The sequence below is a fragment of the Chionomys nivalis genome, chromosome 2 (genome assembly GCF_950005125.1).
Source record: "Chionomys nivalis chromosome 2, mChiNiv1.1, whole genome shotgun sequence".
In the NCBI taxonomy this organism is placed as follows: Eukaryota; Metazoa; Chordata; class Mammalia; order Rodentia; family Cricetidae; genus Chionomys; species Chionomys nivalis.
This window is the reverse complement of record NC_080087.1, coordinates 68,920,903-69,188,211: the sequence shown is the minus strand read 5'-3', so window position 1 is coordinate 69,188,211 and position 267,309 is coordinate 68,920,903. Positions and strand designations below refer to the sequence as shown.

Below are 267,309 nucleotides of genomic sequence, written 5' to 3'. Positions count from 1 at the left end.
AGGACTGGCTCCAAAACCACAGAGAAACCCTGTCTCGAAAAAGCAAAAAAAAAAAAAAAGAAAGAAAGAGAGAGAGAGAGAGAGAGAGAGAGAGAAAGAAAGAAACCTAAACCACAAAGATAGACATCTACTCAGAGTAAAGGGTTGTGAAAAGGTTTTTCAAGCAAATGAACCTAAGAAACAAGCAGGTGTGGCCACACTAATTTCTAACAAATCTGACTTCAAACTAAAATCAATCAGAAGAAATAGAGAGGGACATTTTATACTCATAGCAGGAACAATTCATCAAGATGAAGTCACAATCCTGAATATCTATGCCCCTAATATAAAAGCACCCACTTGTGTAAAAGAAATATTGCTAGAACTCAAGGCAAACATCAAACCACACACACTAATATTAGGAGACTTCAACACACCTCTCTCACCAATGGACAGGTCAATCAGAGAGAAACTTAATAGAGAAATAAGAGAATTAATGGAGGTAATGAAGCAAATGGACTTAACAGACATCTATAGAATGTTCCACCCAAATAGGAAAGAATATACCTTCTTCTCTGCAGCTCATGGAACCTTCCCAAAAATTGACCACATACTCGGTAACAAAGCAAACCTCCACAGATACAAAAAAATTTTAGTGACCACCTGGGTTTTATTGGATCACCATGGATTAAAGTTAGAATTCAACAACGAGGCTACCTCCAGAAAGCTGACAAATGCATGGAAACTGAACAGTCAACTACTGAACCACACCTGGGTCAGGGAAGAAATAAAGAAAGAAATTAAAGTCTTTCTTGAATTTAATGAAAATAAAGAGACAATATACTCAAACCTATGGGACACTATAAAAGCAGTGCTAAGAGGAAAGTTCATAGCGCTAAGTGCCCACATTAAAAAAAAAACGGAGAGGGGCTGGAGAGATGGCTCAGAGGTTAAGAGCATTAGCTATTCTTCCAGAGGTCCTGAGTTCAATTCCCAGCAACCACATGGTGGCTCACAGCCATCTGTAATGGGGTCTGGTGCTCTCTTCTGGCCTGCAGGCATACACACAGACAGATTACTGTATACATAATAAAAAAAATAAATATTTAAAAAAAAAAAGAACAAAAAAAACGGAGAAAGCACACATTGGAGAATTAACAGCACACCTGAAAGGTCTAGAAAAAAAAAAGCAGACTCACACAGAAGGAGTAGAAGACTGGAAATAATCAAACTGAGAGCTGAAATCAACAAAATAGAAATACAGAAAACAGTCCAAAGAATCAATGAAACAAAAAGTTGGTTCTTGGAGAAAATCAACAAGATTGAAAAACCCCCATCCAAAAAAATCAAACGGCAGAGAGAGAACACGCAAATTAATAAAATCAGAAATGAAAAGGGGGACAAATTCCTTTTGTGAAGCTACAGTTACCCTGATACCAAAACCACATAAAGACCCAACCAAGAAAGAGAATTACAGGCCTATCTCACTCATGGACATCATCGCAAAAATTCTCAATAAAATACTGGCAAACAGAATACAAGAACACATTAGAAAAATTATCCATCAGTCGCCATAATTCTTCCGCCAGACACAGACACAGGTTAAGATCTTTCCTGCATGGGACCCTCTCGGTTGACAAAGACACAGCAGAGACCGGCGCACAGACGCAGCGGGTGTGGGATAGTCCAAGCATGAAATAGTGAAGCCCACACTGAGAGCAGATCGCCCCACTACAATTAAATCAAGTAGGTTTTTTGGGGCCTGGCCTGCAGAGTGGTAGGCCTTTCATTGGCGAAGTCCACTGGAGAATGGGGAGCCTGGTCCTGTCCCTGAAGACCCTCCTGGGTGGGGAGAGTGTTCTTGACCTGCGGCAGTACACAGGAAATGGAGTGGGGGCATTCCCTGACCCTCTTGATCCCCCGGTTAGTCTGCAAGGGCTGGTTCCCTCTGCTGGGGCTGCTCCTCCTCTGCTAAGACCTCTCTCTCCCTGGCCCATCCCAGCTTGCACCCAGGGGCCTCCTTCACTCTCCCTCCCTTCTGTGAGGCCTAGGAATCACTCAGTTTAGCCTGCTTGCGCTCTGGGTCAGGAGCGCAGGAAGAGGGCAGCGGGAGTTTCTCTGTTTTGGTGGCTGACCTGCAGAGTGGTGAGATCCCTGGCAAACAGGGAGCCTGGTCCTGTTCCTGAAGATGCTTTTGAATGGTGAGAAGGATCTTGGCCGACCTGCAGAGTGGTGAGATCCCTGGCAAACGGAGAGCCTGGTCCTGTTCCTGAAGACGCTTTTGAATGGTGAGAAGGATCTTGGCCCGCGGCGAAAGCCAGGACACAGAGCTAGAGCATTTTGTAAGTGGGGCCCCTGGCCAGCAGGGAAACCTGATCCTGTTTTAAAAGACTCTTTAGATAACATTGATAGGAAGAGATGGGCAGGCACCAAGGCAAGAATTCACCCAACAGTCTGAAAAACAATATGAAAACACCAGAACCCAATGATCTTACAACAGAAGGACTTGAACACCCTAACACAGAAGAAGTGGAAAAAATTGACTTTATGAAAGCAATAGACTCCCTTAAACAACATGTAAAAAACTCCCTTATAGAAATGGAAGAGAAGTATAGCAAAAAGTTTGAAGAAATGAGTAAATATGTAAATGATACCCTGGGAAACCAAGAAATGATCAAACAGGTAATGGAAACAGTTCAAGAATTGAAAACTGAAATGGAAGCAAGGAAGAAAACACAAACTGAGGACCAGCTGTATATGGAAAATCTAGGTCAACAAGCAGAGACTACAGAAACAAGCATAATCAATAGAATACAAGAGATAGAAGAAAGAATCTCAGATTCTGAGGACACCGTAGAGAAAAATAAATGAACTGATCAAAGAAAACAGCAAAGCCAACAAATTCTCATCACAAAACATGAAATATGGGACACAATAAAAAGACCAAACCAAAGAATAATAGAGATAGAAGAAAGAGAAGAGTCACAGCTCAAAGGCCCAGAAAATATTTTTAACAAAATTATGGAAGAAAACTTTCCCAACATAAAGAAAGATATTCCTTTGAATATTCAAGCATACAGAACACCAAACAGACTGGATCAAAAAAAAAATCCCCTCGCCATATAATAATCAAAACACAAAAAATACAGATTAAAGAAAGAATATTAAGAGCTGCAAAGGAAAAAGGGCAAGTAACTTATAAAGGTAATCCGATCATATTTACAGCTGACTTCTCTATGGAAACCATGAAAGCCAGAAGGTCCTGGATAGATGTACTGCAGAAACTAAGAGACCGTGGATGCAAACCCAAACTACTATACCCAGCCAAGCTAACGTTCACTATCAATGGAGAAAACAAGACATTCCAGGATAAGAACAAATTTAATCAATACATAGCCACAAATCCAGCCCTACAGAAAGTAATAGAAGGAAAATCACAACCCAAGGAATCCAACATTGCCAACTTTGCCTACAATAACTCAGGTATCTAGCGACCCTTCACGAACACAGCTCAAAGAAGGGAGACACACAAACTCTACTATCAAAAACAATAAGAATAACCGGAGTAAACAACCACTGGTCATTAATATCACTTAATATTAATGGTCTCAATTCACCTGTAAAATGGCACAGGCTAAGAGATTGGATACGAAAACAGGATCCAACATTCTGCTGTTTGCAAGAAACACATCTCAACTACAAAGACAGGCATCTACTCAGAGTAAAGGGTTGGGAAAAGGTTTTTCAAGCAAATGGTCCTAAGAAAAAAGCAGGTGTGGCCATACTAATTTCTAACAAAACGGACTTCAAACTAAAATCACTCAGAAGAGATTGAGATGGACACTTTATACTCATAACAGGAACAATTCATCAGGATGAAGTCCCAATCCTGAATATCTACACCCCTAATATAAAAGCACCCACTTATGTAAAAGAAATATTGCTAGAACTCAAGGCAGATATAAAACCACACACACTAGTAGTAGGAGACTTCAATACACCTCTCTCACCAATGGACAGGTCAATCAGACAAAAACCTAATAGAAAATTAAGAGAATTGTTGGAGGTAATGAAGCAAATGGACTTAACAGACATCTATAGAACGTTCCACCCAAATAGGAAAGAATATACCTTCTTCTCTGCAGCTCATGGAACCTTCTCGAAAATTGACCACATACTCGGAAACAAAGGAAACCTCCACAGATACAAAAAAATATCAGTGTCCACCTGTGTCTTATCAGATCACCATGGATTAAAGTTAGAAGGCAACAACAATGCTATTCCCAGAAAGCCAACAAACTCATGGAAACTGAACAGTCAACTACTGAACCACACCTGGGTCAAGGAAGAAATTAAGAAAGATATTAAAGTCTTCCTTGAATTTAATGAAAATAAAGAGACAACATACTCAAACCTATGATACAAGATGAAAGCAGTGCTAAGAGGAAAGTTCATAGCACTAAGTACCCACTTAAAGAAAACGGAGAAAGCATACATTGTGGACTTAAGAGCACACCTGAAAGTTCTAGAAAAAAAAAAAGCAGACACGCCCAGGAGGAGTAGAAGACTGGAAATAATCAAACTGAGGGCTGAAATCAACAAAATAGAAATACAGAAAACAGTCCAAAGAATCAATGAAACAAAAAGTTGGTTCTTGGAGAAAATCAACAAGATCGACAAACCCCTATCCAAACTAATTAAATGACAGAGAGAACACGCAAATAAATAAGATCAGAAATGAAAAGGGGGACATAACCACAGACACAGAGGAAATTCAGAGAATCATTAGATCTTACTACAAAAGCCTGTATGCCACAAAACTGGAAAATGCAAAAGAAATGGACTTTTTTTAGATAAGTACCATATACCAAAGCTAAACCAAGACCAGGTGAATGATCTAAATAGACCTGTCATGAAGAATTAGAAACTGTTATCAAAAAAAAAGCCCAGGACCAGATTGTTTCAATGCTGAATTCTACCAGAACTTCCAAGAAGAGCTAATACCTATACTCCTTAATGTATTTCACAATATAGAATCAGAAGAGTCATTGCCAAATTCCTTTTGTGAAGCTACAGTTACCCTGATACCAAAACCACACAAATACCCAACCAAGAAAGAGAATTACAGGCCTATCTCACTCATGAACATCGACGCAAAAATACTCAATAAAATACTGGCAAACCGAATCCATGAACACACTAGAAAAGTTATCCATTATGATCAAGTAGGCTTCATCACAGAGATGCAGGGCTGGTTCAACATACACAAATCTATCAATGTAATCCACCATATAAATAAACTGAAAGAAAAAAACCATATGATCATTTCATTAGATGCTGAAAAAGCATTTGACAAAATTCAACACCCCTTCGTGATAAAGGTCTTGGAGAGATTATGGATACAAGGGTCATACCTAAATATAATAAAAGCTATTTATAGCAAGCCAACAGTTAACATTAAATTAAACACAGAAAAACTCAAAGCATCTCACTAAAATCAGGAACACGACAAGGTAGTCCACTCTCTCCATACCTCTTCAATATAGAACTTGAAGTTCTAGCAATAGCAATAAGACAACATAAGGGGATCAAGGGGATTCGTATTGGAAAGGAAGAAGTTAAGCTTTTGTTATTTGCAGATGATATGATAGTATACATAAGCAACCCCAAAAACTCTACCAAAGAACTCCTACAGCTGATAAACACCTTTAGTAATGTGGCAGGATACAAGATCAACTCCAAAAAATCAGCTGCCTTCCTATACACTAAGGATAAGGAAGCAGAGAGGGAAATCAGAGAAGCATCACCTTTCATGATAGCCACAAATAGAATAAAATATCTTGGGGTAACTCTGACCGAGGAAGTGAAAGATCTATTTGACAAGAACTTTAAGTCTTTGAAGAAAAAAACTGAGGAGGATACCAGAAAATGGAAGTATCTCCCTTGCTCTTGGATTGGGAGGATCAACATAGTGAAAATGGCAATTCTCCCAAAAGCAATCTGTAGATTCAATGCAATCCCCATCAAAATCCCACCAAAATTCTTCACAGATCTGGAGAAGACATAATCAACTTTATATGGAAAAACAAACAACCCAGGATAGCCAAAACAATCTTATACAATAAAGGATCCTCTGGAGGCATTACCGTCCCTGACTTCAAACCCTATTACAGAGCTACAGTATTGAAAACAGCTTGGTATTGACATAAAAACAGAGAAGTCGACCAATGGAATCAAATAGGAGACCCGGACTTTAACCCACAAACCTATGAACACCTGATTTTTGATAAAGGAGCTAAAAGTATACAATGGAAGAAAGAGACCATCTTCAACAAATTGTGCTGGCAAAACTGGATGTCAACCTGTAGAAGAATGAAAATAGATCCATATCTATCACCATGCACAAAACTCAAGTCCAAATGGATTAAAGACCTCAATATCAGTCCAAACACACTGAACCTGATAGAAGAGAAAGTGGGAAGTACTCTACAACACATGGGCACAGGAGACCGCTTCCTATGTATAACCCCAGCAGCACAGACATTAAGGGCATCATTGAATAAATGGGACCTCCTGAGACTGACAAGCTTCTGTAAAGCAAAGGACACCGTCACTAAGACAAAAAGGCAACCCACTGACTGGGAGAAGATCTTCACCAACCCCGCAACTGACAAAGGTCTGATCTCCAAAATATATAAAGAACTCAAGAAACTAGACCGTAAAAGGCTAGTCAACCCAATTATATATTCAGGAGGATGCCTATATGTTTTTCTTTGGGTTCACCTTCTTATTTAGCTTCTCTAGGATCATGAATTATAGGCTCAATGTCCTTTATTTATGGTTAGAAACCAAATATGAATGAGTACATCCCATGATCCTTTTTTGGGGTCTGGCTTACCTCACTCAGGATAGTGTTTTCTATATCCATCCATTTGCATGCAAAATTCAAGAAGTCATTGTTTTTTACTGCTGAGTAGTACTCTAATATGTATATATTCCATACTTTCTTCATCCATTCTTCCATTGAAGGGCATCTAGGTTGTTTCCAGGTTCTGGCTACTAGACTGTAAAAGGCTAATCAACCCAATTATAAAATGGGGCACTGAACAGAACAGAAAATTCTCAACAGAAGAAGTTCAAATGGCCAAAAGACACTTAAGGTCATGCTCAACCTCCTTAGTGGTCAGGGAAATGCAAATCAAGACAACTTTAAGATACCATCTTACACCTGTCAGAATGGCTAAAATAAAAAACACCAATGATAGCCTTTACTGGAGAGGTTGTGGAGAAAGGGGTACATTCATCCATTGCTGGTGGGAATGCAAACTTGTGCAACCACTTTGGAAAGCAGTGTGGTGGTTTCTCAGGAAATTCGGGATCAACCTACCCCTGGACCCAGCAATACCACTCTTGGGAATATACCCAAGAGATCTCCTATCATACAACAAAAGTATATGCTCAACTATGTTCATAGCAGCATTGTTTGTAACAGCCTAATAGTTTTCTCCTCAGGATGCAGCCTTGAGAAAATCATTTTTTTTTGTTTTGTTTTGTTTTGATTTGATTTTTCTGGTTGCTGTCCACAGTGCTGATTGAGATGCTGGCATTCTGCTCTGAGTTCAGCACCATGGTCAGAATCTATAGGTTCATGTCGCTTCTTTCAAGTACTGCTGCTGTCTGAGCTAGAGGATGCATAAAAACTAAATCAGTTGCTTTTTGTACACAGAGTCTTCCTGAAGAAATATGCCATTGGACTGAGGATAAGCTAAGTTGTCAAAGTGTCTGCCGACCATGCATAAATTCTGAGGATCTAGCACCTGCTTCACAGAAATGGTGTGCTGGTACCTACCTGTAATCCAGCATTCATGAAGTAGAAGTGAGAGAATAAGAAGTTCAAGGTCATCTCCACCTACTATATAGTGAGTTCTAGTTTAGCCTGGGTTACATAAGACCTCGAAAGGATGAAACAAAGGAGGGAGGGAGGGAGGGAGGGAGGGAAAGAGGGAGGGAGGGAGGGAGGGAGAAAAAGAAAAAAGAGAAAGCGGGGGCATGAGCATAAGCTTGAAATAAGTAAAAAGACATCCATATTTAGCATCAATTCAAATTCTCTCCACACTCCATGAATTCTGACTAGAAGGAGAAATCAGAAGTTCAGTTGTCCTCTTAGGCCTCAAAAGTACTTTCTTTTTGTTAATTGCACAATACCACAGACCTGGTGATCTATAAAGAAATGGTTTTTGGCTCATTTTTCTGGTATAATATTGAGTCCACATCTGGGGGCAGCTTTCTTGATGTCAGAGTCTTGATGTAACATTTGTCATCAAGCGATGACAGACAAGGAGCACCTGACAGATCTAGCCAAGATAGTTAGACATGGTGGTTCATGTCTGCAATCCCAGAACTTGGGTGGTGTGGGCAGGAGGCTTTGCAGTCCAAGGGTGTCTTCTGCTTATAGAAAGTTTAAGGGCAGCCTAGAATACATGAGACCCTGTCTCAAAAAGAGAGAGGGGGAGGGAGGAGAAAGCAGGGAGACAAGAGGGAAGGATGAAAGGAAAAATGGACTGGTTAGACTGTGAAATGAGTAAAGGCACTTGTATTCCAGTCTTACAACCTGAGTTTGATCCCCAGGACCTTAATGGTAAAAGGAAATAACTCCTTCCCAGCTGTCTTTTGACCTCCATACACACATTGTATGTAATGGGCATGATGAGATCAATGTGTGTGTGTGTGTGACATAAATTCATACACAAAAATATATAAATGTAATAAAAAGTTTAAATGAAAAAAGGAAAATAAGATGAAGGAAAGAAGTCAATTCTAGGGGCTGGAGAGATGGCTCAGTGGTTAAGAGCACTGATTTCTCTTCCAGAGAATATGAGTTCAATTCCCAGCAAGCACAGGATGACTCACAGTCATAACCATCTAAAGTGGAATCTAATGCCCTCTTCTGACATGCAGTTAACATGCAGTTAGAGCACTCATACATAAAATACATAAATAATCCTTTTTTTAAAAAAAAGTCAATTCTAAAGGTAATTTGTTAAACCTGTTTGTAGGCTATGAGATCCAAGATACAGAGGAGATTTGGGAGAATGGATATTACCTTCTATTGTGAATGTGATTAAGAGGGTCCTATAAGAAATTCATCAAGAGACAAAGAGGATTTGGAATGGACAGGGAGAGTCCAACAGAATAAGAGGTAGGAAAAAAGGGTGAGTCCCAACATACCTGGAAATACTGCTGTCATGGGTTTTTTTATTGGTATGATAAACACCATGACTCTGGTAGTTTAAATGAGAATGCACCCCCCCCCATAGTCTCATATACTTGGTCCCCAGTTACTGGAACTGTTTGAAAAGGATTAGTAAGTGTGACCTTGTAAGGTGTGTCCCTGAGAGGTTTCAAAAGGTTTAAAAGGTTTAAGAGGTTTCAAAAGCCCAGTGCAGGTCCTCTCTTTCTCTCTCTCCTGTGCCTGCAATTTGTGGACCAGATGTGATCTCCCAGCTACTTCTCCAGCAACACACGTGCCCACTGCCACACTCCTTGCCATGACGACCACTGACTACTCCTCACAAATTGCAAGCAAGCGCTAACTAAATGCCCTCTTTTATGAGGGCTGCCTCAGCCGTGGTTTCTCTCTACAGAAACAGAACAGTAACTGAAACAATAACTGAAGGCAAGTTGGGAAAGCTAGAGTTTATTTCATTTTTAAGGACTGTAGTCCATCATCCAGGGAAGTCAGAGCAGTAACTCAAGCAGAGTCTGGAGGCAGAAACTGATTCAGAGGCCATGGGAGCTAATTACTGGCTTCCTCCTTAGGCCTTGTTCATCCCACTTCCTTATACCTCCCAGGACCACTTGCCAGGGTGGTGTAGCATGAACTCTAATTGGTCTTAATAATAAAAACCTGGAGTCAGATATCATGGTAAATACTGAAAGATTAGAGAGCCAGTTACTAGAAAGATCTTTTACCTCTACTAAATCTTCAGACCAAAGTGAGTAAGATCCTGTCTCCATGAATCCTCAGACTGAATGCTCCAAGCTCTTGTCTCCTCCCACCTTATATTCCTTTCTCAGCCAAGCCATATCAGTACTGTCTCCACCTCCCTAGTGCTGGGATTAAAGGTGTATGATCCCAAGTGCTATAATCTGTTTGCGTGAGCTCTGTTTCTCTTTTAAGCAGATTCAATCTTGTGTAGCCCAGGGTGGCCTCAAACTCACAAAGATTCATCTACCTCTCTCTCCTGAGTGCTAGAATTAGTGCTAGGTGTGTATGCCACCACTGCTTGACCTCTATGGCTAACTACGGTGGCTAGCTCTGCACTCTGATCTTCAAGCAAGTTTTATTTGCTAGATCACAAACAAAATATCACCACACAGTGGCACCTCCCACAGTGGGTTGTCTCTTCCCACATCAACCACCAATCAAGAAAATGCCTCATAGACTTTACCTACAGACCAGTCTGATAGAAACAACTCCTCAGTTAAGAGTCCCACTCCCAGGTAACTTTAGCCAGTTTCAGGTTGTCACAAACCAAATCAGTACAACTGCCTCTCCTTGACAGTCATTTTTTTTTATTCATGTATACGTGTGCCTTGTCTTCATGCACAACAGAAGAGAGAGTCAGATCCCATTACAGATGGGTGTGAGCCACGTTGTGATTTCTGGGAACTCAACTGCTGGAACTAGCTCTTGTAAACCAGGCTGACCTCGAGTTCACAGAGATCTGCCTGCCTCTGCCTCCCGAGTGCTGGGATTAAAGGAGTGCGCCACCACTGCGAGGCTTGAACTCGGGAACTTTGCAAGAGCAGTCAAGTGCCCTTAATTGATAAGTCATCTCTCCAGGCCCCTCAATACTGTTGATCCCCGATATCCCTAAGCATGGTGGTCTCTGGGAAGTCACCACTTCTCAAGGTAAAAGCAGCAGCTTAAAGGATAGGCAGCGAGGACGACATAGGTCAGATGAGACATCAGTTTGGGAGCTGGTGATCTGGCGCATTAGGCTGGGTGAGGAACCCCTTATAACAATGTGAGAAGATCACACATACTGCTTTCAAAAATCTCTGCGGCACTATATACCTGCTCTGCAAGATGATGTGGCCTGTGGTGTCACCTAGCAGAGACAGAGAAAATATTACCTTTTTAGCCCACTAGAGGGCAGCATTGTTATACCGAATACCAGTTAGTTCTGGTATTCTGTGTTTCCACCTGTGTGCAAATCTTCACAAAACCTCCAATTCTAAGTCCTGGAGCCATGCTGGAGACCCTTAAAATTATCCCAAACATTTCTTTTCCAGCACAAAGCCACGGTGAGAAGCCGCACTACGTTTGCTACCAAAGAACAAAAATTAGCAAGGATTGGTGAGAAGATGGAGAAATTGGAACCCTGAACTGGATGGCTCAGGCCTGTAACCTCAGCACAAGGGAGACAGAGACAGGAAGACCGCTTAGGCTTTGGAGGCCAGCCTGGTCTACATAGTGAGCTCCAGGACAGCCAGGGTTGCATAGAAGATACTGAAAAAAAAAAAAAAAAGAAAAAGAAAAAAAAAAGAAAGGAAGGAAGGAAATGGAAAAGATAATTTAGAATCCTATGAAAAATCTTCAAAAATTAAGAATTAACTGGCCAAATCAGGCATAGTGATGATAGTGATGCACACCTTTAATCCCAGTAGTGGGCAGGCAGGAAGATCTCTCGGAGTTGGAGGCCAGCCTCGTCTACATAGTGAGTTGCAGGACAGTCACAGGTACATTACCAGACCCTGTCTCAGAAGAAAAAGGAGGAGGAAAATATCCTGTTATGCACCGTAATGGACAAATATCAAGGACATTGAAATATCAAGGACATTGTGCTAGCTCCATGTCCTTCTCCCCAAAAGACAAATATCATATGATTTCGCTCATATAATATGTTTAAATGAGTTAAAGCCATAGAAACAGCGAGGTTGCCATCTCCAGGTGCTCAGACTGCTGAATCAAGAGTCTTGCCACAAATTCAAGGCCAACTTGGACTACATAGGGATATGCTGTGTCAATAAGCGGGGAAAATAGAGGTTATAGTCAAGGATGGGGGAGAGGGAGCCGTGGGAGCTATTGAAGTGGCATAAGTGCTCAATACTGCTTTAAACCACAAGGCTTTATTTTAAAGTTTGCTTTCTGCTTAAGCAAGAAACACAGATATTTGTGTGGGGTGGAGCCAGGGGTCACAGGCCAGTTGCTCTGCACCCAGGCACGCAGAGCTCATGCTATAATCCCATCCACTTGAGTTTAGAGTCAGGCAGGAAAGTCCCAGGGAAACCTCACAAACCCTCTGCCAAGGGTTGTAGCCATCGTCTCTTGACACCTCCCTAATTCCTCAAATTTCCCACTTATTCCCAAGGCATCCAGTGCTCTTCCCAGGTACCCAGTGGGCTTTCGAGAACTTCTGCTGTGACGGAGTGAAAGTTGGAGAAGAAAATTTCAGGCTGTCTGCGCTTTAGGGCAGGAATAGTGACAGAAGCCTCAACTGAAGGAGGAAAGGAGCTGTATTAGAAGAGAGTGCTCCAGACATAAACACTGGCTATGTCTCCTCCCACACTCTCTCTTTGTCTCTTTCCATCCATTACCTTCTCCTTCCTTTCCTTTCCTTTCCTTTCCTTTCCTTTCCTTTCCTTTCCTTTCCTTTCCTTTCCTTTCCTTTCCTTTCCTTTCCTTTCCTTTCCTTTCCTTCCTTCCTTCCTTTCCTTCCTTCCTTCCTTCCTTCCTTCCCTTCCTTCCTTCCTTCCTTCCTTTCCTTCCTTCCTTCCTTTCCTTCCTTCCTTCCTTTCCTTCCTTCCTTCCTTTCCTTCCTTCCTTCCTTTCCTTCCTTCCTTCCTTCCTTCCTTCCTTCCTTCCTTCCTTCCTTCCTTCCTTCCTTCCTTCCTTCCTTCCTTCCCTCCCTTCCCCTTCTCTCTGTCTTCTCTGAACCCAGTGTTCTAACAAAGTCCTTTTGTTGCTGAACATCCCAACCCTGAGGTTCTCTGGCTCTGGACAGCCCACACCTAACAGTGAACTGTACAAATTCCAGAAGTTCCAGGCATCGGTCAGTGCAGATTTATAACACACACACCCCCAGCTTTATAGACTTTGGTACAGGCTCTGCCTAGATGACTCAGTTTGGCTGATTGGATGGAGCGAGATAACCTACCACGTGCATAACGCACCTATGAAACATAGTTCCTTGTTTATTTCCTGCTTGCTTGCTTGTTTTCGGAGTCAGTCTTGTTGTATAACCCAGGCTGGCCTCAGATCGGCCATTTTCCTGTTTCCTGTTCAGAGTACCGGGATCATAGGCAGGTACCACCATATCTAGCTAGAGGAGGGAGGGCCCTGCATTCAGCCAAAGCTCTGTAGATGCTGCCCTGCTGTTCTGCTACCTAGAATGAGGCAGCTTCTGTTTTTTGCCTTCAGCTGAGGCAGGCCCTTCCCCTGCTCGGAGACCAACCCTGACCAGCAGGTGCCTCAGGGCTGTGTCCTTACCCTTCTCCTCCTCTCTCCTTGCCCCTTTCCAGAGGAGATGGATTTCCTTGTTCCTCTGTAAGTTCTCTGGGCCATTGTGGGATGGGACCCAAGCCAGCAGTGACCATTTCAATTTGAATAAATTAAATAACTAAATCAATCTAAAATTCCATTTTTTCAACTCCACTAAACCATCATCTTAGACAGTGCTAAAGGTCAATCTCATGACCTTTAAATAAAATGTTAAACATACAATAAATAAATAAAAATGTTAAACATAAAACTTTAAAAGAAGCTCATTTTGCAAGGTTATAGCTAGAACAATAGTTTTCTTTTTTACTCTTTGTTTTTCTTTGTTTATTTGTTTTGTTTTTCAAGACAGGGTTTCTCTGTGTGCCCCGCCAGAATGGCAACTGTAGTTTTCTCTGAGCAAGGGACATCAGGATTAACACACAGCACAACTTCAGGTTCTGCAGACAAGCCTTTATTCCACTTTCTCACACAGTATATATAGCCCTCAGCAGGGGAGGCAGAGCCAGCAAAAGCAAGAAGCTCATCACCATGGGGTAAACATCTTTAGAAACATTGCTGAAAACAACAGATTGTTCTTGTTTTTGTTCTGTTTTCAGAACAACCAACCACAAGAGTGCAAAACAGATCAAGTGGGGGTGCGAAGGCCTTTCCTCAAGGGATCCAACATCTGTGTAGCTCTGGCTGTCCTGTAAGGCATTCTGTAGACCAGGCTGGCCTAAACTCACAGAGATCTGGCTGCCTCTACCTCCCCAGTGCTGGGATAAAAGGTGTTCACCACCACTGCCCAGCTAGTTTTCTTTTATTCTTTGGCATTTTCATACAATATACAGTGTATCTTGAACATGTTTAAAAAAAAAAAAAAGAAGAAGAGGCGGGAAGGAAGGTGATGAAAAGGAAAGGACCATGACTTCCTACAGTGGAGGTGAAAGTCTATTAAAGATATGTGGAGGAGCATAGCCAGATGCAGGGACGTCTAGGAGAGTCCAGAGTCAACTGACCCTGAGCCATATGAGCAGAGGGGGAGGGGATGAAAGAGAAGGGGGAACCAGGTTTAGTAGTCAGGAGGCCCAATAGGGTTGGATTATAAAAGGAAGAGCAACCTACCCCCCTGAGATGGAGAGTTCAGGGTAGGTGATGGGGGTATGCAAACCAGGAGGACCCTGTAATGGGTACCGACTGAGGGGTGCTAGGAGAACCGGGTGAGTGCCAGCACCCATTTTGAAATGTTAAAAGGGCACCTCAGCCTTTTGTCCCAGGTTTGACACCAAACAGAAGGAAGGAAAAGAAACAAAATAGTAGCTAATGTATCCAAACTATGGGAGAAAGAAAGAAAGACTTTTTCTGACCCTACCCGCCCCTGCAGATACCCTATCTTCCTGACCTGCCCTTCCCTCCCCTCCCGCAGGATGCCCAGAGTTATCCACTCTTTTTTCTGCACTCTCCCACACCATCACTTTCACCCACTCAGCCCTCAGGTCTCAGCTCCTAATCACAACCACAGCAGTTTCTGGATTGTTACTAAATCCTTTGAACGTTTTGTCTGGTTGTTTTGTTGTCCTTGGCCTGACTTTGACACCTGTGGCCTGCCTGGTTCAAAGCCGAAGAAATAGCAAGTTCCAATCTGAATTTTGAAGTCATTCTTACTAGGCTCAACGACATCTTTACTAATCAGCGTAGGAGCCAGGGCAAGCCGCACATTTTTTGCCAGTGGGAAGTTTGCGTATTCCTGTGGCATAGAAACCTACGTTTTGGAACTTGACAAACTCCGAGGAAGTGTTTTCAGCATCCTGCTATTTGTGAAGGTGTCGTGCCAGCAAAGTGTACAGGATTGATGGGAGGCTGGAGATGCGGTGGATGAGGCAACCTGGGTTCAGTGTCCACATCCCAAAGCAACAATAAAGACCTTGAGTCCTCTGATCTCAACAAGTGAATGGTGGCATGCACACACAAACACTTTAATAATAATCATAAGCTGACGAAGCTATGTATAATGTAATAATATTTATTAATTTGGTTATTTTATAACTACATTTATTAAGAATAAATTCCAGGACAAACAAGATGGCTCAGTGTACAGGTGCTTACTGCAAAGTCTGGCAACATGAATTCAAAGCCCAGGACCCAGATGGTGGAAGAAGAACCTCAAGTTGTCCTTGAGCCTCACACATGTGCTACGTGTGTGTGCTATGGCATGTGTGTTTGTGCATGCAGGCACACAATAAAGGACTGAATAAAATGAATTAATAATGTATTTCAGTATCAAATGTCATATATCAACAGCAACAATAAAAACAAGAAACAATTACTTTGGCAGTAACTGGTCATACTCCCACCACTGTGGTAATTATAAGGAAGGGACTATTCCTGGGAGGTTTTGAGTCTTGGATAACTTTCAGATGACATTGTGTGGTTTTTTAGTTTGGGTTTGTTTGTTTTTTATTCCTTATTTTATTTATCTATTTATTTTTATTTATGTATTTATTTTGGTTTTTTTTTTTTTTGATACAGGGTTTCTCTGTGTTGCTTTGGAGCCTATACTGGAACTAGCTCTTGTAGACCAGACCGGCCTCAACTCACAGAGATCTGCCTCCCTAGTGCTGGGATTAAAGGCGTGTACCACTACTGCCCGACTATTCCTTACTTTATAATACCAAATTTAATGGGCTCTTTCTTTTTAAGTCTGTTTTTACATATGATAAATGATGCAAAATAAATAAATAAAACAGCAAGAAAGTCTAATGAGCCATAGTCTCATCTTCCTTCCTTCCTCCCTCCCTCTTGATTTATGCCCCAGACTGGCCTTGAACTTGCTATGAACTGAGGATAACCCTGAACACCTGATCCTCTTGCCACCTTAGTGCTGGGATTCTAGGCGTGTGCCACCACACCTCGATTTTCCAAAATCATCTCACAGGATTTCAGCATATTTAAAGAACACCGCAGGTGTCTGAGGACAATCTATATGGGTATCAATTATTGCAAAGGTGATTTTGCTAGCTAGAAATATCTGGCACCAGTGTCTGTGTCTAAATGTCTCTATCCCCCGACACTGAAATCCTCACCCCCAAGGTTATTGAGAAGGTAGGTGACAAAAACACTTGGAATTCATGTCCATTGCCCCTCACACCTGTTGAGGACCCAGCCCCAAGAGGCTGTGTGAGCAGTAGCCTCTCATCACACCCCAAATCTGCTCTGATTTTGGACTTCAGGCCCCCAAACACTGAAAATATAAATGCTTTGGGCAGCTGTGGTGGCACATATCTGTGAATCTACCACTGGGGAAGCTGATCCAGGAGGATTGAGAGTTCAAGAGTAGCTAGCAGGGCGTTCGTGGCACACGCCTTTAATCCCAGTACTCAGAGGGCTGAGGCAGGTGGATCTCTGTGAGTTCAAGGCCAGTCTGGTCTACGTGAGCTAGTTCCAGGACAGGCTCCAAAGCTACAGAGAAATCCTGTCTTGAAAAGCCAGAGAGAGAGAGAGAAGGAGAGAGAGAGAGAGAGAGAGAGAGAGAGAGAGAGAGAGAGAGAGAGAGAGATGTTGGAGGGTTTTCTGTCCCACCAGGTCCCCAGTTGTTTAGTCCCAAGAAAATCACACAGAGGTCTACATTAGTTATAAACTCATTGGTCCATTAGCTCAGGCTTTTTATTAACTCTTATAACTTATATTAGCCTATTATTCTTATCTGTGTTAGCTACATGTCTTGGTACCTTTTTCAGCGAGGCAGTCACATCTTGTTTCTTCTGTGCCAGGCTTACAACTGCAGAAAGAGCTTCCTTCTTCCCAGAACACTCCTGTTCTCCTTGACCTGCCACTACTTCCTGTCTGGTTGTTCCTGCCTGGCTACTGGCCAATTAGCGTTTATTTAAAATATAATTGACAGAATACAGACCATTCTCCCACGAGAGAGAGAGAGAGAGAGAGAGAGAGAGAGAGAGAGAGAGAGAGAGAGAGAGAGAGAGAGTAGCCTAAGCTACCCAGTGAGTTCAAGGCTCAGCTTGTGATACTTTGTAATAGAAATAGGAACACAGTAAGCCTGGAAACACTTTTGGTCTTTCAAATGGGACCTGTGGGAGACATGACATAAAAGTACCCAGCCCCATGCATGTGGATGGAGAGAACCAACTACATAAAATTAACCTCTGATCTCCATACTCATGCCCCCCACATACACACCATACAAACTTGGTCCTCTGCTAGAATGGTACATCTCTTAACCACTGAGTCATCTCTCTAGGCACTATTTTAAAAAAAAGTTTCAAAGGCCATGCAGAGTAACATGTGCCTGTAAGCCCAGAATTCAGAGAACGGAAATAGATGGATCCCAGGGATTTGTTGGCCAGCCAGCCTATCCAAATAAGTGAGCTCTGGGTTCAGGCCGTGAGACACTATGTCCAAAAAAATAACAAGGGTCTAGAGAGATAACTCAGCAGTTAAAAGAGTTTGTTGCTCTTTTGGGGGACCTGATCAACTCCCAGAACCCATATGGAGGCTAACAATTGTCTGGAGCTCCAGTTCCTGGGGATCCAATGCCTTCTTCTATCTTCCATGAGCACCAGGCACAGGTGCAGTCAAAACACACATATGCATAAAAAGAAAATCTTTAAAAATTAAAAAAAACAAAATAGTTAAAACAACAACAACAATAACAATGTAGGTAACAATAGAGAGAGCTGATATCAACCTCTGACCTCCAAAGGAGCATACACATGTAGCGCAGGTGCATACATATGCAAGCAACACACACAAATTAGGGTGGGGTACACACACAGTCCCAAATAAAAACTTTTGAGAGTGGAAAAGTTAAGGTCAATTTGTAAGAGCCCATGCCAAGGTCAGGAGCTGTATTCCCCAAACTAACTTCCAAGAGATGCATAAGGTGGCAAATGCTGAGGGCAGGAGAATGCCATGGGGACGAACTCCCCAACTGGTTACCTAATACCCATGGGTCATCCCTAAGATCATATTCACACAGGTAACCTTACATGGACTGAGGTTGTATTTATGAATTTAGGAATATGGATGGATGCATGCATGCATGGATGGATGGATGGATGGATGGATGGATGGATGTAACATCAACTAAAAATAAAAGAGGTCATGAATTTGAAAGGGTAGTGCATGAGAGAGTTTGCAGGGAGGAAAGGGGAGGGGGGCGAATAATGTAAATTTTTTATAATTTCAGAAATTACTACAAATAATTTTAATAATAATATGGCAGTCACTCAAGCTTTATTAAATATTCCCACACAAGAAAAGTAGCTGTATATTCTCAATGTCACTGAAAATTAAAAAAGAAATAAAACTATGTTTTAAAACGATACAAAATAGTAGCAAATGTGTATAAACCAAGCCAATAAGAGGAGACCTTTCTGTGACCCTAGTCTTCCCTGTGGATATCCTATCTCTCTGCCCTTCCGGTCCTGCCCTCCTCAGAGCCTCCCTTCCTCACCTCCCTTGACCCCAGTCTTGCTTTCTCTCACTCTGACCTCTAAGGCCAGCTCCTCCACACCCCCAGTAGTCTTTGGATTGTTACGAAAACCAACAATCCTGTTTATTTTGTCGTGTTTTATTCTACTGCCCTTGCTTGGCTTGCTTCTGAGACCCAAAGAAGGTTTGCTGTCTCCTCTCAATCCTGTCCTTTCTCCCAGTTCTACAACTGCCTTGCCCCAGGGTTTCATTCCCTCCCCTTATCACTCAAACTTTGCACTTCAAGTATTCCCCTAGGCCTTACCTTCTTGCTTTTCCTTTCCATAGGAAATCTGTCTCCTAATATGTGGGGTAGTATTTAGAGAAAGTAAAAAGGGAGCCTCTTCTCTAAAAATGGTGACTTGCAATGGGGTTTGCTGGGCATTAAAGCAAGTTCTGGGCACTTCTGAGCATGGAACCCAGGTTAGCTTCACAAAATGCATGTTCATGAAGCTGGCCCTGCTCCAGCCCACAACATCCTCTCAGATCTGTGACCCTTTAATACAGTTCCTCAGGTTGTAGTGACCCCTACCATAAAATTATTTTTGTTGCCAGACGGTGGTGGCACACACCTTTAATGCCAACACTCAGCACTCCGGAGGCAGAGGCAGGAGGATCTGTGTGAATTCGAGGTCAGCTTGGTCTACAAATTCCAGGTCTGGCTGTTCCAGGACAGCCAGAGCTATTACACAGAAAAAACCTGTCTTGAAAATCAAATAAATAGCCAGATGGTAGTGGTGCACACCTTTAATCCCAGGGCTTGGAGGCAGAAACAGGCAGATCTCTTTGAGTTGGAGGTCAGCCTAGTCTACAGAGAAAGTTTCAGGACAGGTTCCAAAGCTACAGAGAAGCCCTGTATGTCTTTCTCAGTCTAGGTTGCTTCATTTAACACAAAGACCTCCAGGTTCAGGTTCTATCCATTTCCTCAAAAATGACATAATCATGCTTTTCTTCATGGCTGCACAAAACTCCATTGGGAATGTACACCACAATTTCTTTATCCATTCATCTATCTGTTCGTGGACATCTTGACTAATCCAGTAACCTGGCTCCTGTGGAAAAATTGCCAACATGTGGGCTAGCAGGTATGTGCATGCTGACTTAGATTCTTCCTAGTGGCCTTCAAGCTCACCTCTCAGGGTCTAGCAAAGTCACTTCTATCTGCTTCCCTGTGTGTCTGTGCTCCACGAGGTCTCTGTCCACTCCTCCCACCCCCAGCCCTCTGAGACAGTGTCTCTGTGAACCCTGTGAAAGTCTCTGGAGTTCACAGAGATCCACCTGCCTATGTCTCCAGAGTGCTGGGACTAACAGCCTCTGCCAAGACCCTCAGCCTCTGCCTTCCTCTTAATATGCTCCCTCCTTCCTGGGCGCTGCAAGTTCCCAGTGGTCTTTCAGTGTGCAACTCAAAGTGGCTTGCTTGATAGACCTGTAACTGGGTCACCTCTGCACCCTCCGAGCCTTCCCACTTTCTGTAGATTTTGTCCTAAGTCATACCACACCTCAGGACAGCACACTCATACCCCACTCCAGCCATGCCCCAGGAGCTTCAGAAGGATGTTTGGAACACCAGTGAATTGTGTGCCACAGACACAGACACTCACAGTAATGACCCTTCTCCGGAAGGTGTCTGAAATAGGAACATCCATCTGGGGATCACTCCAGGACACTCACACCACTTCTTTGTCCAGGCGGGACTTTAGTTCTCTCTTCCTTCTTTCTTCTCTTCCTGTCTCCCTTTCCTTCTCAACACACACACACACAAACACACACACACAAGTTCTCTCCTTTCCTCTCTTCCTGTCTCCCTCTCTTTCTCAACACAGACACACACACACACACGCACACACACACGCACACACACACGCACACGCACACACACGCACACGCACGCACCACTCCCCCAACAGCTGCAGTCTGGAAGAAATTACTCTTCTAAACAGCCAGACTTCCCTACTTTCAGGAAATTCCAAGCTGGGAACGGGGAGGGGCCGGGCTGGGGGCGCGACCGTCCATCCCCCTAGCTCTGCCCCTGCATTCAGCACGTCCAGTCCTGGTCTCCTCCTGCGCCCACTATCCGCTCAAAGGGCTCTCAGCTTTTCCACCACTAAGGCTTTCTAGTCCTTTAAATCCTAGAGGCAAACTTTGGGGGAATAAGGAAGGCTGGGAGGGGCCTATGGCTTAACCCTCTCAACCCGGGACAAGAAGTTAAGACCAACTAGGCTAACTGGGCGTTGACTCTGCGCTCGCCTGGTAGGCTACCATGGCCCCCGAGAGGGGATGAAGCTTAGTTCCTGGTGCAGGTAAGAAGGGACCACAACCAGGGTTTGCTAGACTCTGTAATCTAGTTTCCTGTGTCTGAGGGAGGAGGACCGCGGTCTGGCCCCTCGTAAATGATAAAGAGTGCAGAAGCCTGGACCCCTGGAATGTGAGAGCGGAGACCAGGGAAACTCCCTGCCTGTGAAACCAGAGAGCTGGGGGGAATGGGGGGGGGGGGCTCCTAGGACCCAAAAGCGCAGAACCCGACCTGAGGTGATGGTACTCAGACCACATGCCTAGGTCCTGGAACCCCTTCCAGGTTGGGCATAACATTTGCTTTTTTGCCAGGTGAGATCCCGCCCGGGAAAAGAAGGAAAAGGGCGCCAGTGAGGTAGCCTCCGAGGCCAGAAGGGACCAGAGCTTGAGCCGGATTCAGTCAAGACCACGAGGTGAGGAGACTGTTGTGGTGGGCAGGAGTCTTCATCCGGAGGGAATAAAAAAGAGACAGACTAGTTAACGAAGAGACCAGGGCCTTTAAAGTCCCTGTTGCAGCCCTGTAGCTTTAGGAAAAGAGTTGCCAGTCCTAAGATCCCAGGGGTCTCCAGGTGGGGTCCCCTGCCAGGTCTGGGCTCCACCCTCCTCCAGCCTGAGAACCAGTTGGGCCAGCTCCTGAGCGGGTTGTTATTTCCGTGTCCTGGCAGGGCTGGGGCTGAGAGAGGACAGAGGTGAACCAGCTGTGCCCCTGACCCGTCCAGCTGGAACCACACAGTGCCTAGCCAGGAAAGGGAGTTGAAGAGGCCAGAGGAGATCGGCTTATCTGAGCGTGTGTCTGTCCGAGCGGGCGGGGGCCCCTATGTGCTTGCATCCAGCCCACTTTGCATTGATCCCTAACAACGGTCCCTCTGTAAGAGCCTAGGCTGATGACGAACTTTTTCCAAGAATGACCGCGTTGCCTTGAGTGTGACAGCCCAGCAACAAGCATATTGGAGGTTAGAGCTGAGTGTGCAGGATACGTAGCCTGAGGGGAAAGTGACTCCCTCAAGGTCTCCAAGCCAGCTAGGAGCTTCCTGGGCATTAGGGCATTAAAATCTCCCTGTGCTTGTGTGAGAGGCATGCATGGGCTGTGTGCATACGTGTGTCCTAGGGCCTAGAGAAGAAGCCCAGTGTCCTGCTAGATTATTCTCCACCTTATTCTCGAAATGGAGGAGGATCTCTTATTCAAACCGGAGTTGAATAAGCCCCAGCTATCGTCCTATAAGGTACTAAGGGCATGGCTCAATGGTAGAGTGCTTGCCTAACACCCAGGGTGTTAGCTAACTCAGGGTTCTATCTTCGGCAGTACAATAAAATGGGGGTAGAATTCTATGGAGCATTTTCTCAGCGAGCGCCTACTGTTGCTAAGACAGAGCATTCTATTGGCATCCCACTTTGCAGATGAGAAGACAAGGTCAGAAGGGTTACACTGCTAATCCAAAGCCACACAGCAGCAGCCCCAGACAGATTCAAACCTGGCAGCTGGTTTTCTGAATTCTACCTCTTTTCACTTCTCTCTGCAGAGGAAGTACTAAGATGAATGGAATGGCATCATTTACTCCCAGAGAGGATTTTTATGCTTAACTGTGACTCAATATTCACAGTTAAAAAATAAGGAAATGAAAATAGGGAAAGTCCGAGGACCTGCTAAATTGTTAAGGGCAAGTCTTAGTCTGTCAAAACATTCGTTTTCATTGCAGTGAAGGAGGGAGTGGTGATTTGTGTCAAGTTACAGTAAAACTGTGTTTATTCACCTAGGTTAAGGGCAGAGTGGAACTGCTGTATCAACAGTGGTTTCAGAGATGGCCAAGATGGCACAGGTTCGTATACTCAGCACCTTGTGAAGGCAGAGGCAGGAGCATTGTCCTGAACTAGAGGCCATCCAGATCTGTCTTGTAGGATGCTATCTATAAAACAAAACAAACAACAAATGAATCTTCTCAAAACCGACAACAAACACCAATACTGATGGTAATCACAATACTGGCCTGTAATCACAGCTACTCTGTTAGTTCACGAAATTCAAAGCCTGGGCTACAAAGAATGGTCTAGACAACTTAGTAAGGCCTTGTTCCATAATGAACAACAAAAAGAGGTTTTGGAGAAGGGCATGGCCGTGTTGGAGCATGATTCAGATGTTAGGAGTACTGACTGGCTCTTCTAGAGGACATGGGTTTGATTCCCACATCCACATGGCAACTCTCGACCATATGTAATTCCAGTTCCAAGGGATTTGGCACCCTCTTCTGGCCCCTGTGGGCACCAGGCATGTATGCGGTACACAGATCTATATGCAGGCAAAACACCAATGTACGTAAAATAAATTTTGTTTTTGTGTTTCTTTGGTTTTGGTTTTTCCAGACAGGGTTTCTCTGTGAAACAGTCCTGGCTGTCCTGGAACTCACTCTGTAGACCAGGCTGGCCTCAAACTCACAGAGATCCACCTGCCTCTGCCTCCCAAGTACTGGAGTTAAAGGCATGCACCATCACTCTCCAGCTAATAAATTAAAAAGAGAGAGAGAGTTGGAGATATAACTCAGTGGTAGAATACTTTCCTAGCATGTATGAAAGTCTAAGTTCAGTCCTAGCAGAGGGCAAACGTGGGAAGTGCACAAGTGTGCATGTGTTTCTAGGCTCACTCCTTGTGGGAGGGGCTCTGTGTGCATGCGTGCACAGATTCAATAGTCCTTAGACTGCATCCGTCTAAATTATTTCGAACAGTTTTGGCTGTACTTTGTGTTCACATCCTCGTTGATCCTTCCCAGGGTGCTGAATGCTGAAAGAACAATGTTGGCTCCCTTGCCTTCCTCGTGTATTAAAATCTAAATCTAATCTTTATTCCGCAGTTATTGTTTGGGTGACACAGCCTTTTCTTCTCCCAACACTAGCACGACCGCTTGGCAGCACTTAATATTAAATCATTCTTCATGTTTCTATGTGCTCTGCAGGGAGTTGGCAGTGTCATTTTATCTGAGGTATAGACAGGAAAACGAAGGATTAATTTGTGGAGATTCACTTAACTGGAAAAGGGTGGGGTTTTGATGGAAATAGAAACAAGGGATTTCATCATAGTAGTAAGTGTTAAAAGTACAAAGTTGTCAAGTTCCTGTCACAGTTTCCATGGAAAAAGATTAAGCTCCAGGATATGGGCCAAGGTTTGCTGGGTTTCTCTTTACCACTCAGACAGGTGTAGTAACCTAGCAACTGCGTATCTGGTATACAGTTCACAAGTTGGCAGCTGCAAGCATATGTCATTCTTGCCGATATTTGCTTATTCGATTTATTCATTTATTTTACCTATGACTGTTTGCCTGAATATGTGTGTGTACACTACATGCATGCTTGGTGCTCATGGAGGTCAGAAGAGTGTATCTTCTGGAACTGATGACAATGGATGGTTGTGACCCACCACGTGGGTGCAGTATCTTCAGAGGCCAACAGAGGGCATCAGACCTTTTGCTGCTGTATGGAAGAAACTTGGAAGTTGTAAGATGTGGGACTTGGGTTCTGGAACTTGCCTCTCCTGGAAGAGCAGCAAGCACTATTTACCTCTGAGCCATCTCTCAGGGCCCTCATTGTTACCGAGTTTTAACACATGAGGCATTTGCTTTATTATTTGTGTTTTAAAAAATGAGATGTTGTACCTTAGGTGATGTTATGCCCTAGATGCTCCCCAAAGCATATTTTAATTTTAAAATTCTGCATAAATATACAGCTCCCCTGGACCACCCAAAGCCTCCCAAATGAGAATGTTCATGTCGTCTGTACAGTGAATTTTGCACATGCTCTGTAGAGCCTTCCTGGTCCACTTCTTCAGTGTGTGTGGAGGGAAGGGCGCTTGAGTGTGTGTGGTTGATCCTAAACCTGTGCCCAGGGTACTCACTGGATAGAGTCTGCCCTGTCTTCAAGGATTGGGCACTGGTAATCATCTATACTTCATCTACAGCTAATGCTTACTGGAGATTTTTACTAGTCTGGTTGGGAAGCACTCCAAAAGTAATTATTTGGTACTTACCCTCCAAAAAGGCTCAAATATTAGTTATTGGGGTGACCCACCTAGTGTAATATGATCATGGACATGTTAGAGTGAGAAAAACTTAAAATTTGAGTTCAACAGTAGTGACCTTGGACTCTCACAGCCTCTGTTTCCTTACTTGTTAACTGAGAATAGTCCCACCATCGTCCTGCCTTATCAGAGCATTTTTGAGGCTGACTAAGCAGGTCTGGAACATAGAGTTGGGGCTCCAGGGTGAGGCAGCTCTGATATGCCTGTGCCCCCACAGATGCCGGTGCTGAAGCAGCTGGGCCCTGCGCAGCCCAAGAAGCGACTGGAGCGTGGAGCACTGTCTATCTCAGCGCCCCTTGGAGACTTCAGGCACACATTGCATGTGGGGCGCGGTGGCGATGCCTTCGGGGACACCTCGTTCCTGAGTCGCCACGGGGGCGGCCCACCCCCTGAGCCCCACACGCCACCAGCCGGGGCCCCGCATTCTGTTCCTCCACCTGCAGTTCCACAAGCCCCTGCACCTGTTCTCCGAGTGCCTTCACCTGCGGACCCGCTGTTGTCCTTTCACCTGGACCTGGGCCCCTCTATGCTAGACGCGGTGCTAGGCGTCATGGACGCGGAGCGTGCTGAAGCAACAGCCACCAAGCCTGTTGGGGACACCCACCCTGGAACGCAGCACCAGAAGGCCCGCTGCCGCCCCAATGCTGACCTCCCACTGGACGACGTCATAGGCCTGTAGTGTCCTGATTCCTGCACCCCTCAGTCCCGCCCAATAACCCACTTTTGTACACATAAATGGCTGAGGTTTGTGCCAGTGCTGTGTCTGTTCACTTTTTACGGGAAGGGGTGCAGAGGCGGGACAGTGGTCGATTGCCACCAACTGAAAGCCAAGTCCAGTTTATCCATGTAATAAACCACTCCCAAAGGTGGAGTCTCGCACCTGGCCGCTCCCACAGTCTTATTCATTCTTCAAATATTGACCCAGCCTCATTGCTACCTGGATAAAGTCCAGACACGGTGGTTTGCTTAGCACCACCTACGGTAACATTTGGTTTGAAGAGTCGTAGACGCCTGGCCCTACACATCCCCCAGGTGCACTTTGACCAGGCGGTGCCATTCGCATTTCTGAGAGCAACTGCAAAGAGGAGCGGTTGGGTACTCGTTGGAGCCATGAGAGGCATGATCCCCGTAGGTAGGGCTTCTGCTCCCAACAACAACTACGTGTCGCCAGGCACGGCAGCTGTTGCGTCACAAATCTGGGCACAAAGTTAACCCTGAGCCCATAGATGTCCAGATGTTTTAACACCCTAGAGGTGAGGGGTTCTCTAGGCCTATATCATGGACTGAGGGTGGAACCAGATTCTCAAAGGTTCCCGGAAAGAAGGGACCTCTAGTATTTATCACTCAGCTTGGAGAGTGACTATCTTAGGTCCCTGAAAGGAGATACCAACTTCCGGACTCAGAATAAGGTCTTTTGAAGTTTGCAGAGGGGTGGGTCATATGTGTCAACCCCTAGACTGGGGACAGGAGCAAGACTCGTACCCCACAACCAGAATCAGGTAAAACCATTGAAACTTGGCGAGGCCATGGTAAGGCCAACGAGAGGAGGGGCATACATAAATCATTCAAGTGGATTGAGACCAAGGTAAGCCACGCTCCCAGGAAAAACAGGACGGAACAAACATAAGTAACTTTGCATGGGGCAGGACCAGGAGTCACTTTGCTCATAGTGAGGTATGGTATGTAAGTCAACCACTGGTATGAGGACTACACACTTTAAGGAGGTCGGGGGCGGAACCAGGATATTGAGCACCCCCCTCTCCCCCCCCCCCCGCGCGCCCCTGACACACACAAAGGGCTGTGTACATGTAAATCGCATGCTGCGGAGTGGTGTCCTGAGAAGGATAGGGCACAAGCAAAGTATTTGGTTGCAGCAGGCCCGGATCTCTAAGCCCCACTCCCACCTCACGGGGCGGAAATATATGTAAATCAGCTGGCTGGAGAGGAAGCCTTGCTCCTTTGATGCCCTGAAAGCGGCCGAGAACACGTAAAGTGTTTGCATGGGTTGGGAACTGTCCCTCGCCAAAGCCCAGAAAGGGAGGAGCACATATAAAATAGTTGGATGGGATGGAACTTGACTCCCTTGAGTTCTTGAGAGGATCTCAACACACTAGTTAATTGGCTGGTTGGGCGGGACTAGACTCGCTAAGGCCTCTGAAGAGCTAGACTCAAGAAGACCATTTTGGGCGGGGCAAGACCAGGTTCCCAGAGGCTCAGAAGCCAGCTACACGTAAATAAGCTGGGCGGGGCCGGGAGCACCAGGGCCGGTGGGACACTCCGAGGTCCCGCCTCGTCACTTGGCCTCCCTCCGGGTGAGGCGGACGGGACTCCTGGTGTCACAGTTGGGGCTCAACGTTGTGGACTGAGGCTGCCCAGTGTGCTGTGATACCATGGAGGCAGGGGCCGATTCCTCTGAGGCCCCCTCGGTCTGCCGCTTCTTCCTAGAGGGCCGCTGTCGCTTCGGCGCACGCTGCCGTCAGCCACACCCCGGAGCCCCAGCGCCAACCCCTGAGGTCGCGCAGCCGGAGTCTGGGTCCAAAAAGCCGGCGTTGCGCACTGCCGCTGACGTCATCCAGCGCATCCGCTGGGATCCGCGCCTGGACCCTGCCGAATTTTCGGTGGGCTACACTGATCGCTTCCTGGGCGTGCAGGAAGAGCCCTTCTGCGCCTTCTGCTGGGACGAGCCGCTGGCAGCGCTCGGGCCCGGCGTATTGGCGGTGCCACAGCACCGCATCCGCTACTTCCGCTTCCGCGGCCGCCTGGTGTGGGACCGTGCCTCGCGTACTGACCTCATTTTTGGCTCGGGCTCTGTGGCTGGACGGGGACCCACTATCCTGGACGCACTGGACGACGGGAACGAGTACTGGCCAGAGGTTGCACCAGAAATCCCTGACACAGAGAAGACAGGTGCGGCTTCCGAGGGTCAGGACACTCAGCATGGCCCTAAGGAAGGGAGTGGAAACCCGGCAAGAACTAGACTTGATTCGAGCCTGGGGACACCTGAAGAGGGTACGGCAACCAAAGAGAACAGAACTGGGCTTGATTCGGGCCTGGAGATACCCGAAGACGGTGGGGCAACTAAGGAAAATAAAACTGGGCTTGATTCGGGGCTGGAGATACCCAAAGAGGGTGGGGCAACCAGAGAGACTGTCCTGAATAGGACCACAGAGGCAGGAACACCAGAGGCAAGCGGGTGCTTCACAGGAGTAAAGGAGATCTTGAACTCACTAGAGACACCTGGAGCCACTCTACTTCCACAGTGGGAGGCACAGGCCAGGGAAGCCCCAAAGCTTTCTGCTGAAGAGATGGGAAGTGAGTGGACTCCAGGGACTTGGCCTGATGAAAGAAGGTTCCCTCGCCAGCCCCGCCCCACACATTTTGTGGCACTGATGGCTACAGAGCCTGGGCTTAGGGCGGAAGTGGTCAAGGCCCAAGAGCATTTGGTGCGGATTGCTCCTCCTTGTGCTGCTTTCCTGGTACCTGTACAGGCCCTGCACCTGACAGTGGCCTTGCTGAGGCTGACAGGCCCTGGGGAGGAGGCCGCAGCTACTGGGGCTCTGCGGAGGGCCCTCCTGAAACCAGGGCTTCAGGTACCCTCCCAGCTACACTTCAAGGACTTGGTTCTTCTGGGTCATCACGTGCTCTGTGCCATACCCTCCCCCACACTGGCAGACATGGCCCAAACTCTGAATCAGAGGCTGGAGGCTGAAGGGCTGAGAGTGGTGCAGCCCCCAGGGGGCCTACAGCCACACCTCACCCTGGCCAAGGTGCCACAGGGATCCCAGGTTTGCATTCCTGAGCCTGAGTTCAGTTTGAACCAGGAGCTAGGAAGACAGCCCCTAGGGAAACTCTGGCTATGCCGTATGGGCAGAGCAGGACATAGCTACTTGCCCCTGGCTGAGATTTCCCTCAAGTGACCAACGTTCCAAACTTCGTAGAAGAAACAAGCCAAATAGAAACAATTTCTCTCTCTCTCTCTTTCTCTTTAATTTTTGGTTTCAAGCTTCCAAAATGTACTGTACTCAATGCTCAAGGAGAATGAAGGGAGGGAAGGGGAGAGGCGGGAAGGGGAGGCAGGGAGGCATCTGGAAAAAAAGCAGCCTGACAGTCCAGCTGTTTGCAACCTCATAGCACATCCTCCAGTTACATGGCAGAAGAGGAGGGAGGGGTGAAAAGAAAAGGGGAGAAAGAAGAAAAATAACTTAAACACACACACAGAGGAAAGAGAAGGAAACATGACGTGAGCTGGTGATCCATGAAGGCAGAGGGGAGGAAGAAAGGGAGGGTAACCATTTTACCTGTGTTGAACCAGGGAGCAGGGAGGGAGAAGGAAGAGGAGGGAGGGAAGGGAAAAAAAAATCAGAAGAAACATTGGGGCAGAGGAAGGAAGGGACACGGAGACAACTTAATACAACTTGAGTAAGACGAGGCAGCCCGGCTGGCATGGTCCCGCGAAGGCCCTGGAGTCCTCAGTGCGGTGTGGCGCTGGTCTGGCTGTGTTGGTGGTGCTGGCTGGCATTTCTGGGGTGAGGGGTTGAAGGTGGGGCATAGTCTTTAAGCAGCTCCCCTCACCCCAAACACTGAGGCCCCAATAGCTGGGCAACAAGAGTCTATGAAGAGGCAGACGAGGCAATTAGGTGTAGCTGGCTGGTGCCCCGCTGCAGGCGGGTGCGGGCTGGACGGCCTGTCTTCTTTCTGCTGACCCCCCAACATGGGATGGGCCAGCACGCAGGGTCAGGTGCTGGAGTACGAGCTCGAAAGAGAGAGAGAAAAAACACTGAGACAGCATTAGTGGAGGTGAGAGGTGGACACAGAACCTGTAGCCCCCACCCCGCCCTCCTCCACTATACTCCCAATTATCCCCTGTGAGACAAAAAATAAAAACGTAGAAAATCTCTGTACAGATCCCCGGTGGGAAACGGGGGTAGGGATGCTGGCTCTTCCTGGAGCCTTCTCCCCACAAATTAATTTACAACCCATGTCCATGGCTCAAAAACAAAATCCGCAAAGGCGGTACTGGGCCACAGCCCTAACCCCGCCCGTGCTTGATGGGAGCTCAGAAGGCTGGCAGCTGCGCCAGGCTGAGGCGGCAGTCCACGCTGGAGTTGTCCGGGCCCGTGTAGGACAGGCCCAAGGGCTCTAGGAAGGCCCGGCAGGCGGCCTCGCCCTCGAAGGCCAGCTCGGCCTGCAGGTAGGAGACTGGCAGCGCAGGGCGGAAGCTATGGAGACAAGAGGAGAAAATGATGAGGCAAGCAGACAAGGGAGGGCCCAAGAGCAGGAGCAATGCTCCCCATCTGGGCTCCCAGAATTTTCCTCAGCAAGGAACCTGCTGGCTTCTGCAGCCCCTCCCAACCTCCCCATGTTAGCGGCTTGGGGGGGGGCCGGGATGGGGTTGGTAGCCCCAGTGCCCAGTTGCCCCCCCTTGCCCACACTTACCTGTCCAGGAAGGAGGGGGCAGGAGGGAAAGGGCCCAGATGGCTCCTCTGCTGGCTGAGGGGCTGGAGCCAGACAGAGTAAGTGGTACAAAGGCTTGGAGGGTGGGGACAGTGATACTCCACCCTCGAGGATGTTTGCAGAGTGTCACACTCAGCAGTGCTTTCTGGTTGGTACCAAGATGCCCTAATTTTGTACATGTCCTACTAGTTTGGGGGACCCTTTCCTGCAGGCCATTGCAGCCCTTTAGCTACTTGGTTTCATATCTGGAACCCAGGTATTCTATGGCTCTGGGACAGGGCAGCCTCCCTGTCTTTCAGGTGACCTTCTAGGACATGACAGGGACTTGTCTGCCAAGAACGGCTATGCCAAGTTCACAGGAACAGTGCTGTGAGAATGAGGTCAACACAAGCCAGGGCCCTGAGTACTCACAAGGACCATCTGTGCTATGTAGCCAAGGTTGACTAAGAACAGAGTAAGAATCACTTGCACCACTGAGGCTTGAGGGCTGCTCATTGGACCATAAAAAGCTGACAGCTCGGTGCCCACTCATCTCGCTCCCTTGGGTTGGACTAAAACAAAATCCTAGAACAGGTTTCCTCGGCAGGTCCCACATAACAGGACCAAGTGAGAAAATGCTGCTGCTTAGCCCGGCATTCAAGACCCCTTGAGACTCTTGACAGATATATTTACCAGGGTTTCTCAACCTTATCAAGACTGGCACACACTGCTATGGGGCCTTTTGTTGAACAGCATTCCTGGCTCCACCCACTAGATGGCAGCAGCATGGTGATCATCTCTTCCCCACATGGGCAAGTCTCATGCAGTATGATGACCAGAGGGCCTTGCCACACCACCCCCAGTGCCATAGGCCCCAATCACACTGTCCCAGAAAGACATTTCAAGAGACTGCTAACAATATGAGCCAGGCCACCCTTTCTAATAACTATGTCAGGAAGAAGAACAGCAAGTAGCTGCAGGCAAAGGCCTGGAAAAGGGGAAGATAACCCAGGTTTCAAGCTGATGCGAAGAGAGGAGTGCAGGGAAGGAGAGGACATGACACCAGGAGTAGTGAGGAAGAACAGTGGGAGAAAACCTGGAACTGAGGGTGGCCGAGCAGGAAAGCAATGCGGGCCAGCGGTGTGAGCAGGAGAGTGGGAGGGACCCCAGCAGAGAAGCTGAAGGTCGACCAGGATGTGAAGGAGAGTGGCAGAGCCACAGCGCAAAAGGCAGCAGAGTGCAGTGCCACATACGTTTTGATCATGGCCTTGAGGGCAGCCTTGCGCTCCCGGTCTGCAAACTTGTCCACAAGGTAGCCAGACATACAAGGTGCATGGCAATAGAGCCGGAAGAAGCGGTGGTAGTTGCCTAGGGCCCACGCTGCCCTCATTGCCAATGCGTGGGACACACAGGGGTCTGCTTTCAGCTCCCTTGTGAGGTATGCCAGCTCCGTAGTGATGTCTGCACAAAAGATAACTGGAGGTCAGGTGACAGGGTGCCACCTTGGGCATGGCACCCTTCATCTTAGGATAGCCTCTTACCCCCAGAGTTCTTGGTGAAGATGTAGTAGAGAATTCGGTATGCAGTAAATTCACCCACATTGCCTGCCAAGTTTTCCGCGTACAGAGACTTGAGTTGCGTCTGGCACTGGTTGAATTCTTCATGGTCACCCTGAGCATGGAGGAAGGGGTGTAAGGAACAGGCAAGTACAGGTGGCTTCAAAAGGGTGGGTGCCCCATGGCAGTTGCCTAGCTCCCTACCTTCTCCAAGGCAATGCGGGCATGTGTCTCATACACCTCCACAGTGAACTCAGTGCGGATGCCTTGTACCTGGGCAGTGGGAACGAGCAGAGTCAGGCTGAGCAGAGCAGGGCAAGATGGCTGACCAGAGCCCCGCAGCAACTGACTTACCGTGAGGTCCTGCCGAATGGACTTCATCTGCTCACAGGCGAAGGCGTAGTCCTGCTTCTCCTTCCAGTGGGACTTGACCATGCACAGAGACTTCTTCAAAACCTGCAGGGAATAGAATCAAGGCTGAGTGTACAGACAGCTGACAGGCCAAAGCCACTGTGTCACTGCTCAGTGAGAGCTGCAGCACAGCCTCTATCCGTGATTGACCACTGCTATGAACAAACTGAGTCAACACACAGCAAGACTCAGTGCCCCACAACTTCCTGCTGACACACAGTGCTGTGCCATCCTGAAGCGGAGTAAAAGCTGCCTTTGCAAGGCCACCTGGCTCCAGGGTCCCATATGAAAGTCTGCCTTGACTTTGCTTGTAGTAAGACTGACTGTGGCCAGGCTATGCCCCAAGTGTGAAGAGCCTGCACGCTAGGGTCTTCTCAGAGCCAGAGATGCCACCTCCCTGGCCTAATGCTAACACATCCTGGTGGTGGACCCACTGCCGGGGACTCACAGCCACAGGTCGCACAGTTGATGGGTCTGGGGCACAGGTCAGCCGTAGATAGTGCTTTGTGATGTCAGGACAGGTGCCCACAATCTGTAGCTCCTGCCAGTCAGGGTCAGCTCCACTGCTTTCCAGGTTACTCATCTGCAGCACCAAAGGTTCAAGGCGCAGGCGGCGTGAGTGCCCATGCTGAAAGCGGGCTGCCCTCTTTTGCTTCTTAAGCTCACGCTCTGGGTCCTCACACTCGATTGCTGCCATCTTCTTGCGGCTGCGTTTGGTTGGAGCTAGGTCATGCCTGGGGACAAAGCGTAAAGAAGGCCAATGTCTTCAGTCACTCTGAAGGCCATCTACCCCACCTGTGAGACCCAATCAACTTCACCTATGCCTAGGAAAGAAATCCCACCCAAAGCTCACCTCTTTCCTCGCTGCGCCCTGCCTCGGCCCCGATCCATGTGGGCCCCGCGACCACCCCGACCCTTGGGGGGTGGGTTCCTGCGGCCTACAGGGTGACACTCATTCCCTGAGTAAGAGCTGTCAGAGTCTGAGTGGGAGTCACTAAATAGGGAAACAGAAAAGTCAGGCCTGAAGCACAAGGGTTAGGAGGCATCAGCCCCCTCCCAGCTGCCCTCCAGTACAAGCTTGCACACCTCCTCCGGAAGTGACGGGTAGGGGACCTGGATGAAGAGCGTGAACGCGAATCTGTGCTGGAGGAAGAGCTGTTGTCCTTCATGAAGACGTTGCGGTTGCCGAACTTGGTGAAGCTGCTACCCCGGGCTCGGCCAGCACCCCCAGACCCAGGTGTCCCTCGCTGGGATTGGGCACCCCCGCCCCTGGTCACCGAGCCTGCCCCCCTGGGAGGGTGAAGGCTGCTAGGGGCCTCCCACCGTTTCTTCTTGGGGCTCTCAGTCACAGGCTCCCTGGTCAGCCTGAGGATATAGCAGGGCAGGGCATTACCAACCAGCCACCAACCTGCAGGAATTCAGATCCCACCCTGTGGCCCAGGGCCACAAAACCTCAGAACAGAGAGGCACTTACCCTGGCAACTCAGCCATTGTGGTGCAGGAAAGGGACCAAGCCCAAGATTGTCTGTGTCCAGGGGATGCTCTTAGCCATAAAGCCACCCATACCTCCCCAGCCAGTCCTGCCCACTCCCCAAAACCCTATCCTTGATCACTCCTGGGCTTTCTACCCTCCCCAAAGGGTCCTGAGATAGAGCTGTCAGCTTTCTGGCTCATTTCTCTCTGAAGCTGCCAGTTTTTGAGGCCCAAGTCCCCAGGCCAGGACCCAGCAGCCCCACTCCCTCATAGTGTCACCCAGACTGACCCAGGCAGAGGCTCTCGGCTCCAGTCGATGGTGTAGGCAGAGCCATCCTGGAGCCGGGCCTGTAGCACCTCCTTGAGCAGCTTCTCTGTCCGGTCCTTGTCCTCTTCTGATTCACAGGCAGTGAAGCACCGCTCAACATATTCCTTCATATCCTGCGGCCAATCGTCCGGCTTCCCAGACAGGTTTCCCCGGCCTGACGGCCCACTGTGGGAGTAAGACAGATGAGGGCACTCAGGTGGGAGGACCCCACATCTCAGCAGAAGTTTTACTGTGATCTTAGATGGCAGTCCTACACCATACATTCCCAGGGTTCCCTTCACCACATGAGGCACTCGGAGGGACCTTGGAGAACAGACACTGCTGAACACAGAGCTTGGGTAGGTAGGGATGGGATCAGACTCACCTATGGTTCTGGGCTTTCTCAGAGCTGGGCTGGGAACCGAAGCTACTGTGTTGCCCCTCTGTATTGGAGCTGAAGTTCTGGTTGGTGACAGCAAAGGGCCGCTTCTGGATGTTGAACTTGAGACCTCCAGTCCCAGGGGCTGCTGTGGGAGGACAGCGGAGATTGGAGTTACGTTCTTCTCAGACATTCAAACTGGCCAGCGCTGGAGCAGGTCTCTAGCATGCGCAAATCTGTTCCAGAACAGTATTTCCCTGGACTAGATTCGATCACAACACCCTGACAAAGGTCCAGCCACTCTGGGTGGCTCACAAATAAGTTCCAACTTTCTGACCCCCAAAAGTCTGCTAACTCACGTTTCATGCGGGTCCACAGCTGCTGACCCTTCTTGGGCTTGGCAGGCTCACTGTTGTAGCTGTGTGGCCCATAGGTCTGCCCTGTAGGTGCCCCTGTCTGACTGTGCTGAGTAGCTGGGGCTGTTCCAGGCTGAGGGCCATTGCTTAGACCATGTGTCCCGTGCTGAGGGTTTGAGGGCTGAGGGGGCTGGGCTGCAGGTAGCTGCTGAGGGGAAGCCTGGTAGGCCATACTCTCATCCATGCCAGGGACTGGAGGCTGTGGGAAGAAGCAGAGGCTGAAGGCAGCAGGCAGCATCCTGAGGCCAGATTACATGGTACTCAGTTCTTAAAGTCACCTTGTTCAGCAGTAGGTGCTACAATCTTCTGGGGGCTGCCACTCCGTATGATCGGTGGCTTCCTGGGGTGTCTAATTTTACTAGCTATCCTTCCCACAACAGAGAGGTCTCAGACTCAAGAAACTGAGCAACTTTCCATAGGTTCAACTACCACCAGTGTCAACACTGGGGCCTGACTCTACTAAGAGCCACTGACGACACATCCACTAGGGTTCTCTTGAGCACATCGACACGTGACAACACACTTACTCAAGCCCTATGAAAGCCTGCATCCTCTCAACTCTGAGGAGCCACTAATGTGTAGAGAACAGTGAAGCAAAGCAAGGACTCAAAGCCAGGTCAATGCACTTCCTATGCCCTAGGGTCCTCCACTCCACTAGGTTGCACCAGTTGCAAAGGCAGCATGTTGGGCAGGTATGGGTGTGGGTGTGTGTACACCACTTGCTGTGTGTGCAGGGGGCACACTAGCTCCTGAACGCAGTTATGAGTACACATACTGGAGAAAAAGAGCGAAGGCAGACTGCCAAACTACAAACTGCTCCCGCCATCTCCCCAACATTACAGCCCCTGGACCTTGCCCAGCCTCAAGCCCATCCTAGTTTTAAAAGCCAAGCTTTTTCATCAGGAGGTGCTTGACAAGAAAGAACAAGCGAGAGGGGAGGGAGCAGCTTTGAAATAGTGCAGACCATTCTTGGTTACAAGTCCCCTCAAAAGCCAGGCTCTTGCTCCCAGCTGACCAGGAGCAGCTAGGCAAAGCATTACCTGGTTCAGAGTCCCTTGGTGCTGGGGAGCCGATGGCTGCTGGGCTGTAGCTGAGCCGTAGGAGCTGGCCATCCCATACTGGGAGGGGGAGCCGTAGCTCTGGTACATGCTCTGCCAAGGCACAGGAGGAGCCGGAGTTAGTGAAGGCTGCTCATGCCTTCGGCCTCCCTTGGAACCATGCTCAACTCAAGAGGCTGTAGACGCCAGGCCCTTGTTCTTTCCACCATACAAATGCACCAAATCATGTATTTTCAAAAAAATCAAAACCAAAAACCTCTTCATTCCACTCATGCCAGCACCCATAGGTCTTGCTATCAAGTGAAAAGAAGCAGTGAGTGCCAGCATTTCTAATGCTATGATAAAGAGACAGGCAGGAGACAGGGACAGGCTCACCCCTTTAATCATAGGACTTATGAGCCAGGATGGAGACAGGTGGATTTCTGTGGAGTGTGAGGCAAGCCTAATTACATAGCTAGTTCCAGGCCAACCAGGCCTACACAGTGAGACCTTGTCTTTAAAAAATTAAAATTAAAAAAAAAAGGCAAGCTTGTTGTGGTGATGTATATTCAGGAGGTTGAGGCAGGAGGGGTGGTTGAAGTCAACCTGGGCTATATAGAGAATTCTGACTCAAAAAGAAAAACAAATCCCGGGTTTAACAACGTCCACACATAGCTATACAGCTATAGGTGTAAGTGGGTAACATCCCACAGTAATTAGCATGAAAGAAAACAAGGCAAAGAAGAGAAGCAGGAATATGACTTGAACAGTTTGGCAGTGGGAGGCTCTCTGAAGATGCTCTCTAGGCAGCAAGGAATCTTGAAGTGAGCACAGTAAAATGGAAAGCTGCAGCAGAGCAAAGCACAGGGGACTAGGATATCCTAATGTCCTAGGGTAAGGAGGCAGTGGGATGGACCATGGACAAGTCAGATCTTGTGAGACCGGAACAGGAAGCTGGGATATACATTAGGGGATACAGGTAGGTTTCTGCACACTGCTATGTCCGCCTTCACCCCCACTAGCCACGCCCCACACGGACAGAAACTCTCACCCTGTAGTCAGGTACTCACCATGGGGTAGTAGTAGCTGTAAGGATAGGCATAATTGTACTGCTGGTACCACTGGTAGTACTGTTGCTGCTGCTGCAAAGCTGAGGCTTCTGCCTGAGAGACATACTGTGGAGACAAAAGCATGTACGTATCTGTCAGTACAGCCACAGGAGTCTACGGGCACTACAGTTCCAAGAGGACAGGCCTTTAGTGCAGAGTAACTACAGAAAGAAATGGAGTCCATGCCTCTACAGTAAGAGCAGGCTTCTGGAAGATGGGGCAAGTCTACCTCCTTAGGATCACTCAGACCCTGGCTGACTCAAAGTTGTTGGTTTAGTTAACAGGAAAACATATTTACAGTCTGCTAAGGCATGCCATTCTCTCAAAGTCAGCATCCTCCCCATCCTTCTCTCAGCAACAGCCCCCCCCCAGCACAGCAGTTCCAAGTCCTGTGTGCCCTTCTCACTTGTGCACTGGACACCGGCCCACTGCTACTGGCTTTGGAGCTACTGGCAGCCCCTGCTTTGCTAATGCTGGCCAGGGCCTGGCGGGCCTTCTCCCACTCTGGGTTCTCGTGCATAGGAGTCTCCATGCCATTCTCTCTGCTGGCTCCAGCCACCATGCCATACTGAGAAGACCTGCAAAGGTGAGACAGACTTATGTTCTACTGTACACAGGTAGACAAGGCCTAAGTTCCAGAGCTAAGATCCCTACCTACCAGAGCCATAGCTGAAGCTGGCACATAGCAAGTGCCAAGCAAACAGAAGGTTGACCAGTATACACAAAACTTTACGTGACCTTAGAAGGACTCAATCTTTTACAAGTCAATGAATTCTGATATGGCCAACTATGGGGGAAAAAAACAAAACAAAAAAGGAATTATCAGAAAGACAGTAAGAGGGGGCTTGAGAGAGGGCCTATATTTAAGAGCATTTGCTGATTTTGCAGATGTTGCGAGTTCAGTTCCCAGCACCTAAGTCAAGTGGCTCACAGACACATGTAACTCTAGCTCCAAGGGATCTCATGCCTCTTCTGACCTACATGAGTGTGAATTATACACTCACATACACACATACACACCAGCATGCACAGACAGAAAGCTCAGACGGGAAGCTTGCCCCTCCACCCTAGCCCCCAGAATGTGGATTTCTTCTTCCAGGCTGTGCAAATAAGTCCCATTGTATTTTGTTCCTCTTTCCCAGCACAATGGGCTGTGTTCCCCTAGTCCTACTAACCAATCTGTGCTGCGCTGATCACCCACGTTGGCCGCCATCTGGACCTTGGGGTGTAGGGAGTTGACCTCGGGAGCCAGACTGCTTTTTCACTGTCTATAAGAAAAAAGATGAGTTAGACCCAAGGAGGAAGAAAGAATGTTGGATCCATAAAAGGATAGATAGGAAAGACAGAGTATCTCATAGAAAGGAGCACTGGTGGTGGTGCGGTGGTGGCGCACGTCTTTAATCCCAGCACTTGGGAGGCAGAGGCAGGTGGATCTCTGTGAGTTCGAGACCAGCCTGGTCTACAAGAGCTAGTTCCAGGACAGGCTCCAAAAACCACAGAGAAACCCTGCCTCGAAAAACCAAAAAAAAAAAAAAAAAAAAAAAAGAAAGAAAGAAGCACTGGTAAAGAATGGAAAAGAATGCAAGCATGGTGGCTCATGACTGCGATCCCGACACTCTTTTGGGAATTCAAAGCCTGCCTAGGCTACATGTTGAAATCCTGTTTCTAAAACCAGTAAAAAGAATCAGAAAATTCCTCTTGTGGAATGAAGAGACTTGAGCATGAAAGGAAGACACTGGACTCCCTAAAATGCAGGATATAAAAATGAAAGACAGAGATAATGATGAAACGGTCAGAGTGGATGCGAGGGAAAACCAGGCTGAGGTGGTGGATGTGGAGACCCAAGTCCTTGGCAGGGAATCCAATGGGAATTCCTAGAGTATTGATACAGGTTCTAAAGAAGCAGAAAGAAGGCAGGCAATATCCAGTGAGTAAAGTCTTAACTACCCATGAATAAAGCATTAGCTATCAAGACGTTTGGCAAGAGGGAAGTTTCTGGGGACACATAGAGGATCGTGGAACCGAGACTGGGAGAACACTGGAGAACAAAGCAAAGTTTTCAAAAAGAAAGGGAATCTCAGGATGTCTCACTGAGGAGCAACAGAAAGTGGAGGTGGGGGAGGCTCTCCTTATGTGAAGTCACTGGCTGTCAGCACTTGAATCAATGAAGAGTCCCCAGATGACAGAGACTTGTATGAGATGTTACTGGGAGCAGGAGCTAGTCTGGGAGAAACAACAGGCAATCCCTTGGGTACGATGTCTGCAGATAAAGTTTTCGGGGTGCTGTGGGAGGCCCACAATTTTCTTAAGAAACCATTAGGGGTGAAGGGTGGGGTGACAGAAGCATGAAGGACTGCCTTGGGGTCAGGACTTGAGGTCAAAACAATAGAATTTACAGCAAAGAAGCCCACGGAAGAACCAGAAAGCTTGCAGGAAGCCTTAGGGGCAATGACAGGCCTCAAAGACATTAAAAAAAAAAAAAAAAAGACAGGGCCGGGCGGTGGTAGTGCACACCTTTAATCCCAGCTCTTGAGAGGTGGAGGCAGGGGAATCCCTGTGAGTTTGAGGCCAGCCTAGTCTACAAGAGCTAGTTCCAGGACAGCTAGGACTGTTACACAGGGAAACCCTGTCTCGAAAAACCAAAAAAAAAGAAAAAGAAAAAACAGACAGACCACTGGGTGGAGTCAAGGGTTCAGTCGAAAGTAAGGAAGCAAGTGGGAGACCCTGGGAGCACTAACTGGTATTAGGAGTGAGGCCTAGGGGGCAGGGATCTGACAGACGAGGACAACATGGACTCTATGCACCTGGCTGTCCCGCAGGCATGGGGTCCACGCCACCAGGTGGAGATGGAGGCCACCCTGAGCCCAAGCGACCCTCCTTTATCCCCGCGGTCAGCCACCAGCCAGGCCGTGCCTGTGCACCAAGCCGCGAGGATGGTCTCTCTGGGTTGCCCAGGGCAACACGGCGGCCGGCGTAACAGCGGGTCAATGGGGCCGCGTGGGGAGCGCCTAGGGCACTAGGGTCCGCAGCGTTCCCAGGGACTGTGGCAAAGCGGAAGCGCGTGCGCACGCGCAGCGTCGCCGGTCTCGCGCACACAAACCCCGGGCGCATGCGCGGACGGCCACACCCTTCACAGACGCTGGGAGCGGCGTCGGTTAGCCCGACCAAGCAGGCCCGGGCTCGCCGAGCGCGGAGCCGGAAGGAGTCCCTGTGCTCGCCTGCCAGTCCGCCCGCCAGTCCTCACACTCACCAGGACCTCTTGCTCCCGGGGTTCGTTACCGGTGGTCCACGGCGGCTACAGGACACCCGCGATAGCGCTCGATCACCGGCAGGCTCTTCTGGGGCTGGAACGTCCTGACCGCGGCGTGATGGCGTCACCCGGACGTCTGTACCCGCCCCGTGTCGCGTACAGCCAATGGATGTCACCGCTCTCTTTGAACCACCCTCCACCTATCCCGCCTACGCAATTGCGTGTGGGCGTTGTCAGCAAGCAGAGAGCTGGGCGTGGACGGTGGCCCCACGGGGACAAGCGCCGCAGGCTCTCCCGTACAGCAGCATTAGCCGTAAAATGTAAACTATAGGGACGGGAGTTTTGAGGCTGCGCACAGCGCTATGACGTTTAAAAAAAAAAGGAGTGAATAAGTGATAAGGATGAATCTTCCCCCAATAGGCTTGTTTAGTGAATAAACCTGGAATGGCACACCTGGCGTGAGCAACAGTGACTGAAACCCCAAGAAAGCAGGAAACACGCGTCGCTTGAGGAGTAGCCTTTTGGCTGTGACGCTGGAAAGGTAGCCGGGGCAGAGGAAGGTGTAGGGAGAGGTTTGCAGAACCTGGAAGTATGTGTGTATGTGCTGATCAGGCTGACCCGGAACTCAAGGAGATCCGCCTCCCTCCTATGGGATTAAAGTTGTGCGCCATCACGCCCGGTCACAATAGGCTTTTCTTTTCTGTTTTTTTTTTTTTTCTCTTTTTCTTTTCTTTTCTTTTTTTGGGGTTTTTTTTGTTTTTTTTTTGTTTGTTTTTTTTTTGTTTGTTTTTTTTTCGAGACAGGGTTTCTCTGTAGCTTTGGTGCCTGTCCCGGAACTAGCTCTTGTAGACCAGGCTGGCCTCGAACTCCCAGAGATCCACCTGCCTCTGCCTCCCGAGTGCTGGGATTAAAGGCGTGCATCACCACCGCCCGGCCCAGTAGACTTTTCTTAAAGCTCATTGTTTACACCAGAAATGATTGAATTGTGCTGTTCAATTAGGGATACCTGTTAAAATAATAATAACCCAGCTTCTAGTCACACTTTGGACCAGATACTTTTGGTAATTACACAACACTTTGATAACTTTATAACATTTTGTTACTGTTAGCATGGTAGGCTTCTTCCCATCTCTTTTTTATAATGAACTTTTATTTTAGAATAAATTTGGGTTTACAGGGGGAAAAAGTTGCAAAGATAATACAGGAGTTGGGCATAGAATGCCCAGTTTCCCGTATTGCTATCACCTCGGATTCACCTTGGTTTATTTGTTAAAAAGTAAGAAACCGACTGACGTTGCTTTAATACTCTGAACTAAGCCTCAAACTTTAGACTTCGATACTTTTCTCATTAATGTTTTCTGTGTGCCAGTGTGTAACCCAGAGCATCATGTTGCATTTATTTTGCTTTTCCCTGTCCTGTCAGCTGAGGTTTCTGGATTTATGACACCCATTTGCTTGACGATGCAACTGAGGTTCAACGAGTCAACTGACTTGCCCACATTCAGCAGTGTGGTACCTGGACTGGGGCCCAGAAGCATCCAACCGCTGTGTGGGGGCATTTCAGGGTATGTCACCTGGTGCTTGTGCACCCGACTGCCACTGTTTGTCACACCCAACCTGAGGATCCTGCTCTACTGGCTTCCCTTGGAGAACTGCTGGTCTTCCAGAGAGTTCTACTTAGCAGATCACTTCTCTTCCTTTCGTGGACTTTTTGTCTCCAGCAAAGTGTTGCCTGGACAGAGGACTCTTCACACACACCTTCAGTTGCTTGTCTCTTTCTGGAAGCTGTTCTTCAAAGATCACAGTTGCCATTCTTTCACAGATAAGTAGGTTTTTGTTTGTTTTCACACAACTGGGGATTCACAGCCTCTGGGCAGCATATTTTGAGCACCTCTTCTCTGGGCTTCTAGAACAGCACCAGACAGCACCCCAATTTAACATCACCGTAAGTAAGTACTGGGCAGGGGAGTAGCACATTGTGTTTGGAAATCATTAGAATTTTAACCACTTTATGAGTTTTGTCTCTGGATTTTTGTTTCTTCATATGTTCATCTCAGTTGCTTATTTTTAAATTGAGTTGTCTTTTTATGAATTATTTGTCATATGTGCTTATTTTTTCTTTTTACAAAAGAGAACTACATGGGCATTATTCCCGTACAATAAATTTCCCTTTTTCCTCTGCCATATTTGTTGGTTTGTTTGTGGTTTTTAGCTCATTGACTGCCTTATATTTTCTTGTCTACATTTGTATCTTCACGTTTCCTCTTCTACATCACCTTAGCAGCACTACATACCAATATTCTACTTTCTCTTTGAATACTTCTTCCCCTTTACTGGCACACACTTAGGTTTTCTGACATCTTGTGCTGGATTTGAACTGCTAGGAAGTGAGTTGATCCCACACCGTTCCTAAACCCACTAGGCCTTCACATTCCACATGTCTGGAAGCTCGACTTTGTTGTTCCTGTGGATTCATGCATGTTTAGATCTACTGCTATGTTTATTCTCTTCCTGGGTCTGCCTCTTCCTTTGTCAGGACAACCAGAGCGGTGCTGAACCTAGACAAGAGGAGAGTTGCCTTTCAACCATCAGGGAAGGGGTCATCTCTCTAGCTCAGTCAGGACTTCTTCTCCCAGGAGGGGAGAAAAAAAGAAGGTCCTAGCTACTTATAAAATAGTCTTCCCTTTTATTTCAAATCAACTCTCTTCCAAGTTAGTGCCATGAGTTGAGATTGCTGGAATATGGCAGGAGCAGAAACATCCTTATACCTGCCCCCCTTAGTCCCTCCAAGAACAATACCAGCAGCCAGCCAGAGGTGAGGGACACCTGGCTGTAGGTCAGCCCCCTTCCCAGGGAGTCCAGATCCCTGCTCTGCCATCTCAGCAGTCCCTTGTGCTAAAGACAAATGGGAATGGGGGAATGTTGGGGCCAGAGCAGAATGTCATCCTATGTGAGGTGTCCATGGCCAGCAGTGTTAGTGGTCAGAGCCCAGTCAGGGTCAGGTTAGTGGGGCCTTCTCCAGCAGCCAGGAAAGGAGCTAGAGAGAGGGAGAGATGAGGAGCTGACATAGGCAGGAGACACTTCCGTGGACACCCACCCAGCCTCAGAGTGTCATAAGTCAAGGCCCAGCAGATCACCAAGGTGTCATTAAAGCTTACCTAACAGGAAAGGCCACTCCAGGCTGGAGGGGAGGCTCAGATGGAAGACTGCCACTGCACAAAGCGCTTGGATTCCTAGCACCATAATGGGGAGAAGACATACAATGAGAATCTGTCACATACTGGGGGTCCCTCCCTCAGACCCAGGATCCCAGACCTCAGCGCTTCTCCCTCAGGTTCAAGACTCATCTCTCCTCCCACATTATCCCAGGTCCATCCCTTCCTCAGACCCAGGATCCCAGCCCCAGTCCTTCTCCCTCAGACCCAGGAGTTGACATCCCAGCCTTCCTCTGTGGACCAGGGTCTGTACCTGAGGGTTGAAAGGGTCGTCATCATCTGTGTCATCGTAGTCATCACTGGAGTGTGATGTGGGGAGTGGCAGAGAAGCAGGATGGGAACCCATCAGGAGGCTGCCCCATCCCCACCAGTGGCCCTGGGTACTGCCTCCTGTCCCCTCCCTGGGGACCCTGCCCTCTCTCCCCTGCTGACCTGGGCGGGAAGAGGGCCCAGGCACGGGGCAGACTGCAAAGGGTGGTGGCCAGGGCCCCCGCAGACAGGAGAGAGAAGAGCATCAGGAACAGCAGGCCCTCCAGGGCATCTTCACACAGGCCTCGGAGTGCCGAGCCATAGTCCTGAGGCAGAGGGTAAGCCTTAGAGTGTGCACACATGTACTCTGTACACAGGCCCAACCATCCACCTGCCTGGCTGAGTGGTACTGCATGAGTCACCAAGACTCTGTGCCCAAGAGTAGTCTCCTGTCAGAGAGCTTGTTCTGAACATGGAAGTCCATATGTTCACCTTGTGCCTTTGGCTGAGTTGCAGCCCACCAGTCCGTTCCTATTTTATCTCATGCCTCCACCCCATGTGCAAAGTGGTCTACCATCTCCACTCAGCACCCAGAGAACTGCTCTCGCAGGATCCCAGGTGGAAGAGCCTCTACTTGCTGCCTCCCACCAGGACCAGCCCTGCCTGTCCTTGTTCCAACCACATGTTACTGACAGATGAGGATGCTGGCACCCTTTCCTGTAGCTGTGAAATTCATGTTGCCACACATTGTCAGATGCCCCTTGGGTCCCACAAATCGTTGGCTTACGAAACAATTTAGGATTGGACATGGCGCATGATACACATGCAGAAAAGACTGTCTACTGTGGCTGCTGCCCTGGAGGACAGCAGTGGCACAACCAACATGCTGGTTCATTCTGTAGAAATGGACTAAGCTGCCTTTGCTCAGCACTGACAACCTTCAGTACATGGGACCAAGGAATCCACTTTGGAAGCTTGTGAGCTGGTAGGACAGTAACATGTTAGGACAGTGCCAGCAGAGGCCATTTGAGAAGGGCACAAGGAGCCAGGCAGATGGTTAGTTCTAGACAGAGGCAGGTAGCTGGGTGACAGAGGACAAGGGTAGAATCACCAAGACTGAGACCACACAGCTTTTGCTAGGGCTATCTATATAGGCTCTGCTAGGTCAGTGCTAGGAACCCTGGCTTTAATCCATGTGCAGGGGGATTCACGCAAGGGCTTTTCGAGGAAGACTCTGATCTGATTGTGTTCGAAAGGATTACTAGCTGTCTCTGGATAGATGGAATGAGCAGATGGGCATGCAAGAGGCTGTGGTCTTGGCAGGAGGGGAGGGGCCAGGGTCTGCAGCCGCAGTGGCTGTGTGAGCAGCAGATGCAGTGGGAAAGTGAGGATAGCGAGCTGGAAGGGCAGTCCTGATTTCCTGGTGCAAGTGCTGGGGTGAAGGAAGAGGCTCCTACTGTTGAGTAAGTGAAGTGTGTGGTGAGGAGCCCACCAGGATACCGACCAGTTAGGCTTGCATCAGGCGCACACATACTGTGCCCACCAATCTTTGCAATAGCCCCAAGCAATGCTGCCTTTGACGCTGTGGAAAGAAGCTGAGCCCAGAGTGGGCAATCTGCTTTTACAGAGACACACAGCCTAAAAGGTACAGAGCTGAATCTGGAACCAGTCTCTTAGGTTCCAGAGACACCTCCCCCTTGCCTCTCATTTACACAGGGTCTCTCCCTATAGGCTTAGCTGGCCTGGGACTCACTTTGTAGACCAGGCTGGTCTAAAACTCCCAGAGATCCACCTGTCTTTGCATCTGCCTCTGGAAAAGCTGGGATGAAATGTGTGCACCACCACACCCAGTCTGTTCTTTCTTAGCCTAGTGTCTCTTGTCCCTATTTTTATGTGTATATTTGTGTCTACGCAGGTTTGTGTGTGTGTGCATGCTTGTGTGTGTGTACATGTGGAAGGGTTGTTGTATGCCTGTGCATGTGGGGCGGGAACAAAGGTTAACGTTCAAATACATTTTGGGTTTTGTTTTATTTATCCAGACAGTTTCTCTGTATAGCCCTGGCTGTCCTAAAACTCATTCTGTAGACCAGGCTGGCCTCAAACTCATAAATCTGCCTGGTTCTGCCTCCCCAGTGCTGGGATTAAAGGTGTATCGAGTCACTGTCAGCAATGTTTTGTTTGTTTTTTAAGTAGGCTTTCTCTTTGGGACCTGGTGTGCACTAACTGGGCTAGGCTGCATGGCCAGCAGGTCCCAGATATCCACCTGTCTCTGCCCCCTTGGTGCTGAGCACCATATGCCCTCCTTTTTACATGGTTTCTGGGGATCAAACGCAGGTCCTCATGATTGTGTGGTGAGTACTTTATAGATGGAGCAAAGTCCTCAGTCCTGTCCCTAATTTTAACATGTGGTAGAAAAGGTCTAAATGGAGAACCAAGGCCCAGGGTCACATCATATCTCAATAGTTGGCACAGACTCTGACCCCTTCTCTCTCCCTTCATAGTCATCTTGGAACCAGAATTAAAGCTCAGCATCTGAATGAGACATAAAAGAGGATCGGGGCCCAGCTTGCCATTGTCTAAAAAAAAGCAAGGATCCCTACCTGGCCCTTCTCAGATACCTATTCAGTGACCCTTTGCTGACTTTTTGGTACCTGCCCTTTGAGACAGGATACCACATTAATCTCAGACTTTGGATATCCAGAAATAGTGAATTGGGGCTAGGACCTCCAGGTGTTGCTTAGGTCTCCTTGTAGAGAGGAGTTTGTTTGCTGAGTCTGTATCCTAATCCTAAGGTAGACCAGAAGAACAGAGGTGGTGAAGAAGCTCACTGATCTGCAGTGAGCTCTTGGATAGCAGATGGGTAAAAATGTATCAAAAACAGAAGGGGACAGACTGGCCATGCTTAGCAGTTCACACCAGAAGCAGCTCCATGACCTTCCGTGACATCCTTGCCTTCTGGGAAAATCACTCAACTACCTTCTCCCAGCCTCCGGGTTTGCAGAAGATGTAATAATATTCCCTGCTGGGTCTGGAAAATATTGTCAGCTAGTGGGGAGGCTGAGACCAGAAGATTAGGAGTCCAAGGTCTATCTGGGCAACTTAATGAGACTCTGCCTCAAAATGAAAAATACTTTTTAAAAAGACTGGAGGTTGCTGACATAGCTCAGTTGGTAGAGCTATGAAATATATGAAGCCTTGGGTTCCATACCCAGTACTTCATACAGGTGTGCCATCACACACCTGTAATCTCAGCATTCAGGAGGGAAGTGTGCACAAAAGATCAGAACTCAGGGTCATCCTCTGCTATGTAGCTAGTTGGAAACAAGCCTGGGCTACATGAAACCCTAAACACACGCGCGCGCGCGCGCTCGCGCACACACACACACACACACCAATGGTAGTGTGCTCATCTAATAAGCTAGAGTATCAGAATTCAATCCCCCAGTACTATAAAAGAAAAAAGTCACCCTGGTCTGTTTATGGGGGTCAGTGACCAGTGACCCCATAGAGTCAGGATCAGGGCAAAAGCTGTGTGCGTGGACAGTATCAGTGCAGGAGACTGTAACCAAGGAAAGCAGTTAGGTCTCTATTGGATCAACTCTTGATGTTGTAAGGGTGAGAGTCTTTGTCATGCTCATAATTGTTCTCCCAAAGGTGTAAAGGTGGGGAAACTGGGACTCAGAGATGCTGGCCTGCTCTTGAGACCACACAGCTCACACCTGAGCCTACAGTGGGGCTTGAACAGACTGCTGCCCTTTTCCCCTGCCCCTTTCACATCTAGAGATCCATGGACTAGCATTCAACTCAGGGAATTAGGAGCCTGCTCAGGCTCTCATCAGGGCTTAAGAGGCTGAACAGCTTTCAAGGAGCAGGGGAGAAGGTAGAAGCTGAAAACCTTGGGAGGAGGGGAGAGAGAGAGGAGGAGAATAAGAGAGAGAAGCAGAGGGGAGGGAGAGAGAGACAGAGAGGGACAGAGGGGAAGAGAGAAAAGAGGAAGGAGAGAGAAAAAGACAGGGCAGGCAAGCAAGCACACAGGAGCGCACCTTATGCAGACTGCGGCAATGCAATAGTGCCACCAACTGGTGGAAGCTTCCCTCTGTCACATTCAGCATATCCTCCAAAGATAACAAGGGCTTCTGTTGTGGGAGGGAACAGTTACACAGTCATGTTACCCAGCAATGTCCTGCCCTCAACTCATGAACCCCACTTCCCAGAGGGACCAGACAGTCCCTTTAACATAGGTTCAGCAGCACTCTAGATCCTCCCTCGCCTCCACTTCCTCCCCAGCTCCAAGAAACCAGTCTACTTCTGTCGCCTCTGGAGGCTCTGGCCCAGAGAGCTGCTTAGCTCTTTTGTCCTGCCCCTTTCCATAGGCTCTGCACACAACATGAAATCATGCCTACTTGGAGAAGGGCCCGCTCCACAAGTCTATCTGACCCAGTCAACCTGCCCCTTCACATGAGATGGGCCAGCATCCCACAGGTTCACCAGGCTCAGCTCCCCCCACCCACTGGTGCAGTCTATTGACCTAACCTGTGCTGCAGGGAACTGAGGGACAGCTTCCCGCTCCAGGCCCTGCAGCTGGGAGTGGATGCTGGCTAGAGCTCGTTGGGACAGAGTCAGCCTCTGCAGGGGGATAAGAGAGAGGAGGACTCAGGTCAGGGTATCCACCATGCCATCTGTCCACTAGAATACACAACTCAAGACCTTAGCCCCCTCCACCTCCCAGAAGGGCAGCCCAGCATATGCCCTTGGGGCTCCACATTAGCCATCTCCTCATTTCCCGTTTCTTTGCCCACAGTCCTAACCTGTTGGAAAGGGTTGGAGACCGCCTGGTTGCACAGGAAATAATAGTTGAGGATGTCTGAAGTGGAGGGAGAGAAAGGAGCAGGCTATGAGCCTGGGCCTAGACTCTCCCTGGGCAAATCTGGAGGGCCATAGCCCAGTGGACATTCACCAGTTTGGAACTTTCTTGGGGTCTCAAAGACCTGCTAGTCACTCTCCTATCCTTTCCTTCTCCTCCTCCCATTCTCCCTTCTCTTTCCCCTCCCTCTTCCTCTCCCTTCATTGCTTCCTTTCCTTCCCTCCCCTTACTCCCCAGTTCTGTTCCCTCCCCTTCCCCCCTTTCCTTCCATTTTCTTCCCTCCTTTTCTTCTTCCTTCCTGTTTTGTTGTTCAGTTTGTTGCTGTTGTTTTGAGACAGAGTCATGTAGCACAAACCAGCCTTGAACTTGCTATGTAACTGAGGATCATCTTGAGCTTCTGATCTTTCTTCCTTCACATCATGAGTGCTGGGATTATAGGTGGGCAATATCACACCACATACTTCCATCCCTTCTACTTCACCTGCACCTAAAATTCAACTGACCTAATTATGCTTCCTTGTTCTCCCATAATCAATCAAATTCTTCTATCACTGAGGCCCATGGCCCACTCCACCACCCCCACCACTCACATTTTGATCCTGCCCTTTTACCATCCTGCCAGGATTGCTAGATGATTCTACAATCTACCCCTACAATGGACTGGGCACTAGGGGGGTGGCAGAGAGTGCGGAGGACCGCAGGGATTTATGGGAGTCACCTGAGCTGAGCCCTGTCTCCTCCTCGGTCAGGTTCAGCACATAGGTGTCTGGGTTGGAGCAGAAGTCACTGAGGCCCTGATGAAGGAAATAGGAAGGGATCAGACCAGACATGTCCAATTTCTTATTTTCATAGAACTCAAAGGTCCAGGCTCCAACCCTGCTCCCTCAGATCCAGGGGTCTAGACCCTAGCTCTCCTCAGACTAAGGAGTCTAGTCTAGGCCCCAGCTTCTGCCCTCTCAGGACCCAGCAAATAAGTTTGAAACCTCAGAACTGTGATCATATCCACCAAGCCTCAGGATTAATGGCAATAATTAGGTCACACCCACCCCAGGATTCAGAACACCCCAATCCAGAGTCCCATACTTACCACAGCTGTGGCAGCCTCTAGGCCCATAGAACCCCAGCTCAGGACAAGCACCAGGAGACTCATGGCGGTCATCCTAGAGGGGGAGGTGTTTGGATTCAGATCTCTTAATCAGACTTGCCTCTTTCTATACCCCACATCCAATCACAGCCCTCCCCAGTATCCGCCAACCTCTATAGCCTAGAGGATTAGCGTCAGAGGCATGGGAGTAAAGGGTGGGGTAAGGCCCAGATTGACGTCAAATAGAACATCTGTTCAGTTGGCAAAGGAGAAGGGAAGGTCTTGGCTTGCAGGTCAGCAGCCACTATCCCAGCTGTTTCTGGACCCTAGCGGGCAGCTGTCCACCAATCAGCTGAATTCACTGGGATTTCATTGCACAGGGTCCTGGAGGTTCTAAGCTAGTTTCAGGCCCATCTACAGCCTATTTTATTTAGCTATCCTCTCTCCACTCCCTCCACCTCCAGGATGTAAGGTGTGGAGGGTGTTTCAGAGTAAATTTCTGAAACTCAGAGCTTGGTTTATAAGTTTTGACCTATGTCCAGGGTTGTGAGGGGTAGAAGAATTCTGGGTCCGGGGGTAGTGGGGGAAGTTAACAGCTGTGGTAAACTGGAAGACCTGGCCCCCAGTCATATACTTGTTCAGCACAGTGTGTTCTATGAGTCTCCAAGCCTTGATGGGAGCCTAGATGCAGTAGTTGGACTTATCTCCCAGGAAGAGTCCACAGACAGTGGGCCACAAGGGAGGAGAAGGAGGATGAACTCTTCCAGTGATGGGCAGGCTGGACTTGAGCCCCACCACAGTACTTCTTGCTGTGTGGTCCTGACCTAGTCACATGGACTTCAAACACCTCCCACTGTTAAACAGAGGTCTGATGGAGGAGGGTCATACTTTCATTGGTTAATAAAGAAACTGCTTGGCCTGATAGGTCAGAACAAGGGTGGGTAGAGTAGACAGAACAGAGTTCTGGGAGAAAGAAAGCTGAGTCAAGCAGATGCAATGGAGCCAGCTGCCAGGTCAGACATGCTGAATCTTTCCCGGTAAGCCACCACCTCGTGGTGCTACACAGATTATAAGAAATGGGTTAAGTAAGATATGAAAATTTGGCCGACAAGAGGCTAGAATTAACAGGCCAGGCAGTGTTTAAATGAATAGTTTCCGTGTAGTTATTTCGGGTATGAAGCTAGTCGTGCGGGAGCTGGGCGGGAGAAAAAGCAGACCTGCCCACCACTCCTTCTACAAATGGCACCCAGACGTGGATAACTGAATCCACAGAAAGCCTGAGAAAGCTTGGGAAAGAATAGAGTAAAGCATGTTTTCTTGGTAGCAGCAATTTCTAGGGTCTGCTCTGCTTGCTACAGAGGCAAGCAAGCACTCTCATCTAAGAGAGGCTTCCTGACTCAGCTTTAGCTGCAAAACCCTGTAGCTCTTTTAAGAGGTCCTGCCACAAAACACTTAAATGGTGTTGATGAAAAGCTGAACTCATGCTTTTCGGTTTTCAGCCGTAGCAGGAAAAAAGCTGTGCCATTTTAAAATGCTGGCGTTCTGTTCCGTACTGCCAGTGCAAACTCTGACTCTTTCAGGCAGGCAGTCCAACTGAGTGTGATCTGTGAGCAGAATGCTGCAGCTTGCTTGCTGGCAGGGACCTTGAAACACTGTAGAGTGTGGCAATGAACACAGGTCTGGCCGGTACCTTAACCACAAGGCTGTGAATTGCAGAAAGCTAAGGAATGGACTGGATCCAGCCGGCAAAGCCAAGACTTTAATCCTACCCATATTGCTTAGTTAATTAAAGGCTTGTGTGGTCAGAAAAAGAGAGAGAAATACAGTAAAGAGAGATTCAAAAACAAAGAGAACCTTTACATGATTTACAGTGTATTAAGAATATATGCAGGCTAAAAGTTCTTAAAGTAAAAAACAAAAAGAAAGAAAGAAAGAAAGAAAGAAAGAAAGAAAGAAAGAAAGAAAGAAAGAGAGTAGTTGGGTGTGGTGGTACACACCTTTAATTCCAATACTTGGGAGGCAGAGGTAGATTGACCTCTGTGACTTCAAGGTGTGGCAGGACACACCTTTAATCCCAATGCCTGGGAGGCAGAGACAGACAGATCTCTGTGAGTTCAAGGTGTGGTAGCATACACCTTTAATCCCAGCACTGAGGAGGCAGAGACAGATCTCTGAGAGTTTAAGGACAGCCTGGTCTACAGAGTTATTCCAGGACAAAGATATACAGAGAACCTGTCTCAAAAAGTAAAAGTAAAAATAAAAGAAATAAAGGTTAAAACAAAGCTGCACAAAGATGGAAAATACACAGAGAATCTTGATACTGTATGCTATTATGCTCTCTCTGAATTGTTTGAAAGCTGAGGAAGAAGCAACAGATGCTAAAAGATATTGTTTATAAATGCTGCTGAACGAATCCAACATAGATATTTTGAAAATACCTTGACTTCAAAATTTGGATCTTAGGTTATGATGCTTTGGAAAAGTTCTCCTTTTGTTTTCACGGAGGATGAGACACTGTGGATTGCTTCTATCCCAATATGGTATGATAGACCACACCCTCCTGAAAGGTTGCTGTGAACACCTTCCAAAAAATTACTTCACTCAATGCTGACTGAGATGAATCTAGCACACAGGTTACACCATGAAAGATCTGATTAACAGCGCCCCCATTCAGCAGGAAGCAGTTTGGAAAGAAATAACTGTGCCCATATTCCCAAATACTGTTTATAAATGTTCTTTTACATTTAAAGGGGGATATGATAGAGATATGAATAATTTCCATTGGTATGGATTTGACTTTATTGATATAAATTTAAGGTCAATCTTGTTATATGTATATGTATTTCTGGTCTTGACTAAGGTATTGTGATTGTGTAATGTATATAGGTTGTTAATGGATAATCATTAATAATAATCAAGCTTGTAGTCATGTTAGTTAGATTTTCTAGATATCCATATATATATATATATATATATATATATATATATATATATATTTCAGATAGGCATTCCTCATATCTTTCAAAGACTACAGAATATGGCATTTAATGTTTTAATAACTTAGGGCTTTTCATGACAATGAGACACGTCTGCTCCTGGCAGCACCAGCTACTTCAAGAGGAAGATGGGCATCGAAGAGGCTCCTTATGGAGTTTGATAGCCATTTGGGCAAGAAACTGCTCTTGCCTGGACTGTTGCATAAACTGGACACAGAGAACCCGCAGAGAGAGGACTGCTAAACTTGCCTAAAAGTGAGATAATCTTTTGGGGTTCCTGATTCATGAAAGAGTCTGTAAGACATTCTGCAGGACACAGCAGATAGTGACTGAACTGCCTTTGAAAATTCCTGCTTCATGAAAATGTCTCTGGATACTATGGGCCTGTAGGCCAAAGATGGATGCCCCAACGGTACAGAGGAACTTTGGGTGACTGTCCAGGCAGTGAGATGTCTCTGTGATTTCTAGAGTTTTGTAAGTTGCTTACTTCTCATTTACTTAGGTAATATTATATCCTTCTGGAGTCCTTGATGAAGTTGAAGAATAGATAGATAATTATAGTTGTTTTTCTTCGTTATGATAAAAGATAAAATAGATATAAATATTGTAGCTGTAATTCTTGCTTGATAACTGTTTTGTTATATGTAATTTTACTATGTTAAAATGAAAGCCTTCTTTTTTTGTTTAAACAGAAAAAGGGAAAATGATGGAGGAGGGTCATAGTTTCATTGGTTAATAAAGAAACTACTTGGCCTGATAGGTCAGAACATAGGTGGGTGGAGTAGACAGAACAGAATTCTGGGAGAAAGAAAGCTGAGTCAAGCAGATGTGATGGAGCCAGCCGCCAGGTCAGACATGCTGAATCTTTCCTAGTAAGCCACCACCTTGTGGTACTACACAGATCATTAGAAATGGGTTAAGCAAGATATGAAAATTAGCCGACAAGAGGCTAGAATTAACGGGCCAGGCAGTGTTTAAATGAATATAGTTTCTGTGTAGTTATTTCGGGTACGAAGCTAGTTGTGCGGGAGCTGGGCAGGACGAAAAGCAGGCTGCCCACTGCTACTTCTACAGAGGTCAATGCCTACATCCCTGGGTAACTGAGTGTAAGAGTCCCATGAAGTCCTAAGATGATATCTGGTACACAACGAACTATTCAATAAGTGCATGGGTCCTATGTGTCCCCACATTACCGTAAGTCCCTCACCTGCCATACAGAGGACCTGGTGGCACTTCCTCCATGGGTTTGTTGTGGTGACCAAGGGAGAAAGTATCTGTGGCATGTCAGCGATCACCTGATCACCCCCCCCCCCCCCATAGAAAACACAGCCTTTGTCTTTCCTAAGACTTTAGCAATGTTGCATGCTGGAAACCCGCCTGGCTTTCTCCCCTGTGCAATATACTCCACTCACACAACCACCAGCCACTTGCTCTGCTTCGCCAGGCCCAAGAGGGTGAAGAGGCAAACCAGCAGCACCAAGAGCAGCAGGAGGACGTAGGCCAGCCACCTATAGGAAGAAGGAAGAAGGAAGTGGGCCTCTGGAGGCCAGCAGGACCTCAGATTCACGCTACCCCAACCCGATCCTGCAGCCTCCCTGCTGCCCAGCGAAGTTCATTGGTGAAACAGTGCTTGGGCTCACAAGACTCTGGAGCACCTGAAACCTACCCTCAACAGATCACACAGAAGTTCTGTGTTTGTGGACACATGCATTGGCCTCTCTAAATAAATCCCTGCACCAGTACTGTAGGTTGTCAGACACCCAGGACCTTATTGCACACTTCAGAGGTCTGATGTCTAGGTCTCAATTATGCAATTAGCCATGTAATCTATTTGCCTCAGTTTTCCTACCAGGAACAGGAGTGGCATATCAAGATCAAATTCAAAATCCGTTGCCAGGTGAATGAATGGACACATGGAACGGTCCTAGGAGAATGGGCTTGTGGGTGAAGTTCGTGTTAGCTAAATCATCATCCGGGGACACAATATGTAAGTAGGTAAGTAATGCATCAGGACTGTAGAGGAAGCCACATGGGGGCCCAAACTCGGCACTTGGCACACTGTGAGTGCTCCACAAAGAGATTCATTCTCAGCAGTCACCATGTAATTGTGGTGTGCACTCCCCGAGACCTTGTCCCTGGCCATACCTCCACACTCACCTCCATGGCCCCAGTGTATTTATTGAGGGCTTGTTTTTTACCAGACACTTTTCCAGAGCATCTGCCAAGCATCATTGTCACAGTCCCCTCTACCTCCCCGACCAGGCAGACACAGAACCTGTGGCCCTTGGACCTAGACCTGCCTGCCTCCCACTGCCTCATCTCCAGCATCATCCGCTGCTGGGATTGTTTCAGCCCCAGTGTGATTGTACCAAGCAGCATGGTCTCCTGCTTGGGAACAGAAGACTCGGGAGCGTCAGCTAAACGCAAGAAGAAATGAAATAACTGTGTGGATATAAAGCCGGGTCTTGCTGGCTGTGGAGATGGATGGTTGACTCAGAGGGCTTCACAGCTTGCCCTTTCCTCCCCAGTGTCACCTTTTAGTATGGCCCTTCTAAACACTTTCACATAAACTGCCCTGCCTGTCCCCAGACAAGCCCCTTCCTATTTTACATTCACCCACCTTACAGAAAACTCGCTTTCTAAAAATATTTATTTTATATCTATGAGTGCTTTACCTACATGCATGTACATCTACCAAATGTATGCCTGGTGTCTGCAGAGGTCAGAAAGAGTGTTGGATCCCATGGAATTGGAGTTACAGATAGTTGTGAGCTACCATGAGGGCTGGGAACCGAACCTGGGTCTTGTATAAAAGCAGCAAGTGTCCTTAAGCCACTAATGCATCTCTCTAACTCCTCTCTTCTCACTGCTTTTAATGCTCGGTGAGTGCAGAGTCTCACACATGCTAAGTAGGCAACTCTACCGGAGTCAAGTTCCCCAGCCCCTCAGTAGTCTCTACCAGAGCCACAAACCCAGCTAAGCAGGTGCTCTACCACTGAGCCACATCCCCTCACTGGGAGATTCCAGGCAGGTGCTCTACCACAGAGTCATACCGCAGTCCCTCACTGGGGGATTCTAGGCAGAAGTTTTACCTCTAAGTCACACTTTCAGACCCTCAGCAGTCAATTCTAGGCAAACATTCTTCCATTATCCAGATCCTCAGCCTTTTTTTTCCTCTTTGAGACAATGCCTCACTGAGTTATTCAGACTGACCTTGAAATTACTCAGTAGGACAAGCAGGCCTTGAGTTTTCAGCCCTTTTACTTCAGCCTCCAGAGTAGTTGAGATTACAGGCCTATACCACCAGGTCTGGCTTTGTAAGCCTGTTTTATATTGATCTCCCTGCTAAAGAATCTTTTCTGGGTGGGATTTCCTGTGTCATCCCCCCTGCCTGGCATATCTGTACTTTACTGGCACTGTTCCATCTGTCATAACGTAGTCTTTGTTTCAGACACTCGAAGTTATTATCTCTCCACAAGGCATTTTGAGCTACGCATGACAGGACTGACTTTAAGGTGGGAAAACCAAGGCCAAAGAAACTTGTGTAAGTGTGCACAAATACAGAGTGGTCTCCTGAAGCTAAGGTTCCTAACCACATGTGCTGTCTCTCACCAGATGCTACGTAGTTGCACAGTGAACACAGTTGCCTCCCAAATAATCTGGTAGGTAGGTTGGCTACTGGGTTAGTCCAAGGGGAAACTGAATTGTGATTGATTTGCTGAACGAATGAGTCAAGGAATGGCTGAGTGAGTAAAAGAATGAGAGAGGAGACTGTGGAGGGGTGTGTAAATATGAGGATGGGCCCCCAGTCTCTGGATCCAACCTCGCAGCTCAGTTTGTCAGCCTGGCCTATGTTCACAACTGGGTAATTCTTCACAGTGGGGCTGGCCTGAAGGATGCTGACCAGCATCATCCCTGCTTCCACCAGGTGACAGTAGCTTTGCTTCCCCAGTGGAGCAAATAAAACTGTCTCCAGATACTGTCCCACATCCCCCCAGGGACTAGTGTGAGACTACAATGCTTAAAAAAACAGAAAGGTCCTTTTCTCACCTGTACTCCTCCACAAAAGTCACATCTTCAGCCACCTGCACTGGGCTGAGGGACACTCCTTGCCAGAAGGCCAGTCCTTGTAGGTGCTGAGCCACGGCCTCAGCCTGCCTCCTGGCTCCCCTGGTGGCGGCCACAAGCTCCACACGTTCTGATAGCACTTCCTCCAGGGTGGTCAGCTCAGTCCTCACCGCCTCACCCAGCCTCTCCACTGTTTCCAGCACCTGGGGAGATGACATGGTCTCAGGTCTGGGACGGTCTTTTCCAAAGCCTAGGGTTGGAGCTGAGGGATGGGGTCTTGGGGGTGAAGCAGGGATGAGGAGTGTCAGTTGCCTGAGATCTGGAGTTCTGGGGCATCTGGAGACTGGGGGAAAGGTGAGTCAAGGTGGGGCTCCCAGGTCCTCTAGTTTAGTCAGTCCAAGGTAAAGATTCTAACCCCAGCACTGAAATTAAGTCAAAATGGAAGGATGAGTCTTAAGTCTGATGTCTGCTTCAGTCCTTTTGAGTCTGGGATCTCAAATCCAATTCCTTAGCCCTACACAAGTAGGCACTGAAATATAACACCTGCATCTCAGTCCCAAGCTTATATCCTGGGGTATAAGATCTCACAGTGGTGGTGGTGGGGGTCCCTGAGCTTGTATTTGGTCCAAGGATAGGATCTGTAGTCTTAGATCTGGCCTGAAGACAGAGACCAGTGTCCTTGGTGTTTTGTCTCTGGCTTGGTTATAAATGGAAGTGCAGGCCTGGGCCTGGATAAGAGTCTTCAGCCTGAGTCTGAATCTTCTAGATCCAGCTCCAGGTTGCAGGGTTGGGGCTGAACATATGGTCTAATGTCAGCAGGTCTGAGTTTACAGTTCTGTATCTAGGGATTAGGTTTCTGGTCTGGGATCTGCTTTGATCTTGGCTTCTTTTGTTCCTCAGTGGGGGACCACATTCCCATGTGGAGATCAATTGAGGTATGAGTTTGCAGTCTGACTCTTTGCTGTCCCTCTCACCAAGTCATCAATGGTGCTGAGTGTGTGGTTGGCATGCAGCAGAGCTGAGCTGAGCTGGGACACCCCATCGCTGGTCTCGCTGTTGCCATAGAAACCAATGCCAATGCCCGCACTGAGAGAAGAAGGAAGAAAAAATACCAAACAGTCTCAGAATCTGGAGGGCAGGATCATGCCTCCACACTTACCAGTCCTCCCCTTTACTTCATTTGCCTATCCAATCTCTGCATCCACCGTATTGGTTCATCCTCCGTGGGAAAAAGAACAACCCAAGGTTGGCCTCCACCAGTTGCCAGGGTAACCTGAAGACCTCACTCCCCCAAACTGGAAAGACGTCATTGTGATGCTAATGGTGGGTGGAGTGGTGGAAAAGAAGGAGCCCCTAGATTTAACTCGCACCTCCCCAGAATGGAACCCTGGTTTTGCCTATCCCTGGATAAAAGGTTACCAACTCCTAATTATGATCAGCTCACGACCAGCTCCTCCATCCTTTGTCAAAACACCCGAGAATTCACAGCCTTGTCTTAGGAGTCATTAGGCACCAACCCCTGTCTCTTCCTAGCCCTTCCTGGTCTTCTTTGCCCCTGCCTCCTAAAGGTTCCTAGGAGCACAAGGTTGCTAGCCCCTATTCTTTTGTAAAAGACCTCATGCCGGGAGCTCTCAGTCTTCCCCTATGCTGCCCAGGGATCCAGGCATCTGGCCAGCTGGAAGAGGAGTAAGAGAATGTGGGAGAGAGGGCTGAAGGCCAGGCCAGGAGCTGGGCTCCTGTCCCTGCCCAGCCAACACACAGACTTCCATTGTGGGGCTTGAATATGGGGACCCACTTTTCTCCCTGAGTCTGTGCCTCACACTGAAGGGGGCGAGAGCCTGATGCCCTCACAGTTCCCAGCCTTGGGCTACACAGGCCCCCACCCCATCCCTTGGATGGGAGCCTACTGGCCCTGCCCCATTGTTCAGAACCCTACAAAGCTCCTCTTGTTCCCAGGCTCTGAGGGGGCTGGGGTTGTGACTCTCCCCCACTGGGCCTTTGTCAGCCTCCCTCAACCACCCCCATTCTGGAGAGCCTGATGAGAAAACATCTTGGACAGAGGGTGCCCAGCCCCCATGTACTCCCAAACACACACCCTCTTTTTCCTACAATGAGAAGAGTGGACCAGAGCCCAGATTAGAGTGACTACTCCAGGCCACACCCCCAGATGGCTGGAGGGGACACCAGGGCTCCTGCTAACCATGCATGAGGTCCCCAGCAGGTCCTGAATACTCTCATATGTAACATAAGTCAGCTAACCATGACATAGGAGGGGCTGGTCTCAGAGCCAGCAATCTTGGTGTCAAGTTCACTGAAGCTCCTGTGGAGTTCCTATTGAGGGTCCTGAGGGGGAAGTGGGAGGAGAGGGTTCTTTTTTCCATGAGTCTGAATCTCCACTTGCCTTTTAAACCATATGGGCTTGAAAATTTATTTTCTCTCCCTCCCTGAGCTTCCCTCAAAAGAGCCAGGTGTGGCCATCTTGAGCACAGCTCTTAAAAGAAAGACTCAGACCCAGCTTGGGTGTGGGCTGAGCAGGTGCTGCTGCTGCTGCCCTGTAAGACCTGCTGTTTCCTTGACTGAAACTCTGGCTGAAGTCACAGAGTGCCTGGGTTGGCATGTCCCGTGTCTCGCACATGGTAGTTATGTTCAGTTGTTGAATGAATGAGCTCAGTGAATGAATAACTCTTTGTTCAGTGCTGACACAGAGGACACCCCCTAGGACCCAGGTGCTGTGCACTCTCTAGTCTTAGTGTGACTAAGGAGGGTATGGGTAGTATTGCAAAACTCACTTTATAGATGTGGACACGGAGGTCTAGAGAGAGCATTTCACTCCCCTAGGTAGCACAACCACTGAGAACCCCAAACCTATCCCAGGCTTTCAATTCTACTCCCAGGCTGGCTGCTTCATCCTCCTTAAGCCTCTAGCCCTCCACTCACCAAGCAGACAGGTACTCTCTGCGTCAACTCGTCAACTCGGGGCCCATACCCCAAGGTAGCTTAAACAAGACTGAGAGCAAGTGTAGGGAGCTCTATCCCCACTCCCCACCCATCCTGGGGCCCCATTACCAGCCCACGAGAAGGGCAGCGATGCAGCTCCAGATAACACAGCCTCCTCCGGGTGGGGGACTCTTGGCCCCAGGGGGTTCTGAGGGCCTGCAGCAGCAGAAGCGGATGAGGTAGACGGCGATGAAGATGAGGCTCAGGCCCAAACCCAGCCCGGCCAAGGCTGCCACCAGCAGCAGAGCCTGAGGAAGAAGTGACAAGAAACCTCAGAGAGCACTATCGTGTCCCAGACAAAAAGCTCTTCCTCAGTCGGGGGGCTCAGGGGCACGAAGCCTAGCACCTGATGGCACCTGGTTGTGGAAAAGTTGAGATGCCTATTCTCTCTCATATTAGCAACTGAGGCCCATCCAGAATTTAGGGCTAGGTTGCCGAAGGCAGCATCCAAGTAAGGAGCCCAGGTTTGGGGTTCTGACCCTGCTTGTTCTTCCCAGGTTGTATGGCCTCAAAAGGGGCCTCATCTCTCTGAGTCTCAGTTTCCTCCTCACCGCAATCAGGCAATAGGAGTGCAGCATGTCTCACGAACTTCCAGAGGTTCCCTCTGAACTGTATGAAATGAAGGCACAGGAAGGCTTCCATTTCCGTACTTCAGGGGAGCAGGAGAGACAGCCTTCTTTACCCCATCTCCCTCCTGCTGCTGAGCTCACACACCCACTGCAGTTGAGTCTGTCACCCCAGGGCTGGGGTTGGGGACAGGGTGCTGTGACAGCTTGCATGTGTGTGTTGTGATACATACACACAGGGCTCAGAGATGGAGATGGGGAAGGAAGACAGATCGAGCAATAGAGAGGAATAGGCAGACAGAGGAGGCAGGCAAGGAAAGAGACAAAGGCAAAAAGAAAGAGGAATGTAGAGACAAGACATAAAAAATTCCAGAGGGATCTAGCACAAATAGGGAGAGAGGGAAGAGGAAGAGAGACAGACACAGAGAGATGACGAGACACACAGAGAAAGAACTACAGAAAACCGGAGACTGACAGGGTAGTATGTAGTGAGACCCAAAGGCAGGACGGAAGGAAAGGCAGGCAGAAAGGGTGTTCATAGCTGGGAACACCTTGCAGAACATCATATCTCTGAGCTAGGAAAGGCAGTTCACCCCTATAACCCCAACACTCTGGAGCTGAGACAGGAAGGTTGTCACAGTTTCAGGCCAGTCCAAGTTACATAAACTCCAGCCAGCCCGGACTACAGAGTGAGGCCCTGTCTCAAATAAATTATAGAACTGTAGGCTCTTCATGTGATAGGGGCTTTCAGAAGACCTGTGTCACCTGTCTTCTCAGAGGCCCAGAGCTGGACAAGGTTGCCTGGAGCTACACTGCAGGATATGGGCAGGATGAGATCTGGAATCACAGCCCTGCATTCCCAGGGACTGTTGTCCCTGAACCGTAGCATATCTGCCTGTCCTTCACATCACCTGTGTGAGTGACAAGTGTGAGCAGTGTTTCTGTGAATTTGCCTTCCACCAGGTGAGGGCATATGGGCTGTGAGTATAAGGTGTTTGTGTAGATCACGCTGCATGTCTGTGTGCAAGGGAACACTTGTGGGCATTGATGTTTTCTGAACACAGCTTCTTCAGTCAGTGAGTGGTGTTGGTGGACTGTGGGGTGTATGTGCGTGTGACTTTGACTGAGTTTGTGAGTTTGTGTGTGTGTGTAGACGGGGGCGTAGACGTGTCACGTGTGCGGTGTTTGTGTGTGCCCATGTGTGTGATGGTGTACACATAAGTGTGCTGTGTATATGTGCCTTGGCATGTGATCCTGAAGGTCCTGTTCCAGAGTCCCTTGTAGTGTCTTTTTGTGTTCACAGTGGTCATTTTCATGAGGAAGAATGTCCCGGGGATGGGACTGTGTGTGCCCTAGCTTTGACTCCGGCTGTTGAAGATCAGGTTGAGTGAACTGTGGTGGTGCTGGGGGCCCACGGGGGATTCCTCGTGGCTGAGGCGTTCTCTGGAGCCATAAGCCCCGTGAGTCTGGCTGGGAGTAGGTGGACCCACCGTCTGGAGGCTGTGATTGTGTAAGTGGCTGTGGGCGAGGGGATGGCGGTCCCTGTTTGGAGGGGAGAGGGGGCGGGTGGAGTAGGTAGGGAGGAGCCACTCAGGCTGTGCCAGCCATGACCCAAATAGCAAGCACACAGCACACGTTCCCCCTTGCTGCTTTTCTGGGAACACCCCCTCCCTCGAAGCTCTCCCAACCCTGTGCCCCTTTCCCAGAAGCCACCCTGAACAGCCGCAGAGATTCAGATTTGGGAGGAGGGCAGGGCTGACTCCCAGCCCCCTCCCCAGGCCCCCCCAGCTCAGCCAAGCTTTTCTCATTAATCTCAAAGTCAAGGACTTGAATTAAACTGGGTCAGGGGACATTCACACACCCCCACCCAGAGCTGCAGCTGGGCCCCTTTCCCTGGAGACCCAGCTTCTGTGAGGTTCCACTACCAGCCTCACCCTCCTGGGACCCAGGCCTCTCTTTAGTAGCCCCAAAACTAACCTCATCTCCACCCGATCCTCTCTAACGCCCTGACAGCCCCTTCCGTCCTGGGGCAGGCCAAAAACACCCTGAATCCTCATCTCACCTCACCTCATTCCCCAGCCCTGGACCTAAAATCTCTCTTCCCTATTTGAGGATATCAATCCCGGTCCCAGACTTCAGTTGCCTTCCCAGACTTCCCGCTCTCTGTCCTCTCTCTTAGGTACCCCCTTTTCTGGGACATATTTACTAGCTGGGATTCTGTAGGGGCGGGGTCCTTCTCATCTAGGACCTCAAGAGCGGACCTTTCCTTAGATGACCCTGAAGACTGGCTTCCAAGGCAGGTCTCAGGAGCCCAAATGCTGGGGCCTCATCTCCGCCCATTTAGGACTCTTGGGGAGGGGTGTCTAGGTTCTTGGCTTTCTCTTATTTAGTAAGAGAGGGGTCTGCATTCCCAGCGCACGTCCGAGGGGGGAACCTCAAGGTATGAGCTCTCTACCTCTAATCATGCTCTTGTACCTCCAAAAGCAGGCTGGGTCTCCGACCCCCAAGATGCAGGAACTGTGACCCAGACTCCTGTTCCCGAGGTACCTTGCCCCTGTTTGCCATCCCACCTGCTGGTACTCTTGGTCGCGGGGCGCAAAACCGCTGGGCACCGGTCGGAGCTGGAAGTCAGCGCGGGGCAGCTGGTGGAGGAGATGCACCCAGGCAGAGGGTCGGTAGCCCGGGGGTGCCCCCATGGCCCCGGGGAGGGGCAGCTGGGCGGACCGGGCCGGGAGCCTCGGTGCTGTGCGGGGCGCGGGCGGAGCGGGGTTTGCGGGGCTCCCGGGAGCAGGAGCCCGGAGGGCGGGGGGTGGAGATTGGGGAGGGGGAGGTGCGGCAGGCGCCTCGGTGCTGCCCCTGGCGGCCACCGGAGGCAATGCGGTGTGAGCAGTGGGCCCAGTTGCTCCGCCCTCTCCCGGGCTCCCACCTGCTGCCTGAGCAGGTACAGGGTCTTTGCTCAAGTCAGTTGTATCTAGGGGCTGAGCTGTGCTGAGAACAAAATCAGTTAGCTTTCCTTCTTTCCGTACGTGCAGGAAACAGGATACTGTGATTTCTCTCTGAAGCACACAAGCTCTTTATCCTTATGTAAAACCTTCACCTTGGTGTAAAGGTCATTAGTATTTGAGCAGCATTTTGTAAGTAATACCCAGGCGCGCCAATGAAAATCCCTCACTTTTATTTTAAGAGTGTTCTCTGTTGTAATGAGCGCTTCTGCTCGGATAAAAGTCCCAGCCCTCCCCCCCACCACCACCACTTTGTCCTAACCTGTATATGGACAGGAACCTTCCTGTGTGGACAGATCCTTCTAGAATGTGTTTAAAGACCTGCACATGCTGAAAGGACTAACCAACAACTTATAAGAGGACACCCGCCACCCGCTTTGTGTAAGGGCTCCTGTTATCCACATAGGAATTCATCCCATCTGCATGAGGTGGCTTCCCAGGTCTTTGAGACTGTCCTTCAAACTGCTTCAGTCTAAACCATCCTCACCCATCGCCATTCACCTTAAAGTTTTCAAGGTATCTTCTAAAAAAAATACTTCTTTGGGATCTCATAGGAAGCTACTAAAGTCACACAGATAGATGCGGAAGGGTATATAGAGACCCTGGCAGGGGTCCTGACCACTGTGATATCATCACCCCGGCCTTCACTGTGTGAACTAGAACCAACATTACCAGGATGCTGCTCGGGGGTCCCTCTTGGTGTGGAAAAGGAATAGTCTTTAGTTTTGCCCCTGAAATACCCAGTAATGGAGAGAATAAAAGGTATCCATCTCAATTCTGGTGCAGGTTGATAGGAAAGGGCTAGCAAAAGGAGAGAGAAAGAGAGAGAGAGAGAGAGAGAGAGAGAGAGAGAGAGAGAGAGAGAGAGAGACAGACAGACAGACAGACAGACAGACAGACAGAGACACAGACAGAGAGAACTTGAATTGTTTGCTTTCTGCATCTGCCCCTGTCTTTCTTTTGTCTCCATCTCTCTGCCTCTTGAATGTGTGGTTTGGTCCCAGAAGGCAGCCTCTTTGGGGAACTGCTTTAGCCTGTATTGATTAAACTTAAGACACCAGAGATTTGTAGTGCATCCAATATACGTCTGTTGGCTTGACCTCCACCTATCATTGTATCCTGTCTGTTTCTCCTGGAAGTGATATGGAGGGATTATTCCCAAATGGCCCTTGTGGGATTCTGGAGTCCCCAGATGGGGACACCATTCCCAAATGACCTCAGGCTCCACAGGCGTTAATTCGGGCTGGGTGTAGAGAAGCTGGCATTGACCACGTGGTCGGTGCCATTTAGTTTCAGCCAGTGCTGACCACATGGGAAGAGGGACCCAGCCTCACCAGATGTTCCAAATTTCCAAACGAAGACAGAAATCTGGATATTTTTAAAGCAAAATCCTTCAGCTTTTAAATGTTAAAATGAATTCAAATAAAAAATGTGACTGTGTGGGCCAAATAAAACCTGTCTGTGGGTTGGTGCTGGCTGGTCTGCAAGCTCTGGTCTAGCCAGACACTATGCCTCACTGGCATGCAAGGGGCAAGCGGAGGATGAGGGGGCCACGGTAATGCTGAGTCAGAGAAGTGGAAGAGAAGCCCAGGAGAGGTAGTAATGTGCCTCCTCCTCCAGGGAGCCCTCCTGCCCAGCCCTTCCTGTCAGAAGGTGAGAGCAGGCTTCGACTGAGGAATTCAACCTAGACTCAAAGAGCCTTGCTGGCTAACCAGGTACGCGGAGATTCCTGGAGATATCACCAAGTTCTGTATCCAATTTCTAGCATATAATATGTCCTCACTAAATGGAATGAACTATGATTTGTTTTCCTATATGCCTCATACACAGTACAGGGTGTCTGCTATGCTTCAGGCATTGCTTTGTGTCCTGAAAGCAAATGACACAGCCTCCTATGGATGACAGCTACCCGAGAAACAGACTGGAAGTATCGTGTGAAGCTGTAGGAAAGGGAAATATTTAAGTCAGTGTGCCATAGGGATTTCTACACGTCTGTGTTTACTGCAGCACCGCATACAGTCGTCAAGTGACAGAATCAACCCGGCTGTCCATCAGCAGATGAAGAAAGAAATAAATATACAGCAAGATTTAAAATATAAAAAATAAAGAATAAAAAAGGATAAAGAAAATGTGGTCTGTATGCACAATGGAATTTTATAGAATTGTAAAGAAGAATGAATTATTATTTGCGAAAAACTAGATGGAATTTGAGATCATTGTTTTTATTGAAATAAGCCAGATTTATAAAGGCAAACATTGCATTTTTTGGTCATCCAGGGACCTAGATCATATTCATATATATGTGTACATTTATGAATGAAAATATTATGAGATCCATTGCTATGTACTAACAACAATTCAATAACTAATAACAATACTAACAACAAATTTCATAGTCTATTTGAGTGTGTGGTGGAAAGAAATGGTTGCTTCTGGATACAAAAGACACTTGGGAAATGGCTCTTCCTGCGTGTGGGTGACCTTGAAGTATAGACTCAAATGACTGACAGCTTGGATCAGACCTCACAGCTGAGCTGCCTGGTGTGAGCCCAGATGGTAGAGTGGTTGATTTTATGTACTAACTTGACTGGGTTGGGGGATACGCAGATTGCTGATACAACCTTATTTCTTTATTCACAGTACGTGTGTCTGAGAGAAGTTGCTGGAGATTAGATATTAACCCATCACATTAGATGTAAGATTTGTGTACCCCCAAATCTATTGAGGGTTGGAACAGAATAAGTTCACATTCTTTTCCATACCTGTAACATGTAACATCCTCTTCTGCTATAAGATACTTGAGGTCCTGATATTCTGGCCTTCAGACTCAACATGAAGTCAACCTCTGATGTCCCTGGGTCTTCAGGGAGGACTTCATATTGTGGGACTTCTCACTTGCATAGTTGTTTGAGTCAATTCTCATAATAAATTTCCTTCAATCTATTTTTGTATCCATCCGTCCGTCCGTCCGTCCGTCCATCCGTCTGTCTGTCTAGTATCTATCTGTGGTGCTTTGAGTGAGAAATGTCTCTTCCCAGGTTCATGGACTTGAACACTTGGTCCCCAGTTAGCAGTACTGTTTCAGGGAGGTTATGGCACCTTTCAGAGGTGGATCCTTGCTATAAGAAGTACATCAGAGGTGCCGGACTTTGAGAGTCCCAACCTTATGTAACTTCTAGTTTGCTACTTCTGATTCATGCTTGCAGTTGAAATATAGTTTCTCAGTTTCCTGCTCCAAGTCCCTGTTCCAGCCTCCTGGGGCCATGTATCTCCACCCACAACATTGCAGCTTCTTCCTCTAGAATCCTGAGTGCAAATTTTCCCTTCTGTAGCTTGAGTTGGTAATGAGATTTTATCACAGCTACAAAGGTAACTAATACAGAAGTTGGTACCAGGAATAATGGTCTCTCTCTCTCTCTCTGTCTCTTTAGTTCTTTGTCTAACTACCTACCTATCTATCCATCACTCATCCATCTCATTTGTCCTGTTTCTCTGCAGAACTCCTACCAGAACTCCTACCCTTGGATCTGGCAAGTCTACACTTAAGTATTCTTCAGGGAAAATGAAGACATCTATCTACCACAAGAACTATGAACGAAGCCAGGTGGTGGTGGTGACAGCTTTAATCCCAGCACTTGGGAGAAAGAGGCAGGTAGATCTCTGTAAGTTCGAGGCCAGTCTGGTCTACAAGAGCTAGTCCCAGGCCAGCCTCTAAAACTACAGCGAAACCCTGTTTTGAAAAAAAAAAAAAAAAAAAAAAAACTATGAAAAAGTGTACAAATCAGCTGTATTTGTAATAATCCAGGACTATAATTACTCTGTATATCTATCCACAAAGGATGACATGGAACCTATACCTAACACTATTAAAGGGGCCAAGAATCTGTGGCTAAATGGGACATAGGACCCAGGGGAGAATCCAATATTTTTCCGTTAAATGGACTTAATATTAAGGGAATGGTTTATGACCATACCTGTAGAACAGAGAATCTCTCAACTCCTATCAGAGAAGCTTCTTGCGGTAGATAGCAACCAACACAAAAATCCTCAGCTGGTCACTGTGCAGAGAACAAAATGCTATGGATGTTCATATCACACCCTTCCTCCAGAGGCTCAGGGGTCTTTTCAGAGGAGGCAGAAAGATTCATAAGAGCCACATCTGGTGGTTGATTTCAGGTAAACAAAGTTCTCCAGACACAACAGGTCAGATAAACTTATGAATTCATGGTGATTATGACATCATGTGTGAAACCTGTTTGAGCTCCAGCCAGACAAAATCCAGCATAGAGGAGGGAATGTTGCTACTATTAACTGAGGAGCTACTGACATTTTATAGATGCTAGGAGAGGGGAAGTGCATTTTCTTTAATGAGGTAGCCCTTGACAAACTGGCCACACACCATGTAATAAGCCTCAATCCAAAGACGAGATGGGCAGCAAAGCTCCTCCGTACCAAAGGATGGGCTGAACCATTGACCCTTTTCTAAAGTATACAGATTCGGAAAGGAGAAATGAAAGTAACTTCAAAGTTGAGAAACGTGACAAATGCGTCCTCAGACAGTGACCAAGGTCAATGTCATCAGTCATTAAGATGATGGCTCCTTGTCTCTAGTTATCTAATGATAAATGTCTCCCAAAGTCTTGAACATTTGAATAATACTCAGCTTCCAGTTGTTGGCACTGTTTGCAGGGGGCTTTATATATTAGAGAAAATATGTCTGGTAATCTATGGAAGCGTTGTGGTCCATCTTTAATTCAAGGTCTTGGGAGGCAGAGACTGGGGATCTCTGAGACTAGGTGGCTAACAAAGTCTTCAAAGTCTGCATTCAGTGAGAGACCCTGTGCAATAAATAAAGTGAAGAGAGATAGAGGAAGATAATTGTTGTCAGCCCTGGCCTCCACATGTATGTACACATTCATGTACAAAACCCCTCACATGTGTAAACATGCATACAGACATTCATGCACACACACACACACACACACACACACACACACTATTCCAACTGAGGAACATTTTATAAAATCCTTAACCAGAGTTCTCAAAGTTGTCAAGGTTAGTGAAAACAAAGAAAGCCTGTGCAACTGCCAAGGCCAAGAAGAGGCTAAGGAGATAGGAGGGACAAATGTAACAGGATCTGGGGACAGAGAAGTGACAGTAAGTCAAAGCTAAGGGAATATGAGTACAATGTAAACTACAGTTAGCAACAGTGTGACCATGTGGCTCATTCCCTGTGACAAAGTATCTTAGAAATATGAGATGATAATAGGAGAATCTGGGAAAGATGTATAGGAACGCTTTAGCTGGCAACTTGCCTTGCATCTGAAATTCTAAAATAAAACATTATTTAAAAAAGCAGAGTGAATTAAAAAAAAAAGCACAACAGAAGTGTTTTAGATATAGATCTGGGGACCAGTGCACAGGTACAGCTAATAAAGTACTTACCACGAAGTCTAATGACCTGACTTTGATCCTTGGCACTTACATGGAGAAAGGAGAGAACTGGCTTCTGCAAGCTGTCCCCTGGCTTTCATGACCCACCCACACACAGATGCACTATAAACAAATAAATGTATGTTACAAACATCTTCCAAAATGAACTCAGAGCACAAAACAGCTTTTTTTTTTTTATTTGTCTTTATGTGTGACTGAGCCTTCTTTTTTTGGCCTTTTTATTGTTTTAAATTATTTTATTATTGTTTTAAGTGAATGAATGTTTTGTCTGTATGGATGCTGCGCAACACATGTGTGCCTAGAGCCCTCAGAAGCTAGAGGAGTGTGTCAGATCCCCCTGGCTTTGGAATTACAGATAGTTGTGAACCACCATCTGTGTGCTGGGAATTGAACCCATGTTCTCTGGAAGAGCAGCCAGTGCACTTAACCACTGAGCCATCTCTCTACATCCCTTCCCCCATCTCTCTCTCTCTCTCTCTCTCTCTCTCTCTCTCTCTCTCTCTCTCTCTCTCTCACACACACACACACACACACACACACACTTACTTTGACATTTTGATATAGGGACTTATTATTTAGCCCCGGCCGACCAAGGACTTGCTATCTAGACCAGTCTGTTCTTGAACTCACAGAGATCTGTGTGTCCCTGCCTCCTAGGTGCTGTAATTCAACAGACGAGCCACTCTGTCCAGATAAGGCCCAATTTTTGCTTTGTTCCTTGGCCATAATCTGGAGAATGCCTTCAGTATTTTATTGTCATTTTGAGGTTTTCCAATGGTCGAACTTCCAAGGGCCCTATCATCCAGCCTAGCTTAATATTAAAGCGGCTAACAATCCATCAGTTCAAAGTTGCTTCTCTTAACCTGGTGGGGGCCTGAACTGAGACCTCCCCAGGACAAAAAAGGGGAGCAGAGCACAGACCAGCCCGTCCTTTCTCCTTATTCTCTTCCTTTCTCCCCTGCTCCAATTTCTGGGGTCAAGTGGAGCAAGATGAGGCCCTGTTTCACTCTGGCTATTCTCCCCACATCTTGTCAGGAAAGTAGCTGGGATCCTTGTCTGGTGGAAGCTCTTGGGAAGCCCTCTTCCCTTTTGATCAGTCTTTCAAGAATTGCTGCTTTCCTTACCTCCTGCTGTTTGGGTTAAGGCTTCACCCCAGCCCCTGGCATCCATATACCCAAACAGTTTGGAATGTTTGGGTGGAAGTTCCATCCCAAGCCCCCTCCCCTGGGAGCTGCCTCAGTCCAGGCTCCACCCCAAGAAAGTCTGCCAAATGATGACCCTTCCTCTGAGATGCTCAAGACCACTCCCACAGGGTATTTAAACAGCAACCCAGAGACCACTCTTCCTTTTCATTTTTCTCTGGGGGCCGGAATGCCACCCAAGAGCGCTGGTATACATTAAACCAGGGCTTTCTCTAATTCGGTTGATTTGGTCTGATTCTGATTATTACGTTGGTGGGGAGGTTTATCGGGGCACAAAATCTTTTCACTGGCTACTGTTGATGTCAAGGCAAAGCCACAGCCCTTATCTCCAAAGCACACTCCTTACCCCAAAGGGAAGCAGTGATAGTTTACTGTGGAATCATCTATGGGTAGGCATAGTCCAGGAACACATATTCGGGTCTGTCCCCGCTCTCCCAAAGCCATGCCCTGCTGTGAAAATAGTTTCATGAGATTTTATTAGTTACAGAAAAAAATGTTATAAATCAAGTATTTGCCAAAGAAATTGGTGAGGGGTTGTGGCATGGGGGGAAATTCCTGCTATGGGTTTCAGTTGCTATATGATGTCATTCTTAGCTTTGGGGTTGGTGGAGGCTGGTGGTATGCTAAGAATAAAATTTAAGGGTGTTCTTTTCATAGTATCTTTTAATAGCCAGGCAGATCTCATTTCCCATATTGCCTCATGAAACCTTTTAATAATTGATTTCTTCCACCTGGAATCCTAGCTCTGATACCAGTTGGATGTCCAGCACTTCAATTCCGTTCTGACAATAACATTTTAAGGTTTTGATAGTTACAGGCTGTTAGGTCAGGCACAGGGGTGGCCAGTGGATTGCTTTCAAAGGGAGTAAAAATAACCCAGGATAATTGGGCTCTGGAGTTCTGGTGGCAGCATTTTAATTCACACGTTCCAAGTTCTGTCCTTGGGCTTTATAGAATCTCTAACACAGGAGAAACTCTTGTCTCTCCTTTTTTATTTTACTTAATTAACATTTTCATTTATTTTACATACTAATCACAGTTTTCCCACCTTCCTCTCCATTCATTCCCCTCTCAGGGACTAACATCTATGCCCCTTCTATCCACACCTCCTCCACCTCCATTCAGAAAGGGGCAGACCTCCCATGGGCTTGAACAAAGCATGGAATGTCAAGTTGAGACAGGACTGAGCTCCTCCTCCTCATGAAGGCTGGGCAAGATAATCCAGTATGGGGAACAGTTCCCCAAAAGCCAGTCAAGTGCAAAGGACTGGTCCCTATCCCACTACTAGGAACCTTACAAATAGACCAAGACACACAACTGCCACACACATGCAGAGGTCAGTCCCATGCAGGTTTTCCAACTTCCAGTCCACAGACACGTGCTTCCGGAACTTAGGTCAGTTATCTCTGTGGGTTGCCTGGTCGTGACCTTGAAGTCCCTGGCTCCTACAATCCTTTCTATCTCTTTTTTACACGACTCTGGGAGCTCAGCCCAGTGCTTGGCCGTGAATCTGCTTCCATCAATTAGTGGATAAAGGCTCTCTGAGGACAATTAGGGTAGTCACCAATCTGATCACGGTAGATGGCCAGTTCAGGCACCCTCTCCACTATTGCCAGGAGTCTTAGTTGTGGTCATCCCTGTGGACTCCCAGGAGTCTTCTTGTCTCTTCTTCCTCCTCCCCATCCTTATCTTCTGCTCACATAATTGCCATGTCCTCCATTCAAAGACCATAGGATAAGCAGCCCCGTTTTGTTATTTTGCCCACAAATCTATTCCTATTCATTCAGGCTAGGGACAGCAGAGTCAGGCAGGAGGAATGGTTCCATCCAAATACAGCCTGGTGAACCAGCAGACTTACTGGAGCTATTCACAGGAGCATGGGTGACTTGGGCAGCTCTGTCCCTGCAAAGTCTATACCATTATGGGTGAGGCCTTATAAAACTGGCATTCCTGGAGATTCCTGGATATCTTTCAGGCAGTTCCACTGACCAGCTTCCTCTCCTCCATCGATTGTTTATCTCTACTAGAACCTCAGAGGGAGCCCCCAAAATTCTTTTCTGTAAGTTTTTTGTAGTTTTCATGAGCCTCCTCCCACCCCACAGGAGAAATATTTCAGCGTGGAGCTTAACAGCTAACTGACACTGAGGTTATTCAAGCATCTTGCATTGCTCCAGGCACAAGGAGAACATACATTATAGGCTCATAGGTCAGAGGTAATCCACACCAAGTAAAAGTATGTTCTGGATGATGTGTGTTCATCACCCACAATCCCTTTATTAAACTCCTAGGCCTCTTGTATCTGAGATGTGGTTTTATCTTTAATGAGATGAATGAAGTAAAATGAGGCCCCGAGAGTGGACTCTAACACAACTGGAGTCCCTATAAAAAGAAGTTAGGGACCAGTGGCATGAATCATCAGGTCAAACTGCTTGTCGCCAAGCCTGACGACCTGAGCTCCGTCCTTGGGACCCACAAGGAGAAAACAGATCAAAGGCTGAACGGACTCTGGCCAGTTGGAGCACGACAAGCATGGCTCTGGCAGGCCTTGCCATTCTCTCCTGTTCCCTCTGCCTTACATTCCAAAAGCTAGCCCCGAGGTCTATTCCCTCCTTTGGACTCTTCCTTCTCCTGAGGCTGACTACCAAGGTCCAGCTATTGAAGTTTTGAAGTCTAACAATCAGAAGCCCCCTTTGGCTAACTAATTAACATGTCCATTAAAAATTGAACACCTTACCTTAACATAGGGTTTCCCATTTTACATTTATAAACCACCATTTGTCTATGTCCCACATCTGTCTCCTCTCTACCCAGAGGCAGTCCTTTGTCCTTGGGGACAAATACCCCTGTCCCCTTTCCCTTGTTCCCTTCCCCTTCTCCCTGGTCATCTGTTTCCTGGTTTTGGATTTTGTTTGTTTATTTTATTTTATTTTTGTTTTTTGAAACAGGGTTTCTCTGTAGCTTTGGAGCCTGTTGAACTCCCAGAGAGCTACCTGTCTCTGCCTCCCAAGTGCAGGGATTAAAGACGTGTGCCATCGTCGCCCAGCTTGTCTCCTGATTTTGTCTCTTATTCCAAGCCATTTGTCCCTCTGGGGCAAATAAATCTCCTTTGGTCTGAGAACTTGGTTTTGGGATTCCTGATTGGATAATTTCCTTTCATAGACTCCCACATACTGTTTTCTGACCTCCACATACATGTTATGGCTTGTGTATACCCATATGTGTGAGATATATATGTATATATATATATATGTATATGTATATATGTATATATCTCAAATGGATAAATGTAAAAATAAATAGGGCCTAGAGAGATAGCTCAGCAATTTAAAAGTCTGACTGCTTCTTCTACAGAACCTGAGTTCAGGTGTCAGCACCCATATCAGGTGTCTCACATTCACCTGTATATCCAGCTACAATTTTTTCTGGTTGAGCACCAACACACATGAACACACATACACACAAACACACAACCACACCACATGCACACACACATACACACCACACACAACACCACACTACATGCACATACATACAACAGGCACAATACCACACCATAACACACACACACACAAATAGGGAGGGGATAAAGATAAAAATTTTAAGTTGGAGGGAGGGAACTTGGTTGGAGCAAGAAAAGCCGGGGGAAAATGATGTAATGCATCTTAATAAAAAATATAACTAGGAGAAAGATAGGTCTGTGGTTAAGAGCACTTTTCGCTCTTGCAGAGATCTGGGTTCAGTTCCCAACACCTACCTGGTAGCCATCTGTAACTCCAACTACAACCATCTGTAACTCCAGTCCCAAAGGATCTGAAGCCCTTGAGAGTCAGAAAAAGGTGTGTATATAATGTACATACCTCATACACAAAGCTCCTAAATTTACATGACTGCGCATTAGTGCTAGACTAGCATGCACAAGGCCTTCACAAATAAAACATGCTGGTGTATTCCTATAATGTGAGCATTCGGGAGGCAGAAGCAAGAGGATCAGAAATTCAATGCCATTCTTGGCTACACAAGGCTAATCCAGGCACCAGAAGACTCTGTGAGAAAGAAAAACAAGAACAAAAAAACCCAAACAAACCAAAAACAAAACCCAAACAAACAAACAAAAAACAAAGAAGGAAAGAAAAAAAAGAAAGCCTCATGAGATTTCCTTTACTTGGTGTGCTGGCTAGTTTCATGTTCAGTTGACATGACCTAAAGTCACCTAGAGGAGAGAAGCTTAGTTAAGAAAAATGCCTCCATAAGATGTGGCTGTAGGCAAGCCTGTAGGACATTTTCTTAGTAATTGATAGGGCAGGGTCCAGTCCATTCTGGTGGTGCCATCCCTGGGTTGGTGGTCCTGGGTTCTATAAGAAAGCAGTCAAGTAAGTCAGTCATGGGGAATGGTCTCTGCATTAGCTCCTGCCTCCAGGTTCCTGTCCCGTTTGAGTTCTTTCCCTGACTTCCTTTGATGAGGAGGAAGAAGGTGTAAGTAAAAAACCCCTTTCTTCCCCAAGTTCCTCTGGCCGTGGTGTTTCATCACAGCAATAGTAACCCTGACTAACACATTTGGGTTACTATTCTCTTATATTTTATTAGCTTTGTTATAAAACCTTACAAATAGAAAAATATCACATCAAAATTAATCAGACCCAAAGTCTACACATCTTGGTGCATTTCTACATAAGTAAAGTAGCCATCAGGAATGGAAGGTGTGGAGCTTTGTATTGGACTTGAACTTTCACCGTAGAATATATTTTTATGCACTTATCCTCCACCCCAAACTAAAAATCTGTAACAGAGTGAGGAGTAGAAAAAAGGAAACGTTAGCTATACATCGTGTGTGTGTGTGTGTGTGTGTGCGTGTGTGCATGATTTGGTGTGTTAGATGTGCCAGGCAAGAAGTCATCATTTAGATGAGAAAGAGCTTTTTGGGATCTTGTGTACATCCCAAGTGTCAACTGCATTAGTTATTTTTGCATTCCTGTGACCAAAATATCTGGCAGAAACAACTGAAAAGGAGAACAATTTATTCTGGCTTGGTGTCCGAGGGTTTCAGTCTATTAAGGCGGGGAAGACAAGGTGGAGGTCAGTGCCTGGTGGCCGGAGCACGAGGCAGAAGCTGTTCCACAAGTAGATCAGGAAGCAGAGAAAAAATGGGGTCAAGTACAACCTTGAAGGGTCTGTACCTAGTTAGTGATTTACTTCTGTCAGTCAGACCCCTCCTAAAGATCCCACCTCCCTAAACAGCGCCACCAGCTGAAGATAAGACTTTACAACAAGAGCCTCGAGGGGCTGTGGGTGCATCTTAGATTCAACTCATAAAACATCCTGTGGATTAGTTGGAGTACTGCTGTCTCTGCCATGACGTGCATATGATCTGTCTTGGCTAACATGACTTGTCCCTCCTTCCCTTCCTTCCTCCCTACCTTCCTCCTTCCTTGCCTCCCTCGGTCTCTTCCTCCCTCTCTTCCTTTCTTCCTTTCTTCTTTTTCTTCTGTTTCGAGACAGAGTTTCAAGTAGTACAGTCTGGTTTCCCTCAACTTTACTATACTGCACTTCTAATCCTCTTGCCCCCATCTCCTGAGTTCTGGGACTACAGGTGTATGTTACCACACCCACTTTTATGTGATGCTGGGGCTCAAACCCAGGGCTGCTTGCATGCTAGGTGACTGCTCTCCCAGCTGAGTTACATCCTCATCCCCTCCTCATTTTCACTGGAAAACAGCATCCCACCCAGGTGCCACTACCTATGTCCTGCTTTTCCTTTTTTTCAGACATGACTTTATAGCTAATCTCCAGGGTTGGAAGATTTGCAAAGACTGTTTATCACCTTCAGCTTGGCCAAGAAAATTTGTCGCAGTTGCTCTGTCTGTCTCCATCTCACCATTTGCAGGAGCATCACAAGGGATTAAGGATGGCACACCTGTGCAGAAGGCATCTGTAAATGAAAAAGAAAACTCGGATAATGTCAGGACTCTGGCTAGGAGGAATTCTGATGTTCCTTGAATCTGTCTTCTCCACGGTGCTTCCAGTTTCCAGTTCCTGTGAGTGACAGGCTAACTCTTGCTGTCCTGCCCTGCCCCTTTATGCTCTTATTTACCAAGACTCCCCTGGGGCCAATCTTCCCCTCAGGCAGCCTTCTGGCTGTTCTCATTTCTAGGCAGCTTTCTCTTTGCCAGACATAGACTCTGCAGCATCGAGCCTTCTGTGAGCCCTGCAAAGGTGACCTGGTCTTATGTTCACAGTGGCATCCTTCCAACCCCAAACACCAGGGATGCACATCCTTATCTCTCATTTCCCTCAGGCATCAAGATATTTTAAAATACAGATAAGATGAAACCAACAGATAAGAAGAGAGCATCCATTGAAAGGTAGCTTTTTATAGACAAGGGGATGTGCAGTGCCACACAAAAATACACGGGGAAGCACAAGGCTGACCAAGAGACACTGGAAATAAGGGGAATTAGTGAGTGAAATACATTACTGTGTTTGTGAAAATCAATTTTAGAGTTAATTAACACTAATAGTTTCAGTGTCTCTGAGAATAGGGTGCCTTTAAAGCCTGGTACCTGTCTTGGAATACTGAGGACAGAGAATAATTACCTGAGCCATGACAGGCTCAACAGAGGAGTGGATGGATGATGTGTGTGGGTTTGGTGGGTAGATTCTAGATTGTGTGGTCTGCATAGGGAAAGCATAATCACATATATGTCAGCCAGTTTTAGTTAGAGGAACAAAATTGACAGAATGGCTTTATATTTTTCATTTTGGTTTTTGAGACAGGGTCTCAAGAATGGATATCATATAGTGGCTTTATTGGATTGTTTGACACAATATGGACTGGGTAGTCCAACAGTGACTGTCTGAACATTAGAGAGGATGAGCGCCCAGAAGCTGCTTAGTCCACCAAGCTAGATGCCTCAGCTGTCTTTTAAAAAAATTATTGTATCAGTGTTTTAGCCTGTATGTATATCTGGATCCTGGAGTTACAGACAGTTGTAAGCTGCCATATGGGTGCTGGGAATTGAACCCAGGTCCTCTAGAAGAGCAGTCAGTGCTCGTAACCACTGAGCCATCTCTCCAGCCCCTCCTCAGCTGTCTTAATCTAATGTTGAAGGCCTAGAGAATTTGTGGAGAGCCACTGACCTTCAATCCACATTGGAAGACTGAAAATCTGGGTTCTAATGTCAGCAAAGGATGTTTGGTGGCAGAGGCAGCAACCACAGTGTAGATACACTCACCAGCAAAGGCTTAAGCAGACAGGCAAGAACCAGCCTGCTTTTCTCTCGGGACTTTATCTGAGCAGCATAATAAAGTTCATTCTGGGCAAGAGCTTCCTCCTCCTAAAGCTTCTAGGAAATGCACTTCGGATGCTTACTTTTACTTATCAGTTTGACACAATCTAGAATTGTTTAGGAAAGGCGTCTCAATAAGGGACTGTCTAGATTAACTGGACCACAGGAATGCCCCTGAGGGGTTGTCTTGAATAATGTGAAGATCTGATCACTGTGGGTGGCTCAGTACTGAGCAGATGATCCAGGATTGTATAAAAATGGGGAAATGCCTTGAGCGCTAGGGTTCACTGCTCTTTGCTCTTGACTGTGGTTGTAATGTGACTGGCTGCTCCAAATCCCTGCTGCCTTAACTTCCCCACAATGATGGACAGCAGCCTGGAACTGTGAGTCGAATGACCACTTTCTCCCTCAAATTGCTTTTGTCAGAGCATTTTTTCTTATCATAGTCACAGGAAATGTCCTGCCTCAGACAGGTGTGTCCCTTAGTGGAGCCCAGGAGCAATCAAGTTGACAACCAAGATTAAACATCATAACAGATGAGTTGTTTAACATGTGATAACATATCTAGAAAAGTCCTCTATAGAGTGTTCAAGACCTCAAGATGTCAAATCACAAACAAGCAAACATATAGACTGAAAATACAGGAGTCATGTGCTAGGCCTGTTGGTCAGGAATCCACTGGCTTTGAAGAGATACGTGTACTTCACTGTCTTAAATGTAGATGACTTTCTGTAAGGTATTAGGTTTGCAGTAATTTATTGCAGAGATCATCCCTTAGGAACTTGAAAGTGATCCTTCCCAGGATTTTAGCCTGTAAGATACTTACTTGCTCCTCAAAATTTCTATTTTGGCCTTAAGCAACAGGCACACTGAATACTGACATCTAGTGGTACTACCCAGAACTTCAATGAGCATCCCTTGCAATTTGGCAGCCTGCTTGCTTCTCTTGGATTGTTTCAACTTCAGATGTGGAGATCTGGGAGACACTTTTGCTGGGAGTTCCCTGGGATCCTTCCTCTTTGAGTTATAGAAGTCGTCTCTAGACTGAATGGTTTCCATAGGGTCATCTAAATATACTCCTTTTTGTCTTGTTTTTAGTTAATTTGTTATTGGACAATTTCATACATGTTTATATCACACCATGGTTGTCTTTATTCCCACATACCCTCTCATCTCCCTCCCACCCTTGTTAAATTCCCTCCTCCCTATAGATCCCTTTCTCTCATTCATGTCTTTTGGTTTTGTTTGGAGACTCAGAGTTTAACTATTGGTGTCTGTGTCATCATTGCTTGGAAGTATCTACTGGAGCCTGGTGAACTCGCCAGCAAGTCCAGAACTAAAGGCAATGACTTCCTCTCTCCAAGATTTTATCAATAGCCAATAACTCAGCAGAGAGGGTGTGAAATTTACAAATTACAGCATCAACTTGCCTGGCACAATTAGTCCCCTAGTGGCATAGAGGCACGACTCTTACTGGGATAACCAACCACCCTCTAATTAGATTTGAGATATGCTCCATGGGAGGAAATCCATGCTTGCTACTGTAAATCTAGTCAGAATCACTTGGCTGGTGAACTCATAGACTCTCAGAGGGAACAAGGTACCATTTTCAGCTAAGTTGACGTAGCATCACACTACCTTCTAAATATATTTATACCCATATATAATTGTTACTCAACCTTAATCAAAGAACCTTGTCTTTGTGCAACAAACAGTGGTGAATAGGGCAACTCATGACTGAATAGATGCTGAGAATAAGCAACAGTTGAGCTCATTGTTTAACAAGATATTCCTTTCCCTCTAGGGCCTTGGTTCTCAATCTTCCTAATCCTGTGATCCTTTAATACAGTAATACAGACATTTCTCATGTTGTAGTAACCCAACCATAAAATTATTTTTGTTGCCAATTCATAATTGTAATTTTGATATTGTTACAAATAGTAATGCAAATATTTAATAAGCAGGTTATCTGACATGTGAGCACGGGGAAAGCCTCATTCGACCCTGAAAAGGGTTATGACCCACTGGTTGAGAATCATTGTTCTAGGCCTTAGGGACCATTACATGAGTAGGCAGAAAGAACGTGAGAGGCAGAAGATAGGGCCATTATATACCATCTTCTGAGTATGACACACTCAACATATCATGAGCTTGGAGTAGATTCTGCTACCTGGATTGGGTCTGCACAAGACTGGTCTTGTCAATAGACAGTTCTGGATGGCGAAGAGTCTCAGGGGGCCTCTATATTTAACTTTCCTGCTCTACACATTCTGTGGGGTGCAAAGAGCTGCTATGAATCTGGATTCTCTAGATGGGAAAAATGATTGGGGAAATTCTAGAATGTTCTGAAAGTTGTCTTTCAGGCTTCAGCTATCTTAGTATATCCTTGCATAATGAGGAGAGCAAAAAATGGAGAGAGAGAGAGAGAGAGAGAGAGAGAGAGAGAGAGAGAGGTCTGGTTTCAGTATCTTTCCGGCCATATCAAACAGGAATGCTCTTAGGGAGGTATAAAACCAATCACCCCAAAATGTAGCACTTATAATGCCACTTCATTCATGGTTGGGATTAATGATATAAATTTATTTTTTGCCAGAGGAGAGTGAGAACACAATCCTCCACTACCACAAGTATGCAGTCATGTTTCCCAAATTTGGGGAACTTGCAGGGCCAGCACATCTGGAGTGTAATGGATAAACTTCACCCTCGGGAAACCACGTGTGATCATGGTATCTCCCTAGTCATATAAGTATCACGACATAAACTTCAGATACAGAATTCAGAAGAGACTGTGCCCTTCTCTTGGCTCTGGATGTAGTGCTGGTGGGTTGGGAACAACACAATTCTCCCCATGTGACTATACGTGTGGAAAGAATGGCAATAGAACATGGATATGGAGGTCTGACGGGGCACAACAAGGGAGACCTTTTATTTAGAATAACTAGGGGAAGTCTTTAAAAAGTTTTTTTTATTTTTAAAAAATTGACTTATACATATGAGTATTTTGCCTGTATGCATGCGTACACGTATGTATGAGCACCATGTGAGTGTAGTACCTATAAAGGCCAGAAGGCGTCAGAGCCCTGAAACTGGAGTTATCAACAGTGAGCCACAGTGAAGGTCCTGGGAACTGAACCCAGGTCCTCTGAAAGAGCAACATGGTCTCTAAACTGCTGAGCCATTTTTCTAGACTCCAGGAGAGGTGCTTTGAGGTGGGAACAAAAGGTGGTAGAGGGAGCATGAGAAGAAGCTCTGGCTAGTGGGTGTCAGCAGTTGCAACCGAGACCTGATGCAGGGCTGAAGACTCTGATGGCATTTTGGTGAGGGCTAGTTGGGTGAGCTGGAGAATTGCTAAAGCATGGGTCTGGGAGCAGGCAGGGTGAATGCCGCAGTATTCTAAAGTATGGTGGCTGGGAATTCAGAGTATATTTTCAGGCACCAGAAGTTGCTGGGGTGATTCCAAGCACAGCAGTAAGATTCTGAATGGAACTTGGCAGGAAATGTGTGTGGGCTTTGCTGCAGATGCGTTAGCTCCAGCAGGTGAGATAAAAAAATTAAATCATTTTATTTATAGCATGACAGGCATGCAGGCGTGGAGCAATTTGCCACCAACTAAGGAGAAAGACAGTAAAACCTAACAGTTCCTGGATTTTAAAATGTACATCTTGTCTGTCTTTCTGTTGATTTCCCTTGCAAGCTCATTGGAGAGTGCAATGAAATAATTTTAAGAGAAATATTGTGTCAGGTGTGATGGCGCATGTCTTTAATCTCAGTCATTGGGAAGCAGAGGCAGTTGATGTAAGTAAGTTCAAGACCAGCCTACTTCTTTATATGTCGAGTTCATGGACAGTCAGAATATATATAGAGAGATCTTGCATAAAAGAAAGAAAGAAAGAAAGAAAGAAAGAAAGAAAGAAAGAAAGAAAGAAAGAAAGAAAGGGAGGGATGGAGGGAGGAAGGAAGGAAGGAAGGAAGGAAGGAAGGAAGGAAGGAAGGAAGGAAAGAAGGAAGGAAGGAAGGAAGGGAAGGAGAGAGGAAGGGAGGGAGGGAGGGAGGGAGGAAGGAAGGAAGGAAGGAAGGAAGGAAGGAAGGAAGGAAGGAAGGAAGGAAGGAAGAAAAGATTGGCTAGAAGTCTAGAGAGTGAGAGGAAGCCACACTAGAGCTGATTTCGTGGAGGAAGGAATGAAAAGACCCAAGCCTCTTTGTCAAGAGACATTTACAAGTAGGGTCCTCAGCATCAGCTGACTCCTTTGAGAAAGGGCTTTATACCAGCTTTTTGCTAGAATGGCCATAGCCTAAGTATTTTTCATGACCCTAGAGATGGCTCAGTGGGTAAAAGCACTTGCCTTGCAAACCTAAGAACCCATGTGAAAAAGCCAGATGCTGTGGTGGGATGTGTGTGAAATTCTAGTAATCCTACAGTGAGATGGGAGGCAGAGTTAGGGGAATCACTTGGAAGGCTGTGAACCAGATAGGCTGGATAACAGCATGGCAGAAACAAGAGGAACCCTGCCTCAAAAAGTCAGTAGCTGAAAACAAACACCTAAAAGTTATCCTCTGAGCTCTACATGCACATACACACACTACTATAATTGTGTGCATGTGTGTACGCTTGATGCACATGCATTTGAGTGTGAGAGTGTACCTGTCACAGCACACATGTGGGAACCAACTTTAAGTTTTGGTCCTTGCCTTCTACCTTGCTTGAGAAAGGGTCTCTTTGTTTGCTCCTGTGTACACCAGGACAACTCACCCTCAAACTTCCTGGGATTCTCTTGTTTCCATTTCCTATCCTGCCATAGGAGTGCTGGGATCACTGAGGTATTCTACCCTACCCAGCTTATATGGGTATAAGCTTATAGGGACCTGAATTCAGGTTCACACAGTATGTGGTAGGAGCCATCTTCCCAGACCCATAGAATGTTCTGTGACATAGAGAAGCAACTCTTTACTCCTTCTGTCCCCTGCTAATCTGCTTTTTGACTCTAGGTTTGCCTTCTGGGCATTTCACATGGATCAGAATTATGCAATCCATGGCCTGTGATATCTTCTTTCTTATCACAGAGCAAAATATTTTCAAGGATTCTCAATTGACAGGAAACAGTGCTAGTTAGTTTTTCTCAACCTGACACAACCTACTGTCACCTGGAAAGGGGAAACTATTATAAAGGTATTGCCCCCATGAGACTGGTCTGTGGTCATGTCTCTGGGGACATTTTCTTGATTGCTGACTGATGTGAGGAGGTTCCCCCACTTTGGGCAGTGCCATTCATGTACAGGAGGTCCTTGGGTGTATGTGTGTCTTAGCTAGGGTTTATTCCTGTGATGAGACACCATGACAGTATAAACTCTTATAAATTAAAACATTTCATTTAGATGGCTCACTTACAGTTTCAGAGGTTCAGTCCATTATCTCCGAGTTGGGGAGCATGGTGGCATAGAGGCAGATGTGGTGCTAGAGCTGAGAGTCCTACGTCTTGACTCACTGAAGGAAGCTTGAGAGAAAGAGACCTTAAGGCCCACCCTACACAGTGACAAATTCCTGGATCAGTATATGACCTGTCCAGAGGGTTCCCTCAGGGCAGGGCACCTATGGAAATGGACTCACACTTGCCAAGGATCAGTAGTCTATAGGGCAGCACAGGGGTTTACAAAATTCACGCAACTTGCATGTTCTTTTCTCTCATTATATTGATGATTCTTTGGTTTGGTTTTTAGTTTTACTTTGTCAGTCACACATACAACAGCTGTAATTTTTCCCAGAAATTCTGCTCATTTTCAAATATTTTCCTCTAAGATCCAAAAGGGGGTTAATGTTTCTCAAATCTCCTATCTGGAATGACTAACTACGACTCCTGATCCTGAGATCTTTTCTGACTCAATAGGGACAATTAGGCACACGTGAGGAAACAACACTTGGAACATTTACCATGTGTCAGTTCTGGAAAGGGGAGTAAGGCTTATCTACGCGGAATAGGAAAAAGGTCTCAGGAATACACATTGTGTCAACTGTTGCAAGTTGTAAGGACACCAATCATATAGACTCAATGATAAGATCTAGTATATTCCAATGGGGAAGAATGCAGTGTAAATGTGGGATGAAAAGATCCAACTTTACCATATATAGGAGCTTATATTGGTGAAAGGTGTACGGTACAGTGGGATGGGAAGAGGGCTTATCAAAGTCTGGGCGATTGAGACATGGGGCCCATTTGTAGAGAAGGGAACTGTATAAAAGCATATCTTGTAGACATTAAAGAATTGTTTGAGCTTGAATATTGTTGTCCTTAAAGCATTGTACCCCTGTCTATTAATTTTTAAGTTTCTATACCCAAGTGGCTGTTAGCTGACATAAATGCTGTAAGAACGGGATGTGTCTGACTCAATAGTTAGCTAATCCTGCAAAAATGCTGAGCTCTATGTCTAGAATAAGGTTATGTAAGGGGTGGAAAAATATATTTGGGGAAGCATAAAGGGGAACAATGAAGGCTTTTTATAATGACTACGATGTATTTCATAAAATATGATGTATTTCTTAAGAATCAAAAAAAAAGGAGCCAATAATAAAGTTGTTCATGTAACCCTGGTAAGAAACAAATACTCTGTTAAAGTATAAAGACTGCTTGAGCTTTCTGGGGTCAATTGAGTGCAATCCACTTGGGGGTCTGAAGTTTTCCTTGCACTGATGCCCCTTCCTCACCTCAAGACCTGAATCAGAGCTGAGGCTGAGCCTCCAGCAATACACTTCCTCCAACAAGGCCACACCTCCTAATAGTGTCACTCCCTTTGGGGGCCATTTTGTTTCAAACCATCACAATATGAAAGCAAACTGAGCACACTATGGAAAGCAAGCCAGTAAGTGTTCCTCCATGGTCTTTGCTTTAGCTCCTACCTCCATGTTCCTGGCCCAGTTTCCTTCTGTGATGGACTTCAGCTTGTAAGGCAAAGAAACACTTCCTTCCAGTAAGTTTCAGTCAGCATTTTATCATGGCAACAGAGAGGCAAAATAGAACAGAGACACATCAGTCCTTTTTTTTTTTTTTTTTTTTTTTTTTTTTGTGACTGGGCAATAATCTATTGCATGTACTTTATCATGTATCTTATTCCTTCTGACACGATGGCCACATTTCTTCGGCTGTCATCAACATTATTATGGCTTCTGAGGTATTTCTGAGGGGTAGGAAATTCCAAAAAACAAGGAAAAAAGGAGAAGGAGGAGGGAAGAGGAGGAGGAAGGACTAGGCCTATATGTAGGACATGAGTCTATGTAGGATATGAGTGTGGGTTTAAACCTGACTGCTTCTCAGTGCATCTGTGACTTGGCTTCACAAAAGCTTTAGTTTCATTAACGGTGAAAAGAGTTAAGGGTCATTCCAAGGCTACAGACACTCACCAAAGATCAACTCTCTCGACCTTCCCACCCATCCTGTGAGTCAGACACAGTCATTCCTTTCCTTCTGTTTTTGAGAAAACAGATAGATGGTCAGTGAATATGAGCCATCTGATCACTATCACAAAAAGTGCTAGTAGAGCTGGGATTTGAGAGCAGAATGTGTGGTCCCACAGTTTAACCCTGGAACTCTTGGGCACCACGAGAGTTGGATGATTATTAGAAGCAACCCATCAGTGTATGAATGGGTAGGCAAAAAATGGCATGACCCTGCAATGGAAGGCTAGTTAGCCTAGCATAGTAGTCCAGATCTGTCAGCCCAACTATTCAGAAGATTGAGACAGTGCGGGATAAAAGTTCAAAGGTAGCTTTAGCTACAGGGTGATCTAAAGATCTGCCTAGGAAACTTAGTGAAACCCTATCTCAAAATAAACGGAAAGGGGATTAGGGATGTAACTCAGTAATAAATCACTTGCCTAGTATATGTGAGATCTTGGGTTCCATCCCAGCACCTCACAAAAAATGAATATTATTCAGACAAAAATGGGATGAATTATTAATACCTAGGACATGGGTGGGTATGATGGGTCAGAGAATCCAAACACACAGAGTCACAGGGCATATGAGTCCATGTATATCAAAAGCCATGCCAACAGAAGCAGATCACTGATTTTGAGAGATGGGAGAGATGGTGGCCAGGTACCTAAGGAATGATGACTTAAGGGGATGGAATCTCCTTTCAGGGTGATGAATTTGTCTTGATGTTAGGTAATATATGATGATACCAAACCCACCAAATTACATACAGTCAGTGGTGGGCCAGTGAGATGGTTCAGCGGGTAAGGGTGCTTGCTGACAAGCTTGGCAATCAGAATTCATTTCTTGAAACCCACTGTCTCATTCAAGATATCCTCTGACCCTCACATACCCCAACCCCCACTATATATTAAGTAGGAGTTCAAGAGAATTTTAAAATAGTCAGTGGTTGGTTTCAAGTTTTGTGGTTTGGTTTCAAACATGAACAAAACCGATAACCAGCAGCAATAAAATGACTAAACATGAGAGTTCTACCCAGAGAAATAAAATTGCAATTTCTTCTCAGGACTCAGGAGTTCCAGAACTCAGCATTTACCTAACAGAAATCTGTCGACTGCCTTGGCGGGTCACTCTGTCTAGGGTCTGTAACCCGCCTGGCTGGTCAGTTATTCCAGGGTCACAGAGAGGTACCACCTGAAAGACATAGGCCGATAAGAGGAAAAAGGCCTTGTCAAAGCCTTCCTTTATTAGAGTCATGGTTACAGCTTATATAGCCCCTGGATGAGGAGCTTGGGGGGCTGGGGCACGGGATCTTGCCACGTGGTCCACACCTGTCACGTAGGCCAAGAGGTTATGATCGGTCAGGTCACGATTCCTTGGTCAGGAAGTCACAAGTTGACACACCTAGTTCTCTAGATAGTTTGGAATGTGAGGCGGGTTCCGTTAACAGATAGCTCTCTATTAACAGACAATTTGGGTGTGGGATAGGCTTTGTCAATAAAACTATTCTCAATACAATTGAGAAGTAGAGCTCTCTGCAAAACTCCTCACGGCAGTGATTCCTATAATAATTTGGGGGGACATGGCTCCTGACAGAAATCCACACCGGCACTCACATACTTAACTGAGTAACAATATTCTTAGAAGATCATGCTTGGTCCTGTAAATCCAGCAAGGAACCTATGGGAGAGCTCACAGGCCCTGCTACTATTATTTTGATAATTGTGTTGTAATGCTTTATTTTTTGTCAACTTCACACAAACCTGGACATTGCTGGGAAGAGGGAATTTTAACTAAGGAAATGCTTCCATTGGATTGGCCTATAGGCAGGCCTGTGGAGTATTGTCTTAATGATGGACATGGGAAAACCCAGATCAGTGTAGTTAGTACCACCCCTCGGCAGGTGATCTTGATTTATGTAGGAAAGCAGGCTGTGTGAGCCACAAGGAGCAAGCCAATAGGAGGCATTCCTCTACACTTCAGTTCCTGCCTTGATTTCCCTATTGACGGATTGTTACCTGAAAACGTAAATTTAAAATAAACTCTTCATCTGGCGATGGATGAAGCTAGAGACAGAAACCCACATTGGAGCACTGGACTGAGCTCCCAAGGTCCAAATGAGGAGCAGAAGGAGGGAGAACATGAACAAGGAAGTCAGGACTGCGAGGGGTGCACCCAACCACTGAGAAGGTGGGGCAGATCTAATGGGAGCTCACCAAAGCAAGCTGGACTGGGACTGATGGAGCATGTGATCAAACCGGACTCTCGGAACATGGGTGACAAGGAGGGCTGACTGAGAAGCCAAGGACAATGGCACTGGGTTTTGAACCTACTGTATGTACTGGCTTTGTGGGAGCCTAGTCTGTTTGGATGCTCACCTTCCTAGACCTGGATGGAGGGGGGAGGACCTTGGACTTCCCACAGGGCAGGGAACCCTGACTGCTCTTTGGACTGGAGAGGGAAGGGGATGGGGATGGGGGAGGGGGAGGAAAATGGGAGGAGGGGAGGAAGTGGAAAATTTTAAGTAAAAATAAATAAATAAATAAATAAATAAATAAATAAATGAAAAAAAACTGTTCCTCAAGTTGATTTTGGTCATGGTGGGTTTTTTTTTTTTTTTGGTTTTTTTTTTTTTTTTTTTTGGTTTTTTTCGAGACAGGGTTTCTCTGTATCTTTGAAGCCTGTCCTGGCACTAGCTCTTGTAGACCAGGCTGGCCTTGAACTCACAGAGATCCGCCTGCCTCTGCCTCCCAAGTGCTGGGATTAAAGGCATGCGCCACCACTGCATGGTGTTTTATCACAGCAATAGAAACCCTAACAAAGACATGAGAGTAGTGTCTTTCAAATTACCCTCTAAATTTCCATCTCTATACTCATTGTTTAGTGTGGCTCTCAGACCTCAGCAGAGAAGTTTCTTTTTGTAGTGGATAACAGTCAAGGCAGAGCAAAGTGCAGAGAATAATGAGTGTGGAATGTTCAGTCAAAAATGGGGCATCTCTACTACCCTCACTCTCCAAATGATCATCATTGAAGAAGAGGCCAGGAAGGACTGAGTAAACCAGTTTCCTTTGGACACAACAGCACTGCTGTATCCATGAACTCAACAGAGGTTGTGGATGCCTGCAAAAGATCAAGCCAGCTGACAATCCAGCAAGGAGGTGGGAGGGGTTCACCAGCGCCCCTCCCTGGTTGAGGAGATTTTGGCAGTTGATGGCTTCTGGGAGAGGGAGAGTCAGCTTTTACGGGTTGACTCCTAGTAAGTCCACCAAGCTCCTCTGCATACCCCTGTACTGATGAGTATATGAGTAGTACAAATTGAGCTCCGAAGATTGTTTACGGCAAAAGGACTTTAAGTTAGAAGGGGTGAAGGATGGACCTGAGAGGAGTTATGGGAGGAGTGGGAGTGGCTATGATCAAAATACATTGTATGCAAGTATGAGATTCTTAAAGAGTTAATAGAGACTTTATATTTTAAAAACAAGCAGGGTAAGCTGCTACTAAAAGTACTCAAGCAGAACATGAGTAGATAGAAACTGTCAAATTCTTTCAACCTTTGTGTTTGCAAAACTTGCATATTAAAATGTTGAGGAGCTCAACCTTCTCACCCACAGGTCTGTCAGCCTCTTGGTTTCTAACAAATATCCTCTCTGGGCACCTGGCAGAATGTGTGTGGGCAGGCAGGAGGAGCAGGAGCCTTTATTTCAGTATCACCTTAACGGCTGTGCATGGAGACAGCATGGTTGCCATCTTTGGCTCTGTATATGGCCGTTCCTTTCCTGTTTGGAAAGACATTTCCATCCATCTGGGGCTTAGTGGGAAGTCTTGCTTTGCCTCCTTTTATGGAAGCCAAAGTACTTGCTTGCCCACTGCTACCATGTATTGAGCTTTCTTTAGAGTCAGTTCTGAACTCCAGCTCTCTTATGTGGTACTCTTATGTGTACTCTCTTATGTGGTACTCTCTTATGTGGTACTCTCTAGGGGGAGTTAAGGCAGAGACAGAAGGAATAAAGGTGCTCCTAGTTGCCAGTTCCCTTCCTTCCCCTCTCTTCCTTCCCTCCCCCTCTCCCTTTCTTCCTCCCTCCCTCTGTCTTTTTCTCCCCCCTCCATTCTTTCATTCTGTCCTTCCTTAAGGCAGTGTTTCATGGAGTTCAGGCTGATATTGAACTTCTGACCCTCTTGCCTTCACCTCTGTAGTGCTGGGATTACCTGGATGCATCATCAAGACTGGTTAATGTGGTGCTGGGAATGAAACCCAAGGCTTTGTGCCTAGGCAAGGAGTCTAACATCTGAGTTACACCCCCATCCCTAAACATGAGCATCTTTCACACTAGTGTGCCCCATTTAGCTCTGTATCCTCTGTCTTGCTTCCTTTGAGTCATTTTGATTGAGGGTTGGTTGGGGGCAGGGCAGGGCTCCAGCTGCCTCTGAAATACTGGCAATCCATTTGCCCATCCTCCTAGTGTTGGGACTACAGGCATAAACCACCAAGCTCGGTTTCAGAACTTGATTCTTCAGCCTTTATTTAGATTTCCAGAGCTGCCTACCATCTGTACAATCATTTTTCTTTCTCTCAAGACAAGGTCTCATGTTGCACAGGCTGGCCTCAAATTAATTATGTAGCTAAAGATTACCTTGATATCTTGATCCTTCTGCCTCTACGTCCCAAATGCTTTGATTACATACAAATGCATGCCACCACACCTTCCTCAGCCCTTAACAAAAAAAAAAGACCTTCGTCTTCCCGCAGGGCAGAGAATTTGGACTGCTCTTCAGTGTCGAAAGGGAGGGGGAATGGTGTGGGGGGTGGAGAAGAGGAGTGGGGATAGGGGGAGGGGAGTGGGGGGAGGGGGCAATATTTGAGAGGAGGGGAGGGAAATGGGAAACGGGGAGCAGGTGGAAATATTAATTAAAAAAGAATAAAAAAAAAACAAAATTCTTGTTTCTTCAAAGAGATATTTGTTTGTTTGTTTGTTTAGTGTGTGTGTGTGTTTGTGTTTGTGTGTGTGTATAGAGGGAATACATATCTCAGAGCATACATGTGAAAGTCAAAGGGCAAATTTTCTCCTTCCCGGGGACTAAACTCAGGTTTTCAGGCTTGGAGGCAAGCACCCTTATTCACTGAGCCAGCCTACCAGCCTAGATTTGTTTTATTGACCTTGCTAGCACCAAAGCTGGCCTCAAATGGTAAGTCTTACATAATCCTCCTGCCTCAGTCTCCTGGTAGCTGGGACTACAGGTCTGGATCAACTCTATTGGGGCAACATTTGTGTATCTTACAGCTGACTAACTTATTTGTCATTATTTTATGGGTATGTGTGTACGTGAATGTGTGTATGTGTGTCAGGTATGTGCAGGAGTCTGTAGAGGCCAAATGAGGATATTGCATCTCCTGTAACTGGCGTTACAGATGGTTGTGAGCTGCCATGTAGGTGCTGGGAAACAAACCTGGGTCCTCTGCAAGAGCAGTGAGTGTTCTTGACTGCTGAGTCATCTCTCCGACTCCCAGTGGCCTAACTGAAAGAACACAAGTCCCCTGTTCTTACCTTATGCATAGAACTGTGGTGCCATCGCCACCACAATCAGTCTCCAAATATTTTAATCGCTCAAGAAAGAAAATCCTCAACTATTAGCACCCATCCCTCATTTTTTCCCTTTACCTCCCTCCTTCCTCCTAGCCCCTGACAGTCTCTTCTTTACTTTCTGTCTGTCTATGTTCACATAATCTGGGTCCCTCATGTAGCAGTTATCATGTATCTATTAAGTGGTATCTCTGACACTTTCTATTCTGTCCCATGATGTCTGCCTTTGCAGTTATTGCGTCCTCTGACATATTTCACATAACGCAGTATCCTCTGGATTTATCCATGTTGGCACAAGTGACAAAATTCCCTTCTTTTTAATCTTGATGTTAAAGTTCTATGTTTTTTATTCGTTTATGATGTGTTTGCATGAGTGTACAGGCACGTGTGTGCTGCCTGTGTGCTTGTGCATGTGTGTGGAGGTTAGGAGAGGGCATCAGAACACTCCGAGCTGGAGTTAACAATTATATGTAGGACACCCAGCTTGCTATGTGGATGCTGAAATCCTGACTGCAGCAGGACCACAGACTTAGACATGCCCCCAGTCACAGCTTAGGCCCAGATGTAAACGTGGCTCTGGGTAGCAGTGCTGGCCAACCTGGTCTGCATGGTCCTGGTGGCAGAATGACCCAAGGGCACCAGTGCAGCTTCAGGTGTCAGCCCAGACCCGAGGCATCTGCACTGCTTTTGGTGGTAACTGGAGTCACAGACATCTACGTAGATTCTGGCTGCAATAGGGCCACAGACCCAGACATAACCTTTGGCAGTAGCTTGGGACTGGATGACATCATTGCCACAGGTGCACAGGTTAATCAGGTTGGCATAACTCTGGGAGTGGCACGTCCCTTGGACACCAGCATGGCCAAAGGTAGTAGTAGCCCTGAAGCCGGGCATACTTGTAGCCTTTGGTAGCAACTAGGGCCATGGACATCAACACAGACCACGACTGCCATTGGGCCATGTACCTAGACATGGTCCTTAGCAGCAGCCCAGGCTCAGATGCCACATGTCCCCAGGTGACTGCACAAGTCATTCAGATCAGCATTGCCTGGCTGCAAGGTGGCCCTTGGACCACATCATGGCCCCAGGTGGTGGCCCAGACCCCAGGCATCTGCATGGCTTTTTTTTTTTTTTTGATTTTTCGAGACAGGGTTTCTCCGTAGCTTTTTTGTTCCTGTCCTGGAACTAGCTCTTGTAGACTAGGCTGTCCTCGAACTCACAGAAATCTGCCTGCCTCTGTCTCCCGAGTGCTGGGATTAAAGGCGTGCTCCACCACTGCCCTGCTTTTGCATGGCTTTTGATAATACTAGGAGCAATGGATATCAACCGAGACCCTGGCTTCAGTTAGGTCATGGACCCAGAAATGGCCTTAGGCAGCAGCTCAGGCTAGATGTCCCCATGCCTCTTGGGGGTTGTGCAGGGCATTCAGATCTGAATGACCCTTGGGGCACCCTGACCTTTGGACATCAGGTGTTGACTTAGACCCTGGGCATCTACCTGGCTTTTGGTGGTAACATCTAGAGCTAATGGACATCAACACAGTCCCTAGCTGCTGTAGGCACATGGATTCAGATATGGACCTTGGCTGCAGATGACACCAGGACCACGGGTGGAAGTGCAGGGTCCTCAGAACAGCATGCCTCCAGCCTTGGTGCATCCCTCAGTCCCCAACGTGGGAACAGGCGACAGCCCTGACACTGAGCATCTGTGTGGCCTTTGGCAGCCACACAGGCCATGGACATCAACACAGACCCTGGCTGCTATAGGACCATGGACTAGTGATGTGGGATTCTCCTCTGTATGCTGTGAATACTATTGGTTAATAAAGAAAACTGGCTTGACCTGATAGGGCAGAACTTAGGTAGGCAGGGAAAGCTAAACTAAATGCTGGGAGAAAGGAGGCAGAGTTAGAGGGAAGCCATGGAGCCTCCGCTGGAGAGAGATGTGCTGAAATTTTGCTGGTAAGACACGGCCTTGTGGTGATGCACAGATTAATGGAGATGGGTTAAATTAAGATGTAAGAGTTAGCAAATAAGAAGCTAGAGCTAATGGTCCAAGCAGTGATTTAAATAATATAGTTTCTGTGTGATTATTTTGGGTCTAAACTGCCGGGTGGCTGGGAAACAAACAAGCATCCTTCTTACAACAAATTAGCCTGCTTTCTTATACAACCCAGGACCACTTGCCTAGGTAAGCTGCTGCTCACGGTGAATTGGAACCACCTACATCAAGTGTTTATCAAAAAAAAAATGCCCATAAACTTGCCTACAGACTGATATGATGGGGACATTTTCTCAGTAGAGGTTTTCTGTTCACAGATGACCCTGGCTTGTATCAAGTAAACATAGAACTAACCAGAACAGGCACTTAGATTGACTCCACCTCTTGACTGTTGTGAACAATGCTGTAGTGAACTTGACAGGGTGACAGATCTCTATAAGTTTTAGCCCAGTCTGATCTTCATAGTGAATTTAAGGACCACGAGAGCCACAGAGTGAGACCATGCAACCATCAATCAATAAACAAACATGCAAACAAATAATAAAATATAAAAATAGAAATAAAGATGGCTTTTCTCTGCACCAGGAGGTGAATTGGGAAGACTTATCTTCCCATCCACCATTTCTGAACACAGGGTTCAGCAGACTGAAGGGGAAGGAAAAAAAGAAATGCTGGGAATTGCGGCAGATTTGGAGAACTCAATTCTCCCTAGGGTACTGGTTGGAGGCTAAATGTTCTTAGATTTTAAAGTTCACTGAAGATGACTAATTACTTCCATATCTGATCTTTTCAACTAGGATACTATAATGTTTCTCCTAGCTGCCAGCAATTTAGCTGCTTGATTGACAGCTGTCTAGACATTTTCCTTGTGACTACACGTATCAGTGGTTTTCTGGAATCAGGATGGTTGACTGTCCCAGGAAGGACAGTGACAAAGACTGGATCAGAAAGATGAGTTATCTTCTTGATTACCAAGCCCAGTATCCAACAGTCCAGTAAGTGACATTGCTGCCAGGTCTGAAAGCTCACTGGAAGTAGCCTGGGGAACCATGGGCGCTATCAATCAAGCAGCTGCTTCCTCGGCTGTCATCATGACTGTTGTGGCTGCTTTAAATCCCTTGTGCCTGCTAAAAGAATCACCAATCTAGCCACTGACACCTAGGAGAGCCTTCACATCAGATAGTCCCCTCAAGGCGCTTTATTCCTGTCGTAGCCACAGTTATCATGGTGGTTGCCACGCCAACAACATCTCTACTTTGGGGACCTTTGCTCAAGCTGCAATAGCTTTAGAAAGCCCCTAGAATACCATGCAATCGTGATCTCACAGCAGCTGTGGTCACCTGCACTGGGACCCGTGCAAGTCTGGACCTGTCATCAGTCAGTTATAGATGAGGGAGCGGCTAGCAATGCCCTACTTTTCTCTGCTTAACTTTTGGTTACTGATAGATTTTAGGGGAGGAAGTATCATTGCCTTCAGTTGTGAACCCACTGGTGAGTTCACCCGGCTCCAGTGTATAGTTTTAAATCCGTGGTCACACAGATGGTCCTGGTTAAACAACACAAAACCAAAGGATGTGAGTGTGAGGAAGAGACTTGTGCTGTGAGGGATGGGGAGTAAATGGTGTGGCTCAGTGGTAGAGCACCTGCCTAGAATCCTCCATGGAGGGACTGAGGGCATGGCTCAGTGGTAGAACCCTTGCCTACAATCCCCTAGTGAGGGGCTGGGAGAGTGGCTCAGTGGTAGAAAACCTGTCTAAAATCCTCCACTGAAGGGATGGGGGCATGACTCAGTGGTAGAGCACCCACCTAGAATTCCCCAGTGAGGGGAGGGGGGACATGGCTCAACAGGACATCTGCAATGAACCCACCAGTGTGAAGTTAGGGGCATGACTCACTAGCAAAGTCCTTGATATTATGTAATAGGAACGCGGTACAATTCTAAGATAAAAAAAAAAGGGTGGGGGAAGATTCATTCAACGTTAGGGTGTGCCTGATGCTGGGTGACTGACAGAACCATCCTAGGGCTTGACGTTCCAGGAGCTTCCCTCTGTCTCTGAGTTGTGACCATCACCATGTCCCCAGTTACTGCCTACTGCTCATGTTTGGAGCCCTGCTATTATCACATTGGAATCCACGACTGCATGGTAATCACCCAGCAGGTCTAGTGCCTCTGCTATAACTACGCTGCTGGCTGTGGGAGCTCCTGGTACAATGAGCCAGCTGGGCTGCGTTCCTCATCTAATCCCAGTGACTCTACATAGTTACAGTCTGGTGTCTAAAACCCTGTCATAATTATGTGGCCCTGTGTAGCAATTAATTTTATTTATTAAGAATGATATCGGCGAAGCTGCTGTATTTCAGTTCTTCTTCTGGGCGTTTCCTGTGTTGTTTTGTTTTTTTTTTTTTTTAATTTTATTTATTTATTTATTTTTATCGAGGCAGGATTTCTCTGTGTAGCTTTGGAGCCTGTCCTGGAACGCATTCTACAGACCAGGCTGGTCTTGACCTCACAGAGATTCACCTGCCTCTGCCTCCTCAGTGTTGGGATTAAAGGCCTGTGCCATCACCACCCGGGAACTATCTGCTCTTCATATGAGAGATGTTAAGACATAGTATCACCCTGTGAAATAACACAAGAGACCCAAAACTGCAGACACCAGAAGGAGTATGTTAGGAACACTATGTACAGATCTGCGAGTTTGCACTGCACAACTCTGGAGTCACTATGCCACATATTGTGAGGAGCCCGGTGAGACCTTCCCCACTCAAGATAGGCATTCAGGGGTCAACTCAGTGCAGAGCCATCATCAGCCATGACACCTCAGAGGGAAGGGGCTGGAGGCATCTGAGGAAGATGGCTGAGACTATTTGAACATTACTGGAATGAGAGATTTCTTGTATGTACAGCCTTATAATGGAAGTCTAGGTAAAAGATTCATTGCTGGAAGTGTCTTCAACTTGGAGCAGTGTGGCATACTTGCCATTTCTCTCAGGGTAACTGCAGAGACTGACAGGGCTCCTCACGACCTTGGGGCCACTCCTGATGCTTTCTCTCTTCCTACGCCTTTGCTCAGGACCCAGCTCCCGGTAGTCCCTGCAAGTCTGTGGTTCTCCAGATCTCCCGAGCAAGTCACTCAATTGTGTCATCTTTTCTTGATCACTTTAAGAAGAATGAACAAGCTCACAGCAGCCTGCCATCTGTGGGGAATTCATTTCAAGGTACCCAACAGATGTCTGAAACCACATAGCGTATTGAATTCTATATATATACTGTGCACCCACCACAAAGCTCAGTCTATAAACCAGGCCCAAGGACTACCAGTCGTCCCTAAAAATAAAACAGGGCGACCATTAAAACAGTATAATAAAAGTTACAGAGAATGGGGTTCCCCCCTTACACACCTTATTAGCATTGTTTGGAGGGAGTATTACTTTGAGCAAAACTTCATCAAACTACTCAGAGAGACACGCGATTGAAAAGGTATAGTCTTTTTACTTCTGGTATTTTCTGGCTATGGTCGACAGTGGCTGATGAGCTGCAATGAAGTACAACTATGGTAAGGAGGAGTCCTGTTTTGTGTCTGTGGCTTCCGATCTTTCTCCTGTCTGCCTGCAAGAATACAAATGCGTCCAGAGTAGGGTTGTCTGTCTGCTGTCTATACTGATGGATACCAGGAGCCTGGAAAAGTATTTGACAGATCACCACATTTTACTAAGTTTACTGAGCACACACACACACACACACACACACACACACACACACACACACACACACAGGGCTTTAGCAGTTTTAAGACTGTCTCCCCCAATCACTCTTTTCCATCCACCTCTCTCTTTTGTTGAAAACTTTCTTCTTCCTGGCAAGTCTCTCTGCTACTTTTCTTTTTTCCTTTTTAAATTTATTTAATTGTTTTTGTTGAGCTATATATTTTTCTCCACTCCCCTTTCTTCCTCCCCACTCTCCTTCTACCCTTTCCCATGATCCCCACACTCCCAATTTACTCAGGAGATCTTGTCCTTTTCTATTTCCCATGTAGATTAGATCTATGTATGTCTCTCTTAGGGTCCTCTTTGTTGTCTAGGTTCTCTGGGATTGTGATTTGTAGGCTGTTTTTTCCTTTGTTTTATGTCTAAAAGCCTCTTATGAGAGAGTACATATGATATTTGTCTTTCTGTGTCTGGGTTATCTCACACAGTATCAATGTTCTCTAGATCCATCCATTTGCCTGCAAATTTCAAGATGTCCTTATATTTTTCCGCTGTGTAGTACTCCATTGTGTAAATGAACCACATTTTCCTTATCCGTTTTTCAGTCGAGGGGCATTTAGGTTGTTTCCAGGTTCTGGCTATGACAAACATTGCTGCTATGAACAGTGGTTGAGCACATGGCTTTGTGGTATGATTGAGCATCCCTTGGGTAAATACCCAAAAGTGGTATTGCTGGGTCTTGAGGTAGGGTGTTTCCTAATTTTCTGAGAAATTGCCATACTGATATCCAACAGGGCTGTACCAGTTTGCACTCCCACCAGCAATGAATGAGTGTTTCCTTTACTCATGAAAAGGAATGAAATTTGTTTTAAAGGCTCTTCATGTTGTAAACTTTAGCTACATACGATGCTTGTCTAAATTTACCAACTTTTATAAACATGTGATGTCGATGTCTCTAATGTAATTTGTAACAGGCTCCCAGACCTTAGCACACTGATTCCATGATGGAAGTACCATTCAGGCTATAAAACTCAGCACACAGACAGCATCCACTGCCAAATTAAAAACAAAGACCTAAACCATCAAAATACATAATTCTTGGGAAATCTCTAAATGTACCAATTTTGCTTTTCCACCTCTGCAGTTCTGTTTCTGGCTAAATGTTCTTGTTAACTGAAACATGTCAACCTAGGATATGGTTTCTGTGCTTAAAAATTCACCCTGAGAGTCGGGCGGTGGTGGCGCATGCCTTTAATCTCAGCACTTGGGGGGCAGAGGCAGGCGGATCTCTGTGAGTTCGAGACCAGCCTGGTCTACAAGAGCTAGTTCCAGGACAGGCTCCAAAACCACAGAGAAACCCTGTCTCGAAAAACGAAAAAAAAAAAAAAATTCCCCCTGAGAAAAACTCAGGGCTACCCTGGGCTCTTGAATACCCAGTATGGTTGCAGCCACCTTGTCTGGTGGATACCCCACAACAGTGTTCACACCAATTACAGCTTTGTCCATTTTGCACTGATCATAATATTCTCTTGGCTGGACCACCAGGAGAAGTATTCCCCCACTGGCCTGGGTGGAAATGGTTGGAGAGACGGCCCACCGTAGACTTTGCAAACAGTTATGACCGGGGCTGCACCTTCAGGAGCCAGAGTTGTGTGCTGACAGCAGGCAGCTGCAACTGTTACACAGCTTCCTTAAGTTTGTGCAGAGAATTCAAAGTAATTTGTGCTGGCAAAAGGATAGCTGGGCTGTCTGTTTGACTCAACGGTTGTCAGTTAGATAGTCAGATTGTCCATATCTCCCAGCATGTTTGTTTATTTTTAAGAAAAAAGTATCAGAGGGATGCTTGCAATGTCACACCACTTGACATCAATATTGACTGACAAATGCCATGGCATTCAGTTACACATCTTTACTTATATATTTATTTAATTATGATTTGAGATATGGTTTCTCTTATATAGTCCTGGCTGTCCTGAAATTCACTATGTAGACCAGGTCTGACCTTGAACCCAGAGATTGTCTTGCCCCTGCCTCCTAAGTGCTTGGATTAAAGAGGTGTTCCTCCACACCTAGCCCTACATATATTTTTCATACTAATTATTTACTCTTTGAAAATGTCATACATGTAAACAATGTATCCAGATCATATCCATTCCCCACTACCTCCATTCAGTTCTTCCCATGATATCCCCTAATATACTTCCATTCCGGTTTTATGTCTTCTTTTTTAAATTTTGTTTTGTATTTAGTTTTTTTGTTTGTTTTAAATCACTAAGTCCAGGTAGTGGCTGCCCATGAATGAATGTGTGAGAAGTCATTCACTGGGGCACAGACAGCATACTATCATTCCTCCACAGAACAGTAATTCTTTTTTTCCCAAGAAACCATCAGTTGCTAATGACTCCTCAGCTAGGGGTGAGGTCTTGGCAATTTATTTTGTGTGCAAGAGAGAATTCAAGTGTGCTATGTGTATGCCGTGGCATGTGTATGGAGGTCAGAAGAAAACTTTCCTGTGTTGGTCCTCTCCTCCAAGCTCAATGAGACGGGGTCTCCTTTGCTGTCTCATTGCTTCTGAACGATTCTCCTGTCTCCTAGGCAGCTCATCTAAATGTAAAAGTACTGTAATTGCAGACATGAGCAACCATATCTGGCTTTTGGGGATGTTAGGGATCAAACTCAGGTTATCCTGCTACCTTAGAAACTTTTGCCCACTGACTCATCTTCCTAGCCTCTCCTTCCTGCTCCTGACAAAGGCTTGCTCTCAAGGGAATGATTTCCAAGAATGACAGACACGAAGTTGGCACATTACCCTCATCTGGATGAGCACAAACTCAGAGGAGAACTAGGCTGGTGCAGTGCATGGGTGTTGTTCCTGGCACCTCATAGCTACTACTTCATCTGTCACCCTGTCTGCCAGGATGGCCCAATTCTCAAGAGAATTGAGAAATGTTTAAGAGACTAAGTATGCCATCATACCCAGGATAGATTAAAGGTAAACATTTCAGGAGAGACCGGGGGAAGTCCTCGCAATGCTGCAGGTGATAGGTGAGCGTGGAGGGTATAAGATGCGTGTCAGCTGTGGAGAATTGTGAGCAGGAATCCACATAAACTGCTGAGGTATGAGGGAAAAAGTTGAGAATAGTGCTATATTTTATTTTAGACTGTAAAATTAGAAGATTGGATTTCTCATCTGACACAGGAAGGACCCTAGGGAGAGCAGTTTAGAAGTGTGCCTGTCTCATTTCCATATTCTCTCTCTCTCTCTCTCTCTCTCTCTCTCTCTCTCTCTCTCTCTCTCCTTCCTCTTCCTTTCCATCTTCCCTTCATTTATATACGTGTAAGACACCACCATGTCTACATGTCTGATACTGTCTTTGCAAATTAAAACTGATTTTTATGTGTCTGTGTGCCTGAGTCTGAATGTGTGTATGTTCAGGTGCTCACGGCCTTCAGAAGGGGGTATCTCCCCTGGAATTGCAATTACAGTAGTCACCTGATAGAGTGCTGGGAACCAAACTCCAGATCCTCTATATGTGATCTTAACTGCAGAGTCATCTCTCGAGGGCCATTAAAATGTTTTGGTGCATGGATGTTTTACTTGCTTGTAGGTCTCCACACTACATGCATGCCTAGTGCTCATGCAGGCCAGAAGAGGAAACTGGATCATCTCTAAGTGAAGTTGTAGATAGTTGCATTCTCTGTATGGATGCTGTGAATTAAATCTTCATCCTCTGGAAGAATAGCAACTGCTCTTACCCATAGAGCCATCTCTCCAATTTTTTGTTTTTTAAAGATGTAACCCAGGATGCCCAACTCTTGATTCTCCTTCCTCTCTACCTAAGTGATGGAATCACAAGTGTAACTGGACCTTTTTGTTCCCATTTTATTTTATTTTATTTTATTTTATTTTTTGGTTTTTCGAGACAGGGTTTCTCTGTGGCTTTGGAGCCTGTCCTGGAACTAGCTCTGTAGACCAGGCTGGTCTCGAACTCACAGAGATCCGCCTGCCTCTGCCTCCCGAGTGCTGGGATTAAAGGCGTGCGCCACCATCGCCCGGCTTTCCCATTTTATTTTTATGCCTTAGTTTGAGCACTGTCTTTTGTTTTCCTTCTAAAACCAAAGAGAAGGATAGACCTTATCTCTGCTTCAATTAGTCCTTTCTCCTCACTTGAGCCCAAGTTGCTGTGAGCCTCACCTACTGATGAAGTTTTATAATTTCAGTGGCTACATCGTTCATCTTTGATGTTTCTGCCTATCTAGCTTTGTGCCTTCTATTCCTTTGCTGACCCCCCAGGTTCCATTCCTTCTCGGCTCTTTGTCCCTTGACTCCCACTTTCATTTTCAGAAACAGCAAACCCTAAAGCCATTGTATAGTGACCCCAAGCATGAACTTCTCTCTGAATTTCCTTCCTTGTTCTAAAATTGCAAACATTTCCTCTGTCTGCCTTGGAGAGAGTCCAAGGTACAAACAGATGTTGTGTCTTCTTTGTTCTTTTTCCCTATTTTGTCAATGTTGGGAATCAAGCTCAGGGGCTAGAACATGCTAAGGCAACTTGCTTTATCACCAAACTGCATCTCTATCCATTAAAAAAATAATTTTCATGTGTATGGATATTTTGCCTGCCTCTATGTCTATGCACCACACACGTGCCTTGGTGACCTTGGAAGACAAAAGAGAGTGTTGGATCCTCTAGAACTAGAATTACAGATGGTTGTAAGGCATTTTGTAGGTTCTGGGAATCAAACATCCATTCTCTCATAGAGCAGCCAGTGTTCTTACCTCATGAGACATCTCTCTAGTGCCCCCATCTATTTTATTTTCAACAGTGAAAGGCTTAGTCTAAAGTAACCTAGGGTGTACTTTAGGACTATTAAGATCAAACCACAGGATGGTTAGTCAGCAGCGCTTTTATAGATAAGGGGCAAAGTAGTCAGAATCAAAGTGAATTGATAATGAACACAATGGTAGAGAAAACCAGGGAATTGTGAGTTTGAAGTCAGCTTGAACTATGTAGCAAAACCACCTCAAACAATGAAATGATAACCCCCTTCCCAATGGAGAAGAATGGAGTCTTGGGGCTGGGGATGTGGCTCAGTTGGAAGAGTGCTCACTTAGCAAGTATGAAGGAAGCCTTCAGTTGTAGCTCTTCTACCGCCTAGAGTGGGAGTCATGGTGAACACTCTAAAGAACTCAGGAGGTGGAGAAGGCAGGAAGATCACAAGTTCTAGACCAGCCTGATCCCCACAAGAGCCAATCTTAAAACAAACACACAAGTGAAACACAAAAACACAGTCACTTGTATTAACCATTCAAAACTAACTGAACCAGAGAGGTTCCTAGAAGTGTATCACATGGTTACTTGATGCCAACTGGAGTCTTCTGACATCTGCTCCTTTTTTAGGGGGGTGTTTCAAGACAGAGTTTCTGTGTGTAACAGTCCTGGCTTTGTCGACCAGGCTGGCCTCGAACTCACTGAGATCTGCCTGCCTGTTTCCCAAGTGCTGTGATTAAAGGTGTGCACCACCACCACCACCACACTGATTTCTGCTACTTCTTTTCCTATTTATAGTATTCTTTTGAAGACAGCCATGTTTCATGGATTTTCACATCAGTTCATCAGATAATACAAAACCTACAAATTCCCAAGACAGAGACCAGACATGAAAGGAGTCAAGGCAGCCTGGTCTACATAGTGAGTTCCAGGACAGCTAGAGCTACATAGACTAGAAAACTAGCCCAAATCTATTTTGTAATCAGGAGCCATTTTGATACTCTAGCTTAGTCAGGTTTCTGCTTACTGTAAAACTTAGCATGTATTACATAAGCTGGGAAGCACCCTACCCCTATAGTCATAGACCATTCTGTAACAAATCTTACAGGAAGATTTCCTTAAAGGCCTGGTCTCACTTCTGCAACCAGACTTGCTTGTAAAATCCCCATCCCTGCATGCTTTTGGCCTATAAAAAGGGCTTGAGGACTTGGCCCTAGCTGATCTTTTGAACCTGTCTTAATGGAAGACAACCACTGAACTAGCTCTGGTGTACACAGAATAAAGCTTGCTTTGATTTGGGTATAATGTGGAGTCAATGGTCTTTCTCCTTGCAAATGTGGGATTGATGGCTACACTTTTTAAGAAAAAGAAGAAAAGAGATAGTATCATGACCTAAAAATTAAGAATTTTCTAGGAAATTCTGACCTGTGACATCAGAATTTTCTAATATGGGATAGAGGGGCTGTGTGAGGAGAGGTCTATGTGGGGAGCTGTGTGAGGAGAGGTCTATGTGGGGAGCTGTGTGAGGAGAGGTCTATGTGGGGAGCTGTGTGGGGCTGTGTGAGGAGAGGTCTATGTGGGGAGCTGTGGGGGGCTGTGTGAGGAGAGGTCTATGTGGGGAGCTGTGGGGGGCTGTGTGAGGAGAGGTCTATGTGGGGAGCTGTGGGGGGCTGTGTGAGGAGAGGTCTATGTAGGGAGCTGTGGGGGGCTGTGTGAGGGGAGATCTGTGTGGGGAACTGTCCCATAAGAAAGGAATTTTTGGTGAAATTTGCATATAAATATTTCATGATTTTTTTTTAGTAATTTCTTTTAAAATACTCATTATTAATATGCATTCATGCACATGCTGTGTGTAAGTCTGCGTGGGCATGTGCCATGGTGCACACATGGAAGTCAGCGGATGGCTCTCAGGAGTCGGTTGTCTCCTTCCACTGTGGAATCTGAATAGGGTACTCGGCTTTCAGGGCTCTACCTGGGGCCCTCACCCACTGGTGACTTGTTTAATCTTCTCTAGAAACAGAAGCACGGTTGAGGGTAAGGTGGAGAGAAATAGATTTTTTTTCCTTCCTGTTCTGACTAAAACTGTAAACAAATCCATTTCATCTAACACAAACTAAAACTAAAGGAAAAAAATTACCTAGTTAGATATTTCTGGGAGCCAAAGCTTCCCCCAGCTTGTTTCCCCAGGCAGGAATGTGTGTGTATATGTTTATGTATCCACGGTAACCATCTCAGTTTATGTACCTAAACTCACTACTGTGAGGCAAGGGTCCCCTCCCCACTTAGATTACTACTGGTTTCCCCCTTTCATTTAATAAAGGTAATGGCAGAGCAGTAAAAGGCTAGGGTAGAACGTCCGAGCAGGTTGGAATCTAGTCCCGTGTCTTCATGCACAACACAGATCAAATGAATGAACCCTTTGAACTCATCTGTAAAGTGTGCTCATCTATAAAGGGGGTCTAGAAATTGAAACACCTTTCACAAAATAGAATAAAAATAGAGGTTGGGTACTGTGGTGCATGCCTGTGATCCCAGTGGTGTGTGAGAATTGTCTGTATTCTGTCAATCATGTTTTGAATAAATGATGATTGGCCAGGCAGGAAGTATAGGTGGGTCAACCAGACAGGAAGTAGAGGTGGGGCAGTAAGAACAGAATTCTTGGAAGAAGGAAGCCCATTCCCCCCAGTCCTGCCCAGACCACAGAAGAAGCCAGATGTAATCCACCCAGCTGAGAAAAGTACTGAGCCACGTGGCTAACATAGATATGAATAATGGGTTAATATAAGATACAAGAGCTAATAAGAAGCCTGAGCTAATGAGTGAATCAGTTTATAATTAATGCAGACTCTCTGTGTGATTTTTCTTTAGAGGCTTACCAGCTGTGGGAACTGGGCAGGACATAAACCCCACAAGCTGGCCCCTCATGATACATGCCGGGATGCTGGGAGTAGAGGCAAGACTGTTGTAAGTTTGAAGCAAGCCTGGGTGGTATGGCATTTTGTAGTGAGATTTAAGTAAACTGCCGGCAGGGGATTAAAATGTGCCTGGAATGTAGAAAGAGCTAGGAAACAGCAGCTGCTCTTTTTGTTGCCTTCCACAGTTCTGAGTCCATGAAGTGGTCCCACAGATATATGTAGAGATATAACATGATTGGGCAACATGTGTGCTTAGAATCTCTTATTTTCTTAAAGATAAAGCCCAATGGGGGTGGACTGAGAAGCCATCGATAATAGCACTGGGACCTGTTTCTACTGCATGTGCTGGGATTTTGGAACCCTAGTCCATTTGGATGCACACCTTCCTAGGCCTGGATGGATGGGGGGGCTTGGACTTCCCACAGGGCAGGGTATGCTGCCCTCTCTTAAGGAGGGAGGGGGAGGGAGGAGGGTAAGTGGGGGAATGGGAGGGGAATGGGAGGAGGGAAGGAAGTGTACATTTTTGAATGAAAAAAAAAAAAGATAAAGCCAAACCATCAGAGAAGTTCTTTTTAATGCAGTGGGCATCTATTAACATAGAAACATGTAACTGACCAAAGTGGTCAGTGTTGGTGGACAGCTCAGCCTTCAGTTGGACAGCTTATTCCCTCCAAGGCTCAAAGAACACCACAGAGGGGCTGGAGTGATGGTTCAGCAGTTAAGAGAACTTGCCATTCTTGGTTGAGAACCTCATTTGGTTGCTAGTACCCACATGATACCTTTCAACAGCTGTCTGTAACTCTAATTCCAGGGGACTTGATGCCCTTTTGTAGCTACTGTAGGTACTACATGTATGTGGTATGCATAAATGAAGGCAAAGACAAAGATAAAAATGAAGATAAAGTCAAATAAATACTAAAATATAAAGGAACATTTATAGAAGAGGGAGCCCAAAGAATCTAGGAATCAGAAGATGGGGAAATAGTCACCAAAAGGATGTCATCTGGGTATAGTCTTTGCCTGTGGGTATTCACTGAAGCTATGCTTACCTCAGCTACCCCAGGAATTTCAGATGCCAGTCTTAATTTCCACATGGTGGTTTCACAGTACCAAATAATAAACAAAGCCCACTTTTGTTTATCTTGTTTACTTAAGATTTTATTTTTATCTGTGTGTGTGCTTGTGTGAGAGTGCATGCACATTTAGGTGTCTGTGGAGCTCAGAAAATGACGTCATGCCACTTGGAGCTGGAGTTAAAGGTGGTTGTAGCCTCCTGATGTAGGTGTCCTCTTGTGAGAATAGTAAACATTCTTTATCACTTAGCTACCCTTTGAGCTCCAGGCTGGTTCAGTTTTAAAGAGTAGACTCTTCAAGTTACTTCAAGTTACATAATTTCTGAGAAAGTTTGTTGTGTATCTTTTTCAGACTGAGAGTTTCCTTGAGTTGCGTATTTCAAGTGTCATGTACACATAGATAAGTCCCTCCATAGCCACGACAGTGATGATGTACCAGTTGATCAGAAAAATGAACACAACTACACAAGGTTTCGTGAAAAGGTGGCTTACTTAATGTTCCCTATTTTATTAGGTACGCCTGGCACAGTGATGCCATGTTTAAATTCAACCTTGCTTCAGATTTGGCAAGTAGAATCTCTCTTTGCAGGTCAGGATAACTAGTGTTACCTGATACTTGGGTCAGAGATGTTACCTGATACTTGGGTCAGGCACAAAGATACTTTAACAGAACAGTTCTCTGCTATGTCCCAGTCAAGGTAAGGAGGAACCAAATCAATGAGAAATACTTTCTAAGAAAGGGGAAATGCTTGATAAGAAAACCATAGGTAGTTATGACAGAACATATGATGCCCATAGCCTGTACAACTGTTGGCCAGGGTGAGGCTAGGGAGACAGCACAATGCTTCCTGTGTTTACTTCCTGGTTTTCCCTTGGTAAAGTATAGAATTATGAGAGCCCATAGGGTGTGAGTTTTGGGCACAGGGAAGATAGGCCCCTAGATCTAAGTCCTGCTTGTGTTCATGATGTGGGGCTGCCCTGATTCATGGGGAGAACAGATAGTGATCAAAGGGCAGTATCTATTTAGGCTTCCTGTTCCCCTGACCCTAGCTAGGACCAAATGCTGAAAAGTCAGATCAAGCCCAGATTTTTGAGTGAAATCCTGTTGAAAGTCTGAATTTCTTTTGAGGACTGAGTCCATGTAGCCCAAGAACAGAAGGATAGGCAAGTCCTTAGAATAAATTGTGAAGGTTGGCCCATATCAGGCAAGAGAGGTGGTGTTAGAGGGACAAAGGGTGATAGGGTGACTGTGGAAATGATCTTGGAGTATAAACTTGTATTTGGGATGTTAGATTCTAACTCCTCTCTAGAGTAACCCTCGTGGCCACCTTCTGGGTCCCATGGATTTTGTCTAGATGGAGAGATACTTGTTTTTATGTACATATCTCATTTTTTCCTCTCCCACTCCTCTTCCCTCCTTCTCTGTTTCTCTCTGTATGTACCTCTCCATATATATATATATCTGTCTTTGTCTGTCTATCTGTCAATCTGTCTGTCTATCTGTATTTATGTATGCACATGTGTATGTTTTTAGTATCTGACAAGGTCAGAATAGTGCATCAGATCCCCAGGAGCTAGAGTTACAGGCGACTGTGAGACACCAAACATGGGCACTGGAATTTGAATTTTGATACTTTGCGTGAGCTATAAGCACTCTTAGCCACAAAACCATCTCTTTAGCTTTGAAAAGACCATTTCAAATCAAGGGTAACGATGTTCTGGACATCATTAGGGTCCAGAACAATGCCAAAGTCATCCATCTTTTTCCCCAACAGCAGACCATTCAGGATTTTATCATGGTGACAGCTGATGTCTTTGAGTTAGACACACCCAGCAGTTGCCCAGCCATAGGTTCTACTCTTATGTCCAGAGAGGATGTGATGGTTAGTTAAATTGTGAACTAGGCAAAACCTAGAATCATCTGGGAAGATACTATCATTGACGGATTTTCTACATTGGGCTGGTCTGTGGGCAGGTATTGGGGGCTTGCCTTAAGCTAATGATGTGTGAAGATTCAGCTGGTAGTGGGTGGCACCCTTCTTTAATCAGGGGCTCCTGAAGTAAGTAAGAGTGGAGAAATCAAACCAACACTGGCATTTATTTCTCCCTGTTCTTAAATATAGATATGATGTGACTAGGTGCTTCAAACTCGTGCCACGGTGAGTTCTAGGCTGGGTGGACTGTAAACTGGAACTGCGTCCTACAATTTAATATTTTCCTGTCCAGATTTGCTTTTTGTCTGGATCTTTAATCATTGCAATAGAAATGGAACTAGAATGGATAAGAAAATAAATTTTGCCATGTAAAAAATTTTCTGTGTTTAAGTACAGGACAAGGGCATTGAGAGAGAAGGCAAAACAAAAAACCAACCAACCAAACCAAAAAAAAAAAAAAACCCAAAACAACAAAACAAACCTTATATACAGCTAGTACTCACTATGGTACAGGGACTATCATTAGCTTCAAGAGATTCGTGCTAGTTTCTGGGAGGAGCTTGGGAATGTCTTCCTTTGGTGATACTTAGGGTTTCAGGTTGCTAAGTTCCCACAGAGTATAGGGTCAAGGTCTTAAGGTTAGGTTGTTTGTGGCGAGTTAGAACAGCATGTTTTCTGTGACTGACATGAGCTCAGGTTTTCATCACTTGGTGACCAATGGGAAGTCTATGAAACCTTTGGGATATAGTGTCTAACTGGTAGACATAGCCCACCGGAGGTGGGCCTTTGAAAGTTATAGCCTGGTCTCATTTCCAGCCATGATCCCAGTTTCCTGATCCACTAAGATGTGAACAAGATACACTGAAAATTCCTGCTATACAGAACTTCAAGTGAGCCCACAACTTCAGGCATGGAGCTTGTGATGGGCAACTGGTGTCTCTTCGCTGGTTGATTTCAAAGAAAGGAGAGTCTCATGACTAAGCTAGTCTACAAGGGGAAGTGACTTGCTTAGGTCATTGAAGCTGTGGGAGACTGAACCAGAGGAGGAACTTACTATAAATCTTGACTTTAGAGCCAGTGTTTCTGTAGCCTTTTTAGCTGTTGATGCTGTTTGTTAGTTTGTTTGTGGAGACAAGGTTTCTTTGTGCATTCCTGGCTGCCCCGGAATTCTCTCTGTAGACAAGACTGGACTTGAACTCACAGAGATCTGCTAGCCCCTGCCTCCTGAGCTGCAGCCCTTCTAACATCTCAGTAACCAAGTTTTCACTGAACACCTGTTTGAGTGATCAAATTCATAGGAGAAGCAACTATGGACAATGGCATGGATGCAGAGTGGTGGGAATGTGGTTATGGGCTGTGAAGAGTCAATGTGGCCTGGCAGTTACAGGTACAGTGCAGCTATACCTTACAAAGGCAAGAGTATTTTTTATAACACCAAGCAATCTTTTTTGTAAAATTTGTTTTTATTGAGCTATATATTTTTCTCCACTTCTCTCCTTTCCTCTCCCCTCCCCTTCTACCCTTTTCCATGGTCCCCATGCACCCAATTTACTCAGGAGATCCTGTCCTTTTCTACTTCCCATATAGATTATATCTATGTATGTCTTTCTTAAGGTCCTCATTGTTGTCTAGGATCTCTGGAATTGTGAATTGTGGGCTGGTTTTCTTTGCTTTATGTTTAAAAACCACCTATGAGTGAGTACATGTGATCGTTGTCTTTCTGTGTCTGGGTTACCTCACTCAATATGATGTTTTCTAGAGCCATCCATTGGCCCACAAATTTCAAGGTGTCCTTATTTTTTTCTTCTGTGTAGTACTCCATTGTGTAAATGAACCACATTTCCCTTATTCGTTCTTTGGTCGAGGGACATTTAGGTTGTTTTTAGGTTCTGGCTATGACAAACAGTGCTGCTATGAACATAGTTGAGCACATGGCCTTGTGGCACAATTGAGCATCCTTTGGATATATACTCAAAAGTGGTATTACTGGGTCTTGAGGAAGGTTGTTTCCTAATTTTCTGAGAAATCACCATGCAGATATCCAAAGGGGCTGGACCAGTTTGCACTCTGACCAGCAATGGATAAGTGTTTCCTTTACCCCATATCTTCTCCAGCCTAAGTTATCATCAGTTTCTTTGATCTTGGCCAGTCTTACAGGTGTAAGATGGAATCTCAGATTTGTTTTGATTTGCATTTCTCTAATGGCTAAAGATGCTGAACACTTCCTTAAGTGTCTTTCAGCCATTTTAGATTCATCTGTGGAGAGTTCTCTGTTTAGTTCTGTACCCTATTTCTTAATTGGATTATTTGTTCTTTCAATGACCAAGTTTTGAGTTCTTTGTATATTTTGGAGATCAGCCCTCTGTCTGATGTGGGGTTAGTGAAGATCTTTTTTCCATTTTGTGGGCTGTCATTTTGTCTTGTTGACCATGTACTTTGCTTTGCGGAAGCTTCTCTGTGTCAGGAGGTTCCATTTATTAATTTTTATCTCAGCTTCTGTATTACTCAGGTTATAATTAGGAAGTGGTCTCCTGTGTCAACGTGTTCAAGCATACTTCCCACTTTCTCTTCTATTTGGTTCGGTGTGGTTGGTTTTATGTTGAGGTCTTTGACCCATTTGGACTTGAGTTTTGTGCATGGTGATAGATATGGATCTATTTTCATTCTTCTACATGTTGATATCCAGTTACGCCAGCACCATTTGTTGAATATAATTTCTTTTTTCCATTTTATAATTTTTGCTTCTTTGTTAAAAATCAGGTGTTGGTAGGTGTGTGGATTGATATCCGGGTCTTTAATTCTGTTCCATTGAAGACCAAGCAGTCTTGATCCTTGCTTTCTGCCATCCCCCCAGCCACAAAACTTTCTCATGGACTCGGAGAAAAATGTACATTACTAAGTGAAAAAAGCCAGTCTCAAAAAATCACAAATTACCTGATTCAACTGTAAGATGTTCTGAATTAGACAAAACTCATGGAAGTAGCAAGTAGTTGGGGTTGTATCTCAGAACTAGAGTGCTTGCCTAGCATGTGTGTTAACCTTGGGTTCTGTGATAGTTAACTTTCATTGTCAACTTTGTGGAATTTAGTAACTGTGTGAAATCATACCTTTGGGTGTGTCTATAAGGCAGCAGTTCCTTTTTTATTGAGCTATATGTTTTTCTCCACTCCCCTCCTTTCTTCTCCCCTCACCTTTACCCTCTACCATAAGGCAGCAGTTCTTAACCTGTGGATCTTGACCTCTTTGGAGAGGTCAAATGACCCTTTCACAGGGGTTACATATTAGATTTTCTGCATATCAGCTATTTTTATTCTGACCCATAACAGTAGCAAAACTACAATTATGAAATAGCAAAGAAAATATGATTGTGGGTTACCTTAACTTGAAGAACTGTATTAAAGGAAAAGTTGAGAATCACTGCTATAAGCGTATTTCCAGAAGTATTTGACTGAGTAGAAAAGACCTGCCCCAAATGTTGGTGACTATGGCGCCTTGGACTGAATGAAAAGAAGAAAATGATCTAGGGACCAACATTTACCTCTGTCTCTTGACTGGCAGATATGTGACCAGCTGACTCATGCTCCTGATCCTATAACTTTTCTGCCATGATGTTCTGTACCCTGGAAATACAACCTAAAATAAACCCATCCTTCCTCAAATCGCCCTTGTTAGGTATCTTGCCACAGCAATGAGAAAAATAACAATACATGTTCTATCTACATAAAAACACACAGAGACGACAGAGACAGCGAGATGCAGAGAGAAGTAAATGGATTACAGATGTTTTCAGGTTCAGCAAACTGCTCCATATGGTTCCATAATGGTAAATACATGACACTAGACATTTGCCTGATCCACATGGTACACAGCACAATATGAGCTACAGATCCTGATGACAGCAATGTGTATCTGTAGCTTTTTCACAAAGTAGACCACTCTGGTGGAGCAGAGAAGGGCAGGAAGGACACCAGAAACTCTATTCACCTTCTGTTCAGTTTTTCTGTGAACCTCAAGTTTCTATTGAAATCTCCTTTTCTCTGAATGTGGGTGACAGTTGTATGGCTGGGACATTCTGAAGGGCCACTGACAGTGGGGCCAGGATTTATCTTTATTGCTTGAACTGGGTTTTTGGAGCTCATTCTCTTTGGAGAGATACCTTGCTCAGCCTAGATATAGTTGGAAGGGTCTTGATCCTGCCTCAAAGCACTATGCTAGACTTGGTTGACTCCCCATGAGAAAGAAGCCTTACAGTCTCTGAAGAGTGGATAGGGGTGGAGTGGGGGAGGAGGTGGAGGGAGAAGATGGAAGGGAGGGAGTGGGAACTAGGACTGGTATGTAAAATTTGAATTAAATAATAATAATAAAACAAACAGAATCAAATGAGTCATCTGAGTTTGACACCTTGTAGTGAACGTTCGTTTGGCCAGTGGGGCTTGTGACACAGCGAGAATTATCATTGTGTGGGAAATTTCTCAATGTGGCAAGACCAAAGGCAAGAAGAGTGAAATTTGAGACAAGTGAGTACTTCTGCTCCTCTGAGAAATCTGCAGAGGAAAGGAGCATATTGCCCTGCCTAGAGTATCATTTCCTATACCTTTACCTGTTATTTCAAGTCTCAGAAATACAGTGTCTAGAGCTAGGCCTAGTAAAGATAGTGCTAGTTGGAGCCTTCCTGGTGGGAACTGGCCCTGGGCATGTAGGCCACCTACTCCTCTACTTAGTAGGGGCTGTGGGAGAAGGATGACCAAACTCAGGTGGGTGCGCTCCCATTACCAGGTTTATGTGCTACAGGCTGGAAGGCTGGATCCATATCTACGAGGTGTAGCCAAGGGTGGATGGTGGATGAGGTGGGGGAGCACTATACCCTATTGCTCTTCATGCCCTGTTTCTGGGTCAGCACAGCTGGCATAATAAAATCCTTCCCCTAATACTCAGAATCTGTTCTCCTGTCTTTTATTTTTTTAATTTAAAAGTTTCTTTTTTATTTTACACACCAAACACAGTTCTCCCTCCCCCCTCCTCTGACTCACTTCCACCTCCCCTCCCCCCAGCCTCTTCCACTTCTCCTTTAGGGTAAGGCCTCCCATAGGGAGTCTACAAAGTCTAGCATATCAAGTTGAGGCAAGGCCAAACCCCTCCCCACTTTACCACGTCTGAGCAAAGAATGTCTTTATAGGCTTTAAAAAGCTATTTAACGCACCGGTGATAAATCCTGGTCTTACTGGCCCCCACAGGCTGCCCAAGCCACAGCTGTTCTCCTGTCTTAACATGGAGATCCCACTGCCGTTGGTTAAAAAGAAGAGCTGGTGTGACTGGAGTTTCTCTGGGAATAGCCCTGAAGCTAAAACCAGAAGACATGCTGATCATTCTCAGGGACTTCCCCTAAATCTATGGTTTGAGCTGAGTGTGTGTAACCAGAGAAGTCATATGTCCACTTGGTGCATGGAGTTCACAGGTCTGTGCACTCTTCAGATTAGGAGAAGACAGGCCCCACACTCAGATTTCTAACACCTCAGTCACATTCAATATAGAGACGCTTATGAGCACGTGATTCATTATCATCTCCTTCAGATTGGTGCTGCTAGTTCTGGGACTCCACCGCTTCTCAGCTGCAAGTTCTTCCTCTGTGAACAGAAAAGGGAACATTAGCTCTTCACTAGGCCCATGCTGCCCTCAGAGTCCAAACATCAGGAATCTAAAGGGAAATTCGATTTTTCTGGTGCTCTCCCTACATTCTGAATCATGTACAAGCAGTCTCAGAACACCTACAACTCAGGCTGGCTGCCAGTGAAACTCCTCCAGTGCTCTTACAAGTTTAACTTGACAAGACAGAGCAGTCAGTCTCCAAGCAATAACTCATGCTATAGCAGTGAACAGATAGAACAAAGGACTGTTTATGTATTCTCATAAGTATAAATGCATCATGCAGTAAAAATGACTGCATAACAGAGACATACATGCAGCCCCCTCCATGATGTTGAGTGGCCACATGAAAGTTGTGATGTTTAGTGTTGTCTACTAGAGAGAATCTAGCATCATCTAGAAGAGAGGTCTCTGGGTATATCTATGAAGAATTACCATGATTTTGCTCATTGTGAGGGAAAGAATCACCCACTGTGGATGTCTCCATTTCCTGGATATGATCCAGGAATAAACAAAGAAAGAGCAAGCTGAGTAGCAGCAAGCATCCATGACACTCTGTTCTCTGATTGTGGATGCAATGTAACCAGATGACTCAAACTCCTGCCACTGTGACTTTCTTACCATAACGTACCTTGAACTGTGAGCTAAAATAAATCCTGTCTCCATTAAGTTCCACTTGCTGGGGCATGCTATCACAAAAAGAAGAGAAGAAACAAAATGCTTATGACTTCTCTCTTGTGTCCAGTTCTTGTTGGTAACATGTGAATAGAGTCATTCATACCTTTCTCCAGCTGGTGGTTTCATTCCCCACTGAGTCTTGAGTGAATTATTGTGAATGCAGTGGTTTAGGATAAGTTCAATTTATTGACTTACAGTTTGGAAAGTCAGAAGTCCTAACTGTTGTTACTTGCAGGGGGCGGGGGCGGTATCCAACATAGAATCTCCTTCCTTTAATATCTATGTTCTAGAATCTTCAATGGAATTTAAAAATTATTTTAAAAAGTATTTTTGTATATATGTGTGTGAATTTATGCCACTTATTCACAGAATATGTGTGTGCGCGCGCGTGTGTGAAAGAGTTTATACAATGTGTGCACAGATGGCTGTGGATATCAACAGAGGATGTTGAATCCTTCAGGGCAAGAGTACAGGACGCTGTGGGCTGCCCAACATGGGTCTCCTACAAGAGCAACAAGCATGCCTAACCACAGAATATCTTTCAGTCCTCCACGATATTAGGATTCAACATGTAAGCTTTGATAGAGGAAGGCACACAACTGCTCAATTTATAAAGAGTATCAGAGGAGACCTCAAGAAAAAATTTTCTAAATCAATTTCGCCAGTGACCATGTCAGAGGAGCAGGTGGTAATTGAAGTCCAGGGGTCAGTCAAAGAGGAGGAAAATCCCTGATGGGTGATTCTCAGATAGGCAAGGCCCCGAGACCACAGACTGTCTTCTGTTTCTGCTGTGCCCTTACATGTTTGCCACTGCCATCTTCCTCTGGTATCTGGCATGGTGTGAACGGGTGTGGGGAGATTATCACTGCCTGTAATGTAGTGTGCTTACCTCATGGAAACATCCTGTTCTATTGGATTATTATGAAGATGATTTCTTCTTAAGTTGTACTGTCTAATTGATAATAATAATGTTAGTTTAAATTGAATTTTCATGATAAAAGTCAAACAAGGAAGTGTCACACACCTAGGACACATGAATTTTTATTGAGGAGCCATACAGACTGTTATTTAGGTCAATAATTAGAAAAAAATAATTGAGTCCCCATAGCCCAGCTAGTTTAAATTCTTCTAGTCTTATTGTTGGAAGGTGTGTTCACAGGCTTTGGAGAGCATCATAGCCGAAACAAAGCACTGAAAATAACTTAAGGTTAGGCTAAATATTTTGGTCAAATAGGTTTGAGATGAAAAACCATAGAAAATAATCTAAAATTTACAAGGGCATATAGCTAAATTATAGATCCATTAGGTTAGAGTCACAAACACAAAGCAGCCCAAGTTTTACTAGATAATGTACTTTCCTTGCTAGAACTGGTTCATGATCAAAGGTTATGATTAATTCCTTGTACCCATTTTGCCCTCAACCTCTTGATATACGGAACTATTGATGAGTGGGTATGCACCCTAAAGATTTAAAGTGAACCTAAATGTTTTCCATGTATAAAAGTTTAGGTTTGTGATTCCTTAAAGATTTCCTATAAGATTACCTTTCAAGATAAATAATAAAGCTATTGATTCTTTCTTTGTAACTGTAATACACAAACTGCCAACAAAAGAACTGCATGAGAAAAATACCCTCTCCTTGCTCATATTCTGTTAATCTGTAAAAAAATTACCTAGATGTAAATTTTTGTGCATTCTTGCAATGACTTTGTTTTACTCATGTAAGGGAGCTAAAGAAATATTTTCCCCGTATTCATTATAATCATTCTCTTGAAAATTTGAATGTAACCACACTGTACAAAAAAATTTTGTTGGGGAATATAAGCTGTACAAAAATAGAGAACAAGAAGAATATAGAAGATTAAAGAAGGAAACTATCAAGGGAGATGGTTTCCTTCAGATAAAGAAGTCTTAGTATAACCAACTCTGTGGATTCCCTTTGAGCCTTGTGATGCTGGAGACTGGCCTCACATCCCGATCCACATTTTTCCTCCCTCCTCTCCTCTCAGCACCTCCACCACCCCCTATTACCACCTCCAACCCATTCCTCCTCTGTTTCTCTTTAGGAAATGGGCAGCCCTCCCATAATTATCAACAAAACATGGTATTAAAGCTGTGATAAGACTAAGCCCCTATACATGTATTAAGGCTGGGCAAGGCAATCCAGTAAAAGGAGTAGGGTCCCAAAGGCCATTAAAGGGGTCAGAGACAGCCCCTGTTCCCATCAGGAGTCCTACAAGAGGGCCAACTACACAAACATAACACATATGCAGAGTGCCTAGGTCAGTCCCACACAGGCTCCCTGGTTGTCAGTTCAGTCTCTGTGAGCCCCTATGAGGCTTAGTTGGTTGACCTGTGAGTTTTCTTGTGGTGTCCTTGACCCTTCTAGCTCCTACAATCCCAAGAAATGTACTAAGGGCTGGAGTCTTATATTTGGCTCCGGAGTTGTGACACTGGGATTCAAAAAGAATCATACCACCCTTTTTGCCATTTCTTTCTGTCCCATGAGGGATTCCTATTGGCCTGGTGAAGCTGGGCACCTACTACTCATCAAAGACATATTAATAAAAACGTGTTGTATTTACATAACAGAATTATGTTCAGCTATGAAGATGAAAGAAATATGAGAAATGAAAGAAATTATTCATCATTCTCAGGAGAATATATGGGTCTAGAGTTTATTATAGTATGTAAAATAAACCAGACCCAGAAAAACAATTATATGATATTTTCTGTCATATAGGCAATCTACATCATATACAACACAGAGAGAGAGAGAGAGAGAGAGAGAGAGAGAGAGAGAGAGAGAGAGAGAGAGAGAGAGAGGAGGTAAGAGAGAGGATTTAAAATAGAATACAAAGTAAGATGAACTGTGGCCCAAATTTTGTTCTTTAAAATGTACCAGTAAGGGCAAAAACTGTTAGATGAGAATTGACATTCATAATGTATGGATTTGACACAGAACTCATATACTTGACAAGAAAAGAAACTTCTTCCTATTTAATTAAATTATAATTCACTTGGGAAAAAAGAGGAAATGAGATTTCTAAAAAATAGAAAGCATATCCAAATAGCAAATACTATATGAAAGTTGTCTCAATTGTGTTAGTAATTGAGTAATGCAAAGTAAATCTACAAGAAGACAATATTCCAAAAAGTGATTTAGTTAAGATGAAAACAGAAAAGCTTCAGGGGTTGGTGAAGTCATGGGACATCTAGACAGACCTCTCAGTGTACTTGGTGGGAGTTGACCAATTTAAAAAATGCATTGTAGCAGTCAGTGAGATGAAGACAGTTCAGACCACATGCAACAACTGTTAAGCTTATACCAAGATGTGAACATGCAAGCCCAAGTTCTGCCTTCATAGATTCAACTAATGCTGCATCTACACACACACACACACACACACACACACACACACACACAAGAGGCAGGTTATTGTAAACACCGTCAAAGCCTATGACAAAAAGCTATCCCTAACCCTACCCCTAATCTATGGCTATGGAGGTGAGAGGATCTAGGGGAGAAACCTGCTGTTGTTTTGCTGAATGAACATGTTTGCAAAGCATCCCTAAATATTTTTGTTTACAGCCTTATGTTTATGCTGATCTCAAACTTGGTCAAAGAAGCTTCTCATTGCAGCATGTTGACATTAATAACTTAACAGAGTACTGAGAATAATCAGCTTTGAGTGCTCAGCCATAGATGGGACACCCATCTCAACTTGTCCCTTGCCCCAAGGTTCAGGAAACATTACAGAAGAGGGGTTGATAGAGTGTAAGAGCCAGAAGATGGGAGGAGTGCTGTGAAATGCTGGACAGACAGGGCTATTAGGTCATGAACTTTGGTGACTTGCATAAGATCAAGCCTGTTAAAAGTCCAGTATGGATGGGATAAAGGCTCTCTAGGTCCCACTTCCAGCTTAGGTTTGATTGGCAATCGATGGCTTCCATGAGAGGGAGAGTAAGTTTACTTAAAAGATGCGATCCATGATAGGTTGACTATGCTCCAGTGGATGTCTCTACATCTAGGAATATTTGGGTATCACTAATTTGATTCAGTGTCTATAAACAAAAAGCAAGCAAGAAAACAAACCCAACAATGCTTGGTGGCACATTCCTGCCATTCCATAACTTGGGAGGTAAAATCAGGCAGATCTGGAATTCAAGGTCATCTCTGACTATATAGTGAATTAAAGGCTTGCCTAGCTATATGACACCATGTCTTTAAATGAAGGAGAAAAAGAAAGAGGCAAAAGAGGAGGAGACATTAAAAAGAATGCATGAGAACTTCAACAGATCTTCATTACAGATAACCCATGCAGTTTATATATATATGATTTAGTTCCATTCTGTAGAGTCTATGACTTTCTCTGTTGAGGCTTGAGATACATGGTAATCTATAGGTATAACAATAAATCATTAGGAGTTGGCTTATACTGTGTTTTTTAATTTTCATACTTGCAGGCAAAACATACACATCTAACAAAATGAAAAATATGTTAAAAAGATAAGAAGTTTAAAGGGTTTAGAGCTATAACTCAACAGTAGAGTGCCTGCCTGGCATGTGGGAGACCCTAAACTTATTCCTTACTACTGAAGGAAAAAAGAGAGGGGAGTGCAGAAGTAGAGAGTAAGGGAATAAGCGAAGGAGGAAGGGGTAAGAATTCCAAGTTAGGAAAGTTTCGAGTTTAACAACTCAGCAATTTTCTAGGGATACCAACTCTCATGTTTGGTTAGTATTTTGGTTAATGTTAGTCCATTCTGTTTCACAATGACTCTATGTGTGACTTACGGACATTACGTCCTGATGATGTTGTTGCCAATGACAGAAGTAAAGGAGGGCAAAGGTCTTGTGAAACCTCTCCCTCTTTTATTAAAGAATGGATTGATTACCAGTAACCCTCAATGCATAAAATATATTTCACCATGAGTATTATTTGGCCATATTGGTCATCTGAGATGCTTTGGAAAAGCTGGGGCTGCGTGGTTAGATAGGACCATTGCAAGATCAAGACTTCTGTGGGCCACAGGTTGGACTGTTGAAATGTCTCCATTGAAATGTAATTTCCTGGGGCTGGAATGATGGCTCAGTGGTTAAGAGCTTTGCCTGCTCTTCCAAAGGTCCTGAGTTCAATTCCCAGTGACCACATGGTGGCTCACAACCATCTGTAATGAGGTCTGGTGCCTTCTTCTGGCCTGTAGGCATACATGCAGATAGAATATTGTATACAGAATAAATAAAAAATATTTTAAAAATATTTATTTCCTTCCTGTCTATGTTCCCAGGCTCAGAACAGAGCTACTTACACAGAGCTAGTTTTTTATTAGGAGGAATATTGAGCACAAACTGTTTAGTCAACCACCACCAGTGTCAGGAAGTGGCAGGTGCACAGGAGTCACCATGCCAGTCTTTAGATGCAGAAGACCTTAGAGACGCTGTGGAAGGTTATCTCTCCTCTCCCTGGGCTCATGGCACGCAAAGCACTGCCTTTTCTGGTTCTTGACATAAAGGTATCTATCCGACCACAGACCCTAGGTCTGTCTCTTATCTATTCAGTCCCTTTAGGATTTTATGTTACTCTGTTCCCCCTCTAGTTTGATTTCCTCTATAGTATCTTCAGCACCCAAGATTCTTTCTTCTATCTCTTGTATTCTGTTGGTTATACTTGTCTCTGTAGTTCCTGTTGGTTTACCCAGATTTTCCATATCCTGTCATCTCACGGTTTGTGTTTTCTTCGTTGCCTTCACTTCAGTTTTTAAGTCTTGAACTGTTTCAATTACCTGTTTGGTTGCTTTTTCTGGGTTTTCTTGGGTATCTTTTTAAATTTTATTATTTTTAAACTATTTTAATCAATATACATTTTCTCTCTCCTAAGCATATATATAAATATTTTAAGTACACTGCAACCCATTTTTTTTTCACCTGGATCTACCTTTACAGCTGTATCTCTCTCTCTCTCTCTCTCTCTCTCTCTCTCTCTCTCTCTCTCTCTCTCTCTCTCTTTTTAACTTCACAGAGCATAACAAATATTTTAATTCTTCATATATTTGAATAGCAACATGATAAGCCAAGGGACTCCTGAGCTTGTTAATTTTATTTTTTTTATTCTTTTTTATTTAAAATTTCCACCTGCTCCCCGTTTCCCATTTCCCTCCCCTCCTCCCAAATATTGCCCCCTCCCCCCACTCCCCTCCCCCTATCCCCACTCCTCTTCTCCTCCCCCCACACCATTCCCCCTCCCTCTCGATACTGAAGAGCAGTCCAAATTCTCTGCCCTGCGGGAAGACCAAGGTCTTCTATCTATGTCCAGGAAGGTGAGCGTCTAAACAGGCTAAGCACCCACAAAGCCAGTTCATGTATTAGGATCGAAACCTAGTGCCATTGTCCTTGGCTTCTCATCAGCCTTCATTGTCCGCCATGCTCAGAGAGTCCAGTTTCAACCCATGCTTATTCAGACCCAGACCAGCTGGCCTTGGTGGGCTCACAACGAATCAGTTCCACTGTCACTGTGGGTGGGTGCATCCCTCGTGGTCCTGGTTTCCTTGCTCATGTTCTCCCTCCTTCTGCTCCTCATTTGGACCTTAAGAGCTCAGACCGTTGCTCCAAACTGAGACTCTGTCTCTACCTCGATCCATCGCCAGATGAAGGTTCTAAGGTGATATGCAAGATATTCATCAGTATAGGATAGGGTCATTTCAGGTTCCCTCTCCTTAGTTGCCCAAGGTACCAGCTGGGGACATCTCCCTGGACACCTGCTAACCCCTCTAGAGTCAAGTTTCTTGCCAACCCTAATATGGCTCTCTTAGTTAGGATATATACTTCGCTGCTCCCGTATCCTCCCTTCCTATATCCCAACCATCCCAATCCCCCGAGCTCCTCCCATCCTCCCCTTCTCATGTTTCTCATCCCATTTCCCCTTTGCCCCTTGCCACCTCACCCGCAAGTTCCCAGTTTTTGCCCTGCAATCTTGTCTACTTCCCCTCTCCAGGCGGATGACTATATGATTTTCTTTGGGTTCACTTTCTTATTTAGCTTCTCTAGGATCACAAATTATATGCTCAATGTCCTTTATTTATGGCTAGAAACCGATTATGAGTGAGTACATCCCATGTTCCTCTTTTTGGGTCTGGGATACCTCACTCAGGATAGTGTTTTCTATTTCCATCCATTTGCACGCAAAATTCGAGAAGTCATTGTTTTTTACTGCTGAGTAGTACTCTAATATGTATATATTCCACACTTTCTTCATCCATTCCTCCATTGAAGGGCATCTAGGTTGTTTCCAGGTTTTGGCTATTACAAACAATGCTGCTATGAACATAGTTGAACAGATACTTTTGTCATTTGATGGGGCATCTCTTGGGTATATTCCCAATAGTGGTATTACTGGATCTTGGGGTAGGTTGATCCCAAATTTCCTGAGAAATCGCCACACTGATTTCCAAAGTGGTTGCACAAGTTTGCATTCCCACCAGCAATGAATGAGTGTGCCCCTTTCTCCACAACCTCTCCAGCAAAGGCTATCATTGCTGTTTTTGATTTTAGCCACTCTGACAGGTGTAAGATGGTATCTCAAAGTTGTTTTAATTTGCATTTCCCTTATCGCTAAGGAGGTTGAGCATGACCTTAAGTGTCTTTTGGCCATTTGAATTTCTTCTGTTGAGAATTCTCTGTTCAGATCAGTGCCCCATTTTTTTATTGGGTTCATTAGCATTTTAAAGTCTAGTTTCTTGAGTTCTTTATATATTTTGGAGATCAGACCTTTGTCTGTTGCAGGGTTGGTGAAGATCTTCTCCCAGTCAGTGGGTTGCCTTGACAGTGTCCTTTGCTTTACAGAAGCTACTCAGTTTCAGGAGGTCCCATTTATTCAATGTTGTCCTTAATGTCTGTGCTGCTGGGGATAAACGTAGGAAGTGATCTCCTGTACCCATATGTTGTAGAGTACTTCCCACTTTTTCTTCTATCAGGTTCAGTGTGTTCAGACTAATATTGAGGTCTTTAATCCATTTGGACTTGAGTTTTGTGCATGGTGATAGATATGGATCTATTTTCATTCTTCTACACGTTGACAACCAGTTCTGCCAGCACCATTTGTTGAAGATGCTCTCTTTTTTCCATTGAATAATTTTAGCTCCTTTATCAAAAATTAGGTGTTCATATGTTTGTGGGTTAAAATCAGGGTCTTCTACTCGGTTCCATTGATCAACTTCTCTGTTTTTATGCCAATACCAAGCTGTTTTCAATACTGAGGCTCTGTAATAGAGTTTGAGGTCAGGGATGGTAATGCCTCCAGACGATCCTTTATTATATAAGATTGTTTTGGCTATCCTGGGTTTTCTGTTTCTCCATATAAAGTTGATTATTGTCCTCTCAAGATCTGTGAAGAATTTTGATGGGATTTTAATGGGGATTGCATTGAATCTATAAATTGCCCTTGGTAGAATTGCCATTTTTACTATGTTGATCCTCCCCATCCAAGAGCAAGGGAGATCCTCTCTTTTTTTTTTTTAAAAAAAAAAATTTCCGCCTCCTCCCTGCCTCCCTTTTCCCTTCCCCTTCCCCCACTCCCCACCCGCCACTCCCCTCCCCCTCCCTCTCCAGTTCTAAGAGGGTTCACTGTTTTTTTTTTTTAAATGTCCCATTTAATGGTATCTATCACTTTCCTAATGTTACATTTAAAGTCAATTTCTTCTACTTCTTCTGGATTAGGGTGTTCAAGTCTTCCTGTTGCATGATCACTGGATTCTGGTGTTATCATGTTGCTTTTTAGGTTGTTGGAGGAATTCTTGCATTGGCACCTGCCCATCTCTTCCTTCAAATGTGGTCAGGAGAGTCTTGATGGTTTGGTCCGATCTTTGCTGTGGCTAGCTGTGTACTTGTTTTTTTTTTTTTTTTTTTTTTTTTTTTGTCTTGTTCTTCCCTCTTTTCGGTCGGTCCCCTTAGCACTGGAGTTGGCTCTCAGATCCCCTGAAGTAGCCTGTGGTGGTAAATCTAAAGACCCTGCAGATGGAAAGGAGTGCTTGGGGACAAGCTGGGATGGAATAAGTAGAGAAAGCCAGTAGCCAGGGAGAATCCCTGCTGAATGGCCAGAAGGTTTAGGGGATTGGAGGGTTCCTGTACTCGGTTCCAGGGGCGTCTGGCCAGACAGGCGGGCACACACTTACTTCTCCGGATGGATCTCCTGGTACTGAATCAGGACCACTTGCTGACCAAGGACCTTGCAGACAAAAGGGCAGGCTTGGTTGGTGCCGGCTCAGTGGAACAAAGAAACCCCTGCAGCCAGTTGCACTCACCACTGTGTCCCCAGACCCTCAGCCTTTAAGTAGGCTGAGTTTCCCCCTTCAGTTTTAATGGTACTGCATGAATAGAAGGAGGGAGAGAGGGATGGATGGAGAGAGAAAGGGAGGAGGAGGGAGGTAAAGGGAGAAGGAGAAAAAAGGAAGAGGGAGGAGACAGAAAGTGAGAGGGAACAAAAGAGAGAGAGAGAGAGGGAGAGGGAGGGAGAGGGGGAGAGGGGGAGTGAGAGGGATAGGGAGCTGGCTAGTGTTTTGTCAACTTGACACAAGCTACAGTAATTTGGGAAGAGAAAACCTCAATTAAGAAAATGCACCCATCTGATTGGCCTGTGGGTAAAGCTCTGAGTTATATTCTTGATTATTATGGATGTGGATGGCCGTAGCCCACTGTGAGAATGATAGTTCTGGGCTGTAAAGGAAAGAAGACCGGGCAAACCATAAGAGCAAGGCAGTAAGAGGTATTCCTCCACAGGCTCTGTTTCAGTTCCTACCTCCAGGCTCCTGTCTTGAGTTTCTACCCTGACTTCCCTCAGTGATAGATAGTGTTACCTGGAAGTCTAAGATGAAATAAACCCTTTTCTTCCCACATTACTTTTGCTCATGATGTTTTATCACAGCAATAGAAAACCTAGCTAAAACAGAGAAAAGGATAAAACCTGTTTTTTTTTTTTAACATTTTAACTGTGCAGTTCTGTATTATTGACTATGGTATTATGTTGTCTTAGAGTTATTCTTATTGATTGACTAAAATTTTGTCTATTGATAAATAACTTCCCCACTTTCTTCCTTCTGGTAGACAGTATTCCAAACTTTGCTTTTATGAATTTGACTTCTTTAACTACTTCATAGGTTTTGAGACAGACTCTTGCAATATAGCTCAGACTGGCTTAGAACTCACTATGTAGTGAAGATTGGCCTTGCACTCGTAGTGATCTTCTGCTCATCCTCCCAAGTGCAGGAATTGCAGGAATGGGTCAGAATGTGCAGCTTGAATATGACTACTTAACATACCTCATGTGAGGGAAAAATGCAGTGCCTTCCCTTCTGGGGTTGTTTACTGGGTCAAGCCGTTTCTTGAAGGTCCAGCCATTCTTTGGACAATTTCCCCATCATAGCTCTTGTGAATGGTGTTGCAATGATTCCATAAGTGCTGACATCTCACTTCCATACTTCTTTTATCCTCTTACTTGGGTTCTATTTTTAATTTCCTATTTTGTGAAATCTTCATGCTATTTTCACAGAGGAAGAGCTTTCTTTCCTCTGATTTACACATTTTTTTCCATCAGTGGCATGGAAGGAGGGCCTCAGGTCCCTGAAAATTATTCTGACTCATTCTCTCCGAGGCAGCTTTTCTCATAACAGTTGGGGCCCTGGGTTCCTGTTAAGAGCATGAAAAATATCCATTTTCTTTACTCCTGGCAATATTTGTTATCTTTTAAAAATATCATCTGAGGCTGGAGAGATGATTTAATGGTTAAGAGCACTAGGTGCTCTTCCAGAGGACCCAGGTTCAATTCCCAACATCCACCTGACAACTCAAAATTGTTTGCAACTCCAATTCCAGAGTGTGAGAGCAGCACCCTCACACAGATACATAGACAGGTGAGACACCAATGCACCTAAAATAAAAATAAATTTTAAAAATATCATCTGGGTCAATGAGATTGCCCAGTGGGTAAAAATGCTTGCTCCCAAACCTGAAAACTCAAGTTCCATCCCCAAGACCTATATAGTAGGAAGAAAGAACCAACTTTGCAACGTTGTCCTCTGACTGCTACACACACTGTAAAACACACACACACACACACACACACACACACCAATATTATTTAATACGAAAGGTCATTATCTGTAGCAGGGCATATTTAACAGGTCAAGTATCTGTTTAGGCTCTTCCAAAGACCATAACATCAAACATTCAGGGAAGGATTTATGATTTTCATTTTAAACGTTAGGAAATGTGAGCTTTTCCTATCCCAAATGCCTATCCCAAAGATCAAGGGTCATTTATTTCTACAATAAGGACTGATGTGTAAATCTTATACTTATGTGTCTCACCTATTTATGGCAAGACAAACATGTTGAGGAATGAGTTTGATTGCACCTGTCTCAGAGGCCTGCTGTATTTTTTAGAATATGACCCCTTCTCAAAGAGTCAGCGACTAAAGGAAAGAGTGGAAAGCTCAGAGGACAAACATCTTCCTCTTTATGTGAGGAAACTAATAGAGAAACCTTGTAATGAGCCCCAGCCCACACATCCTGCCTCTTGTGTCCACTGCAGGGCTTCAGCTCCAGACCGGGTCAGACTGCTGAAGCTTGAGTCATGTCACTTCATTCTGCCACGGTGATGGCCCTCGGTGAGTCCCGGGGCAAATGGAGGGATGGGTAGGTGATTTGGGGGAAGGGAGTCTATTTCCCACTCAGGCCTGAAACCAGCCAAGCAGATTCTGGAGTCCCCTGGCAGGAGCCTCTCTCCACCCAGACCCCTACTTGAGGTTTTCACTGCAGACTTATTGCTAGAAACAAAGATGGGGCATGTGGCCCAGTTCAGCTTTAAAAGGAGTGAGAAAGGGCTTTTTTGGAAGGGAAGATGACCTGAGAACATTTTTTCCCCAGTGTTGGAGGTTGAGCTCAGAGCCCAATACGTTAGGTAATCATGATACCACAGAATCGTATTTCCTAAATCCAAATACTCTTTTTATTTTTTAAGATCACAGATGTTACATACTATTGAGCACACTTGTTCAGAAATTCTTTTATTCTTAAGAAACTTTTATTAGTTCTTTGAGAGTTGTTTACTTGACTCATACTGAACTCTTCCAAGATTGACCTCTCTTCCCTACCCACTTAACTCTTTTCTTTTAAAACCTTTACTACCAATCTGTGCTGCCCGAATATTCTTGAATTCATAGTCTAGCACTGAGCATGATTGACTTAATAGAGATTGCACTTCTGCACTTCTTCATTTTTTTAAAGAGACACTGTCTTACTGTGTAGCTCTGGCTGTTCTAGAACTCACTATGGAGACCAGCCTAAATTAGGAAATCACAGAGATTCACCTGCCTCTGCCTCTCAAATGCTAAAGGTGTGTTCCACTACTCATGATTCCAGGGGCTACACTCTTAAAGAAAACTGAGTCTCCCTCTTCCAGCAGCCAGGAATTACCATTAGCTCCAAGGCTAAAACAGGGAGAATTTGCCTAAATTTTCTTTCAGTTCTGGGATTTTGTCTGGCTTGGTTTTACACAGGTCTTGTGCATGCTATGAGTTAATATGTGCAGCTGCCCTCTGTGTTCAGGACACCCTGTAGTCGCTGGAGTCATCTTCTGCTTCGGGAATTTGTGCTTTTTCCACTACCTCTTCCTAAACGACTTCTGAGTCTTGGGAGGAGGAGATGTATGATGTGCATGCTCCCTTTAAGGTTAAGCATTCTGCAACGTAGTCTCTACCCTTTGGTTAGTTATGTGTCTCTGTGTTAATCTCCATTAATTGCAAATAAAAGCTTCTCAGATGAAGGGTGAGGGATGCATTTATCCATCCATGGGCATAATGAAGAATATATTTATGCTATTACATATATTTAAAATATCTTTTTGATAATTTTATAGGTGCATGCAGTATGTTTTGATCATATCCATCCCCATTCTTGCCTGTAACACCATGCCAATTCCATCTCCCTCTCTACTTTGTGTCTCCTTTTTACAAAGAATAATCCAGTGAATGTAGTTTGTGCTGCTCATAAATGGGGCTATCTGCTGGACCCTGGTCACACCCTTAGAGAAAATTGACTCTTCCTTCTCCAGAAGCCACCAACTTTCAATAGCTCCTCAGCTAAGACCTTATGAACCTTTCTCCCATACATCTCAGCCCTCATTTTACTTTTTCTCATTTTTTTTCATTTATTTTATGAGCCTCTCATACAGTACATCCTGACAGAAGTTTCCTCCTTCCATCGCTCCCATTTCCCCCCACCTATCCTGTCTTCCCCAGTGTCTCTTTAGAAAAGAGCAGTTCTCACAGGGATATCAACCAAATATGGCACGACAAGATGCAATAAAACTAGGAGCAAACCCTCATATCAAGGCTTGACAAGACAACCTGGTAGGAGTAAAGAGTCCTAAGGGCAGGCAAGAGAGTCAGAGGCACATCAGCTCCTACTGTTAGGAGTTCCACAAAACCCCCAAGACAAGCAACTGTAATGCATATACAGAGGGCCTAGGCAGACCCATGCAGGTTCTGAGACTTCTGCTTCAGTCTTTTTAAGGCCCTATGAGCCCTGTTTAGTTGATTCTGTGGGCCATATTCTTTTGGTGTCCTCAACCCTTCAGACTCCTGAAATCCTTCTTCTCCTTGCGGGTTCTTTGAGCTCCACCTAGTGTTTGGCTATTGGTCTCTGTATTTGCTCCTGTCATCTGCCAGAGGAGGTAAACAACTGGGCTAGGCTTTGAACTAACCCCATTTTACTTTTGGTTTTGAGACATGATCTCACTAAGATTTTCAGGCTGACTTTGAACTCACTTTGTAGCCCAAGTAATACTTGAATATGTAACTCAGTTGAGTAGCTGGGATGTCAAGTCTCTTTCTCTACCTTGGGGATATTTAAGAGTTCTTTCACAAGAAGAAGGAGGACTATACTCTGAAATAACCACACAGAAACTGTATTATAAATCACTGCTTGGCCAATCACTACAGCATATTCCTAGCAAGCTCTTGCATACTAAATTAACCCATTTCTATTATTTTATATTTTACCATGAGGCTCATGGCCTAACAGCAAGGTTCCAGCTAGTAGCTTATGTCTTTCCTCCCTGGTAGCTACATGGTGTCTCCTGTCTCTGCCTTCTTTCTCCAAGCATTAAGTATAGTTTTCCCCACCTACCTCTATTCTGCCCTGTGCAGGCCCAAAATAGTTTCTTTATTAACCAATGGTATTCACACCACACAGAGGGTAATTCCACATCACCTATCCTTTTTTGTTTAAATAAAATGGAAGGTTTTAATTTTAACATAGTAAAATTACATGTACAAAACAGGTATCAAACAAGAATTATAGTTACAATATTTGTATCTACTTTATCTTTTATAATAACCAAGGAAAGCTATAACTATAACTATCTATTCTTCAACTCCATCAAAAGCAACAAAAGGATAACAGGAAGTGCATTATGAGAAACTTCTAAAACTCTAGAATTGACAGAGACATCTTGCTGCCTGGACATTCACACAAAGTTCTTTTGTATTATTGGGGCATCCAATTTTTAGCCTAGAGGCCCATAGTATCCAGCAGACTTTTCCATGAAGCAGGAAATTTCAAAGACAGTTCTGCCTATATTGTCAGTTTGTCAGTCACTTTCTTCTGTGTTCTGCAGAATGTCTTGTAGACTCTTTTATGAAGCAGTAACCCTGAAAGAAATCTCATCTTTAGTCAAGTTTAGAGGTCATTTCTCTTGGGTCCTGCATGCCCAGTTAATACAACATAACATAAATCAGTCCAGGCAAGAACAGTTTCTTGTCCAAATGGATAACCAACTCCATAAGGGGCTTCTTTGATTCCCATCAGCCTCTTGAAGTAATTGGTGCTGCCATGAATAGATGTGTCTCGTTGTCATGGAAAGTCTAAATGCCATATTCTGTAGCTCTTTGAAGTGATTGAAAAATACCTGTCTATCTGAAATATATCTCTGTACATCTAGAAAACCTAGCTAACATGTTTATACTTGATTATTATAGATGACTTTCTATTAACCTATGTTCCTTAATTATACATTACATTTTAAAATGAGCTGCACAAACACAATACCTTAATCAAGAGCAAATATAACAAAATCGACCTTAAATTTTTATCAATAGATCAAGATCCATACCAAAGCAAATTATTCATATCTATAGCATATCCCATTTAAATGTAAACAAACATTTATAAACAATATTTGGGAATTTGGGCATAGATCTCTCCAAACTGCTTTCTGCTTTTTGTTGGGCGAAGTATTTTGGGGGTGTTTATGGCAACCTTTCAGGGGCTCTTGGTCCATCAAACAACATTAGTCTGGAATTGATCTACAGGTTCTCATCTTCTGTGGAAACAAAAGCAACAAATCTTTAGACCCAAATTCTGAAGTCAGGATACCTTTAAAATATATATTTGACTTAGCTTAGCAGTCCATACAATGAAACGTCTCTCTGTATGTAACTGCATCACAGCCAAAAAATGTAAGGAAAACACAATAATATACATAATCCAGACTTTCTGTGTGTATTCCATCTTTACATGGCTATTTTTCTTATTCTATTACTTTTTCTACAAGTTTACTTTGTCTTTTTAAAGACTTTGTTTTATTTTTTAAATAATTTACTTTTTTATAACTTACTATGTTCTTTTTCTTCTTTCTTACAAGCCTACGTACATTTTAAAAAAAACAATTTAACCCATTTAGAGGTCTTTTTTCATCTGAATCTGTCTTTATTGTATATCTGTAATTGTTTTCTGATCATAACTGCTTCTTTAAATGCTAAGTTGGTGTGGCTAGGGCCAATATGGCCCTGCCTGCTTGCTCTCCCAGTCCAACATGGTGGAGACATGTTTGCTGCCTCTGAGAGTCATGCTCACAGCCCCATTTTTAGGCACACAGCAGGTCTATGTTACCATTAAGCCAGCTGTAGCACTCTGCTCACAGACACCATTGAAATGCTTCATAGCTGAACCTCTTGAAAGAGTCAGAGCCATTTGTGCTGGTGAACCAGGAAACTGCTGTTTTGAAACTGAAGGGTTTTTTATTTTGCTGCTGCTTAATCAGGAAGACCTCTCTCTTTTTTTTTTTTTACTTATTTATTTATTTTTATTCTTTTTTAATTAAAATTTCCACCTGCTCCCCATTTCCCATTTCCCTCCCCTCCTCCCAAATATTGCCCTCCCCCCACTTCCCTCCCCCTATCCCCACTCATGCCTCTGCTTGCTTTTAGCAAACAGAACAAGAAGTTACATGAAACTGTGTTTTTTTTTGTTTTTTTTTTTGTTTTTTTGTTTTTTTTTGTGTGTGTGTGTGTGTATGTCTAGGATTTTTTTCTAAGCTTTCCCAGGTTTTATATGTAAATAGTTGACCAAGTTGGTGTACCAATTTGTTGTAAGAGGTTGCTTGTTTGTTTCCCAGCCACCCAGACTGCTGGAATAACCACACAGAAGCTGTGTTATTTAAATCACTGCTTAGTCAATCATTATAGCATATTTCTAGCAAGCTCTTACATATTAAATTAAACCTTCTCTATTATTTTATATTTTACCATGAGGTTTGTGGCCTACCAGCAAGGTTCCAGCTAGCAGCTCATGCCTTTCCCTTCTGGCAGCTTCATGGCATCTCCTGACTCTATCTTCCTTCTCACAGCATTCAGTTTAATTTTCTCTGCCTACCTCTACTCTGCCCTGTGCAGGCCCAAAACAGTTTCTTTATTAACCAATGGTATTCACAGCATACAGAGAGTCATCCCACATCACATTAATATGGAAGAGGAATGACTGGGTAATCATGAGAGGCTGGGTGTTCCCACCAATATCTAGTCCTTCCTAGATTCTCATTGCTAAACAAGCCATGTGGTGAGGTTTTTCTTAATGGGTTTTCTCTTTTAGTGCTGTGCCTGGGATGGATAATTAATACTCAGCACGGTGAGTCATGTCTTCAGTTCGGCTTTGGAGAGGATCATGTGCACCTGGGAGACCTGGAGGAGATCCTTGAATATCCCCTGTCATCATAAACACTCCCAAATATGCAGACTTCACCTCTTCCTTTTGCCACCTGCTTTCCTTTGTTGTTTTATTGTTGTTTTTGTTTTTTTGTTGGTTAAAAGTGTTTTTAATCAACAAATAACAATGGTATATATTTGTATTCTGTCTCTCAGGTTTCAGTGCAAGTGTCTCTTCTGTGTCACTTCAGGGAGTACACCTCTGATCTCACCTGTCTCTTGAGATTCCTATGCTCACCCCTTACATTCATCATAATCTTTCTGCCACCATCTCAGACAATTATTCTCTCAAATCAGTCCTCCCTCCCATAATTTGCTTTCAAATGGAAGATACTGTGTTTCTTGTATGTGTGAAACCATAGAAACATGGGAGGCATCCCTAGAAGATGAACAAGATATTAAAAATATATGAAGAATAAGTGAAGAAAGGAGATAGGATTAGGAACTGTTTGTCTAAGGGCACAAAATCTCATTACACATGGATAAGGGCAGGAAGTCAATTACACAGCATGGCTAGCAACTATACATCCATAAATTTGTCACAAAAAGGTAAGTTTGTGAGTTTATCCATATTGATTGATTTGATCCATCTGTTCCACAAGGTACAAGACATCACCTTGAACATGGTAAGTTGAGCGTTTTAAATTTGTCTCTTGACATAAGTATAATTATCTGTGATTTTTATGGGGATGCCCTTACATTTAGACAGTTTGAAGCAGGTGAGATTTTAAAGCCCCAATAACACCCTAGAAAGAAGGTGGAGATAAAGGCAAAAAAGCACAGGTCCTTAGAATAAGGCAGTTCCCAGGGAGGCAAGTGGGCTCTGTAGTAGACAAGTCCAGTCTGTGATGTTCTGACATTTCTTTGGATGGATCGTTGCTAGACCCACCACATGCTCAGACTTGGGTTCCTTAATGTCATGTGGTGGGCATTCATATGCATGTTGAAAGTGGGGGATGTTATAAAGCTTCACTTTGATCATGGAGAACTCTAAATTTGGTAAGAGTACAAAATGGTGTGTCTCAATTGGTTTTGTGTTAAAACAATGTCCTCACTGTGTGCAGTGAGATTCCTGCTCTCTCTCTCTCTCTCTCCTAGAATCTCTGCCGAGTCCTTCCATTTTGGCTGATCCAGGCCTTGAGATTCCCCAAGGACATTCTGTAAAGTTTGTGTGCACAAGCCCTAGTGAATATGATACATTCCGCCTGGAGAAGAGAAGCACAAGTATAATGGATGTGGAGAATGTTTTGCCTTATAAAAAACAGGCTATATTCCAGATTGGCCCAGTAAATGAAGACACTGCTGGATCTTATCAGTGTCTCTATCAAAAAGAGTCTATGTGGTCCCAACGCAGTGAGACTCTGGAGCTGAAAGTGACCAGTGAAGATGTCCCCCACACTTCTGACCCAGTCCCAGGAGTGACCTCAGGTTTGTTTCTAGGTCTCTGGACTCTAACCCTAACTTCTTTTCCCTGCCTCAACTTCCCCTGCTGTCTTCTAATCCTAATGCTCCCTTTTCCCACCTCCTTCAGCACAGATCTCATCTATCCTTAAACCCCAGATTTCAGGAGCTTTAGCCTTACCAGACACCATGAATGACTGGATACAGTCTTACTGGTAGACCACTGAGTTGTTCCTGATTACTGGGTACTGACTGAGCCCCATCAATGGTGGGTGTTCTCTCAAGGTGATGCATGTTTTTTTTCACTGGGCATGGTGATTTATCCTGATTTTCTGCTGAGTTCAGGCCTGTGGTGACTGCAGGAATATATCTCCTCTGGAGTAGTACCATCTCACTAGGCCGTTAATGTGGTCCAGAGAAGGCTGGTGGACAGGCCTGGATTATTCTTTTGTGGGTTCTTTCATATGGAATAGCCTATGTGATGTCAGGCCCCAAAATGTCTGTAGTCAGGATACAGAAAATGTTCTAGTCCATGTCCATGTCTTCCCACATCTTACGAGGAGCTGCTCATTGCTTATTCTGTGAGGTCAAGCAGAGTGAGTGAGTGAGGAACAGAAGGAAGGACCAATATCTAACAGGATGATTTAGGAGAGGCTCTGCCATGTTTTCTGTTTTCCCTGTTCTGTCATTTCAGGTCTTTCTCATGGTCTATGACTGAGTGATATAGCCAATCACCCCCTTTGTATCAATATTTAGGATGGAGAAGAGGCCTACATAGCTCTCCTCATCAGCTCCCAATCCTTCACCCTGCCTCATTGCTGGTGTTGTAGTTTATTACAGGTTATATGCTGGGTTGATGTTCTGATGTTGGAGCCAGCCATCAAGGTGTCATTAATATTTTTTTCTTCCTTCCTTCCTTCCTTCCTTCCTTCCTTCCTTCCTTCCTTCCTTCCTTCCTTCCTTCCTTCCTTCCTTCCTTCCTTCTTTTGTTTTTTGTAGTTGTTTTATTTTGAGATAGGATCTCTCTATATAACCCTGGATGTCCTGAAACTTGTTACATAAACCAGGCTGGCCTTGAAGCCAAAGAGCTCCTCCTGCCTTTGCCTCCTGAGTTCTGGGATTAACGGCATACCCCCACCATGCCCAGTGACCCTACTATTTTAAATATGGCGAAAATTAACGTTCTTGGTCAAGGATACCAAGATCTGAAGACTCTAGGAGAGAAGCAGTTCCAGCAACAACACCCAAGACCTCAGTTTTCCACGAGTCTCTACTGCCCTCTTGTGGTTTGAGCCTCATTACATTTTTTAAATTTCTTTTTTTAATTTAATTTTATTTTTAGAACAAAAACAACTTTTTTTTCATTTTACATACCAATCCCAGTTCCCACTCCCTCCCATCCTCCCGTCCTCTCCACCTTTCCCCCACCCCACCCCCATCCACTTCTTAGAGAGTGTAAGGCACATTGCTTTGTGTAAGGACCAAGTCCCTCCCTCCTATATCTGGGCTAAGCAAGGTATCCATTCAAAGAAAATGGGTTCCAAAAAGTCAGAATAAGCAGTAGGGATAAGTTCTGGTCCTACACCTCCAAGTTTGCCCCAGCCATACAACCATTACCCACATTTAGAGGGTCTACTTTGGTCCTAGTTAGAAGGATCCATTCTTCCCTGTCCAGCTGGAGTTGGTGAGCTCCCATTAGCTCTGGTAAGATGTCTCAGTGGGTATCCCCATCATGGTCTTGACCTCTTTGCTCACATTCCCACTCCAGTGTCACTCTTGGACTGGACTTTGGGAACTCAGCCCAGTGGTCTGATGCGAGTCTCTGCCTCTGCTTTTATCTCATCAGTTATGGTGATAGTTATGGTGATATTTAAGATAGTTGTCAATCTGACTACAGGGCAAGGCTAGTTCAGGCATGTTCTCCACTATTGCTTAGGGTCTTAACTGGGGTCATCCTTGTGATGATTCCTGGGAATTTCTCTAGTGCCAAGTTTCTTGTTAGCCCCATAATGGGTCCCTCAATTGAGATATCTCTTTCCTTGCTGTCTCTGTTCTTCCCCCATCTTGACTATCCCATTCCCTCAAGTTCTCCCCCCTCTCCCCTCTTCCTCTTCTCCTCTCCTTTTTGGACTTTTATGATCTAAGATAATGAGGAAGACTGACCAGGAGCCAGATCTCATTGCAGATGGTTGTGAACCACCATGTGGTTGCTGGGAATTGAACTATGTACCTTTGGAAGAGCAGACAATACTCTTACCCACTGAGCCATCTCTTCAGCTCCCATTACTCTGTGCAATCCCACAGATGAGGTCTCTCCTTGCCAGCGCAGGCTCCATGCCAGCTAAATGGACTTTTTCACTGTCTGTGCCTGACAAAGATGGAAGGATCCCTGCGAGGAAAGTGCCACAGGAAGGGCGTGGTTTGTGAAAGGCAGTCAGTCTGAGCTGCTGTAGGATGTGAAATGAGTTTTTTTTCCTTCACTCCTTGTGTCTCAAGCTGTCAGATTGTGCAGCTCCCTGAGTTCCATGTCTACAACCATGTAGGGAGGAGATGTGGCCCTGAGTCATCGTGGTCTCTCTGATCTAGGCTGTGCTACTGTGAGGCCAAGCTCTGAGTTCAGGCAGCTGGGATGGTGGACAGGGACATAGAGGGTGGGAATATAGAGAGTAGCAAGGTGATTTTTCTGGAGGAGCCCTTTTCTGTGCTGTTGTGGTGGGACATGTCATGATAAGTTTCCTAGCTGAACATACTAGATCATCATCCTGTTTCTGACTGAACAAATATTCTCTTGTTTTAAACACACCAGTCGGAAACTGAGTCAAACTAGACACTCGCAGCAGGGGAAGAAAAATGGCCCTGCCACTGTGATCATACTGCAGAGATAATTAGAATGAATGATAGAAATACATTAAAATTTCAGATTTAAAACTAAATTTATATTGAATTATGTAATTTTCTTACAATTAAACTAAACAATATTATTGATGTGACAATATAATGTATCTTTACACATGAATATAATGCAAGTTAGTCAATTTTAAATAGTATCACATGCCATTTTATATTTGTAATTTATAGCTTAACAGAAATCATTTTTTAGTATAACACAATATACGTACACATCATTTATTAGGACAGCAATGTATAATTTGTGTTTGGAAGATAACATAAATGTTATTTACATATTAATTTATGTGATAGAAAGTAATATTTTACTTCAAATTTGCTTTCTGGCTTTTTTGTATGGGAATGCACGTTGTGTACTGCATGTGTTGACACTCGTGTGGGTGCAGGCTCACATACATGCTTCTATGTGCGTGTAGGTTCATGTCTGATGCTGAATGTCTTACTGGAGTATTCTCCACCTTCCACATTGAGGTTCACTGTTTCAGCTAGTCTGGCTCGCCAGATTGCTCAACAGATTTCCTTTCTCTGTCTCCTGTGCACTTGGATTACACTCTGCCTGTCATGCCCACTTGACTTTTGCTGTAGGTTCTGGGAATCCAAACATTGGTCCTCACTCTTGCACACCAAATGCTTTACTCCTCAATCCGTATCTACAGCCCCTTAGCTGTGCTTATTTACATTACATGTGGATATACCGCCACCTGTCGCTTAAGAATGGTCGATCCTTTGTTCTGGGATATATGTCCATAGGCCACGTGGTCATGTGACACTTGTGTTCTGAGAAATGCATCAGTGGTAGCCCATTGTGTCATAGTGTGAACAAGATGTTATTTAAGCCAGCTTAGAAGGCAGAGTCCCTTGCTTACCTGACCATATGGTATATAGAGCAAGAAACTTCTAGACTGTAGTCCTGCACAAATGCTATTCTGAATGCTGCAGGCAACCAAAACTTAAGGGCAGGCACAATGCCGGGGAAAGATTTCAGCTCAGTAATGATCTTACCAAAGGTCCATGGTTAATTGTAACATCATGTGTAACGGCACGTGTAACTCTGTTTGCATATGGAACATATAACTATAAATATACCATGGGTGTGCATACAATGTATATAATTAAGTTGCAATAAGATGCATGGAAGGACAGAATAGCAGGTAAGGTCCTGAATTGGACATGGGTGGGCCAGGTGTTAAGGGAAGAGCCTCTAAAGGGATATTATCTGACTTTCTTTAAAGGACATTGAAGAGTCTGCCTGAGGAGTAAGGAAGGGAAATGGGTACCATCTAAGAAGAGGGGACAGGTGGGCTACACCTTGGGTGGTTGCCTGTGAGGTGGTACAGTGAGTGAATGGATGAAGAAAGGTGAATGTTACAGGAGAGGAAAGGATGGACACTAAATACTGCAAGGGCAGCATTGTCTGCAGGGAACCAGGCAACAAGACAACATTGGGACTGAGTTCCTTCCTATCAGTGGCTACCCTGAGGAATGTATAGAGATGGGGATTCTTGACCTCAGTGGGAGCCCAAGTGGGACTGCGCTGAGGGAGCCCTGCTTCCTTTCTTGTTGGTTGTCAGTCTCAACAAAGCTCTACATAGTGTGGTGGACAATGTTCTCCTATATGACTTCAGTCACGAGGTGAGGGCTCTTATCTGTGGGAACCAGAGTGGATGTTATTAGTTACATACTGGCTGAGTCATAGTGACTCTACCAGTGGCTAGTGTGTTCCAGAGCACAAGGAAGGTCAATATTCTTGATGGGTAACATGAGGATAATGATTAAATGTTTCCAGACTACTATGCATGTGAAATTTTACATATTAACACATTCATGAACACCATCCAGTATGTGTATGCTATGCAGTGGATATTCAATAAATGCATGTTGCTGTTAACCTGGTTACCATCTTTCCTAGACACATCCTGGCTGAAGACAAACAACATTTATATTCTCATTGGGGTCACTGTGGTCTTCCTCCTTTGTCTTCTCCTTTTCCTTCTCTTCTGCTTCCATAGCCACCGTCAGAAAAAGCAGGGTAGGTATCTGTTGTGACACTTGGCTTTGGTGGACTGGCGGGAGTACCGCAAATAAGACATCCCTCCTAAACGTGGACCACTAACTATTCTTAGGGCTCCCAAACAGCAAGAGCCAGGAGCACAGGCAGCAAAAGAGGTAAGGTCCCAGAAATGACTCCCTTGTTCTTGCCCAGACCTTTGCCCCCAAATAGTCTCCAATATTCATCTATCCTTTCCTCTTAGGCTCAGCCTAGTTACTAATGGCCTGGAGAGCACATCAGGTAAGGAATGTGAGGAGAAAGGAAGGGGTTTCCTAGTTCACTGGGAAGCAACGGGGAAGGAAAACATTCAGGAACAGAGAAGAGGGTTCTAGATGGGATGAGATATAATGAGATATATGTTGTCTTCTAGTGTCCACCAAAAAGAACTTATCTTATGTCTCCTTTTCTATAGGCATAGTCACAGATGACTTGCTTCCTGAGGACAAAAGAACAGAAACCTTGGTAGGTTTTTATAGTCATGATCTAGTGATATCTAACAAAATTCTCCCAAATTAGCAGCTTAGTAACAAGGCTTTGGACTCTCGTGTAATGAACCTTGAAGCAGAAGAGTTCAGAAAGATTCTGCTGCCACCTCAGACTTTGACCCGATTGACATATTCTAATGGCTACAGGCAGGAGAGCTTGCCACAACAGCTAACTTTCCCCAGAGAGAGCATCCAAGATAAGAAAAACTACTTCTGCCTTGTCTATAAGTAATGTAATCCCACCTGAACACCATTGGTAGGGAACCACAGGATACCATAACTATAACTCCTAGAGCCATTGCAGGTAACTTCCCACTCCTCAGCACCTCCACCCCACAGCCAATCTAACTCTCCTGGGCCTCTCTCTCTTAGATCCCTGATGCAGGAGGCCTTCAGGAGGTGACATATGCCCAGCTGGACCATCATGCCCTCACACAGAGGACAGCTGGAGATGTGACCCCACAGAGCAGAGAAACCAAGACTGAGTCCAGCACATATGCAGCCATCATCAGACGCTGAGCCTGGGCACACCTGGAGACACACATAGTCACTATCGGAAAAACCCAAAGTGGCCATTCAAGGGCTCCTTTTGGAATCAACCTGGTGTGGAAAGCTAGTCAACCAGTCCTGCTTGAGGCAGAAACTGGACCCTGGAAGCCCCTGTTCCCCATCTAGGAGCTGTATCGTGTAGGTGGTAGTATCAGTTCTTGGAAAGACCGTGTTGCAGTAAGCTTCAAAACCCCTTTACAATAACCTAGTTGTTTTCAGAGACACAGTTAGAGTTCCTTACCTATTTCTACAGACCCTTCCATAGCCCAGATTATTTAATGAACAGCATGATTTCTCTCCTTCTACACCCCCATTTTGCAATGAGTCCAGTGAACTCTAAAGGCTTCCTTGGATCCCCTGCTGGCTCTGGCTGGGTTGTACTCATGCAGCTGAGGGGATTTGATATCTTTTTTTTTTAATTTTTGCAGGAAACTAGCATGCATACTGTGCACAGACAATACATGCAGGCAAAATAGTCACACATAAAATAAAATAAATAAATCTAGCACACAGTGAAAAATAAATATGTACTGTGCTTAATAAATGAATAAATAAGAATGTATAGTAATAATAATGTGGGATTCCTCTCTTTACGCTGTGAATACCATTCGTTAATAAAGAAACCTCTATTGGTCAATGACTTAACAGAATATACCCAGGCTGGAAGAGATACATATAGAGAGAGTAGGTAAAGTCAGAGGGAAGTCACGTAACCACCGTAGGAGACAGACACTGAATGGAAATTTACCAATAGATCACAATCATGTGGCAATACACAGATTAATAGAAATGGGTTAATTTAAAATCTAAGAGCATTTAGAAATATGCATAATCTAATAGGCTAAGCAGCATTGCAATTAATACAGTTTCAGTGTGATTATTTTGTGATATTAATAGGCTGGGAAATGGACAAGCAGCTTCCGTTCACACAATAAAAGAAAAAAATAATTAAATAAAAGAAGAGAGAAGAAACTAGAATACTAGCCATGTATGTGAACAAACACTGTTTAAAAATATAGGTGTGATGGTGCACACCTTTAATCGCAGCATTTGGAAAGCAGAGGCGGGTGAATTTCTGAGTTTGACAGTCTCTCCTGTCTACTCTAACTCCACCAAGAAGCTTTAGCCTGTTATCACCCGCAGAGGGCACTCCACTGAGGACACCAGGAATGTCCTCTCTAGGCTTGGGAGCTGCCTGTATCTTGGTTCAGCCTGGCCTACAAGGTGAGTTCCAGGACAGCTGGGGCTACATAGAAAGCCTTCTCAAATTCAACAAACAAACAAACAAACAAACAAACAAACAAGTATCTCACCCATTAGGTCATAATCTTCTGTGTCATTCTCCACACTGTACAGCCCTCTCCCCTACAAGGGATTGTTGTATGAGCAGGTCATGAAACAAGGTAACTCTGAGGGTCCCCAGATGCAGGGTGTCAGAATGTCCTAAACCAGAAAGGTTATGATTTTTTTTTTCTGGGAACCTCTGTTCAGGCTCAGAGTCAGGTACCCAGCTCCAAACCATTTTATCTATCCATGCTACTATTTTTATTGACCTCATGATTAATTTCTCTGGATAACTACTTTTCAACCCTGCTCTCGTACCTTCAAGTTATTCTCTGATATCAGCCTGTCTCACAACCTTCTCCTTCTCTGTGTGTCTGTTATTAATTTTCAATGTGTTCCCTGGAGGTTCTGCCAAAGTCATGTGGGGAGAGGTGCCTGGATGACAGAGTTGTTCTTAGCAGAGACAGCAGCATTGAAAGAGAGGACCGTTGGAGCCCCCACAAATGTTGAGTAGAACCATGTCTCATTCAGCCAGTACATGTAGCAAAGCTTCTGGGAAGGCAGGACAGAAATTGCATATAAGAACAGTTTCCTTTTTTGAGAAAAGTAGGGAAGGATTGATGGAGGGATGAAGGGTGGGAGGGAATAAAAAAGGAAGGGAAGGAAGCAAGGAAGCAAAGAGGAAATGAGTAGAGAGCAAGGGTGGGTTATATACGTGAAGCATAATTCATTTTGACCTTTTCTTCTCTAATCTCTAGCCACTTGACACATGAACCAATTACAGGTAACTCCCAGGTCAAGAAAGGCCATTCTTGGCACCCTCATTGGAGTGCCCTCTGCAGGTGATGCTAGGCTAGAGCACGTTGGTGTGGTTAGGGTAGGCAGGGGAGAGAAGCAGTCAACTGAAGCCCCACTTCCCAATTCTCCAGAAGCATAACATGTAGAACCATTGGTTTCCTTGAATGAGAGATGCCATCTGCCTACATAGGCAGAAGAAGATGCTCACAGATCCATGTACCTCTAGGACAAAGTGAAAGTTCACCCATTGAGAAATATTTCCAGGTTTGAGGAAAATGAGAAAGAAGGGACAGAAAACCGTTGGATAGAGACCCAGTGCAAGACCCTGGAGACCCAGTAAAAGAAGACCTCATACCTTAGTGACAACCCTGAGACCTTAGGCATCTTGGACATGAAGTCCACAGGAGAAAGCAGACAAAGTCTCTCAGACAAGAAAAAGGAGGAATTAATGGGTGAAAAAGTGGTTTGGGGTGAGACTACAAGGTTACCCTGCTGTATACACTGAGCTCTTGTTCTGTGCCATAAAGGGACCACAGGAGATGCAGCATTGTTGTAAAAGAGAAGAAGTCATTTTATCAGATCCATCTTGGTGTTTTTAAACTGGGCAATTCAAAAGCTCTTCCCATCAGCACATGCCCAGTAAAGTTTCAGTGCTTTGGGGTCTCCAGACAATGGCTCCCAGCTCATAATAGGGATGTTTGAAGGTCACAACCTCTATCTTTGGTTACAGGAGTGGGAAGCATGGAGGGCCAGTTTGTTAATACAGAGGGAACTCACCTTAGAGAACATAAACCAGGAATGAGTTCTCCATGTATCTAATAACCCTGTGATATGCAAGTGTGTTAGATAAAACAATAAATTTAATTGTCATTTATTAATTATACAAATATAGGATCTTATGACAATTTTATCTACACTCTTATCATATTCACCCCACTGTTCTCATTATTGCTCTCTCATCTATTTCTCCACAATAATAAAAATACTTTGTGACTTTTTTCTTGATTACATAAATGATTAAAATCATGTAATATTTGTCTTTCTAGCTTCCTTCATTTACATAATAGCTTTGATAATATATTCAGCCATAAGTAAAATGTATAGTTTTCTCTTTGCATGGTAGATAGAGAGAAAAATGTGTCACATGAGAACATGAGGTTTTTAGAGTTTAGTCAGGAATGTTTTTGTCCCTATTCTATATCTCTTATGTTACTAGTATCCATTCATCCATCCTCTCACCAATAAATTCATCCACTCTGATATTCATCCATCCATCCATCCATCCATCCATCCATCCATCCATTCATCAAACATCCATGCATCAATCATCTTCCATTCATCCATCCATACAACACTCAATCCACATATCCATGCAACCCCCCTCAAATTAGCCATGAAAATGCATGCTCATACATATATACACACATCATTTATCACCTATCCACCCATCATTCCTCTCTCCAACGACTCATCACTCATTTGTTATTAATCCTTTCTTATTTTGCCATCCATCAATATAACAAGATAGTTATTGATTATGTAACAGTGCACCATTTATATACTCTGTGTAGATGTATTCAGCTATGACAAGTCAGCAGTATTTAAGTTTAATATACACATTGCTTCAACATATTTGTGCAATACATACATCCATGAAACCAAGAATTTCTATAACTCACTTGGGGAAGTTCCAGTGGATTACAGCACCTCCTTTCCTGTGATATATAGGCCTGTAAGCTCACTCTTCCTGAGTGAAGAGTTTGTTCTCCTACCACAGGGCAGACACACAACAGGCTGAAATATTGGACCATGCCCCCACTGCATCTGCATCTCCATCTTGGTCCTCAGTGAGTATGTGAATGAAGACAGATCAGAGAAGCAGAAAGGGTGCGAGACATAGGTCTAAGATCCCATTCACTCTCTAGCCCAGAAGTGCATTCAGCCCCACAGGCATCCACCAGCCTAATGTCCTGAGCCAAACACGAGGACACCTGAGATTTCCAGTGTATCATAAAAACTGGGGGCAGAATTTTAGGGTTGGCAAGAGACTTGACTCTAGAGGTGTACCCAGGTGTCCATAGAGATGTCCCCAGCTAGACCCTTGGGCAGCTGAGGAGAGGGAGCCTGAAATGGCCCTATCCTATAGCCACACTGATGAATATCTTGCATATCACCATAGAACATTCATCTGGCGATGGATGGAGATAGAGACAGAGACCCACATTGGAGCACTGGACTGAGCTCCCAAGGCCCAAATGAGGAGCAGAAGGAGGGAGGACATGAGCAAGGAAGTCAGGACTGCGAGGGGTGTGCCCACCCACTGAGACGGTGGGGCTAATCTAATGGGAGCTCACCAAAGCAAGCTGGACTGGGACTGATGGAGCATGTGATCAAACCGGACTCTCTGAACATGTCAGACAAGGAGGGCTGACTGAGAAGCCAAGGACAATGACACAGGGTTTTGATCCTACTGCATGTACTGGCTTTATGGGAGCCTAGCCTTTGTGGGATGCTCACCTTCCTAGACCTGGATAGAGAGGGGAGGACCTTGGACTTCCCACAGGGCAGGGAACCCTGACTGCTCTTTGAACTGGAGAGGGAGGGGGAGGGGCTGGGAGAAGGGGGAGGGCAATGGGAGGAGGGGAGGAGGTGGAAAATTTTAAGTAAAAATAAATAAATAGAAAAAAATTGGGGGCAGAATGAGTCCAATGGGGTTGGCTATGAGGTCCCCTGGGCCTTGTCAGGACTCTACTACAGAGGAGTAGACTGCCTCATTGAGAGGCAACACTGATCAGAGAGTTTGCAGGTATCATGTCACCCTTATTCTCTGACCCGTGATCACATTTGAAGGAACCTGAGCAGTGGATGTTTTTCTCACTGGGATCTCTCTTTCAGTGTTCTTCCTGGGCCAGCCAACCATCATGGAGGATGGTGAGTCATATCTATAGGATTTTAACCCCTCTCCATCAATGACCACATTAGATGGGAGTCATGCAGATTTGAGGAAGGATTGTAACCCACTTTAAGTCATTAGTTTCCTCATCCAAACATACTCTAAACTTTGAGTTTCTCCTCCACTCATATTTGATTTTTTGATCCTGGTTATTGGTTAACCATGTTAGATAACAAAATGTCTTATTTGATTTATTCTGATGTTTATCATCATTTATTAAAAACCAAAATCTAGCTAAACTGGCCAAAAGTATTCTCTCCTTCCCCCATCTTCTTTGCCAGTTACTTTCCTCCAAAATTTAAAGCTTCAACAGTGATCCCAGAGATATAGCTTCCCTCTTTCTTCCCGGTCTCTTTTCTTGGCCACTTACATCTTTTAGGGCACAGGATCACTGTAACTCCAACCATCACATAAGTCTGCATAGTTAATGGAGAGCAAAGATATTTGTGAGTTCTTGGAGATCTCTCTTAGCAAGGCTCCATCTCTTTAGCAGAGAGAAGATCATACAGCTGCACAGTATGATAGTGGACTTTCCAGATGTCACCACCGATCTCACGAAACACCAGTTAAGCAGTGCTGTGCTGCAAATGGGAAGTGGATTTCAGATGTGGTGGAGGATGTGGGTAATGTGTTATTTCCTTCATGCCCTTTACATGAAAGGAGAAAAATGGCCCCATCCTATACACAGACTCCTACTATGCTCCATCCTAGGGCCCCTACCCAGAGCATGCATCTTTGCTGAACCAGGCAATGTGCTCCTTGGAGGGATACCGGTGGTCATCATATGCAGGAGCCCTTCTGGGTTTGAGCAATTCCACCTGGTTAAGGAAAATGTCAGAACCATAGATGTGACCAACACTTCATCTTCTAAGAGAGCAGCAAGGTTCTCTCTTGGTCCTATGAATAAAGACACTGCTGGAGGCTATGCTGTTTCTATAAGATAAAGAACACCTGGTCCCCATGCAGTGAGATTCTGGTACTGGAGGTCATCTGTGAGGACATCACCCGGGCCTCTCTTTCAGTCTCAGAAGTGACCTCAAGTTTGTTCCCAGGTCTCTGAAGCTCCAGCTTTATTCATCATCTTGATTGTCTAGGCTCTGTTCTATCCTGGGCTGAGCACAAAACTAGCTTTTCTAGCTGGTTAGGGACTGGTGTTCAAACATGGTTGGGGACACTGATTCTCTTCAATGGAATGCTTTACAACTGGCATGTTGTTATCCTTTCTTTTCCACTGAACCAGAGCCCATAGATGGCACAGTAATATGTGATTCCTGGTATGATTTCTTCCCACTGAGCTTGTCACATGGTCCAGGGATGGTCTTTAAACAGAACTGTACAAACTTTGAATCTTAGGAGTGAGATGGTTCTTTCCCAGTTTGTGATCAACTCCAAATGTCTGGTCCACATCAGAAAGAGAGGAGGTCATTCTTGGTTTCAAAGTCTTTTCCCCAGTTCTCTTCCACTACTGTGACTTAGGCATCCTGGGAGTTTAGGGCCGTCTCCATCACCCAGGTTTTGGGGCATCCTTCCAATTTATGGGGGACATTGACAAGACCCCAATATCCAGGTGAGGCAGTGACTCTCTAGGTCAGGCCATCATCCAGTGCTTTCTTATTCTGTAGTCTGCTAAGGAGGCTCTCTCATCCATGGGTATCCTTAAAACAGGGCTGGCTATGTTTTATAAATGTTGCAGAATAGGAAGATAAAGTATGCCATCCTTATACTAAAGGTTTTTCCATTTCTTGGTTCTAGATGGATTATCTGCAATTAAAGGTGCACAGAAAAAGGGACAGATGGGACTAGAGAAACCATTGTAGGTGAAAATAGGAATAACTTGACTTTCTGCCATTCTTTTTCTTTTTTCTAGGCCCAGGGTTTGCAGGCTTTTTGTGTCCATGTGTTTATGTGTCTATATTTATTTCCAGCAGATGAACAGAGAAGATTTTAAAATATGACCATAGAGATATAAACAAATGTTGTATGTACTCCTCAGGGAAGTGGATATAAACATCACAGGCCCTTTAGAGGATCCTGCCTCAGAGTAGGAAAGGGTCTCCAGACAAGGGAGAGGCCAGGCTGACCCTCATCACACCTCTAATTCTCAGACTGTCACTACTACCTCTGCTTCCTTGTCCACATGATAAGTTTAGTGGTATCCACTCTAGATCTCCTTGTGCCCTGCTCTTGGTGAATTTCAATCTTACCGTATTCCTCTAATATTTTTTGAAGATGGTTAAGAAAATATTTTATTTAGTCTATTGTCAATCCCATTCAAAGAGTTTAAGGTGAGAAAGGATGTTAGAAAAAGGCAGTTGAGGGTGGGGAGAAATAGAGTAATGTTAGGTTCAAATTCTCACCTCAATACTTTGTATACAAATACAAGTTCTAACACACTTACAATCATGCTGACCATTGCCAGTACAGAAAGTCAGTGCAAAGGGATACAGTGGGTCCAAAATTCCCCCATAAGACCCGCCCAGCCCTTGGGATCCTGATATTCCTCAATGTACACTCAACACTTGACACAGTATAAGGATGCAGGAGAAACACCAAGGGAAAGGCTGCAAAGACTCATTCTTCTTGCCTCAGGGAGGAAAGACAGTCTTCCTGATGTCATCCATATTGATGATACCAACCAAGACTTCAGAAATGAGATGGAGGATGGAACACCTGCAGCAAACAAAGAGACAAAGGGCTGGATGAACAGAGCAGAGACAACATGGACCCTGACATTTCCAAGCTCTTCTTCTATATCCAGTCCATGCCAGGGACCTGGATACAGGGGATCGTAATGGCCATTTAATATAGTCCAGCTTTCCACTTTACTGATTAGTTCTCACCAGGCCCTACACTCTTACTGTGTTTTTGTACGGCATCAGGAAAGTTTATCCTCAGCTTGCTCTTGGGACATTTGAGGCACACAAAGGGCCCATACTGGCCTATGAGCTACATGGATCTAGACTCTGTTGTCAGAAAATAGTCCCAAATTCTGATGACACATGCTATTCTTTAGAGTCAGACATTTGTCTTGGTGATTTACTTAAACATTATTTCAGTCAGGCGCCTCTCTGCATCTTATTCCTGGGTTTTTCTTGCCCTCTAGCTCTTTTTTCATCCATTAACTTTCTGCCTATGTTGGTCTTTAAAGACAAAGTGAGTTTCATGTTATATATGGATCTTGCTTTTTAAAAACTGACTCCTCCATTGCTGGTGGGAATGCAAACTTTTACAACTACTTTAGAAATCAATGTGGCAGTTTCTCAGAATAATTGGGAATCAATCTACTTCAGGATATAGCTATATCATTCTTGGACTTATACCCAAAGGATGCTCAATCACACCAAAAGGACACTGGCTCAAATATGTTCATAGAAGCTTTATTTCTAATACCCAGAATCTAGAAACAGTCTAGATGTCTCTCAACATATGAATGAATAAAGAAAATATGGTACATTTACATGATGGAGGATCACACAGCTGTTAAAAACAATGACACACTCAAAAATCAGGAAAAATATCCCTGAGAACAAAACCAAAAGAGGAGAAACACACACACATACACACACACAACACCACCACCACCACCAGCACCACCACCACCAACAACAACACCATCACTGCCACCAACACCACCACCACAACAGCAACAAAATAATGAATCAAAAACCACTGCTCATTGATATCTTTTAATGCTCTCAGATCCCCAATTAAAAGACACAGAGTAACAATGGATGTGTAAACAGGATCCATTCTTTTGATACATGCAAGAAACCCAACTTAACATCAATGATAGACATCACCTCATGGTAAAAGGATGGAAAAAATCTTCCAAGCAAATGGACCTAATAAACAAGCTGGTATGGCTATATTAATATTTAACAAAATAGACTTCAAACCAAAACTAATCAGAAGAGATAGGGAAAGACAGTTTAACAACAGAAAGAACATCCAGACAAATACTAAACCGAAAAATTCTGGATCATATAGTTGTTATAAATCAAAAGAACCTAACTGATACATATAGAACATATCACCAAAACACAAAATCGTATACCTTTTTCTCAGCACTTCATAGAAACGCATCCAAAACTGACAATATAATTATACAAAAAACAAGTCTTACCAGATACAAGGGAATCGAAACAACAGCTGGCAGCCTATCTAGCCATCACTAATTAGAGCTGGAGATCAACAACAGACAGCCTACAAACTTATGGCAACTTAACAACTCTCTGTTGAATGAAAAATGGGTCAGCATAGAAAATGAAAGAAATTCTAGAATTAAATGAAAATGAATATACAACATGATGAAGGCTGTAATAAGAGGCAAGTTCACAGGACTAGGTGCTTACATAAAAATCTGGAGATCTCACGCTAGTAACTTAGCAGCATCCCTGAGAGATCTATAAGAAAAAAGAAATCACACCTAAAGAGAATAGACAACAAGACATAATCAAACTCAGTGTGAAATAAATAAAATAGAAACAATAAAAATGCAAAAATAAATAAAATGAAGAGTTAGTTCTTTGAGAAAAATCAGTAAGATGGGCAAACCCTTAATCAAAGTAACTAAAAGGTAGAAATTAGAAATGAAAAAGAAACATAACAGACACCAAAGGCAATAAAGATAATCAAAAGGACATTTCTTAAAAACCTGTATTCTACATAATTGAAGAGCAGAAGGAGGGAGAACCTGAGCAAGGAAGTCAGGACCACGAGGGGTGCGTCCACCCATGGAGAGGATGTGACTGATCTAATGGGAACTCACCAAGGCTTGCTGGACTCTCTGAATGTGGCTGTCAATGAGGGTGGATTGAAAAGCCAATGATAAAGACACTGGGTTTTGATTCTACTGCATGTACTGGCTTTTTGGGAGCCTAGTCTGTTTGGATGCACACCTTCCTAGACCTGGATGGAGAGGGGAGGGCCTTGAACTTCTCACAGGGCAGGGCACCCTGACTTCTCTTAGGACTGGAGAGTGAGGGGGACGGGGAGTGAGGGGAGTGAGAGGGAAATGGGGGATGGTAGGAGATGGAAATTTTTAATAATAAATAAATAAAATTCTAAAAGAAATGAATAATTTTCTCAATACATACTATTTGCCAAAGTTAAATGATGATCAGATTAACAGTTTTAATATACAATTACTAGTTAAATAGAAAACAGTCATTAAAAGTTATCCAAAAAAACCTAGGTCCAGATGGGTTAAACACAGAATTATATCATACTTTCAAAGATTGTGAATACTTCTCAAATTATTCCATAGTGTAGAAACAGAAGGAATGTTACCCAATTCATTTTATGAGGCCATAGTAGCCCTAATATGCAATGCATCTAAATACTCAACAAAGAGAATTACAGATCAATTTTCCTTATGAACATCAATGCAAAAATAGTCAACAAATACTTTCTATCTGAATCCAAGAACACATAAAAAGGTCATTGCATTGCTTACTATACACTTTCAGTTAATTTAGGTAATATTATATCCTTTTGGTGTCTTTGATGAAATTAAAAAAGATAGTTATAATTTTCCTTAGTTATGCTAAAAGATTAAATAGATATAAATACTGTAATGATAACTCTTGCTTTACAACTGTTTTGTTATATGTAACACTGCTGTGTTAATGTTAAAGCCTTCTTTTTTATTTAGACAGAAAATGGGAGGTGATGTGGGATTTCCCTAAGTATGCTGTGAATTTGTTTTATTACCATTGGTTAATAAAGAAGCTGTTTTGGATCTACGGCAGCACAGATAGAGCAGGTTGGGAATTCCAAGTAGAGATAGAAGAGAAAAGAAGGCAGAGTCAGAGAAACACAAATCAAAAATACTTTGAGATTTCATCTTACATGCTTCAGAATGACTGAGATCAACAAAAATACAGGTGATACTTGTGATATGGTGAAATTAGGAAAACAGTTGTCCAAAGCTGGTGAAACTACATATTTATGTAGCCACTATGAAAATCAGTGTTTTGTTCCTCAGGAATCTGGGAATCAATCTACTTTAAGAATCATTTATGACAGTCTTTTCTTGTTCCTGATTTTAGTGGAATTACTTTGAGTTTTCATTTAATTTGATGTTAGCTGTCGGCTTGCTATATATTACTTTAATTATATTTAGATATGATCCTTGTATCCCTAATCTCTTCAAAACCTTTATCATAAAGGGGTGTTGAATTTTGTGAAATGGTTTTTCAGAATCTAATGAAATGATCATATGTGTTTTTCTTTCAGTTTATTTATATGATGGATTACATTGATAGATTTGCATATTTTGAACCAGCCCTGCATCTCTGGGATGAAGCCTACTTGATCATAATGGATAATTTTTCTAATGTGTTCTTGGATTCGGTTTGCCAGTATTTTATTGAGAATTTTTGCCTCAATGTTCATGAGTGATATAGGCCTGTAATTCTCTTTCTTGGTTGAGTCTTTGTGTGGTTTTGGTATCAGGGTAACTGTAGCTTCATAAAAGGAATTTGGCAATGACTCTTCCGTTTCTATATTGTGAAATACATTAAGGAGTATAGGTATTAACTCTTCTTGGAAGTTCTGGTAGAATTCTGCATTGAAACCATCTGGAAAAGACCGCTTCTTAAAGTAGCACAGACACCGAGAGAAACAATGAAAAAATGTGATCTCCTAAACTGAAAAGCTTCTCTAAGGCAAAGGGCATGGTGAACAAGACAAAATGGCAGTCTACAGAGTGGAAAAACATCTTCACCAACCCCACATCAGACAGAGGTCTGATCTCCAAAATATATAAAGAACTCAAGAAACTGTTCATCAAAAGAACAAATAATACAATAAAAATGGGGTACATACCTAAACAGAGAACACTCTTTGCAATTTTAAAGAGGGAAAAGACAAAGAATGTATCCATGAAAAATCACTAAAAGTAGATGTCTCAGTCAGTGTTCTGTTGTAGAGACACCATTTCTAAGGCAAGTCTTATAAAGGAAAACATTAAGTTGGAACTTGCTTATAATTTTAGAGATTTTAGTCCATTCTTATTATGGTAGGGATGGTGGCAAGCAGGCAGGCATGGTGCTAGAGAGGTAGCAGAGAGCTTACATCCAGATTAGCATGCATCAGGAAGAGATATTAGACCTAGCTTGGGTCTGTGAAATCTCAAAGACCTAACCTCCAGTGATACACCTACTGTAGTAAGGCCACATTTCCTAATCCCTGTCAATTTAAACCATTCTGCAATGATCAAGCGTTCATATCTATGAGGATATGGGGGTCGTTCTTTTTCAAACCACCACAGCAGCTATAAGTGTTCTACCTTAAAAAAGCACAAAATTGTGAAATAACATTATTAATATTTGGTTACAGTTGGCTATTCCACGGTGCATAACCATCACTCAGACTATGACATATATATGTGTGTGTGTGTGTGTAATTTTAATTTGCCAAATTTCTTAACTAATTATCAGGATCAAACTTCTTTACTATTCCAGTATGACTGGGAGATGTGTTTCTGAGGTTCCACCTCTAACTGTGGAGCTATTGGTAGTTGATGGCTGCTGGGGAAGGGAGAGTCAGTTTTCTTCAGAGATGTGAATCTTGGTGCCCATACTTCAGTTAATAGTCCCCCGCCCATGTGCACATGGGCAACAATATCTGTACTCAGAGGACATGAAGTTGGAAAAAAAGAGATGTGTTCAGGGGGATAGAGGAGTAGTTGTACAGAGACAATAGGGATGGATATTACCAAGAGAAATTATTTACATGTATGAAATTTTCAAAGAATGAGTGAAAAATGGATTAAAGATGATTTTAATTTTGTTATGCCTATTGTGTGTGACTCTTTCTGTGTGTGCATAGAGTCTGCCTACGAGTCCAGAAGAGGGCATGGTGGCTCACAACCTGTAACTCCAGTTCCATGGGGGTACTAGAAACTGATCCCAGTTCCTGTGCAAGAGCAGTAAGTGAAGTTAACAATGGTGCCATCTCCCCAAAGAGACGTTCTAAAGAAAAAACTGGAAAGACTGAAGATAAAACATTGTTGATTTGAATGCTTAGAAACTGACATGTTCTTTTTTTCTTTTCAGTATTTTTTTTCTTGAAATGTCTAGGCATTTTTTTTTGTGAATTTAAAATTGACCACTGACAATTTTATTCAACAGGATTATCTTAAGTGGGTAGTGGGAAATTATGTAACAAACTGATAAACAGAGAAAAGAGAGGGTAGAGACACAGAAAGAAGAGAGGAAGAGAAAGAAAAAAGATTGAATGATCCCTGGATCATAAATTTCAGATGGTAGTGTCCTGCAAACATACATGTTTTGGTCTTTTCTTCAGAAGTGGACTTTTATAATTCTCAGTAACTACATAATCAGTTGATTTGGAAATGAAATCATTATAATCTTAACCAATCTAAAAGTATTACCTTAAAACTCATGTTGATTACATGTAATGATTATTTTATTGAAAATACTCATTTGATTTTTGTATACTGCGGAGGAAGAATATTTAAATCTTGTATAAAAACACCTAAAGATACAGCTTTGAAATAATTACCTTATTTTATGGCTCCGAATAAGAGGAATTTAAGTCAAGACATGTTCCAGTATGGTCATGGTAAAAGTCTGCAAAGCAAGACTTGGAGTCTTGAGAATTTTCTGGAATCCTTTATGATTTTTGAACCACATACAACATACAATTAGCCAACAAGTATCTGTTTTCTCAGCTGTGGTCAACCAGTGAAACAGATGAGTAGAGTTTCTCAGGAAATCCTGTCAGCAGAAGCAATACCATGCTGCCTACAGTCCTTAGCCTGGTGTGTCCTGGTAAGTTCTCCTGGGAAAGAATGATGTGGAATATAAGGGTGAAAATATCAGCTAGGGATGCTGGATCTGCCCACAGCAGATAGCCTGGCCTCCATGCAATGGTAGAAGTTGGTGCATGAGTTCATCTTCACTGAGTGGGCTCTGACTTCTAATGTACAGAGACTCGACAGGGACAGAGGGGCAGAAGGAGACAGCTCACCTCTTAAGTGTTTTTTCCTCCAGGATTCTTGCTGTTGCAGAAGACATGGGCACAAGTGGGTGAGTCTAACTCCAAATTATGGATTACTTCTCATGCTACATAGAAAGATTTTTCTGTAACAGGAAGGCAAACAGCACAGGGATTGGGTGATGTAAAGATTAACAGGACGGCCTGTGACTGACATCTTATAAGTTGGAAGGTGAAAGACCTGGAAATATGTTTTCTGATTCTGTCCCAGAGACTCACAGATTCTCTTTCCTTGGTTGAATTGATCAACACTGGGAACTAGAAAGAACCGGAAAAGTCCTGAGTGTCTAGGAAAAGTGATGTCATCTGTGTAATAGGGAAGGACTCACAGCTTGGAAGAGCCATCCCTCTCAAGGACAGATGAGGATGCAATCTCCCCCAAAATATCCAAGATGTTGGAGCATGCAGAGGTCAGCTGTTATTGTACCAGAAGGGGTAGGGAGACTTTTTACTGTGTCCTGGACATTCCAGATTATTTTAAACAGACTCAGATGCTTAATGCTTTTCTGTACTCCATTCCTGGACTGTCTGCCCCAGGCAGGCACACACTTACCCCTCTGGATGGACCTCTTCAGCACAGGAACAGGGACTCCTGGTGGGCCAAGGACCCCACAGATTAAAGGCCGGACTTGGAGGTGGCAGGGTTGTGTGGAACAAAGAAGCCCCTGCAGCAGGAGCTGGAGGTGGCCTGCAGTCTATTCTGGGGACCTTCCAGCCGGACAGGCACACACTTACCCCTCTGAATAGATCTCCTCAGCACAGGAGCAGGGACTCCTGGTGGACTAAGGACCCTGCAGATTAAAGGGCAAACTTGGGGCAGGCAGTGTCGTGTGGAACAAAGAAGCCCCTGCAAGAAGAGTTAGAGGTGCCCTGCACTCCCTTCCAGGGACCTTCTGGCTTGGCGGGCACACACTTACCCCTCTGGGTGGATCTCCTCAGGCAAGCCTGCCTTATCTGGTCTTGACATAAAGGTATCCATCTGACCTCAAATCCTAGGTCTGTCTTTTATCTATTCAGTCCCTTTATGATTTTATGTTACTCTGTTCACCCTCCAGTTTTAATGATACTGTATGAATATAGAGAGGGATGGAGAGAGGGATTGGTAGAGATGGAGAGAGAGGGGGGGACAAGTAGAGAGGGATGAATAGAGAGAGAGGGAGGAGGAGGGAAAGGTAAAGTGAGAAGGAGAAAAAAGGAAGAGGGAGAAGGAGACAGAAAGTGAGAGAAAACAAGAGAGAGAGAGAGAGAGAGAGAGAGAGAGAGAGAGAGAGAGAGAGAGAGAAGGGAGTGAGAGGGATAGGGAGCTGGCTAGTGTTTTGTCAACTTGACACAAGCCACAGTAGTTTGGGAAGAGAAAACCACAATTAAGAAAATGCACCCATCTGATTGGCCTGTGGGTAAAGCTCTGAGTCATTTTCTTGATTATTGATGGATGTGGATGGCCGTAGCCCACTGTGAGAATGATAGTTCTGGGCTGTAAAAGAAAGAAGACTGGGCAAACCATAAGAGCAAGACAGTAAGAGGTATTCCTCCACAGGCTCTGTTTCAGTTCCTGCCTCCAGGCTCCTGTCTTGAGTTCCTACCCTGACTTCCCTCAGTGATAGTATTTTCTGGAAGTCTAAGATGAAATAAACCCTTTTCTTCCCACATTACTTTTGCTCACGATGTTTTATCACAGCAATAGAAAACCCAGTTAAGATAGAAAAAATGATGAAATCAGTTCTCTTAATATTTTAACTGTGCAGTTCTGTTTTATTGACTATGGTATTATGTTGTCTTAGATTTATTCTTACTGATTGACTAACATTTTTGTCTATTGATAAATAACTTCCCCACTTTTTTCCTTCTGGTAGACAGCATTCTAAACTTTGCTTTTATGAATTTGACTTCTTTAACTATTTTATTATTTTGAGACAGACTCTTGGAATATAGCTCAGACTGGCTTAGAACTCACTATGTAGTGAAGATTGGCCTTGCACTCATGGTAATCTTCTGCTCATCCTCCTAAGTGCAGAAATTGTAGGTCTTATTCTTAAAATATTGGGGTTCCCCCCACCCAGCGGGCTCACAGAGCAGCAAGCTCCAGCCGGTCCCCAGTGGCGCCGGCTCCAGAGTCCGGCACCTGAGCGGCATCAGAGGGAAGCCATGCAGCAGAAAATTCCCAATGCGTGGTGGTTATGAGCAGACCCATGGACACAGAAAGTAGCCATAAAAGCATTTATTAAAGGGGAGAAAGGGAGGGAGAGAGAGAGAGATCTAGAGAGAGAGAGAAAAAAAAGGAGGAGAGAGAGACAGAGAAAATGCATGCACACGACAAGGAAACAGAAAAGGGAAGGCAAGATGGCACGGGCAGGTCAGAGGTAATGGGAGTGGGTGTGGCCTGTCCCTTAAAGGGACAGGAAAGCACAACATTCCCAGGTCTTCCTTATAATAAAAAGCAGGAGAGCAGACACCACAGCCCAAAGGAACTGGGGTGGCGAACTCTCAAGACTGCTTCCAGCTGATTGTGGGCGTCGTCTTTGGGGGGGGCATGAGAGAAGGCTGGGTGCTGGTCACATCCTGTCATAACTGGTCTCTTTGTCTTTGACCAGTGTTTGTGGCATGAGAATTGTCTGGTGTCCCTAAAGTATTGGCAGAACAAAAACAAAGTTAAATTAAGGGAAAAAATTTTAGGACCAGGGAATTGAGGAGGTATCTGACCTGTTTAAGATGGATTTCTTAATTCGGCTCCCTGGAACTCACGAGGACTCCTTGGATTTGTGAAAACAGAAGTTTTAGACATATAATGACTGTGGCATAAAAGATAAATTTAATTTGAAATTTGTTTGGTGAGGTCACCTTGCAAAACCTCAACCTGGTGAAACCTCTCAGCTGTCAAACTGTCAGAGATCTTTGAGAAGGATAAGATTTTACTTGAGTTACTGATTAAAAAATGACAGACAACTTACTTGGTTGGCACCCAGAGCTACTCTTTTTTGGGTCCTCCGTGGTCGCTGAAGGTTGCATTTGACCTTTGTTGTTTAGTGCAGGGCCTGTCAGGCTGCAGAAGACCCTGTGGGCTAAGAAATCTGTAGAAAGACAGGCCTACCTTGACCTGAGCAGCTAGGCTGTCGATTCCAGCGATTTCGTCCACATCTGGAGGTCTTTACTTTAGACAAAAGGCAGGTTTGCCCAATGGTCAGCGCTCTGAAGTCGAAGTGAAATGCAGAAGGACATTGTTCTGTGCGTGTCTGTCTTCTGTCTTCTTTGGAGGGAGCAGAGAGCTGCTGCTAGGAGTCAACCTGTCTCTTTTGTTGTTGTGAAAAGTTTTTTAATAATTAAATACTTAAATATCACATTCCCCATATCTCTGAGCAGTTGAGGGCAAAAAACTGCTTGTAATATAAGGTTAGTGGCAGAACCGACAATGGTAGAGAACAGCTTAAGAGACTTCAAGGTACATACCAGTTTAAAATATGAGACTCATGTTTTGTAGTCTGAAATGAGATGTAATAAACAATTATTATATATAGAAAGAGTGAACAAGAATTGGGCAATGTGGATGCCTCTAATGGGCCCTATTAAAGGCATTTGACCATTGCTCAAGACACATTTAATTGAGTTAACATGAGGAGTTTAGTGAGAACCAGGTGAAGAGGCAGGGTGAAACCGGGAGTAAAACTGGGAGAGTGTGGTCACGTGGCCTGGCTCCCAGCCAAGATGGCAAAAAAAGTCACCTGACCCATCTGGCCCTCAGCTAAGATGGCGACCACTATGTGTAGTCTGCTCTGTTGGAGAGCCACCATGACATAACAGAAGCTGCAGCGGGGAGGGGCAAAAGGCTGGAACCAAAAAAAACTGCACCATGTCATGGCTGGAATTGAAAAAGCTGGAATTGAAATAGCCAGGGAGCCGGTTGCTATCCAGAGCCAAAATCGTGAAAACCCGCAGTACGAACACCCAGAACCGTGTGGAAAAACGTCCTTTGTCCACGGGTGGGGTGCTATGGCCTAGCTGGATTCTGGCGACCCAGAAACCAGGAAGGCTGGGGGCACCGCTCCGAGCGGTGCTTAACCGTAACCGTTGAGAGAAGAAAATAAAGGAGAGAAAGGAAATGGAAAGAAAAGATAAAGAAGCTGAGGACCTGGTCCCCAGTCAAATGCACTGCATGGGAAGTGTGCGGTGCTAATGCGCAGGCGGACTGGCCCCTGGGACCGATCCAAACACGGCTCAGGCAAAGGAAAGCAACCGCAGCAGAACGAAAGCAACCACAGCAGAATGGGAGACACGCACCGATGGAAGCGCCGATTGAAGCAATTAGGGAAACAGGGGAAGTGGAAAAGAACCCAGTTCAGGAGTCACGTGGCACCAATCTTATTCTTAAAATATTGGGTTTTCCCCCACCCGGAGGGCTCATGGAGCAGCAAGCTCCGGCGGGTCCCCAGTGGTGCCGGGCGCCGGCTCCAGAGTCCGGCACCCAAGCGGCGGCAGAGGGAAGCCATGTGGCAGAATTCCCAATGTGCGGCAGTTGTGAGCAGACCCATGGACACAGAAAGTAGCCATAAAAGCATTTATTAAAGGGGAGAAAGGGAGGGAGGGAGAGAGAGAGAGAGAGAGAGAGAGAGAGAGAGAGAGAGAGAGAGAGACAGACAGACAGACAGACAGACAGAAAGGAGGAGAGAGAGACAGAGAAAACGCGTGCACACAACAAGGAAGCAGAAAAGGGAAGGCACGATGGCGCGGCAGGTCAGAGGTAATGGGAGTGGGCGTGGCTTGTCCCTTAAAGGGATAGGAAAGCACAACAGTAGGCATGGATCAGAATGTGCAGCTTGAATATGACTACTTAATATACCTTATGTGAGGGAACAATGCAGTGCCTTCCCTTCTGAGGTTGTTTACTCGGTCAAGCTGTTTCTTGAAAGTCCAGTCATATGATTTTTTTCTCATGCCATCATCATTATCATCTCCATTCCACTGCATATATCTATATAGATATCGATATGGAAGCTTCTTTTCATGTGGAAGAAAAGTAATCATTATTTTGCCCCAACCAAAGCCTTTTATACCTCTACTGCTTCTGTGGAAAATCTCAGGCCAGAAAGAACAAAAACATTCATATCAATTACAGACCACAAGGAAGTTCTGCTGACAGTCAGGGGGAGTGAGGGCAGCTAGATCACAACAATTTCCCCTGTTTTATTTTATAAAATAAAAGTTGCCTGTCTTGTTACTTTGGGTGAAATACCTTGCCTGTCATTGGGAATAGCCCTCTAATATTCCCTGTCTAAGGTGGCATCCTGCCCCCAAAGTATTGCCTGTCCATGGCTACCCAAACATATAGCCCTAAACCAAGTATCCCCAGGACGAACAGCGCCAACGAGTCAGACTGGCAGTGCAACCATCTAGCATGCACTAACTGAGTTGTAAAATATTCCAAACCCCTCTCATAACAGTAGCAGAAGCATGCAATACAGTGCCATGAGTAACACACTTAACATGATGAACTGTTGAAAAGTCCAAAGATACTTGCTTCTGAACCAGAGCCACTTGTTGGTTCAATGTCAATACGGCCAACTGAATATGTCATTTTGAATGTCCAAAGCCTTGTTGACTCTTCAGCTAGATAGCTGACAGTCTCAGCCATCTGCACAGTCTGGGAAAGAGCAACTCAGGCAGGAATATCTGCGATGGCAGAAATATCAATAATGGCAATCACAGCTGTGGTGATTCCAAGATCTCTCTTCTGCTTATCTACTATGGTCCAACACTTGTTGCCATATTTGCTGATACTCTTGACACGGCTGCAGTTTCCCCCAGGCTGGACACTGACTGGGTCATGGTAACATGCCTTTTGCTGTAGCCACCTATCAAAGCTCTGCTCCAGCTGCCTTCTGGCCCCAGATGAGCTCACTCTGGGTTGAAACTGCTGCATGGAGCGGAGCAGAACTCAGGGAACCATTGAAGGGGTCTCATTTTAACAATCTTTTAGGGAATTTGGGCATGATCAACCTGTCTGGCTACTTCCTGCTGAGTGGGGGTGCTGCATTCTTGGGAGTATTTTACATCAACATTTCAGGGGGTCTCGGTGATTCAAACCACATAAATTTACAATGAATCCACAGATTCTCATCCTCTGTGGAGACAAAAGCAGAACCTCTTTTCCAAAGCATCAAATCCTTAGGCTCATATTTTAAAGTCAAAATACCTTTCTTAGTGTTGGGTCCCTAGAGGACAGGCCTTCGCACCTCCACTTGATCTGCTTTGCACTCCTGAGGTTGGTTGAAAACAGGAACAAAAACAGGAACAATCTGTTGTTTTCAGCAATGTTTCTAAGAATGTTTACCCCTAAGCCATTGAGTTGCAGTGATGAGCTTCCTGCTATTGCTGTTTGGCCTCCCCTGCTGAGGGCTATATATATTTGTGAGAAAGTGGAATAAAGGGCTTGTCTGCAGAACCTGAAGTTGTGCTGTGTGTTAACCCCGACATCCCTCGCTCAGAACGACAGTTGTTGTGTTGGTGAGGCACTTAGCAGTTCCCAGAATCAAATGTCTTTCTCCAGTCCAGAACATAAAAGACAACAAAATCAACACAATAACATACATCTCTACACATTTTTTTTGAGGCCCTCAATTCGCCCTCCTGCCTCCTCTATATTACTTCCCTACTGGCCAATCTTCCAGAAGGCATTGCTCAGAGCATCTCTGGGGATGAAGACACACATACTCCTTTTAATCTGACTTGGATTGTTACCAGTCTGGAACATTTAAATCCCCTTGTGTACAAAATCTTCAGCTGTCTTCCTTGTTACTTTCATGCCTTGTTGCTTTAAGAGTTTCAGTTACTTTTTGAGGCCTTTCAGCACACCTTCCTGCCTCTTCTTTATACTTGCTAGTCTTTTGGAGAGTGTCCCTCAGAGTATCTCTGAGGATGAAAAAAAAAAACACATTACCTTCCCCAATACACTCTTCAATTTAGCCGGCTGACAGAGCAACCTCATTCATGAATCCCCACTTTCCAGATCTTGGTGGAACCTCCACTTGCCATGCCAGCACACACTGGATAGCCGAGACTGGCGCGCGCGCGGGGGGTGTGTGTGTGTGTGTGTGCTGGGATTGAGTTAAGGAAGCTTCTTTTCAGGTGGAAGAACAGCAACCTTTATTTTGCACCAACCAAAGCTTTTTATAACTGTACTGCTTCTGTAGAAAACCTCAGGCCAGAAAGAACACAAACATTCTTGTCAATTACAGACCACAAGGAAGTTCTGCTTTTGGTGAGGGCAGCTAGATCACAACAGTTTCCCAGCCATTCTTTGGACTATTTCCCCATCGTAGCTCTTGGGAGTAGTGTTGCAATGATTCTATAAGTGCTGACATTGCACTTCCATACTCCTTTCATTCCCTTACTTGGGTTCTACTTTTAATTTCTTATTTTGTGAAATTTTCATGCTATTTCCACAGAGGAAGAGCTTTCTTCCCTCTGATTTACACTATTTTTTCCACGAGTGGCATGGAAGGAGGGCCTCAGGTCCCTGAAAATTATTCTGACTCATTCGCTCAGAGGCAGCTTTTCTCATAACAGTTGGGGCCCTGGGATCCTGTTAAGAGCATGAAAAAGATCCAATTTCTCTACTCCTGGCAACATTTGTTATCTTTTAAAAATATCATCTGAGGCCAGAGAAATGGTTCAGTGTTTAAGAGCACTAGCTGCTCTTCCAGAGGACCCAGGTTCAATTCCCAAAATCCACCTGATAAGTCACAATTGTTTGCAGCACCAATTCCAGAGGAAGCAGCACCCTCACACAGATACATAGACAGGTGAGACACCAAAGCACATAAAATAAAATAAATCTTAAAAATATCATCTGGGTCAATGAGATTGCCCAGTGGGTAAAAAAAATGCTTGCTCCCAAACCTGAAAACTCAAGTTCCATCCCCAAGACCTAAATAGTAGGATGAAAGAACCAACTTTGCCAAGTTGTCCTCTGACTGCTACACACACTGTGAAACACACACACACATACACACACACCAATATTATTTAATACTAAAGGCCATTATTTGTAGCAGGGCATATTTAATGTGTCAAGTATCTGTTTAGGCTCTTCCAAAGACCGTAACATCAAACATTCAGGGAAGGCTTTATGATTTTCATTTTAAACGTTAGGAAATGTGAGCTTTGGGTATTGAAATGCCTATCCCAAAGATCAAGTGTCATTTATTTCTACAATAAGAACTGATGTGTAAATCTTATACTTCTGTGTCTCACATATTTATAACAAGACAAATATGTTGAGGAATGAATTCAATTGCACCCAAACTCAGAGGCCTGCTGTATTTTTTAGAATATGACCCCTTCTCAAAGAGTCAGTGACTGAAGGAAAGTGTGGAAATCTCAGAAGACAAACCTCTTCCTCTTCATGTGAGGAAACTAATAGAGAAACCTTGTAATGAGCCCCAGCCCACACATCCTGCCTCTTGTGTCCCCTGCAGGGCTTCAGCTCCAGACCGGGTCAGACTGCTGAAGCTTGAGTCATGTCACTGCATTCTGCCACGGTGGTGGCCCTCGGTGAGTCCCAGGACAAATGGAGGGATGGGGTAGGTGATTTGGGGAAGGGAGTCTATTTCCCACTCAGGCCTTAAACCAGTCAGATTCTGGAGCCCTCTGGGAGGAGACTCTCTCCACTCTGACCCCTACTTGGGGTTTTCACCACAGACTTATTGCTAGAAATAGAGATGGGGCATGTGGGCTATTTCAGCTTTAAAACGAGTGAAAAAGAGCCTGTTTGGAAGGGAAGATGATCTGAGAACATTTTTGCCCCAGTGTTGGAGGTTGAGCTCAGAGCCTAATATGTTAGGTAGGCACTATACCACAGAATCGTATTTCCTAAATCCAAATACTCTTTTTATTTTTTTTTGTTTGCGCATTTTTTTTATTCTTTTTTAATTAAAATTTCCAACTGCTCCCCGTTTCCCATTTCCCTCCCCTCCTCCCACATATTGCCCCCTCCCCCCACTCCCCTCCCCCATCCCCACTCCTCTTCTCCTCCCCCCAGTCCATTCCTCCTCCCTCTCGATACTGAAGAGCAGTCCAAATTCCCTGCCCTACAGGAAGACCAAGGTCCTCCCACTTCCATCCAGGCCCAGGAAGGTGAGCATCAAAACAGGCTAAGCTCCCACAAAGCCAGTTCATGTATTAGGATGGAAACCTAGTGCCATTGTCCTTGGCTTCTCATCAGCCTTCATTGTCAGCCATGTTCAGAGAGTCCAGTTTCAACCCATGCTTATTCAGTCCCAGTCCAGCTGGCCTTGAAGAGCTCCCAATAGATCAGTTCCACTGTCACAGTGGGTGGGTGCACGCCTCGTGGTCCTGATTTCCTTGCTCATGTTCTCCCTCCTTCTGCTCCTCATTTGGACCTTAAGAGCTCAGACCGTTGCTCCAATTTGGGTCTCTGTCTCTCTCTCGATCTATCGCCAGTTGAAAGTTCCTGTGCCATTCTCCTTGGCCTCTCGTCAGCTCTCATTGTCCGCCACATTCCGAGAGTCCGGTTTTATCCCATGTTTTTTCAGTAGCAGTCCAGCTGGCCTTGGTGAGCTCCCAATAGATCGGCCCCACTGTCTCAGTGGTTGGGTGCACCCCTCATGGTCCTGACTTCCTTGTTCATGTTCTCTCTCCTTCTGCTCCTCATTATAACCTTGGGAGCTCAGTCCGGTGCTCCAGTGTGGGTCTCTGGCTCTATCTCCATCCATCGCTAGATGAAGGTTCTATGGCGATATGCAAGATATTCATCAGTATGATTATAGGATAGGTTCATTTCAGGTTCCCTATCCTCAGGTGCCCCAATGAACTAACTGGGGACATTGCCCTGGGCATCTGGTAGCCATTCCAAGTTCAAGTCTCTTGCCACCCCTTAGGTGGCTCCCTTACCTAAGGTATGAGTTTCCCTGCTCCCCTATCCAACCTTCCTTTATCCCCAATCTCCCCAATTCCCCCAGTTTCCCTCATCTTCTCCTTCACACTTTTCTCTCCCCATCACCCCTCATCCCCATCCCACCCCACCCCCAAGATTCCAATTTTTTGCCCATCAGTCATGTCTATTTCCCATAGCTGGGAGGATATCTATATGTTTTTCCTTGGGTTTACCCTCTTGTTTAGCTTCTTTAGGATCACAAATTATAGACTCAGTGGCCCCTATCCATGGCTAGAAACCAATTATGAGTGAGTACATCCCATGTTCTTCTTTTTGGGTCTGGGTTACCTCACTAAGGATCGTATTTTCTATTTCCATCCATTTGCATGCAAAATTCGAGAAGTCATTGTTTTTTACCGCAGAGTAGTACTCTAATGTGTATATATTCCACACTTTCTTCATCCATTCTTCCATTGAAGGGCATCTAGGTTGCTTCCAGGTTCTGGCTATTACAAATAATGCTGCTATGAACATAGTTGGACAAATGCTTTTGTCATATGCTAGGGCATCTCTTGGGTATATTCCCAAGAGTGGTATTGCTGGGTCCAGGGGTAGGTTGATCCCAATTTTTCTGAGAAACCGCCACACTGATTTCCAAAGTGGTTGCACAAGTTTGCAGTCCCACCAGCAATGGATGAGGGTACCCCTTTCTCCACAACCTCTCCAGCAAAGGCTATCCTTGGTGTTTTTGATTTTAGCCATTCTGACAGGTGTAAGATGATATCTCAAAGTTGTTTTGATTTGCATTTCTCTGATTGCTAAGGAGGTTGAGCATGACCTTAAGTATCTTTTGGCCATTTTAACTTCTTCTGTTGAGAATTCTCTGTTCAGTTCAGTGCCCCATTTTTTAATTGGGTTAATTATCCTTTTAAAGTCTAGTTTCTTGAGTTCTTTATATATTTTGGAGATCAGACCTTTGTCTGTTGTGGGGTTGGTGAAGATCTTCTCCCAGTCAGTAGGCTGCCTTTTTGTCTTAATGACAGTGTCCTTTGCTTTACAGAAGCTTCTCAGTTTCAGGAGGTCCCATTTATTCAATGTTGCCCTTAATGTCTGTGCTGCTGGGGTTATACATAGGAAGCGATCTCCAGTGCCCATATGTTGTCGGGTACTTCCCATTTTCTCTTCTGTCAGGTTCAGTGTGTTCAGATTGATATTGAGGTCTTTGATCCATTTGGACTTGAGTTTTGTGCATGGTGATAGATATGGGTCTATTTTCATTCTTCTACAGGTTGACATCCAATTGTGCCAGCACCATTTGTTGAAGATGCTTTCTTTCTTCCATTGTATACTTTTAGCTCCTTTATCAAAAATCAGTTGTTCATAGGTTTGTGGGTTAAAATCCGGGTCTTCTATACGATTCCATTGGTCGACTTCTCTGTTTTTATGCCAGTACCACGCTGTTTTCATTACTGTAGCTCTGTAATAGAGTTTGAAGTCAGGGATGGTAATGCCTCCAGAAGTTCCTTTATTGTATAAGATTGTTTTGGCTATCCTGGGTTTTTTGTTTCTCCATATAAACTTGATTATTGTCCTTTCAAGATCTGTGAAGAATTTTGATGGGATTTTAATGGGGATTGCATTGAATCTATAAATTGCCCTTGGTAGAATTGCCATTTTTACTATGTTGATTCTCCCAATCCAAGAGCAAGGGAGATCCTTCCATTTTCTGGTATCCTCTTCAATTTCTTTCTTCAATGCCTTAAAGTTTTTGTCAAATAGATCTTTCACTTCCTTGGTTAGAGTTACCCCAAGATAGTTTATGCTGTTTGTGGCTATCGTGAAAGGTGATGATTCTCTTATTTCTCTCTCTGCTTCCAGATCCTTTTTGTATAAGAGGGCGACTGATTTTTTGGAGTTGATCTTGTATCCTGCCACATTACTAAAGGCGTTTATCAGCTGTAGGAGTTCTTTGGAGGAGTTTTTGGGGTCGCTCATGTACACTATCATATCATCTGCAAATAATGCAAGTTTAACTTCTTCCTTTCCAATTTGAATCCCCTTTATCCCCTTATGTTGTCTTATTGTTATTGCTAAAACTTCGAGAACTATATTGAAGAGGTATGGAGAGAGTGGACAGCCTTGGCGTGTTCCTGATTTTAGTGGAATGGCTTTAAGTTTCTCTCCATTTAATTTGATATTAGCTGTCGGCTTGCTGTATATAGCTTTAATTATATTTAGGTATGACCCTTGTATCCCTAATCTCTCCAAGACTTTTATCATAAAGGGATGTTGAATTTTGTCAAATGCTTTTTCAGCATCTAATGAAACGATCATATGGTTTTTTTCTTTCAGTTTATTTATATGATGGATTACATTGATAGATTTGCGTATGTTAAACCAGCCCTGCATCTCTGGTATGAAGCCTACTTGATCATCATGGATAATTTTTCTAATGTGTTCTTGGATTCGGTTTGCCAGAATTTTGTTGAGGATTTTTGCGTCGATGTTCATGAGTGAGATTGGCCTGTAATTCTCTTTCTTGGTTGGGTCTTTGTGTGGTTTTGGTATCAGAGTTACTGTAGCTTCATAAAAGGAATTTGGCAATGACTCTTCTGTTTCTATATTGTGAAATACATTAAGGAGAATAGGTATTAGGTCTTCTTGGAAGTTCTGGTAGAATTCCGCATTGAAACCATCTGGTCCTGGACTTTTTTTGGAAGGGAGGTTTTTGATAACAGCTTCTAATTCTTCACGACTAACAGGTCTATTTAGGTTGTTCACCTGGTCCTGGTTTAACTTTGGTAAATGGTATTTATCTAAAAAAGCGTCCATTTCTTTTACATTTTCCAGTTTTGTGGCATACAGGCTTTTGTAGTAAGATCTAATGATTCTCTGAATTTCCTCTGTGTCTGTGGTTATGTCTCCCTTTTCATTTCTGATCTTATTAATTTGCAAATTCTCTCTCTGCCGTTTGATTAGTTTGGATAGGGGTTTATCAATCTTGTTGATTTTCTCCAGGAACCAGCTTTTTGATTCATTGATTCTTTCAATTGTTTTCTGTGTTTCTATTTTGTTGATTTCAGCCCTCAGTTTGATTATTTCCAGTCTTCTACCCCTTCTGGGTGAGTCTGCTTCTTTTTTTTCTAGAGCTTTCAGGTGGGCTGTTAAGTCTCCAATGTGTGCTTTCTCTGTTTTCTTTAAGTGGGCAGTTAGTGCTATGAACTTTCCTCTCAGAACTGCTTTCATAGTGTCCCATAGGTTTGAGTATGTTGTTTCTTTATTTTCATTGTCTTCAAGGAAGAATTTAATTTCTTTCTTTATTTCTTCCTTAATCCAGGTATGGTTCAGTAGTTGACTATTCAGTTTCCATGAGTTTGTAGGCTTTCTGGGGGTAGCATTGTTGCTGAATTCTAGCTTTAATCCATGGTGATCTGATAAGATACAGGTGGTTATTAATATTTTTTTGTAACTGTGGATGTTTGCTTTGTTACCGAGTATGTGGTCGATTTTTGAGAAGGTTCCATGAGCTGCAGAGAAGAAGGTATATTCTTTCCTATTTGGGTGGAATATTCTATAGATGTCTGTTAAGTCCATTTGATTCATTACCTCCATTAATTCTCTTATTTCTCTGTTAGGTTTCTGTCTACTTGACCTGTCCATTGGTGAGAGAGGAGTATTAAAGTCTCCTACTATTAATGTGTGCGGTTTGATGGCTGCCTTGAGTTTTAACAATGTTTCTTTTACGTACGTGGGTGCTTTTATATTAGGGGCATAGATATTCAGGATTGAGACTTCATCCTGATGAATTGTTCCTGTTATGAGTAGAAAATGTCCCTTTGCACATCTCCTGATTGATTTAAGTTTGAAGTCAACTTTGTTAGAAATTAGTATGGCCACCCCTGCTTGTTTCTTAGGTCCATTTACTTGAAAAGCCTTATCCCAACCCTTTACTCTGAGTAAGTGCCTGTCTTTGTGGTTGAGGTGTGTTTCTTGTAAACAGCAGAATGTTGGATCCTGTTTTCGTATCCAATCTCTTAGTCTGTGCCTTTTTATAGGAGAGTTGAGTCCATTGACATTAAGTGATATTAATGACCAGTGGTTGTTAACTCCGGTCATTTTTTAAGTTGTAAATTTTGTGTGTTCCCCTTCTTTGTGTTGCGCTGGTGAAGGGTCTCTAGTTGTCTGAGATATTGTGGTCATTGTTGGACTCCTTGGTTAGTGATTTTCCTTCTATTACTTTCTGTAAGGCTGGATTTGTGGCTACGTATAGTTTAAATTTGTTTTTATCCTGGAAAATTTTGTTTTCTCCATTTATAGTGAATGAAAGCTTGGCTGGGTATAGTAGTCTGGGCTTGCATCCATGGTCTCTTAGTTTCTGCAGTACATCTATCCAGGACCTTCTGGCTTTCATGGTTTCCATAGAGAAGTCAGGTGTAAGTCTGATAGGTTTACCTTTATAAGTAACTTGGCCTTTTTCCTTTGCTGCTCTTAGTATTCTTTCTTTATTCTGTATGCTTTGTGTTTTGATTATTATATGGCGAGAGGATGTTTTTTTTTTTTGATCCAGCCTATTCGGTGTTCTGTATGCTTCTTGAACCTTCATAGGTATATCTTTCTTTAGGTTGGGAAAGTTTTCTTCTATAATTTTATTAAATATATTTTCTGGACCGTTGAGCTGTGCTTCTTCTCCTTCTTCTATTCCTATTATTCTTAGGTTTGGTCTTTTTATTGTGTCCCATATTTCCTGAATGTTTTGTGATGAGAATTTGTTGGCCTTGCTGTTTTCTTTGATCAGCGTGTTTATTTTCTCTATGGTATCTTCAGAATCTGAGATTCTTTCTTCTATCTCTTGTATTCTGTTGGTTATGCTTGCTTCTGTAGTCTCTATTCGTTTACCTAGATTTTCCCTGTCCAGCTGGCCTTCTGTTTGTGTTTTCTTCTTTGCCTCCATTTCAGTTTTTAAGTCTTGAACTGTTTCCATTATCTGTTTGATTGTTTTTCCTTGGTTTCCTAGGGTATCATTCACTGATTTACTCAATTCTTCAAACTTTCTGTTATACTTCTCATCCATTTCTATTAGGGCATTTTTTACATGTTGTTTAAGGGCGTCAATCACTTTCATAAAGTCAATTTTATCTACTTCTTCATGATTAAGGTGTTCATGTCCACCTGTTGGGAGGTCGCTGGGTTCTGGTGGTTTCATATAGTTTTTCAGATTGTTAGGTGAATTCTTGCATTGGCGCCTGCCCATCTCTTTCTCCGAATGCTCCCCTCTGGATCTTCTTTTACCGGATCAGGTCTCCTTGCCTACTGATGTACCTTCCCAGTGATGGCTCTCTGCAGTGCTAGCTCTCCTGTTGTTCTAGTGATGTCTCTCCTTGCTTGTTGCAGACAGGCCAGTGAAACAAAGGAAGTCTCGCCTGCCTACTTGCCTTGAGGATTTGCCCCCAGCGCCAGACAGACTGAGCTGGATGGTGTTATGTGCCCAAAGAGGAAAGGGGACAGAAGGAAGAAGGGTTCTGGATGCAAGCTGGGTGGGACAAGAAGAGAGAGGCAGTATGGGGGGTATAGAGCCCCTGCAGGGAGCCCAGGGAGTATAGGGAGGGGGATGAGGAACTTCAGAGTTCCCTTTCCAGGGCTGCTTCCGCTGCCGCTGGTCACAAACTCACCGCACTGCTGTCTCTCCTGGTGCCGAGATCAGATCTCCATGCAGGTTGGGTAGTTCGTAAACAAAGCGCCTACCTTGGTTGGTGCAGGTGGGCCTGTGAGACAAAGGAGGTCTCGCCTGCCTGCTTGCCCTGAGGATTTGCCCCCAGCACCAGACAGACTGAGCTGGATGGTGTTATGTGCCCAAAGAGGAAAGGGGACAGAAGGAAGAAGGGTTCTGGATGCAAGCTGGGTGGGACAAGAAGAGAGAGGCAGTATGGGGGGGGTAGAGCCCCTGCAGGGAGCCCGGGGAGTATAGGGAGGGGGATGAGGAACTTCAGAGTTCCCTGTCCAGTCACAAACTCACCGCACTGCTGTCTCTCCTGATGCCGAGATCAGATCTCCGTGCAGGTTGGGTAGTTCGTAAACAAAGCGCCTACCTTGGTTGGTGCAGGCGGGCCAGTGAGACAAAGGAGGTCTCGCCTGCCTACTTGCCCTGAGGATTTGCCCCCAGCGCCAGACAGACTGAAGTGGATGGTGTTATGTGCCCAAAGAGGAAAGGGGACAGAAGGAAGAAGGGTTCTGGATGCAAGCTGGGTGGGACAAGAAGAGAGAGGCAGTATGGGCCTCTTTTTATTTTTTAAGATCACAGATGTTACACGCTATTGAGTACAATTGTTCAGAAATTATTTTATTCTTTTTTTTAAAATGGTGTGTTCTTTTATTATTATTATTATTGAAAAAATTTCCTCCTCCTGCCCTCCTCCCATTTCCCTCCCCTTCCCTCGACTCCTCTCCTCCTCCCACCAATCTTTTCCCTTTCCCTCTCCAGTCTGAAGAGCAGTCAGGGTTCCCTGCCCTGTGGGAAGTCCAAGGTCCTCCCTCCTCCATCCAGGTCTAGGAAGGTGACCATCCAAACAGGCTAGGCTCCCACAGAGCCAGTACATGCAGTAGGATCAAAACCCAGTGCCATTGTCCTTGGCTTCTCATCAGCCCTCATTGTCCGCCATGTTCAGAGAGTCCGGTTTTATCCCATGCTTTTTCAGTCCCAGTCCAGCTGGCCTTGGTGAGCTCCCAATAGATTAGTCCCACTGTCTCAGTGGGTGGGTGCACCCCTCGCAGTCCTGACTTCCTTGCTCATGTTCTTCCTCCTTCTGCTCCTCATTTGGACCTTGGGAGCTCATTCTGGTGCTCCAATGTGGGTCTCTGTCTCTATCTCCATCCATCACCAGATGAAGGTTCTATGGTGATATGCAAGATATTCATCAGTATGGCTATAGGATAGGGTCATTTCAGGTTACCTCTCCTCAGCTGCCCAAGGAACTAACTGGGGATATCTCCCTGGACACCTGGGAGCCCCTCTAGAGTCAAGTCTCTTGCCAACCCTAAGATGGCTCCCTTAATTAGGATATATACTTTCCTGCTCCCATGTCCACCCTTCCTTTATCCCAACCATCCCATTCCCCCAAGCTCCCCCTATACTCCCCTTTACACTTTTCTCTCCCCATTTCCCCTTACCCTTATCCCACCCCACCTCCAAGTTCCCAATTTTTGCCTGACAATCTTGTCTACTTCCAATATCCAGGAGGATGACTATATGTTTTTCTTTGGGTTCACCTTCTTATTTAGCTTCTCTAGGATCACAAATTATAGGCTCAATGTCCTTTATTTATGACTAGAAACCAATTAGGAGTGAGTACATCCCATGTTCATCTTTTTGGGCCTGGCTTACCTCACTCAGGTTAGTGTTTTCTATTTCCATCTATTTGCATGCAAAATTCAAGAAGTCATTGTTTTGTACCGCTGAGTAGTACTCTAATATGTATATATTCCACACTTTCTTCATCCATTCTTCCATTGAAGGGCATCAACTTTTATTTGTTTTTTGAGAGTTCCTGAGAGTTCCTTATACTGAATGCTTCCAAGATTGACCCCTCTTCCCTACCCACTTAACTTTTGTCCATCTTTTTTTTTTCTTAAAAAAAAAAAAAAACCTTTACTACCAATTTGTGCTGCCTGAATATTCTTGAATTCGTGGTCTAGCACTGGAGAATTGTTGACTTAAAAGGGACTGCACTTCTCCATTTTATTTTGATTTTTAATAGACACTGCCTTACTGTGTAGCTCTGGCTGTTCTAGAACCTAGAACTCACTGTGGAGAACAGCCTAAATCAGGAACTCACAGAGATTCACCTGCCTCTGCCTCTAAAATGCTAACGGAGTGTTCCACAATACCTGATTCCAGGGGCTACACTCTTAAAGAAAATTGACTCTCCCTCTTCCAGCAGCCGGGAATTACCATTAGCTCCACAGCTAAAACAGGGAGAATTGGCCTAAATTTCCTTTCAGTTATGGGATTTTGTCTGGCTTGGTTTTACACAGGTCTTGTGCATGCTATGAGTTAATATGTGCAGCTGCCCTCTGTGTTCAGGACACCCTGTAGTCGCTGGGGTCATCTGCTTCTGGCTTTTGTGCTTTTTGCACCACCTCTTCCTAAATGACTTCTGAGTCTTGGAGGAGGAGATGTATGGTGTGTATGCTCCCTTTAAGGTTAAGCATTCTGCAAACTTAGTCTCTACTCCTTGTTCAGTTATGTGTCTCCATGCTAATCTCCATCAATTGCAAATAAAAGCTTCTCAGATGAGGGGTGCAGGATGCATTTATCCATGGGCATAATGAGGAATATATTTTTGCTATTACATATATTTAAAATATCTTTTTGAGAATTTCATAGGTGCATGTAATATGTTTTGAGCATATTAATCCCCTTTCTTGCCTGTAATACCACACCAATTCCCTCCCCTCCTCTACTTTGTGTCTACTTTTTACAAACAATAATCCAGTTAATATCATTTGTGCTGCTCATATACTCAAGAGCATGGGGCTATCTACTGGACCCTGGTCACACCCTTAGAGAAAATTGACTCTTCTTTCCCCAGAAGCCACCAACTCTCAGCTAAGAGTGGAGACCTTATGAAACTTTCTCCCATACATCTCAGCCCTCATTTTACTCCTTATCATTTTTTTTTCATTTTATTTATGGGCCTTTCATACAGTACATCCTGACAGAAGTTTCTTTCTTCAATCACTCTCAGTTCCCCCACCTACCCTGTCTTCTGCAGATCTTCTGCTCCTCCAGTGTCCCTTCAGAAAAGAGCAGTTCTCACAGTGATATCAACCAAATATGGCACGACAAGATGCAATAAGACTAGGAGCAAACCCTCATATCAAGGTTTGACAAGACAACCTAGTAGGAGTAAAGAGTCCTAAGGGCAGGCAAGAGAGTCAGAGGCACATCAGCTCCTACTGTTAGGAGTTCCACAAAACCCCCAAGATAAGCAACTGTAATGCATATACAGAGGGCCTATTCAGACCCATGCAGGTTCTGAGACACTGGCATCAGTCTCTGTGAGGCCCTATGAGCCCTGCTTAGTTGATTCTATGGACCATGTTCTCTTGGTGTCCTCAACTCTTCAGGCTCCTGCAATCCTTCTTCTCTTTGGGGTTCTTTGAGCTTCATCTAGTGTTTGACTGTGGGTCTCTGTATTTGCTCCTGTCATTTGCCAGAGGAAGTCTCTCTGATAACAACTGGGCTAGGCTCTGAACTAACCCCATTTTACTTTTGGTTTTGAGACACAGTCTCACTAAGATTTTCAGGCTGACTTTGAACTCACTTTGTAGCCCAATTGATACTTAACTATGTCACTCAGTTGCGTAGCTGGGATGTCAAGTCTCTTTCTCTACCTTGGGAATATTTAAGAGTTCTTTCACAAGAAGAAGGAGGACTATACTCTGACATTAATGTTGTTGAGGCTGCTTGTTCATTTCCCAGCTGCTCAGACTCTCAAAATAATCACACAGAAACTGTATTAATTAAATCACTGCTTGGCCAATCATTACATCATATTCCTAGCAAGCTCTTACATATTAAATTAACCCATTTCTATTATTTTATATTTTACCAGAGGCTCATGACCTACCAGCAAGGTTCCAGCTAGCAGCTTGTGTCTTTCTCCTCTTGGGGTTACATGGTGTCTCCTGTCTCTGCCTTCTTTCTCCCAACATTAAGTTTAGTTTTCCCCACCTACCTCTATTCTGTCCTGTACAGGCCCAAAATAGTTTCTTTATTAACCAATGGTATTCACAACATACAGAGGGGAATTCCACATCTCCTCTCCTGTTTTGTTTAAATATAATAGAAGGTTTTAATTTTAACATAGTAAAATTACATGTACAAAACAGGTATCAAGCAAGATTATATTTATATCTACTTTACCTTTTATAATAACCAAGGAAAGCTATAATTATAACTATCTATTTTTCAACTCCATCAAAGACAACAGAAGAATAACAGGAAGTGCATTGTAAGCAACTTCCAAAACTCTAGAATTGGCAGAGACGTCTTGCTGCCTAGACAGTCACACAAAGTTCTTTTGTATCATTGGGGCATCCAACCTTCAGCCTATAGGCCCATACTGTCTAGCAGACTTTTCCTTGAAGCAGGAAATTTCAAAAACAGTTCTGCCTATATTGGCAGTTTGTCAATCACTTTCTTCTGTGTCCTGCAGAATGTCTTGCAGACTCTTTTATAAAGCAGTAACCCCATAAGACAATCTCACCTTTAGGCAAGTTCAGTAGTCATTTCTTTGTGGGTCCTCCATGCCCAGTTAATACACATAACATAAATCAGTCCAGGCAAGAGCAATTTCTTGCCCAAATGGCTAACCAACTCCATAAGGAGCTTCTTTGATGCCCATCAACCTCTTGAAGTAAATGGTGCTGCCAGGAGCAGATGTGTTTCATTGTCATGAAAAGTCTCAGTTATTAAAACATTTTAAATGCCGTATTCTGTAACTCTTTGAAGTGGTTCAAAAATACCTGTCTATCTGAAATATATCTCTGTACATCTAGAAAACCTAGCTAACATGTCTATAAACTTGATTATTATAGATGACTCTCTATTTACTTATGTTTCTTAATTATACATTACATTTTAAAATGAGCTGTACAGACACAATACCTTAATTAAGAGCATAAATATAGATATAACAAAATTGACCTTAAATTTTTATCAATTGATCAAGATCCATACCAAAGCAAATTATTCATATCTATAGCATATTCCCCTTTAAATGTAAACAAACTTTTATAAACAATATTCAGGAATTTGGGCATATTTTTCTCCAAACTGCTTCCTGGTTTTTGTTGGATGAAGTATTTTGGGGGTGTTAATGGCAACCTTTCAGGGGCTCTTGGTCCATTAAACCACATTAGGCTGGAATTGATCCACAGGTTCTTACCTTCTATGAAAACAAAAGCAGAACCTCTTTTTCAAAGCAACAAATCTTTAGACCCAAATTATGAAGTCAGGATACCTTTAAAATATATATGTTGGCTTAGTTTATCAGTCCATACAATGAAATATCTCTCTGTATGTAGCTGTTTCACAATCAAAAAAAATTTAAAGAAAAAACAATAATATACATAATCCAGACTTCTATGGGTATTCCATCTTTACATGGCTCATTTTTCTTATTCTATTATTTTTTGACAAGTTTAATCTGGCTCTTTAAAGACTTTGTTTTATTTTTTTAAAAAATATTTACTTTTTTATAACTCTCTATATTTTTTTCTTCTTTCTTCGAAGCCTACATACATTTTTAAACACAATGTACCCATTTACAGGTGTTTTTCATCTGAATCTGTCTTTATTGTGTATCTGTAATTATTTTCTGACCAGATCTGCTTCTTGAAATGCTAAGTGAGCATGGGTTGGATCAATATGACCCTGCCTGCTTGCTCTGCCTAGTTCAACATGGCAGAGCCATGTTTGTTGCCTCTGAGAGCCATGCTCACAGCCCCATTTTTAGGCACACAGGAGGTTTATGTTACCATTAAGCCAGTTGTAGCACTCTGCTCACAGATCCCATTGAAATGCCTCATAGCTGGACCTCCTGAAAATGTCAGAGCCATTTGTGCTGGTGAACCAGGAAACTGCTATTTTGAAACTGAGTGGGTTTTTTTTGTTTGTTTGTTTGTGTGTGTGTGTGTTTTTTTTGCTACTGCTGAATCAGGAAGACCTCTCTTAAAGCAATCATGCCTCTGCTTGCTTTTAGCAAACAGAACAAGAAGTTGCAAGAAACTCTGTTTTTTGTGTTTGTGTGTGTGTGTGTGTGTGTCTAGGAGTCCTTTTTAAGCCTTCCCAGGTTTTACGTGTACATATTCAACCATGTTGGTGTGCCAATTTGTTATAGGAGGCTGCTTGTTCATTTCTCAGCCATCCAGACTCCTGAAATAACCACACAGATATTGTATTAATTAAATTACTGCTTGGCCAATCATTATAGCACATTCCTAGCAAGCTCTAAAATATTAAATTAAACCATCTCTATTGTTTTATATTTCACCATAGGTTTGTGGCCTACTGGAAAGTTTCCAGGTGACTGCTCATACCTTTCCCCTCTGGTGGCTACATGGCATCTCCTGATTCCACCTTCCTTCTCCCAGCATTGAGTTTTAGTTTTCTCTGCCCATCTCTTCTCTGTCCTGTGCAGACGAAAAACAGTTTCTTTATTAACAGCAATTGTATTCACAGCATACAGAGGGTAATCCCACATCACATTAATATGGAAGAGGAATGACTGGGTAATCATGAGAGGCTGGGTGTTCCCACCAATATCTAGTCCTTCTTAGATTTTCATTGCTAAACAAGCCATGTGGTGAGGATCTTTCTTAATGGGTTTTCTTTTTTAGTGCTGTGCCTGGGATGGACAATTAATACTCAGCAAGGTGAGTCATGTCTTCAGTTTGGCTTTGAAGAGGATCATGTGCACCTGGGAGACCTGGAGGGAGATCCTTGAATATTCCCTGTAATCATAAACACTCCCAAATATGCAGACTTCACCTCTCCCTTTTGCCACCTCTCTTTCTTTGTTTTCTTGATTAAAAGTGTTTTTAATCGACAATTAACAATGGAATATATTCACGGGATGCAACCTGCTGTTTTGAAGTGTGTTTATATTATACTATGACTAAGTTAGGCTAAGTTTCAAGTCCATCACCTTTGATAATCATCATTTTTATTGTGAGAAAGTTATATATCTACCATTATAAGAATTTTTTATTGATAATTTTCACATCCCCCCTCCTCCCACTTCCCTCCCCTCCCCCCAATCTTCCTTCCCGTCCCTCTCCAGGCCAAGGAGCAGTCATTGTTCCCTACCCTATGGCAAATCCAAGGTCCTCCCCACTTCCCCCCAGGTCCAGGAAGGTGAGCATCCAAACAGGCTAGGCTCCCACAAAGCCTGTCAATGCAGTAGAATAAAAACCCAATGCCATTGTCCTTGGCTTTTCAGTCAGCCTCCTCCATCAGCCACATTCAGAGAGTCTCATTTGATCACATGCTCCATCAGTTCCAGTCCAACAAATCTTGGTGATCTCCCATTAGATCAGTCCCACCATCTCAGTGGGTGGACATGCCCCTCATGGTCTTGACTTCCTTGTTCATGTTCTCCCTCCTTCTGCTCCTTATTTGGACCTTGGGAGCTCAGTCCAAAGCTCCAATATGGGTCTCTGTCTCTATCTGCATCCATCGCCAGATGAAGGTTCTATGGTGATATGCAAGATATTCATCAGTGTGGCTACAGGATAAGGCCAGTTCAGGCAGCCTCTCTTATGCTGCCCAAGGAAAAATCTAGTGACATCTCCTTGGACACGTGGGGACCCTTCCAGAGTCAGTCCTCTTGCCAACCCTAAAATGACTCCCTTAATTAAAATATCTATTTCCCTGCTCCCCCATTCACCCCTCCTCCATCCCATTCCCTCAAGCTCTCCCCATCCTCCCCTTGTCCCTTCTCTCTCCCCATTTCCCCTTATCTCCACCCCACCCCCATGCTCCCAACCCCTGTTCGGCAATCTTGTCCACTTCGAATATCCAGGAGGATAACTATATGTTTTTCTTTGGGTTCACCTTCTTATACAGCTTCTCTAGGATCAAGAATTATAGGTTCAATGTCCTTTAATTATGGCTAGATCCACTTATGAGTGAGTACATACAATATTCAATTTTTTTCTATTTCCATCCATTTGCATGCAAAATTCAAGATGTCATTGTTTTATCGTGGAGTAGAACTCTAAAGTGTATATGTGCCACACCTTGTCTATCCATTCTTCTATTGAGGGGCACCTAGGTTGTTTCCAGGTTCTGACTATTACAAATCATGCTGTTATGAACATAGTTGAACAAATGCTTTTGTAGTATGATTGGCCACCTCTTGGGTATATTCCCAAGAGTGGAATTGCTGGGTCTTGAGGTTGGTTGACTCCCAGTTTCCTGAGAAACTGCCACACTGATTCCCAAAGTGGTTGCACAAGTTTGCATTCCCACCAACAATGGATGAGTGTACCCCTTACTCCACATCCTCTACAGCATAGGGTATCATTGGTGTTTTTGATTTTAGCCATTCTGACAGGTGTTAGATGGTATCTCAGAGTTGTTTTGATTTGCATTTCCCTGATTGCTAAGGAGGTTGAGCATGACCTTAAGTGCTTTTGGCCATTTGAACATCTTCTGTTGAGAATTCTCTGTTCAGTTCAGTACCCCATTTTTTAAGTTATTTTTTATTGAAAAAAAAATTTCCGCCTCCTCCCAACCTCCCATTTCCCTCCCCCTACTCCCACTTCTCTCCGCCTCCCTCCACTCCTTTCCCCCTCCCTCTCCAGTCCGAAGAGCAGTCAGGGTTCCCTGCACTGTGGAAAGTCCAAGGTCCTCCCCCCTCCATCTATGTCTAGGAAGGTGAGCATCCAAACTGACTAGGCTCCCACAAAGCCAGAACATGAAGTAGGATCAAAACCCAGTGCCATTGTCCTTGGCTTCTCATCAGCCCTCATTGTCCACCATGTTCAGAGAGTTCGGTTTTATCCCCATGTTTTTTCAGTTCCAGTCCAGCTGGCCTTGGTGAGCTCCCAATAGATCAGTCCCTCTGTCTCAGTGGGTGGGTGCACCCCTCGTGGTCCTGACTTCCTTGCTCATGTTCTTCCTCCTTTTGCTCCTCATTTGGACCTTGGGAGCTCATTCCAGTGTTCCAATGTGGGTCTCTTTCTCTATCTTCATCCATCACCTGATGAAGGTTCTATGGTGATATGCAAGATATTCATCAGTATGGCTATAGGATAGGGCCATTTCAGGTTCCCTATCCTCAGCTGCCCAAGGAACTAACTGGGGACATCCCCCTGGGCACCTGGGAGTGCCTCTAGGTTCAAGTCTCTTGCCAACCCTAAGATGGCTCCCTTAGTTAAGATATATGCTTCCCTGCTCCCATATAGATCCTTCCTTTATCCCTACCATCCCAATTCCCCACGTTCCCCCCATCCTCCCCTTCACACTTTTCTCTCCCCATCTCCCCTTACCCCGATCCTACCCCACCCCCAAGATTCCAAGTTTTTGCCTGACAATCTTGTCTACTTCCCATGTCCAGAAGGATAACTATATGTTTTTCTTTGGGTTCACCTTCTTAATTAGCTTCTCTAGGATCACGCATAATAGGCTCAACGTCCCCTATTCATGGCTAGAAACCAAATATGAGTGAGTACATCCCATGTTCATTTTTTTGGGTCTGGCTCACCTCACTCAGTATAGTGTTTTCTATTTCCATCTATTTGCCTGCAAAATTCAGGAAGTCATCGTTTTTTACCGCTGAGTAATACTCTAATATGTATGTATTACATACTTTCTTCATCCATTCTTCCATTAAAGGGCATCTAGGTTGTTTCCAGGTTCTGGCTATTACAAACAATGCTGCTGTGAACATAGTTGAGCATATACTTTTGTTGTATGATAGGGCATCTCTTGGGTATATTCCCAAGAGTGGAATTGCTGGGTCCTGGGGTGGGTTGATCCCGAATTTCCTGAGAAACCGCCACACTGTTTTCCAAAGTGGTTGCACAAGTTTGCATTCCTACCAGCAATGGATGAGGCTACCCCTTCCTCCACAACCTCTCCAGCAAGGGCTATCACTGGTGTTTTTGATTTTAGCCATTCTGACAGGTGTAAGATGGTATCTCAAAGTTGTTTTGATTTGCATTTCCCTGATTGCCAAGGAGGTTGAGCATGTCCTTAAATGTCTTTTGGCCATTCGCACTTCTTCTGTTGAGAATTCTCTGTTCAGCGCAGTGCCCCATTTTTTAATTGGGTTGATTAGCCCTTTAAGGTCTACTTTCTTGAGTTCTCTATATATTTTGGAGATCAGACCTTTGTCTGTTGTGGGGTTGGTGAAGATCTTCTCCCAGTCAGTGGGTTGCCGTTTTGTCTTAGTGACAGTGTCCTTTGCTTTACAGAAGCTTCTCAGTTTCAGGAGGTCCCATTTATTCAATGATGCCCTTAATGTCTGTGCTGCTGGGGTTGTACATAGGAAGCTGTCTCCTGTGCCCAGGTGTTGTAGAGTACTTCCCACTTTCTCTTCTATCAGGTTCAGTGTGTTTGGACTGATATTGAGGTCTTTGATCCATTTGGACTTGAGTTTTGAGCATGGTGATAGATATGGGTCTATTTTCATTCTTCTACAGGCTGACATCCAGTTTTGCCAGCACCATTTGTTGAAGATGGTCTCTTTCTTCAATTGTATACTTTTAGCTCCTTTATCGAAAATCAGGTGTTCATAGGTTTGTGGGTTAAAGGCAGGGTCTTCTATTCGAATCCAAACCTACCTTTATTATTTTTAGGTTTGGCCTTTTTGTGGTGTCCCAGATTTCCTGGATGTTTTATGTTAAGAATTTGTTGGAAAAAAAATTTGTTGGATTTGTTTTGTTCTTTAATCAGTGAGTTTATTTCTCTATAGTATCTTCAGTGACTGAGATTCTTTCTTCTATCTCTTGTATTCTGTTGGTAATACTTGTCTCTGTAGTTCCTGTTCATTTACCCAGACTTTCCATATCCAGCCTTCCCTTGGTTTGTGTTTTCTTTATTACCGCCATTTCATTTTTCAAGTCTTGAACTGTTTCCTTACATGTTTGATTGCTTTTTCTTGTTTTTCTTGGGAATCTTTGAGAGATTTATTCATTTCCTCTACCTTTTTTTTGTCATCTCCATTTTTTATGGCAGTTTTTCACCTCCTGTTTAAGGTCCTCAATTATTTTCATATAGTTCCATTTAAAGTCGATTTCTTCTATTTCTTCTGGAGTAGGGTGTTCAATTCTTCTTGTTTCATGATCCCTGGATTCTGGTGATGTCATGTTGCCTTTCAGGTTGTTAGAGGAATTCTTGCATTGGCGCCTGCCCATCTCTTCCTTCAAATGGAGCCAGGAGAGTCTTGGTGTCTTGGTCCATTCTTTGCTGTGACTGACTCTCTGAGTGGATCTCCTCAGTGCAGGAGCAGGAACTGTTCCTGTCTGGATGGAACTCCTCAGCACAGACACATGGTCTCCTGTTAGTCCAAGGACACTGCAGACAAAAGGCAAATGTGGGGACAGTGCAGGGTTGTAGCAGAAATTGAAGATGCCCTGCACTCCCTTGCAAGGACCTTCCGGCCTGCCTGGCCGGCAGACACTCACCCCTCTGGGTGGATAGCCTTAGTGCAGCAGTGGGAACTGTTCCTGGGCCAAGGTCCTTGGAGACAATAGGGCAGACTTGGGGGAGGCAGGGTCATATGTAATAAAGAAACCCCTGCAGCAGGAGCTTGGGGGGGGGGGGGCTGTGCTCTTTTCCGGGACAGTCCGCCCCGGTGTAGCATACACTCACCCATCTGGATGGAACAGGGATCCATTATAGGAATTTTTAAAGAAACTCTCATAAATGGTCTATCTTGAGAAATGTATTTCTCCTGTCTAAATGGAATTTTATATCTTTGATGAGCATCTTCTCTGTCTCCATCTACTCTATCCCTAGCCTCAGGTAACCAGCCATTCTTCTTTTATACTGTTTATCTCTGAGGTGAATGCCTTTGTATACCATATATAAGTGAGAGTCTGTGGAATTTGTCATTCTGTGATTGGCTTATTTCATTTTACACCCCCAAATTCATAGTAGTTGCTATCAACAGCATCATTTCCTTTCTGAAGGATGACCACTATTCTAATATGTTTGGCAACACATTTTACTATTCATCTAGTCTGACAGTACCATTGATTCTCTCTCTTCTCTGCTTGGAATCATGCTGCGAAGAACGTGGGGGTGACAAGCTGTCTGCAAAGACAATTTCATTCAGCATGACCAAGTCTACAGCTGAGATATTTCTCCCCATAGTCCAGATCACTCTTAGGATCCCCTAGGCAAGGCATTGACAGTACTCAAAGGCAGAACATGAGAATTCATACTTGATCTTACCTCTTCATCTTCCTATATATAATGTGTCACCAGGTCCTGTTGGTTCCTTCCACTAAATTTGTAAGTCTGCTATTTAATTTAATTTGTTTGTTTCAAGATAGATTCTCACTAGGTATCCATGACTGGCCTGGAGCTCACTCTGTAGACCAGGCTGGCATAGAACACACAGAGATACACCCACTTCTGCCTTCTAAGTGTTGGGATTAAATGCATGCAACACCATACCCAGCCTCAAATCTTTCTTCCTTTCTGCATAAATGTCTGCTAACTTCTTTGATGAGGGTTGAGAGCCATATTTACTAGTCAGAGGCTAGAATACTGGATGAGCAAGTCAGGCTTTGTCTGTGGGTAGTATATAGCTTGGGCTCGATAGTTTATTTTGACACAGAATCAGACCACAATGTTTTTCAGAGTTGGTGACTCTGACTTACCCCAGTAACATCCTGATCCCCTTTTCCTATCAGGCTCACTTGTCTTTAGGTTCTTCAACATTCTTCCATTTTCATTAAACACCCACTAACTCCAGGCTGTCTGAAAGGATAAATTTTAATTTAATTTTTTAAAATGACAAAAATTTCATGTGTTTACCATGTCTGACTTCATATTTGAAATAAATTGGTACTGGAGAATGACCAGATCAAGCCAATTAGCATGAGATTTTCCCCACACATATATTTCCCTTTTCAAACAGCACTTAAATTTAGTCTCGGTGACTCTGATGGACATGAGGCTGTGTATTAACTATCCTTGGCGTATCTCACTTGAACTGCCTGAAATCTTGAACTATTCCTGAAGCGCAGGGTCTGTGTCCTCTGAGTTTGTTCAATGTTTGATTCTCAATGTTCCTGTCTGCTAGGTGCAGGAAGTTTACTTTTGTCTCTTGGGTTTCAGTGCAAGTATCTCTTCTGTGTCACTTCAAGGAGTACACCTCTGATCTCACCTGTCTCTTGAGATTCCAATGCTCACCCCTTACAATCATCATAATCTTTCTGCCACCTTCTCAGACAATTATTCTCTCAAATCAGTCCTCCCTCCCATAATTTGCTTTCAAATGGAAGATACTGTGTTTCTTGTATGTGTGAAACCATAGAAACATGGAAGGCATCCCTAGAAGATGAACAAGATATTAAAAATATATGAAGAATAAGTGAAGAAAGGAGATAGGATTAGGAACTGTTTGTCTAAGGGCACAAAATCTCATTACACATGGATAAGGGCAGGAAGTCAATTACACAGCATGGCTTCAACTATGCATTCATAAATTTGTCACAAAAAGGTAAGTTTGTGAGTTTATCCATATTGATTAATTTGATCCATCTGTTCCACAAAATACAAGACATCACCTTGAACATGGTAAGTGTGAGTGCTTTAAATTTGTCTCTTGACATAAGTATAATTATCTGTGATTTTATGGGGATGCCCTTACATTCAGACAGTTTGAAGCAGGTGAGATTTTAAAGCCCCAATAACACCCTGGAAAGAAGGTGGAAATAAAGGCAGAAAAAGCACAGGTCCTTAGAATAAGGCAGTTCCCAGGGAGGCAAGTGGGCTCTGTAGTAGACAAGTCCAGTCTGTGATGTTCTGACATTTCTTTGGATGGATCGTTGCTAGACCCACCACATGCTCAGACTTGGGTTTCTTAATGTCATGTGGTAGGCATTCATATGCATGTTGAAAGTGGGGGATGTTATAAAGCTTCACTTTGATCATGGAGAACTCTAAATTTGGTAAGAGTACAAAATGGTGTGTGTCAGTTGGTTTTGTGTTATGATAATGTCCTCACTGCGTGCAGTGAGATTCCTGCTCTCTCTCTCTCTCCTAGAATCTCTGCCGAGTCCTTCCATTTTGGCTGATCCAGGCCTTGAGATTCCCCAAGGACATTCTGTAAAGTTTGTGTGCACAAGCCCTAGTGAATATGATACATTCCGCCTGAAGAAGGGAAGCACAAGAATAATGGATGTGGAGAATGTTTTGCCTTATAAAAAACAGGCTATATTCCAGATTGGCCCAGTAAATGAAGACACTGCTGGATCTTATCAGTGTCTCTATCAAAAAGAGTCTATGTGGTCCCAATGCAGTGAGACTCTGGAACTGAAAGTGACCAGTGAAGATGTCCCCCACACTTCTGACCCAGTCCCAGGAGTGACCTCAGGTTTGTTTCTAGGTCTCTGGACTCTAACCCTAACTTCTCTCCCCTGCCTCAACTCCCCCGCTGTCTTCTAATCCTAATGCTCCCTTTTCCCACCTCCTTCAGCACAGATCTCATCTATCCTTAAACCCCAGATTTCAGGAGCTTTAGTCTTACCAGACACCATGAATGACTGGATACAGTCTTACTGGTAGACCACTGAGTTGTTCCTGATTACTGTTTACTGACTAAGCCCCATCAATGGTGGGAGTAGACTTCTCTCAAGGTGATGCATGTTTTTTTCAGTGGGCATGGTGATTTATCCTGGTTTTCTGCTGAGTTCAAGCCTGTGATGACTGCAGAAATATATCTCCTCTGGAGTGCTATCATCTCACTCGGCAGTTAATGTGGTCCAGAGAGGGCTGGTGGACTGGCCTGGATTATTCTTTTGTGGGTTATCTCATATGGAATAGCCTATGTGAGGTTGGGCCCCAAAATGTCTGGAGTCAGGATACACAAATGTTCTAGTCTATGTCCATGTCTTCCCACATCTTACCAGGAGCTGCTCATTGCTTATTCTGTGAGGCCAAGCAGAGTGAATGAGGTAGGAATAGAAGGAAGGACCAATATCCAGTAAGTTGATTTACAAGGGACTCTGCCATGTTTTCAGTTTTCCCTATCCTGTCATTTCAGGTCTTTCTCATGGTCTGTGGTTGAGTGATGGAGCCAATCACCCCCCTTGTATCAATACTTAGGAAGGAGAAGGGGCCTACATAGCTCTCCTCATCAGCTCCCAATCCTTCACCCTGCTTCATTGCTGGTGTTGTATTTTATTACAGGTTATATGCTGGGTTGATGTTCTGATGTTGGAGCCAGCCATCAAGGTGTCATTAATAATATTGTTTCCCTTGATTCCTTCCTTACTCTTTTTCCCCCTCCTTTTTTTGTTTTTTGTAGTTGTTTAATTTTGAGATAGGATCTCTCTATATAACCCTGGATTTCCTGAAACTTGTTACATAAACCATGCGACCTTGAATTCAAAGAGCTCCTTCTGCTTTTGCCTCCTGAGTTCTGGGATTAAAGACATACCCCCACCATGCCCAGCGACCCTACTATTTTAAATATGGAGAAAATAAACGTTCTTTGACAAAGATACCAAGCTCTGAAGACTCTAGGAAAAAAGCATTTCCAGCAGCGATGCCCCGACCTCAGTTTTCCACGAGTCTATGCTGCCCTCTTGTGGTTTGAGTCTCATTACATTTTTTAATTTCTTTTTAATTTAGTTTAATTTTTTAAAACAAAAGTTATCTTTTTTTATTTTACATACCAATCCTATTTCTCACTCCATTCTCTCCACCTTTCCCCCACCCCACCCCTATCCACTTCTCAGAGAGTGTAAGGCACATTGCTTTGAGTAAGGACCAAGACCCTCCCTGCTATATTTGTGCTGAGCAAGGTATCCATTCAAAGAAAATGGGTTCCAAAAAGTCAGTATAAGCAGTAGGAATAAATTCTGGTCCCACAGAAAGTGACCTCAGAGTCTGTCTCAACTATACAACTGTCACCCACATTTAGAGGGCCTATTTTGGTCCTAGTTAGAAGGACCCAACCTTCCCTGTCCACCCGGAGTTGGTGAGCACCCATTAGCTCTGGTAAGATGTCTCAGTGGGTATCCCCATCATGGTCTTGACCTCTTTGCTCATATTTTCACTCCAGTGCCACTCTTGGACTGGACTTTGGGAGCTCAGCCCAGTGTTCCGATGCAGGTATCTGACTCTGCTTCTGTCTCGTCAGTTATGGTGATATTTTTAGATAGTCATCAGTCTGACTACAGGGCAAGGCTAGTTCGGACATCCTCTCCTCTATTGCTTAGAGTCTTAACTGGGGTCATCCTTGTGATGATTCCTGGGAATTTCTCTAGTGCCAAGTTTCTTGTTAGTCCCATAATGGGTCCCTCAATTGAGATATTTCTTTCCTTGCTGTCTCTGTTCTTCCCCCATCTTGACTATCCCATTACCAAGTTCTCTTCCCTCTCCCCTCCTCCTCTTCTCCTCTCCTTTTGGGTTACATGGTCTAAGTTGATGAGGAAGACTGATTCAGCTAGTACAAGTAGCAAGGCTTCTGGGAAGGCAGCACAGAAATTGCATATAAGGAAAACAGTTTCCTTTTTTGAGAAAAGTAGGGAGGGGCTGATGAAGGGAGGGAGGGAAGAAAAGAGAAAGGCAAGGAGGGAAGGAAGCAGAGAGAATGAGTAGAGAGCAAGGGAGGGTTATAAAAGTGAAGCATAATTCATTTTGACCTTTTCTTCTCTAACCTCTAGCCACTTGGCACATGGACCAATTAAAGGTAACTCCCAAGTCAAGAGAGGACATTCTTGGCACCCCCTATTGGAGTGCCTTCTGCAGGTGATGCTAGGTTAGAACACCTTGGTGTGGTTAGGGTAGGCAGGGGAGATTAGCAGTCAACTGAAGCCCCACTTCCCAATTCTCCAGAAGTGTATAGAACCACTGGTCTCCTTGAATGAGAGATGCCATCTGCCTACATAGGCAGAAGAAGATGCTCGTAGATCCCTGTACCTCTAGGACAAAATGAAAATGCATCCATTGAGAAATATCTCCAGGTTTGAGGAAAATGATAAAGAAGGGACAGAAGACCATTAGACAGAGACCCAGTGAAAGACCCCGGAGATTCAATAAAAGACCTCATTAGTGACAACCCTGAGAACTTAGACATCTTGGACATAAGGTCCACAGGTAGAAAGCAAAGTCTTTAAGAAAAGAAAAAGTGTTGTGGGTATGGGATTTGTTTGTGACTTACGCCTTTGCCTTCAAAAAAGGAGGAATTGATGGGTGAAAAAGTGGTTTGGGGTGAGACTACAAGGTTACCCTGCTGTATACACTGAGCTCTTGTTCTGTGCCATAAAGAGACCAATGGAGGTACAGCATGGTTGTAAAAGAGAAGTCATTTTCTCAGATCTATCTTGATGTTTTAAAACTGGGCAGTTCAAAAGCTCTTCCCATCAGCTTATGCCCAGTAGAGTCTCAGTGCATTTGGGTCTCCAGATAATGGAGACCCAGCTCATAATAGGGATATTTGAAGGTTACAACTTCTATCTTTGGTTAAAGGAGTGAGAAGCATGGAGGGCCAGTTTGTTAAGATCAGCCCAAAGGGAAGAAGAAGCTTCACACTCCTTCATCCTTTTTTTTTTTTTTTTTTTTTTGAGTCCTGGTAGACATTGTTAAATTGACTGCTTTCTTTTAGAATCAGTTCTCCCACAGGTAAGGGCCATCTGTGATGATGCCTTCTAACCCCCAAATGTATCAATAACTACTATTTCAGGCTGGGTCCTGTTCACCAGAGAATGACTTCTCACTCTTGTCTTTTCCTTTTCAGCCCCTACCCTCCAGAGTTACAAGGTGTGGAATGGAGTCTGCATGGCCCTGGCTGGGGTAGTCTTTCTGGTCCTGGGGGCAATCATTGGGGAAGCTTGGTACAACCAATAAAAGTATATGGATAGCTCCAGAACCCCAGGAGGATACAACCAAGGGGACTGAGTTTCATCTTTGTGTCCAAGAAAACCATATTGGCCTATGAGCTCCATGGATTTAGACTCTGTTGTCAGAAAATAGTCTCCAATTCTGATGACACATGCTATTCTTTATTTAGAGTCAGACATTTGTCTTGATGATTTTATTAAACACATGATTACACAGTCAGGCTCCTCTTTGCACCTTCTTTCTGGGTCTTTCTTGCCCTCTAGTTCTTTTTCCATCCATTAACTTTCTGCCTATGTTGGCTCTTAAAGATAAAGTGAGTTTCATGCTATATATGGATTTTACTATTTAAAAACTGTATGTTTGACTCCTCCATTGCTGGTGGGAGTGCAAACTTGTACAATCACTTAGGAAATCAGTGTGGCAGTTTCTCAGAATAATTGGGAATCAATCTACTTCAGGGTACAGCTATATCATTCTTGGACATATACCCAAAGGATGCTCAATCACACCACAAAGACACTGGCTCAGATATGTTCATAGAAGCTTTATTTCTAATACACAGAACCTAGAAACAATCTATATGTCTCTCAACACATGAATGAATAAAGAAAATGTGTACATTTACATAATGGTGTATTACCCAGCTGTTAAAAACAATGACACCAGGAAATTTTAAGATAAATGGATAGAACCAGAAAAATATCATCCTGAGTGAAAGAAACCAGACCCATAAAGACAAACATGGTATGTACTCACTCATAAGTGGATAGTAACTGTAATGTAAAGGATAATCTTGCTACAAACTACAGACTCAGAGAAATAAGGTGACAGGGAAGGCCCAAGGGGGATGTGTGAATCTCCCTGGGCTGGGGGAAAAGAAGAGGTGTCCTGGACAGATTGAGGGCAGATGGGAATGGGTACTTGAGGTATCAGGCTATGGGTAGGTGGAAGGGAAGAGTACTGAAAGAGATGTTTGGAAATGAGGAATTTTCAGGTTCAGGTGGAAACTTGATGCAAGACAGACTCCCAGGAATCTACAAGTGAGGGTTCCTGAACTAGCTATGCCCAGTCATCAGATTGGTGAATACCACAATTATTTTGTCAGACCTCCTTCATCCATTAAATGATGGAAACAGTTGCAAGGACTCACAACCAAACATTATGCCAAGCATGGAAAATCCAGCTGAAAAGAGAGAGGAAGAAATATAGGAGCCAAAGGAGTCAAGTGCATCATAAGAAAATCCAGAGAAACAATTAGCCTGGCTCATAGGCACTCACAGATTCTGAACCAACACCAGGGAGCCTGCGTGGGATCAGCCTATGCCCTCTACATGTATGTGACAGTTGTGTAGCTTGGTCTATTTGCGGTACTCCTAACAATGGAAATAGGGGCTGCCCCAGCCTATTTTCAACAATGGATTGCCTTCCCCAATCTAAATACAAGGAAAGGAGCTTAGTCTTAGGGCAACTTGATATGTCATGCTTTGTTGATAACTATAAGAGGCTAGCCCCCTTTTGGACAGAAACAGAGGAAGAGTGGATTGGAGGGGTGGAGGAGAGATAGAGGGAGGGATAGCAGGAGAGGAGGGAGGGGAAACTGCAACCAGGACATAAAATAAAAAATAAAATTTAAAGAAAGAAAATAAAAACATATGTTTGCAAAGAACTACAGGTAAAGAAAAACAGCTGAGAGGGGGGAAATGCTCTTCTACATGGAGGACCACACCTTTTAAAAATAAAACCCATCTGCCAAGCATGGTGGCAAACACCTTTAATCCTAGCACACAAGAGTCAGAAATAGACAGATCTCTGTATATTCAAGGCTATCCAGATCCAAATAGTGAGTTCTAGGACAACCAGGACTACACAGAGAGGCTCTTTAAAAAAGAAAAGAAATACCACACTCAAAATGGAAAATCTCATCTGTTAATGTGGGTAAGTTTAAGCATCAACTCACCCATTTTTTTTTTTTTTTTTTTGCCAAGCATTTGGGATTGTCCTCTTATACCTGAAGGGAATCAAGAACTTAACTCTCTAAATTGGTAGTATAGGGATCATGGAAGAGAGTAGAAGGGGAGGGGAGAGGAAGGAAGTGGAGCAGAGAAAAATATGTATCCCAAAAAACAATTTAAAAAATTTAAATATAACTTTGAGTAGAGTCCGATACAATGGGAAACCCATAACCGGTGCTGCTGGTTGTCCATTAATACATCTATCTCGATAGCTGGGGCCAATATGTGAAGCTGCTTCAAATTTATGAATAATGATGTTTTGCCGGATCATTATAATGTACTGCAATATGGTGTAAAAATAGCCTCTATAGTAAATGTTTTCAATAGATCACATCTTAAGACAGGTGTCTGCCACATGGGAGAGAGGAAAAAGAATCATTTTTCCTACAAGGTCAGCAGAGGCAGCACAGTTACAGCACTCCATACCCAATAAGACAAAATTCACCATGGAACTTTTGATACAAGTGAAAAAAGCGACTTTTTCGACCAAGCAGCAACCTTGGTATATTGCAAGGTATTTAGCAATATAGAAAATAGGAACAACTCAGTAAATATATTTTTACAAAGGAAAAAAAAAGAACTTAACTCTCACGTTAGAATATACTCTGAAACTGTCATCACCTGTCTTAGCAATTATAACTCCCATGATGACTTGATGGCTTTTATTGTGATATTATGAATTTTATCTTCCCATAGCTTTGATTTAAAAGTGTTTTAAATGTTATCAGTATCAACATTCTGGCTTCTGCTTGGTTTTACTTGAATAAAATACCTTTTGTGATCCTGGTGTGGGAGGCTTTTCTGTCTATGTGTGGCTTTTATTGGTTAATGAATAAAGAAGTGTTTTGAGCCTATGGCAAGGGCAGAACAGAACTAGGCAGGAAAATCTAGGCTGTATGCTGGGAGAAAGAAGGGTGGAGTCAGAGAGAAGTCATGGAGCTGCCCGAGAGAGACACTGGGAACTTTACCAGGTAAGCCACGTGGTGATACACAGATGAATAGAAATGGGTTAAATTCATATGTAAGAGTTAGCCAATATAAAGATAGAGCTAATGGGCCAAACAGTAATTTAACTGATACAATTTATGTGTGATTATTTCAGGTCTAAGCTAGCTGGGTGGCCAGGAACCAACAAGCAGCCTCCACTACAGAATCCCTTTCTGCTTGGTTCATTGTTCAGGGTAAAGAGAGTCTCTCATCTCTTGTATCTAACTGAATCTTTAAATCCATTTATACCCTCTCTGGCTTTTGGGTTCATGACTCAATTAATTTACCTCTATATTAATTATTGAGGGGCTTGAGAGATGGCTAACTTAAGAATACTGGGTACTTTCTCAGAGTATATGGGGTTTGATTCTCAGGACATCAAAGGCAGCTTAAACCTTTCTGTAACCCTAGTTCCATGGATGTGGTGCCCTCCTCTTGTCTCAATAGACACAAGGCACATATGTGGTTCATAGAAAAACATGTAGACAAAACACACATATGTGCAATACATTAAAAATTAAATTGAATAAAAAATGTCTGTTGGTAGATTGGTATGATGTTCTAGTGGTTAAGTACACTTGTTGCACTTCAAGAGGACTTGAGTTGGGTTCCTAGCACCCATGTCATGTTGCTAACCACTGTCTTTAGCTACAGTTTCATAGGGATTTGATACATTCTTTTTGTCTTGAAGGCCATGTGGACACCTGGAATCTGTGATTGGTATCTGAGTGCCATGCTGCCTCTAGGGAGGTGCCAATCTTAATGGACTTCACTGCCACCTGGGACAATAGTAACATTCAGACCTGGATGTTGCTGAGAACCTTGTCTGGGTCTGTGGTCCTACTGCAGCTGGGGACTGTGTTGAAGTCTGAGGCCCGTGTTGCCACCAAAGGTCGTACAGAAGCCCGGAGTTGGGGCTGCAACCTGTGGCCTTCTTGATGTCCGGGAGCTGTCCTGATCTGTGTTATTTTTTTTTTTGAATATTTATTTATTTTTATTTTTTTTTACTTATTTATTTATTTTTATTCTTTTTTAATTAAAATTTCCACCTGCTCCCCATTTCCCATTTCCCTCCCCTCCTCCCAAATATTGCCCTCCCCCCACTTCCCTCCCCCTATCCCCACTCCTCTTCTCCTCCCCCCACTCCATTCCCCCTCCCTCTCGATACTGAAGAGCAGTCCAAATTCCCTGCCCTGCGGGAAGACCAAGGTCCTTCTATCTACGTCCAGAAAGGTGAGCATCCAAACAGGCTAAGCTCCCACAAAGCCAGTTCATGTATTAGGATCGAAACCTAGTGCCATTGTCCTTGGCTTCTCATCAGTCTTCATTGACCGCCATGCTCAGAGAGTCCATCTGTGTTATTAATGCTTCTACCTGGAGCTATAATGTTGCTGGGGCCGAGCAGCTGCTGAACACCATTTCTGTGTCTGTGGTCTAGCTTCAGCTGGGGTCTTTGTTGATGTCTGTGGCCTGTGTCACCTCAGGGGGCCATAGAAACCATGTGTAATGAATCAGTGACCATGCTTAGCCGGTCTGCCCTTCATTGGCCCTGTGAAAGCTAGCCCTGCCTTCCTGGACACTGCAGTAATAGAGTTGACCCTGATCCTCACTCAAGAACTGGCTCCTGCACTTGTGAGAGATGGTCCCACCCCTTACCTCAGTTGAAAGAGAACTGACCCTGATGGTATTGGCTCCACTACCTCATCTGAGGTTTGCTGCCCCAGTGTCTCAGATTGACCAGCTGGGCTGACACCCAGGCCCAAAATACTGGATTCCCACAGCTGCCCTGAGTCACAGAGATCCTCCAGCTATTGTTCCACAGGACCAGCCCCTTCACAATCTCCAGCACATCCTAGATGGGGTACAGTGATGATAGGGTATCAGAAACCAGAGGCTTTGAACCAGAAGACCAGGGACTCATTGCAACGAACATTGCTATTAAAGCTGATCGGACAAAACCATAAACTATGTGACACACTGCTCCCAGGTCCACCAGGATGAATGAAGAGGTGTCGGGGAGGTTAGAAAGAAGAAGAAATAAAGCTTTTTTTGTTTTGTTTTGTTCTTATTTTTGTTTGTTTGTTTGGTTGGTTGGTTTGGTTTGGTTTGGTTTTTTAAAAATAATTTATTTTGGAAGTGCTGCAAGGGTGAGGGGTGAAAGAGGATATGGAGGGACTGGGTGAAGAGCAGAATTAGGGTGCATGATGCCAAATTCCCAAATAATCAATAAATGAATTATATTTTAAAAAGGAATAGAGAAAAGAGAAGAAACTCAGGTCAAAGGTCCAGAAATTATTTTCAACAAAATCAAAGAAGAAAATTTTCCTAACCTAAAGAAGAAGATGCCTATAAAGGTACAAGGAACATACAGAACACCAAATAGACTGGACCAGAAAGCAAAATCCCCTTAGCACATAATAATCAAGACAATACATGTAGAGAAAATAAAGAATATTAAAAGGCATTAAGGGGAAAAGACCAAGTAACATATAAACACAGGCCTATTAGACTAACACTTGACTTCTTAATGGAAATTATAAAAACCAGAAGGACCTGGACAGGTGTGCTGCAGATTCTAAGAGACCACAGATGCCAGGTAAAAATACTATACCCAGAAAAATTTTCAATCACCATAAATCCATGCTGAGGTAAAAAAAGAAAAGCAATATATATCTACAAATCCATCCTTACAGAATGTAATTCATTTTATGAGACCATAGTAACCCTAATATGCAATGCGTCTAAAGACTCAACAAAGAGAATTACAGACCAATTTTCCTTATGAACATCAATGCAAAAATAGTCAACAAATACTTTCAATCTGAATTCAAGAACACATAAAAAAGGTCATTGTGTTGCTTACAATACACTTTCCCTTAATTTAGGTAATATTATGTTCTTTTGGTGTCTTTGATGAAATTAAAAAGGATAGTTATAATTTTCCTTAGTTTTGATAAAAGATTATATATATACTGTAATGATAATTATTGCTTTCAACTGTTTTGTTATATGTAACATTGCTGTGTTAACGTTAAAATCCTCCTTTTTATTTAGACAGAAAGTGGGAGGTGATGTGGGATTTCCCTCAGTATGCTGTGAATTTGTTTTATTACCATTGGTTAATAAAGAAGCTGTTTTGGGTCTATGGCAGCACAGAATAGAGCAGGTTGGGAACTCCAAGCAGAGATAGAAGAGAAAAGAAGGCAGAGTCAGAGAAACACAAATCAAAAATACTTTGAGATTTCATCTTACATGCTTCAGAATGACTGAGATCAACAAAATATAGGTGATACGGTGAAATTAGGAAAACAGTTGTCCAAAGCTGGTGAAACTACCTATTTATGTAGCCACTATGGAAATCAGTGTTTTGTTCCTCAGGAATCTGGGAATCAATCTACTTCAAGAATCATTTACGCCACTCTTGGGCATATACCCAAAGGGTGCTCCATTTGCCACAGAGACACTTGTTCAAGCATGTTCATTGCTTCCCTCTTAATAATAGCTAGGAATTGAAAAAAGCCTAGAAGTTCCTCAATTGAAGAATGGATAAAGAAAATCTGGTTGCTACTCAATGTAGTTTCACTCAGTCTTCAAAATTATGACATCATATGTTCAATCATACCCCAACAACATGTGCTCAACTATGTTCATAGCAGCATTATTTGTCATAGCCAGAATCTAGAAACCATCTATATGCCCTGAAATGAAGAGTGGAAAAAGAAGATGTGGTACATTTATACAATGGAGTACTTCACAGCTGAAAATAACATCTTGAAATTTGAGGACAAATGGATGGATCTAGAAAACATAATATTGGGTGAGGTAACCTGTTGGGGGAAGAGGCTGCTTGTTTGTTCCCAGTCACCCAGACTCCTGAAATAACCACACAGAAACTGTTATTAATTAAATCACTCCTTGGCCTATTATCTCTAGCTTCTTATTGGCTAGCTCTTACATCTTGAATTAATTTCTATTATTTTATACTTTACCACGAGGCTTGTGGTTCACTGGCAAGGTTCTGGCTTATGTGGCCATAGTGGTAGCTACATGGATTCTCCTTGATTCTGCCTACTCTTTCTCTATATATCTCTTCCATCCTGGCTATATTCCATTCATCCATTGGCCAAAAGCAATTTCTTTATTCATTAACCAATAAAAGCAAAACATATACAGTAGGACTTCCCACACCATTTCCCCTTTCCTGTTTTAATAAAAAAGAAAGTTTTAACTTTAACATAGCAAAATTACATATAACAATACAGTTACCAAGCAAGAATTATACTTACAATACTTATATCTACTCTATCTTTTATTATAACTAAGGAAAACTGTAATTATAACTATCTATTCTTCAACTCCATCAAAGACCCCAGAAGGATATAATATTATCTAAGTAAACAGGAAGTGCATTGTAAGCAACTTCCAAAACTATAGAATTGACAAAGACATCTCACTGCCTGGACAGTCACTCAAAGTTCTCCTTTCACATTGTGGGCACCAATCTTCAGGCTACTGGCTCATAGTATCCAGTAGACTTTTCAAACAGTTCCACCTATATTGGCAGTTTGTCAGTCACTTTCTTCTGTGTCCTACAGAATGTCTAGCAGACTCTTTCAAGAGGCAGCAACCCTTAAGGACTGTCTCACCTTCTTTAGGCAGCTTCAGTAGTCATTCTTTCTGTGGGTTCTGCATGCCCAGTTCATATGGCATAACACCAAGCAGTCCATGCAAGAGCAGTTTCTTGCCCAAATGGCTAACAAACTGCATAAGGAGCCTCTTCAATGCCCAACATCCTCTAAAAGTAGTTTTGGTGCTGCCAGGAGCAGATGTGTCCCACTGTCATGAAAAGTCCTAAGTTATTAAAACATTTAATGTCATATTCTATTATTCTCTGAAAGGTTTGAAGAATGCCTATCCATCTGAAGTACATCTCTCTACATCTAGAAAACCTAACTAACATGACTATAAGCTTGACTATTATTGATGATTATCTATTAACCTGTATTTCTTGATTATATATTACATATTTAATTTTTTTATTAAAAATTTCCACCTCCTCCCTGCCTCACTTTTCCCTCCTTGCCTCCCTTTTCCCTCTCCCTCCCCCCACCTCCCATGCCCCACTCCCTTCCCCCTCCCTCTCCAGTCCAAAGAGCAGTCAGGGTTCCCTGCCCTGTGAGAAGTCCAAGGTCCTCCACTCTCCATCCAGGTCTAGAAAGGTGAGCATCCAAACAGGCTAGGCTCCCACAAAGCCAGTACATGCAGTAGGATCAAAACTCAGTGCCATTTTCCTTGGCTTCTCATCAGCCCTCATTGTCCACCATATTCGGAGAGACCGGTTTTATCCCATGCTTTTTCAGTCCCAGTCCAGCTGGCCTTGGTGAGCTCCCAGATCAGCCCCACTATCTCAGTGGGTGGGTGCCCCTCTCGCGGTCTTGACTTCCTTGCTCATGTTTTCCCTCCTTTTGTTCCTCATTTGGACCTTGGGAGCTCTTTCCGGTGCTCCAAGGTGGGTCTCTGTCTCTATCTCCATCCATCGCCAGATGAAGGTTCTATGGTGATATGCAAGATATTCATCAGTATGGCTATAGGATTGGGCCATTTCAGGCTCTCTCTCTCCTCAGCTGCCCAAGGACCTAGTTGGGGACATCTCTCTGGACCCCTGGGAATCCCTCTAGAGTCAAGTCTCTTGCCAATCCTAAAATGGCTCACTTATCCATCCTTCCATTATTCCAACCATTCCATTCCCCCAAGCTCTCCCCACCCTCCCCTTTTCACTTGTCTCTCCCCATCTCCCCTTTCCCCCATCCCACCCCACTCCCCAGTTCCCAATTTTTGCCCAGCAATCTTGTCTACTTCCAATATTCAGGAGGATAACTGTATGTTTTTCTTTGTGTTCACCTTCTTATTTAGCTTCTCTAGGATCACGGATTATAGGCTCAATGTCCTATATTTATGGCTAAAAACCAATTATGAATGAGTACAACCCATGTTCATTTTTTTGGGTCTGGGTTACCTTACTCAGGATAGTGTTTTCTATTTCCATCCATTTGCATAAAAATTCAAGAAGTCATTGTTTTTTACCGCTGAGTAGTACTCTAATATGTATATATTCCACACTTTCTTCATCCATTCTTCCATGGAAGGGCATCTAGATTGTTTTCAGGTTCTGGCTATTACAAATAATTCTGCTATGAACATAGTCGAACAAATACTTTTGTACTATGATAGGGCATCTCTTGGGTATATTCCCAAGAGTGGTATTGCTGGGTCCTGGGGTAAGTTGATCCCAAATTTCCTGAGAAACCGCCACACTGCTTTCCATAGTGGTTGCACAAGTTTGCATTCCCCCCAACAATGGATGACTGTACCCCTTACTCCACATCCTCTCCAGCAAAGGCTATCATTGGTGTTTTTTATTTTAGCCATTCTGACAGGTGTAAGATGGTATCTCAAAGTTGTTTTGATTTGCATTTCCCTGATAGCTAAGGAGGTTGAGCATGACCTTAAGTGTCTTTTGGACATTTGAACTTCTTGCATTGAGAATTCTCTGTTCAGTTCAGTGCCCCATTTTTTAATTGGGTTAATTAGCATTTTAAAGTCTAGTTTCTTGAGTTCTTTATATATTTTGGAGATCAGACCTTTGTCTGTTGCAGGGTTGGTGAAGATCTTTTCCTAGTGAGTGGGTTGCCTTTTTGTCTTAGTGACAGTGTCCTTTGCTTTACAGAAGCTTCTCAGTTTCAGGAGGTCCCATTTATTCAATGTTGCCCTTAATGTCTGTGCTGCTGGGGTTATATGTAGGAAGTGGTCTCCGGTGCCCATATGTTGTAGAGTACTTCCCACTTTCTCTTCTAATCAGGTTCAGTGTGTTCAGATTGATATTGAGGTCTTTAATCCATTTGGACTTGAGTTTTGTGCATGGTGAGAGATATGGATCTATTTTCCTTCTTCTACACGTTGACAACCAGTTCTGCCAGCACCATTTGTTGAAGATGGTCTCTTTCTTCAATTGTATACTTTTAGCTCCTTTATCAAAAATCAGGTGTTCATAGGTTTGTGGGTTAAAATCCAGGTCTTCTACTCGATTCCATTGATCGACTTCTCTGTTTTTATGCCAATACCAAGCTGTTTTCAATACTGAGGCTCTGTAATAGCGTTTGAGGTCAGGGATGGTAATGCCTCCAGAAGTTCCTTTATTGTATAAAATTGTTTTGGCTATCCTGAGTTTTGTTTTTTTTCATATAAAGTTGATTATTGTCCTCTCAAGGTCTGTGAAGAATTTGATGGGAATTGCATTGAATCTATAGATTGCTTTTGATAGAATTGCCATTTTTACTATGTTGATCCTCCCAATCCAAGAGCAAGGGAGATCCTTCCATTTTCTGGTATCCTCTTCAATTTCTTTATTCAAAGACTTAAAGTTCTTTTTTTTTTTTACTTATTTATTTATTTTTATTCTTTTTTAATTAAAATTTCCACCTGCTCCCCATTTCCCATTTCCCTCCCCTCCTCCCAAATATTGCCCTCCCCCCACTTCCCTCCCCCTATCCCCACTCCTCTTCTCCTCCCCCCACTCCATTCCCCCTCCCTCTCGATACTGAAGAGCAGTCCAAATTCCCTGCCCTGCGGGAAGACCAAGGTCCTTCTATCTACGTCCAGAAAGGTGAGCGTCCAAACAGGCTAAGCTCCCACAAAGCCAGTTCATGTATTAGGACCGAAACCTAGTGCCGTTGTCCTTGGCTTCTCATCAGTCTTCATTGACCGCCATGCTCAGAGAGTCCGGAATCAACCCATGCTTATTCAGTCCCAGACCAGCTGGCCTTGGTGGGCTCCCAATAAATCAGTTCCACTGTCACAGTGGGTGGGTGCATCCCTCGTGGTCCTGATTTTTTGCTCATGTTCTCCCTCCTTCTGCTCCTCATTTGGACCTTAAGAGCTCAGACCGTTGCTCCAAATTGAGACTCTGTCTCTACCTCGATCCATCGCCAGATGAAGGTTCTAAGGTGATATGCAAGATATTCATCAGTATAGGATAGGGTCATTTCAGGTTCCCTCTCCTTAGTTGCCCAAGGTACCAGCTGGGGACATATTCCTGGACACCTGCGAACCCCTCAAGAGTCAAGTCTCTTGCCAACCCTAAGATGGCTCCCTTAGATAGGATATATACTTCGCTGCTCCCGTATCCATCCTTCCTATATCCCAACCATCCCAATCCTCTGAGCTCCTCCCATCCTCCCCTTCTCATATTTCTCATCCCATTTCCCCTTTGCCCCATGCCACCTCACCCGCAAGTTCCCAGTTTTTGCCCTGGAATCTTGTCTACTTCCCCCTCTCCATGCGGATGACTATATGATTTTCTTTGGGTTCACTTTCTTATTTAGCTTCTATAGGATCACACATTATATGCTTAATGTCTTTTATTTTATGGCTAGAAACCGATTATGAGTGAGTACATCCCATGTTCCTCTTTTTGAGTCTGGGATACCTCACTCAGGATAGTGTTTTCTATTTCCATCCATTTGCACGCAAAATTCGAGAAGTCATTGTTTTTTACTGCTGAGTAGTACTCTAATATGTATATATTCCACACTTTCTTCATCCATTCCTCCATTGAAGGGCATCTAGGTTGTTTCCAGGTTTTGGCTATTACAAACAATGCTGCTATGAACATAGTTGAACAGATACTTTTGTCATTTGATGGGGCATCTCTTGGGTATATTCCCAATAGTGGTATTACTGGATCTTGGGGTAGGTTGATCCCAAATTTCCTGAGAAATCGCCACACTGATTTCCAAAGTGGTTGCACAAGTTTGCATTCCCACCAGCAATGAATGAGTGTGCCTCTTTCTCCACAACCTCTCCAGCAAAGGCTATCATTGGTGTTCTTGATTTTAGCCATTCTGACAGGTGTAAGATGGTATCTCAAAGTTGTTTTAATTTGCATTTCCCTTATCGCTAAGGAGGTTGAGCATGACCTTAGGTGTCTTTTGGCCATTTGAATTTCTTCTGTTGAGAATTCTCTGTTCAGATCAGTGCCCCATTTTTTATTGGGTTCATTAGCATTTTAAAGTTTAGTTTCTTGAGTTCTTTATATATTTTGGTGATCAGACCTTTGTCTGTTGCAGGGTTGGTGAAGATCTTCTCCCAGTCAGTGGGTTGCCTTTTTGTCTTAGTGACAGTGTCCTTTGCTTTACAGAAGCTACTCAGTTTCAGGAGGTCCCATTTATTCAATGTTGCCCTTAATGTCTGTGCTGCTGGGGATAAACGTAGGAAGTGATCTCCTGTACCCATATGTTGTAGAGTACTTCCAACTTTTTCTTCTATCAGGTTCAGTGTGTTCAGACTAATATTGAGGTCTTTAATCCATTTGGACTTGAGTTTTGTGCATGGTGATAGATATGGATCTATTTTCATTCTTCTACACGTTGACAACCAGTTCTGCCAGCACCATTTGTTGAAGATGCTCTCTTTTTTCCATTGAATACTTTTAGCTCCTTTATCAAAAATTAGGTGTTCATAAGTTTGTGGGTTAAAATCAGGGTCTTCTACTCGGTTCCATTGGTCGACTTCTCTGTTTTTATGCCAATACCAAACTGTTTTCAATACTGAGGCTCTGTAATAGAGTTTGAGGTCAGGGATGGTAATGCCTCCAGACGATCCTTTATTATATAAGATTGTTTTGGCTATCCTGGGTTTTTTGTTTCTCCATATAAAGTTGATTATTGTCCTCTCAAGATCTGTGAAGAATTTTGATGGGATTTTGATGGGGATTGCATTGAATCTATAAATTGCCCTTGGTAGAATTGCCATTTTTACTATGTTGATCCTCCCTATCCAAGAGCAAGGGAGATCCTTCCATTTTCTGGTATCCTCCTCAATTTCTTTCTTCATTGACTTAAAGTTCTTGTCAATCTCTTAGCCTGTGCCTTTTTATAGGTGAATTGAGTCCATTGATATTAAGTGATATTAGTGACCAGTGGTTGTTGACAACAGTTGTTATTATTTTTTGGTAGTAGAGTTTTTGTGTTTCCCTTATTTTAGTTGTGCTGGTGAAGGGTCGCTAGTTGTCTGGGTTATTATAGGAAGTGTTGGCAATGTTGGATTCCTTGGGTTGTGATTTTCCTTCTATTACTTTCTGTAAGGCTGGATTTGTGGCTACGTATTGTTTAAATTTGTTCTTATCCTGGAATATTTTGTTTTCTCCATTGATAGTGAATGAAAGCTTGGCTGGGTATAATAGTCTGGGCTTGCATCCACGGTCTCTTAGTTTCTGCAGTACCTCTATCCAGGACCTTCTGGCTTTCATGGTTTCCATAGAGAAGTCTGGTGTAAGTCTGATAGGTTATCTTTATAAGTTTCTTGACCTTTTTCCTTTGCAGCTCTTAATATTCTTTCTTTAATCTGTATGTTTTGTGTTTTGATTATTATATGGCAAGGGGATTTTTTTTTGATCCAGTCTATTTGGTGTTCTGTATGCTTCTTGAATATTCATAGGAATATCTTTCTTTAGGTTGGGAAAGTTTTCTTCCATAATTTTGTTAAATATATTTTCTGGGCCTTTGAGCTGTAATTCTTCTCCTTCTTCTATCCCTATTATTCTTAGATTTGGTCTTTTTATTGTGTCCCATATTTCCTGAATGTTTTGTGATGGGAATATGTTGTATTTGCTGTTTTCTTTGATCAGTGCATTTATTTTCTCAATGGTGTCTTCAGAGTCTGAGATTCTTTCTTCTATCTCTTGTATTCTATTAGTTATGCTTGTTTCTGTAGTCTCTGTTCGTTGGCCTAGATTTTCCATACTCAGTTGACCCTCGGTTTGTGTTTTCTTCCTTGTCTCTATTTCAGTTGTCAATTCTTGAACTGTTTACATCACCTTTTTGATTGTTTTTTTCTTGGTTTCCCAGGGTATCATTTACGTATTTATTCATTTCTTCAAACTTCTTGTTATACTTCTCAATCATTTCTATAAGGGCGTTTTTCACATTCTGTTTAAAAGACTCTATCACTTTCATAATGTCAATTTTTCCCCTTCTTCTGGATTAGGGTGTTCAAGACCTTCTGTTGTAAGATCACTGGGTTCTTGTGTTTTCATGTTGTTTTTCAGATTGGTGGAGGAATTCTTCCCTTGGTGCCTGCCCATCTCTTCCTTCAAATGTTATCCAATGGATCTTATGAAACAGGATCAGGTTCCCTTGCTGGCCAGGGACCTCACTGACAAAGGGCCTACCTGGCTGCAGGCAGGCTATTGAAGCAAAGCAATTCCCGCCTTCCCCATTGTCTTCAGCACCCAGTCCCAGCACCCAAACAGTTGAGCTGGTGGATCCCGTGGCCCCACAGAAGGGAGGAAGAAGGGAGGAGGTTTCTGGGTGCAAACTGGGATGGGTTAGGGAGAGAGAAGCTCCAGCAGAGGGGAGCAGCCCCTGCCAAATGACCGGGGACTGAAGGCGGTCGGGGAATGTCCTGCTCTGTTTCCAGGCTCCTGCTGCGGGTCAAGAGCACACTCACCAACCACTCTGATGGGTCCCCCAGAACAGGATCTATACATTACATTTTTTAATTGAGCTACACAAGCATAATACCCTAAGAGTAGAAATAAACATATAACAAAATTGACCTTAAATTTGTATTGATAAACCAAGATCCATATCAAAGCAAAGTATTCATCTTTATAGCATATCCAACTTTAAATGTAACAAACACTTACTTGTAAACAATCATTTAGGAAATTTGGGCATAGTTCTCTCTAAATGGCTTTCTGATTTTTGTTGGGCAAAACAATTTTGGGGGTGTTCACGGTGACCTTTCAGGCGGTCTTGGTCCATCAAGCCACATTAGTCTGGAAGGATTTCCCAGGTTCTCATCCTCTGTGGAAACAAAAGAAGGACCTCTTTTTCAAAGCAACAAAATTTTAGACCTAAATTCTGAAGTCATGATACCTTTAGAATATATATGTTGGTTTAGTTTAGCAGCTCATACAATGAAAGGTCTCTCTGTACTGAGCTCTTTCACAGTCAAAAAATTCAAAGAAAACACAGTAATATACATAATCCAGACTTATTGTGTATACTCCATCTTTACATGGCTTATTTTTCTTACTGTATCACTTTTTCTACAAGTTTAATATTTATTTTATTATCTTTACTCCTTTAATCTATGACTGTCTGTACTCTTTTATATTACATTTACTGTCTTTTTAATCTTTTTCCTCTCTCTCCCAATCCTACGTACAGTTTTTAAACACACTGTGTCTTGTTTAGAGGTCTTTTTTTCCAATAATTTTTTTTATTACTTAAAAAATACCAATCCAAATTCCCACTCCCTCCCCTTCTCCAAGTTCCCTCCATCTCCCTCTACAGATCCTCTTCCCCACCCCTCAATCCCTAAGGGAGTGCTATGCACCCACCCTGTGGAAAGTCCAAGGCCCTCCCTACTACATCTAGGTTGAGCAAGGTTTACATCCAAAGAGAAAAAGATCCCAGGAAGCCAGTATATGCAATAGAAACACATCCCTGTGTTACTATCAGTGGCCCCTCAGTCTTCCCCAGCTGTTCAAACCTGTCAGAGGGGCTTGGTTGTTCCCATGCTTGTTCACTCCCAGTCCAGTTGGAGTTTGTGAGCTGCCATAGCTCAAGCAAACTGTCTCAGTGGATGACCCCTCATGGTCTTGAATTCCTTGCTCATACTCTCACTCCTTCCACTTTTCAACTGGATCTTGGGAGCTCAGTACAGTGCTCCAATGTGGGTCATTACGTTTTTTTTTTTATTGGTTCTTTCAAGACAGGTTTTCTCTGTAGCTTTGGAACCTGTCCTGGAACTAGCTGTTGTAGACCAGGCTGGCCTCGAACTCACAGAGATCCACCTACCTTTGCCTCCCAAGTGGTAGGGATTAAAGGCATGCACCACCATGCCCTTAGAGGTCTTTTATATCTGAATCTGGCCTAATGTGTATCTAAAATCCAAGAGCACTTCTTAAAATTCTAAGCCACGGCCTGACTATGACTAAGGCTGCCTTGCCCTTTGGCTCTACTCAGTCTAACATGGTGGAGGTCTATTCACTGCTTCTGAGACTGCCAGGTAGGAGCCACGCTCACCACCTCAACTCTGGTAACCTGTTGGCCCATACTGCTACCAAGTAACTTGCAGCACACTGACCACACAACCCACTCAAAAATTTGGTTTCCTGAAAGAGCCAGAGTTAGTGCTGGCAGCATGGACTAGGAAACCACTTTTTAGAAACAGCGTTTATTTTTTTTTCTATCACTGAATCAGGAAGAGCTGTTTTAAAGAAACTGTGGCCTACAGGCAGCAAACAGAGGAAGAAGCTGTGGTAGACTCTGTTTTTTTGTGTGTGTCTAGCTTTTTACTTTTTCTTAGGTTTTATGTGGATATAGTTGACCACATTGGCGTGCCAATCTGTTGGGGGAAGAGGCTGCTTGTTTGTTCTTGGCCGCCCAGATCCCCGAATTAATCACACAGAAATTGTATTAACTAAATCACTGCTTGACCCAGAAAGACAAATATAATGTGTACTCACTCATGAGTGGTGGCTTTTAGACATAAAGCAAAAAAAAAAAAAAAAAAAGCAGGGAGAGATGGAGGGAAGGAAAAGGAGGGAGGGAGGGAGAGAGAGAGAGAGAGAGAGAGAGAGAGAGAGAGAGAGAGAGAGAGAGAGAGAGAGAGAGAGAGATCTTGAAACAGTCAGTTCTAAACCACATGTCTGTATCAACTCCCTCCCCTCAGGGATCATGGATCCTTGTAGACCTGGAGGCAGAAAAGGTGTAAAAGTCGAGAGGATGGAGGACACCAAGGAAACTAGGCAATCTAAATCAACAGGATCAACACACATAGAACTCACAAATGATACAGCATGCACAAGGTCAAACAGGTCTTTTGGGTATATATTATGGTTTCTCATTTATTGTTTTGATGGGATTCCTGGGCATGTGAATAAGTGGGTCTTTGGTTCTATATCTTTTTCTTGTGCTTTTTCTTGGGCTTTTTTTCCTTTGGCTTGTTTTGTTCTATTTAACATGTTAGTTTTAAAAAATATTTTATATTATTTATATTACATTAAGCTCTTAGAAGCCTGTTTGTTTGCTTTTTAAAATATTTTTATTTAGCCGGGCGGTGGTGGCGCACGCCTTTAATCCCAGCACTCGGGAGGCAGAGGCAGGCGGATCTCTGGGAGTTCGAGACCAACCTGGTCTACAAGAGCTAGTTCCAGGACAGGCTCCAAAACCACAGAGAAACCCTGTCTCGAAAAACCAAAAAAAAATAAAAAATAAAAATAAAAAAATAAAAAAAAATAAAATATTTTTATTTAACTTCTTTATTGACTCTCTGACAGTTTCACAATATTTACCCAGTTCTGATCATCTCCCAGTCCCCTATATTCTGCCTTCATCCCTGCTGTGCCCCACAAAAGAAAACAAAACAAAGTAAGCAAGCAAGCATGTAAACAAAAAAAAAGCAAAAATAATCCACCCCCAAACAAAACAAAACCAAACCATCACAACAAAAAAAATCTCTTTGTTTCTTCTTCTTTCCTGCTTCTCCAACAGGTCTTCATTATCCTGGTGGTGTTGGAGGCTTCAGTGTGCCATATAGTATACCCCTTTGTCCCATCAGCTTTAGTAGCAAATGTTCATTGCAGGAGTCACTGATATGGTTCAAGGCCTCTGGTTTCTGGTACATCATTCTCACTGGATCCTCACCAGAGCTCTTCTGGGATATCCTCTGACAATCCTTAGTCTTGGAGATCTTACAGGTATCATTCTACAGTATCCATCTGTTCATGAACTCCAGCAGGTTCTAGATGGGGTAGATGCTAGGTTGGGTCAACCCAAGGCCTGGCTGTGGGCCTGGGTGGTAGCCAAGCTGGTCAGTCCAAGCTATTGGGGCCACCCATCTAGGGTAAGGGGGCATAGTCAGCTCCCCTACATGGATACCCTCAGGGTAGGTTCATCTTCACCTGTGATGAGGGGTGGAGTCATCTCTCCCACATGTAGTGGTCAGCTCTCTTGTTGCAATGCCCAGAGAGAGGCAATGCCAGAGTTCCCAGGGCAGCAAAGGTTGAGACTGGCTCAGCATGGCCCTCTGATTTCATCATGCATGGTTCCTAAGGTCTCCTGAGGTGACACAGGTCACAGACATCAACACAGACCCAGTTGCAGCTGGACCACTGACCCAGACATGGTCCTCAACAGCAGCTTTGGTCCCGATGATATCCTTGCTGTGGGAGGAAGGAACGTTCACTCAAATGGGAATGGTTCTGGTGGCCATGTGACCATACCTGTTTGTTTTCTACTTAGATACAGAATTGGTTTAAGTCTAGGTGGGAGGGGAGTTTAGGGGGAACTTGGAGGAATATAGGCAGGAGAAACTGTAATCAGTATATATTGCATGTGAAAAGAATCTATTTCTTTTCTTATTTTAATTTATTCTTCTTTCATATATTACATCTTAACCACAGTTTTCCCTACCTCCTCCCCTCCCAGCCCTTTCCTCACCTCCCATTTCCTTTTATCAACTCCTTCTCTGCTTCCCTTCAGAAAAGGGCAGGCCCTTCAGTGATGTTAACTACACATGGCATATCAAGTTACAATAATACTGGGCACATATCATGCCTGCATGAGTTATCCCAGTAGAAGTAAAAGGGTTCCCAAACAGGTAAAAGAGTCAGAGACGTTCCTCCCTCCTCCACTCCTACTGTTAGTGTTCTCACAAGAAGAACAAGCTATACAACCATAGCATGTATCCAGAAGGCCTAGGTCAGACCCATGCAGACTTCTAGATTGTTGGCTCAGTCTCTGAACCCCTATGAGCCCATGTTAGTTGATTCTGTGAGATTTCTGTGTTCTTGACCCCTCTGGCTCTTAATAGCCTTCCCCCTGCTCTTCTACAGGAAGAACATCTTTCTTAAGATAGGAGAAAAGAAGAAAGAGTAGGCACTTTATGAAAATACAGTAATAGTTTACAAATAAGTGCTTCTTTAATGTCAATAATTTTAAATAATAAACTCTGATAATATTTTGGAAACATAAGACGTGCATTTCTGTCTTAGGTACTTTTCTGTTATGTGATAAACACAATGTGAAGGGAGCAGGGAAAAGCACCTTGGCCTAAGTACTGCCTTTTTGACATGAGATTCAGTTTTACCTGCAGGGGAAATAGAGTTCTGATTCCCAAGCCATAGAGAAGAACTTTCCAATGGCTGATCAACCTCATTCCTAAATGACAGAAATAGTCATTATCCATCTTTAGGTTTTTGGAACATTATGGCTGTTCCTAACCACATAAGGAACAAATGAATATAATTGGTTGGGCTGAAAGACTTGCACTGTGTATCAGTTAACAATGATTGAACATTCAAGGAAGCCCTCAATCTCTAAATCCTGATTGGTGAAATGTTGTAACTGTAACTTGACAACAAATGTTAGTGAATTTTATCCTTATAAATCCTACGACTGTTCCTCTTCAGGGCTATCAGGACAATCAAAGCACCTGAGTCCTTGTTCTGCAGCCCTGATCAATCAGTGACCTGTTTATGTGATGAATTATTAAAATTTTTGAAACCTATAAGTATTGTCTCTCTCATTCCTTGTGGCTCATAATAGGCTATATGTAACAATGATCAGCAAACTTATAAAAATAAAAATTTAATTTGACTATGGTTTCTCAGGATTGTAGTTTATGATGGCAGAACAAAAGAATAGCTGAGAGCTTACATCATGATCCACAAACATGAGGCTGTCAGAACATTGGAAATAACAACAGTCTTTCAAAAACTCAAAGCCCACCTCAGTGACACACCTGCTCCAACAAGGCCACACCTTATAATGCTTCCCAAAGAGTTCCACCAACTGGAGACCAAGTATTCAGACAGAGTCTATGGGGCCATTCTCAATTAAACCACCACAGTTACTGTGGGTATGAGTGGAATGGGGGAAATGACAGAGTTAAGATTAGGGGACTGGAAATGTCTCCACAGTTAAGAGCACTTGCTGCTCTTGAAGAGGACCTGGGCTCAGTTCCTAGAACCCATTTTGTAAATCACAATCATCTGTAACTCTAGTTCCTGAAGATCCAACACCATCTTCTGACCTCCCTCTGTACTGAACATATGTGGTGCACATGTAGATATGCAGACAACACACTCATACACACAGATAAACAAGTATGTAAATAAATAACAGGGTTTTTTTTTTTAAAAAAAAAGAAAGAGTGACCTTGAAAACCTCTATAAGGAGAAAAGATAGGCAATAGGGTAATAGAGAAAGACGGGGGAAGGAAAAGTCAATAGAATGAGCAACAAAAGGAGGCGAAGTGAAGCAAGTGTGACTAGGGGCATCTGTAACTAACTGTTAAAATGTTTATTTTCCATAACATTATATTAATTGATATTTGAATATTTGAGTCTAATTTAAAGAGAAAAATAAAGAGAAGGGGGAGAATAGTGACTGATGTGGGAAGAGAAAGATGAAAAAGAACAATAAACTTACCTAATGATTATTTTTCTCTACAATGTACATAGACCCTTCCAGTTGGGAAAACATAGGAAGAATTAGAGGGAGGAAATGGATACTGGATTTGGTCCAAATGTATTACATGAGCATATGCAATTCTCAAATAAAGCAGGAAAAAACAGTAATAAACTTGCATATTTTTTTGAGCTAAGATCTCACTACACAGTCTTGGCTTTCCTGGAATTCATTCTGTAGACCAAGCTGGCCTCAGACTCATAGAGATTCACCTGTCTCAGCCCCCAGAGTACTGAGATTAAAGGCATGCACTGCCATTCATGGAAGATATTTTTTAGTCAGTCATAAAATAAACTCCAAATCATGCTATAAATGTCAAGATAGCATTTTTGGTTATTTTCTTTAAAGGTGAAATTCTATGTTCATGAATACTTGCATAATCACCTTGAGAATTAGATGCTTTTAATTTGAACCAATACTAGAGATATCAGCATGGAAAATTATTGTTATTGTTGCAATGTAATAATAAAAATGATGATGATGATAAAAAATCTATCTGATATTTAAAGGTCTGTCTATGAAGAACAATTGAATATTAGGTGATAACAACAAAATAGATAAAATTTCAAACAATTATTCTGTTGAATCATTCAGAAAAAGCATTCGGTCTAAAATGTGTTCCAGTTACTGACATAAACTCTTCAATGTAAGAGCTATAACACAAACCATCTTCCTTTCTCTGTCGCTTACAAGGCAACAGAAGCCCATTGGCACCAGAAACCTGATGCTGTGGTCAACTGATAAACACGATAAGCTGTTCAATTCACAGAATCTTGTGTGCTTTTACTGGGGCAGTGCCTTCTCTCAGCTCAAGCAGCACCATGATGCTCACACTGCTCACTGTGGTATGTTCTGGTGAGTCCTTCTGGGAATGAAGGGTATAAATACAGTCTCAGAGATACCCAGGTATATGGGGATTGGAGGGTTGGTTAATCTTTACACAATAGGGTATGGCTTCAGAGGCTTACAGACCTGGCAGAAGCAGGAAGAATTGAAATCAAGCATTGTGAGGACATGGATCAACTATCATGAGTCTTTTTTTGCAGGGTTCATCTGGGTTCAAGGCATCTGGTCACAAGTTGGTAAGTCTGTTTGCCAAACCAAGTACAATGTTCCCATTACAGGAGAGCAGGAGGCACACAGCTCATTAGTTGAATGTGGGAATCCCTGTGGGTGAATTTCTATTGAATTGGAAAGTGGGGTGCCTGGAGAACTTGCCTGTGATAGCTCCCACACACCCAACAATTTTGCCACTCACTAAATTAAGCTGTACAGGGAAATAGAGGGGAATGGAAGAAAGCAAGGTATCTTACAGGAGTAGGCTTCACTGCATAGTAAGTAGGGAAGCAGAGCTGGAAAGAGCAGCTCCTGCAGGACCAGAAGGGATCACAGGCCTCCCAGCAACTGTACGATGGCACTGCACACAAAGTACAGCTGCTATTGTGCCAGGAGAAGTGGGAGAATCAGGGATTGTGCACCAGGAAGGTACAATGTAGACTGTTTTAAATATTTTCTCATATTTAGCAACATCATTTTATTCACATAAAATTTGATATCTTTTTCTGAATTTTAAAAACAACTTTTATAAGACAGGTGTGGTGGCACATGTCTTTATTTCCAGGACTTGAGGGCCAAAGACAGGCAAAACTCTCTGAGTTTGAAGTTATCTTGGTTTACATAGTGAGCTTCAGGACATTCAGGGCTATCTAGAGAGATCCTGTCTAAAATATTTAATACTTCTTTAGAAATTTCATATTTTGAAAGTATTTAACCCTCTTAATACTATCCCTTACCAAACTCTAAACCCTCCAGTTCTTTCCCACCCAACTTTGTGATTAGTTCTTTTTACCTTTTGCCATCAATTCCAATGTGTGTTAGTCTTGGTGTTGGTCAGACTACCAGGTATCATATCATTAAAAGGAAACCGACTCTCCCTCTCCAACAACCACCAAATGCTAAAACCTTCCCAGCTAGTGCTGGCATTTCATGTCTGCCTTCTGCTGTATGTACCAAATTCTGTCTGACTGGTTTGCCCAGGTTTTATGCAAGCTGCCACAACCTCTTTGGGTTCATATGTGCACCTGCCATATTGAGTTTTTAAAACTATTTTCTTGAAGTTGTCTACCATATATGGCACTTACAATCTTTTCATCCCCTATTTCACAAAGATCCCCGAGTCTTGGAGTGAGATATAAATGTCTGATTTGGGGATGAGAACTCATCAATATTTAGTTCTTGACTTGTTGACCAGCTTTATTTTGGAGGGGGGTGTTCCTTGTGTTGATTACCATCTACTATAGAGTCTTCTTGAAGAGAGTTGAGAGATGCTGTGATCTATTGTGTATAGCAATAAGTCAGTAGTAGTCATTTTTATATTTTTTATTAATTTTGTATACAACCACAGTTTCCCCTCCCTCCCCTCCTCTAACTCTCCCAACCTTCCTCCAAATTACTCCCATCCACTCTTCAGAAAGGGTAAGGCCTCCCACAACCCACACCTCCAGAGAAACTAGGTAACGAGGACCCTAAGAGGGACACATGGGTTGCCTTGGGAAGGGGAAATAGATGCTATCTTATGAGTACACCAGGTGTGAGGGGTGGTAAAGGGGAATATATGGGGGATGAGAACACGAGGAAATGGAATATTTGAGTTGGTGGAGGGATGGAGTGAGAGAGCAATAAAAGAGATATCTCCATAGAGGGAGTCATAATGGAGTTAGGAATAAACCTGATGCTAGGGAACTCAACAGATGTCCACAAGGATGACCCTAGCTAAGATTCCTAGAAATAGTGGAGAGGGTGTCTGAACTGGCCTTCCCTTGTAATCAGATTAGTGGTAGTCATTTTACTGTGTTCATTTAGCAGAATAATAGTATTGGGTTCTCAACTCGGGCCTTGTTCTGCATCTTATTTTTACATATAAATGACATTTTTGTCAAAAGTATTGATTCCTTTATAAAGTACTTGCTCAAAATTCTCAGACCACATTTTTGTTACAGGAAGGCTAGCTTTGTGGTGAGTGGTTCCAATGCATAGTGCTGGGCACTACTGATCAGGAAGAACCTTGGGAACATGGAAAGGAGAAGGGATGCTGAACACATAGGGGGAGGGTCCTCTCTGTTTGTCCTCTAAATCTGGGTCTCCTTTTCCCCACAGTGGACTCTAAGAAGCCCTTTCTGTCTGCCTGGCCAAGCCCCATCGTTCGCATTGGAGAGCATGTGGTGCTGCACTGTCAGTCTGAGCTTGGGTTCGAAATGTTCAGTCTGCTCAAGGAACACAGGGGCCACATCCTCCAGATGCAGAACTTGAAGTCCCAGCAGAGATTTCTGATAGGCCCCGTGACCACAGAACATGCAGGGATCTACAGATGCCAGGGATTCTACTCTAAATCTCCTTATGGATCATCAGCACTAAGTGATAGCCTGGTGATTGTGGTCACAGGTAAGAGGGCTCCTTGTGCAGAGGAGTAATTCCTTACTCAATATTTCTAATCCAAATATTTCTACAGGAACTGTCAGTGGGAGTTCCATCAGAAGAGTGAGGACATCTCTAAGAGATTCAGGTTACGGATAATTAAATACAGGGGACTAAGTACTGAGGGGTACAGGACAATAGTCATCATTTGCCACCATCCCTCTAACACCCGGAAACTGAATGTCTACAGCCTATAGCTCAAAGGTTTGCCTGTGGCTTGTGTTATGACATTCTGTGTGCTGAGAGCTCATCCCATAGTGAGGATGTGTTGGTATATAGGCATGTTAAAGGGGTGTAGCTAGTACCCCATGCCCTCAGAAGTTATCAGTAACTTCTATCTCTCATGGGGCCTTGCAATTTCCCTTTCTATTTTAGGCATATGCACAAATATTTGTTTCTGGTGCCCTTAGAGGCTAGAAAAGGAGATTAGATCTCTTGGAACTGGAATTACAGGCAGTTATGAGTTGCCATGTGGGTTCTGGGAAATGAACTCAGATCCTATGGAAGAGCAGGTGTTATTTTTTAGCCATCTCTATAGACCCAACCCTGGTAAAGTCATAAAGTGCTTGCTCCCTTTATAACTTGCTGCTTCCCTCTCTGCTCCTTTACTCTCTGTGGCAAATCATACTTCATCAGAGAATAAACAGAAGAGCTGCCTCACCTTTGACCCTCAAACTCTAAAACTTTCATCCTAGTTAAACATTTTTCACAAATGAGGTATCCAACATCAGATATGTTTTATATTAAGATAAAATGGCCTGGTATATATTAAAAGAAAATTCAGGTAAAATACGGAAGTCTGGGTCTTAGAATTTATCCCCAAAAGGGCAGACAATACCTTATAACCCAAACAGCCTAAATCAGAGGAAGGGGAGTTGGCGCTGGTGTTTGAAGGTCAGTGCAGTGAACTGTGGGGGAGACTGTACAGTCAGCTATGAAGATGGAGAAAGGGTCTAATCAAAGGCCTCTAGAAACTTGGAGGGGAAAATGAATTCTCCTCCAGACTCTCATGAAGAAAGATAGCACTAAAGACACCTAACTTAAGCCAGCGGTGTCTATTTCAGACTTCGGACATCTAGAGTACACCTGTATTCAGTTTAAGCCACATACTTGTGACCATTTGTTACAGCAACAATTGGAGTCTAACATAGATACACAAGTCAAGGATACATTACCAAAGCCAAAGAGGGAAGAGTAGAGATGTCCTGATATTAGGAAAATCAGTGCACTGAGATTACCACCAGATTAAGACTGTCCACTGCTCTCACGGGGTCCAGACATGGCAGGGACCCTTTTTAGAACTAGAAAGGGAGAACCTTAAGGAACCTATTCTCATTTGTTTTTACTAATCCTTGCAGCCTGAAATGGATTACACTTTTTCAAAAAGAATGTGAAACAAGCTTGCGAAACAAGTCTGAGGTGCAGTCTTCCAGGTTGCCTCTCTTCCTTCATGATATGAAGTGAGAAAGAGGTCGATGGGAGATGAGTGTAATAGACACATTCCTAGGGCACGTCGGGTGAAAACTGTCAGGTACTAATAGAAACAAAAAGCTAGGAAAACACATAGAGAGCAGGAATGTGTGTGGAGGAGAATATAGACACAGAAAATGATGAGAGACACCAAGAAGGAGGAAAAACACAAGGAGAAAGAACCTCACTTATTTAAGGCCTAAGAGTTTGTTGAGGTAGTTTGACTCCCAAATTCACAACCTCTTTGTTCTTAGGGATCTACAGAAAGCCCTCACTCTTGGCCCTGCCAGCTCCCCTGGTGAAACCAGGAGGGACAGTGACATTGAAATGCTCATCAGAGATTGTGTTCGAGACCTTCATTCTGATTCTGCTCAGAAAGGGGATAAGAGAGGACCCTCTGTACCTTATTGGAGAGCCTTATGATGGTGGTGTCCAGGCCAACATCTCCATAGCTCCTGTGACGACTGTACACGCTGGGACCTACAGATGCTATGGTTCTGTCAGTCACCAGCCCTATGAATGGTCAGACCCCAGTGACTCCCTGGACATCAAGATCACAGGTGAGAGAGAGAGCAGGGGAGAGAACATAAACATAGAATAAAAAGTGAGAGAGAAAGTAAAACATGGTTAGAGGGAATGGCTGACAGTAATAAAGAAAATTCAAAAAGCATGATCTCAGAGCCAAAGAAACAAAAACAAAGATTTGATGGTGGATCGTTCTAAAAGAAGGTTAGAAAATGTAAAAAGCAGAGAAAAGAACCATGACAGATGATAGCAATAAATATACAACAGATAGCATTTTTGCCACACAAAGTATGACATTGGAGCAACACAGAGATCAGCACAGTCCATGAAAAGAAATGACACACACAGTTATTATGAAATACTGCATAAATAGTAACAGCTAGTGAGCTTTTAGCATAGTTCATTTGCTGAGCATTGACATGTGTGGTCACTTGCGCAAGAGTGACACAAAACATTCAAAATTAATAACTTTAAAACACAGTAAAGAATTTCAAATACATAAATAGCTATTATGCTTAAATATAATGTTGGGTAATGGTGGTGACAGTAAATATGTAGGTAGTATCTTAACTAGTTCCAAGTGGTATCTCACATTTTTATAGAGAAATTCATAGACATACAAACGTGCTACAGAAAATCTTCAGTATGTTGTTTATCTACCAATGCATAAAGGAGATGAGGTAAAGTAGTAAAAATTGCAATGCTAATGATTCTATATTTGGGGAAAATGTATTTTATTTTGGTCTTTTCTTGTGTACAATCTTATTGCCCAATCTATCACAATGCCAAAATTTTCACAATAAATTACCATTCTGGAGAATGAAAACTGTAGAATTAAACTTGTAACGGAGACCACAAGCATACAATGTCAGGAAGTGTCAGTGGGTGTCCTTTCAGAGATGTAACTTTATAAATGCATTAAATACACAGTTATCGGAGAAAGCCCAGGAGAAAGAGATGGGCTGCACACTGCTGTAGAACATTCCAGCGCTCACCTTCCCTCCCTCTCTGCCTCTCACCTCCTGATGACCCTAGCTCTTCATGTCCTTTTGACCCCAAACTAGGTAAGCACCAGGAATGCCAAGTTGCTAGGGGACCTGTGGAAGGGGGCACATGACATGATCAGAGGACAAACAGTACTTCAGAACTCCTCACAGTTGGCTAGTTCCTGGGTCTGTGTGTGACTCCTTTCTCTCATCATCTGGTCTCCACTCTAAAATTTTTCTCTTGAGCATTCTCAATAGTTTACCCCAACCTGGCTCTTATTGCTCTCTTAACACGAGAGTTCCAATAAGCGCTCTGCCTTGATATTATTTTGTGAAGGGACAGAGAGAGGAGCCCTGAATATTCAGGAGGGACATTGTTTAAAACTATGCATTATAATCTTCCCTGTGTCCTCAGAAGACAAAAGAGAAGGGTGGATTATTGTAGCTAAGCAGTGAGAGAAAGAAGAAAGCAGAGTGAAATGCCAGTGAGAATCTCACCTCTGATCAGATAAATTTGCAGTCAGTCTTTATTGCAGTCTTTCCATTCCCCCATATGACAATATCATAACCTCACAATCCAGGGCTCTTCAGTGTCCGGTGAGGTTTGTGTTCATGGAGGATGTGAGTTCCTAACACTCCCCTGGTAAAGACACACTAAAGGACACTACTGTAGCAGAGAGGCTCCGTGAAAGACTGCAGTGGTGGCAAAAGTCAAATGGCAGAGTCCATAAGGGGCTCGTGATAATTCAGGGATAATGAAAGACACATAGACAGAAAGCATTCTGCCAAGGTTGATGGGAAAGTACTTTCATTCTGCAGCTCCTGTATGGATGTTGAACTGCTGGCCTACATGTGAAGTTTTATGTTTCTTCCAAAGGTCCTGTTTTTCAGAATTACATCCTGGGGAATTCCATCAGGATGGGTGTGGCGGGCCTGGTCTTACTGCTTCTGTTGATGATGTTGGCTGAGGCCTGGTGCAGTCATGAAGAGTTAAAGATGGGTAGAAGGAAAATTTACAGAACCCAACTGAAGTGAACAGATGTTGGGACAGGATGGACCCTGGATCACAGTCCATCATATGATACAGATGTGGAATGCACCACTTCAGTATGCAAGAGCACTCTTTGGAGACTGAGGAAACTACTTGGGGAAGCATCAGAAGAGGACACTGGAAGTCTTAGCTTCTTGTACAAATACCACACAAGATATTTTTATTTGTTCCCAAATGCCATTAATTTTGCCTCATAATTTTTAATGTAACTTTTCCTGTTGTTGATAATGTTTTTCTCCTCCTCCTTGTTCCCTTTGGTATCTCTTCCTTTTCTCTTCATTTTTCTTCTTCTCATTCTTCCTATATTCCTCTTACCCTTATCCTCTTCCTCCTCCCATAACAACCCTTGTTATATTATTATTATCCTTGTTATTCTTTTTATCTTCTTTGTTCTCACTTATTAACTTTAACCACTGACATTCCCCCTTATACACTTTTGGAGATAGGGTCTTACTATATAGCCCTGCTGCCCTGACCCTCAAAGAGATCAACCTGCCTCTGTCTCCTTCATGCTGGAATTAAAGGCCCATACCACTACACCTGACCTCTCACATATTTTTACACTGTTCCATAAGCTCTCTTTTGCATGTACTTTGCTTCAGGTGCTTAAAATAAGCCTAATATTTAATTTTGCATTTTATAATAACTGCTCTTGCTACCCCAAAAGAAGTATGAAGTTGAAGCAATTAAATAATTATTAAATTTCCATATTCTTCTTTTTTAGACATTTTGAAGCTTAGCTACAACACAAAGCAGAGAGAGGGAACTACAAGTAGGATGGAGACACATAATCTCAAATCCCACCCCTGATAACATGCTTCCTCCAGCAAGGTCACACTCCCAAGCCTCCTCAATTAGGGATCAAGTGTTCAAATAACTGAGCCTTTGGGAAACATTCTCATTCAAACTACCACAAGTTCTAATAGCCAAATTTTTATTACTTTAATCTTTCTTAATTCTTTGATGTCCTTTGTTCTTCTATATTATCATCTTGGGTCCTTACTTTAGAGTCTGTCTTTCATAGCCTCTCTAATTCTATGACTTACTGCTCATGGTGAACTCCAGGGTATCATGGAGGATACCCTGGAAGTCAGGGTCTGAAATATCTCTCTAGAGCAATGGTTCTCAACCTTCCTAATGTTGTAGATTTTTAGCATAGTTCCTCATGATTTGGTGTGACTCCCAACCATAAAATTATTTTGTTACTACTTCATAACTATAATTTTGTTATTATTATTCATAGTAAAAATATATGATATGAAAGATATCTGATATGTGACCCCCATGAAAGAGTCAATCAACCCACAAAGGGTTTGCAACCTGCAGGTTGAGAACCACTGTGGTAGAGTAATAAAATCTATTGAAGGTGTTTGAGCTTTGGAGTCAGAAGTTGATCTTGGATCCTAGTCTGTTGTAGGAGCCCATTTGTTCATTCCCAGCTGCCCAGACTCGAAATAACCACATAGAAACTATATTAATTAAAACACTGCTTGGCCTTCTACCTTTATGTTCTTACTGGCTAGCTCATACATCTTAATTTAACCCATTTTTATTCATCTGTGTGTGCCATATGGCTGTGGCTTACTGGCAAGGTTCTGGATTGTCTATTCCTGGCAGTGGCTACATGGTACCTCATGACTCCACCCTCTTTCTCCTAGCATTCAATTTAGTTTTCTCCACCAAGCTCTACTCTTTTACCATATCACAGGCCAAGACAGTTTCCTTATTCATTAACCATTAAAAGCAACACATGTACACAAGGACTTCCCACACCACTGGTCTAGGACAAACTTTCTACAGATATGGAATTGGGGGCAATTTCCTTGACTTAGAACTGTCTTTTCAGTCTAATATGGACCTGGAGAAAAGCTAGTGGGTGACACTCATGCTTCAATGGCTAAAATCTCTTAGTGAGAAACCAGGAGCTGATGAAAAGCAACTATCCTTTGAAGTAAGGGAAGGGAGAACAACACTGATGTCTCAGAGCAAAGAAGGAAAGAAACAACACTTCAGAATTCAGAATAGAGCTATAGAAGTCTGCTTCAGAGGGCCAAGACCCAAGATGAGAGTGCTTAGCTGCAGATGTTGAGGGAATATGACTGAGGAAGACAAGAGTCAAAGGAAGAATCAAGACACAAAAAGGAATATTCTCAAAAAGTACACACTGTACTTTCTGTACCAAGAAATTAATGTCACCGAAGCAGGAGATGTTGGCACAAGAGACAAATGTATATGAGCAGAGATAAGGATAAGAACAAAGAAAATTTAACAAAAGAGACATAGAAAATAATTAACATTGGACTTATCACAGGGTGGAATGCAGGTAGAAGTGGGTATCTTGGACTAAGAGTCATAGAAATCACTATGTAGAAATCTGATCTTTGCTTTAGATTTCAGTGTGGCTATTTAGGTATGTGCACACCAAGCTTCCCCAGAGAAAAGGTGAACTGTGAAAAAAGAATTCACAGCAGAGAGAAGGGCAAAGTCTGCCACATCTCAAAAATATTGGGATGCCAGATTGAAGTTCCACCAATGGAGATATTATTATTTCATCATTATCTCATTATTATAATTATCATTATTCTTTTTTATTTTTTATTTTTGAGAATCTAAACAATAGAGGAGAGGGTGTCTTAGGTGCCCTTCCCCTGTAATCAGACTGTTGACTACCTTAATTGTCATCATAGAACCTACATCCAGTAAATGATGAAAGCAGATGCAGAAATCCACAGCTAAGCACGGGGCTGAGCTCCTGGAGTCTATTTGTAGAGAGGGAGGAGCAATAATATGAGCAATGGGGTCAAGAACATGTTGGGGAAACCCACAGAAACAGCTGACCTGAGAAAGTGGGAGCTCACTGACTCCAGACTGACAGGTGGGGAACCTGCATATGAACAAACTAGGCCCGCTGAATGTGGGTGACAGTTGTGTGGCTTGGACAGTATGTGGAGGCACTATCAGTGGAACCAGTATTTATCTCTAGTGTATGAACTGGGTTTTTAGGAGCCCATTCCATATGAAGGGATTCTTTGATCAGCCTACATACAGGGTGGAGGGCCTTGGTTCTGCCTCAAGTGATGTGACAGACTTTGTTGACTCCCAATGGGAGGCCTCACCCTCTATGAGGAGACCATGGGGGGTTAGGGAAGGTGGAGGGAGCAGAAGGAGGAAACTTGGATTGGTATGTAAAATAATATTGTTCTAAAAATCAAAAAGGGCTTAGTGTTCATCAGTGTTAAATTAGAGCGACACACAGATAAGTGTAGCTTGTGTGCAGAGAAAACACACTCATGAATAGAAGTTTAGAGTACCGTTTGGTGGTTAAGCATTTATCTGGCAGATGCCCCATGGTTGATCCTCAGCATTTTAAAGATAAATAAAGCAAATAATAAGCAATTACATTGAATCTAAATACACCCAGAGATGTTTAAATAATTGGAATATATGTAAGTAAGTTTTTCCAGTTAAACATGTTGCTGAATGAAGATTATAAAAGTAGGCAGGTAAACAATCAGAAATTAAAACTTCAAAATGGCTGTTCTGCTTCTACAAATGAATCAATGAATAAACACACAGGTCACTGAAAATATTCCATATATACTTTGATTGCCAATCTACAAAGAAAGGTGGGTAAAATAAGAATAAACTTTCATGCTGATGATCCTTTAGTTTTGAAGAAAATACAATATCCTCAAGACTAATAGGTTGCTGCTAGGTACAAACATTGGTTTGCTTCCTTTCCCAGGAGCCTACACAGCATTTTCCAACACTATGAAAGCAAGCCAGTAGGAAGGAAGCTTTCGGTTCATTCCAGCTTGGTCTTTTCAGCTAAAAGTGCATGTGTCTTCACCCATAGTGCCTTACCATCTACTTATGGTGGTCAGTCAAAAGCAATGGCAGCAAATGATGTTGTTTTCTGAACCTTGGTAGCCCCAGGAGCCTCTGTGATCAGCAACTGGAGTGAAGTATCTTCTGCTTGGCACTGAGATTTTCATTTAACTATCTTTGACTTCTGAGAGCAGCATTATTTACTCATGCAAGCTATTCCATTCCATTTGGCTTTCAATATTTTAATTAGTTTACAAAATTCTATATGGATTTTTCATGTACTATTAATTTTTTATTAACCTTCCATTTACTATTCTGAGGATTGCAATCTAGATTTAAAGCCTTCCTCATTTCTTGCCTAACTGATCCTCACACCATACCTGTGAGAAAGCACATTACCTTCACCCTACCCTAAGGGAGGCCTATACCTGTTTGAGACTGAATATTTGTAAATGTTATCCCTCATATATTACATGGAAATAAATATACTTATTCCAGTGAGTATTAGTGTCCTGAGCACTGAGACAGAATCTACAATGTGAGCAACCAGTGTCTCCCACGGTCAGGACAGGAAAGGTACAACAAAGAAATCATGAGGAAGTTTAGATAGAGAGGGTTGAGAAGAAGTTACTGCCCTTACAGAAATGAAGAAGTATGAAGCAGGAAATTACCAGAAAGCAAACATAAGAGTGGTCAGGAAAAAAAGGTTAACTTCTCTCTGCAAGTAAATTAGGTCATGGATAATTGCTTTTCTGATTTTCTATGATTGGTGTTATATAGGCCTCTAATGACCATCAGAAAAGTCATAGGAAGCCCACTACTGTAAAAGTTTCCAAACAGAAATACAGAAAAATAATTTACAATGGAGTTACACTATAATAGTGAAACATTGTTATTACTAGATACCGCACAATAACAAATAAAAAGTCCAATGCTGTGATGGCTTACCTCGTTGGAGTTGTTGACCAGTGAGATTCCATAGTCCCCAAACAGCTATTTTCCAGAGTTCTTGTTTGCTCTCTATAACTTAATAATAAGACCCTATTGCTGAAGATACCATACACCTGAGTCACAGAACACTGAGAAATTTGTTAGCAACTCTGAAGATTTATCTCTACTACCTAACTATCATAGTCATGTAAAGCATTATGTTTATTACTGAAAGAGAAAAGTAATAATCAGGCTTACCCAGTTGTTAACCCTGTAAACTACAATAATGATGCTCCTGGGAAGACATGCCCACTGGTGCAATAGCTGCACAAATAGCATGGGTGTAATCAATCACCTTCTGATTGGATTTATGTCCTGCTTTACAATATAAAACTTATACTTAAGATTATTACTGAGGCTAAGTACCTATGGTTAAACAATAGGTCATTGGCCCTAAGGAAAAAATTATTGCTATTCTTCTAAATGGACATATCCGGGCGGTGGTGGCGCATGCCTTTAATCCCAGCACTCGGGAGGCAGAGGCAGGCGGATCTCTGTGAGTTCGAGGCCAGCCTGGTCTAAAAGAGCTAGATCCAGACAGGAACCAAAAAGCTACGGAGACACCCTGTCTCAAAAATCCAAAAAAAAAAAAAAAACTAAATGGACATTGTAATAAGTTGACTTTATTCTCTTTTATTTTTGTTTTAATTGAGCTATACAATGTTTTCTGTTTCTATCCCTTCCTCCCTTTTTCCTTACCCTCTTTTGTGACCTCCACACTCTCAATTTGCTCAGGGTAACTTGTCTTTCACTCCTTTCTATGTAGATTTATGATATCTCTGTTAGGGTCCTCTGTTGTCTAGGTTGTCTGGAGTTGTAGACTGTAGAGTGTCTTTCTTTCTTTGCTTTATGTCTAGAAGCCACTTATGAGTGAGTATATATTATATTTGTCTTTGTGGATCTGAGTTACCTCACTCAATAGGTTTTTCCCTAGTCAATATGTTTTTCCCCAGATCTATCAATTTGCATGCAAATTTCAAGATGTCATTATTTTTTCTTACCACTGTATAATATTCCATTGTGTAAATGTACCACATTTTCTTTTTTTTATTCTTTTTTAATTAAAATTTCCAACTGCTCCCCGTTTCCCATTTCCCTCCCCTCCTCCCACACATTGCCCCCTCCCCCACTCCCCTCCCCCATCCCCACTCCTCTTCTCCTCCCCCCAGTCCATTCCCCCTCCCTCTCGATACTGAAGAGCAGTCCAAATTCCCTGCCCTTCAGGAAGACCAAGGTCCTCCCTCTTCCATCCAGGCCCAGGAAGGTGAGCATCCAAACAGGCTAAGCTCCCACAAAGCCAGTTCATGTATTAGGATCGAAACCTAGTGCCATTGTCCTTGGCTTCTCATCAGCCTTCATTGTCCGCCATGTTCAGAGAGTCCAGTTTCAACCCATGCTTATTCAGTCCCAGTCCAGCTGGCCTTGGAGAGCTCCCAATAGTTCAGTTCCACTGTCACAGTGGGTAGGTGCACGCCTCATGGTCCTGATTTCCTTGCTCATGTTCTCCCTCCTTCTGCTCCTCATTTGGACCTTAAGAGCTCAGACCGTTGCTCCAATTTGGGTCTCTGTCTCTCTCTCGATCTATCACCAGTTGAAAGTTCCTGTGCCATTCTCCTTGGCCTCTCGTCAGCTCTCATTGTCCGCCACATTCCGAGAGTCCGGTTTTATCCCATGTTTTTTCAGTAGCAGTCCAGCTGACCTTGGTGAGCTCCCAATAGATCGGCCCCACTGTCTCAGTGGTTGGGTGCACCCCTCATGGTCCTGACTTCCTTGTTCATGTTCTCTCTCCTTCTGCTCCTCATTATAACCTTGGGAGCTCAGTCCGGTGCTCCAGTGTGGGTCTCTGGCTCTATCACCATCCATCGCTAGATGAAGGTTCTATGGCGATATGCAAGATATTCATCAGTATGATTATAGGATAGGTTCATTTCAGGTTCCCTATCCTCAGGTGCCCCAATGAACTAACTGGGGACATTGCCCTGGGCATCTGGTAGCCATTCCAAGTTCAAGTCTCTTGCCACCCCTTAGGTGGCTCCCTTACCTAAGGTATGAGTTTCCCTGCTCCCCTATCCAACCTTCCTTTATCCCCAATCACCCCGATTCCCCCAGTTCCCCTCATCCTCTCCTTCACACTTTTCTCTCCCCATCACCCCTCATCCCCATCCCACCCCACCCCCAAGATTCCAATTTTTTGCCCATCAGTCATGTCTATTTCCCATAGCTGGGAGGATATCTATATGTTTTTCCTTGGGTTTACCCTCTTGTTTAGCTTCTTTAGGATCACAAATTATAGACTCAGTGGCCCCTATCCATGGCTAGAAACCAATTATGAGTGAGTACATCCCATGTTCTTCTTTTTGGGTCTGGGTTACCTCACTCAGGATCGTATTTTCTATTTCCATCCATTTGCATGCAAAATTCGAGAAGTCATTGTTTTTTACCGCAGAGTAGTACTCTAATGTGTATATATTCCACACTTTCTTCATCCATTCTTCCATTGAAGGGCATCTAGGTTGCTTCCAGGTTCTGGCTATTACAAATAATGTTGCTATGAACATAGTTGGACAAATGCTTTGGTCATATGCTAGGGCATCTCTTGGGTATATTCCCAAGAGTGGTATTGCTGGGTCCAGGGGTAGGTTGATCCCAATTTTTCTGAGAAACCGCCACACTGATTTCCAAAGTGGTTGCACAAGTTTGCAGTCCCACCAGCAATGGAAGAGGGTACCCCTTTCTCCACAACCTCTCCAGCAAAGGCTATCCTTGGTGTTTTTGATTTTAGCCATTCTGACAGGTTTAAGATGATATCTCAGAGATGTTTTGATTTGCATTTCTCTGATCGCTAAGGAGGTTGAGCATGACCTTAAGTATCTTTTGGCCATTTTAACTTCTTCTGTTGAGAATTCTCTGTTCAGTTCAGTGCCCCATTTTTTAATTGGGTTAATTATCCTTTTAAAGTCTAGTTTCTTGAGTTCTTTATATATTTTGGAGATCAGACCTTTGTCTGTTGCGGGGTTGGTGAAGATCTTCTCCCAGTCAGTAGGCTGCCTTTTTGTCTTAATGACAGTGTCCTTTGCTTTACAGAAGCTTCTCAGTTTCAGGAGGTCCCATTTATTCAATGTTGCCCTTAATGTCTGTGCTGCTGGGGTTATACATAGGAAGCGATCTCCTGTGCCCATATGTTGTCAGGTACTTCCCATCTTCTCTTCTATCAGGTTCAGTGTGTTCAGATTGATATTGAGGTCTTTGATCCATTTGGACTTGAGTTTTGTGCATGGTGATAGATATGGGTCTATTTTCATTCTTCTACAGGTTGACATCCAATTGTGCCAGCACCATTTGTTGAAGATGCTTTCTTTCTTCCATTGTATACTTTTAGCTCCTTTATCGAAAATCAGTTGTTCATAGGTTTGTGGGTTAAATCCGGGTCTTCTATACGATTCCATTGGTCGACTTCTCTGTTTTTATGTCAGTACCACGCTGTTTTCATTACTGTAGCTCTGTAATAGAGTTTGAAGTCAGGGATGGTAATGCCTCCAGAAGTTCCTTTATTGTATAAGATTGTTTTGGCTATCCTGGGTTTTTTGTTTCTCCATATAAACTTGATTATTGTCCTTTCAAGATCTGTGAAGAATTTTGATGGGATTTTAATGGGGATTGCATTGAATCTATAAATTGCCCTTGGTAGAATTGCCATTTTTACTATGTTGATTCTCCCAATCCAAGAGCAAGGGAGATCCTTCCATTTTCTGGTATCCTCTTCAATTTCTTTCTTCAATTCCTTAAAGTTTTTGTCAAATAGATCTTTCACTTCCTTGGTTAGAGTTACCCCAAGATATTTTATGCTGTTTGTGGCTATCGTGAAAGGTGATGATTCTCTTATTTCTCTCTCTGCTTCCATATCCTTTGTGTATAAGAGGGCGACTGATTTTTTGGAGTTGATCTTGTATCCTGCCACATTACTAAAGGCGTTTATCAGCTGTAGGAGTTCTTTGGAGGAGTTTTTGGGGTCGCTCATGTACACTATCATATCATCTGCAAATAATGCAAGTTTAACTTCTTCCTTTCCAATTTGAATCCCCTTTATCCCCTTATGTTGTCTTATTGCTATTGCTAAAACTTCGAGAACTATATTGAAGAGGTATGGAGAGAGTGGACAGCCTTGGCGTGTTCCTGATTTTAGTGGGATGGCTTTAAGTTTCTCTCCATTTAATTTGATATTAGCTGTTGGCTTGCTGTATATAGCTTTAATTATATTTAGGTATGACCCTTGTATCCCTAATCTCTCCAAGACTTTTATCATAAAGGGATGTTGAATTTTGTCAAATGCTTTTTCAGCATCTAATGAAACGATCATATGGTTTTTTTCTTTCAGTTTATTTATATGATGGATTACATTGATAGATTTGCGTATGTTAAACCAGCCCTGCATCTCTGGTATGAAGCCTACTTGATCATAATGGATAATTTTTCTAATGTGTTCTTGGATTCGGTTTGCCAGAATTTTGTTGAGGATTTTTGCGTCGATGTTCATGAGTGAGATTGGCCTGTAATTCTCTTTCTTGGTTGGGTCTTTGTGTGGTTTTGGTATCAGAGTTACTGTAGCTTCATAAAAGGAATTTGGCAATGACTCTTCTGTTTCTATATTGTGAAATACATTAAGGAGAATAGGTATTAGGTCTTCTTGGAAGTTCTGGTAGAATTCCGCATTGAAACCATCTGGTCCTGGACTTTTTTTGGAAGGGAGGTTTTTGATAACCGCTTCTAATTCTTCACAACTAACAGGTCTATTTAGGTTGTTCACCTGGTCCTGGTTTAACTTTGGTATATGGTATTTATCTAAAAAAGTGTCCATTTCTTTTACATTTTCCAGTTTTGTGGCATACAGGCTTTTGTAGTAAGATCTAATGATTCTCTGAATTTCCTCTGTGTCTGTGGTTATGTCCCCCTTTTCATTTCTGATCTTATCAATTTGCAAATTCTCTCTCTGCTGTTTGATTAGTTTGGATAGGGGTTTATCAATCTTGTTGATTTTCTCCAGGAACCAGCTTTTTGATTCATTGATTCTTTCAATTGTTTTCTGTGTTTCTATTTTGTTGATTTCAGCCCTCAGTTTGATTATTTCCAGTCTTCTACTCCTTCTAGGTGAGTCTGCTTCTTTTTTTTCTAGAGCTTTCAGGTGGGCTGTTAAGTCTCCAATGTGTGCTTTCTCTGTTTTCTTTAAGTGGGCAGTTAGTGCTATGAACTTTCCTCTCAGGACTGCTTTCATAGTATCCCATAGGTTTGAGTATGTTGTTTCTTTATTTTCATTGTCTTCAAGGAAGAGTTTAATTTCTTTCTTTATTTCTTCCTTAATCCAGGTATGGTTCAGTAGTTGACTATTCAGTTTCCATGAGTTTGTAGGCTTTCTGGGGGTAGCATTGTTGCTGAATTCTAGCTTTAATCCATGGTGATCTGATAAGATACAGGTGGTTATTAATATTTTTTTGTAACTGTGGATGTTTGCTTTGTTACCGAGTATGTGGTCGATTTTTGAGAAGGTTCCATGAGCTGCAGAGAAGAAGGTATATTCTTTCCTATTTGGGTGGAATATTCTATAGATGTCTGTTAAGTCCATTTGATTCATTACCTCCATTAATTCTCTTATTTCTCTGTTAGGTTTCTGTCTACTTGACCTGTCCATTGGTGAGAGAGGAGTATTAAAGTCTCCTACTATTAATGTGTGCGGTTTGATGGCTGCCTTGAGTTTTAACAATGTTTCTTTTATGTACGTGGGTGCTTTTATATTAGGGGCATAGATATTCAGGATTGAGACTTCATCCTGATGAATTGTTCCTGTTATGAGTAGAAAATGTCCCTTTCCATCTCTCCTGATTGATTTAAGTTTGAAGTCAACTTTGTTAGAAATTAGTATGGCCACCCCTGCTTGTTTCTTAGGTCCATTTACTTGATAAGCCTTATCCCAACCCTTTACTCTGAGTAGGTGCCTGTCTTTGTGGTTGAGGTGTGTTTCTTGTAAACAGCAGAATGTTGGATCCTGTTTTCGTATCCAATCTCTTAGTCTGTGCCTTTTTATAGGAGAGTTGAGTCCATTGACATTAAGTGATATTAATGACCAGTGGTTGTTAACTCCGGTCATTTTTTAAGTTGTAAATTTTGTGTGTTCCCCTTCTTTGTGTTGCGCTGGTGAAGGGTCTCTAGTTGTCTGAGATATTGTGGTCATTGTTGGACTCCTTGGTTAGTGATTTTCCTTCTATTAGTTTCTGTAAGGCTGGATTTGTGGCTACGTATTGTTTAAATTTGTTTTTATCCTGGAAAATTTTGTTTTCTCCATTTATAGTGAACGAAAGCTTGGCTGGGTATAGTAGTCTGGGCTTGCATCCATGGTCTCTTAGTTTCTGCAGTACATCTATCCAGGACCTTCTGGCTTTCATGGTTTCCATAGAGAAGTCAGGTGTAAGTCTGATAGGTTTACCTTTATAAGTAACTTGGCCTTTTTCCTTTGCTGCTCTTAGTATTCTTTCTCAATTCTGTATGCTTTGTGTTTTGATTATTATATGGCGAGAGGATATTTTTTTTTGATCCAGCCTATTCGGTGTTCTGTATGCTTCTTGAACCTTCATAGGTATATCTTTCTTTAGGTTGGGAAAGTTTTCTTCTATAATTTTATTAAATATATTTTCTGGACCATTGAGCTGCGCTTCTTCTCCTTCTTCTATTCCTATTATTCTTAGGTTTGGTCTTTTTATTGTGTCCCATATTTCCTGAATGTTTTGTGATGAGAATTTGTTGGCCTTGCTGTTTTCTTTGATCAGCGTGTTTATTTTCTCTATGGTATCTTCAGAATCTGAGATTCTTTCTTCTATCTCTTGTATTCTGTTGGTTATGCTTGCTTCTGTAGTCTCTATTCGTTTACCTAGATTTTCCCTGTCCAGCTGGCCTTCTGTTTGTGTTTTCTTCTTTGCCTCCATTTCAGTTTTTAAGTCTTGAACTGTTTCCATTATCTGTTTGATTGTTTTTCCTTGGTTTCCTAGGGTATCATTCACTGATTTACTCAATTCTTCAAACTTTCTGTTATACTTCTCATCCATTTCTATAAGGGCATTTTTTACATGTTGTTTAAGGGTGTCAATCACTTTCATAAAGTCAATTTTATTTACTTCTTCATGATTAAGGTGTTCATGTCCACCTGTTGGGAGGTCGCTGGGTTCTGGTGGTTTCATATAGTTTTTCAGATTGTTAGGTGAATTCTTGCATTGGCGCCTGCCCATCTCTTTCTCCGAATGCTCCCCTCTGGATCTTCTTTTACCGGATCAGGTCTCCTTGCCTACTGATGTACCTTCCCAGTGATGGCTCTCTGCAGTGCTAGCTCTCCTGGTGTTCTAGTGATGTCTCTCCTTGCTTGTTGCAGGCAGGCCAGTGAAACAAAGGAAGTCTCGCCTGCCTACTTGCCCTGAGGATTTGCCCCCAGCGCCAGACAGACTGAGCTGGATGGTGTTATGTGCCCAAAGAGGAAAGGGGGCAGAAGGAAGAAGGGTTCTGGATGCAAGCTGGGTGGGACAAGAAGAGAGAGGCAGTATGCGGGGTATAGAGCCCCTGCAGGGAGCCCAGGGAGTATAGGGAGGGGGATGAGGAACTTCAGAGTTCCCTGTCCAGGGCTGCTTCCGCCGCCGCTGGTGACAAACTCACCGCACTGCTGTCTCTCCTGGTGCCGAGATCAGATCTCCGTGCAGGTTGGGTAGTTCGTAAACAATGCGCCTACCTTGGTTGGTGCAGGCGGGCCAGTGAAACAAAGGAGGTCTCGCCTGCCTACTTGCCCTGAGGATTTGCCCCCAGCGCCAGACAGACTGAGCTGGATGGTGATATGTGCCCAAAGAGGAAAGGGGACAGAGGGAAGAAGGGTTCTGGATGCAAGCTGGGTGGGGCAAGAAGAGAGAGGCAGTATGGGGGGGTAGAGCCCCTGCAGGGAGCCCGGGGAGTATAGGGAGGGGGATGAGGAAGTTCAGAGTTCCCTGTCCAGGGCTGCTTCCGCCGTCGCTGGTCACAAACTCACCGCACTGCTGTCTCTCCTCCCACATTTTCTTTATTCATTATTTGGTTGAGGGTCATCTAGGTTGTTTCCATATTTTGGCTCTTACAAATAATGCTGCTATGAACATAGTTGAGCACCTGTCCTCGCGATATGATTGAGCATTCTTTGGGTATATACCCAACAGCTGTATTGCTGGGTCTTGAGGTAGACTGTTCCCTAATTTTCCGAGAAATTGCCATACTGATTTCCAAAGTGGCTGTACAAGACAAAACAACAACCTACATGATGGAGGAGGGTCATCTGTCTATCTGTTGCTTTCATTGGTTAATTAATAAAGAAAGATGCCTGGCCTGATAGGGCAGAATTTGGATAGGCGGAGTAGACCAAACAAAATGTTGGGAAGAAGGGAAGTGAGGCAAATGCAATAGCTCTCCTCTCCAAGATGGACGCAGGTTAAGATCCTTCCTAGTAAGACACCACTTCATGATGCTACACAGATTATTAGAAATGGGTTAATCAAGATGTGAGAATTAGCCAGTAAGAGGCTAGAGATAATGGGCCAAGCAGTGTTTAAAAGAATACAGTTTCCATGTAATTATTTCGGGTAAAGCTAGCAGGCGGTCGGGAGCCCTCCCGGGCAGCAGCCCACAGCTCTGTACTACACCTACATAATGGGAAAAGATCTTTACCAATTCTACATTTGACAGAAGACTAATCTCCAAAATATAAAAAGAACTCAAGAAACTTGACATCAAAAGAACAAATAATCCAATAAAAATGGGGTACAGACCTCAAGAGAACTATCAACAGACGAATCTCAAATGGCTGAAAACCGTTAAGGAAATACTCAACATCTTTTTTTAAAATACTTATTTATTTATTTATTTATTTATTTATTTATTTATTTATTTATTATGTATGCAATATTCTGTCTGTGTGTATGTCTGCAGGCTAGAAGAGGGCACCAGACCCCATTACAGATGGTTGTGAGCCACCATGTGGTTGCTGGGAATTGAACTCAGGACCTCTAGGAAGAGAGGCAATGCTCTTAACCTCTGAGCCATCTCTCCAGCCCGGAAATACTCAAGATCCTAACCTTCAGAGAAATCCAAATCACGCAACTCTGAAATTTCATCTTATACCTGTCAGAAGAGCTAAGATAAAAAACATTGATGACAGCTTATGCTGGAGAAGATGGGGGTAAGGGGAACACTCCTCCATTGCTGGTGGGAGTACAAATCCATTGCTGGTGGGAGTACAAATATAAGCTGAATTTTAATGACTTATTGTTATACAACAGATTAATGCATCTCTAAACCTCATCAGGGAAGATTATTTATGCAGTGATGATTGTTGGCATGGAGATCCACATCTGGTCAAGGTTCAGAAAATAAGAGACTGAGGAATGCTCAGCTGTAAATGGCACATCCTTTTCCTACCAAGGCTCAGAGATAGATATGGAAGAGGAGAGAAAAAATTGTAAGAGTCAGAGATTGTGGCTATCTACAAGGAAACAGCATGGCAGTTTAACACACAAAATGACAGCAATTGAGACTATATGTATAAGAACTGTGCAAGATCAAACTAGACCAAATCCAGCATAAAGATGTGAGAATGATGCGAATTTCCATCCACATCTATCAGATATTGGTAACTGATAGCTGTGGAGAAAGGGTGAAAAAGTGTAGTATCTGGTACATCAACCATGCTTCATTGGAAGGCCACATATCCAAGATTAAATTGGACTTGATGGATTAAAAAAAAAAAAAAACCAAAACCAAAAAGGACACAAAGTTGATCATGTAAGGAAGGAGCTGTATCTAAGATGAGTAGGGAGGGGTGGATAAAATCAAAACATTGTATGAAATCCTCAAAGAACTCATAAAAACTTTAATATTTCCCATTTCCTGAACTATGAAACTTCATAACATGTACATTTTGTTTGCAAGAGTAAGATGGGGCCCCTAAACGCTGTATAAGTTTCACTTCTCAAAACAATTGATGTTCCTCTTTTTTTTTATTCTTTTTTAATTAAAATTTCCAACTGCTCCCCGTTTCCCATTTCCCTCCCCCTCCTCCCACATATTGCCCCCTCCCCCGACTCCCCTTCCCCTATCCTCACTCCTCTTCTCCTCCCCCCACTCCATTCCCCCTCCCTCTCGATACTGAAGAGCAGTCCAAATTCCCTGCCCTACAGGAAGACCTAGGTCCTCCCACTTCTATCTAGGTCCAGGAAGGTGAGCGTCCAAACAGGCTAAGCTCCCACAAAGCCAGTTCATGTATTAGGATCGAAACCTAGTGACATTGTCCTTGGCTTCTCATCAGCTTTCATTGTCCGCCATGTTCAGAGAGTCCAGTTTCAACCCATGCTTATTCAGTCCCAGTTCAGCTGGCCTTGGTGGGCTCCCAGTAGATCAGTTCCACTGTCACAGTGGGTGGGTGCACCCCTCGTGGTCCTGATTTCCTTGCTCATGTTCTCCCTCCTTCTGCTCCTCATTTGGACCTTAAGAGCTCAGACCGTTGCTCCAAATTGGGTCTCTGTCTCTGTCTGATCGGGTCATTTCAGGTTCCCTCTCCTCAGTTGCCCAAGGTACCAGCTGGGGACATCTCCCTGGACACCTGCGAGCCCCTCTAGAGTCAAGTCTCTTGCCATCCCTAAGATGGCTCCCTTAGTTAGGATATATACTTCGCTGCTCCCGTATCCACCCTTCCTATATCCCAACCATCCCATTCCCCCAAGCTCCTCCCATCCTCCCCTTCTCACGTTTCTCACCCCATTTCCCCTTAGCCCCATGCCACCTCACCCGTAAGTTCCCAGTTTTTGCCCGGCAATCTTATCTACTTCCCCTATCCAGGCGAATGACTATACGTTTTTCTTTGGGTCCTCTTTACTGAGTAATCTTACTGAAGTTAATGTCACTGTTCATGTCTGGGTGCCTCCCTTTTCCAAAGGTGTAGCAGCCCAAGGACTAACTTCATTTAAATATTTAGTAATATTAACTTCTCTTTTTTTTCTGTTTCCTTGTATTAAAGAAAGCTATAGAAGGTTTCCCAACATTTATAGTGCCTATCTAAATCCTTGTGAGATCTGTGAGTCCAAGGAAGGAACTTGTAGGTATCAGCAAGGAATCTCCTGTCTGATACTGACACCCATATAATGAGGGTGAAAGGGAAAGTGGTTGATTGTTTGGATAGAGGAAGAGCAATTGTTACATTTACAAGGCAATTGGGAGAGAAAACACAATCTAGCATGTAAAAACCCTATAATAATCTCAAAATCAGTTCCACGTGAGCCACAAATATAGGTGTTTGGTATCCTGCTTTGAACTCACCCAGAAATATCAGTTTGCACATTCCCCAAAAACTTCTTCAGAGTTAGAAATATGAATGAGGAGAGTAAAGGTTTCATGATATTGTAGATATGGACAGGATGGAGAGAAAGCCCCATGTGGAGGCTCTTAGTCCTCGGTCACAATTACCTGGGAGTTATTTCTAAGGAAGAATGAGGTATATTTGAAACTATTTGCTGGAATTAGAGAGGAAGAGAACTGGAGCTGGCTAAGGCCCTGTTACTCTCTCCAGTGTCATCAATAGACATTATGCCCACTTAGCCACAGTCTTGTGAAAATAGCATACTCACTCTCGAGGAGGACACTTCCTCTTATTTTTATTTCCAATGCTGTATATGCAATTCAGGGCTTTCCTCTTGCTAAGTAAGCATTCCACCAGTGAGCCAGTTGCATAGGACTTCCTCTTCTTGATGTGACAGCCCATTATCGAGAACACAGTGTCTTAGTGGTCACCTTCTGTGTTGATCTGTCCTAACAGTCACTGCAGCCTCATTCTTCTTCACAGCTGGGACTCCTGGAGGGAGACATCATGATCTTCACTTTTACAGTGTTCTTTCATCTTGGTGAGATTTGAAGAATGGAGGGATCATCCATGTCTGGGAGGGGCTTCAGGCTATAACCAAGCTCTGACTTATCAGGAGACCCAATGGTCTTGAGTGGCTTTGAAGAGGAGAGGATTTTTCAAACTTCAGGGAGAAAATCTCACAGAGAAATCTCTTTCAGGGCTGAGTCTGGAACCCAGGAGAACGGTGGTGGCAGGTGAGTCATTCTCCCCACCTTGTCAGATGCTGTTTCCACACCGAAATCAGTTGACCACCCCTGTGTACTGGATATGGACAAAAACAAGTGTGGGTTGATTTGCAGGATGCTTCAATGATAGTAGAGATTAGAAGTAGAATATAGGAAAGGAATACCCTGAGATATAGCATTTCATTTTCTTACAGAAAAATTGCACAAACCCACCATCTGGGCTGAACCAGACTCTGTGGTCACCAAGGGACTGTCTGTTGATATCTTCTGTTTTGGAACCCAGGAAGTCCAGAAGTACTGTCTATATAAAAAGGAACGTGTAAAACCCTTGAAGATACAGACCTCACTGGAGCCTGGGAACAAGGCCAACTTTTCCATTCCATTTATCACAGAATATCATGCAGGACTATACTACTGCTGCTATTTCAGCCCTTCTGGCTTGTCAGAATGCAGTGACATCCTAGAGCTTGTGGTCACAGGTAAGAGCACTCTCAAGGGTCCCAAATTCAGGTTATGCCCTAAGAAAGGGAATTTGCTCTCAGGAAATCTCACAGCCCAGTCTTTAGATAATGTTGAAAGCATTTCCCAGTCAACTTGCTTGTCTTCTGTTTTAGGATTCTACAGCAAACCCAACATCTCAGCCCTGCCAAGCTCCCTGGTGACCTCAGGAGGGAATGTCACCCTCCAGTGTAGCTCACATCAGGGATATGGAAGATACATCCTTACCAAGGAAGGAGAACAGAATGTTTCCTGGACTCAGGATTCCCAGAAACAACCAAATGGACATTTTATGGCCTTGTTTCCTGTGGGGCCAGTGACTTCCAAACACAGATGGGCCTTCAGATGTTATGGCTACTATGAGAGAACCTCCCAGATGTGGTCAATGCCCAGTGAGACCCTGCAACTCCTCCTTGTAGGTAAAGCAATCTTATCTTTTACATTTATTTGAAGCCCATAGATTCTTTACATGAGCTCTATTCTAGAGGAGTACAATATAGCTGAGAAACAGTTGAAGGATGCTTAGGGGTCTTGATGTAGAGAAACAGCAAGACCTGCAAGAAAACATGGGTGAGAGTGGAAGGTGTTTGGCATGGGCTATAGCATTAATACCTGGCCCATGTTTTCTCTGAGACCATCTAGGAACTCCTCTGTTTTGATCCAGCAGGACCATGTCTAGGTACTTAGAGAGACTATAACCCTCCAATGTCATGGCGACACTCACTATAATAGATTTGTTGTATCCGATGAAGGGAAACACTACATCCCATCCTGATGTGACCTGCATCCCAGGCTTAACTCTCTCAGGCTGATGTCACATTGGTCCCTGTAAGCAGCTCATACATTTGTCAGTATTCAAGGTACATATATACTGTGTCCTCCATGTTGCCATTTACAAATGGCCTTTGGATATCCTTTGTCCTATAAGAGACTCATATTCTACAAAGATCATGCTGGAGCCTGAATGGTCATCACAAGTTTGAAGGGTGAAGTCCAAGGAAAGATGAAAGGCTGAAATACAGGAGTTTTATAAGTGTAAATGAGTGAGAACAATAGGCATAGGAGGCATGTCTAGTGTGCACTTATATAAAAAAGACAGAAAAATACACCTAGATTTTTTTTGAGAGTATAAATATAATTTTATTTTTTTTATTCTTTTTTAATTAAAATTTCCAACTGCTCCCCGTTTCCCATTTCCCTCCCCCTCCTCCCACATATTGCCCCCTCCCCCCACTCCCCTCACCCATCCCCACTCCTATTCTCCTCCCTGCAGTCCATTCCCCCTCCCTCTCGATACTGAAGAGCAGTCCAAATTCCCTGCCCTACAGGAAGACCAAGGTCCTCCCACTTCCATCCAGGCCCAGGAAGGTGAGCATACAATCAGGCTAAGCTCCCACAAAGCCAGTTCATGTATTAGGATCGAAACCTAGTGCCATTGTCCTTGGCTTCTCATCAGCCTTCATTGTCCGCCATGTTCAGAGAGTCCAGTTTCAACCCATGCTTATTCAGTCCCAGTCCAGCTGGCCTTGGAGAGCTCCCAATAGATCAGTTCCACTGTCACAGTGGGTGGGTGCACGCCTCGTGGTCCTGATTTCCTTGCTCATGTTCTCCCTCCTTCTGCTCCTCATTTGGACCTTAAGAGCTCAGACCGTTGCTCCAATTTGGGTCTCTGTCTCTCTCTCGATCTATCACCAGTTGAAAGTTCCTGTGCCATTCTCCTTGGCCTCTCGTCAGCTCTCATTGTCCGCCACATTCCGAGAGTCCGGTTTTATCCCATGTTTTTTCAGTAGCAGTCCAGCTGGCCTTGGTGAGCTCCCAATAGATCGGCCCCACTGTCTCAGTGGTTGGGTGCACCCCTCATGGTCCTGACTTCCTTGTTCATGTTCTCTCTCCTTCTGCTCCTCATTATAACCTTGGGAGCTCAGTCCAGTGCTCCAGTGTGGGTCTCTGGCTCTATCTCCATCCATCGCTAGATGAAGGTTCTATGGCGATATGCAAGATATTCATCAGTATGATTATAGCATAGGTTCATTTCAGGTTCCCTATCCTCAGGTGCCCCAATGAACTAACTGGGGACATTGCCCTGGGCATCTGGTAGCCATTCCAAGTTCAAGTCTCTTGCCACCCCTTAGGTGGCTCCCTTACCTAAGGTATGAGTTTCCCTGCTCCCCTATCCAACCTTCCTTTATCCCCAATCACCCCGATTCCCCCAGTTCCCCTCATCTTCTCCTTCACACTTTTCTATCCCCATCACCCCTCATCCCCATCCCACCCCACCCCCAAGATTCCAATTTTTTGCCCATCAATCTTGTCTATTTCCCATAGCTGGGAGGATATCTATGTGTTTTTCCTTGGGTTTACCCTCTTGTTTAGCTTCTTTAGGATCACAAATTATAGACTCAGTGGCCCCTATCCATGGCTAGAAACCAATTATGAGTGAGTACATCCCATGTTCTTCTTTTTGGGTCTGGGTTACCTCACTCAGGATCGTATTTTCTATTTCCATCCATTTGCATGCAAAATTCGAGAAGTCATTGTTTTTTACCGCAGAGTAGTACTCTAATGTGTATATATTCCACACTTTCTTCATCCATTCTTCCATTGAAGGGCATCTAGGTTGCTTCCAGGTTCTGGCTATTACAAATAATGCTGCTATGAACATAGTTGGACAAATGCTTTTGTCATATGCTAGGGCATCTCTTGGGTATATTCCCAAGAGTGGTATTGCTGGGTCCAGGGGTAGGTTGATCCCAATTTTTCTGAGAAACCGCCACACTGATTTCCAAAGTGGTTGCACAAGTTTGCAGTCCCACCAGCAATGCATGAGGGTACCCCTTTCTCCACAACCTCTCCAGCAAAGGCTATCCTTGGTGTTTTTGATTTTAGCCATTCTGACAGGTTTAAGATGATATCTCAAAGTTGTTTTGATTTGCATTTCTCTGATCGCTAAGGAGGTTGAGCATGACCTTAAGTATCTTTTGGCCATTTTAACTTCTTCTGTTGAGAATTCTCTGTTCAGTTCAGTGCCCCATTTTTTAATTGGGTTAATTATCCTTTTAAAGTCTAGTTTCTTGAGTTCTTTATATATTTTGGAGATCAGACCTTTGTCTGTTGCGGGGTTGGTGAAGATCTTCTCCCAGTCAGTAGGCTGCCTTTTTGTCTTAATGACAGTGTCCTTTGCTTTACAGAAGCTTCTCAGTTTCAGGAGGTCCCATTTATTCAATGTTGCCCTTAATGTCTGTGCTGCTGGGGTTATACATAGGAAGCGATCTCCTGTGCCCATATGTTGTCGGGTACTTCCCATTTTCTCTTCTATCAGGTTCAGTGTGTTCAGATTGATATTGAGGTCTTTGATCCATTTGGACTTGAGTTTTGTGCATGGTGATAGATATGGGTCTATTTTCATTCTTCTACAGGTTGACATCCAATTGTGCCAGCACCATTTGTTGAAGATGCTTTCTTTCTTCCATTGTATACTTTTAGCTCCTTTATCGAAAATCAGTTGTTCATAGGTTTGTGGGTTAAATCTGGGTCTTCTATACGATTCCATTGGTCGACTTCTCTGTTTTTATGTCAGTACCACGCTGTTTTCATTACTGTAGCTCTGTAATAGAGTTTGAAGTCAGGGATGGTAATGCCTCCAGAAGTTCCTTTATTGTATAAGATTGTTTTGGCTATCCTGGGTTTTTTGTTTCTCCATATCAAGTTGATTATTGTCCTTTCAAGATCTGTGAAGAATTTTGATGGGATTTTAATGGGGATTGCATTGAATCTATAAATTGCCCTTGGTAGAATTGCCATTTTTACTATGTTGATTCTCCCAATCCAAGAGCAAGGGAGATTTTTCCATTTTCTGGTATCCTCTTCAATTTCTTTCTTCAATGCCTTAAAGTTTTTGTCAAATAGATCTTTCACTTCCTTGGTTAGAGTTACCCCAAGATATTTTATGCTGTTTGTGGCTATCGTGAAAGGTGATGATTCTCTTATTTCCCTCTCTGCTTCCATATCCTTTGTGTATAAGAGGGCGACTGATTTTTTGGAGTTGATCTTGTATCCTGCCACATTACTAAAGGCGTTTATCAGCTGTAGGAGTTCTCTGGAGGAGTTTTTGAGGTCGCTCATGTACACTATCATATCATCTGCAAATAATGCAAGTTTAACTTCTTCCTTTCCAATTTGAATTCCCTGTATCCCCTTATGTTGTCTTATTGCTATTGCTAAAACTTCGAGAACTATATTGAAGAGGTATGGAGAGAGTGGACAGCCTTGGCGTGTTCCTGATTTTAGTGGAATGGCTTTAAGTTTCTCTCCATTTAATTTGTATTAGCTGTCGGCTTGCGGTATATAGCTTTAATTATATTTAGGTATGACCCTTGTATCCCTAATCTCTCCAAGACTTTTATCATAAAGGGATGTTGAATTTTGTCAAATGCTTTTTCAGCATCTAATGAAACGATCATATGGTTTTTTTCTTTCAGTTTATTTATATGATGGATTACATTGATAGATTTGCGTATGTTAAACCAGCCCTGCATCTCTGGTATGAAGCCTACTTGATCATCATGGATAATTTTTCTAATGTGTTCTTGGATTCGGTTTGCCAGAATTTTGTTGAGGATTTTTGCGTCGATGTTCATGAGTGAGATTGGCCTGTAATTCTCTTTCTTGGTTGGGTCTTTGTGTGGTTTTGGTATCAGAGTTACTGTAGCTTCATAAAAGGAATTTGGCAATGACTCTTCTGTTTCTATATTGTGAAATACATTACGGAAAATAGGTATTAGGTCTTCTTGGAAGTTCTGGTAGAATTCTGCATTGAAACCATCTGGGTTTTTTGTTTCTCCATATAAAGTTGATTATTGTCCTCTCAAGATCTGTGAAGAATTTTGATGGGATTTTAATGGGGATTGCATTGAATCTATAAATTGCCCTTGGTAGAATTGCCATTTTTACTATGTTGATCCTCCCTATTCAAGAGCAAGGGAGATCCTTCCATTTTCTGGTATCCTCCTCAATTTCTTTCTTCATTGACTTAAAGTTCTTGTCAAATAGATCCTTTACTTCCTTGGTTAGGGTTACCCCAAGATATTTTATGCTATTTGTGGCTATCGTGAAGGGTGATGCTTCTCTGATTTCCATCTCTGCTTCCTTATCCTTTGTGTATAGGAGGGCAACTGATTTTTTGGAATTGATCTTGTATCCTGCAACGCTACTAAAGGTGTTTATCAGCTGAAGGAGTTCTTTGCTGGAGTTTTTGGGGTCGCTTATGTACACTATCATATCGTCTGCAAATAATGAAAGTTTAACTTCTTCCTTTCCGATTTGAATCCCTTTGATCCCCTTATGTTGTCTTATTGCTATTGCTAGAATTTCAAGCACTATATTAAAGAGGTATGGAGAGAGTGGACAACCTTGTCGTGTTCCTGATTTTAGTGGAATAGCTTTGAGTTTCTCTCCATTTAATTTGATGTTAGCTGACGGCTTGCTATAAATAGCTTTTATTATAGTTAGGAACGACCCTTGTATTCCTAATCTCTCTAAGACCTTTATCATAAAGGGATGTTGAATTTTGTCAAATGCTTTTTCAGCATCTAATGAAATGATCATATGGTTTTTTTCTTTCAGTTTATTTATATGATGGATTACATTGATAGATTTTCGTATGTTGAACCAGCCCTGCATCTCTGGGATGAAGCCTACTTGATCATAATGGATAATTTTTCTGATGTGTTCTTGGATTCGGTTTGCCAGTATTTTATTGAGTATTTTTGCGTCGATGTTCATGAGTGAGATTTACCTGTCCTATACTGATGAATATCTTGCATATCACCTTAGAACCTTCATCTGGCGATGGATCGAGGTAGAGTCTCAATTTGGAGCAACGGTCTGAGCTCTTAAGGTCCAAATGAGGAGCAGAAGGAGGGAGAACATGAGCAAAAAATCAGGACCACGAGTGATGCACCCACCCACTGTGACAGTGGAACTGATTTATTGGGAGCCCACCAAGGCCAGCTGGTCTGGGACTGAATAAGCATGGGTTGATTCCGGACTCTCTGAAGACTGATGAGAAGCCAAGGACAATGGCACTAGGTTTCGATCCTAATACATGAACTGGCTTTGTGGGAGCTTAGCCTGTTTGGATGCTCACCTTTCTGGACGTAGATAGAAGGACCTTGGTCTTCCCGCAGGGCAGGGAATTTGGACTGCTCTTCAGTATCGAGAGGGAGGGGGAATGGAGTGGGGGGAGGAGAAGAGGAGTGGGGATAGGGGGAGGGAAGTGGGGGGAGGGCAATATTTGGGAGGAGGGGAGGGAAATGGGAAATGGGGAGCAGGTGGAAATTTTAATTAAAAAAGAATAAAAATAAATAAATAAGAAAAAAAAGAGGGTAAATAGAAGATCTATAATCAAATACGCCTCTAAAAGGGATACTGGATATTCCCGTACTCAAGTAGCTACTTTGTGCTACCCACTCAATAGCTTTTCTTGAAGCAATAATAAAGGAAGCCTTGTTCATCATTGCAAAAAAAAAAAAAAAGAAACCATCTGGTCCTGGACTTTTTTTGGAAGGGAGGTTTTTGATAACAGCTTCTAATTCTTCATGACTAACAGGTCTATTTAGGTTGTTCACCTGGTCCTGGTTTAACTTTGGTATATGGTATTTATGTAAAAAAGTGTCCATTTCTTTTACATTTTCCAGTTTTGTGGCATACAGGCTTTTGTAGTAAGATCTAATGATTCTCTGAATTTCCTCTGTGTCTGTGGTTATGTCCCCCTTTTCATTTCTGATCTTATTAATTTGCAAATTCTCTCTCTGCCGTTTGATTAGTTTGGATAGGGGTTTATCAATCTTGTTGATTTTCTCCAGGAACCAGCTTTTTGATTCATTGATTCTTTCAATTGTTTTCTGTGTTTCTATTTTGTTGATTTCAGCCCTCAGTTTGATTATTTCCAGTCTTCTACCCCTTCTAGGTGAGTCTGCTTCTTTTTTTTCTAGAGCTTTCAGGTGGGCTGTTAAGTCTCCAATGTGTGCTTTCTCTGTTTTCTTTAAGTGGGCAGTTAGTGCTATGAACTTTCCTCTCAGGACTGCTTTCATAGTGTCCCATAGGTTTGAGTATGTTGTTTCTTTATTTTCATTGTCTTCAAGGAAGAGTTTAATTTCTTTCTTTATTTCTTCCTTAATCCAGGTATGGTTCAGTAGTTGACTATTCAGTTTCCATGAGTTTGTAGGCTTTCTGGGGGTAGCATTGTTGCTGAATTCTAGCTTTAATTCATGGTGATCTGATAAGATACAGGTGGTTATTAATATTTTTTTTGTAACTGTGAATGTTTGCTTTGTTACCGAGTATGTGGTCGATTTTTGAGAAGGTTCCATGAGCTGCAGAGAAGAAGGTATATTCTTTCCTATTTGGGTGGAATATTCTATAGATGTCTGTTAAGTCCATTTGATTCATTACCTCCATTAATTCTCTTATTTCTCTGTTAGGTTTCTGTCTAATTGACCTGTCCATTGGTGAGAGAGGAGTATTAAAGTCTCCTACTATTAATGTGTGCGGTTTGATGGCTGCCTTGAGTTTTAACAATGTTTCTTTTACGTACGTGGGTGCTTTTATATTAGGGGCATAGATATTCAGGATTGAGACTTCATCCTGATGAATTGTTCCTGTTATGAGTAGAAAATGTCCCTTTCCATCTCTCCTGATTGATTTAAGTTTGAAGTCAACTTTGTTAGAAATTAGTATGGCCACCCCTGCTTGTTTCTTAGGTCCATTTACTTGATAAGCCTTATCCCAACCCTTTACTCTGAGTAGGTGCCTGTCTTTGTGGTTGAGGTGTGTTTCTTGTAAACAGCAGAATGTTGGATCCTGTTTTCGTATCCAATCTCTTAGTCTGTGCCTTTTTATAGGAGAGTTGAGTCCATTGACATTAAGTGATATTAATGACCAGTGGTTGTTAACTCCGGTCATTTTTTTAGTAGTAAATTTTGTGTGTTCCCCTTCTTTGTGTTGCGCTGGTGAAGGGTCTCTAGTTGTCTGAGATATTGTGGTCATTGTTGGACTCCTTGGTTAGTGATTTTCCTTCTATTAGTTTCTGTAAGGCTGGATTTGTGGCTACGTATTGTTTAAATTTGTTTTTATCCTGGAAAATTTTGTTTTCTCCATTTATAGTGAACGAAAGCTTGGCTGGGTATAGTAGTCTGGGCTTGCATCCATGGTCTCTTAGTTTCTGCAGTACATCTATCCAGGATCTTCTGGCTTTCATGGTTTCCATAGAGAAGTCAGGTGTAAGTCTGATAGGTTTACCTTTATAAGTAACTTGGCCTTTTTCCTTTGCTGCTCTTAGTATTCTTTCTCAATTCTGTATGCTTTGTGTTTTGATTATTATATGGCGATAGGATGTATTTTTTTGATCCAGCCTATTCGGTGTTCTGTATGCTTCTTGAACCTTCATAGGTATATCTTTCTTTAGGTTGGGAAAGTTTTCTTCTATAATTTTATTAAATATATTTTCTGGACCATTGAGCTGCGCTTCTTCTCCTTCTTCTATTCCTATTATTCTTAGGTTTGGTCTTTTTATTGTGTCCCATATTTCCTGAATGTTTTGTGATGAGAATTTGTTGGCCTTGCTGTTTTCTTTGATCAGCATGTTTATTTTCTCTATGGTATCTTCAGAATCTGAGATTCTTTCTTCTATCTCTTGTATTCTGTTGGTTATGCTTGCTTCTGTAGTCTCTATTCGTTTACCTAGATTTTCCCTGTCCAGCTGGCCTTCTGTTTGTGTTTTCTTCTTTGCCTCCATTTCAGTTTTTAAGTTTTGAACTGTTTCCATTATCTGTTTGATTGTTTTTCCTTGGTTTCCTAGGGTATCATTCACTGATTTACTCAATTCTTCAAACTTTCTGTTATACTTCTCATCCATTTCTATAAGGGCATTTTTTACATGCTGTTTAAGGGCGTCAATCACTTTCATAAAGTCAATTTTATCCACTTCTTCATGATTAAGGTGTTCATGTCCTCCTGTTGGGAGGTCGCTGGGTTCTGGTGGTTTCATATAGTTTTTCAGATTGTTGGGTGAATTCTTGCATTGGCACCTGCCCATCTCTTTCTCCGAATGCTCCCCTATGGATCTTCTTTTACCGGATCAGGTCTCCTTGCCTACTGATGTACCTTCCCAGTGATGGCTCTCTGCAGTGATATCTCTCCTGGTGCTCCAATGATGTCTCTCCTTGCTTGTTTCAGGCAAGCCAGTGAAACAAAGGAAGTCTCCCCTGCCTACTTGCCCTGAGGATTTGCCCTCAGCACCAGACAGACTGAGCTGGATGGTGTTATGTGCCCAAAGAGGAAAGGGGGCAGAAGGAAGAAGGGTTCTGGATGCAAGCTGGGTGGGACAAGAAGAGAGAGGCAGTATGCGGGGTGTAGAGCCCCTGCAGGGAGCCCAGGGAGTATAGGGTGGGGGATGAGGAACTTCAGAGTTCCCTGTCCAGGGCTGCTTCTGCCGCCGCCGGTCACAAACTCACCGCACTGCTGTCTCTCCTGGTGCCGAGATCAGATCTCCGTGCAGGTTGGGTAGTTGGTAAATAAAGCGCCTACCTTGGTTGGTGCAGGCAGGCCAGTGAAACAAAGGAAGTCTCGCCTGCCTACTTGCCCTGAGGATTTGCCCCCAGCGCCAGACAGACTGAGCAGGATGGTGTTATGTGCCCAAAGAGGAAAGGGGACAGAAGGAAGAAGGGTTCTGGATGCAAGCTGGGTGGGACAAGAAGAGAGAGGCAGTATGGGCGGTGTAGAGCCCCTGCAGGGAGCCCGGGGAGTATAGGGTGGGGGATGAGGAACTTCAGAGTTCCCTGTCCAGGGCTCCTTCGCCGGTCACAAACTCACCCCACTGCTGTCTCTCCTGGTGCCGAGATCAGATCTTCGTGCAGGTTGGGTAGTTCGTAAACAAAGCGCCTACCTTGGTTGGTGCAGGCAGGCCAGTGAAACAAAGGAAGTCTCGCCTGCCTACTTGCCCTGAGGATTTGCCCCCAGCGCCAGACAGACTGAGCTGGATGGTGTTATGTGCCCAAAGAGGAAAGGGGGCAGAAGGAAGAAGGGTTCTGGATGCAAGCTGGGTGGGACAAAAAGAGAGAGGCAGTATGGGGGGTGTAGAGCCCCTGCAGGGAGCCCAGGGTGTATAGGGTGGGGGATGAGGAAGTTCAGAGTTCCCTGTCCAGGGCTGCTTCCGCCGCAGCCGGTCACAAACTCACCCCACTGCTGTCTCTCTTGGTGCCGAGATCAGATCTCCGTGCAGGTTGGGTAGTTCGTAAACAAAGCGCCTACCTTGGTTGGTGCAAGCAGGCCAGTGAAACAAAGGAAGTCTCGCCTGCCTACTTGCCCTGAGGATTTGCCCCCAGCGCCAGACAGACTGAGCAGGATGGTGTTATGTGCCCAAAGAGAAAAGGGGGCAGAAGGAAGAAGGGTTCTGGATGCAAGCTGGGTGGGACAAGAAGAGAGAGGCAGTATGGGGGGTGTAGAGCCCCTGCAGGGGGCCCAGCTACACCTAGATTTTAAAGACAGAAACTCACCCATATGTGGAACATGCTGAATAGACAGGATTAGTTAGCCAGTGACTGCCAGGGATCAGACTGTCTCTCCTTCCCTACTCCTGGAATCACAAGGGCCAACTACAGCACACAGATTTTGTTTTCTGTTTTTACAGACAGTCTTTGTTTTGAAGGGTTGTTTTTAAATAATATCTGATCATTTTTATTTATTTTTATATTTTCATACGTGTAAAAGGTGAAATATGATCATATTTACTCACCTACTTTGCCCTTCCAACTCTCCTCATCCACCCCTCTCCTAATTTGACATCCCTTTTATAGTCTCCTAGTTCAGTTAGTGCTGCCCATGTGTGCATAGGTGTAGGTCCATGAGAGCATGGAAAAATCTACTATTGGCCATACATTCAAAGGAGAATGTTCCTCCCCTATCACCTACCAACTGCCAATAAATCATCAGAAATAAGGCTAGGGACTTAGATCTAATCTACCCATCTGTGCCAGAGTTTTGACTGGCTTGATCTCGTGTAAGTCTTGTTTATTCTTGAAACTTTCATGCATTTATAAAATGTATTTTAATCATATTCTTCCACTATTACTACCTCCCTCCAACTCTCCCTAGTTTCTGAGACCATCTCATTGCCCTTTTAATTTCATATCCTCTTTAAAAACTTATTATTAATCTTCCATATGTGTATGTATGTGGGTCATCCACTAGGGTTTGGTCAACCTATCAGTGTTCACATCTACAAAGGAGATTGACAATCTCACCCCAGCAGTCACAGATGCTCACAATGCCCACAGATCCTCAGATAGAGGTGAAGTTTTGAGGGTCCCTTCCTCTTATAGGCTGAATTTCTAACCGTATTAAGTTTTTACAGGTCTTAGGTAGGGAACTACAGTTTCTCTGAGTTGATATGTCCAACAGTTCATGCAATACCAGAATCAGCATTTCACAGCTATCTTCTATGTCTTCTGGTTCTTGTATTCCTTCCAGCCCCTCTTCCATGATGCTCTCTGAGTGTTGGCTCTGAGGAGTTGGTATGAATGTCCAATCCAGAGCTGAGCACTCACAGTTAAAACAGACACTTTGAACAGTTAGGAGTCTCTACATTTATCACTACCCACTGAAGAAAGATGTGTTTCCCACCAGAGTTGAGAGTAGCACAAATATGAATATGTGCATATGAATATATACACTTAGAATGTAGTTTGACAGTATGACCATTTAGCAAAACAAGAGTTAGTTCCCCACGCCTAGGGCTTACGATCTCCCGAGCCATGGGTCTTTGTCCGTGTTTACAGCACAATGCATAGAAACCTTCTTGTGGATCAGGCCTTATGTCAATACCAGTAAGCAATTTTACCAAAGATGACTATTATAACATGCAGGGTTCAGAGTTAGATAAAACAGACCATTCATGTCATTTCTTACCCTGAAGCCTGCGTAACACTTTGTGGGAATATCTAAGGGAGAGAACTGCACAGTCAGTCTGAGGTTGCATTCTATTTGTGCTGCCACACAAATTAGTGATATCTTTAGCAAGAGGCAAATACAATCTAGTTACAATAGACAACAAGAGCAATGGCTCTTGTATTGTTTTGGGTACTTCTTAGGTGTCCCTGATGAATAACACATAAGGAAGTATTCTGTACCTGGCAATAAGATTTTCACTTATTAACCAATATTTTCTGGAAGCAACATTGTCATCCCATACAGGATACTTCTGTTTCAATTTCCTTTTAAATATATACAAACTAGAGGATTTCATTAGGATTTCAAAATATATCCTTAGTTTTGATTAACCTCTTTGCCACCTGTTCACTCTACTTAAATCTTCTTTGCCAACTGCTCTCTCTACTTAAGCCTTGAACCACAGTAGTCTACTTTTCACGACTGAACTATGTTCTCAGTCTATGCTTCATATTGTTAATAAATATACTGTATATTAATAATGTATAAAATATTTTACATTGTTGATAAAAGTTAGATATAATCATGTAAATCTCAATGAATTATTAAATTAATTTAATAACTGGAACATATGTATTTTGATGGCCTTATATTTACTAAATAATAAATATACATTAAAAGCTATTGACTTCTGTACATTATTTTCTCTTATTGATATAGGTGTTTATTTCACTTGCTTTTCAATTTGGTACTCTACTGATTTTATTGTCCTATTTGTCCAAATTCCCAGATTCACACTCACAAGATCATACAGTGGAGAATCTCATCAGGATGGCTATGGCTGGCTTGGTTCTGGTGGTTCTTGGGATTCTACTATTTGAGGCACAAAACAGTCAGAGAAGTCATCAAGATTCAGGATGGAGGTGAACCAGAGATAATGGTGCATCTATCTCTTAATGTGGTAGAGGCTTGAAGATGAATCTAATCATGGAAGTAAATTTGTGGTATAAGTGTTTGAACACTGTTGCATAGCCTGAAGAGAACAACATATTTGGGTCCAGGGAAAATGTAAAAGAGATCTGTGAAGAGGACTATACACCCACTAAGTTAGAACAGTATGGTGGCTTGAATGAGATGGCCTTCAAAGTCTCAGGCATTTGAATGCTTGGTCCTCATCTGGTGATGCTGTTTGGTCTTGTCAGAAGAATTGTGTAACTGGGCTAGGCTTTGAAGCCTTAAGGCTCATCATTTCTAGCTCACTCTTGTGTGTTCATTTTCTACAAGATTGAAATATTTCATTCTGCAGGGAATCTTCTTAAGTCAGGAGCCAAACAACTCAAAATAACCCCAGAAAGACTCTGAAACTAACAAGATTTACTAGGTCCTTTTTTTTCTAAGAGTTAACAAGAAGAGCTGTTGTGAGTTACTCTTAGACAAGGTAAGCTGCAAAGAAGAATCCAAGACCAGATCTACTTCCTGGAAGAATAAAGAAACAACTGAGCTGCCTAGAAGAGGTTTAGACTGGAATCACCTGGAAAAGACACTCTCCAACATGTTTAGCTTGCCTGAAAGCTCTGAAATGTGCCCTTTGTGAGTTGTCACCCACGGTGGAGTCATTTCTGCCCCTGTAAATTACCTCAATAAAACTCATTGGTTCACCAAATTGGACTTTAGTGGTATCCATACTTTTGTCTGTCATTGACTCTCTATTGAGAGCGAGTACACATGTATGCTGTATCTTCCAGGACAAGTCTTGTCACAAAACAACTCTTTCCTCTTGTTCTTGTAATTCAAGATGTAAGTTATCAGCTTTCTTTTCCTGCTACCATGCCTTCACTCTGCCATCATGGACTAATCCTCTGGAACTTTAAATGCAAATAAACTACTTATTCTATAATGTACCTTAGTTATGGTGTTTTGTCATAGCAATAGAAAAGCAAATTATATAGAAGTCAGTACCAGGAGTGGGATATTGTTGTGACAAGCCTGATCATGCTGCTTTTTTAGAGGAATGTGGAAGATTTCATGATTTTGGAACAGAAAAGAGGTTGAAAGCTGTAAGCAGGGCTTAATTGGCTATCCTAGTGAGAACCCTGGAAGACAGTGCTAAAAGCAAACAAGACTAGAGAGAGACCTTGCTGGAGATGTTTCAGAGGGAAGCAAGGACTTTAACAGCAACCAAGTTAGAGGCCATCCTGTGATATTTTGGAAAATGATATGTCTGTCTTCTGCTCTTGCCCTAAGAACTTGTCTGAAACTAAATTAAAAGTTAATGGACAGCATCCCTGTGAACATACCATTTAAACACTCTAGGGAAACAGGCAAGTCAACTGAAAATCTTCACCACTCTCTACTCTCCTCCAAATGCAATCCCTCAGCCTCATCCCTGGCTTTGCAATAGAGTACTGGTTTCAGCATTCTTCACTCTCTGCCTACATCTCCTATGAAACCCACAAGTTTTCCCCCAACTTCCAGCCCCTAACTATAACAGGCACCCCTGTTATCCCAGAAGCCATGCCTATGAGAAAATCAGGTAGGCTGCCTGCAGATCTTCTTTCCTCCTTTTGCTCTCCTAGATCCAATTCCTAGTCTCATTTCCAGTTCTTCTGCAGAACACCTGTGGCAGACTTTAATGTCTGCTGCTTCTATCTCCAGTGGATCCTACAGAACTTCCCATTCTAACTACCCTTCCTCCACTCATTGATTTGTTCCAGTCTCCAATGCCAGTAGGCACTCCCTATTAATCCAAGGATCTTTCCTTCCAAGACAACAATTATGCTGAAGGCTGATTCATACCAATCTTCCTACCCTTCCAGATCAAAATCTTCCAGTGTCATCCCTGCTTCTGTAGCAGAACCTTTGGGGTGAATGATCTCCAATGTCTTCTCATGTTCTAAGGAGATAAACAGATCCCAGTTGAACACTCTGCTCAGATTCATCATGTGACCATTTTCAAATACCTAGCCTATCCCCATTCCTAAGCATCAACTCCCAGTTGCAGGAGGGAGGTGCTTATTTGTCCTGACCACCCCAGAACCTAAAAAACTACATGGAAACTATATTCATTAAATCACTGCTTGGCCCTTTAGCTCTAACTTTTTATTGGCTAACTCTTGCATCTTAATTTAACCCATCTCCATTAATCTCTGAATCACCATAAAAAGTGTTTGGCAATGACTCTTCTGTTTCTATTGTGTGGAACACATCGAGGAGTATAGATATTAGCTCTTCTTGGAAGGTCTGGTAGAATTCTGCACTAAAACCACCTGGCCCTGGGCTTTTTTTTGGGGGGGGGAGGTTTTTGATGACAGCTTCTATTTCCTTGTGATTTATAGGTCTATTTAAATTGTTCACCTGGTCTTGATTTAATTTTGGTATATAGTACTTATCAAAAAATGTCCATTTCTTTTACATTTTCCAATTTTGTGGCATACAGGATTTTGTAGTAAGACCTAATGCTTCTCTGAATTTCTTCAGTGTCTATTGTTATGTTCCCCTTTTTACTTCTGATCTTGTAAATTTTAGTGTTCTCTCTCTGCCTTTTGATTAGTTTGGATAGGGGTTTGTCAATCTTGTTGATTTTTTTCAAAGAACCAGCTCTTTGTTTCATTGATTCTTTGGATTGTTTTCTATGCTTGTGTTTTGTTGATTTCAGCCCACAGTTTGATTATTTCTAGTCTTCTACTCTTTCTGGGTGAGTCTATTTCTTTTATTTTCTAGAGCTTATGGGTGGTGCACACTCCTCTTGAACAGGAAGTTAGTTTTCATTTATCGGCACGTACATTGGGTTTCTGGCAACTGCCTGTAACTCTGTCTCCAGAGAATGTCACTCCCTGGCCTTAGCAGATACGTACACAAATACATAATTTAAAATATATATAATTGTTTCATAAAAAGAAAATCAAATACTTAGGCAGTCTGTTCCATCTGTTAATCTGAGTATTGAATATAAATCACAAGGAATATCATAATTTTTACACAGGTGTGCTAGAGTCACTTGCAAGAATGTTCATAACAGCACTCTTTGCAAATTTTTTATTTCATTTTTTGTTGATTTTATTGAACTATACATTTTTCTCTGCTGCCCTTCCTGCTTCTCCCCTCCCCTTCAACCCTCTTCCAAGGTCCCCATGCTCCCAATTTACTCAAGATATCTTGTCTTTTACTACCCCTCATGTAGATTAGATCCATGTATGCTTCTCTTAGAGTCCTCATTGTTGTCTAGGTTCTCTGGGATTGTGATTTGTAGGTTGGTTTTCTTTGCTTTATGTTTAAAAACCACTTATGAGAGAGTACATATGATAATTATCTTTCTGGGTCTGGGTTACCTCATTCAAAATGATATTTTCTAGCTTCATCCATTTGCCTGAGAATTTCAAGATGTCATTATTTTTTTCTTCTTTGTTGTAATTCATTGTATAAATGTACCACATTTTCCTTATTCATTCTTTGATTGTTTCTAGGCTCAGGCTATGAAAAATAATGCTGCTATGAACATAGTTGAGCACATGTCCTTGTGGTACAATTGAACATCCTTTGAATATATACCCCAAACTGGTATTGCTGGGTCTTGTGGAAGGCTGTTTCTTATTTTTCTGAAAAATTTCCATACTGATATGCAACGGGGCTATACTAATTTGCACTAGAAATGCAGGAGTGTTCCCTTTACCCCACAACCTCTCCAGTATAAGTTGTCATTTGTGTTTTTGATCTTGGCCATTGTTACAGGTATAAGATGGAATCTCAGAGTTGTTTTGATTTTAATTTCTCTGATGAATAAGGATGTTGAGCAGATCCTTAAGTATCTTTAAGCCATTTTAGAATTCTCTGTTGAGAATTCTGCTCTGGAGGCATCTCAATCCCTGACTTCAAACTCTACTACAGAGCTACAATACTGAAAACAGCATGATATTGGCATAAAATCAGAAAGGAGGACCAATGGAACAGAATTTAAAACCCAGATATCAATCCACACACCTACAAGCACTTAATTTTTGACATAGAAGCAAAAAATAGCAAATGGAAAAAAGAAAGCATATTTAACAAATGATGCTGACATAACTGGATATCAACATGTAGCAGAATGGAAATAGACCCATGTCTATCACCATTTAGAAAATTCACATCCAAATTGACCAAAAACATAAACATAAAGCCAGTCACACTCAGTCTCATAGAAGAGAAAATAGGAAGTACACTTGAACACACTGTCATAGGAGACCGCTTCTTAAAGTAGCACAGACACCAAGAGAAACAATGAAGAAATGTGATCTCCTGAAACTGAAACGCTTTTGTAAGGCAAAGGGCATGGTGAACAAGACAAAACGGCAGCCTACAGAGTGGAAAAACATCTTTACCAACCCCACATCAGACAGAGATCTGATCTCCAAAATATATAAAGAACTCAAGAAACTGTTCATCAAAAGAACAAATAATACAATAAAAATGGGGTACATACCTAAACAGAGAACACTCTTTGCAATTTTAAAGAGGGAAAAGACAAAGAATGTGTCCATGAAAAATCACTAAAAGTAGATGTTTCAGTCAGTGTTCTGTTGTAGAGACACCATTTCTAAGGCAAGTCTTATAAAGGAAAACATTAAGTTGGAACTTGCTTATAATTTTAGAGATTTTAGTCCATTCTTATTATGGTAGGGATGGTGACATGCAGGCAGGCATGGTGACATGCAGGCAGGCATGGTGCTAGAGAGGTAACAGAGAGTTTACATCCAGATTAGCATGCATCAGGAAAAGACATTAGACCTGGCTTGGGTCCATAAAACCTCAAAGACCTAACCTCCAGTGACACACCTACTCCAGTAAGGCCACATTTCCTAATCCCTGTCAATTTAAACCATTCTGCAATGATCAAGTGTTCATATCTATGAGGATATGGGAGTTGTTCTTATTCAAACCATCACAGTAGCTATCAGTGTTCTACCTTCAAAAAGGATAAAATTGTGAAATAACATTATTAATATTTGGTTACAGTTGGCTATTCCATGGTGCATGTCCATCACTTAGGCTATGATAGATACATGTAATTTTCATGTGCCAGGTTATTTAATTAATTATTTAAAAACATTTTCAGGATCAAACTTCTTTACTATTCCATTATGACTGGGAGATGTGTTTCTGAGGTTCCACCTGTAACTGTGGAGCTATTGGTAGTTGATGGCTGCTGGGGAAGGGAGAGTCAGTTTTCTTCAGAGATGTGAATCTTGGTGCCCATACTTCAGTTAATAGTCCCCCGCCCATGTGCACATGGGCAACAATATCTGTACTCAGAGGACATGAAGTTGGAAGAAAAGAGATGTGTTCAGGGGGATAGAGGAGTAGTTGTACAGAGACAATAGGGATGGATATTACCAAGAGAAATTATTTACATGTATGAAATTTCCAAAGAATGAGTGAAAAATAGATTAAAGATGATTTTAATTTTGTTATGCCTATTGTGTGTGACTCTCTGTGTGTGCATAGAGTTGGCCTAAGAGTCCAGAAGAGGGCATGGTGGCTCACAACCTGTAACTCCAGTTCCACGGCGGTACTAGAAATTGATTTCAGTTCTTCTGCAAGAGCAGTGTGTGCAGTTAACAACGGTGCCATCTCCCCAGTCTTCCAGACCTCCCCAAAGAAACAGTTTAAAGGGAAAACTGGAAGGACTGAAGATAAAACAGTGTTGATTTGAATGCTTAGAAATTGCCATGTTCTATTTTCTTTTTAATATTTTTTTCTTGAAATGTCTAGGCAATTTTTTCTTTTAGAATTCCAAATTTGATCACTGGCAATTTTATTCAACAGAATTATGTTAAGTAAGTAGTGGGAAATTATGCAACAAACTGATAAACAGAGAAAAGAGAGGGTAGAGACACAGAAAGAAGAGAGGAAAAAAAAGAAAAAGGATCCCTGGATCATAAATTCCAGATGTCCTGCAAACATACATGTTTTGGGCTTTTCTTCAGAAGTAGGATTTTCTGATTCTCAGTAACTACATAATCAGTTGAATTGGAAATGAAATACTTATAATCTTAACCAAACTAGAAGTATTAGTGTAAAACCATGTTGATTTACATGTAATGATTATTATATTGAAAGTACTCATTTGATTGTAACACGAGGGCCGGGCTTGTTGGGAGTTTATGTCCTCCCACCAGGTCCCACAGCTGTTTAGCCCCAAAGAAAATCACATAGAAGTCTTCATAAGTTATAAACTGATTGGCCCATTAGATCAGGCTTTGTATTAGCTCTTATAAATTATATAGCCCATTATTCTAGTATATGTTAGCAGCATGGCTTGGTACCTTTTTCAGCGGGGTAGGTCACATGCTACTTCTTTGGTGGTCTGGGCAGGACTGTGGGAAGAGCTTCCTTCTTCCCAGAATACTCCTGTTCTCATAGCCCCACCTCTACTTTCTGTCTGGTTTTCCTGCCTATACTTCCTGCCTAGCTATAGGCCAATCAGCGTTTATTTAAAATATAATTGACAGAATATAGAACTGTCCCGCACCATTTGATGTTTGTACACGGCAGAGGAAGAATATTTAAATCTTGTATAAAAATACCTAAAGATACAGCTTTGGAATAATTACCTTATTTTATGGCTCTGAATAAGAGGAACTGAGGTCAAGACATGTTCCAGTATGGTCATGGTAAAAGTCTGCAAAGTAAGACTTTGAGTCTTGAGAATTTTCTGAAATCCTTTATGATTTTTGAGCCACATAACAACATGCAAGTAGCCAACAAGTATCTGTTTTCTCAGTTGTGGTCAACCAGTGAAACAGATGAGTTGAGTTTCTCAGGAAATCCTGTGTGGTTTTATTGGGGAACTGCCTCCTGTTAGCAGAAGCAGTACCATGCTGCTTACCGTCCTTAGCCTGGTGTGTCCTGGTAAGTTCTCCTGGGAATGAATGATGTGAAATATAAGCGTGGAAATATCAGCTAGGGATGCTGGATCTGCCCACAGCAGAGAGCCTGGCTTCCATGCAATGGTAGAAGTTGGTGCATGAGTTCATCTTCACTGAGTGGGTTCTGACTTCTAATGTACAAAGACTCGACAGGGGCAGAGGGGCAGAAGGAGACAGCTCACCTCTTAAGTGTTTTTTCCTCCAGGATTCTTGCTGTTGCAGAAGACATGGGCACAAGTGGGTGAGTCTAACTCCAAATTATGGATTACTTCGCATGCTACATAGAAAGATTTTTCTGTAACAGGAAGGCAAACAGCACAGGGATTGGGCTGGTGTAAAGATTAACAGGACGGCCTGTGACTGACATCTTATAAGTTGGAAGGTGAAAGACCTGGAAATATGGTTTCTGATTCTGTCCCAGAGACTCACAGATTCTCTTTCCTTGGTTGAATCAATCAACACTGGGGACAAAGGAACTGGAAGAGTCCTGAGTGTCTAGGAAAAGTGATGTCATCTGTGTAATAGGGAAGGACTCACAGCTTGGAAGAGCCATCCTTCTCAAGGACAGATGAGGATGCAAGCTCCCCCAAAATATCCAAGATGTTGGAGCATGCAGAGGTCAGCTGTTATTGTACCAGAAGGGTTAGGGAGACTTTTTACCGTGTCCTGGACATTTCAGATTATTTTAAACAGACTCAGCTGCTTAATGCAAATTGATGCAGTTTGATGTCATTTCATTCTTGGTTGATGACTTCATTTTATATATAATTGATTTTCCTAACACATTGGATCTCTTATGCAGTAATTGCTCAAAAGTTTCAGTAGTATATGGTGTCATTATGTACTTCTGGGTGTATTGGCATGGTAGGGACTTGATACTGAGCACAAAGAAAGAGGTATTCCTGCCTCTTCCTTTCTAAGATTGGACCATTCTCTCTTCACAGGGGTTTCTAAAAAGCCCACCCTGTCTGCTTGGCCCAGTTCTCTGGTTCCCATTGGAGAGCGTGTGACTCTGAAGTGTCAGTCCCAACTTGGGTTTGAAGTGTTCCGTTTATTCAAAGAAAATGATGTCCACATCCTGGAGTTCCAAAACATCATATTCCGACACAGCTTTGACATAAACCTCACGACCAGGGCACATGTGGGGACCTATAGATGTCAGGGCTTTGAACCTAACCTCCCTGATAAATTTTCAGAAATCAGTGAGCCCTTGTTAATCATAGTTACAGGTGAGACAACTCATGTCAAAGGTATTCTTCATTGTTCCACAATTTCTATTGAGATTGTGAGTATAATTATTATTTAGGAGTTCCCAGAGTAGTGGAGATGTCTTCAAGTGTCTCAGGTTCCAGAAACATCAGTACAGGGGACTGGACACTAAGGTAGTCAGGAAAGGTTTCCCCTAATGATATTCATAATCCCAACCCTAGAATCAATTAATATGTCATGTGGTTTGATGGCTTGGTTGTTTAACCTCCACCTAAAGTTCATGTGCTAAAAACTTGGTTCCAAGTATGAATGTGTTGTGATAGAGAGATTTTTGAGAGTGACGCTTAATACGAGATGGTTAGAGTATGAAGTAAACTATACTCAGAAGGTACTAATGTAGTTTTCCTGAGATCCTGGTGAGATTTCACTGGAGAGTTGGTACAAAATAACTCTCATATGGAAGGGGAACAGAGGTTAAGAATGCAATACATGTTTTAATCCGTTGGCTTTATGATGAAGAAAAAGTCCTGGATGGTCCACATAGGCTAGAATAGCTGCAATATTCCATAAGAGGGAAGAAGGAGGATACTAAAGGTCAGAGAAAGGCAGCATGAGACATAGACATACTCCATTTTTCTGGTTCTGAAAATCAAGTGTTCACAAGCCACAAAGTACAGGAGGCTTCTATATTCTGAAGAGAAAAAAGTATGCTCTCCTCCTGGAGCATTTGGAAGAAATGTAGCCCTTAAGAAATGAAACTTGTACTAGTGGGCTCATTTCAGACTTTTCACCTCTAAAACTGTAAAATAATACACATGTACTTTCTCTTCCTGTGTCATCTTTATGGTCATTTCTAACATCAACAATTAGCAACTAAAAATGTACCCAAGTCAGAGACAAACATGAAGAGAAGAGATGCTGAGACAAGTTTGACCAGGATACTAATGCTGCCACCAGGATGACAGGGGGTGATGTTCATGAATCCAGACTTAAGGTTGCCCTCTGTGAGCTGAGACCACAGACAAGGCCCAGGCACACTAGGCAAACCAGTCTAAGATCAGAAGGGAAGCATAGGAGAACTCCTGTCAGTTGCCTTATTACTACTATAACATCCTGTCAGGGATTTCATTTTTCCCAGAAAAGCATAAAATGTATACAGAGGGGAGTCTGAAACCCGGAATGACATGTTTTCTAACCTCATCCATCATAGAAAATAGAAAAGGTCTCTGGTAAATGAATGCAACCATCATCTGCATGGGACAAACCCAGTCAGATGGTGCCTGAAACTATTAGACACAGAGAATTGAGCAAAAGACAGAAAGAAATGGTTAAGTGGGTAGAGACACAGCCACTGAAGAGGACATGGATTTATGAGTAGGAGGAATGACTTGGGGTTGGAGAACCTTTGCTATCCCTGTTTCCATGATGTGGAGTGAGGAAGAGTGACCTTCAAATTCACAATCTCTATTTTTAGGACTCTACAGAAAGCCTTCCCTCTTGGCCCTACCAGCTCCCCCAATAAAATCAGGAGCGATGATGACATTAAAATGCTGTTCAGAAGCCATGTTTGAGACCTTCATTCTGGTTGTAAACAAAAAGGATGTAAATGAAAGTCACATGTATCTTGATGGAAAGCCTTATGCTGGAGGCTCTCAAGCCAACATCTCTCTAACTCCTGTGACTTCAGCACATGCTGGGACCTACAGGTGTTACAGTTCTTCTAGTCAACATTCCTATGTGTGGTCAGACCCAAGTGACCCACTGGACATGGTTGTCACAGGTGAGAGTCTCTAGACTTATTCCTTAGACTCTGTTTTTTTTTTGTTGTTGTTGTTGTTGTTGTTTTTTGGGGTTTTGTTTGTTTGTTTGTTTGTTTTTATTTTGATTTTTGAGACAGGGTTTCTCTGTGGTTTTGGAGCCTGTCCTGGAGCTAGCTCTTGTAGACCAGGCTGGTCTTGAACTCACAGAGATCCGCCTCTGCCTCCCAAGTGCAGGGATTAAAGGCGTGCGCCACCACTGCCCGGCTTAGACTCTGTTTTATATATGTATTGGTAATTCTGGAATTGGAAAGTCCTAGGACAGGAGGTTGGTAAGTATTGAGTACTTATGGAGGGGAGTAAACTTGATGAGAGTTTTAATGATGGAGACAATGATAAAGGAAACTCAAGTTTATATTATTATATAAAAACAGACAAGAAGGGTTTGAGGGAGGAAAGGGGAAGAAGAGTGATATATTGCAGTCTCAAAAATTAAATAGTTTTTCAAAACATAGATAGGGGAATCTGAGAAGTTACAAACAGAGACAAACAGCAGAGAAACCATGGTGATACAATGCATGGGTCAGAAAGAGGTCTTTTCCATCATTACCTTGTCAGGAGACTTAGGAAGTTCACAAACTGAGTTTCCACTTTACTACATCTCTTTTTCTCATCCAAGGAAACTAGACATCTCCTGTGCCTGACCTGAATTTCAGGGCTGTGTTGTGTTTTCCCGTGCTGCTTCCCCATGATTCCTTACATTGCCTTTAGTTGGACAGTCTGTCCTTCCTCTGGCTGAGTCATAATGGTTTTACATTATGATCCTGGGTGAAGAGGCTAAATATCAATACCTGTGTGTTTGAATTTCTTTCCTATATCTCCAAGCTGGTTTCTAAGGTTGTATTCCAAAATAGTCACTGATGTTATAGAATGACTCAGGAGAAAAACTATATTGTGGGTCCAAAAGAGATAAGTAGAGTCAAGTAAGCCAGAGACAAGGAAACACACAAGGGTATGGAGAGGGATGTAGGGAAGGATGTGGGGAGGGGAGGGAGGGAGGGAGGGAGGGAAGGAGAGAGAGAGAGAGAGAGAGAGAGAGAGAGAGGAATCAGTTAACTTAAAAAATGTAAGGAGGAGCTGGAGAGATGGCACAGTGGTTAAAAGAACTTATTGCTCTTGCAGAGGCCCAGGATTCAATTCCCAGCACCCACCTGCATAATGACTCACAACCAACTATAACTTCAGTTCCAGAGGATCCAATGCCAAAGTGTGCACTGCACACAAACATACATAACATAGTCAAAACACTCAAACACATGGATACTATAATAAAATAAAATATTTTTAAAAAGTCAAAGGCTGTAAAGGTAGCTAATTGGTTAAGAGAACTTAATACTCTTCAAGAAGATTCAAGTTCATTTCCCAGCACCCACACCAGGTGGCTCACAATCACCTATAATTCCATATCTAAGGGGTACCATGCAATTTTCTGGCCTCCAACTTCTCTGGGTTCATGTGAGTATATATCACACAGACAGAAACACATAAACACATACACATGAGTAAAAACAAATCTCTGGGGCATGAAGAGATATTTCACTAGTTAAGAACACTTGTTGCTCTTGCAGATGACTTGAGTTTGTTTTCCAGCACCCACACAGTGGTTCATAACTGTCTGTAACTCTAGTTCAGGAGCTCTGATGCTCTCATCTGGCCTCTTTCAGTATGAGGCATGAAATCTGTACATGTCACACATGCATGCAAAATACCCATAAACACAAAATAAACATTAATAAAAAAGTAAAATGCAAGAGTCTTGGGAGTGTGTTTTATCTGTAGAGCATCTGCCTAACATGTGAAGGTAAGACATGACCCTAGGTTTGATTACTAGCATAGATATTTTAATATAGGAAAATATATACAAATTAAATAGATTGGTGAATCAGAAAAGCATATTTTCCTAACTCCATAAACAGCACTTCACACTTTTTTTTTTTAAAAAAAAGAAACTCATTGATGCATAGGTTGGCTACAGGAAATCCCCATACTATTACTCCACTAATCTACAAAGAAAGGTAGATGGGATATGTTTTTTATTTTTACCTTTTTATAGAATAGCACACTTAAGATGCCAAAGAGTGATAGAAAATGTATCCTTTCTCAGTCTGGTTTTGTACATTGTATTGCTGCCAAATCCATCATGATGATAAAATTCACAGAATAAATTAATATTCAAGAGAATGACAGCATAAAATTAAACTCAGAAAAGGGTCACTAGCATATGGTGTCAAGAAGTATTACTGAACATTCTTATAGCGAAATGTTTTTAAATACAATAGATGTAAAGTTCTTGGAGCAAGCCCAGAAGAAAGAGGTGGGCTGCAAACTGTTGTAGGAATAATCAAGATCTCATGTTTTTTCTTCTTCTCCCTCTCAGTTCCTGATGCCAGCAACTCTTCCTATCAATTTAACCTCACACAAGGTAACGTCCCAGGGATACCCATCTCAGAGGATAGGGACACAGGAAATCTATGAATACCATGGGTGGTCATCATAAAACAGAACTTTAAGATTTCTTACAGTTGTCCTGTCCTTGAATCTATCTTCTCTCTTAATCTTTCATCACCTGGTCTTGCCTCTGTTTTCCTCTTGAACATACCCTAGTTCATTACATCACAACTATAACTCAGACCCTAACTCTAGATAGGGAAGTTCCAGAAGGGTTTCTTATTGGTCCCATTTTGCGGTAGGGAGAAAAATATGTCCTGGATATTCACATTAAATACAGATAAAACTGAGGACAATGATCCTCCATGTCCTTCTACGAGGCTGAAGAGAGACATAGGCTATTTCAGTTGAGGTAGCAGCAAAGGACATTCAGGTGAATAAACATATGCCCATGGAGGATCTCCACTCTAGAGTTCAGCAATAGAACAGACTCAAACTTAGCATGGTTGGGGAGGAGAAAGATGATAGTCACCAACAGGCCTGTGCACAAACTCAAAGACCAGGAAATTCAATGGATACTTGCAAGGGTAAGAGATAACGGAATATGATTCCCCTACGAGAGTTAAAATGATTTCAGGCCAGAAGACTCTGTCTGGACAGAAATAATGTTTTTTCACTCTTTTTTTTTAAAAAATTAATTTTATTGAGCTGAACATTTTTCTCTGCTTCCCTCCTTTTCTCTCCTCTCCCCTTCAACCCTCTCCCATGGTCCCCATGCTCCCAATTTACTCAAGAGATTTTTTTTTTGCTAGCTATAGAAAGACATGCAGATTAGATCCATGTATATCTCCCGTAGGGTACTGATTGCTGTCTAGGTTCTCTGGGATAATGATTTGTAGGTTGATTTTCTTTGTTTTGTGTGTAAAAGTAACTTATGAGTGAGGTCATATTTGAGTACATGTATTTGTCTTTCTGGGTCTGAGTTACCTCACTCAAAATAATGTTTTCTAGATCCATTCATTTGCCTGAGAATTTCTGATGTGTAATACTCCATTGTGTAATCGTACCACAATTTCCTTATCCATTCTTTGGTTGGGGGACATTTAGGTTGTTTGCAGACTCTGGCTATGATAAATAATGCTGCTATGAACATAGCTAAGCACATGTCCATGTGGTATTATTGAGCATCCTTTGGATATACACCCAAAAGTGATATTGCTGGGTCTTGAGGAAGGCTGTTTCCTAATTTCCCGAGAAATTGCGATACTGATATCCAAAGGGGCTGTACTAGTTTGCACTCCACCAGCAATGCAGGAGTGTTCCCTTTACCCCACATCCTCTCCAGCATAAGTTGTCATCACTGTTTTTGATCTTGACCATTCTTACTGGTGTAAGATGGAATCTCAGAGTTGTTTTGATTTGCATTTCTCTGATGACTAAGGATGTTGAACATTTTCTTAAGTGTCTTTCAGCCATTTTAGATTCTTCTGTTGAGAGTTTTCTGTTAGGTTTGTACTCCATTTTTTAATTGGATTATTTGTTCTTTTGATGACCAATTGCTGGAGTTCTTTGTATATTTTAGAGATCAGTTTTCTGTCTGAGTGGGGCAGGTGAAGATCTTTTCTAATTCTGTAGGCTGCTATTTTACCTTGTTGACCATTTCCTTTGCTTTACAGAAGCTTTTCAATTTCAGGAGGACCCATATATTAATTGTTTCTCTCAGTGTCTGTGCCATTGGGGTTACATTTAAGAAGTGGTCTCCTGTCCCAATGCATTCAAAGGTACTTCCCACTTTCTCTTCTGTAAGGTTCAGTATGGCTGGCTTTATGTTTAGGTCTTTGATTCATTTGGACTTGAGTTTTGTGCATGGTGATAGATGTGAATCTATTTTCATTCTTCTACATATTGATATCCATTATGCCAGCACCATTTGTTAAATATGCTTTCTTTTTTCCATCTGATATTTTTTTTTTTTTGCTTCTTTCTCAAAAATCAGGTGCTCGTAGGTGTGTGGATTAATATCTGGGTCTTCCATTTGGTTCCATTTGTCCTCCTGTGTGTTTTTATGCCAGTACCAGGCTTTTTTCAGTAGCTCTGTAGTAGAGTTTGAAGTCAGGGATTGTGATGCCTCCAGAAGTTTCTTAATTGTACAGGATTGTTTTGGCTATCCTGGGTTTTTGGCCTTCCATATGAAGTTGAGTACTGTTCTTTCGAGGTCTGTGAAAAATTTTTCTGGGATTTTGATGGACGTTGCATTGAATATGTATATTGCTTTTGGTAAGATTGCCATTTTTATTATTTAATTCTACCAACCCAAGAGCATGGGAGATCTTTCCACTTTCTGGTGTCTTCTTCAATTTCTTTTTTCAAAGGTATAAAGTTCTTGTCATACAAGTCTTCCACTTGTTTGGTTAGAGTTACTCTGAGATATTTTGTGCTATTTGTGTTTATTGTGAAGAGTAATGCTTCTCTGATTTCTTTCTCAGCCTATTCATCATCTGTGCACAGGAGGGCTGCTGATTTTTTTGACTTAGTCTTGTATCCTGCTATATTACTGAAAGTGTTTATGAGTTGTAGAAGTTCCTTGCTAGGAGTTTTGAGGTCACTTATGTAAATTATTATATCATCAGCAAATAGTAAGAGTTTGACTTCTTCTTTTGTATTTGCAACCCTTTTATCTCCTTTTATTGTCTTATTGCTCTAGTTAGAACATCAAAAAACTATATTAAATAGATATGGACAGAGTGGACAACCTTGTCTTATTTTGATTTAAGGGTAAATGCTGTGAGTTTCTCTCCATTTAGTTTGATGTTGGCTGTTGGCTTGCTGTATATTGCCTTTATTATGTTTAGGTATGTTCTTTGTATCCTTGCTCTCTCCAAGGCCTTTATCGTGAAGGAATGTTGTATTTTGTCAAAGGCTTTTTCAGTATCTAATGAGATGATCATGTGGTTTTTATTTTTCAGTTTGTTTATATGGTGGATTACATTGACAGATTTTCATCTGTTGAACCATCCCTGAATCTCTGGGATGAAGTTGACTTGATCATGGTGGATGAGTTTTCTGATGTTTTCTTGGATTCAATTTGCCAGTATTTTATATAATATTTTTACATCAATGTCCATGAGTGAGATAGGTCTGTCATTCTCTTTCTTAGTAAAATCTTTATGTGGTTTGGATATCAGGGTAATTGTAGCCTCATAAAAAGAGTTCGGCAATATTTCTTCTGTTTCTGTTATATGGAACAATATGAGAAGTATTGGTATTAGTTCTTCTTTGAAAATACTGTAGAATTCTAAACTGAAACCCCCTGGTTCTGGGCTTTTTTGATTGGGAGACTTTTGATGACTGTTTCTATTTCTATATCAGTTATGGGTCTATTTAATTTGCTTATCTGGTCTTGATTTAATTTTGGTAAGTGATATTTATTCAGAAAGTTGTCCATTTCCTTTTTTCAATTTTATGGAATACAGGTTTTCAAAATATGACCTAATGATTCTCTGGATTTCCTTCATGTCTGTTGTTATGTCCTACTTTTTACTTCTGATACTGTTAACTTGGAAATTCTCTCTCTGCCTTTTGGTTAGTTTGGATAAAGGTTTGTCTATTTTGTTGATTTTCTTGAAGAACCAACTCTTTGTCTCATTTGTTCTTTGTACAGATTTCTTTGTTTCTATTTTGTTGATTTCAACTCTCAATTTGATTTAAAAAAAACACTTTTAAGGTAGATAGAAAAGAGCTGCATTTCAGAAGCCTGTGATGCATGGCCTGATGCACTCATTATGTTTTCTCTTTTCACACAGGTTCTGTCATGAAGGATTACACCCTGGAGAACTCAATTAGAATGAGTGTGGCAGGGTTGGTCCTCCTGATTCTGGTGATAATATTGGCTGAGGCCTGGTGGAATCATAGGAGCACCACAGGTTGAAATGAGAGAAAATTTTGCCAGAACCATGTGAACAGATGACATGACAGAACAGACCTTGGAAAGAACTCCATCTGCTGAGCTGTCCCTGAGTAGATGTGGATTGCACTCGAGTCTGGGTCTTAGGCCATTTCTGGGGGTGCTTGGAAGAACAGCTGAATCTCAGTAGGCAAGGGACATACCCAAAATACTAGATGAGCTCCTTAGGAGCACCAGACAAGAGTTCTGACAAGCTTAAATAAATTCAAAGACAGCATATGAGTTTTCTTTAATTTTCTTTTGGCTTGTAAACACTCGTGCTTTTTCTCCCTTTTATTTGCAAAAGTGTGGCCTCATTTGTGTTTATTTTTTGTTGATGTTGCAGCCATGTTTCTGTATCCTCTAGCTCCTCCTTAACTTCCTCCCCTTCTTACAGGCTTTCTCCCTATTAGAATTACATTCTTTTCTTTTCTTTCCCTTATTTCTACTTCATTTATGCTTTCACCGATAAAACTTTTGACATTTATCTCCACTGATTCTTGGGTTCTGCTTTTTCTCCTTTAAAAACAGGATCTCATTGTATAGCTCTGGCTGGCTTAAAGCTCATTGTTTAGATCAGGTTGTTCTGGAACTCAGAGAGAGCCCCTTACCTTTCTGCCTCCCAGGTGTTGGGAGTAAAGGCATGTGCCATCATTCCAGGTGGTTCTGCATTTTTAGAAACATGAATCCAAGTGCTTGAAATAAGACAATTTTTAAATTTTGCTTTTACTGTCATTGTCATTTACTACAGAGAAAAGAAAAACACAAAATGGAAGTAATATATATATCCATCAAAACCTAAGGCTTTAAATGTAAAGTTTTATATGTAGAATAAATGATCATGAAATATGACATTTTAATGATCTTTTCAGTTGTTTTACCAATAATTTGTTTATCTTTTCTCATTTATTAATGTAGTTTTATTTCTAGGTGATGATTAAAATGGCCACTTTTCTTTGTCATTCGACTTATTATTTGTGGAACTATTGCATGTTCTTACTATCCAAAATTGCATTATGCTTGCTGAGGTTGAAACTTCAAATGATAACTGCAGAGATAGGGAGAGAGGAGAGAGTGAAGGAAGGACAGAGGAAAGGAGAGACTACTATGCTCTTGAGCCAGATTTTTTTATATATTGGTCTTCATAAGAGATTTAAAGAATGTAACCAATTGTTTGGCATTCATAGAAAAAAAAACGGTACTTAACACTTCTCATCAGAATACTGTATATAAAAATGTTTCAAACTCCACTATGATTCGAATAATATCTATTAAAACAGTTATGAATTAATTGATGAATAGGGCAGTTTTTCTTATTCTGAATAAAATTCTTAGGGCTTAAAAAGGTTAGACGTAACATTGAACATGTTATTAGGAAAGTTTAAAAAATTTTTAATAGTGTATATTTATTGCACAAAATGATGGATTTTATTATGTCATTTCCATGAAAACATAATGTCTACTTTAACACACTGGCCTCCATAGGTCACTCTTTGATTTCCTGTGCCACTCCTGGTGTCTGTTCTTCTTCCTTAAGAATTTCCCTTTTATTTTATACCTTTAAAAATCTAGATTTTTGCCTACAGAAGAAAACACACAAAATTTATCTTTCTGAATCTGTGTGTGGTTACGTGGATGAAAATGGCCTTCATGGACTCATAGGAACTGGCATTATTAGGATGTGTGTTCTTGTTTGAGTAGTTTTGGCCTTGTCAGAAAAACTGTATCACCTCAGGTGATCTTTGAGGTTTCAGAAGCTTAAGCCAGCACAGTGTCGCTCTCTCTTCTTACTGCCTGCAGATCCAAATATAGAACTCTATAAACTTTCTGGTATCTATTGGTCTCTGCCTGACATCTCAAAACTGCAGTGCTTAGATTACAGGTGCATCACAGTGCCTGTTTTTTAAATGTGAATTCCTGGAATACAAATTTATCTCCCTACTTGATAGGCAAACATTTTATTTTTTCATTATTTTCAGATTAAGGCACATATATTTTACACCCCACCCCACCCCCAATATAGAAGAGAATATGTTTAAAAAAATGGTGTAGGCTTGGTTTGGTTACACATTTCCAAATGATGAATAACTAGGGCATCCCAACTGTGTATGTGTTCTCAGCTAGGACACATAGACATACGCTACTTGATGAGGTCACAGTGCAACATAGTGACTGTTATAGAATATTGCTCTATTCCTTTTGCTCAAGAAAGTCTCTTTTATTGGTTTTATTGAGCTATACATTTTTCTCTGCTCCCATCCCTTTTTCCTCTTCCTCTTCTTCAACCCTCTCCCATGGTCCCCCTGCTCCCTATTTACTCAGAAGATCTTGTCTTTTTTCTACTTCCCAAGTAGATTAGATCCATGTAAGTCTCTTTTAGGGTCCTCATGGTTGTCTAAGTTTTCTGGGATTGTGATTTGTAAGATGATTTTCTTTGCTTTATGTTAAAAAACCACTTATGAGTGAGTACATGTGATAATAGTCTTTCTGGCTAAGAAAGAAGTCTTGATATTGGGTAGATTCCCCCTTTCTGTGACTCTTGTATCTATTTCTTTCTATATCCTTTACTACTTTTGTCAGATGTGCAGAACCTACTGATTTCTCATTACATTCTCTGCTACCATGTTTCCTTAGAAACTCAATACTCTCTTTAATTTAATGCAATAGACTTCCTTCCTTAACGGTGCAAAGTGTTAAACTAAAAGCTGTTCATGTTACACATTGGTCAACCACTGTATCTGTGGCCCTAAAACAGACTCTTAAATGATCTGTCTTCATTTACTCTCCTTTCTTTGTGCTGCTCTATTATAGATTATATATCTGACAAAACAGACTTTAAAACAAAAGTAGTCAGAGGAACTAAGGAAAGTTACTTCATACTTTTTAAATGACCAATACAGCAAGAGAGTATTACAATTCTAAACATTTTTGCCAAACAAAGAAGCACCTAATTTTACAAAAGAAACACTACATATGAAACTATACTTTTTTTTTTTTTTTTTTGAGTTAAATTCATCAGCCTGGCGATGGTGGCGCACACCTTTAATCCCAGCACTCGGGAGACAGAGACAGGCAGATCTCTGTGAGTTCGAGACCAGCCTGGTCTACAAGAGCTAGTTCCAGGACAGGCTCCAAAGCCACAGAAACCCTGTCTCGAAAAACAAAAAAAATAAATAAATAAATAAATAAATAAAAATAAAATTCATTATCATTTATTATTTCTTAACAAGAATATAAATGTTTTACTGAATATCAGAGTTTTTCTTATTACCTGACATCTACTAAGCATGGAATCTTGCTCATTTCACTCATTCGGTGAACATCTTTCTATATAGGGTACCTTCTATTGACATAGTTGTTGAAATCCAAATGAAACATTAATTAACTGACACACAGTTCCAAGTGTGTGTTATCTTAGTGACAGTGCATTAAAAAAAAAAACTGTAGTTTTTCAGTGAGCAAAAAAGGCACTTTTCCAAGAAAAACTACGACTAATAGTGTCTCCTCTGTCATAAATGAAATTCAAAAACCAGAGAAATTGTTAAGCTGATACATCACAAAATTGTGCACCATCAGAACCCAGGAATACCCCACTTTCTCCAATAGACAAATCATATGAACAAAAACAAAATAGGGAAGCATTGGTGTTGTGATTATAATAAGATAGTCCCACACTAGCTCAGAATGGAATATAATAAAGGATTCTTTATTTAGGGGTAGAGCCAAAGACCAGCAGCCCTCTGCATGAGTGGGGAACAGGAACCGAATCAAACAGCCAAGGAGCCATGCACGTTTTTTTACATCTGTATCTATAATAAATTTGACTACACCCAAAGTGGGACAGTATCTTAAAGTCTATTGGTTGAAGGAGTTCCCACAGCACATTGGAGCTGAAATACATCATAAACCAAGGAGTCCTAAGGGACATCTACAGACCTTACATTCAAGCATAAAAGAATGCACATTCCTCTTTGGAGTCTATGTAACTCTCTGCAAAATCAATCATATTAGCACACAAAGCAAGTCTCAACAAGCAAATAAAAAGTGAAATAGAATTTTGTAGCTTTGCAAAATATTATATTATGCCACTACAGTTTTCAAAACTTGGGTTTTTATTTTGAGAGGAAGAAAGAAACTTTCAAAATCATGACAAGAGCCTGTGTGATTCAGATTCCTAGCTAACTCTAGTCAGTGAAAATGAGACCTACACCTAGACACAAAATCAAAACATAAAAAAATTGAGAAAAAAACTTAGCAGCATTCTATGTTGATGGCACAGAACTTTTCATTAAGAGACTTTGAATTGGTCACTAACTTTGACATAAGGGAAGGCAGGATGCAATACTTCATTTGAGTGGGAGAAAGAAATAGCTTCCTACTTAAAATTTTATTTCTTGTGATATCATCTTTTATGTATGAAGATGAATGAGAACCTTGCTACCAACATTGATGAAATGTTTTACTATAGGCTGGAAATAGAAAACTAAAAGTAATTCCAGTAGTTGTGTAGATTTACAGTACCAGACATGAATCCTTTTATATTAAGTGGGTATTACTTCTGAGTAGATAACTACTGGTTATTCACGAGACAGTATTACCACTATTGCACTGTTGTGGATATTTTGCTGTTCAGTCATTGTTATGGTTTGTAGACTTTGCAGTTTGATAGGACTACAGATTGCTCCCCTCTCTTGGCCCCTTGCAGAGCATCTTCTGGGCCTTTGAGAGCCAGTTCTCAATGAGGAAGCCACCAGGCCAGTATGCTTTATTACTCTGTTGAGGTTTGTGCTGGGGGTCAAGCCCAATAAGCCTCTCAGGATTCAGAAGGATCACTATGGCAGGTGAAAACTTGCTAAAGATACCTGAGGGTAAATGAAATAAGTTAGCCCACATAAGTCTTTTATCATGTCCTATTTATTCTTTCTACGTGCTCTCTAATGCTCCCTTGATGTTTTTCCTTTTGATGTTCCTCCTCCATATTCCTTGTTGTTCTACCCATTCCACAAGGTTTTTAGTTTCTATACCCACACAGACAAAGTTAGCAAATTCTATAGGTGCTAACAGTAGTACTAAGCATTCATTCCACAGAAACAGGTAAATATGACAAGGAGGCACCTTATATCTCAGAGGGGGAGCCGTGGCTGTGAAGCTTACTGGCAGATTAACTAAAAATCAATACAAAATTCTAAGAAGTTTTCACACACTATCTACATTTCTTAAGTGTAACTAGTTAACTGTAAGAAGTTTGTGAATAATAATTGTAGAAAAATACCACAGTGTTGTTGCACTTTCTGAGCACTTCCTCTTCTTTATCCAGCAGCCGGGAACACAGCTTGTGGTAACCATAGTAATCTGTGGGAGGAAGGCAAAAGTGCTTGATTTGCATAAGCATCTTGCTAACTGAATTAAAGGAAATTTTTTGGTGACTTCAGGTTATCTGAAGGCACCCAAGTGAGAAGGAATTTCTTTTGCTGGGGCTGGTTTAGTGACCAAAGGTTTTTTTTTTTTTTTTTTTTTTTTTTTTTTTTTTTTTTTTTTTTTTTTTTTCCTGTGTCTCTAGGGATAAAGGTATAAACTTTAATTTCCTGGGCTATGATCTTATATTAATTGAAATCAAAGTAAAGGGTAAATACAGAATATTAATAGCTTGTTAGGGTAGAGCAAAGGCCAGTAGATTACACCTTCCTGAGTCTGCTGCTAGAAAATTCAGGGCCACCCAGACCCATTTATCAGTAATAGCAGACATACTGTCTCCCCAACTCAATGCTTGTTGCTTAGGGCTCCTTTATTGTCAATAAGTCCTATCAATCAAAATAATTGATAATTGTTGGGGATTACCTTTATGTAGAGCTGACTATGAGAACCAAGGTTTAGCTGAGTGAATGTTTTCACAACAGGGCCTTGTAGTGTAGAAAGGAGTTTGAAGGTGAATGGAGTGATTGAAATTTATTTTCCAGTGTGTTACAAGAAATGTGAGTAGGCAAAATTGATTGTGAAATCTGGCAGCAAGCAGCTTCCTTCTAGAGAAAGATTTGCTCTGTAACCTAGCAGATGTTAAAGATGGAAATATCTAGACAGATCATCTTTTACCATTTATAGAGGGTTGGTAAACATCAACAAATAGTTATATTCATAATAGGACAGAAAAGCACTTTAAACAGTGAGCTATCCCTCCAGTCTTCCTTTGTTCTTTGATGCCATCTACATTCAATGCAAGTCTTCCTTCCTCAGATAAATCTTCCTGTATATGTACCCCCAGACACACTTAGAAGTGAATCTCTTAGATGATTATAAATAAATCTAGCCTCATTAACAAAGAAGAATGACCATTATAGGTCCTAGGCAAATCATCTTTTCTTCTAACTTGAAAATAAAAATAAAGCACATGACTTCCAGCTGCCCATCTTCTCTACTTTCTTAGATAGAGAGGAAGGAAGAGAGAGATAGAAAGATGGAGAGATAGATGATAGATAGATCAAAGAGGTAGTAGTCACATTTATATTACACAAAATAGAATTAAAGTAAAAATATGTCACAAGAGACCAAGAAATTCATTCTATATTGTCATTCTGAATCAAGACATCAGACTGAACAAGTAAGAATGTATATATTCATTCCATATCATTATATACAAGCATGTAAAGAGAGATAGAGGAAATGCTATACTAGATTCTGGTGTTTACTTTAACATTGGACAGAACATCCAGACAGAACATCAGTAAGAAGGCAGCAGACATGAGCAGCCTTGCAGACAATCAAGAACTTTCAACCTACAGGGCAAATTGCTGAGGGTCACAGAGCAGATCTCAGCATTAGGAACATTCCTTGTGTGATTCAGAAAACAAACAGATGAAATTAAAAATGACTAATAAAATTGAAATCTAGGTCTGGAGATGTACACCCTAATTCCAGGTACTTGAGATACTGAAGTGGGAGGATTATAATTTCTGAGTGAGACTCAAAAAATACATGGTAAAAACAGGAAAGGGAAGTGGTTCCGTGGTAGAAGTGACTAAGGGAGTTGTGAGCCTACACAAAACTGTATGCTTACTTCAAACACCATGAGATTGTGTGTGTGTGTGTTCATTTGTGTGCAGATGCCACAAAACCATAGGTTTGATATCAAGCAGTATAAAAAATAGTAATCATGTGAATTAAACAAGAAACCACACAAATTCAAGTAAGCCAAACAGCACTTTCTAGCATCAGGTCTAGGCAATCCGATACTTGGAATTATGACATGATTCTGTTATCTGCAAAGTTCACAC

At 43.2% G+C, this 267,309-nt stretch overlaps 7 protein-coding genes and 1 non-coding gene across 15 annotated transcripts; 5 read left to right on the top strand and 3 right to left on the bottom strand.

Annotated features, from left to right (window-relative positions):
* The first annotated feature begins 20,838 nt into the window (after positions 1–20,838).
* Cdc42ep5 (CDC42 effector protein 5) lies at positions 20,839–26,144 on the top strand. The gene is made up of 3 exons (XM_057762551.1): positions 20,839–21,252; positions 21,557–21,657; positions 25,525–26,144. Exon 3 carries the CDS (start codon positions 25,525–25,527, stop codon positions 25,984–25,986), a length of 462 nt encoding a protein of 153 aa, XP_057618534.1. The 5' UTR covers positions 20,839–21,252; positions 21,557–21,657; the 3' UTR covers positions 25,987–26,144.
* A 1,428-nt stretch (positions 26,145–27,572) lies between these two features.
* Positions 27,573–29,341, top strand: Leng9 (leukocyte receptor cluster member 9). The gene has a single exon (XM_057762531.1). The coding sequence runs from the start codon at positions 27,698–27,700 to the stop codon at positions 29,222–29,224; it is 1,527 nt and encodes a 508-aa protein (XP_057618514.1). The 5' UTR covers positions 27,573–27,697; the 3' UTR covers positions 29,225–29,341.
* Positions 29,276–41,075, bottom strand: Leng8 (leukocyte receptor cluster member 8). The gene is made up of 16 exons (XM_057762530.1): positions 40,679–41,075; positions 38,604–38,696; positions 37,835–38,006; positions 37,390–37,494; positions 36,323–36,433; positions 35,226–35,481; positions 34,873–35,014; positions 34,470–34,673; positions 33,794–34,072; positions 33,561–33,701; positions 33,156–33,441; positions 32,651–32,752; positions 32,501–32,569; positions 32,282–32,411; positions 31,994–32,201; positions 29,276–30,526 (listed from the first exon to the last, which is right to left on the bottom strand). The coding sequence occupies exons 2-16, from the start codon at positions 38,639–38,641 to the stop codon at positions 30,364–30,366; spliced, it is 2,406 nt and encodes an 801-aa protein (XP_057618513.1). The 5' UTR covers positions 38,642–38,696; positions 40,679–41,075; the 3' UTR covers positions 29,276–30,363.
* A 747-nt stretch (positions 41,076–41,822) lies between these two features.
* Positions 41,823–63,531, bottom strand: Ttyh1 (tweety family member 1). Of its 5 annotated transcripts, none has more exons than XM_057762533.1 (14): positions 63,288–63,531; positions 60,221–60,399; positions 58,129–58,240; positions 57,137–57,357; positions 54,499–54,594; positions 50,094–50,166; positions 49,725–49,800; positions 48,951–49,006; positions 48,676–48,768; positions 48,186–48,278; positions 44,326–44,468; positions 44,147–44,192; positions 43,837–43,911; positions 41,823–43,236 (listed from the first exon to the last, which is right to left on the bottom strand). In XM_057762533.1, the coding sequence occupies exons 1-13, from the start codon at positions 63,411–63,413 to the stop codon at positions 43,873–43,875; spliced, it is 1,353 nt and encodes a 450-aa protein (XP_057618516.1). In that variant the 5' UTR covers positions 63,414–63,531; the 3' UTR covers positions 41,823–43,236; positions 43,837–43,872. The 5 variants fall into 5 exon arrangements, with proteins under 5 accessions (XP_057618516.1, XP_057618517.1, XP_057618515.1 ...); XM_057762534.1 differs by having other exon boundaries at positions 41,823–42,584; XM_057762532.1 differs by lacking the exon at positions 41,823–43,236 and adding an exon at positions 43,342–43,715.
* A 16,717-nt stretch (positions 63,532–80,248) lies between these two features.
* On the bottom strand, positions 80,249–80,408 carry LOC130870619 (U1 spliceosomal RNA). Its single transcript, XR_009056761.1, has one exon. It is a non-coding gene; the product is annotated as a U1 spliceosomal RNA (small nuclear RNA).
* A 44,541-nt stretch (positions 80,409–124,949) lies between these two features.
* LOC130869995 (leukocyte-associated immunoglobulin-like receptor 1) lies at positions 124,950–138,344 on the top strand. Of its 3 annotated transcripts, XM_057762545.1 has the most exons (9): positions 124,950–125,041; positions 130,305–130,340; positions 131,020–131,043; positions 131,516–131,845; positions 136,635–136,754; positions 136,849–136,891; positions 136,978–137,015; positions 137,188–137,237; positions 137,633–138,344. In XM_057762545.1, the coding sequence occupies exons 1-9, from the start codon at positions 125,008–125,010 to the stop codon at positions 137,777–137,779; spliced, it is 822 nt and encodes a 273-aa protein (XP_057618528.1). In that variant the 5' UTR covers positions 124,950–125,007; the 3' UTR covers positions 137,780–138,344. The 3 variants fall into 3 exon arrangements, with proteins under 3 accessions (XP_057618528.1, XP_057618529.1, XP_057618530.1); XM_057762546.1 differs by lacking the exon at positions 131,020–131,043 and having other exon boundaries at positions 137,633–138,343; XM_057762547.1 differs by lacking the exons at positions 136,849–136,891; positions 136,978–137,015.
* A 5,018-nt stretch (positions 138,345–143,362) lies between these two features.
* Positions 143,363–244,532, top strand: LOC130868061 (leukocyte immunoglobulin-like receptor subfamily A member 6). Its single transcript, XM_057760299.1, has 10 exons — positions 143,363–143,727; positions 156,044–156,366; positions 209,040–209,324; positions 211,082–211,387; positions 213,216–213,274; positions 230,068–230,152; positions 230,313–230,348; positions 230,534–230,818; positions 230,954–231,256; positions 243,571–244,532. The coding sequence occupies exons 1-10, from the start codon at positions 143,363–143,365 to the stop codon at positions 243,705–243,707; spliced, it is 2,184 nt and encodes a 727-aa protein (XP_057616282.1). The 3' UTR covers positions 243,708–244,532.
* Positions 160,307–185,563, top strand: LOC130869382 (leukocyte-associated immunoglobulin-like receptor 1). Of its 2 annotated transcripts, XM_057761457.1 has the most exons (4): positions 160,307–160,412; positions 174,154–174,189; positions 181,542–181,871; positions 185,241–185,563. In XM_057761457.1, exons 1-4 carry the CDS (start codon positions 160,379–160,381, stop codon positions 185,348–185,350), a joined length of 510 nt encoding a protein of 169 aa, XP_057617440.1. In that variant the 5' UTR covers positions 160,307–160,378; the 3' UTR covers positions 185,351–185,563. The 2 variants fall into 2 exon arrangements, with proteins under 2 accessions (XP_057617440.1, XP_057617441.1); XM_057761458.1 differs by lacking the exon at positions 174,154–174,189.
* Positions 244,533–267,309: the final 22,777 nt, after the last annotated feature.

Bases quoted from the DNA above. Each gene is read 5' to 3' on its own strand.
- LOC130869995 (XM_057762545.1), top strand. From the start codon at position 125,008: ATGTCACTTCATTCTGCCACGGTGATGGCCCTCG. The intron at 130,341-131,019 runs GTGAGTCATGTC...CTGTTCCACAAG, and splicing joins GATAATTAATACTCAGCACG to GTACAAGACATCACCTTGAA. The intron at 136,755-136,848 runs GTAGGTATCTGT...AACTATTCTTAG, and splicing joins CCACCGTCAGAAAAAGCAGG to GGCTCCCAAACAGCAAGAGC.
- Cdc42ep5 (XM_057762551.1), top strand. From the start codon at position 25,525: ATGCCGGTGCTGAAGCAGCTGGGCCCTGCGCAGCCCAAGAAGCGACTG.
- Ttyh1 (XM_057762533.1), bottom strand. From the start codon at position 63,413: ATGGGGGCACCCCCGGGCTACCGACCCTCTGCCTGGGTGCATCTCCTC. The intron at 60,400-63,287 runs GTGGGATGGCAA...CTTCTTCCTCAG, and splicing joins GCGACCAAGAGTACCAGCAG to GCTCTGCTGCTGGTGGCAGC. The intron at 54,595-57,136 runs GTGAGAAAAGGA...TTCTTCCTATAG, and splicing joins ACTTTTGTGGAGGAGTACAG to GTGGCTGGCCTACGTCCTCC.
- LOC130869382 (XM_057761457.1), top strand. From the start codon at position 160,379: ATGTCACTGCATTCTGCCACGGTGGTGGCCCTCG. The intron at 174,190-181,541 runs GTGAGTCATGTC...TCTCTCTCCTAG, and splicing joins GACAATTAATACTCAGCAAG to AATCTCTGCCGAGTCCTTCC. The intron at 181,872-185,240 runs GTTTGTTTCTAG...TTTCCTTTTCAG, and splicing joins AGTCCCAGGAGTGACCTCAG to CCCCTACCCTCCAGAGTTAC.
- Leng9 (XM_057762531.1), top strand. From the start codon at position 27,698: ATGGAGGCAGGGGCCGATTCCTCTGAGGCCCCCTCGGTCTGCCGCTTC.
- LOC130868061 (XM_057760299.1), top strand. From the start codon at position 143,363: ATGATAGTGGACTTTCCAGATGTCACCACCGATCTCACGAAACACCAG. The intron at 143,728-156,043 runs GTTCTCTCTTGG...GCTAATGCGCAG, and splicing joins TCTTCTAAGAGAGCAGCAAG to GCGGACTGGCCCCTGGGACC. The intron at 231,257-243,570 runs GTAAAGCAATCT...CCAAATTCCCAG, and splicing joins CCTGCAACTCCTCCTTGTAG to ATTCACACTCACAAGATCAT.
- Leng8 (XM_057762530.1), bottom strand. From the start codon at position 38,641: ATGGCGGCCAACGTGGGTGATCAGCGCAGCACAGATTG. The intron at 33,442-33,560 runs GTGAGCTTTGGG...CTTTGTCCCCAG, and splicing joins AGGGCGCAGCGAGGAAAGAG to GCATGACCTAGCTCCAACCA. The intron at 32,570-32,650 runs GTAAGTCAGTTG...CCCACTGCCCAG, and splicing joins CCATTCGGCAGGACCTCACG to GTACAAGGCATCCGCACTGA.